General features: G+C 40.5%; 2 protein-coding genes across 2 annotated transcripts; one reads left to right on the plus strand and one right to left on the minus strand.

The window, feature by feature from the left end:
• Positions 1-96,566: 96,566 nt before the first annotated feature.
• Positions 96,567-243,307, plus strand: Gycbeta100B (guanylate cyclase soluble subunit beta-1-like). Its single transcript, XM_067144105.2, has 13 exons — positions 96,567-96,657; positions 120,430-120,503; positions 124,451-124,551; positions 136,228-136,346; positions 141,719-141,874; positions 147,415-147,568; positions 165,105-165,259; positions 185,783-185,914; positions 189,985-190,067; positions 192,326-192,496; positions 195,651-196,026; positions 225,730-225,887; positions 243,064-243,307. The coding sequence occupies exons 1-13, from the start codon at positions 96,655-96,657 to the stop codon at positions 243,191-243,193; spliced, it is 1,812 nt and encodes a 603-aa protein (XP_067000206.1). The 5' UTR covers positions 96,567-96,654; the 3' UTR covers positions 243,194-243,307.
• Positions 228,459-236,316, minus strand: stops (SOCS domain-containing protein stops). Its single transcript, XM_067144104.2, has 2 exons — positions 236,026-236,316; positions 228,459-229,325 (listed from the first exon to the last, which is right to left on the minus strand). The coding sequence occupies exons 1-2, from the start codon at positions 236,314-236,316 to the stop codon at positions 228,651-228,653; spliced, it is 966 nt and encodes a 321-aa protein (XP_067000205.2). The 3' UTR covers positions 228,459-228,650.
• Positions 243,308-288,358: the final 45,051 nt, after the last annotated feature.

Below are 288,358 nucleotides of genomic sequence, written 5' to 3' on the forward strand. Positions count from 1 at the left end.
AGCCACATTTGGATATTCAGTCCATCAGAACAATGTTCGTTGGGTTGATTTTCCTATGCGTACGAGTAAAGGAAAATGAGCCTTATAAAAATTATACTCTAGGAGTTAGTAAATACGTCACGCAGACATGCTTTCCTACAGTACGGTACGGTAAGGTACATTTTCCTTCACACATCGGCATAGGAAAAAGGAACACAACGAACATTGTTCTGATGGACTGTAGTAGTATAATTGGATGGTTCGGGCGCCGCCGCCTCCTCCTCCGGGCTCCCAGGGGCCCCTCTGCCTCCCGCGGGAAATTCGAATTTTGGCGTGAAATTTGAATTTTGGCGGGAAATTTGAATTTTGGCGCGAGATTTGAATTTGTAAACAAAGCCACGTGCTTTTTGAGAGCTGTCATCGACAACAACGCATCGCTAACCTCACTGCTGCCATCTTGACTGGCAATTGTAAACGTTTTACGAGTACGTTGGGGTCTTTACAGTATCTTATATCTACATAGGGTAACAGAGGCTTGTTGTGAACTTTGAGTCTATATGCAGACAGTTGATGTGTAGGGACTTGTTTTGATGTAATACGTGCTTCAGCAGTAGCGTTTCTAGGTACAAACTTAACTTGTTTCGATAGCGATGAAGCGTTGAAAAGTACGTGGATTTGTTTATCTCGCGCTAGTGAGGTTAAGTTGGTAGCACTAAGGTTTAGGCCCGCCAAGATGGCAGCACTGCCGATGACAGGTGACGAATTTGCAGCTACTGCGATAAAGAGGGCAGCACGGTGCTCTGTAGTTTAAAGATGGCGGATGACAGCTGTCAAAAAAGCACGTGGCTGTCAAAAACACGTGGATTTGTTTATCTCGCTCTAGTGAGGTTACGTTGGTAGCACTGAGGTTTAGGCCCGTCAAGATGGCTGCACTGAGGTTTGCGATGCGTTGTTGTCTGTCAAAAAGCACGTGGCTGTCAAAAAACACGAGGCTTTGTTTACCAATTCAAATCTCGCGCTAGTTAGGTTAAGTTGGTACCACTGGGGTTTAGGCCCGTCAAGATGGCAGCAGTGAGGTTAGCGATGCGTTGTTGTCTATGACAGCTGTTAAAAAGCACGTGGCTTTGTTTACAAATTCAAATCTCGCGCCAAAATTCAAATCTCGCGCCAAAATTCAAATTTCCCGCCAAAATTCAAATTTCCCGTGGGAGGCGGAGGGGCCCCTGGGAGCCCGGAGGAGGAGGCGGCGCCCGAACCATCCAATTATACTACTGACTGTATATTCATGGGTGGCTGGGAGGCGTAACTAATCTTAAGGGAAATAATGGATACTTTGTGAGATACGAGGTATTCATTCTAGGCCATCGATATATATTGATTACTTTCCTGAAATATACGGCAATCCAAACTGACGTTCTTTCATTTCATACTATCAAGAATCTAGGGTTTAGTTTATTTATTCAACATACGATAACATAATGGTAAATGCAAGTTGTGTACGAGTGCATAACAGAAAAATGATCTAGCGAAATCGCAAGATCAGATAGTCAATTACAGACCTACATTCAGATTGGAAATTCACTGGAACTTTCGGGCAATTACCGCAAGGTCTCACGTTCGGAAGGCTCTATACCTTCTCGTATTGGTCATAGGGATGTGTTTCAGTTATTATCTAGTTGATTCATCAGTTAGTCTTTCTCTGTCACTTGCGTACAGTACAGTATCTGTGAGTCTCTCAGGTCCAACCCGACCATTGACGTGAGTAATTCTGTCCAACACGCTGACAAGGTTATTTTCTGTCGTATAATTTTGAGAGTTCCTACCTTACCAATATCTTCAGAAAACAATAGTACTAGTGTTTTCATGAAGTTTTGAATATGGCAGTATAATATAGAAAATGTTATACGATGATTAATTTGATGATTCAGACATTGACCGGGATTTTGCGATAACCAGTGATCATGAATCGAAAAGTGAATTTAGTGAAGGAGAAGAGGTGAAAGATCCCACTATACCCTGTCCCAGTGTTACGATGATTACAGAGGATTCATATGCAGGTAGTTCTCCTCGTTATTTTGTTGATAAGGACAGAATAAACTAAGGAATCTGATCCAGCTGGAACTTCTTTAAATGCTATTAAAATATTACATGTTGATGGGCATATTCAGAATCATTGGGATCTTTTTTTGAAAATTGTGTTAACATACAGATACAGTATATTAAGTACACAAATTTTTCATATCAGTGTGAGTTTTGAACCCTAAATTATGCTAATTTTCAGTTGACATTTTAAAATTTGTTATGAATAAAAGAATTCTAAAGAAATGTTTTCAGTGTATTGGTCTTATTCCATCTTATTGTAAAATATGTCTGTTTCTGGGAATGAATCGCTAAAAGGGTTTAGATAATTGTTTTTATATTAGGTCTACCTGAACCAGACCGACCGTTCACGTTACGTTTTCCACCCGACCGCTTTACGGTCATAGTGTCCTGGAAAGCTTGAAGTGGGCACTGGAAGGCAACATATTGAACCGTTCTGTAACTGCTCTCCATAGTCCGCCATCTCTATTTGGTGAGTGCGACACCATATCTGCCCTGAACAATTCTGTTTCGATTGAGAATTCTCCACTGACGTCTGGTAAGGCGGAACAGATCTGGTTCAAGATATGGGTTTCGAAAAATGTTGTGGTGTAAGAGTAAAGAACATCCTTCCCACTGACATTTCCAAGAATCTGAGATGTTGACTGCCATGATGGTTACCAGGATGTATACCTTCCCCTTTGAACCATAGTGGCCACGAGGAGTCAGTCTTTGCCCGACCTGCAGAGTGGTTTCACCTTGAAACCCCCTATTTTGAGGTATCATTCATGCATCCACTTTCTTGAATTTGAATATGTGTGACCGAGCGTGTTGGCCGTGCGGTTAGGGCACACAACTGTGAACTTCCATTCGGAAGATAATGGGTTCGAACCTCACTGTAGGCAACTCTGAAAATGGTTTTACATTGTTTCCCGTTTTCACACCAGGCAAATAATGGGGCTGTACCTTATTTAAGGCCATGGTCGCTTCCTTCACTCCTGGCACTTTCCTGTCCCATCCTCGCCATAACACCTATCTGTATCAGTGCGACCTAAAGCGAATTGTAAAATAATAATAATAATAATAATAATAATAATAATAATAATAATAATAATAATAATAATAATAATAATAATAATATTAATAATAATCCCATGGCCTCTAAGGGGAGCGGCATTGCGTTGGATACTGTTTCTGCAGAATGTCTTTCATTCGATGAGTGGTGCCGATATCGGTACGCCATTGCGCTTCTCTGTCGGCGTGTATTGTCTTATATAATAAGGATGTCACTTAATTTGAGATAATTTATCAATTTAAATTTAATTCTGTTTTAGTTTGAGTGTTAATGTATTTGTAGTGTTAGTGTATTACTGTAGGTTGGCTCGATTTTTTCACACGTCATTAGTCGGCACAGTTATACTTTATGAGGTACGGTATGCGGATGGGCTTGGATGGCCGCCCATCTAAGTACCAACCATGCCGAATGTTGCTTTACGGTTTGCAGCGGCCCATACCGTATATGAGGTGCTAATTTATACATGGATATATTTGTTGTGCGGTGCTCGGTATTTTCGAATTAACTGCTTTCATTGGTTTACTGGTATACCCGCCTCAGCTTGTTGTAGTTCCAGTGCTTTCATGTTAATAGTGTTAATAGTTATGAGGAAGTAAGAAATTTTAATGGGAATTTCATGACTGTGTATTGGGATTGTTTTACGAGGGGGAGGGGCGTGTTGTCTAGCTTGGTCAGGTAATTGATGAGTTGTAGTTATAGGTGTTTGATGTGGTTTGATTTGGGAAGTAAGTAATTTGATTAATTGTATTTGGAGGAGAATGTTGGAGTTTTGGCTTGAAAGATGAGGGGCGGTGATTAAGGGTCCTGGGTTCGATAGAGGACAGGTTTGAAAACTTAGGAGGGGATAGGGCGTGTGTTTGTGTAGGTGAGGTGACGTTAATGTCTGTAGTGTGCATTTATTGCCTGTTTGAAGAATGGACATCCAGGGAACGAAGAGGCATGGCTGTCTTGGCAGAAGTAGGTTTTAATTAGCATAAAACTGTTTAAGAGACGAGTAATTACGTCCAGTTATCTGGCAATTGACCTGGTCTCGAGACAGCTTACACAAACCTTACATGGAATGGAATTACGGAAGGGGGTGGATGGAATCAGCTGTATCCTGTGAATAGAAACTGTCGAGGCATTAACCTGGAAGTGAAATGAAATGTCGTATGGCTTTTAGTGCCGGGATATCCCAGGACGGGTTCGGCTCGCCACGTGCAGGTCTTTCTATTTGACTCCCGTAGGCGACCTGCGCGTCGTGATGAGGATGAAATGGTGTGAATACAACACATACACCCTGCCCCCGTGCCGTAGGAATTAACCAATTAAGGTTAAAATCTCCGACGTGGCCGGGAATCGAACCCGGGGCCCTCTGAACCGAAGGCCAGTACTCTGACCGTTCAGCCAACGAGTCGGACAACCTGGAAGTGAAACTGGGTGACGTCAGGAAACAAATTTCGGGACAGCCAAAGGGAAGGTTCGAACCCACTCGTCTCCAAATTGCGGACATTGGGTCCATAGCTGAAGTATCTTGGCATGTGCTATCACTCCGCTCTGTGAAATGTAATTATAACTTACATAATAAAAATGTTTAAAAACGTCCGGAACTAATGTTTTGGATGTTGATACGTTACATAAGTGTAACTTCCATTACAGATGTGTTACTGAAACCAGGTAATAAAATATTAAAAATAAAATTATTCATTCACACGTTTTGTTAAGTAGTATAAAGTGCTCCAAATTTTTCAACTATTCTACCTGATTCTACGTCTGCTACGCTTGACATGCCGCTACTAACCCGTGTGTGTGTGCTCTCTTCGCCCGTCCAGTTTGTACTGTCCGTGCTGCTTACCCTCCCTCCTTTCTTCCCCTACCGCCTCGCTGTGCAATGTGTACCGTCTGCTCTCGTCTTTTCTGGACGTTTCCATCGGAGTATAAATAAGGCCTGCTCTGGGCTTGATCGGCGATTTGGATGAAGACGACGACTTGTGTGGAGGGAGGACTTTATTTTACTTACGCTAGCGGCTGGTCTGTGTGCAATGTTTCTTTTTAAATGGTGTTTAATATTCATGATTGAAGCTCAAGGACTGCTGGACGGGTGAGCGAACTTTAAATTTATTTTCCCTTGCTATACTTCACTTTCTTTTTAATGCTGCACTTCCCGATTTCATCATGCCGTACTGGATACCAATGACTGTTCACGCTAATAATATTGCTAGTCTGAGCTGTTGACAGCGGTGTTTTTCTTGCAACTGCATTACGATCTCTTTTCAAAAATTGACTTTCAATTACGTCAAGTGATTACTGTGATATCAACCACTGGATTCCAATAGACTTGGTGAACAAACGCAAGAATAGGACTGATTGTAATTTTATTAACGCCTAGCTTCTGTTTGAAAATTTGAATTCCATCAATGTTTTGTAGGTTCCATTTTTCCTAATCCCTGTTGTCAGCCTTAGGTACTGTTCTCTTTCACGTCCTTCCCTTTTTCCCCACGTTCCTGTCCCGGGTTTATCTTTTCTTCTACCTTTGGTATTGTACAGTGGCCTAATGCCTTTCAAAACTTTCTTAAATTTTCGTATTAATGGGTAATATCTGTTTACCGTTTTGTAGGATACTCCCAATGTAAACTATTGTAAAATTCATCTTGCCTCGAGTCTAACTGTTTTCTTTAAATTCAAATTAGTGTTGTTAAAGGGTCGTCCCATATCTTTTTTGGAAATCAGAAGTATTTAATCTTTAAAATATTGTTGGATTCTTTATTTATCTGTTTCACTTTCTTTGGCTTGTAAAAATCCTTCTTGGTGTTTGTGCTAATATATTATTGTTATGAAAAAACTGTTCCTTCTTTTTCCCTGATTTTTATCACGCGCATTTCCACGTCCTTTAATTATCTGTACTTACCTCGGGTTCCTCTGAAAAAATGGACACAATAAAATGCTTCCCTATGCGCTCTGCTGAAATCCTTCACTTTGAAAATTGAAATCTGAGTACTTGTGCATGTATGGATTTTCTGGAGAGTTGAAAAATCCTTTTCGTGGCATGCCATCACTTGCATAGATTGGTGTTTATGTTACTGCGTTAGTCGGACTAGTGTCCAAGTTCATGACTTAGTTATATTCTTCTATGATCGTGTTTGTTTTGTTGGTATTTTTACTTACCATTTCCACTCTGGTGTATTGCGAGATTATTCTGAGTGTACACATCATACCCAAAATACGACATTCATACCCAAGCTACCATAAGAATACGTCACAAATGGTAGCAGAGCGTGGTTTCGATCCACGGACCTCTGGGTTATGGGCCCAGCACGCTTCCACTGCGCCCCTCTGCTCGTGGGAAACGCCTTTCCCCCTCGCCGCTAGGCAGTCGGCGTATTCATGTGGAAAATCTGCCTTCCCACACTCTTCAGACGCCTCGCCCTACCTCTGCGATTTCCCCCATTCCATTAACTTCTTGTTATTTTTCGCCTTGCTCTACCTCTTTCCTACCTCCGACCTCTCATATTCTCGTCACCGTAAATAACCTACCCTCTCTTGCTTTGTTAGATTCTGGTGCTGCTGTTTCTCTTATTAGTTTACCATTTTTTCAATCTCTGCAATCTCTATGTCCTCAGCTCTCTTATTCTCCCTCTACTGTACGTTGTCTCTCTGCCTGCAATCAGCCTTTAGAGATCGTTGGTGCTATTTCTTTGAATATTAAGATGAATTTTACAATAGTTTACATTGGGAGTATCCTACAAAACGGTAAACAGATATTACCCATTAATACGAAAATTTAAGAGAGTTTTGAAAGGCATTAGGCCACTGTACAATACCAAAGGTAGAAGAAAAGATAAACCCGGGACAGGAACGTGGGGAAAAAGGGAAGGACGTGAAAGAGAACAGTACCTAAGGCTGACAACAGGGATTAGGAAAAATAGAACCTACAAAACATTGATGGAATTCAAATTTTCAAACAGAAGCTAGGCGTTAATAAAATTACAATCAGTCCTATTCTTGCGTTTGTTCACCAAGTCCATTGGAATCCAGTGGTTGATATCACAGTAATCACTTGACGTAATTGAAAGTCAATTTTTGAAAAGATATCGTAATGCAGTTGCAAGAAAAACACCGCTGTCAACAGCTCAGACTAGCAATATTATTAGCGTGAACAGTCGTTGGTATCCAGTACGGCATGATGAAATCGGGAAGTGCAGCATTAAAAGGAAAGTGAAGTATAGCAAGGGAAAATAAATTTAAAGTTCGCTCACCCGTCCAGCAGTCCTTGAGCTTCAATCATGAATATTAAACACCATTTAAAAAGAAACATTGCACACGGACCAGCCCCTAGCGTAAGTAAAATAAAGTCCTCCCTCCACACAAGTCGTCGTCTTCATCCAACTCGCCGATCAAGCCCAGAGCAGGCCTTATTTATACTCCGATGGAAACGTCCAGAAAAGACGAGAGCAGACGGTACACATTGCACAGCGAGGCGGTAGGGGAAGAAAGGAGGGAGGGTAAGCAGCACGGACAGTACAAACTGGACGGGCGAAGAGAGCACACACACACGGGTTAGTAGCGGCATGTCAAGCGTAGCAGACGTAGAATCAGGTAGAATAGTTGAAAAATTTGGAGCACGTTATAGTAGGAAGCCATATATTTTCATTGCTGAGTTAGTTAATATAATGTTAATGCTTTCAAGTCTAAGAATACACAAATTACAACACATATAACACCAAAAATACCTGCAGTTAGATGAATAAATTTATGTATTATTTTATAGGTAAGTTGTATTTTACATGTGTTATAAAATTAGGTTTTGGACAGATTGAAAATCTTTAAAGATGTGTTTACATTTTTATCGTTTCATTCTTATAAAAGCTACTCTGTGATAGATGCCTGAAAACCGTTTTGCAGTCCATTTTCTAGTCTCCCTTTTGTTCCAACTAATTTAATTTCTGTGACGTTTTTTCTTTTCTTTTTCTTAACATCAGTGATATTTACCGCATGTTTCGTTTTATACTGTATTTCAGATCATTCTTAGGCGTTGAGGTGACTGTCGATTTATTTTCAGCGACGTGACATGTGTTAAAATGAACTAAAATGCAATGAGTTCATCTGAACAATACCGATACTGTGTTAACTTTTTAATTTCGACAAAATGAATCAATGACTATAATTCCATATCCTTTAAGTAGAAACATATACAATAAATACAAAAATATACATTTTTTTGTTTCCCAGCGTTCCGTCTGCAAGCTTCTGTGGATTAGTAATGCACTAGCGTTGTGACCTCGTTTAGTACTAAAACTATGAGTGCTTTAAATAATTATTATGAAATAAAAGATCATAGGCTTGATCCGTTTCTGTAAATTAATGAACTATTAGTAAGGTAAAGTGTCATCGTATGTTGTAATTGATCTGTATGTGTATGTTTAGTCCTCAGCCCGAAGGCTGGTTGGATCCTCAAAAGTTCCTCCATCAGGTGTCATAGATAGCCTAAGCATCACTGAAGAGACGTACTAGGGAAATGAGGAGTGAGGTAGTTTCCCGTTGCTTTCCTCACCGAGACAGAATTTGCTATTACACATCAGTCTGCCAAGCCCACTGAAATGCATGCACAAACTAACCCTATGAGCAATATTTTCATACCATTCATACCAGGGACTGGCTGCAGAAGGAACGGCATTACTAGCATCACTCATACCTCAGTCACTTTCATTTTGTCAAAGCCAAGGATAAAGCTGAGACAGATCAATGAAAGTAACAAAATTGCTCTAGCCCATACCAGAAGACATAGTGCACTGTAAACACTAGGTCTTGCCAGCAAAGGCACGTAATTGATCTAAGTGTATAATGAAACTTCTAAACTAGGAGACGCGGAAGTAACAACTTGACAACAACCAAAGTGGAATCTAAAAGAAATGCTGAGGTTAGTATTCCCTTCACATTCAAATTAAACCAACGTTATAAGCAAATCAAAAGTATAATTTTGAAGCCATACAGATACAAACAACGTAATTCATAATAAAAACACATTTCATTTAAATGATGAGTGGAATAAATAGGCTAGATAGTGTTTAAAACGAAATTTTAAAAGCATAAAAGAATACTTTATAACACACAAGAAAAGAATTCTGGGATCACAAATTAAAAATTTGCAGAGAACAAGCATCATACCACTGAAATTAATAAATTGGAGCATAGGGAGCACCAACAAACTCCGCTCATATAATTAACTAAAAGAAACAATGTAAAGTCTGAAGATAGCTACAACGAATTCAAATTTTAAGATAAGGAAAGGAAGAAAAGAGGAAATAATACAGAAGTATTATCGGACCAAATTAACACACTACAACTCAGACTGGGTTGTAATTGCACGCAAGCTATAAACATTTTATGCTTTAAAATTATCTCAGATATTGCACATAGTAAGCAACGCCATATTTACCAGACACAACTGAAAAGGAAATTTGTAGGTAGTAGTGTTTATTGTTTAAGGAGGAAGTACAACTGGGCAACAATCCTCTCAGTGAAAAGTAGGGAATTTTAAGTCTTTGAAACCCTTTTGAAGGTTCTACTTGCTCATTGAAGCATTTATTCTGATATTAGCAAAGTGAGTCATCGCTGGTATTTCACTTCCTGTGTTGTTTATATCAATTACGAGCACTTCCTTGTTTTTGCACTTCCTCATCAGATGTTTCGTGTAGCAGAAAATATCCTGTCTGAGATTTAATTCACTCGCCTTCTTTCACGTCTAATGAGTTATCTCCCGAACAAAACAACGCGCGTGCTGTGAAATGTAACAGCTTAACTTATTTGCATTGTTAATACACTATTAATAAGTTACACGGATGACGTATAAAATACCTTGGAGTTTTTCAATGTTCCACAACTAAGCGACATCTCTCTGAAGTACACGTTATGCTTATACGGGCATTTTCATGGGGCATCACGTGTGTACGTAGACATGAACTAAATGGCTGTCCACTAGCAAGGAAACTGTTTTTGTGTTGGATCTGCCATATTTCAAAGAAACTTTGGTTAATGATCAACTAGCGTTACGTAAAATCCTTTATAGTGAAAATGAGATTTTGACAATATGAACAGATTTTCACGCTCTACGAACTTATCTTTCTAACACGCACTGTATATGAATGCGTCAAAAAATGGAGTTTCCATACTTATGCATCAGTTGTAATCTATCAAACGAAGTGTGAGGTTGGATTTTATTGTGAGTGCTGAGTGAGTAGAATGGGAATCGCTCTTCAACGGTATCGTAAAGTGTGTGCGTACGACTGGCGGGAAATTTCACCTGCGATAAACTGGCCTGCAGGTAACTCTGATGGTGACAACAGCAGTGGCAGCAATATTTGTGATACGAGGTGTAGATGAGAAACCTGGACCAGAGGGAGCAACGCGCTGGGAAGACATGGAGTTTCAATGATTTGTGTAAAGGAGTGGAATCGGAGATAATGTTTTTTGCAGACGATGTTATTCTGTACAGAGTAAGAAATAAGTTACAAGATTGTGGGCGGCTGCAGGGTGACCTCGATAATGTTGTGAGATGGACAGAAGGCAATGATATGTTGATAAACGGGGTTAAAAGTCAGGTTGTGAGTTTCACAAATATGAAAAGTCATCCCAGTTTTAATTACTGTGTTGATGGGGTGAAAGTTCCTTTTGGGGTTCATTGTAAGTACCAAGGTGTTAATATAAGGAAAGATATTCATTGGGGTAATCACGTAAATATCATTGTAAATAAAGGGTACAGATCTCTGCACATGGTTATGAGGGTGTTTAGGGGTTGTAGTAAGGGTGCAAAGGAGAGGGCACATAAGTCTCTGGTAGGACCCCAACTAGAGTATGGTTCCAGTGTATGGGACCCTCACCAGGATTACTTGATTCAAGAACTGGAAAGAAAATCCAAAGGAAAGCTGCTCGATTTGTTCTGGGTGATTTTCGACGAAAGAGTAGCGTTACAAAAATGTTGCAAAATTTGGGCTGGGAAGACTTGGGAGGAAGGAGACGGGCTGCTCGATTAAGTGGCATGTTTCTAGCTGTCAGTGGAGAAATGGCGTGGAAGGACATCAGTAGACGAATAAGTTTGAGTGGTGTCTTTAAAAGTAGGAAAGATCACAATATGAAGATAAAGTTGAAATTCAAGAGCACAAATTGGGGCAAATACTCGTTTATAGAAGTGGAGTTAGGGATTGGAATAACTTACGTAGGGAAATGTTCAATAATTTTCCAATTTCTTTGCGATCATTAAAGAAAAGGCTAGGAAAACAAGAGATAGGGAATCTGCCACCTGGGCGACTGCCCTAAATGCAGATCAGTAGTGATTGATTGATTTGAGGTATCAGGAAGTTGTCAGAGAGACCTGTCAGGCGGAACATTTGAGAGAGCTAATACGTGAGGAGATCAATGAAATGAAAGTGATAAAAGAGTGTGTTAAAGAAGAGCTAATAATAATAACAGGAAAGGTTGTGGATAATTCTAATTATGTAGACGCACAGCAGCTAAAGTGAAGAGATTAAAGGAAGACTTAAAACAAGTAAAGTAGCAAAACATGAAGCAAAGCAAAATGTTCGTATAGCGGAGAAAGAAAACGAAGATTTATATGACTTATTGAGTAAAATGTAGGACGTTAAAATTAACCTTATAAAGGTAAGCTGCAGGTGAGCGGAATTTGATGACATCCACTGGCTGGGGAGTGTAGTTGGTCACGGCTCTGATGGGAAACAGAGTCATCCTCAACGCCAGAATGTTAACAATGCGAAAGGATTAGGATGAGAAGAGATATGAATAAGGAGACAATCACGGAGCAGACAATCCTACGATTACATTTAGGAAAAGCTAGGAATTCATGTCTGGAAGCCTTCATAAGAAGTAAATGACTTTTAGTAGCTGACGGACAGTGATCCGGAACATGAACACTAACTCAATTGAATGAAATGGATAGAGAATAGAGTTTATCAACTCTGGAAGGACGTCCCAGTCCGGCAGAGCAAGGAATATAAAAGTTAGCAGCAAGTAAGAATTTTGTCACCATAGAGTCAGCTTACAACGGACATATTCGTACTACACGGCCGGGAACGGAAGAGGGCAGACAGCAGAACTGGCAGTAGAAGTCGACGCACGAATAGCTGACCGTCTATTAGATCCGTTCCAGGGCCTAGTGGATCAAAGGAGGACAGATGAGAGTCACTGGTGCCTAGAGGTAAAACTTTGAAATTAAAAATATTCTGGTCTAAAAAGGGTAAAGCTCAGGATGTCAGTGTGGTGAAAGAAATTTTTAATTCTCCAGAGCACGGTATTTTTGAACTGAGGAAACCGAGAGTAACAAATAATAAGACTTGTAAAACTTACAATAATTGAAATTAATTAATAGGGGTCCTCCTATTCAATACACAAGCATTTATTAATATGAATCAATCACATGTCATTCACATGAGGTACTAGTTTCGGCACTAAACTTGTGCCATCATCAGCCACCGAGTCAAATCAAGCAAACACAATAACTATAAACAAATTTAAACACACTGTAACACCTACATATATTAATATTAAGAAGAATATGAAACATGTTAATATTAATCTGATAAATATAGAGGAGAATAGTGTAGCGGATTATCACAGGAATATTAGAGAGAGAGATTAGTGCTCAGGTTCACATGTCGAGAAGATCTTATCTCAGAATTCAAGGAATATTTTGAAGGGAGACGTTTGGAAATAACAATGGAGACTAAAAATTATGTAAACCGGTATTTTTTACTTTCTAGAACCAGAGAAACAGGGAAATGCCATTTGGTCCTTGTTTCAATGACGGTGAAATCCTAACATTCACCTCCCCGCGGTAGAGAGGGGGCAACGACTGCATATAAAAATAATATTTTATATGCAGGAGGATAACGAATGAAGGGACCGATTATCTCCCGGTATAAGGAGATCCCCTATACCAAGTGCGAACAGTCTCTCTGAGAGTGGATGAGCAGGTATGGGTAAGGGCACTCTATTGTGCTGGGGACACGAAATTGTTCCCAAAGGCGGAGGAAGCGGTTTGGTCAACGGCATTAGGATGCAGAAGGCAACGGGAAACCACTGCATTAAAGATCCTGAGAGATATTCCAATAAATCCACATGGTATGGCTGCAACGTCAAGATCGGTGGTGGTCGTGTGGATCGTCTACCTCCGTTTGGAGACGACGGCTTAAGAAGAATAAGACCGAATCCACTATCTCACCGTCGGGTAGTTCCACAAGTGTAATCCATTAGGTGTACTGGACCTCGAGCCAGCCCTCAGATCCAGATAAAAACCGCCGATTTTGCCATAAATCGAGCCCGGCACCTCCCAGTAAGAGGGAGGCACCCCTCCGCAATAGTATAGAGAAGAAGCATAGGGGGTATGAGAAGAAAATGTCAATTGTTAATGTTATTTATCGTACGTTGGCCTTCCTAGCATATCGAATTGCCGCACCGAAGACGATACAGTAATATGCACAAAGTATCATTTTATTTCAATGAAATTCTATTTTGATTTTCAGATTTCTGTCACAAATTTTGTTAGCACGCATGGCTAAGGAGGTGACTCTGTGCTGAGTTAGTGGTCGGGTCTCGCGCAAGGGAAATGGGTGAGAGGACTTTCGAAGAGTTAACTTATGCGTACTTTCAATATGGAAGTTTTAGCTAGCCTTTTCATGAATATTTTAGTGCTGAGGAAATATTACACATAGGACGTGGTCCATAACAGAGCAATATTTCTGTACCCTCACCATCTCTCTTATCGTCCTCTAGAATACAGAGTGGCTAATTTACGCTCTAGTGGTGAAGGAAAGAGACGTGCTAAAAACACGCGCAAACAATAAAACCGTCAGCATAATTTTTCATTCAGCCGCATAATCAGCCAATTTCAGTAAAGAATTGTATTATGTAATTTTGTAATCTTCCTCTTTTAAATATGAAATAAAGATTTTTGAGACTATACTTAATTGTAGCCTATATGTGTGCCGGAAGACACTCACTATGAAGCAAACCAAACCCCATGGCACTACAGCCCTAGAAGTGCCTCGGCCGACCAAGCGACCGCTGATCAGCTCGAAGGCCTGCATATTACAAGGTGACGTGTGGTCAGCACGACGAATCCTGTCGGCCATTATTCTTGGCTTTCTAGACTGGGGACTCTATCTCACCGTCAGATAGTTCCTCAATTCTAATCACGTAAGCTGAGTAGACCTCGAACCTGCCCTCAGGTCCAGGTAAAAATCCCTGACATGGCCGGGAATTGAACCCGGGGCCTCCGGGTAAGAGGCAGGCACGTTACCCCTACACCATGGGGCCGGCCACTATGAAGCAAAGCAAGGTTAAAAATTATATGAAACTAATAAAACTTTCATTTACTTGGAAGTAACCTTCAATGTAATTGTACTTATGTCTGTACTTTTTTTTATTATTCCCATTCTTGGTGTTCATACAGGTCGGGTTCACTTTAGCCTGATGTCTGTCTGTCTGTCTGTCTGTCTGTCTGTCTGTCTGTCTGTCTGTCTGTCTGTCTGTCTGTCTGTCTGTCTGTCTGTCTGTCTGTGACAGTTTCACACTATTCATAACAGGGATTGGCTGCAATGTTACCAATAACCTACAGGTGAGCTGAAGAGTTACTCTCAAGTAACATGCTCCAGCAGTGGTGGTGATGGTGGGGTTGATTATTGTTTGAAGAGGAAGTAAAACTGGGCAACTATACTCAATAAATCGGAAGGAAATAGAAGAGGTCCGACGTTTCGAGGAATGATGGTATCGACAAAAGAAAGAAATTGCGTTATAATGAAAGACTCCTTAGACCTCGCTAACCTAATACCGTCGGGGTCAGAAACGAAATAATTTACCGACGCACATCCGACAGGTTAGATGAAGGCAAGGAGCCTGGCATGAATAAGTGGATGAATTGTCAGTCACCCGTAGCCGCCAACCTACGCTCCCCTGGATTAGCTTTAGAGTCACCTTTTACGATAGGCAGTGAATTGAAGATTTCTAGAACAAATTCTACTACTACCAACTTGTTTTCATTCCTTCCCTGAAGGGGGAGGCGGGCCTCTTATAGGATGACACCGTCCCGAAGGCAGGGAGATTTGTTACGAAGGAGATGTGCGTAGAAGGTGGGTGGGTTGGCGGTCGTGGCCTATACTAGGAACTGTCCCGGCATACGCCTTAGTGCATGAGAATGGAAAACCGCTCTCAGGACAGCCGATGGTGGGGACCAGCACCCCTCCGTCTCCCGAATGCAGAGGCGAAGAGCCACGGCAGAGCCGCGCCCACCCCTCCACTGCTCGGTTGGTCGGTAGGAGTGCAGAGTCGTCGGACCAACAGGAGCCCACTCTGCAACCTCCGACCCCACCGGTTCTACCACATTGTGATACTGTGCAAGTTTTAATGAGTACATGTCGTAGCTACGGTGCCGTATTCGAGGCTCCGAAGAACGGTAGACTATCCATTTTTAAGGATGAGAGACTTTTGGATATTTCGTACAGGCTTCTTAAATGTCCGTTTAAAGGCCATGTGGAATTTGGCACAACAGACTACCAAATCTGTCTTCAGGAATGGAATAAATGAAGTCTTCATCTAGCGGCGAGGGTAGGAACTCTGCCGGCTGCCGAAGCCTGTCACACTACTCTGAGGCAATGATTAATGACTAACAGGTGAAATGATACCGGCGAGTGTCGTTGAAATGAAAGATGAGAGGTAAAATCGGAGTACCAGGAGAAAACCTGTCCCGCCTCCGTTTTCTCCAGCACAAATATCACATGGAGTGACCGGAGTTTGAACCAAGGACCCCAACGGTAATAGGCCGGCAATCTGCCACCTGAGCTACGGAGGATCGGTCGGATACGTGGTGGTATACAATTTCTAATCACTACATTGCGTTCCAAAAGCCTGAATTCAATTCCAAACCCTTGACATGGAGTCAGAGCATATGCCGCACTTGATGGTGATTCGTTCTTTGGATGAGTACGTTAAGGTTTGAGCAGACCCCTTGATGCTATCGACAGAAGAAGGCTATGTGCCTGCACAGGTTTTAACCCTCTCGCTTGCTGGTATCATACATCACGTCATTCATTTCATCTCATTAACTCCTCTGATTGGGTTGAGGTCAGGAAGGGCATCTAGTCGTAAAAATCGCTACAAAGCTTCATATATCTTCATATCAGACCCCGTAGAGAAAAGGGGCAAAGGTTAGCGACACACACAGCTGTGTCGATACCGTATTAAAAATGGCTTCCATCTTAACCAAAAAATGTCCGTTTTTAAATGCAAAGAAGGGACATTTACGCATTTTCTTCGTATCTCGAACAATTCTCCAGTAAACTACACTTTTACATGATAAAGCATAATATGTTTATAATATAATTATACTGACTCCGTATTGTTAATTAGTTGAAGTGTGCTTTGTTTTTCTACCGTCCATCACCTCCACTAGATCGAATTAGTGCTAAAATTATCCAAAAGGTAACTCACCTCCGACAGGAAATTAAGCTAGATGTCTAGATGAGTGAGTGCAACTGACAGTCAGTAACTCTCTGTGAGCTGAGTGAGTAGCTCAGCGGGTAGAGCACTGGCATTCTCAGCCCAACTTTGCTGGTTTGATCCTCACTCAGTCCGGTGATATTTCAAGGTGCTCAGATATGTCAGCCTCGTGTTGGTAGCTTTAATGGTAGGCCTACGTGAAGGAACTCCTGATGGATAGGCCACAAGCACCTAGCCGGCTCCGAAAATTACAAAAAATGTAGTTAGTGAAACGTGAATCAAATGAATCTTTTTTATTTTTATTTTTATGAAACGACACATCTCAAGATTGTGCCACAATTCAGTTCAGGCAAGTAATACAGTCTTTAAGTATAGATCTATCGTTTTCTGCAGACACTACACACGTCACTGCATTGCCTTATCCGGTAGCTCTGCCTGGTAATAATAGTTCGTTGGAGAAACAGCACTTGTCACTGACACTGTAGGTTTTAAGTGGATATCTCCAAACTAAGATTTATTGACATGTGTTGTTTCAAAAAGAACGATTCAAATATTATTATTATTATTATTATTATTATTATTATTATTATTATTATTATTATTATTATTATTATTATTATTATTATTATTATTATTATTATTTAGTTTTGGACGACTATGGACCACGTTAATTCGAATTCAGCTTCATCTGTTTCTGGGCTTAAATCCTCGTCCCATTCTCCTTCATCCTTTCAGTATGCAATCTCCTCCTTTCTTCAGTCCACGGCGCTTGGGTATAGGATCGAACTTTTTCTTGAAATATCTTCGTGGCCTTGATCCTCGACCTGTAAGAATCCCTGTTATTGAATTCTGTTCCCTGTATTCCCATTTCTTTCAGGTCTTTCTTCACCTCCTGGTACCAGCGCACTGTAGTTTTCCTGATCTCAAAAAATCTTAACATAAGATTGGTCAGTCTTCTCGGGTTCACTCTGTAGATATGTCTGAAGAACATGGCTCTCCTCTTTCGGACGGTATCTGAGATCTTTCCATCTTGAGATATATTTCTTGGTTTCCTTTCTTTCTATATGATCCATCCTCTGTTCTTTGGGGTCCCAGTAGCCTATCTTCTTCAGAATTCTTCTCTCCACCAGTTCCAACTTCTTGACAAATCCTGTTTTTTTTCAGGTTCGAACTTTCAGCTGCATATAAAGCCTCCGGACGGATCACTGTCTAGTAGTTTCTGAGATCTTCATTGATCGAGATATTCTTCTTGTTGTAAGTGTTCATAGTTAGTTTATATCCCAAGTTCATCTTGTTGATCTATATATATAAAAGCAAGTCGGGCTGGAGCGATGTATATATAAATATTTAAAAATGAAAAAAGACGTGAATTAATGAGGCACTTCCAGAAATCTCAGAACTTTGAAACTTGGTACAAGGGAAACTGATGACCCCAGGATCCCTAGAAAAATCGCAAATTCTCAAAATTCCCTGAAGGGGGCACGCTGGGGGGGCTCAAATTTTGGGCTCAGCATAAGAACACAGTCGTATAGTATATCCAAAACGATAACCTATAGGTTTCGTGGGCTTAAAAATTTTCGGGAATTTCCTCATTTTTATCCCCCATCCTACCCAAATCAAGATGGCGGCACAACCTGCGAGACGAGGTGGACAATTGAAATTTGGTGAAATTATAGCTTTTGGTCCCTAGCCGACGGAAAAATTCCAAGATGTTCAAATTTTTCACTTTTTACCCCCAAAGATATCGAAATATTGAGGCAATTTTAATGACTGTGCAGACATTCCTTTTGAGCTATTTTTTGGCTAAACGGTAAGTCGTATCACAAAACGGATGGCACAATGTCACTTCAATTCGGAGTGATCTACAGCTTTGGTCCTGTGACATTTTGTCATATCTCTCTCCCTTATACGTTAAATTTGGCCGTATTTCTGGATTGTTCGTAAATTTGGTGATTTTTACAAGTATATTTTATTGTTTGACACACTTATAAGAATGATAGGATCATCACGTTGTGTGCGCACATTGGCACGATTAAGGGACATATGTGTACCAAATTTCATGATGCTAGCTTATACATATGTAGGCAAAATGTAATGTAAAATGTTAAAAATGCACCCAAATTTCACCCTATTCAAACTTTGAACTCAATTTACCCCCTTAATATGGGAGATACCAGGGAATGGTTTAGAAACAAACATGTAGAGCGATAAATGAGGCGTCTGATGGGGCAATCCGTTTCTTAATATCGTAAACTGTTTAGGAGATATGAATCTCGAAGTGGAAGTCTGCACTTTTCAACGTGCTCATGCTTATCTGTCATCTATATAAATAAAATCGTAACGACCGTGTGTCTGTACATTGATTATTTTGGCGAAATTTCCGTACTGTTATCCGTTTCAGGTGTAATAATGACCATCTGCATCATTTTTAGCTTTGGTGTCTGTTTGTATGTTTGTTTGTCTGTTTGTCTGTTTGTCTGTCCTATAACTTGAAAACTACTGGATATATTTCCACCAAACTTCATATTTAGAATCCACCTGTCCTTGGGTAGGTTTTAGCGCTAAAAATAAAATCGTAACGACTGTGTGTCTGTACATTGATAATTTTGGCGAAATTTCCGTACAGTTATCCTTTTAAGGTGTAATAATGACCATCTGCATCATTTTTAGCTTTGGTGTCTGTTTGTCTGTTTGTTTGTCTGTTAGTGTCTTTGTCTGTTTATCTGTTTGTCTGTCCTTCTATAACTTGAAAACTACTAAATATATATTTCCACCAAACTTCACATTTAGAATCCACCTCTCCTTGGGTAGGTTTTAGCGCAAATATCGTTTCTAAATCCCTGAACTGAGTGGGGATTTTTATGAAATCGAAACCGTGATTTTGCACTCCCTCAAAGTGTACACAACCGAACTTAATGGAAATCAACCTGCCTTAAAGAAAATTAATTTCTAAACCTTTTTTCTCATGTGCATCATTTCGATAACAGGATTTAGTAAGGGAGATATCATTAACGGACCGTTTTTCGGTACAAATCCCAGCGGACTTAACGCAAGAGCGGGTGCGTGTAAAGCGTACTTCTTACAAATTTGAAAACTAACAAGATATTTGAACCAAATTTTATATATAGCATCCATCTGTCCAAGGGTAGGTTTCCTTGGTGTCTGTTAGTTAGTTAGTTAGTTAGTTAGTTAGTTAGTTAGTTAGTTAGTTTGTTTCTTTGTTTGTTTGTTTGTTTGTTTGTTTGTTTGTTTGTTTGTTTGGTCTGTTTGTCTTTCTCTAACTTGAAAACTACTGGATACATTTCCACCAAACTTCATATTTAGAATCCACCTATCCTTTGGGAAGGTTTTAGGGCAAATATTGTTTCTAAATCCCTGAACTAATTGGGGGTTTATACGAAACCGAAACCGTGATTTTGCACTCCCTCAAAATACACACAACCAAACTTAATGCAAATCTACCTGCCTTAATGGAAATTAATTTCTAAACCTTTTCTTCTCATGTGCATCATTTCAATCACTTACAGGAAAGATAGTATGATAAAACTCTACACGAACATTGGCCCACCCAGTACCCATATGTGAGCCAAATGCTATGTCACATAATTATCCGAAAAGTAATGCAATGTAAGATAATCTTACACAAATTTCAACCTATTCAACTTTTCTGATTCAATCTGACCCATGAATAGATTAGATGCGAGAAAATATCATAGGACCAGCCATTTAGATCGCTAAATACTGCGCCTTACGGTACAATCCTTTGTCGATATGGCGTACCGTTTAGCAGCAGTTAATTTGTAAATGAAGGTCTGCAATATTGTAAACATTCATATACTTTCGTATGCCCATCTGTATATATTCATTGATGTCGATTTGTAGCGATCGAGAAAGGATGTGTCTGCTATTGTAATCAGTACTCCCTACACCGACTTTGACTGCTGGCAGTAGGAATGGGGTCCTCCTCCAACTCCTGTGTAACTGGCATTAGTAAGGAGGGCCTACCATTTTAATGAATAATTCACTTTTCGATTTGTCATGCAGAAGGCAAGGGATCATGCAGTTTTGTTCGAAAGTCCCCTACTCTATTGTGTTTGGCTCTAGGCCAGGGTGCTCGCCATTATAAACAAATGTTCCAATCTAAAATTTGACTAGCATTAGGCATAGTGGCCTGCTATTTTCATGGAAACTCACTAATTCTGTGTGACTGGCAGTAAGCTGGCTAGCAGCAGTAAAAAGGGACTGTCATTATAATGATAACTGCACAACTCAATTTTGACTGGTGGTAGGGAAGTTGCCTGGTATTATAATAAAAACTCCTCAACTGTAACCTGTCTGAAAGTAGGAAATGGATCTGCCATTGTAACTAAAACTCCCCAAATCGATTGTGACCGCGCAGTAGGCATTGGGGCCTGCAATTATAATGTAAACGTGCCAACTCGATTGTGAATGGCAGTAGGCAAGTGAGCCTGGCGTTATCATCACAACTCCGCAACCCTCACTTTACATTGGAAACAACGTATGTGGACCTCCAATTGCTATTTCTCGGATAAGGCTAAGAGACATGCAATTTTAAAACAATCTCATTTGCTGTACGCACAGTATTTACGTCGATATCCGTATACAATGTAGAATACCGTAGCGAAGCACGGGTACATTTGCTAGTACTCAATAAAAGTGCCTCTCTTTCTGACAGGTTATTTTTTTATCCACTCTCCCAGATATTTGAATTTCTCCACTTTCTAAATATTTCTGGGTGCTGTTTTGATGTATTACGTCTTCTCGAAGGAGATCCGTAGGCCTGCCTTACTTTTTTCTTACTGAAGTTGGGCAATTTGGTTCCGTGCCTCCCCTATTGACTCTAGCAGAATCACAATGTTATTCGCAAAGGCTAAACCATCAAGTCCAATTCCTTATTTTATTGCATCCCATTCGTATACCACCTATTCGTTGCAGATTTCGGCACCACTCTCTAATAATTTGTCAAGAACACAATTGAATAGAAGGAGAGGAAGTCCAACTGCCCGTTCGACCCATGTTTCAATCCCAAAAGATTCTAATAGAATCCCACTGAATTTGACCATGGATGTTGTTCCAGTCACTGTCTGTTTAATGAGATCTCTTGTCTTCCTATCTATTCCCATTTCTTCTAGGATATGAATCATTATTTTCCTTTCTACTGAATCTTACGCCTATTTTGAAGTTCGAAAATGTGAGCACGAATTTCTTTTTCATCTGTTTCTGGTATGGAATTATTATTATTATTATTATTATTATTATTATTATTATTATTATTATTATTATTATTATTATTATTATTATTATTATTATTATTATTATTATTTCTCCGTTAGCGTCTTCTAGGGAACACGTGATATTTTCAATGCTTCATCCTTTGGTATTCCTTCTTCTTACTCCAATAATCCTTCATCTGTTCACTAAGTCTCCTTTTCCCAACGTCGGACCAATATGAGCCGGTTTTATTTCCCTCTCGACCTTGGAATTCCTCCATTTCTAACACTGTCTTTCTAAAAAATCTCTCTCTCTCTCTGTGTGTGTTGTTTCTTATTCTCTTGTATAGTTTCCTTCGGAATTTTCTTGGCTTTTTATTATTATTATTATTATTATTATTATTATTATTATTATTATTATTATTATTATTATTATTATTATTATTATTTCTCCGTTAGCGTCTTCTAGGGAACACATGATATTTTCAATGCTTCATCCTTTGGCATTCCTTCTTCTTACTCCAATAACCCTTCATCTGTTCACTAAGTCTCCTTTTCCTAACGTCGGACCAATATGAGCCGGTTTTATTTGCCTCTCGACCTTGGAATTCCTCCATTTCTAACACTGTCTTTCTAAAAATATCTCTCACTCTCTCTCTGTGTGTGTTGTTTCTTATTCTCTTGTATGGTTTCCTTCGAAATTTTCTTGGCTTTTTTCTATTGTTATTATTAATATTATTATTTATTGTTATTATTAATATTGTTATTATCACATATTATTTTTCTGGGATTAACGGTGCCACTACTCACCATGTAGATGTTATTACAACTTTCACACTTCTAACATAAACTCCGATTTACCCTCATCGTCACCACCCACTCCTTTTTCTCTCCCAGAAGCCATTTGTTGCGGAACTGCCTAACGTTCTGGCCAGTCATTGTCCGAATCTAGGCTACTTCTTTTTGGCCCCATGAATCTTTGATCTTTATGATCACATTCACGACCTGTATTTTCGGTGCTAGTTTCGTGTTTTACAGGACCACATGTAGAATTCGCAATGTATACTCTTCAACCACCTATATTTTACTTATTGACTTGAAGTGACTACTTATTTTACTCATTTTTGACAAATGATTGCAGTGCATTAACTTAACAGTAGATTAATTTTTAAACTCATATGAAAACCTGCATTTTACAGAGTAGATATATAGAACTGATAATGACACTTAAATCATGCGGAAGTGAACACAACGTCTTGTTTCCTACTGGGTTACCAACCTATGAAGCCTATGAAACATTAGAGCTTGAACTTGCAAGAATGAAAAATGTAAAATCCAATTCGTAAACATATTGCCATCTGCTGGAATATTTATAATTAATTTCCCCGTCAAAAAATTACAATTATCTTTATTAACGTGAGAAATGATTCTGGTACTGCGTACGTACCGGCAGACAAAAGTGATTATTATTATTATTATTATTATTATTATTATTATTATTATTATTATTATTATTATTATTATTATTATTATTATTATTATTATTATTATTATTATTATTATTGTGAAATTGTGTTACCGGTGTTTGTTTGCTTTCCCCGCAGTGATCCGCTCAATGCACACAACATTACTTATTTAAGCATTGCATGTTTTCGTGTTGTGTTAAATAGATCACACGAGATGGATTAAGCGGATAATTACCTCGCATAGTCTGCTGCAGTTAATGATACACAAACAACTGTTAGCGGTTGTTTCATCTCCGTTTTTACGTGTAATGTGGCACGACCACCTCGCATCAATTAACACTGTTATGCCGCGTAACGAGCAAGATATTACCTGCACTATTATATTATCATTCACTGTATGAAATCAGTATGTATGCGTAGGATTAATTATTCTTGAGGAAGTTATTGATGAGAATCTTCGGTGTGGTTCACGATCGACGGGAACGGCGCATCAGGACCAATGAAGAATTTTACGTCCTGTACGGTGACGTCGATATTGTGGCAGAGGTCAAGAAGTGGAGACTTCGGTACCTCTGGCACATCATAAGGATGGACCAGGAATGAGCAGCAAAGAAGATCCTCGACGAACATCCTGACTGCCAACGAAGACGAAGGAGAGAAAGGGCAAAAGGGTTGGACAACGTCTCGAGAGATCTGGAGGTGCTAGGGACTCAGGCTACAGTGCGCTGCTCGCCCATTGATGGAGGGGCGGTCACTGATTGGCTGTTGTAAGGCTACTGTACCTTATCACGCCCGGCTGCAAAGGAGAGCCATTGAAATCCTGAAGCACACAAACAGCTTCAACCGTTAAGGAGGAATCTGAACGGGTAAGCAAAGCCTGCTTTCCTGTCCTGGATGGCTTAAATCCTGGAGGACACAATGGCCGCGGAAGACCAGAAAAGGCAACGGATGATCAGTTGCCTGTCTCCGTCAAGGCAGGTCAACGTGCATCGGGCTCCTTAATGCTTCAATCATTGGCCGAAGAGCACATCATACTCTAGGAGTGGGTAAATATGTCATGCAAACATATATTCCTACAGTACGGTAGAGTAAAGGTCATTTTGCTTTACCCATCCACATAGGAAAATGAACTCAATGAAAATTTTTCTGATGGAATGCATATCAATATGTGGCTGGACGGCGTGGCAAGGTTTAATGGAAATAATTGATAGGAAGTGCATTGCCACATTCGCAGTTTTGGCGCAGCAGTGACGATATGATACTTGGTATGTTCCTGAAGTTAAAATCCTAATATTACAAGTTTAGTTGCTATGATAAATTACATACTCAGTCTTTTTATACATGTCTTCTATCCCCAATCCTATTTACACACAGAGTAAGATATCCTTTCCTGGAGTACGTGAATGCAGAGTGAGGTCGTCAATGTGACCCGTTATCTCCTCTTAGTATAAAATTAGGTCCTCATGTCTGTCTGTCTGTCTGTCTGTCTGTGACGGCTAATCTCAAGAACTACTAGTAGAGTTTGATGCGGTTTTCACCATTCTATTAAGCATTTCTCTAGAAAGGTTTATATGTAGGAATATTTATATAAGGTCATTTAGGGATATCTCGACACGCTAAGCAAAAACCTGTAATTTTGATCAGGCTTTATTTGCAAAATAGTTCAATTTTTACCTGGTGAATTTGTACACAGTTAGTGTATGTTTTCTATTATTTATGGCAAAAAATAACACTTCATATCATTGTAAATTAGAAAATAAATAAACGATGCAAAAATGTCCACTTCTCCCGCACTTAGGGAGAACCTGACACTAGGTAGGACCTCGGAAGTGTTACACAACTATTGTACACAGTGGGCTCATATAAACTGTTCGTCGTTTCCATTTTCCACACACATCTCGTGGAACCATTTCCTGCATTCCCCACTACACTGGACCCATGCCTCATTTCGGTTGTCGTCATAGAAATAGCCATCACATACTGCGTAGTAATTCTCCGAGCAATTACGACTGCTTGAGGAACTAATCCTGAGAAGTCACCATTGCGGATTCTTGCATTCTTCTTACACTTCCTTTTCCAGATAGGAGTCTTAATATCGGAACAGGAGATAACTCCTGCACTGAGCAACTCGGAGGTGTAAATGCAGGTGAGGCTTCATGTTCCTGTGATAATGTAGGACTACTGGCCTTAGCTTCTACAGCAATATCTTCTCCAACATGTGCGTGATTTGAACCATTTTCGTCTTGCACAAGGTCGTATTAAAAATGTCTTCTTGGGGGATATCGGGATTGTACGGATAAATGTCACATTTCCTAAATCCGCCGGTAAAATTTCCTGCTGTTGCCGATTTGTCCCAAGCCATCTTTAGAAGATCTCCAAAATTATCTTTAGTGATCCCTTTTCCCGGGAGTGTCGGGATCTCCCACGCTTGTCATGTCGACATCTCCCCGAGTTACATTGGCAGGCAAGAGGTGGCAGCACTTACCACGCTGAATGATTGGCGATTTGGAAATGACATGGCCGCTTCTCCAAAACGTGCTTTGTGCGCCTAACCTCAAACATTGTCTTAAAAATATTGCATATCTACGTATTTCGTTATACAACCTACTCATTATCTTATAGTACGTTACTTTTCCATCACATATCACTTACATACTCACCTTCAACTATTCAGATGTCTTTTATTTATAGTGATAATCGTCTGCTACCAGGATCACAATGAGCACAACACCCTACGGCTCCAATACATGTAGTTACTAGTTCGACCTGTAGAGTACTATGGTCACCAGTGGCGCTAAGCTTAAAAGTGTCGAATTCTCCCTCATGTTGGGATCTCCCTAAGTTACCTTACGTCCAAAGGTAGCCAACGAGTAACTATTTCAGTGGGACAAGTCGAAGCTAAAACGGCCCTTAGTGCACCTTTTTAACTTACGTTGGCTAAAACCTTAAGGATACATCTATAGCATGAAGGCAAGAATTGTTCAGCATAAAATGTTCTCCAAAAAAATTCGCGACAGCATATACTGTGTTTTTATGTTTCATTGAAGCAAGTGGAAGAAGAAAACGGATTTCCGAGCTCCTTTTTAGCTTACTCTGTCTGAGCCGATTAATATACATCTATACACCCCAAATTACGGAAAGTTACCTGTTGTAGGTTTCGAGCATGTCAGCATATTCCCTTGTCTCCGGGTGTGTTGATGGCTCTTCATCACTTGGATACATGGCTTATGGATCTCAAGATAAACTATCTACGGTAAAACAAAGGCGTATGTAAACTAACTATATTTATTGAAGAACATTAGCAAGAATGATTTCGCAGAAACGAATAGGCCATGACTGAAAATATGGGGTCAATGACCTTAATAATGAACAGCTGGACGATTTCGGGATGTGATATGCCTTTACTGTCTGCCTATAGAGCTGTGACTTAACGAAACTACTTCCAGCACTAGCGGTACGACAACAACAACAACAACAAAAACCTGGAAGCACTAATATTCGGTTCGGTAAACAACTGCGGTTTAGGCTGTAATTTCTGGAATGCCTAAATATCACGAGTTGATTTCCAGACATTCTCCTAAATTAAGGCTGTCTACTAGCTGACGATAACGTAGGACGAGCGATATGGAGCCTTATCTGAACTGAATAACCTTCAGTTACCAAAAGACACCGATCATCGACACCCATTAATGTGAAATTAAAGTAAACATCCATGGCTGATGATCATAATGTCCCTTCACTGAAATTGAATTAAAACATAGTTGATGACCCAAATTATCTGCCAGTGAGGTTATGTTAAGTTGATTTCATGTGGTTGATGACCACAGTGTGCAAATATGCACTGGAACAAAATTAAATTAACCTGACTGATGGCCGACGTGTCCCTCCTGCTGATTTTCTTTTAACAGCTTGTAGATAGTATCCCACTGAACCCATAATTCTACGATGAGAAAATTATTTATTTATTTTCGCAATATTTATTTCAAATAAAAGTTACTTGTTTGAGAGCGGCCATGTTTGCATTTCATGAGTCTGGCTGTCTCGTGGGAACGAGCTCCCCGTGTCGAGCCGATTGCAAGCTCGTGAAACGCAGGGACACTTCGGTGGACTTCGAATACTCAACAATTTTACAAATTCAAGGAATTCTTCGTAACGAGAGATTTTGGCAACACAGTAAATCCAGAAATAAAGAATCTAAATTATTCTTAAACCCTACGTGAAGACAGAACCCACAGGGTAAAAATAAATGCAGTTAAGCCTAGAGACAAATCCGCATCCAACCCGTGGACCAGCGACACGTGCCAAAGTCGATGAATGAAGAAAACCCGCGAAACGCCCGGGCAGAAATAATTTATTTCACCTGTTGCGAGTATGGGAAAATTATGAAATTAACACCGAAATAAATCGTAAGTCTGTTTGAAGTTATGGAACAAATTTCAAGAAAATCGGTCTATTGGATGCGGAATTAGCATATTACACAACCAAGCTTCATGGTGTGAGTAGCGTCAACCCATAGAGTATAAAGGAAATCTCCCTCCGTATATTTGACAGTCTCTGTTTGGTTACTGGAGCGGCGGAGCCCGCGTCACTCGTCAGCAGAAAGTGTGAAAATTTGGTCTCCAAATAACTTATTACATGTTCGTGGCTATGGTTCAAATATACTGTTAGAAGCGGAAGATGATAGAAAATTTTCTAAGCTGCCGCTAATGGAAACTTTGAAGGTTTAGAAGTAATTTAATTTCTCTCAGTATTCAGGGTGTGACTGTTAAAGAGAAGTTTGAAGTTAGCTACTGTGTCTGGTTTCTTATCTGTTGGAACACCTGGCCGTAGTAGGGCGAGAAAGGGGACATTCTTGCGAACGCAGTGGACGTGATCATTTGAGAAGTATGCTCGTCGCCTGGTAAACATTTTCAAAGTGCGTTGTAGAGTGTTGTGTAATTTAAGTTACCTGTGTAAATATAAGAATAAATCCCAGATAGCCATGGGAGGCTAAAATAAACGAGGTTTGCTGGCTGATGCAGCCAGAATCCAGGAGGATGGCTACGATCGTAGGTCTGTGAATATTTTTATCAATGTTGTAGTTAGATTATTGTTTGTCCCTACCATTTTTCATTGCGTGTGTTGGGTTGATATTTTTTGATGATCAGGCGAAAGTATTATGTTTCTGGTCAGCGTGTGAAAATCTTTAGTGTTGTAAAATTCACATCAAGAAACTACAAAATGCGACGTTTAAATATTGTGTTAATATTATTTGAGATATTGTCCGAATTGAGGAAAATTAGGAAGGTAATAATGATAACGTAGTCGTGGCGAATGTCTTAATTTCGAATATCGTTTGAATTCAGAAAATTTTTGTCGAAATAATAATAGTAATAAGAATAATAATAATGTATACCGCGTGATATAATTTTCCTATGTTAAAAGCGGATTTAACAAGTATGTTCTACAAGGTTTGTGGGTGTCTAGAAAATTCCAGTGAAATCAGATAAAGTTATGTTTTATTCATGGGAAGTAAAAATTTTGTGACATCGTGTATGTCGATGATATGGAAAATCACGGTGTGGTGTATTCTCGAGGTCCGAAAGATGTAGTAAGAGTAACATAAAAAAGGTATATTTTTATAAAAGTTGTTTGTCACGAGAGGATCTTGAAATATAAGAAATCGATTGAGAGCGAAGAGTTTATATATGTGGAGATAAGAGTTGTAGAAATGTTGAAAGCAAAGGGAGCAAAGGTACGTAATACCGCCATGAGAAGGCGATGAGAATGAATTTTTGAGACGGGCTATATTTGCCGAGGAAGAATTTTTGAGACAGGCTGTATATTAAATGTGAGATTTATGTGTCAGGCTGTAGTATACTCCGCTAACAACCCGATAGCTGGGACCTGGAGAAGGTTGGTTCGAGAATTATTGTGTGAGGCACAGTAAATGTCAAGTAAGATCCCGAGTGAAGAACGATTCTGGTGAAGATTGCAAATCTTGGTAGTAAAAATCAAGTGACTAGTTACGTAAATGAAAGTTAGAATAATACGACCTCGAGGATAGAAGAGCATTTTGAATACACGGTTGGTGTTGTTTGACCGTAATGACACGTTTCCAATCAGTAAAGTTCATAAATTAGAAGCCAGTAATTTATCATTAAATCGGAAACATTGTGGGATGAGCGTTTTTAAAGCGATGTACTTGGCTGTGTAAATTTATTGAATTTCGTTTCATTGGATAGTCATCGATATGAATATTTGGAAAAAATGACGGTAGGCGATTTGAGGGCTTCACCCTAAAACTGCAGTATGGATTTTTGCGATGGTGATGATTATTGTTGGGCGATAGTCAAGTAGTGTCAGACGTGTGTTGGAAGTTATTATTATTTTCTAAAATTCATTGCGCATGCTGAGATCGTGTTTGAGTTGTCGATTGTTCGCCACGCGATATTTATTTTCAATTTTACGTTTTAGTAACAAGATAGGGACTCGTTGCATTTTCCTGACTTGCATTCATTCTGTGGCAAAAGTTGTTTCGTTGTGTGCTATTAGTTTCGACCCGAGTTACAGCCTAAATATGTAAGAGTTTGTTTGAAATTACGATTTCGCCTGATATGCTAGAGGAAGCGTATACGACCCAGTTTCCGCTCGACAATAGATTTCGGACGTCACATGTTATCCTAGGAGTATACTGATGATGAGACGTCCTAGTTCACGCTCAACGATAGAATTAGGAAGGTATGTGTACATAGAGGTTAGTGTTAGGATGTACAGACGTTAAGTAGGCCCGACGATAGGTCTGGGATGTCAGCTGTACATACTCAAGTCTTAGATTAGATGTTTTTGCCAAATGACCTGATCGAAGGTAATGTCTGCAGTAGTATACGCAATGTGAAGAGGGTTAGCTCGGCAATAACGAGGCCAAGCTTGTGTGCAGCCCTCAACAGCTGGAAGGTGTTTACTTAAGATTATGGAACCACTATCGGCATATGAGGGTTGTCCAATATTGGATTCTGAGCTAGCGGTGATTGAATATTTACGGCATGCCATGCGTAGTTGAGTTTAATTAACTTCAGTATTTTATTTTATTTTACGGACCTAATTGTTTTGTCGTTCTGACGTCCGTTTTTGCTTTGGCAGCATGCGTGCTGATACTCAGAGTATGTGTGTGAGACTTGAGTTACGAATGCGGATTCGATTCGTCAGCCGGTAATATATTTTATTTTCAATCTTTGTCGTTCTTTCATTTTTATACGTAGTTGAGTTCGATCAATTGATAACTTTGTAGGTAGTGTGTTGGGACAAACAATAAGTAGATGGATCTGTGATGGTAATCATTGTTAAGTAGGAAAGAATTCTGTAATTCGTTTTATTTTACCATGTGGACTTGTAATTTTATTAAGCATAACGTAACCATTTATAACCTGAAAATCGGTTTGATAGTAATATTTGTCAAGTGATTTACCACTTTTTAATTAACTTCAGTGTTTAGCATTTCTTCTAAATGCGTGATAAATAGGTGATTCCTGCATTTCGCAGTTTTGTTCCTTCAGAACGACGTAACGTAAGATCCTCGCGGATCGTGTTGTTGTTGGTTTCTTCTGAACAGCTGTTTGGGGTGATTCACGTTTAGCATCGGGATTATTTTATAACTTAAGGGTGTCAGGAAATGACAAATACATGGTGGAATTTGGTTTCAATTGTGAATGCTGCTGTCAGCTCGTAGTGAACACCATGCTTTCCAATAATATTTCGCAACCTATCCAAAGCAACTGATAGTAAATTTGGTTCGATTAAGATTAATTAATTAATTAATTAATTTTCCATAAAATACAGAACCATGTCTTAATGAATAAAAAGTACATCCAGCTCTTTATCACGTGGTGTCTGACTCGTTGGCTGAATGGTGAGCGTACTGGCCTTCGGTTCAGAGGGTCCCGGGTTAGCTTCCCGGCCGGGTCGGGGTTTTAACCTTCATTGGTTAATTCTAATGGCCCGGGGGCTGGGTTTTTGTGCTGTCCCCAACATCCCTGCAACTCACACAACACACATAACACTATCCTCCACCACAATAACACGCAGTTACCTACACATGGCAGATGCCGCCCACCCTCATCGGAGGGTCTGCCTTACAAGGGCTGCACTCGGCTAGAAATAGCCACACGAAATTATTATTATCACGTGGTAATGTCCAGACAATGGATGCGACATTCCCAGGCATTAGAGCTATGCTGAGGCTCTTAACAAGAAAAGCAGTTGATCGCGTACCACCGGAAATCCGAGCAATCCGTTCGTTACTGGCACGAAGAAGAATTTTGTGTAACAAATAGCTGTATTTTCTTCTTTGAGCATTTTCTCTATTAGCGGCTGCACCTCCAAAACTCATTGACAAAAGGGGGAAGATTGGACTGGGTGATTGTTACGGCAAAGGTAAAATCCCACAGGAGATATCTACCCATTTTCCATGGCCCAAGTGTCATTTCATCTGACCTGTTACCATCTGAACGACAGCAGCCAGTGCTCCATAGATGAATTGAGATTACACAATTAAGTTGATATTCTGTTTGGTTGTCTTTGTGTTCCAACCTTACATTCCACAGCAGCCAGTGCTCCATAGATGAATTGAGATTACACAATTAAGTTGATATTCTGTTTGGTTGTCTTTGTGTTCCAACTTTCCATTCCACCCTCCTTCCCTTTCTAATGGACCACAAAATATATCTATATAAACCAAGTACAGTCTCCATAAGACCTATCTGTGTCGGTGCGACGTAAAGACAAACTTGTAAAAAAAACAAGTACAGGATGAGATTAATATTTAAAGTAGTGCCAGTTGAGACATTGCCGGAATAACCTCCATAGAGTTATTTATTGGATTTTGGACTTAAAGCCTCACATCATCGCCTACTGTATGTCTCTAATTTTCCAATGACCACAAATTTCTGCATATAAACCAGTTTAATATTCAAGAGTTATAGACGGATGAATAGAGTTCTTTGGTGGGACCGCCGTTCATACTTATCTCTTTTCCTCTATATTGGGAAATGAAACAAAGCAAAGATGTTGTAAATAAGTTTGTTCATTAACAATATTCCGGTACAACAGACAATAAGATGGATATATTTAGGATATTCCGCTGAAGCACTCCTTATTCTGAAATTTTTCGAATATCATATATCAAAAATCCTACTCCCTCTTATCTTGAAACTAAATTTTATGAAAATTTTCCTGTCCGCTTTTCCCTGGTGCCGTAACAGACAAACAGGCAAAACTTTATCTCAACCTGGCATAGGCCATTTTTGACCTATCCGGTGTTTTAACCAAGTATTAGATTAATACTGAAGAATTAAGACCAGAAAGGCTATGTTATATAGAAATATGGACATAGGAACTATGCCTTTATTGTGGAAAAACGCAATTCATATTCATTATCATATCCTCGGAATAAAATGCAGAATTGTATTTTCAATCAATTTTCATTTTTGCTATTGTTGTTAAACGTCATCAACCTTCGCCTCTCTCTGGGGTGTAACTTTCCATCTCTCTCACAGAACATATTCTACTGCGGGCTTGTTTGCTCAACAGCAAACGATCTATACCTACTACACAACAGAGCAAGGGACCTGTAGCATGTTGTGCTCATGGCGGCGATCATTGTTTTGAGAGGAAGTACAACATGTATTTAAACACAAAACAGCAGAGGGATTGGAGAAGGTCCGACCCTTCGAAAAATGTAGACATGTACAATACGAAGAAAAGAGTGACGGAAGTGTCTGAAAATGAAGAAATCCTTTGGCACTTCAAAATTAATACCTGCAGGGTCGGAAAAGAACATTACGAATATTCGAGAGAGCTAGAACTCCTTCCATGAAGGTGAATACCCTCTATGCTACCGAGATCTGAGCCTAGACGTGAAGGAAAGAGTCGTAAGCGGCCATGCCGTCTCACGACGTTGAAACAAGCACTGTTTATGCAGCTACAGAGAAGAAGATCCAGTCCTTTGAAATGAGGTTGCATAGACAAAAGATACGGATTAATAATCATTACAAAAAAATACCTAGGGATTACAATACAGGTAACAGGAACACCATACACAATACACCTAAAGGAGAGAGTCATCGCAGCTATGAGAAGCATTAGTGATATTAAACACCTTCCATAGCTATCTCTGGGGACAGCCATGGCTCTGTTTAATACGAATGTTGTTCCAACAGCCATATATGGTCTAAAGCTAATATGAGAACACGTCTCGAAAAGACAACTACAAGAGCTGGAAATTCTGAAGGCTAGATTCTTGAAGAGAGTTCTATGTGTTTCTAAATATACATCATCAAGACTAGTATACGTTCTTGCAAAGGAGACGTACTTCATTGAAGACATAAGATTTAGACTGCTACTTTCAGTGACAAGGTGTTACGGGGATTTGCTACAAGAACTGCAATCAAAGAGGGCTATGATATGGGATGAGTTTTACTCAACTGATGCGATGATAAACAGGGATTGGACACGCGGTGCATATGATCTGAAGCATACAGTGACCACGTTTGCCGTTCACGGGTTCCACCATAACGTACGCAGAAGCTTGGGATTTCACAAGCCGGGACCAGGCTGCGTATGTGTCTTCTGCGACCAACGATGTCATATATACCATGCCGTCGAATGTGTCCGTAGAAAAGGAAGCTTGACACAGTTCTGTCTATAACTGATGGTGTTTTGCACGCATTGATTTTATATTATTATTCTTGATGTATATCTGAGTGTATTTACATGTATATATTATGACCATTTGGCTGAAATAAATTTATTATTAATACTGAGGGTTTGAAGAATTGACCACACAACACGTGAGAAGATTCTTTGCATAATGAACTGTCACTCTCATTCAATTATGTTTGTTAAAACAGAAATAAACTGGAAAATTTATGACACGGCATCAGAAATGATAAAATGATGTCGACTTCCAAAAGTAATAATAGAAAGGAAACTCGAAGACAGAAGAGGGCACGTTAAGGGAAAATTTATACGTTGATGAAGGTGAGAAAATGGAAGTATCAGATTCTGAATTCTGTTCTAAATTTTTTGCTCTTTATTTTTATGCTCTAGTAGGAAGGAAACAGGAGTTCATGAAGATAAGTTCCAGATTTTCAAGTTCATAAGCATTTAAACAGAAATAAACATAAATGCTTAAACTTTTCTAAATAGTTCAGAGTGACATGATAGAATCTGGTGATGTTGTTTTAAGAACGAAATACAGTATATGATTGCATTTTAAATAAGTTGTTTCTTTTCCAGGTATAGTATTGTAACAACGTGGTTTCTTGCAGGTAGTTTGTAAATTCATTACCCAAAATTAGTTTTGGCAAATTGAAAGAACAGGTATAAAATTATGAAAAATCTGCTCAACATTTCAAAATTACACTCATCAAACCAAAAATATTCATCATGATAATAAACATCTACAAAGAATAAGCGATACATAGAAGAAAAAATAAACGAAACATTTAGCTTTAAAGTACTTGAAAAAGTTGCTAGAAATGATCGAGTGGACGGAATGACAGCATCGAGATTTAATATGTGTACTTGGTTGTTTCATCCTCTTAAAAGTCTGATCCAATGACACTCTCTGGTACCGACTCTGTTTTTGAGTTCATGACTACCCCAATATTGAACTTCCAGTTTGAGAGCTTTAACGCCTCGATTGACAAAATACAAGCTGACACGCTGGAGATTGATGGTGGTTCTTGAGAAAGACGAGTCTTTGACGCATGAAACGTACAACTAACAAAGTCGCAAACTTTTCCTGCCCCAAAAAACAAATACAGACCTTCTGCCTTATAGTTCAATAAAGCTACTTGCATGCCAATAAAGTGTGTTACCTTCTTAAATTTTAGAATCTTTACTTACAAATTCCAAAGGCACACTGTTGTCCATTGCATCTCTTTCAAAGCAATTCTTTAAATGAGCACTTCTGTTGTAACACCGTTATTTTGCTGTTTATTACTGTAAAACATCTTATATATCTTATATAATCCATTAATAGTGATTCCTGATTAAATTATCTTGACACTATAACCTGGATTTTGAATTATGAAACAGTTAAAATTTTACTGTAGTAATTCTGAATGTATATGACATAAATTTAATAATTCCACGAGGGCTACGCTTCCCGTTTTCTGTACGTAATATTTTGATTGTTGTTATAATTTTAATATGCACGAACAACTACTACTAAATTTTTTTATTCCTCCCCTGAGGGGAGAGGCGGGCCTCTTAGACAATGACGCCGTCTCTCAGGCCAGAAGATTTGTTTCGGTGAAGGAGATGCTTGGAGGAGGTGAGGGGTGGCAGCCGTGGCTTATACTAGGAACTGTCTCGGCAATCGCCTTAGTTCAGGAGAATGGAAAACCACGGAAAACCATTCCCAGGACAGCCGACAGTTGGGGCCAGCCTTGAGATCCAGCCCGGTCCCGTCTCCCGAATGCAGAGGCTTAGAACACCTCCTCTGCTCGGTTGGCCGTTCAGAGTGCAGAGCTGTTGGACCACGGACCAGCCGTGGCCACTCATGGGCCGAAACCCACTCTGCCTCCACCGACGGTACACGAACCATGTTAAGCAGATATGATTGTTTCATGTTTGTTGTAAGTGAATGAGTAATTTTACTTGTTGTAGTGCTAGTAACAGCCAGCGGTCCCACTTTTATTTTACAGGAAGTGGAAGTGAGTACTCATTGTCGCCGCGAAACCAATTTGAAAGATAATCCTTCATACAGTTAGAATTATAGCTTACGTTATCACTGAAGGCTAGCAAAATAGAAGACCACGCTAGCCGTAAAACTGATTCTCACTTGAGCCGGTGTAATACAAATTCTTGCCGCTAGGTGCTTGCTTCTACGGATAGAGTAGTCAGTATATACGTTCACGAGCGTGTCTACAAGTATTTTTGTGATTTAAGACCCCTCGGGAGCTGTTAAATGGATTAGTACGTTGCCGAATAAAATTACTTACAGGATTTACGTAATGTAAACATTTTAAATGGTGGATGTTGTGTTCTTTGTCACAAATCAAGGGCTGCAAAGGGACATAGTGTTTCATGTCATACATATCTGAAAGACGATGAAGTTAAGAACAAATGGCCTTCGGAAGTTTCTTGTCAACATCGCGACACATCACAACGCTTCTCGCCTGGTGCAAGGGGAAACTTCGCCACAGCACCTCCAAGATTTTTGCTGGGCCGGGTGGCCCTCAACTTTACTTGCTACCCAGCCGACCTCAAATAGCATATAGGCTGACGCCTCGTTGGCAGTCGGCCTTCCCCACCCACCATGTCTTACTGCCTAATCCCCGGAGTAGATCCAACTATCTCTGAAGATGCCATCTACCACGACCTTCGTACAGCCGGCATCCCAGCTTATAACGCCTACCGATTGATGGATGACATAACTTTCACTCCAACATCGCATATTTTGGTTCATCTCGCGGGAGAGGACGACCTGCAACGCCTCTTCACCTCCAGAGCGACCATTCGCCATAAGACCTACGCAGTGGTGCCAACTCCGCCGTCCATCCAAGACCAGCTCTCTGCGGATCCAAGTATTGTTTCAGTCTTCAACGCGTCTCTTCCCCGGACATTGCCTCAGCCACCATCACCCTTCTTCTCAACAACGTCTACTCCCACGACCACTATGACGACCGCATATACCAATTCTCCACTTCTAATCACCACTCTCACAACTTGTCACCCTTCACCAGTAATGTCCTCATCTCTCCCACTACTCACCACTACCACAACCCCGCCACACTCTTCCACCGCGTTGACTTCGACCACCGCTGCTTCTTCATCGCCGCCTCTACAAGACACCTCCGCAGCAGCCGAAGACCCACCACCATCGCCGCACCAGCAACCGCCATCCGTCCATGCCATGTTTAGTTGGGTCCTTCGCGGGATTCCACCTGACATCTCCGAACGGGCGGTCCTCCAGGAACTCCACGCGGACGGCGTTCCCGCCCGACGCGCGATTCGCATCCACAAAACCAACGGCCCTACTTATATGGTGCGGCTCCAGCTTCCCAGTGCCGAAGACGTTCAACATCTCATCCGTACCGGCGCTCGTATCAACGGCCACCGCCACAAAGTGGAGCCCTCCCGTTCTCCACCCCAACCTGTTCGCTTCCCTTCAGCTGATTCCCATCGTCGCCCCCGGACAGCCGCTCCTCCTGTTCCACCTTTTCCACAAGTCTGTACAACCCCCTCCCCCACCTCGTTTCATTCCCCCACCCCTTCCGATATTCGACCTTCTATGTTTTCTTATCACTCCTCTTTCTAATATCACAGCCACCCTCCATCTCCTCACCTTGCATCTCCACACAAGACCTCTCTTCTAACCTTCATCTTTCCCATTTTTGCACTTCACCTTTTCCCCAACCACCCTTGCACTCCCCTCTGAATATTTAATCCTTGCACACATCCCCGATACCTATAATACTATTCGCACACACCTCCTAATCCCATACACCAAATTACCCTCCTCCCCATAACATCGCTTCTCCAACCTGCCGAAACTCCTGGCCAGAGTGAAGGCGTTACCTTCAGGGTGGCCCGCCCCTCCCCTTCAGGGAGGGGAATGAAAGCATTTGTAGTTAGTTAGTTCTCGTCAAGAACCGTCCCTCTCCCCACCCCCACTAATTCTGTAAGACATCCCACCAACAATTCTCACCGCCGCCCCTAGGCAGCCAATTTCTCACCTCGTCAATCTGTCAGTCCACCTCCTCGCCCATATAAATTTTTTCCTTACCCATCTCCGATACTGGAAATCATTTTCCCTTCATAACTTCACTACGTCCTTGCAAATTCTGACCTCTCAATACTACCCTAGTACTCCTCTTTAAAGCTCAATCCTAACGAAAATCCCCCTAAAATTCACAACTCCGTAGCCCAGAGGCCCCATATTTCCCTCTCATGAAATTTCATACATCGCCCCTTCCATCTTACTCATTCTTCATATCACACAGTTCTTTTCGCTTCCCATGGCCCGAGAGAGCGCGACACGCGACGGGAATGAAGACATTTTCGACGTCGTCGTTTCCCGTCAAGTTAACAGATTGGGACCTTTGTGGAACATAAGCGTTTTGTTATTGGTTTTACGTCAAAGCAAAGGTGCCGACAGTGGGAGTCGAAGGCTGCGTCTCATGAACGCAACCTCACAGCCACGTGACCCGATTCCCGCAACCAAATCGCTCGGAGGATCCTAGCGTATATTCCAATGTCCGCACTGGCCTTTTAACACAACACAGTAGGTATTCCGACTGGCTGGTATAAGCCGCGATAAGAGATAATCCTGGTTGACATGTCGCCTTACATCTACTTCCGTTCGCAAGTCCAATCACCCCGAACAGCAGCTGGAAGTGGCCAAATACGAACACAGGGCTACTAGCCATCACAACACATGACTGCTCCTTCGCTATACTCCAGAGAATGTCCACCATTCTGACGTTCAACACAGTGAACTGCTTAACACTGCCAACCATACTGCTGTCACAAAACACGGCTAGCCAGCACTACAATACTCTTAACAACAACGACAAGTGTGTCCCAGAATGCGAGAGGGAGCAAACCCACAATTGTTAAAAAAATGAGTTAAGCGATATTTGGATATTATACATACATTAACCCACAAGAATAATTGAAAAGCCCGGTGCAAGAATCGGACAGCTCCCAAATATAAAACGTTTCAGGAGACCAAAACAACTTCATATAATAATTGTATGTTGAAAAAGTAACGGTTATCTACGTGCATTACCTACAAGCACTGGTAATATACATATTGAAGTGGAAATGATACTGGCTGTGTTACAGGATTCCTGTCAGTGTATACACACAACCGTTGGAAACGTCTTGTTTCATGCCCCGGTAAACTATGTTTACTATAGAGAATCCAATCACCAGTACTATTTACCTGAGTTATTAATGTAAGATGCTTTATTATATAGCAGGCCTCCTGTGAGAGTAAATATCGTTACACTGCAACAATATTTACAGTACATACACCAAGTAAATGAGGTTCACAGAAAGTTCATCATTATCATCACCGAGTGCATCATCACTCCCAGTTGAAACTATCTGTTTGTAGAACAACACGCAGTGAGGCGGAACGTATTTCCAAGTTATATCTTAACATCTTTTGCCTTTTTTGCATTTACTTTTAATACACTGCGATGGTGAACGCTTAATGCTTCCGGTAAGTAAAGAGTAACTCCTGATTTCTCCAAAACAAAGACATCCCTTACCATGGTACTCGCATTGACATTACACAACAGTACATTGCTGTTGTATTAAACCTATCTATATTTTGACACTATCAACTTTTCACCTTTTCCTTTGTTTTGAAGAAGGTTTTGAAGTGAGTTATGTAGCCCATCACGAACAATGGACTTCCGACTCGCGTTCTATACCAGGGTACGATAATCTTGTGGCAAATATATTACCTCCCAATTTCGTTTTTCCTTCTCGATTACACCAAAGGTGCGTATCTCCGAGTGGTCGAACACTGAACTATAACCGCTGCAAGAAACAGACAGATCCATGATCGATCTGGGTTCATACGCCGGCAGAAACAGTTAAAACAACTCCGACAGCTCCTTGTACACTCCGGTATTTATATATTTTCTTTTATGACAGTAAAAAAAACGAAATTGACCAAAAAGTGGATCTGTCTGATTATTCCGCCGAGTTCTTCAATTATTATCCACCATTACTCTCCCGCGGTACAAAAGAACGATGTTAGATTATCTCTGAATCGCAATCTTCCAGTCGTCAGGGAGCTAATCCAAGCAGTATCATTACGTCAGCTATTGGTAACCAATAGCACAGGCGCTTGCAAGCATCTACTTCAAATCTAGTGAAGAAATAGACACACACATCTGGTCAGAAGAGAAATTTCGCAACATTTGTGTCATGAATATCGAAGCCAGGAAGCCTTTCGTTATCCAGTTTAAAGAAATCTGTTCACCATTGGCTGTTTGGGAGGAATTTGAGGTTTTGAACAAACGTACTGGACGACCGCGGAAACACAGAACAACAACAGATTGCAACCCTATCGCAGCTTATTCATGCTTAAAAATTGCGTAGTGTTTTTATCCTTGGCAGAAAGATTGCTGCTGAAAAACACAAGGATTTGATGTCCCTGCTCCCTTACATCCCTGAAAACCATCATATCATATGCCGTACTCTTCAACCAGACACTCGGCAGCCCTGAAAATGGTTTTCCTTGGTTTCCCATTTTCACACCAGGCAAAAGCTGGGGCTGTACCTTAATTAAGGCCACGGCCGCTTCCTTCCAACTCCTAGACCTTTCCTGTCCCATCGTCGCCACAAGACCTATCTGTGTCGGTGCGATGTAAAGCAACTAGCAAACAAAAAAAAAACAACCAGACACTCAAGCTGTAAACAGCGAGGAGGATGAGGAGGATCCAGACGGCTGAAAGTAAGAATAGATTTCGATACAAACGGCTGCTTAAATATAAACCTTAAATGTAAAAAAGAAATTCATGTTGAAGTAAGTCTGAATCCAAGTGCATTTTAAAACAAGAAATTGATGAAAATTGGACTGTTGTAAAAGTAACCCAGTTTTTAAATAATGGTATAAGGCTACGATTTCCATTTTTCTAATGTGTTGGACTAAAATAATTGTTTAAGAACCAAAAAAGGTGACTGTTATTGTGCTCAACTAAATGCAATAAAGACAAACCCTAAACTCAAATTACCTCATTTCCATGTATGTGCCAGTTAGCTCCCTGCCGCATCGTAGCACTCATTTAACACTGCTCCAATTCTAGTCATGTCTGCTGTCCAACACACTGATTCCACGACGGCCTGCAATCCTCGGTAGTACACACACAGTAGGCAGTACTCCAGTACGACGATAGTTAGACTCCGGTGGGGCACTGACGACAGCCGTCCTATTACTCGACGCTCCGACACAACTCGTCGTTTGCGGTGGTCCTGTATTCATATATTCGGTTTAATATTATACTGGAAACTTCGCGATGTGGTTAGAGAAGGAGGGTTCCAGCTCCCCGTTCCAGAAGGCGCACAAGGAAACCAGAAGAAACCAAGGTACAAGAAAAGGCTGGCCTTACCCTCCAGATCGACTAGAAGGTATACGTTCTGACTAAATAATCCCTTTGAGGAAGTACCAAAAGAGGATGTGTCCGGGCCTGCATGGAACAATATTTGTATTTCTCCTCCCTTCAAAACCACTGTAGGATATTAACGTACAAACTTCCTCTACTATTCTGTATCCTTGCGGTCATCCGTAATTCCAGGCAGATTAGACTAATAAAATAAAACATTCCCTACTTGTTTAACGACACATTACCACATCGAAGATGTTCGGGGCGGAAGGATAGGTAAGGGCTAGGATTGTTAAGGTGGCGGCCGTGGAAATAATTAAGGTACAGCATTTGCCAGGTGAAAATGGGAAACCACGACACACCATTCTCAGGGACGCTGACGGTGGGATTCGAATCCACTACCTCCCATATGCAACACCAGAGCTGCGTGAACCTACGGGCACGCCCAACTAGCTCGGTAGTAAATAAATAAATAAAAATGAGATGATGCAATACTGTAAAAATCTACGAAAGCCTGCAGTCTAATATCTTGTAACTTGAAAATAGGTACAAGGAGTATGGTATAGAAATCAGGCCATCCAAGACTAAATTGATCGCAGTAGGTAAGAAATTCAAGAGAATTTAGTGTCAGATTGGGAATACAAAGCTGGAAGAGGTAGATAATTTCAAGTACTTAGGATGTATGTTCTCCCAGGAAGGTAGTGTTTTAAGTGAGATTGAATCAAAGTGCAGTAAAGCTAATGTAGAGAGTTCGCAGTTGTGATCAACAGTATTCTCTAAGAAGCAAGTCAGCTTTCGGACGAAACTATCTTTACATTGATCTGTTTTCAGACCAACTTTGCTGTACGGGTGCGAAAACTAGGATGACTCGGCATATATTATTCATAACCTAGAAGTATCAGATATGAAACTAGCGAGAATGGTTGCTGGTACAAACAGAAGGAAAAAATGGAAGGAGAGTACTTGGAATGAGGATATAAAGATTAAGTTAGTAATGGACTAGATGGATGAACCTGTACGCATAAACTGGCTTCGGTAGTGGGACCATGTGAGGTGAATGGAAGAGGATAGATTACCTAGGAGAATAATGGACTCTGCTATGGAGGGTAAAAATCGTAGAGGGAGTTCATGATGTAGATGGTCAGGCTCAGTTTCTAACGATTTGAACATAAGATATATAGAACTAGACGAGGCCACAGAACCAGTTACAAGTAGAGGATTGAGGTGGCGTTTATGTATGTATGTATGTATGTATGTATGTATGTATGTATGTATGTATGTATGTATGTATGTATGTATGTATGTATGTATGTATGTATGTATGTATGTATGTATGTATGTATGTATGTATGTATGTATGTATTGTACCGGAAACACCGCTACGGGAAAGAAGTTCTAAGTACTGTATGTGTGTTGAACTTCACACGAGGTGGAAGATAGGCAGCCCGCCGAACTCGCTGACGTACTCAGCCGTGACGTAGACACTTCGAGTAAGCTCTACACGGCCAAACGTGACCATATATCGTAATGTCGAGGCCCATTTGCAAAAGTCTATTTAGCGTTAAAATGTTGTTATTTTGCCATCGTGGAGGCCTTCGTAATAGACGCAACCTGTCAAATCCTTAAGAAAATCCATCGTGTACTTTAGGAGTTTTAGGGGTGGAAAATACCCACGTTCTAAATGCTTCGCCACAATCTGGTATAAAAGGAGGGCGATCCGGACTACAGATTCAGTGTATGTTACTCCACCGTCTCTGCGACACGGGTGACGGGTGGAGCGCTACGAGTGCGGACCAAACATATGGCCGGATGAGTCTTTGCATTTCGAGTGTTCGGTTCCAGCGGAGTTAGAACTTTGATTTTCTTCAAGTGCCATGTTAGGACTTGTGTTTCAGTGACTAACATCTCGTGAGTGTCGTAACTTTTACAAGTACTACATTTGAACTCGTATTTTGAACTTGTATTTTCGTAAACAAACTTTGGGAACATAGAAATTTTCCGAGTGCCTAATTTGGACTTGTTTTGCAGCAAGCTGTGGAAACATAAAACTTTTCGTGTGAATGTTACAATTTTCCAAGTATCACATTGAACTTGTGTTTCATGACAAACTGTGGAAACTTAGAGTATTTCAGAGTATTACGTTCGAACTTATGTTTCATAACAGATTGTGGAAACATGAAATATTTTTCGAGTGCCGCATCTGGACTTGTGTTTAAACTTGTGTAATCATAACAGACTGTGAAAACATAGAGTACCCATGCCATATCTGAGTTTGTGTTTTCCTCTCGTGATGTTCCGAGGAACTTAGAAATTTTCAGTGTCATAATTGAACTTACAATTTATGCTTCGTAATCATTTTTCATGGACAGTTTTAGACTCTTTCCAAGTGCAGTTTTACTTTAAGGATCACTTAATTTTTTTTATCGACTGAATAGGTCATTTCCGAGTACCGTTTAATTTACTTCATTTATTACAAACGTGCCAGTGTGTCCTGAACTTGCATCAACTGTGCATATTGTGCTTAATATTGTGATCTAATCAGAAACGGACGAGATCAATGAATTAAGAACTCTGATGACAATGATTAGTGACCCAATAGAACATTCTAGTCTGCCATGCCAATGTTAACGAACTCATGTCATGAATTGGACATTATAAATTACATATTATTTTCTCAAATATTAACTCGACTAACATCTAACGCAAGGTCAGATATTCAGTTCAATCGTCTTATTTTCAAGTGACAATCTATGAACATTTACGATTCAGCGAGAGGTTTGAATCAAGATTTTAGTAACACTTGACATATTTCATTTGCAATGAGTGAACGCAATAATTTAAAGATCAGTCTATTTAACAGTGCTACAAGTAAGTTGAATGTCGTACGAGGACCTTGTGTGTGAATAACGCCTCACCTTTCATCAGCATTGTCGTGGGAGGTCGAACCCCGGAACGTGTGCGTCTGGAGAATCGAGAACTCTCAAATCCTCGAGAACTTCGAGAAATTCCAGAACTCCGAGAAATTCCAGAACGTCGAGAACTTCACATCCAGGACGGGCGTGGTTCCTGTCCAGGCCGTGCCTAGCAACCATCCCAGAGTCCGGAGATTCCAGCCTGCTACGACGCTTCAACTCAACTTGTATGAAAGGTGATATTAATTTGTCTTCAATGAACAACAAAATAAGATTATCAAAAAATCTAAGTTCAATAAACTAATACCCCTCTCTGTACCAACTCCAAAGTTTTCATGCCACACGCTCAATAATAGTCCATCCTCTTCAAGCTAGTGTCAGCGCCTCAAAGACAGACATTTTCCTGGTACAGTATGTATGTGTGTATGTATGCATGCATGTATGTATGTATGTATGTATGTATGTATGTATGTATGTATGTATGTATGTATGTATCTATGTATGTATGTATGTATGTATGTATGTATGTATGTATGTATGTATGTATGTATGTATGTATGTATGTATGTATGCATGTATGTATGTATGTATATATGTATATTATATTATAAGTAAATTAAAATGATGTTAAACGTTATTAGTGTAGGCTTACTATAATTGGGATGAATTCACCCAGTTGTAAACTGGGGAATAAATAAATAAATAAATAAATAAATAAATAAATAAATAAATAAATAAATAAATAAATAAATAAATAAATAAATAAATAAATAAATAAATAAATACAATATCCAACAGAATATCCAAGCATTCATGGCTGCTATATCAACCTTAGGAATTCAATTTATTGGAACTACAGTCATCTGTAATTTGACGTCTATCTCCAGGCAATGGTACATCACATCTGGCATTACGAGATTCCAGAATTTCTTTGTAATCACTTAAATCTCAAATGTATTTTTATTTTATCATCACTTGGTGGGATTACAACTAGCAGCACACTTTTCCAGTCTTTTATACCATCACCAACCGATCCGCTACTCCAAGCGTACATTTTCTCTGTGTGAATTAACTAATTATACTGAGTTTAAAACATGTAATGGGTTATTTCTGTAGTGCCGTGCAACTTTTAATGTGATTAGCAGATGCTATGGGCGGTGTTTACTTTTAGCATTTCTTGTTGTGCACGCAAGAGAGACATAAAGCATCACACTATGTCATTATGACAGAGATAAAATTTATGAGCTCACCGCGAAAGAGAAGTACGTAATTCACTGGTTACACTTCTTTCAATTGGAAATCTATTCTTGTAATGGTATATCATTACTGTCCCAGTGGAGTCGTGGTGGTGTTGATTACTGTTTTAAGAGGAAGTACAAGTAGACAACAATACTTTATAAAACACTAATCAGAGAGAAACAATTGAAGGGATCCGACACTTCAAAGGTATCGGCCAAAGAAAGACAAGAGTCAAGATGGGCATGAAAATGAAGGACTCGATAGGCCTCGAGTGCCTTAATACCGTCGGGTCGGAAAAGAAAAAGACTTTACCAATGGAGGTCGGGTAGGATACATAAAAATTAAGAAGCCTGGCACAATAAAATGGAAGCAATTCCAGGACTCAGCTGAGGGCCCCGTAGGCGCCAACACACGATCTCAAGTTCAGAGTCCCTAGGGCTCCTTTTAGTCACCTCTTACAACAGGCAGAGGATACCGTGGGTGTTACTCTACCGCCTCCACCCAAAGGGGGCTGTCGCAGTGAATACGGGTACACTGGTATGCATGCTCAGAGCTAATGACGCAGCATTTGCATCTTTCTATAGTGAATATTGCACATAACCCGTCACTATTTCTGTTTACATTCTGGAAATCTTTCCCTATCTATGCTTAACCCTTGAACTTACCGTTCCATCGTTGGTCGTCTGCCACGGCTGCTTGAGTAGAGCAATATCGAACTCTTAGATCTTGAGACCATTGCGAGGTTTTCTCTGTCACTTCATCGACCAAACGTTAGGGTCCAGAAGGGAGCCTAACTACTTTAAATGAGGAGCAAAGATGTGCTTACTAGAACATTTATTCAAATTAAATCATGATAAAAACATTCATTAAATTAGCCAGAAAAATCACTTAATAATTGTACAACGTTTTAACGCAGTCACAATACATAACGTGAGCCTAATCTTTTTATAAATGTTTACTATTATGTTTCAAAAAATGAAAATGTTGTGTAAAATTCGTAGACAGAAAAAACCAGAAAACGAGAATAAAACCTGAAAATTGGGCACCATTGATCCAAACGGTATCTGAGAGTTAATCCACACGATCCGTGGAAAATCGGGCTTTCAACAAGTAGAATTCCAGATTTACATTTAATTGAGGTTATTCACCAGTCTAGTATCCTTTCGGATATTGGAACATCCCCCGAATGGGCCCTTAATCGAACTAAATCGACTATCAGTTGCTTTGGAAAGGTTGTGAAATATTACTATAAAGCATGGTGTTCATTACAAGTTAACAGCAATTTTCACAATCAAAAATAAAATTCTACCTTGTATTGTCATCTCGTGACAACCTTAAGTTACAGAAGAATCCCGATGCTGAAACATGCATCACCCCAAACTGATGTTCAGAAGGAACCAACAGCACTAGATCCTAGGGATGTTACGTTACGTCGTACTGAAGGAACAAAACTGCGAAATGCAGGAAAACATTAATTCATTATGCATTTAGAAGAAGTTCCAAACCCCGAAGTTAAATAAATGTGATAAATCACTTGAATATGTACTTACTAAACCAACTTTCAGGTTATAAAACAATTATACCGTTAAGTTTGTTAACGTACAATTCCACAATATAAAACACATAAAAGGAAATCTTTCAAATATTCTATAACTACTGTACCGGGCGGTACACCTCCACGTCGCTAATTCAAACCTTGCGCCAGTTGAAACTCCCCTACTGGCGGAAGCCTGAACTTTATCTACTGTGTTAATTTTCAAGTTTCTCAGAAGATGCCACTACTTGTAAATTTTGAAGTTTCTGAACTGGGTCGTTTTCGATGTATTTTGTTTTGCCTGTAGTAAGAAGTGTGGACATTCTCTTCCAGATGGCACTACTGAAGAAATACAATTGTGCACCTAGTGCAAAGTGAAAGAACTATGTTCTTAGAGGAATTTTGAATTCATAAGTTCGTTCTTTGTTAAATTTCCTTCAATCATTGTTTAAGTTGGCAATATTAACCCTTTCTTTCCGCTTGTTTTGAGTTTACCAATCCCGAATTTCTCGAATTAATTTTCCACCAATAATGTGTTTCTTCTTCATCTTGTGTAGGGGTTTTCTTGCTTAGCCAATAAAATTCTTGTGGGAGGGTGTTCTCATTCCTGAAACGCCTCGAACTTTCCGCGAGGGTTTATAAACTGCTGATTTTCGGGACTCGGCGCCACTTCAGTAACATCTTTCAGTGTGTAAAGTACGTAGCAGGGGGCGGGAAGCGCCTCTTTCCTTCGGGCAGCAGTTCATCCAGAAGGTAATGGCCTTTTAATAACTTCTTTTCTTGCTAGCTCAGCAGTTTAACTCTCGGGGCAGGTCCGAAGCCTTTTCCATGTAACTTTCCTCTAAAATGTAAAGACACTCGGTATCAATTCTTTCTGTTTAAACTACAAATTGGGATAGAGAGTGCTTAACCCTCTCGAGCTCCCACTCATATTGCTTCGAGGTGAACTTATTTTCTCAACCGTTTCGTCTAGCGTAATGTAAATTGTCTTCTCATATAAGTCACCTCTTTAGTATGGGATTAGCCCTTGCATTAACGGCCTAGTGCCAAGTAGGTTTTAAACAAAATGTATTAGGAGTGCAGCTTCGCCTCCTCTCAAATTGGTATTTTAGAGGCCAGGTAATTAACCTGTTTCTTTACTTAATAGGCCTCAGTAGGTTGGGTATTTTACCCTGTTTTCATGTCCTGGGAGGACAACTTGAAAGTGGAGTTTGGTGTGGCCTTTGATAGGCTGGAACTTAAGAGCTGGTTGCTCTTTTGAAATTGATTTTGGATGCCTCGAGGAGGCTTTATTTTGTAATTGGGAGCAAGTGCTCCTGAACACGATTGGGGTCTTTTGCCCCTTTGTCGAATCTTGTTTTTGGGTAAAGTTGGGCTAATTGCTCAAGAATTGTGAATCCGGGGCTCGAAGCCCAAATCCTGTGAATACTGTAATTGTACATTTGTTGTCTTGCTACTCTGTACCTGCCATTCTTGTTATTTCTTGATTTTGCTAAGGAAATATAACCTTGTTAAATTTTATCTTAACTTTAATTTCGTATTTTGAGACCTGTTCATCCCCGCACCTTATTTCACCTCTGCTGTTCCACAGATACCTCGGAACAACTACGACTACCATTACAAATCTGTCTACCTACACCTCTCCCATTAAACTAAACTGTACATGGAGGTACACCTCTACGCCGCACATTTAAATCTTGCGCCTAAAAGAACTCCTCTACAGGAGAAACACTAAACTTGAAACTAGACCTATTTAAACCTTTCCTCTGAAGATGGCACCACTAAAATTTGTTATTGTGAACTGTGTGCATTTCTACTTGTTTTTGTTTTCCATTCATCAAGAAGTTTGAACATTCTTTCTGTAATTAATTTTCGCCTATCGCAGGGTTCTTCTTCAATTTGGTGTGTAACTTAAATTTAACCAATAGAATTCTGTGGGTGTGCCATGATTATTCATGAAAGGTCTCGAACCTTCCCTGAGGGTTTATAAACTGCGGGTTTTCACGGCTCTTGGCCACTTGATCAACATCTAACTAAGTGTGTGTGTCACGCATCGGGCGGGAGGTGCCTCTTTCTTCACGCAGCAGTTCTTCTGCAAGGTAATGGCCGTTTAACATCTGTATATCTTGCTAGCTCTGCAGTTTAACCCGAGGGAAAAGTTCGAAACCTTAGCTATGTAAGATATAAAATTTTATAAATCTTTAACTGTAATCGGGGATAGAGAGTGAATTACCCTCTCGAGCTCCCCTTCATCTTGGTTTAAGGTACCGCATTTGTTTCTACCACGTATTAAAGTTATCTCAATCCGAGCAACCTCAGTAGTTTGGGATTAGCCGCTGTTTCGTTGGCCAAGTGCCCTATAGGTTCTTAAAGTTTTGGTGGAGCTAAATCTTTGACTCCTTTCCAGTTTGCTCGGGCCGTTTATTGAACCTGTTCTTTTTTCACTAAGGCCCCGTAGGTTGGGTACTAGATACCTCTGTGTAATAAGTTGGCTTTTGTAAATAGTGCCTTGTAAGGCCAGTGATTATTGGATTTTCATACTGTGTTGCCTGGAATAGGCTTGAGAACTGAGGGAGCGTCAGCTCTTTTTTGTGTATTGTAAGAATGCCTCTGGGAGGCTTGATAATGAAAATTGGAAGCAAGTGCTCCATGTATTAGGGGATTTCAGCCCTTTGTGTAAAATTATTATCTTTGATGAAGTTGAGCTAGGAGCTCAAAATTGTAAAACTAGGGGCTTATAGCCCAAGTGTGTTAAAAGTTTGAAGTCTTGGATCTTTCTAAGTCTCGTTTATAAATTGCTATGTCATTGTTATTTCACTAAGTTGTTTAAATGTTGTTGTTTCAAGAAAATATAACCTTTATTAAAATTTTAAATTAACTTTGACTTTGTAGTTAGATTCATTCATCCCGGCACCTTCTTTCACCTTTGCTGATCTACGGGTAGTCCCGTAACAAGAGGTAGCAGAGCGTGGTTGAATGGGTCTAATCAAGCCCCTTCTGTGAGCTAAACATAAGATTCGATTTGAACTCTAACCATTTTCTCAGTCGCTGGAATTTTTCTTTCGAATTTTCTAAATTTGTATATTTATGTCGTCATGTCCAGCTCTCGAGAAGTCCTCCATCCCGGCTACTTGCGGAAGGAGGAATTGATTTATGAATTAGCAATTAGAAATTTTCAATCTGGAGGCACGGTTGCCGTTGAATCAAACAAACTGAAGGAGTCATTAGAGTTACCAATTTGTATCCCAACCTTGGGAGAGAAGGACATTGATGAGGTTCTCTCCACTATCACTGACAACACTACTGAGTTAGCATCTGTAGTTAGCTTTTTTGAAGTAAGTGATCCATCTCCCAACCAACTTAAAAGAGTGCAGGCAATACTGCTCCATTTTTATGACAGGGTGAACGATCTATTATCTCTAAAATTAAAGGAAGATCATGCTAAGGAGGCGAGCAATTTAGTTGATCATCTATCAAAAATGTCCAGTAAGGTTAGTCAATTGTTAACTGGGACAGTTCCTCCCAAAACCGACCAAACCACTATTGTAAATATAGCTAATGAGGAGGATTCTTCGAAAGGGTAAGAAAGTAGAAAATCTGTGGCTACTCAACAGACGTCTGCCCCATTAAGAAATGAGTCCGATCGTCGTACCTCAATTCCACCTTTATTTATAAATAATGGTGTGTCTGAGGCTTCTTCACCCCCTAGGCCGTTACCTGTTATGTCACCTGGCTTCAGTAGTTCACCTCATCCTTTGGCTATGTTGCTTAGGGGAAATTCTAAATTTTCTATTAATTCCACTAACGAGGTTATTTCATTTTTAAGGTCTTTAGTTGAGTTTCAGGATCACGCTCTTGTGTTTTCTCTTTCCCCTTCTCAAAATCTTCAGATTATTTATCCTTACTCAATTGGTGTCCTCTCGGACAAGATAGTCAGAGCTATTGCTGAACAATCATCTATAGAAGACTTCCATGCCCATCAGCTAGCTAATTTCATTCCGGCTCGAGCCAGGTCTTCGTTAATACAAAAGTATTATTACAGGGTACAGCGACTGGATGAAAACTTAGCAGACTTCATCCAAGATATTAAGTTTTACACAAGGGTATTTGCTCTTCATTTCCCTGAAGATCAAATTGTGCAGATCATTGTGGAAGGCATTTCCCCACCCTATAGGCCATACTTGTGTTTTGCGTCGCGTCCTCAAACCATTGCTGAATTGGAGGCCATGGCTGTCTCAGCCGAAGGAGTTAGGTATGCCGATACCTCAAGAGTCGCTAAGGAACCCCATCCATCTTCCAGTAGTTTTCGGCCTTCACCTCGCCGAACTTCCATTATCCGCAAATGTTATGCTTGTGGATCAGCAGATCATCTGCGTAATAAGTGTTCTTTGATTAAGTCCAGTGGGACAAAGAATGGAGCAGGGTCATCACAAGGTTGTTTTAAAAGTGGCTCGTTTTCTCATATCGCCACGAACTGCATTATTCCAATAGCACCCCCTCCTGTTCAACTTCGGGTGAAGCCTCCGCAAACTCGAATAATCAAAAATGACTAGGGGCATCGGCTGAGTCGCCAAATTCATGTCCCCAAGGCTCAGCCCCGGGTAAAACCACCGAAAGCACGGAACAGGGTAGCAGTTCTTCATCAAACCTAGCATTTCAATGCCCCAAAGATTTCTTAGGATTGCGGCGGAGATCCCCGCACTGGTACCTTTTCTCAAAATTGAGTTGAATAATGAACCGCTAACTGCTATATTAGACTCTAGGAGCGTTTGTTCTACTATTTCGGCTGAATGGTACTCTAAATTAAAGTCTGTTTGTAAATTTCCTGATTATTGTTCGTCTTGGGTTCAATGTGTTTCGGCTAACACCTCTCCCTTACAAATTTTAGGTTACATCCTTGCCAAAATTCGCATTTCTAAATTCACTTGGAAAGTGGTACTGTTTGTGGATAAGCACTTGTCTTGCCCCATTATATTGGGAGCAGATTTCATGTCTCATACCGGTCTAGTGCTCGACATTCAGAGCAAGTCGTGCACTTTCAAATTTGCTAATAATTGTAAAATTCCTTTTCCAAAATGTAATTCTGTGTCATGTTCATCTGTTTCGCCTACCCAGGATAAGATGTTGTTAGACCTTAGATATCTACCTGAGGAGCAGGCTGAGAGTATTCCTAAGTTGTGTTGTAGTTTCTAGATGTTTTCTCCGATACTCTTTGTGTTACTGACCTTAACGAATACAAGATTGAGGTTACGGATTCGATTCCGGTTAAATTTCCACCTTATAGGTTATCAATCAATCAATCAATCAATCAATCAATCAATCAATCAATCAATCAATCAATCAATCAATCAATCAATCAATCAATCAATCAATACTGATCTGCATTTAGGGCAGTCGCCCAGGTGGCAGATTCCCTATCTGTTGCCTTCCTAGCCTTTTCCTAAATTATTTCAAAGAAATTGGAAATTTATTGAACATCTCCCTTGGTAAGTTATTCCAATCCCTGACTCCCCTTCCTATAAATGAATATTTGCCCCAGTTTGTCCTCTTGAATTCCAACTTTATCTTCATATTGTGATCTTTCCTACTTTTATAAACGCCATTCAAACTTATTCGTCTACTAATATCATTCCACGCCATCTGTCCGCTGACAGCTCGGAACATACCACTTAGTCGAGCAGCTCTTCTTCTTTCTCTCAATTCATCCCAACCCAAACCATGCAACATTCTTGTAACGATAGTCTTTTGTCGGAAAACACCCAGAACAAATCGAGCTGCTTTTCTTTGGATTTTTTCCAGATCTTGAATCAGGTAATCCTGGTGAGGATCCCATACACTGGAACCATACTCTAGTTGGGTTCTTACCAGAGACTTATATGCACTCTCCTTTAAATCCTTACTACAACCCCTAAACACCCCCATAACCATGTGCAGAGATCTGTACCCTTTATTTACAATCCCATTTATGTGATTACCCCAATGAAGATCTTCCCTTATATTAACACCTAGATACATACAATGATCCCCAAAAGGAACTTTCACCCCCATCAACGCAGTAATTGAAACTGAGAGGACTTTTCCTATTTATGAAACTCACAACCTGACTTTTAACCCCGTTTATCAACATACCATTGCCTGCTGTCCATCTCACAACATTTTCGAGGTCACGTTGCAGTTGCTCACAATCTTGTAACTTATTTATCACTCTATAGAGAATAACATCATCCGCAAAAAGCCTTACCTCCGATTCCACTCCTTTACTCATATCTTTTATATATATAAGAAAATATAAAGGTCCGATAATACTGCCTTGAGGAATTCCCCTCTTAATTATTACAGGGTCAGATAAAGCTTCACCTACTCTAATTATCTGAGATCTATTTTCTAGAAATATAGGAACCCATTCAGTCATTCTTTTGTCTAGTCCAATTGCACTCATTTTTTCCAGTAGTCTCCCATGATCCACCCTATCAAATGCTTTAGACAGGTCAATCGCGATACAGTCCATTTGATCTCCAGAATCCAATATATCTGCTATATCTTGTTGTAATCCTACAAGTTGAGCTTCAGTGGAATAACCTTTCCTAAAACCGGATTCCCTTCTATCGAACCAGTTATTAATTTCACAAACATGTCTAATATAATCAGAAATAATGCCTTCCCAAAGCTTACATACAATGCATGTCAAACTTACTGGCCTGTAATTTTCAGCTTTATGTCTATCACCCTTTCCTACTCCGTCTAAAATGAAGGCTCTGAAGGAGATCATCGATCAAATGCTAAAAGATGGTATAATTCGACCCTCTAAGTCGGCGTATTCATCGCCTATTTTCCTGGTTCAGAAACCCCAAGGTGGCTTCAGGCCTGTGATCGACTATATGGCATTAAATCGGAAGGTGGTTTTACAATCTGTGCCTCTTCCCGACCTTCACTCTTGTTTTTCATGGTTTCGGAAAGCTAAGTTCTTCGCCACCTTAGACCTCAATCAGGCGTATACTCAGATCCCTCTAGCCGAAGTATCCAAACATCTCACAGTGTTTGCCACGGATTGGAACTTGTATGAGTACAACCGCGTGCCTTTCGTACTCCCCATGGCAGCGGCTGTGCTTACTAGACTGCTAGATAGGGTCTTCTCTGACAACAACTTTCAATACTTATACAATTATCTGGATGATGTCGTCGTATTTTCTGAGACCTTTCAAGAACACCTTGATCATCTGAAAGAGGCCCTTAATCGCCTTCGTAAGACAGGGTTAACTGTGAAGTTATCTGAGGTAGCTTTTGATAAACCTTCCATGTCATTCCTAGGGCATATTGTGTCGCCCGACGGTGTTTCGAACGATCATTCTAGAACTCAGGCCATCCGTGATTTCAAACCTCCTAAGGACATCAAAGGTATTGCCGGATTCATAGACATGGTGAATTTCTTCAGGAAATTTATTCCTAACTTCGCTAACAGAGCGGCGCCCTTGAACTTACTTCATACGAAAGGCGTAAAATTTGAGTGGGGACCTTCTCAACAAGCTGTTTCGAAGACCAGAAATTAGCTCTTTGTAATGCCCCTGTCCTTGCTATGCCTGATTTCTCGAAGAAATTCATCGTTCAAACCGACGCCTCGACGTCGGCGGTGGCTGCTGTACTTCTTCAAGAAACTGAACTCGGAAGGCGACCCATCGCCTATGTTTCTAGGACACTATCGGCCCAAGTAGCCAAGTACTCCATCTATGAACTTGATAGTTTGGCAGTCTTATTTGCACTAGAGATGATCCGCCTCTATCTGGAACATGTCAAGTTTGACTTGGAAACAGATAACCAAGCCTTTAGTTGGGTCTTAGCTAGACCGCGTCGTACTGGTCGTATAGCCCGATGGGCCATCAGGATTTCTGCTTTCCAGTTTGATGTCAGGCACATTAGAGGATCGGAGAATGTTGTTGCGAATGGATTAACCCGCATGTTTGCTCATGATGTGGAGACCTCCAACTGCAAGATTGCTCTTCTATTCCCACATCAATACCTTCAGGTGTAAATGCCATTCTAACTGATGCCCCCATGTTGTTTAGGGATATTGAAAAATATCAACGTGAAGATCCCGTGCTGGCTCCTATTATGGAAACCCTTCACTCTGAGGATCCAGACGCCCCGTATGTATTGAGGAATGGAGTTTTATGTTGCCTGTCGAGGCATGATCAAAAGATGAAAGTTGTGGTTCCAGTTGTTCTTGTACCTATGATCTTCAAGTACTACCATGAGACCCCATTAGAGGGGCATTCAGGCATCTTCAAACCCGAGAAAAGATCCGAGAAATGTCCCTCTGGAAAAGTATGGACGGTGAAATTCGTGAATTGGTAAAAGCTTGTAAATCTTGTTTGCTTAGTAAACCCACCATGTCCACTAAGCTAGGGCTATTATCTTCTCATCAAGCGTCGCGCCCCATGGAACGCCTCTATATGGAATACGTAGGACCCTTCCCCCAATCAAAGGGGAATGCCAACAAATTCATTCTTGAGTGTGTAGATGGTATCACAAGATTTTCCTGGTTATATCCGACTAAGCTAGCTACCGCCCACTCCATCATCACTTGTTTAAATACCATCCTTGTTTCTTTTGGTCCGTGTCAATACATAGAATTGGACATGTTTTAAATTAGTGTAAAATGTTACAAATAAATTAGTTTTACGCTGAATCCTTTGGTTGTATTTTATCTTCAACGTACTTATGCCTACTGTAACAGAAACAATTCGTACAGTAATGCTAAAGCCTTTACCTCCATTCTCTTCCGTAAATTCTGTTTTGATCTCTCCATCTCTCATGTAACTACTTCGGCGTATTATCTTCAACCATCTCTGGCTGAGAGGGTCAATCGTAATCTGAGATGGGCTCTAATTGACTATCATCATGAATATCATTCCAGATGGGATACGTCCCTGCATTGGTTGGCCTTTGCTTTGAATTCGGCTGTTCGTGAGTCCCATAAGTTTACTCCTGCTTCTTTGATGTTTAAATTTGTTCCCAACACGCCGCTCTCTAACCTTTGGTCTCTTAATGATACTCTACCAGAGACAATAGATCCCGATAATATTAACACTTTAGCGTCGACGTGTACATTTGTTTTTTTCGTGGTAAACTGCTGAAATGCGATATACATTTTTCAGGTTGTTGTAGGCTACGGATGTTCGTAATTTCATTCGTAGATGATAAGCAAAAACATAATTTATGTTCAAAGATACTATTTTTTGTCCCCCCATCGGGGTGACATATGGTTATTAGGTTGACTATGCAACAGAGAAAGCGCACGTCACCCCTACAGGGGTGACAGCCTTTTTACCTTTGTTCATGTGGAACACTGTGCTGTGTGTTGTGAGCTGTTGATTTACGCGCCATTCAACGAGTTCCTTGTAATTTACAGTTTTGTGACAAGAATTTAATTCATGTTATGTGTTCCTGTGTTGAGTAAGCCATGACTACCGATATAGAGATAGAAGAACAACTCGAACAGGGTTCGAATGTTGAATCAAGAGATGTTGACATTTAGGATTTGCAATGTGATGCTACCTTTTCCGAGTCGGAATTCGACAATTGCTTGAGTAGTGAGGACACTAGCAAAGATTCCTGTGCTACATCAGGCGAGGATTCAACCAAATCACCAGCCAGTGAAAATCAATGGGGAACATTCTCAGGTTTGCAGAAACATACGGGGTGACAAATGTCAGAGAAATTCCACTGTGCTGAGAAAGGAATGGGGACTGCGCTGCACACACTAACGTGTCACCCCATGAGGGGTGACATACTATATTTTGTTTGAGGGTCCGTCACCCCGCACGGGGTGACATCGTCTTCAAAGTGTTAAAGATCTATGGAAGAAGGCTAAAGCCAATTTTAAAGTTTCTCATTAAAAGGTTAGGGAAAGGTATAATCCTGGGCGGAGACCCACCAATTTAAAAGTAGGAGATCAAGTTATGGTTAAAAACTTTGTTCCCGCGGGCAAGCTTGCCCCCAGATTTCATGGGCCATGCATCATTATAGATTTCCTGACTCCTGTTACGTTATTGGTGAGCAATCCAGCCACCGGGAGGATCTTTAGGGTCCACTTCTCCCAGTTCAAACCTGTACAATTCGTTTTTTGTTCATAGCCGCTAAACTTTAGCAGGAGCTTTGAAGGTTATAGTTTCTTTAAATCTAAGGCCTTCTGCACTTTGGTTGTATTTTGTTGTAATCTAAATGTACGATCTTTCCCTCTGGTTTTCCTGCTGTCAATTCCCTAGTGGCCATTACCAAGCCCCCGCCTCCTGCACATCAACACCTATGGAACGAAAAACGTTCCACGCCACCCGGCCCTCAAAATCACCAATAAAGATCGTACCCTCTATTCTCAAGTCACCAACAACACATTCTGTCGCCGAGATCTTACCGTACCGGGAGGTACAACTCTACGCCGGCAATTAAAATCTTGGGTCTAAAAGAACTCCTCTACAGGAGAAACACTGAACTTGAAACTAGACCTATTTAAACCTTTTCTCTGAAGATGGCAACACTAAAATTTATTATTGTGAACTGTGTGAATTTCTACTTGTTCTTGTTTTCCATTCATCAAGAAGTTTGAACATTCTCCCATAGATGTCACCGCTAAAAAACTATGATCATGCACACTGGTGTGAAGTGAAGGAAACTTTTGAAGAAACATTGTATTCATAAGTTTTATCTTTACTAAATTTCGTTCATTCATTTTTGGGTTGGCGATATTGATCTTCCTTTCCGCCAGTTTTGAATTCAGCCAATTCCTAATTTCTGTAATTAATTTCAAGCCTATCACAGGGTTCTTCTTCGATTTGGAGTGCAGCTTAAATGTAACCAATAATATTCTGTGGGTGTGTCTTGATTATTCATGAAAGGTCTCGAACCTTCCCTGAGGGTTTATAAACTGCGGGTTTTCACGACTCTTGGCCACTTGATCAACATCTAACTAAGTGTGTGTGTCGCGCAGGGGGGCGGGAGGCGCCTCTTTCTTCACGCAGCAGTCCTTCAGCAAGGTAATGGCCGTTTAACATCTTTATTTCTTGCTAGCTCTGCAGTTTAACCCGAGGGAAAGGTTCGAAACCTTAGCTATGTAATATGTAAAATGTTATAAATATTTAACTGTAATCGGGGATAGAGAGTGAATTACCCTCTCGAGCTCCCCTTCATCTTGGTTTGAGGTACCGCATTTGTTTCTACCATGTATTAAAGTTATCTCAATCCGAGCATCCTCAGTAATTTGGGATTATCCCCTGTTTCGTTGGCCAAGTGCCCTATAGGTTTTTAAAGTTTCTTGGTGGAGCTAAATCTTTGACTCCATTCCAGTTTGCTCGGGCCGTTTATTGAACCTGTTCTTTTTTCACTAAGGCCCCGTAGGTTGGGTACTAGATACCTCTGTGTAACAAGTTGGCTTTTGTAAATAGTGCCTTGTAAGGTCAGTGATTATTGGATTTTCATACTGTGTTGCCTGGAACAGGCTTGAGAACTGAGAGAGCGTCAGCTCTTTTCGTGTATTGTAAGAATGCCTCTGGGAGGCTTGATATTGAAAATGCCGGGCTGAGTGGCTCGGACGGTTGAGGCGCTGGCCTTCTGACCCCAACTTGGCAGGTTCGATCCTGGCTCGGCCCGGTGGTATTTGAAGGTGCTCAAATACTTCAGCCTCGTGTCGGTAGATTTACTGGCACGTAAAAGAACTCCCGAGGGACTAAATTCCGGCACCTCGGCGTCTCCGAAAACCGGAGAAGTGTAGTTAGTGGGACGTAAAGCAAATAGCATTATTATTATTATTATTATTATTATTATTACTATTATTATTATTATTATTATTATTATTATTATTATTATTATTATTATTATTATTATTATTATTATTATTATTATTATTATTATTATATTGAAAACTGAAAGCAAGTGCTCCATGTATTAGGGGATTTCAGCCCTTTGTGTAAAATTGTAATCTTTGATGAAGTTGAGCTAGGAGCTCAAAATTGTAAAACTAGGGGCTTATAGCCCAAGTGTGTTAAAATTCTGATGTCTTGGATCTTTCTAAGTCTCATTTCTAAATTGCTATGTCATTGTTATTTCACTAAGTTGTTTAAATTTTGTTGTTTCAAGAAAATATAACCTTTGTTAAAATTTTAAATTAACTTTGACTTTGTGGTTAGACCCATTCATCACGGCACCTTCTTTCACCTCTGCTGATCCACGGGTAGCCCCGTAACATAATCTATAATTAATCGGTAGATCAACGTCTCATCTACAATAAAGTGAAGAACGAGAAATGAAAATGATATATGTATAGCGGACGAATCGAAACCACATTCGTGGTGTAAATCCTACATGAATCAACTGAGTGTCAACACACGGCACTAGCATAATATACCGGATATGCAATCAAATAAATCTAAAAGTAATGAAAAGGGAAGTAGAAAACGAAAGTTCATCGAACATAAACACGCGCGGCTAAGCAGTGAGGATCAGGCTCCATTAGCTAGGTTTCCACATGGGACAAACCATACACTCATGCCACTACTGATGCAACGCTAGTACGGGAGCACCCTCTGGATAGTAATAATTGTGCCGAATTAGTACTTAAATAGCACCTGCTAATACCTTTCACATTCGTATCCACTCCTACAGCACTAACGTCGTTCAAGTTGATTCGCAAAACTGACTAACCTATGAATTGACTATATACAGATGACGCCCTTATCCTGTCGTTGAGCCTACGTTCCAGTGTCTACTTACCTTAAATTATATAATGCACCCAGCATCCCTAATCTACCGTTGTGGTATCTACACATCATTTGTACTGTCATGCCAAATCGAAACATGAATCACAATCCCGGATATTTAAATGTAATCCTCGTTGAAACTCTAACAAAATGAAATTAAATTCGTCACAGAATGAACTCGAACCTGGAAATATAACTGTGTCCATTTCGTACAATAAAGTGTGAAATCGAAATTAAGCAACATGTCCGAATACTTTAATTTTTCCTCCATACAATCTCAAGACATACAGTGTTCGCGAAATGAAAACAAACTCAACACCCGTTTGATTTTACGTAATATCACTAAAAACAGTAATCACTACCATCACGATATCCACGGCATAACTCAAGTGTGAGGCTCTAAATGGCCTATCATCTCAATCTTCCAAACATGTACAGTATCACCGTAAACTGTCCAGTGAAGTAACTTTTCATCAATCTAGTCAAGCTAAATTATCATTCTAAAAAATTCATTGTTTTCATACTCGCAGTGTTTCTAGTCAGCGATTTCGTCTCGAAAAGATACAGAATAGAATACAATTTACAATAATCAAGTATTACCTCTACCGTGTGTCAGAATGTACTTTGTTCGTGAGGCCGGCTATCACAAAATGCACGTTGCTGGTACCCCATACAACCGTCACTTTGAATTACCAAAACCTATGGTCTCATATAAAGTAGTAATCATGGAAGAACATCAACTTGTACTTAAAATATGCGTTACAAAGCGCTCACTTGGTTTTGACCACCTTTAATTTTGCCAACTGTTCTGGATTGCTTACAGGACATCGTCATGTTGCACAGCCTGTCTTAGAAGGATTACATCTTAACATACACCCTGTTACAAAAATTCCTCTACGTCATAAAACAGGGCCTCTTATTCTCAGCCTCTTATTCATTATATATTACTCATAAAATGCAGGCTTACTCTTCCTTTAACATCTCCCTGACTATTCTCATAATTTTTCATTTCCATTACAATCCATTTCTTCTTGTAGGAAACTTTTTCAAATACAAGCAATCCCGTGACCAACCAACTGTATAAGGATCTCACAATTAACTTTTTGAAATTTTTCTCACCTCAAGAGCAAAGTAGCATACACTATGACACAAAATTTAAGTTTCCCGAAACAAATGCCAACGTTATCAGAACCTGGATTTCGGTATACTGTAATTAGCAAATTTCGCTTGACATTTTTGCTGAACATATATTATATCGTCTTAAATTTCTCCTGACGTGATTATAATAATAATTATTATCGTTATTATTACTATTGAATAATTTGATATTTGACTTTTTCACGCGCACAACGGCTATTTTATCGTTATCGTTATTGTAACTTTTATCGGCTTGAACATTATTTCATTTATTTTCATTACAATGTTTGAAACTTCACCTTTTATATTTTTCTAAAAAAACATATTTTCAAAGTTTCGCACACTGATATTCGCCTCAACATTGCGATACACCTATTTTTTTTCACACGCCACATATCAATTAAACGAGACAAGCATGTACATTTCTAACTACAAGACATGAGAATTAAATTAGACAGACCTGTAACTTTGTCGTTGTCATGGAGTTATCGCGGCTGCACTTTGTGCCAGCTCGTCTAAACCTTAGCCACTCATGATTGAAGAGTACATTCTCCTCTTGTACATTACTTACTATTACACAGATTCTACATTTTAATTGATCCAAAACACATAAATAATAAATTATTCTACACACACATAATATGTACAACTACTCCGCTTCTTGCCGACGATTCAACTCTCGTCTGTGGGAATGTCCAACTCCCGCCTTAGGCCAGATGTATTAAAGATATAAAACCCGAAGCTTATCTCTGCCAGTCTACAGTTATCTTTACCAATTACAAAAATACACCGTGTTACAGTAATTCACGAAAGGTGTCTATGAACTCGCTGTTTCCAACTGCGAAATTTCGGAATCTTATAATAATTCAATTAATGATTTGCTTTACTGATTATGATAGATGTCGTAACTACATTGTATCACTAGCTAATTGAATCTTCATTTTTCATTTACCATTTGGTAAAAATCTTCTATCTCGAGCCAACTAACTTCATAAATTTCACAAGTTTATTGAAGGAACAGTTCAAGACCTCTACTTGTTGTCGCCCTACGCAGGTCCATCCTCATGAACCGAGACAAAGTGAGTGCATTGCTGTCTTAGATGGGGGTATTTAAAGACTTTCTAGGGAATTTTTACTTGTCGTGATGTATTGTGGTGTAATCATACAATTTGATAACCACTGGACCGAATTCTTCGAAACTCACCCCAAACATTCCACATAATTTTCAACTCATGATGGTGTTGTTTCCTGATTTTTTGTTCCTTTAACGGGAGTGATTATTTAATTTCGTGGCGGCGATTTCACGCGCATTTTTATTCCGTGCCCTTGATACATGCCTCCCTAACGCCCAACATAAATGCTACTTCACTCCAGGCCTAATTAAACATATTTCTACCCTGTGGACGTTAGCTTCATCAAATATTTCTTAAAATTATTAATTACCTACTTCTTTGTTAACGACAGTGTCTAAATCTCTCGCAAGGAGGGTTATTATCTAGAAGTTCACTATTAATTACCCGAGGTCTGCCGAAGTGTTCCGACCTCGTTCGAATGGGTGGCTCGCTTCTCACTTCGAGTTGTCACGCCATGGAGTGTGAGATGAGCCTGCAATAAAGAATTACGGTTGCACTCGTAGTTGCGTCTAGTAGTTGCAATTTTCTAGTTGCAATAATTGGCAAGGTAGAATTATGGGCTCAGTACATAGTTTGCTTTGTTGTTGCATTCGGAACAGACACTTCAATCCATTCGTCGCTGTTCGGGCAAAAGGTTATATCTCACAATCCTCTTCCTATCCATTATTTTCATTAAGAATGGTCACGCCTCCCAGCCAGATATCGATATGCAGTCCATCAGAACAATTCTCATTGCGTTCAATTTCGTATGCTAGCCTGTAAAGGAAAACGAACCTTAAGTACATTATGTAAGTCATGGAAACATACATTCCATGGGCGCGATAATGTAAGGTTGAATTTGCTTTATACGTAAGCAAAGGAAAATGAACACAACGAACATTGTTCTGACGAAATAAATATCCATATTTTTAAGGAAAATAATGGATGGGAAGAGCTTTGTGAGATATAAGATTGCCCGAACAATGACGAATTTATTTTATTTTCTCTTAACAACAGTTGTGTTAAGAGATCGTTTGCGCGGATTGGCACACTACTTCACATATACACTGGCGGACAAAATTGTCCGGACAAGCACTGAACTGTTAAGGAAAGGACTGAGACTAAAAGAAAACTACACACCTATGCAAGAAATTGCATATATACAGAATATCCCACCCAACTCTGCGATCCTAAATATCTCCGAAAGGAAACAAAATATGAAAATTCCAATTGGCCAGGAACGTACCCATGTCAGGGGCTCACACAATGAGAAGGTGTGCACAATCCATAAAGGTGAACAAGTAGCACTTACAACGCCAAGTTGCGTTTTTTTAAATAGGACATGTATGCTTGGTCTAGCAAAATGAAAACTAGTGCTGCAATTTGTGATAACACACTTAGTTTCACGTTTCTAAACCTCATAAGTTCTGAAATACGTGGCTGTTAGAGGATCGAAATGGCGCCACCGTTTCTGACGAAATGCAACGCATGTACTTCTGTGCTCAGAGCAGGGGTTGCTTGCACTGGCCTGTAGCCTGCTGTAATCAAACCGATATCGGCTCGGCACGTTCTATCTTCAGTGTACTAGTGTCTCCTGATCTGGTCTGCTGTCATTCTGCACCGTAATTCACGTACGATTCAGATATTGCTTTCCATATTGACACATTAAACCGTATTTTCGTGTTGCGTGTAACAATTGCCGTCATCTAGTCGATATGTCGGCCTTCAGTAACGAAGAATAACTGGATATTATTTTAATTTACGGCGAATGTCGCAGAAATGCAACCGCAGCTATGGCATTGTAAGCTGAACGCTACCCATATCGACGGTGTCTTTTGCCTCGTACTATTGGCAACATCTGCACGAAAATCAGGGAAACAGGAAGCTGGGCTTCCACAAAGCGACAACGTACAAAGACAGCGACTGGCAGTGGAAACGAAATTGCTGTTCTGGCTGCTGTAGCGCACAATCCTCAGGTGAGTGTACGACAGATTGCACGAGGTTCTGGAATAAGCCGCAGTAGCGTGAGCAGAAATTTGCAAAGGCATCGGTTTCAACCGTTCCATATCTCACTGCACCAGGAACTGTACGGGACGAACTTTGAATCCCGCAATGTATTCTGTCGTTTTGCACTTCAGCAGTTGCTAGGTAATCCAGCAATCCTACGTAATGCGTTTTTTACACACGAAGCTTCATTTACAAATCATGGTCATGTGAATCTTCGGAACATGCCCTACTGGTCCGAGCAAAATCCCCACTGTTTTCGCCAAGTTGTTCATCAACGACAGTGGAGTGTCAATGTTTGGTGCGGTATCGTTGGTAACCGTATTTTAGGTCCCTATTTTCATCAGGGAACATTAAACGGACAGCGATATTCATCATTTCTGCATCCCCATGGAGGATGTGGGATTGGAAAAGCGTCTATGAATGTGATTCCAGCATGGTGGATTTTCCGCTCATTCTGCACGATTTTTCAGAGACGTTTTCAAATTTGTTTATAGGACAGCCACCCCGTTCCCCAGACTTGGCGCCATTAGACTTCTTTTTCTGGGGCACAGTTAAAGATAGAGTGTGTCAAGAACCGCCAACGACACTAGAGGATATGCAACATCATATTACTGCGGCGTGTGCGGCAATATCTGTAGAAACACTGCAATTCGTGCAACACTCTCTTGTTACCAGATTCCAAAAGTGTATTGATGCCAACGGAGGGCAATTCGAACATCTGTTGAAGTGACACGGTTTCATGGGACAAGACGCTACTGGTGATTTGTGGGTGCATTTTCCATGCCAGATGTACTGCACAACAATGAAGTTTCTGAGGTCTATAGGCCACTAGTAAATGTGTTTATAAAAGCGGAACCAAGTGTATTATCACTAGTTGTAGCTTTAGTTGTCATTTTGCTAGAATAAACATACATGTTCGATTTAAAAACGCGCAACTTGGCGTTGGAGGAGTTATTTGTTTGCCTTCGTGGTTTGTGCGTGCCTTCTCATTGTGTGAGCCCCTGACATGTGTACGGTCCTGAACAATTGGAATTTTCATATTTTGTTTCATTTCGGAGATATTTGGGGTCGCAGAGTTGGGTGGGACACTCTGTATACGTATACTTTGCCACGCATTCTGCAACATCTCTCACAGCTTTTCCGATGAAGAAGGACTTTATTTTGGGACTTGTCGATCTAGCTCCTCCCACAGTACCTCAAATGGATTTAAGTCCGGTGATTGGGCGGGGAGGGGGCATTCCATTAAAAACAGTTCCCCAGAGTTTTTATTTTGTTTTTCAGATAAGTCATGCAATAGCGAGACGTGTGTTTGGGGTCATTATCTTGTTGGAGAACACTCCCACGTTGTTATCCATACGGAAGAGCATAAGGGGATAGGATGGAATGGAAGCCGATTTGTCCAGTGTTCCTTGAATTCGGTGTCGTCTACCAACTCAATCAATGTGAAACAACCCCAAACCATTACAGGACACCCTACAGGCTTCACTGCACGTGTTATACCATAGGATGCATTTTCCCGAAGCTGAGCGTCGAACGTAAACTCGTCACTATTGCGCGAAAACCTTCGAAACTTGGTTACAGTAATATATTCTGTGATTAAACAACCATTAAACATACTCGTACAGGTACGTATGTTTTATCCGGAAAATTTTGGCCGGCATTGTATGTTCTTGGAGTGACGATATATCGTCGGTGCTTTGCCAAAATCGCAAGTTTGACAATGCTGTTCCTAACCATTAAACCCCTTAAGGCTGGTCACGACTCCCAGCCACATATTGATGTGCAGTCATTCCGAACAATTTTCTTTGTCAAAAAAAAAGATTCCTAGAAGGTAACCATAATTTAATTTCATCAATTTCAAATGTCAAAAACATTTAAACTCTATAAGTCTTCAGGCGTTTTCAATCGTGATATTACCAGCGTTTCGCCCCAGTGCAGCAGTGGGCACATCAGTTGGAATGCTACACCTTTCCAAGACGCTGGCACATGATTCAGTTCCACTTAGTATACAATAATCCTAAATATCGACTCGTTACTGAATGGACAGCGTACTTCCCCTCGGTTCAGAGGATCCCGGGTTCGATTACTGGTCCCAACACTCTCCTATTCATGTGCAGAGATCACACCACACTACCAACCACCACAGAAACACCCAATAGTGATTATATCCCTCACAAAAGGTTGGTGTCAGGAAGGGTATCCTGCAGTAAAATAGGGTCAAATCCACATCTGAGACACAGTCCGCACCCACGACCAGACAGGTGTGCGAAAGATGATAGAAGTAAAAGGTACAATCCTCCCAAATATTTGAAATTACCAGTCGGCTCCAGTTTCGTATTCACTACTTAACATTCAATCCTTTTAGGTTTTTTCCGTATTTACATCACTTTGTTCTTGAACATACTAATTTTTGAATCATAATCCAATTGTTAAGATTCAAGGTATTACTTTGTAAGCTTTCAGGACCGTCTGTTTATACGACCAATTGCCGGCATCGATGAAAAAACAATCACTACTATTCCACCCAACTGATCTTCCCTGCCATTTTGTACCGTCCAGTAAATGTTGAATGTAAATGTACCGGAAGGTACACCCCGCCCCGTTCACTTAAATGAAGCGCTTTGGAGAACACTACCTATTATCTAAAATTCGCAATAACTAATACAAGAAGTTTGGATATTTCCCTACAGATGTCTCTGTTATAAATTTACGTTATTCCCTCTGGTGTGGAGATTGACTAGTAAAATTATAAAGTAACTTTGAATTCCGAGGTTTACTAAACTGGGTTGGTTATTCTTTGTTTTTGATGTGTTTAAGTTTGCAATACTTACATCTCTTCCCGCCAGCTTAAGATATTGGCAATATAAAATTTTTGTATATTTATTTTTCAGCCAATCAAACTGTGTCTAGTATTTATTTACTTATCCAATCTACACTTGGGATGTGCCGGGCCTTAGCCCAGAGTTTTCTGGAACTTTCCTCGCCGGTATAAAATGTGGCATATTTTCGACCAGGTTGTCTTATTCATCGCTCCAGTCTAGTGTGTGTGTTTTTAAGGGAGACGGGAGTGCATCGTCCAACGTTGAGGAGTCTTCGAGAAATCAGGCATGGCCAGAACAGGGGCATTACACAGAGCTAATTTGAGATCTTCAAAAGCGGCTTGTTGAGAAGGTCCCCACTCAAATTTGACGCCTTTCCTACGAAGTAAGTTCAAGGGCGCCGCTCTATTGGCGAAATTTGGAATAAATTTCGTGAAGAAATTCACCATACCAATGAACCTAGCAATCCCTTTGATGTCCTTGGAAGGTTTGAAATCACGGATGGCCTGTGTTCCAGAATGATCTACAGCGACGCCATCGGGCGACACAATGTGCCCTAGAGATGACATAAATGGCTTAGCAAAAGCGACTTTGGACAACTTAACTGTTAACTCTGCCTTACGAAGACGATTAAGGACCTCTTTCAGATGATCAAGGTGTTCTTCAAAGGTCTCAGAAAATACGACGACATCATCCAGATAATGATACAAGTACTCAAATTTGATGTCGGATAAGACCCTGTATAGCAGTCTCGTAAGCACGGCTGCCCCGGTGGGGAGCCCGAAAGGCACGCGGTTGTATTCGTACAAGTTCCAATCTGTGGCAAACCTGTCAGGTGTTTGGATTCCTCTGCTAGCGGTATCTGATTATAAGCCTGGTTAAGGTCTAAGATGGTGAAAGATTTAACCTTTCGAAACCATGAAAAACAAGAGTGAATATCTGGAAGGGGCACAGATTGTAACACCACCTTCCGATTGAGAGCCCTATAATCAATCACAGGCCTGAAGCCACCTTGGGGTTTCTGGACTAGAAAAATAGGCGAAGAATATGCCGACTTGGAGGGTCGAATAATACCATCTTTCAGCATCTGATCAATTATCTCCTTCAGGACCTTCATTTTAGGCTGAGATAGCCTATAAGGCGGACATCTAACAGGGATCGAATCCGTCACCTCAATCTTGTATTCGATAATGTCAGTTACGCCAAGAGTATCAGAAAAAACTTCTGGAAACGACTGACACAACCTGCGAATACTATCAGCCTGCTCCTGAGGAAGATGTCTAAGGTCTAACAACATCTCATCCTCGGTAGGCGAAACCGATGAACATGACACAGAACTACATTTCAATAAGGAAATTTTACAATTAGGAGCAAATTTGAACGTGCTCGACTTGCTCAGAAAGTCGAGCACAAGACCAGTGTGAGACATGAAGTCCGCTCCCAATATAATGGGGCAGGACAAGTGCTTAGCCACCAATAGTTTTATTTTCCAAGTGAATTTTGAAATGCGGATTTTGGCATACAGAAACATACTGAACCGAAGACGAACAAAACTCAGGAAGTTTACAAACAGATTTCAATTCGGAATACCATTCAGCCGAAATAATGGAACAAACACTCCCTGAATCTAAAAGAGCAGTCACAGGCTCATTATTCAATTCAATTTTGAGAAATGGTACAGGTGCGGGGGTGTCCGCCGCAATCCTAAGACATTCTTTGGGACATTCAAATTGTAATGTAGAACAGTTCTGACATTTGCCTGAATTTTTGTCGGATTTAACCTGGGCTTAGCCTTGAAAAGATGAATCTGCCGACTCAGCCGGAGCCACTAGTCACTTATGATTGTTGGTGGAAGTTGCTCCCGAAGTTGAGCAGGAGGGAGTGCTGTTAGCATTAGGGCAGTTCTTGGCAATATGGGAAAAAGCACCGCATTAAAAACAGCCTTAGGATGACCCTGCTCCATTCCTTGTCCCACTAGATTTAATTAATGGACACTTGTTCCGAAGATGGTCAGGCGACCAGCAAACATAGCATTTACGGGCAGAGAAGGTTCGGCGATGTGGAGGCCGAAAATGACTAGAGGATGGAGTGGGTTCTTTCGCGACACGCAAGGTGTCGGCGTATCTAACTCCTTCCGCTACGACAGCCATAGCCTCTAACTCGGCAAAAGTTTGCGGACGCGACGCTAAACACAAGAATGATCGGTATGATGGAGAAATACCTTCCGCAATAGCCTGTACAATTTGATCTTCTGGAAAATGTAGGGCAAATACTCTGGTGTAGAATTTGATGTCTTGAATAAAGTCGGCAAGATTCTCATCCAGACGCTGTACTCGGTAGTAGTACTTTCGAATTAGTGATGACCTAGCTCGAGTGAGGATAAAATTTGCCAGAAGGTGTGCATGAAACTCTTCAATAGTTGATTGTTCGGCAATTGCCCTAACTATTTTGTCTGAGAGGACACCAATGGAATAGAGGTAAATAATTTGAAGGATTTGACTCGGAGAAAGAGAAAAAACAAGTGCATGATCCTGAAACTCAACGAAAAATCTTAGAAATGAAATAACATCACTGGTAGAGTTAAATCCCTCTGAGCAACATTGCTAAAGGATGGGACAAACTGCTGAAACCAGGTGAGGTAGTAGGAAGGGACCTAAGCGGGGGAGAAGCAGATTCAGAAGGTGCATTATTCAACACGAAGGGTGAAATGGATGTGCGACGAAAGGACTCAGTTTCTAATGGAACAGAAGTTTGTCGGATTTCTACAGATTTTGTACTTTCTTCCCCCGTGGGAGAATGCTCTTCGCTGACAACGTTTACCAGAGTGGGTTGGCAGGTTTTGGGGGGAACTGCCCCAGTAAACAAAAGACTCACCTTACTGGACAATTCAGAAAGGTTTTCGAGAACTGCACTAGCTTCCTTCCTTTGACAGTCATTTAACTTAAGGGACAGTAGATCAGTGACCCTATTGTAAAAGTGAAACAATCTAGCTTGCACACGTTTAACTTGATTTGGAGAAGGATCATTCTTCAAAAAAACTAACTACAAATGCTAGCTCAGTAGTAGTATCAGTGATCGTGGAGAGAGCGTCGTAAATCTCTTTCTCTCCCAAAGTGGGGAAGGAAATCGGCAAATCAAGGGACTCTTTAAGCTTCGAATTATCGGCCGCAACCGTGCATCCAGATTGAGCATTTCTAATTGCTAATTCATAGATTAATTCCTCCTTGCGCAAATATCCGGGATGGAGGACATCGCGAGGGCCGGGCATGATGACAGAACTATACAAATTTGGAAAAATCGAAAAATTCCAGCGACGGAGAAAATTGTTAGAGTTCAAAACAAAGCAAATTTTAGCCGTCAAAAGGGGATAAATTGAGACCCATTCAGCCACGCTCTGCTACCACTTGTTACGGAGTTTTGGTGGATCAGCAGAGGTGAAAGAAGGTGCGGGCTGGAATGGGTCTAACTACAAGTTCGAAAAATGAATTAAAATTTCAACAAAGGTTATTTTTTCAAAACTTAACCGTGGTGACATAGAATTTGAAAACTTAACAAGTCAACAACAAGCCAAAATCAGGTACAAAGAAATTACAAGAGTTAACGGATAATTACAAGATCTGGGCGAACAGGCATCAAATTTAGGAAAGAGCAGACCTGCTCTCAATAGTTCAAGCCTATCAGGAGGCCATAAGCAGACCTTACACTCAACTGCCCTTAAGGCAAACTTATAAATCAACAGGGGTAACTTGTACCCAATCTACTGGGCCTTTAGCGTGCAAAACTAGGTTAATTTAAATGGCCCAAAACAAAAGGATGGAGGCGATTACTTGCACTCCTACACTAAAGTTTTTGTTTTAAAACGTATGTTGCGCTAGACCGATAATACAGGGGCTAATCCCAAGCTAGGGAGGTGACCCGTATGAAAAAACTTTAACACATTGAGGAAGAAAAGAAACGTTTACGAAAACGTGGTCACCTTAATTTCAAAATGAAGGGGAGCTCGAGAGGGTAAGGCACTCTCTATACCCGCGTTACAGTAAAAGAGATTAGTAGTTTTTACACAAACTGAAAGGAAATTTAATTTTAAAATGGCGGGTTACATATTATAGGTTTCGAACCTTCCCCGAGAGTTAGACTGCTGAGCTAGCAAGAAATAAAGATGTTAAAAGGCCACTACCTTGTAGAAGAACTGCTGCTTCCCGCCCCCTGCTACATATCCACACACTAAGTTAGATGTTACTGAAGTGGCACCGAGACAAGAAAATCAACAGTTTTTATACCCTCGTGGAAAATTCGAGACCTTTCAGGAATAAGTAGACACACCCTCTCGCTTTTATTGGATAGCTTAGAGCAACATATCTATGTCGAAGAAGACATACATGATTGGTTGGAAATAAATTAAAGAAATTTTGGATTGGCTAAAATCAAAACAGGCGGATAGAAAGGATTAATGTTGCCAACCCAAAGATAACAGAACAAAATATAGTAAAAACAAAACTTATGAATACTGAATTTCTTCAGGAAAGTTCATTCCATTACACCAGAGTGTATTACCATAGTTTTTTGTAGAGACATCTGTTAGAGAATGTCCACACTTCTTGATCCATGAAAAACAAAAGTAAATCACAAACACTCAGTGACATCTTCTGATAAACCGTAGAATTACTTCAGTAGTAAAGTTCAGAGCTTCTCCTGTAGAGGAGTTTCAATTGGCGCAAGATTTGAACTTGCGTCGTGGAGGTGAACCGCCCGGTACAATTATTATTATTATTATTATTATTATTATTATTATTATTATTATTATTATTATTATTATTATTATTATTATTATTATGTCCGTACTATTATTATTTTATCTGTGAGATTATTATTATTGTGTTATAATTATTATTCAATTCAATTCTGCAATGCCTGTCGCTTGCATGATTGTAGTTAAATGTATGCATATACACGTGAGTGTAGTTTAACACTAAAAACATGTACAGTAAAGAGTTGCTGTGTATCAGATGTGGATATGACATTGCTACATTGTGCAATACTGCTGGAGTAAATGCAGAGTCATCGCTACGTCATGGCTACGTCATCGTGCTTATTTAGAGATGCGCACACGGTCTTTGAGTTACCTAGGGAGCAAAGGGCAATTTCGCCATAGTGTGTAATATTTGTCGCGAGGTGGGAGTAAATCATAGTTATTTCTGGAGGTTACGTAGGTGCGTCAACCTAACGTCTATAAAGGGTGACTGCATATTGTAGCAAGCGTCATTATTCTACTGGAAGGAGAGGCCACAGTTGGCCATTAAGTGAACAGATGGAGTGGCCTCAGTCAGTCAACGGGAGTCATTAGTTAAACGGAAGGTGAAGAGAGAAGAAGTAAAGTGGATGGTGACCAGTTATGGAGTCATAGAAGGATACACTTGCAATCAAGACATACCATAGAGACTTACAAAGAAGTCATATGATATGGGGAAGAAGCAGTCACATGGATACATCACCAAATTAGGCGTGACACATCTACAGTAAACACCAGATCAAAAGGAATACGTCGTAATTACACTAAAAGTGTTGAAGGTACAGTTAAGTGAACCAGTGAGGGATATATTTCATATAAATTGTTAAATGTCCGGTCAAGAAGAATTCAAATTCATGCCTAGTTTCTTTCACTTGCAATGTCATAATTTCATATTCACATCTGTTTTATCGCAACAAGACTTACTTTTTTATATACAATTTCAAGAATACATTTTGTTCTATCAAATTAATCTTTCGTTTCATTTAAACAGTAACATTTCTTAACCTCTAATTAAATGGGGAAACCGAACGCCAATCTCCTTTTCCCAGAAATTATATGGTATGTTGTCAAAAGTAAGCTTATTACCCCACACCCTAGAGATAGTCAATATTCTCATTCTATTATTGCTGCACTGAGTGGTAACTGGCGCCCTTCGAATAACGTATGTGTAAGTAAGCAGGTAAGAAGTAAGTGTGAGTACAAGGTTCGACGCGATTTTGTATTTTATTTCATGAATATTAATTATCAAATTTTTCAATTTGAATGCAGTTTAATATGTTTCAAAATATAGTAAGAGAGTTAGGAACAATTACAATGTGCTGCGGGTCAGTATATTTCCAAAGATACACTGACTGACAGAGCAAATGCAACACCAAGAAGGAGTGGTCAGAACTTTATGCCAATTGCAGGGTAGACTGACGTCACTGAGGTATGCTCATGATGTGAAATGCGCCGCTTTGCTGCGCACGTAGCGAACGTAAATGGGACACGGCGTTGGCGAATGGCCCACTTCGTACCGTGATTTCTCAGCCGACAGTCATTGTAGAACGTGTTGTCGTGTGCCACAGGACACGTGTATAGCTAAGAATGCCAGGCCGCCGTCAACGGAGGCATTTCCAGCAGACAGACGACTTTACGAGGGGTATGGTGATCGGGCTGAGAAGGGCAGGTTGGTCGCTTCGTCAAATCGCAGCCGATACCATAGGGATGTGTCCAAGGTGCAGCGCCTGTGGCGAAGATGGTTGGCGCAGGGACATGTGGCACGTGCGAGGGGTCCAGGCGCAGCCCGAGTGACGTCAGCACGCGAGGATCGGCGCATCCGTCGCCAAGCGGTGGCAGCCCCGCACGCCACGTCAACCGCCATTCTTCAGCATGTGCAAGACACCCTGGCTGTTCCAATATCGACCAGAACAATTTCCCGTCGATTGGTTGAAGGAGGCCTGCACTCCCGGCGTCCGCTCAGAAGACTACCATTGACTCCACAGCATAGACGTGCACGCCTGGCATGGTGCCGGGCTAGAGCGACTTGGATGAGGGAATGGCGGAACGTCGTGTTCTCCGATGAGCCACGCTTCTGTTCTGTCAGTGATAGTCACCGCAGACGAGTGTGGCGTCGGCGTGGAGAAAGGTCAAATCCGGCAGTAACTGTGGAGCGCCCTACCGCTAGACAACGCGGCATCATGGTTTGGGGCGCTATTGCGTATGATTTCACGTCACCTCTAGTGCGTATTCAAGGCACGTTAAATGCCCACCGCTACGTGCAGCATGTGCTGCGGCCGGTGGCACTCCCGTACCTTCAGGGGCGGCCCAATGCTCTGTTTTAGCAGGATAATGCCCGCCCACACATTGCTCGCATCTCCCAACAGGCTCTACGAGGTGTACAGATGCTTCCGTGGCCAGCGTACTCTCCGGATCTCTCACCAATCGAACACGTGTGGGATCTCATTCGACGCCGTTTGCAAACTCTGCCCCAGCCTCGTACGGACGACCAACTGTGGCAAATGGTTGGCAGAGAATGGAGAACCTTCCCTCAGGACACCATCCGCACTCTTATTGACTCTGTACCTCGACGTGTTTCTGCGTGCATCGCCGCTCGCGGTGGTCCTACATCCTACTGAGTCGATGCCGTGCGCATTGTGTAACCTGCATATCGGTTTGAAATAAACATCAATTATTCGTCCTGCCGTCTCTGTTTTTTCCCCAACTTTCATCCCTTTCGAACCACTCCTTCTTGGTGTTGCATTTGCTCTTCTCAGTCAGTGTATAATCACATAGGAAGTTTGTCTCGGCAACGACGATTTTTTTTTTCAGGACTCAAACATCCTGGCAGCAGGGAGGTAAGAATGTCTTCTCACTGGCAACAACGTCGTAATGTCCTTTAGATGTGAAAACGACCTTCGATGCTGCCATAAATTTAGGGTTGAATAACATACGAGTTTCTTTTTTGGTTCCCACTTCCATCGGAAAATGAAGTCTATTGGAAGCATCAAACAGCTGTTTCTCTAAAATTTATGTAGAAAAATTGATACTTCTGCAGACACCCGGATCTGCTTTATTTGCTGTCTAGATGTAAAAACCAGGAGACTTGTTGTCTACATATGCTACACAAAATTCGTAGTAGGAAATCTGTCTCGAATAATAAGTTTCTCCAATAAATTGGCAATTAAGGAAGGTGTAGCATCTGCTGTGGATCAAAGCAAAACGTAATTGTACTACGTATCTTCTTCTTCTTCATAAGTTTATGAGAGGCACGTGCTATTGCTTTATGAGCAGTAATTTCATCATTTAACTTAATGTTTTCTCTCTCATCAGTAGCGATTTTCAAAAAATGATAAATACGAATACAACAGGCACAGTTCCGTTTTGGGAAATCAAGATTTTCAGATTTACGATCTCCACCTCCTCTTTCACAAATTCCCTTTCTCTGTTTGATACGAGCAGAGATTTCATTCGCTCTTCTTCTGGGCATATTGAATAAACCGCCGTTTTCCATTCTTACCTGAAAATACCACAAGAAAAATATTAGGGCCTACGATAAATTAGAAAAATGAACGCAATTACTAATTATGATGTTTGCAACAGAGCAGGGCATCCGTTGAGACCAAACATTGAAAATTAGTCCATTAATAATAATAATAATAATAATAATAATAATAATAATAATAATAATAATAATAATAATAATAATAATAATAATAATAATGTCCGACTCGTTGGATGAATGGTCAGCGTACTGGCCTTCGGTTCAGAGGGTCCCGGGTTCGATTCACGGCCGGGTCGGGGATTTTAATCGCTTCTGATTAATTCTTCTGGCTCGGGGACTGGGTGTATATGTCCGTCCCAACACTCTCCTTATCATATTCAGACAACACACTACACTACCAACCACCACAGAAACACGCAATAGTGCTTCCATCCCTCAATAGAGGGTTGGCGTCAGGAAGGGCATCCGGCCGTAAAAACAGGGACAAATCCACATGTGCGACGCAGTTCGCACCCGCGACGCCACAGGTGTGGGAAAAAGCGGCAGGAAAAGAATAATAATAATAATAATAATAAATAATAATAATATTATTATACCTAATAATAAATTAATTCTTGGCCTGAGCCCATGAAGGACCATGGCTGAATGAGCAACTGTGCGTGGCACAGAGGACTTTCCTGCTTTGGGTGAATTGAGATTGGGATGGAGTCATGTTGGTAGCACAGTGTTTTATTTATTTATTTATTTATTTATTTATTTATTTATTTATTTATTTATTTATTTATTTATTTATTTATTTATTTATTTATTTATTTATTTATTTATTTATTTATTTATTTATTTATTGCCTTTAGCAGTGGCGAAGTTAGGGCTCGTGGCCCTCTCTCCAGTCAAAATAATTTTCTTAAGCAGAGTCCTACTCCTATGGAATAGCTACCCAAATTTCTCCTCAATAGGCTGGGTAGACCTAATTCCAGGCTCACTACTCCACAAAAAATTTTAGAAGGCAGAGAATAGAACCCAGGACCTCCGGATCTGCAGTCATACCGCGTGACTATAGAGGAGGTCAATATTAACAATAATAATAATTTCAATAGTAGAGTAATACCAGTGGTAAATAACTTACAATGTAATTAAGTGTGTAGTTATTTGAGCTCTGCCCATTTTCGTCTGATCTCCTTCGACGTCTCCTTGGTGTGGAGAAGAATGATAATAGTCTATACTGTTCCATTTTGTTTGGTTTAGTATACATCCGTTCCATTGCTTTCTGGAGGTAGAAAACTGGTATACTGCCACATTCGAACCTCTCTTCTCCATGTTGACAAAGTGGGTTGAAATTCATAAGGTATGGATCTTTATCAATGTCCTCCATTACAAAGAAAACACAACATTGGAGTAAATTTCTTTCTTTTAGCTATTTTCTTTACGTCGCACCGACAGAGATAAGTCTTATGGCGACGATAGGAGAGGAAAGGCATTAATTAAGGTACAGCCCGAGCATTTACCTGGTGTGAAAATGGGAAAACACGGAAAACCATCTTCAGGGCTGCCGACAGTGGGGTTCGAACCCATTATCTCCCTATTACTGTATACTGGCCGCACTTAAGTGGCTGCATCTATCGAGCTCGGTAACATTGAGGTAAAATATCCGTGTCCAGTACAAGTAAAAGTAAATAGCAAGTGTTTTATTATTTACAGGTATATTATTTTATATTAATCAGATAGATTTAGGTTAACTTACCTCATATTTAACTCTTTACGTGAATTGCATTGATCGATTTAGCGTTATCTAAATAGGGGGAATCCGTATCAAACGGCATTTTGTCTAAGGATGGGCTGAGCTCCTCAAATACCAATAAAGAATTTTTTTAACTATATCCATACGTACATTAATTTGAATCACACACCCTAAAATTTAAATAAACCTGAACACAACCCAAATAATTCTTCCACCGGGCGAGTTGGCCGTGCGTGTAGAGGTGCGCGGCTGTGAGCTTGCATCCGGGAGATAGTAGGTTCGAATCCCACTATCGGCAGCCCTGAAGATGGTTTTCCGTGGTTTCCCATTTTCACACCAGGCAGATGCAGGGGCTATACCTTAATTAAGGCCACGGCCGCTTCCTTCCAACTCCTAGGCCTTTCCTATCCCATCGTCGCCATAAGACCTATCTGTGTCGGTGCGACGTAAATCCCCTAGCAAAAAAAAAAAAATATTCTTCCCCTATCATATATCAACCTACATGATCCTGTATTTTATTTTAGCGGAACATCCCTCGTACTTCTCGCTGCATTCTACTTGCAAGACGCTGTTTATTTAATCTGGTAAAATGTTGCATTATTTATTCATTAAGGTAACATATAAAAACTGCGTGACTGAAATTGAATTCAGAAGCTTGTTTTGGAGGGGTTGGACGGAGACTCCCACCAGCCTCGATCTGTTCTGTTGTCTTTATTGTCCACCCGATCGTATCAGTGGGGATTTGAGCCATTTTATTCTCGTTAGCAGGGATTAAAACCATTTCCACTAACACCTATTGTGTGCTGCTTTTATCTCTGGTGAAAGCGGGGAGTAGAATGGGCGTTGGCGTCAGGACAGTGAAAATTTAAAAGTACGTACCTGTGCGTTGTTCAGCTGACAGGAATCATAGCGTGCGGGCGGGGGGGGGGGGGGCATTGTTACGAGCCAGTAAACTTTTCAATCATTGCTTTTCATTATCGCAGCAACTTCTTGTGCGATTTCGTCGCGCGAATGTGGGCGTTAAAATATTTGGTTGCAGTTAATATCGGTGCTCGGGAGTTTAACACAGAGATTTATGTTTTTCTGCATTGTACCAACACTGAAACGTCACGCAGCGACGGTGGTAAGGAGGTGTCCTTTACCTTAATTAATGAACAGCCCAACATTTGCCTGGCGTGGAAATGGGAAACTACGTTAAAACACATTCTGGGTTCGAACCACCTTCTCTCAAATCTTATTTTTTATCGTCAGAAGGTATCTTACGCTTTTTAATGTATTTTTAATTTTAAAAATTGTGTATAAATTTAACATTTAAGTTGAAGTGGCAGTTAGTTACAGCCAAGGGACCTTTGGTCCTACTTGTAATTAACTTCAAATAAATATATTTCTATTTCAAATGCAAGCTCACAGGTATCCACGTAGTCAACTCACTCAGTGAAAATCTTCTCCTTTAACACATCCTGGGGCCGATGACCTCGATGTTAGGCCCCTTTAAACAACAAGCATCATCATCATAACACAACCTGGACAGAAATTTCCAAGGAGAGATTATTCCGACATAACTCGTTCATAACTGTGGTTGCAGGGAAGTCCGGCTTATGCACCAAGCAAGTGGTTGTGGGGTTTGGATCACGTAGCTTGCATTCGGGAGACAGTGGGTTCGAAACCCACTGTCGACAGCGCTGAGGATGGTTTTCCGTGCTTTCTCATTTTGGACATCGGGCTTATGCTGAGGATTTACCTTAATAATGCCACGGTCACTTCCTTCACACTCCTAGCCCTTTCGTATCACATCGTCAATATAAGATATAGCTGTGTCAGTGGGAAGTAAAGCAATTTGTAAAAATGTCAAAAATGCCGTCCTCCTTTGTACCTAAACCGAACATGTTTTGTCCCCCGTTTTGTATTTTTGCAGTAATTCTCCGAATGATAATAAAGTCGAAGACATTTTCAAAATATACCAGGTGGCTCCCGAACGCTGTACTTTCTACTGATAAAGGTCCCGCATGCATAAATGATGAATAGGATATCTAGCAACTTATATTCACAGGGGCACTACTGCCAGCGGGAAGGTTAAGTCAGAATATGAAGAGATAAGAACGGGACTGTCGCTCGCAGCATGTTACTCAGCACTACCGGTCTAATGCACTCCTTGCATTAGTAAACCTCGTTTTCCACCGCACAGTTCTAGGCTGGTGTATGGTACAGCTGCGCTATATTTGCTGTCTGCATATCGTCAATGGCTAGTGCGTTCAGCAGCGACGAATACACAGATATTATTTTATTCTATACAACCTGGTCGGAATTCAGCCGAAGCTCCGAACAGACGTCTGCCTTCTACACACGTATTTCGCCGAACAGTATTAGTTTTTGTTTCATACAAGCAACTCTTTTATCGGGTGGAATGTCTACACGTGTATAAATTAATAATTAAATTTCCTTTTCTGCATCTTTGTCGTGTTTACAAACGGTAGCGGCAACTTTTTGGAGTAAACATCACATTTTTTTCCACTTTAGCCAGCTGGAACTAGGAATTACTTAAGAAAGGCTATTTGTACAAGCCCTGTCGTCATATCTGCTACCGAGCTCGATAGCTGCAGTCGCTTAAGTGCGGCCAGTATCCAGGATTCGGGAGATAGTAGGTTCGGCGCGACTTAAAGCCAATTGTAAAAAAGAAATATATTTCACTGTAATTGTAATTTCAACGGGAGATAATACCAACTTTACTTCCATCGGACTAAATTCTTTCATTTGTGTTATATTATTTATTATGTCAATGTAAGTAACCTGCCCCGTGGTCTATTTGTAATAACAGTTGTTTGAGATTTTGATTCAATGCTGGATAATAAAATTTTCACTAGGTCTCACAAACAAACCACGGGGCAGGTTAAATACATTTAATTAATAAATAACATAACACAAAAGAAATAATTTAGCCCAGTGATAGGAACGTTGGTATTATCTCCCGTTGAAAAATCACAATTACAATTGAATATGTGTTTTACAATTGGCTTTACGTAGCACCGGCACAGATACGACTTATGGTGACAATGAGACAGGAAAGGGATAGGCTTGGGAAGGAAGCGGCCGTGGCTTTAATTATGGTACAGCCCCAGCATTTGCCTGATATGAAAACGGGAAACGACGGAAAACCATCTTCAGGGCTGCCTACAGTGGGTTTCGAAACCACTATCTCCCGGCTGCAAGCTCACAGCTGCGCGCCCCTAACACCACGGCCAGTTCGCGCGATACAATTAAATAGAAGTACGGCATGATTATGCAATTAAAAATCATTTAGTATTTGAATACACACTAAGAAACTAACAGACACTAAAGAAACTGCCAGACTAACGAATGTGCGCGGCTGCGGGTGAAATATAACTCAGTGTCCACGACCTTGGCAAAAAAAAATATGTGCCCCTACTTCGCCTCATCACATCACATGCAAAGTCTCAACTACTTGCCGTAGCGCTGTACAAATTGGTCAGCCGCGACAAACGGTGTTTTGTGCACGTATACACCAATAATTATGTTAATTGAAGAAATTAAAGGAAATATTTAGCATATAAGACAAAAAAGCTTGTACAAATAACACTTTTAAAATAATTCCTAGTTCCACCGGGCTAAAGTGGAATAAAAATGTAATGTTTACTCCACAAAGTGGGGCAGGGTGACTGTCCCTCCTCGCCCCACCCCTAATCGCCGCTACTGCTTGTAAACACGCCAATGATGCAGAAAAGGAAATCTAATAACTTATTGATTTATACACGTGTAGACATTCCACTCGAGAAAAGAGTTGCTTGTATGAAACAAAAACAAATACTGTTCGGCGAAATACGTGTGTAGAAGGCAGACGTCTGTTTGGAGTTCCGGCTGCATTCCTACCAGGCTGTCCAGATTAAAATAATGTCTGTGTATTCGTCGCTGCTGAACACAATAGCCACTGCCGAAATGCAGACAGCAAATATAGTGCTGCTGTACCATACACCAGCCTAGAAACATGCGGTGGAAAACGATGTTTACTAATGCAAGGGGTGCATTAGACCGGTAGCGCTGAGTAACATGCTGCGAGCGACAGGCCGATTCTTCTGTCTTCATATTCTGACGAAACCTGCCCGCTGGGAGTAGTGCCCCTGTGAAAATCAGTTGGTAGATATCCCATTCATTTATGCATGCGGGACATTTGTAAGTAGAAAGTACGGCGTTCGGGAGCCCCCTGGTAAAAATTTGTACATTATTGGAGAGCAGAAAAATCTTTCGATTGTCGTCTCAGCACTCATTTGAAATATCATTTGAAATATTTCAACGTTGCACCTCGCAGTAAGCATTATAATTACTCTTGCCCTTCTCGTTAAATTCCTCTTTACACCCTGACAACTTACAGACATATCCTTTCATCAGTCAATAATTTAAAAATAATTTGCAACATTTTTCTTAGCAAATCAAATTCTTTCACTTGATATCTCATCATGAGCTCAAAAGAATCAAAATTTGAAGGATTTGAACCGCGTATTGCTATTTCTTGATGGATGAAGTATTTTTCAAGGGTCTGTTGGCACAGGCAAGAGCAGAATGTAGATTCCACCGAGGTATCGGCCTCATTTATGGTTGTCACAGTATGAAAAATGCTGGAGTATTGGTGGTGCTGAGTATTAACATCCGGAGCATGAATAGTGCGTTGGGGTGTTATGGGAGGTGCTCCTCAAAAGGACAGTCATGTTGCAATAGAACTTTCTTGTCCGGTGAGGAAAACAATGGAAAACTTCTTCACTCCTCATCCAGTATAGTATGTATCATTACAGCGCCACCATTTTCTTTTACGGTTTCCTTATAACTGCGTACCTTTTGGTGGCGATATTTGAGGAACCAACCGCCCTCAGGAATGGTGACCTAGCACACAGAATATGGATGACGTCTGCAAATAACACGGTATTTTTCGATTTAAGAGATAATTTCACCTGGAAAAGTATCATATTGTTAAATCCGATGATGTGTATTCGCTTATTTTCAAACAATGTCTTTGTTCTTCTAGGTTCTGAAATTACGAAATAATAGTTTCTAATTTTTCTTTCCTTTCAAACTGGTATAATGAAGTCCCTGTGGACGTATGTTAGGAATATATAGATGGCCTAATCAGAAAACCTCGTATCTACCAATGCTTAATGGTTCATCTTCCTATGCTGGTGTGTAAATAAAAAATGAACATTGTCGTACCGTACTGAGCCGTAACCTGCCGGCCCATAATAATAGTTGGAATATTATTTGACCAAATATGCGAAATTTATTCATAAAAGTTACAGTCTAACATGTTAAAGCATCGTATCCTAAGATAGTTGATACCGGATGTTGAGCAAGACAGTAAGTCGCTGGATATTGCTTCATATTTCCGTATGACCGTGAGAAAGGATAGCGTACCCAAGCGCTGGCAAGGATCGACACGTGTATTAAATGCTGACCAAGCAAGATATTTCAGCCAATGGGAACTTAAGGATTTGGCAAACCTGGAGGCTACACCGCGCCAAATCTTAATTCCAGGATGACCAACGTGCTCTGTGGATAAAGTCAGTTTCTGTAAGTAATCGGTTTTCCACAGTTTCTGAAGTCAGATATATTTGGAAATGTATTATAAAAATTGGTGGAAGAGATTTTCTAGTGTTTGAGCTGTGTTCTGTAAATATATCACAATAAGTATTGTGTCATCATATATGACGAACTCTCTGATTGGTGGTTGGTTCAGACACCCGGGAACCCCAGCATTATTGGCGTCACCGAAGCCTCCTCAGTACCCTTAGCTCTGGAGAGCGTCATTCCGTGGTAAAGGTTTGAACAGTGCGGATGCACTAACTCTGTATCTCCGTGGTAGAGATTTGAACAGTGCGGATGCACTAACTCTGTGACTGGTGATCGTGATTAACGTGGTGTTATTCCAGTAATAGTAACTGGTTCTCATTGATACTTTAAATTGTGCAGTCGCAATATTTTACTATACTTGAGTAAATGAAGTAGTATAATTTTGGCAGAGTTTACTTTCAATTGATAAAGACGGTTTAGTGACCGCTGAGTAACAAGTGTAGTGGAAACGTGCTATTGTTTCACTATTTCGCGACGGGCGCGTATTCGCGTGGAACTTCCGTACCGAACCGTGTGCTGCTTTTCAAACTGTATTTTTACCCTTTAAGTGAAGTGTGTAATATATATGTGAATCAGTGTGTTTAGCTGATCTGGTAAAAAGAAAGGGTATTTCGGCTCGCAGCATTAAGCAGCGAAGAGATCATCAACTATAATTTTCTGTGTTCCAGTGGATTATTTTCCAGCATGAAGATGGATACGCCTGGAGAGGAAGGAAGTGCATTCACACATGTTAATGATGTGATTAACATGGAGTAGATCCCAAAATTAGTGGGGATGTAAGCTGCTATCCTGGTTTCCCGAGAGTCATATAAAGTAAAACGCATGTATTATTTATGGCATGATATGTAAGTTATGTTAAGGTACTAGGGCAGTGTAGATATAATTTTTAATTTTCATGTAAAGTAAGCCTGACGGCATGTGTTTGTTTAATTTTGTTATTATGATAGATTCGAATACGAGAATAATGCATGTTTATTTTATTTTCATTTTGCTTTATGATTAGATGTTTGGGAAAATAAGGAATTGATAGGATTAGTTGTTGTTTATTTGTGTATATTACTTAGCGTAGGATATTCCGAGTTTTCCTTATATATATGCTAGAAGGGCTAGATCGACAGGTTCATTTTTATATTACGTCAAACACGTATTAATTCATTTTATTTCGGTTTTTCAGAGAGACAGGTATAGCTATTTTGCATGATGCATGGTTTTACAGAAGCTGCCAGAAGGAGCTGCAGAACGTCGTTGTTAAAATAAGATCTTTGAAGTTAAGTTGGATTCTGTTTGCCTGGTGGTCTGCCAAGGACTTGAACTGTGTCTCATTATGTGGAAAGGCCAGTGAGATTCATGAGGAATAATGAGATAATAATTGCATGCTGAATTAAAATGTATTGGTGCAGGCTGATTGTATGCCTGACAAGATAAAGAGTATTGTGCAGATGTGTGTGCCTGCCTAGTGTCTTCTGAGTGTTTTTGTGTTCAGAATGGACAGTGTTAATTCCAGACTATTGAGTCTGATGTTGTTAAATGGCCCAAGCATGCTAAGAAGGAATGAATATACGTGAGTTTCCGTGTAGCTGATGAAAGGCGTTATCTCATGACAAGCTGATTCCTGGCCTGTGTTTATCTGTATGTGCGAAGGAGACAGTATTTCCTTGTGGCGGCCTCGGGAGACAAAATCCAATCTTTAGCATAGCGGAGTTCAACATGTCTTTACAGCTCGTAATCTACCCGGAATTACATGACGGATGATCGCGCTGTTGAGCGCTCAAACGCAGCAGAAGGAGGCAATGTTGCCCATTGCTTTCTTCATGATATCAAAGATTATTTTTATGTTTTTCCCTTACAGGATGATGTTTTACATTATTATTTGTGATTGTATACCTTGTCTCGTTGTTTTTAAAGGGAACAGCCCGAGTGCTGAAGTATTGTTGGTTTATCTAGTTCTGCCTAGATCTTTTGCAGTGAACCGGGATTCACATTGGAAGCAGTGTAGCATTTAAGACTTTACTCGATATCCGATGTATATATATGTTTAGTTTGATTATTTGAATTGTTGTAAATATAGTGTAGGATTTTCCCCTAGTATTTTGCATAAATTACATAGCGTCCATTGCGTCTTAATTATTTTTCTTTTCGTCGTAACTTTTCTGTATAATGTAACTTTTTATTTAATTGTATTTTCGGCGACTCTCGGGATTAATTTAACTTTGAAACCGTATCGTTGGGATGCGATTGTGTGAAACTCCATACGGAAATACCACATGGCAGTGTTTGCGTACACTTGTTGCCATACAACATAAACATTGGACTATAAGAAGAAATTCAGTCTAGATTTATATAAATGTTCTTTGTTGAACTTGCTTTTTTAATGTCAAATTTGTATAATCATTCAATTAACGTTTCTATTTTCGACTTATTTCATTACTTTGAGTTCATTTTTTTTACAAATTATTTTTTTTCTTGATTTAATTATTTTCGTGTGTTTTGATCGGGGATATTTATTAATAAATCCATCTTACCCCCTATGATTGTTTCTCATTCGTGTTATACCTCCATTTCCTGTCATTGATTGCTATTTTAGAGTAGAACTTCGACTTTTTATCCTGACCCAATCGACATCCAACCCACTCTCTGCCCAACCCTGAGTTAGTCGGATGTTCATACAGGAATAGAGGCATCGTCCTAGAGAGTATTTACCCCTGGGTACGGTACAGTACTAACGGAATGTACGTTAGCCTGAGGTATTTTCGCACTCCTACAGCTAATGTATTTGAAGTTCATTTTTCTTTCCACATCGGCAGAGGAAAATGAACACGGTGAAAATTGTTCTGATAGACTGCATATCCATACGTGACTGTGAGGCGTGACCAGTCTTAAGGGAAATAATGGATAGGAAGAGCATTGAGAGACACGAAGTTATCTAAGCCATCGATATCGCTTAGAAGGTCGATACAGTGAAGCCTGAGCTTCAAAATTGTACGAAATATTAATACCGCAGATATGATAATCGTCAACCTGAAACGTATATATGTGACAACAGGTTAATAGAATTATTCCAAATAAATAGTCTCTCAATACTGGAGATAATCTATATAAATAAAATCGTAAAGATCGTGTGTCTGTACATTGACTATTTTGACGAAATTTCCGTACAATTATCCGTTTCAGGTGCAGTAATGACCATCTGCATATTTTTTAGCTTATGTGTCTGTCTGTTTCTTTTGTTTGTTTGTTTGATTATTTGTTTGTTTGTTTGTTTGTTTGTTTGCTTGCTTGCTTGTTTGTTTGTCTGTTTGTCTATAATTCGAAAACTACTGGATATTGAAACGGGAACACCCTACGAGCATTCACGTTTCATTCTTTTATTAAGAGGAGCTCGCTAACACCCGGCCGTAAGCATTTAAAACTTGCGCCGAGCGCACAGGCATAGTGGGAACTGCAAGCAAGCTCGCGATGTTCTAGAACACCGGCCAAGGACAAGCGACGTCACGCAGAAGGTTCCTTCGTGTTCCATAGCATTGCTGCATGAACGAAATATAATCTCAATATTTCAATAACGTCACCTTGCAGGCAGGAATTATGAACGCTGCTAGCCGAAATTTCGTGTCAATCGGTGTGAAGATGGCCAAGATATAAAATTTTCTTGGGGCCCACATGTGTAGCCACGCCCACCGGCCTTCGGCAATATAAGCGAGTCGCCAGCCTGGGGTAAGGCAGAATGTGTGCAGTGTGCAGTAGGCAGAGAGTGAGGGGAATCGGCAGTAAGCCATGAGTTCAGTGAGTGTGTGCAAGTAAGCACGTCGCGACATAATTCGTCACTCGGTCCGGCTGTATACTTGAGTTCAGAACGTTCGTGTTAAAAGCTTTCTCCGTGGGCTTGATTTCATTTAAAGACTGTGTTCTCGCATAAACTGTGCCAGCCTTGATTTCATTTAAAGACTGTGTTCTCGCATAAACTGTGCCAGCCTCAATTTCATTTAAAGACTGTGTTCTCGCATAAACTGTGCCAGCCTTGATTTCATTTAAAGACTGTGTTCTCGCATAAACTGTGCCAGCCTCAATTTCATTTAAAGACTGTGTTCTCGCATAAACTGTGCCAGCCTTGATTTCATTTAAAGACTGTGTTTCTAGCATAAACTGTGCCAACCTCAATTTCATTTAAAGACTGTGTGAAAACAGCGATAGTGTTTCTAGCCAGCCTTGATTTCATTTAAAGACTGTGTTTCTAGCATAAACTGTGCCAACCTCGATTTCATTTAAAGACTGTGTGAAAACAGCGATAGTGTTTCTAGCCAACTTTGATTTCATTTAAAGACTGTGTTAAAACAGCGACAGTGTTTCTAGCATAGACTGTGCCGACCTTCATTTCATTTAAAGACTGTGTCTATCCGTTGAACTGTGTTCATAATAAACTGTGCCAACATTCCCTCTTAAAGACAGTGGAATGCAGTATCGTGATTTCTTTCCGAGGAACCATGCCAATTCCCATCATAACCTGTTCAGAATCACATATGATCTTAAGTGCCAGTGATAATCTTCTAAAAATTACGACGTAATAGAACTTGGACTGTCATTTATTTCAACAAGTGTATTGTGCTGATGGAGTACAGTGCAGAGACTGTAACCGGTAAATTTAATTTTCTTTATGAAGTGCTTAATCACTGCACCTCGGAAGGTCCTAGATTGTTTTCGTTTGTTTATTATTCCAAATACGATAATTCCTTCCATCTTATCCTCGTGGAACTGTGACTCTAACTTTATCCTTGCTGCTAAAGTGCGTTCAACATCATTGACTGTGGGAACTATTTTGGCGTGCTTCGCCTTAGAGAAGTGTCACACCAGTGTCCCATGACGTCCAATGTGGAAGCTCCACATTTCCCCGTTCCTGCCTCAGGTTCGAGTCATCAACACTAATACAGAGAAAACACCAACGAGGGAAGACAACGCCGACGCCGACCGCAAGACGACGCAGCCGCCGCAGGACGACGTCCTCTCCACGCCTTCAGGGACAACTCCACGATTCAGCTGTAAAAGGTGACATAATTCTTTGCATATCTATTGAATAAACTGAAGGATCCACTTAATCATGATTATTTTTTTTCACTACCCTTCTCTCTCACTCTCTTAGCATGGGCCGTACACGCCTTGTCGTTCCTCATGCTCTCCGATAAACTGAAGTACGGGCGTTCCTGTTACAATATATTTCTACCATATTCATATTTAAAATCCAACTGTCCTTGGGTAGGTTTTAGGGCCAATATTGTTTCTAAATCCTTGAACTGACTGGGGGTTTATACGAAACCTAAACCGTGATTTTACCCTCGCACAGAATATACACAACGAAACTTAACAAAAATCTACCTGCCTTAGTGGAAATCAATTTTTAAACCTTTTTTTCATGTGCATCATTTCGATACGAGGATTAATAAGGGAGATATCATTAACGGACCAGTTTTAAGTACAAGTCCCACTGGACTTAACTCAAGAGCTGGTGCGTGTAAAGTGTATTTCTTATAACATGAAAACTACTGGAGATATTTCAACCAAACTTATATCTAGCCTCCACCTGTCGAAATGTACGTATTTAGTTCCATACCATGTCAAATTCCCAGAACGGGCTTGGGGATTTACAGGGAATAGAAACAGTGATTTTACTCTTCCACAATATACACAAGACCAATCTGACTCGAAATCGACCAACCTTGATGGAAATACATTTCTGAAATTTTTCTCCTGTACATGTTTTTGGTAAGGGGAATTTATAATGGAGATATCATGAACGGTCTGTTTTGCAGCTTAAGGCCAGCGGACATAGCCCAAATTGTGTTTTACATATAGCAGATTCCTTATCTATCTATATAAATAAATTCGTAACGACCGTGTGTCTGTACATTGACTCTTTTGGCTAAATGTTTGTACAGCTGTCTGTTTCAAGTCTAATAATGACAATCTGCATATTTGTTAGCAATATTTTTCTGATAATCCTCATTTTTAACCTCCCCCCCCCCACCCCCACGAAATCGCGATTGTGGCATAATCTGCCAGATGAGCTAGCAATTTGAAATTTGGCGAAGTTATATGTCTTAACATGTAATCGACGGAAAGCTTCCAAGGTCTTTAAATATTTCATTTTTACCCCCAAAAATACCGGAATATTGAGGCAATTTTAATGACAGTGTAGACCTTTATTCGAGGTAATTCGCAGCTAAACCTAAAGTTGTATTACAAAACGGATAGCACAATCTCAGTTCAATTTGGAGTGAACTACGACTCTCGTCCTATTATGTTTCCTCGTATCTCCATTCCTTATATGTTAGATTTTTCTCCGTTTCTCGATTATACCTACATTTTGCTCTTTGTACACGCATAATTCGTAGTTCGTATCACTTATACGAAAGGTAGAATTATCTAATTTTACACTAGCATGGCCCACCCAGTATCCATACGTGAGCCTAATTCTACGTTTGTAGCTGGCATATAAGTACCCAAAAGCAATGCACTGTGAGAAAACCTTACCCAAATTTCGCCCTGTTCAACGTTTCTAATTCAATGTCACCCATAAACAGAAGATACAGAGAACATATCGTAAGACCAACCATTTAGCCGCTAAACGAGGCATCTTATGGTACAATCCGTTTGCCGATATGATGTATCGTTTAGCAGCAATTAATCTGTAAAAGAAGGTTTGCACTGTTGTAAACATGCACATACTTCGTATGTCGATCTATATATCATCGTTGCCGGGACAAAACCTCCTATGTGAAAATATTTTTGGAGATATACTGAACCGCAGCACATACTTTATGAAGTGCGAGAATGCCTTGACAATATGCAGACAATATTGCACTTTAGATGATAGAACCTTACCGGCCAAAGTTCTAAGCTAAAATATTTCACATAGGAGGTTTTGTCCCGGCAGCGACTATATATTCATTGAAGTTGATTTGTGGCAATGTAGAAAGGGTGTTCTTGCCATTACAATTATATTTTACATCGATAGTGACTCTCAGCAGGAGGGTGTCTGCTATTGTAAACATTACTCTCCCCATGGCCCTTGACTGGCAGTAGGAATGGGATCCTTTTCCAACTCCTTTGTATCTAGCATTAGCAACGAGGGACTACCATTCTAAATAATAATTCACTTCTCAATTTGACTGCCAGAAGTCAAAGAAGCATGCTGTTTTGTGCAAAACTCCCTAACCGTTTGTGTTTGGGAGTAGGCAAGTAAGAAAATGGGCCTGTTATTATAACGATAACAGCACAACTCAATTTTGACTGGCAGTAGAGAAGGTGCCTGATTTTACAATATAAACTCTTCAACTGTAATCTGTCTGGAAGTAGGAAAGGGCACCTGCCATTTTAATGAAAACTCTCAAAATCCATTGTGACCACGCAGTAGGTAATGGAACCTCCAATTATAATGAAAACTTTCTTACTCTATTGTGAATGGCAGTAGGCAAGTGAGCCTGCCGTTATCATCACAACTCCGCAACTCGCACTTTACATTGGAAACAACGTATGAGAACCTCCCCGTGCTGTTTCAGGATAACGCTAAGTGGTATGCAAATTAAAAAATCTCAATCACTGCATGTACAGTAATTTACTTCGTTATCCGTATACAATGTAGAATTCCGTGGCGAAGGACGGCTACATTAGTGTGTAATATAGATGAGTTGTGCAGCCGAGAAAGGAACTGTATCGAAAACTGCTACTTTAAGGAGAACAAAAATACTTATTTACTTCGACACGCTTCGGCGAATAATTCTCATTATTTATATTATACTTACATCAGTGATGGATATGAAACAGCAGATACTGGAACATGCTGCGGAATAATTTATAAATGTTGTGCATTTTTAAGGGACTGCCTGGTTGGTTCAACCGGAAAGAAGTGGGTTCGATTACCTGTCGGGAAATTGAACACTTTAAGAAATATATTTCCACTTCCGAAGGTGTACATGGCCCTGAGGTTCACTCAGCATCCATCCAAACATGAGTACCGGGTTAATTCCTGGGGGCAAACGCGGCCGGGCGTAGAGCCGACCACTCTACCCCATCAAGTGCCGATGAGACGAATAGTGAAAGCCCTTACCTTCTACACCTCCCGTGGCCATCATGGCGTGTACAGTGATGACTTTGCTTTGCTTTGCTTTGCTATGACTGTTTAGACGTTTTAGACTTAGTTCCTTATTCCAATGAAAACACAATAGTTTTGGCAGATGGGAGGACATCTCTCATACTAACTGTACTAAAGTTTGATACATATTAAACGTAGTTTAATGCAATACGTTCAGTATCAACTGTTTACAATTTATCCAATAGATAGAAAAATATAAAATAGAAAGTAAGAACCAAATTACTCTGGAGCACCAATTAACCTCAGTATTTCAACCGAGACTATGAATCTAAGGTTATGGACGTTTTTAATAGTTAACTGTCCGAAAGTATGACTTGCGACACAGTTCAATAAAAAACTGTCAATAGTTCTCCCGAATAGGACCATTAACCTAACAAAAATCCATTGGCTGTGAAATAATGTGGGATTGAAATGTTAAACTATTTACATTTTCAACATATTAAACAGTTCCCTTAAGTCCTCAGTCTTCTCAAATGTTATTGGAACTGGCTGCAAGGAAAAAGTGTGAAAATTGCCTTTTCCAAGATGAAATTAGTGGTTCACAATACTGTTCACGAAATTATGTGCAACAAGAACTTCTGGTTTATCTTCACTATGTGTGTATTCTATAAACGCGAAAGGAATATAATCTTTCAATCACGAGGAGTACCCTTTGTCAATGTTTGATTTGATACGGAAGTAAGTCACCCACTTAATGCGTTTCTTCAGAATATGGATGCACTTTTTCTCTCGCATGGAGTAGGTTCACTTAGATCTTTCCTTTATCGAATAATACGGCTTGGTTATATGAGGTCAGCGAGATTATAAAATGAAAATGGATAAATGACTTAGTTCCTTTCTCGACTGCACTATTCAGCTGGTGTTCATCATAATGTTGCATGTACGAGAAAATGTCTTACACGACTTACCTTTCAAGAACGATCAATAAAATTTTCGGAATAAGAAAATAGAATACTGAAAAAGTCCCTTGTTTCCGAAATACTCTTCCAAGAGATCCTTAAATTAGTTTTGGTTTCGAAAATCCCTGCGCGGAGGAAGAAACCCTTCAACCTAGCCACATTGCCCTGTCTCCTCACTAATAATAATTTCGTGTGGCTATTTCTAGCTGAGTGCAGCCCTTGTAAGGCAGACCCTCCGATGAGGGTGGGCGGAATCTGCCATGTGTAGGGAACTGCGTGTTATGGTGGTGGAGGATAGTGTTATGTGTGGTGTGTGAGTTGCAGACCCTCTGAACCGAAGACCAGTACGCTGACCATTCAGCCAACGAGTCGGACTTGTCTTATCACTGAGAAACCTTCATAGAACATTCGAAATTTTACAAATGTTTCCAGTATGTTAAGAAATCTAGTTGTTGAAAGCAAGAAATTTCACTGCTGTTTCTGGGGATGCTTCCTCTTCCCGGCCTAATGTGTTGGGTGGGCCATGTAACAGGTGAGACCTCCCTCTGCCCGCAAGAGGTGAGAATGTGGTTGGTATGTTTGGTGAGAGCTGGATATTGTGAAGTTTGTTGAAATGAGAATTACTGGTGTCTTGTTAACGTATCTTCTACAAGCTTTCATTCCCCATGTGAAGGGTGAGCTGGGCCACCTTGGGTAATCAAGTACTGTAACTCTCTAGAGAAGAGGGAGGAGTGGTGGTCAGTAAAGGTTTTCCCTCCGTACCGGGATAGCATACGGCGGGCCTCCTAGATGATGACGCCATCTGTCATGACAGGGAAATTTGAGGCAGAGTTGTAACTTTCAGAGTGGTAAGATGGGGATGGCCGTGGTCTAAAATACTAATCACAACTACTAAATTGTTTTAGTTACTCCCCTGAGGCGGGAGGAGGGTCTAAATGTTGACGCTATCTTTCAGACCAGGAGGTAGGTGTGGGTGATGGAGATGTGTATTGAATGTGAGAGGGTTGACGACTGTTGCCTGTATTAGGAAATGATCCGGCGTTCGCCTTAGTGCAGCAGAATGGAAAACCAAGACAGCTGACTGTGGGAACCAGGTCCTCTCCGTCTCCCGAATGTAGAGGTGTACAGCCCCGCTAGAGCGTGGCCACTCGTCCTCTGCTTGGTTGGTCGGTCGGAGCGCAGAGCTCTCGGATCACCGGTGAACCAACAATTTCAAAAATTCTGCTAAGTTTTAATGTTTGTAAAATGTTCGCTATTCACGAATGACAACAGGGGATTAGTTAACGTTAAGTACACTGTGTTCGTATTTCCGACATTGAAGTGTCTTAATCTCTTATTAGGAGTACCTTTCATCATTTGAGTGTTGAGTAAATTCGACAATGTTATTATACAGTAAGGCAAGGGTGTATTCTGCCCGAAAGCAGGTCCGAACCTCCGCAGAGGTGTGCGCCTGAGCCGGAGTTTACGTACGTTAGAGTGGCCAGTTCCTTTCCGCTCCTCCATTCCCTTACCCCCCCCCCCCCCCCCAACAGCGCGTGGCAACCCATCCAAATCTTGACCATGCCAAATGCTGCTTAATCGGAGATCTCACGGGATCCGGTGTTTCAACACGGCTACAGCTCTGTTGGCTTACTATACAGTAAGTGTTTTTAATTAATTTCTTAATCGAGAAAGTGGCCACTTGGTTAGGGTCGCGCAGCCGTGAGCTTGAATTCGAGAGATATTGGGCTCGAATCCCACTGCCGGCAGTCCTGATAATGATTTACGGTGCTTTCCTATTTTCAGCCAAATGCTTGGGGCTGTTCCTTAATGAAGGTCTCGGCCACTTCCTTCCCAACTTCTAGCCCTTTCCTATCCCATCGTCCTCACAAGACCTATCTGTATCGGCGCGACGTGATGCAGACTGCATAAAAGAGAAATTCGTTCACATACTATAACAATTAAGTAACTGCTATAGGGCTAAAAGTAACATCCAAGACGTGAATACGAGTGAAACGACCTGCAACTGTGTTGAAGTCAGTTCACCCTCCTGTGTTGTAAAAGGAAATTGTGACAACCTCGAGACATCTCTTTCAACAAAGATTGATTGGGCTTGCTTTGTTACGAAAGCGACAAGTCTCGCAGCGTGCAAAAATTGTAAAGAGATGCCATCCACTAGTGTCGACAGGAAATGTGTCACGGGTTCCTCTGTGTCGTTCACAAAAGGGATCCTTTGCCTTGAATAAGAAGAGCAAAGTGCACGTGCAAATGTCGCCAGTGTAAAGGCAAATTCCTTCGGAAACGTCAATGGTGAAACATTTCTAACAAACCGACCAAGAAACGTTTCCTCATCTCGCCAACTACATTATATCGATTAACACACGTGCAGAAGGAACGAAAATCAGAAACGAATTTTTGTAATTTTCATTATAAATGTGAAGAGTGAACTCAGTGGCAGTATTTAGAATGGCTACTGCCGTCTCCTTTCAAAGTTCATGCTTTCCCTTACTCCATGCGAATAAAATATTGTCAAGGTCGGAAGTGAACATAAGTTGATCAACGGGCATCGGAGAAAAAAGTTACCAGCCTGATGCAATGTGCAAAAAAATTCATCAAAAATAAATAAAATGAAAGATTGGAATGAGTTTAAGTGAGGGTCACGCCCGCAAGTTTTGACACGCAATAAGTTCTGTGTCACACGTATTGTCGGGCATTGTCGAAATAAAACATCTAGACGAGGGGTTTCCAAATGGCGACCCGTGGGCCGCATGTGGCCCACGAATCCATATTTTGTGGTCCGCGAGAGAATTTTAGTACAAAATATGAAGAAATGTTACAAAAAGTATTTCATAGCTGGTTCAACAATGTATAAATTTTTATAATCCTTATATACACAAAAAATGCCGTATGGCTTTTAGTGCCGGGATATCCCAGGACGGGTTCGGCTCGCCAGGTGCAGGTCTTACTATTCGACACCCGTAGGCGACCTGCGCGTCGTGATGATAATGAAGACAACACATACACCCAGCCCCCGTGCCGTAGGAAACAACCAATTAAGGTTAAAATCCCCGACCCGGCCGGGAATCAAACCCAGGACCTCCTGAACCGAAGGCCAGTACGCTGACCGTTCAGCCAACGAGTCGGACTTATATACACAAGTCATAACTAACTCATTCAGTCATTCATATTATTTCATCTTTTTAAGTATTCACTTGATGTGAATAAAGTATTTTTGATTTTTTAAACTTACAATCCGTATTTCACTCTTTGCCGGCCCCATGGTGTAGGGGTAGCGTGCCTGTCTCTTATCTGGAGGCCTCGGGTTCGATTCCCGGCCAGGTCAGGGATCTTTACCTGGACCTGAGGGCTGGTTCGAGGTCCATTAGAACTGGGGAGCTATCTGACGGTGAGATCGCGGCCCCGGTCTAGAAAGCCAAGAATAACGGCCGAGAGGATTCGTCGTGCTGACCTCACGACACCTCGTAATCTGCAGGCCTTCGGGCCGAGCAGCGGTCGCTTGGTAGGCCAAGGCCCTTCAAGGGCTGTAGTGCCATGGGGTTTGTTTATTTCACTCTTTTATGCAATTGTAAAATAGAGTTTTAAGCAATATAAATGGTCAAACCTTCGTTTGAGATGAACTATGCGTATTACTTCATACTCGTACTCCTGTTTTATTTGCGGAATTGTAAGAAAATCGGCCTATTATTAAAGTGCCGCCCGCAATCAGTGTGGCCCTCGAGCCCTTAAAACTTGGAAACCCTTGATCCAGACAGTACGAGTTAGTAAATGAAACGGCATATGGCTTTTAGTGCCGGGAGTGTCCGAGGACATGTTAGGCTCACCACGTTCAGGTCTTTTGAGATGACGACCGTAGGCGACCTGCGCGTCGTGACGATGTTGAAATGTTGATCAAGACGATACATACACCCAGCCTCCGTGCCAGCGGAATTAACTAATGATTGTTAAAATTCCCGACCCTGCCGGGAACCGAACCCGGGACCCCTGTAGCAAAGGCCAGCACGCTAACCATTTAGCAATGGAGCCGGACTACGAGGTGGTATTTTTGTTTATATTTTATTTATATCGTTGCCTCGTATCCCACAATGCTCTTCCTATCCATTAATATCCCTTAGACTGGTCACAACTCCCAACCATATATGGATATGCAGTCCATCAGGACAATTTTCGTCGTGTTCATTTTTTCCTATGCTATAATGTAAAGGAAAATGAACCGCACGGTTGGAATGTATGTTTGCATGACGTATTTACGTATTCCTACATTATAATGTATTTGAGGCTCATTTTTCTTTACACATTACCACAGGAAATTAGCACTAGTACAGTTCTGAAAGAATGCACATCCATACGCGGCTGGGAGGCGTGACAAGCCTTAAGGAAAATAATGGGCAGGAACAGCATTGTGACATACGAGGTACGGTTTCTTCACCAACGACATGAACAATAGTAAAGTTATTGGTTTTAATTCCCACTAACTATAGTTAAGTTCTTCTGGGGTGAGGTGGCACGGAGATATTTCACAGTAATTATTGAAAGTGCCGGTAAAACTACCGTCACGAGGACTGGCTATATGAGTACTTTCAAATAGCGCCGGACTGAAATGTAATCGAACCTACCGACTTGTGTTCATGAGACAAGCGGTCTACCACCTGAGCCACTCAGCGTGGGTAATTGTATATAACACCCCCCATAAACATTTGCAAAGGTACAAGAACACAGAGGCCAAGTACATAATGCTTATATTGGGGCGATAAAAAGTACCACACTGATTAATTCCTATAAAGCATCCCATGTGCTGAGTTACATAAAATAATATCCAGAATATACCAGTATCGACGAAGTACTCTCGGCGCCATCTCTGTGGTGAACGCTGAAACTAAAGCTCCGGCTGTAAAGATCCAGGGCGCAGGTCCCACTAGGAGCGCTCCATATTCTTGGTTCCACTTTGACAGTACGCCTGCGACGCGTCTACCTGCAACCCGCGACACGTTCTCCCGCCGTCTTTACATCACGAAGAGATAAGTTCAGCTGCACGTGTGTTACGTATCATGGTAAGTGATCCCGAACAACAGGTTAATTTTCACATAGCTACAAATGTTCTTGAGTACAGTATAATTGCGAGTCAACTAGCCGCTGAAATACAAACTCATCGCAAGGATTTCTATTACTAAATAGTTTGCCTGGATTTTATAAATAGAATAAAACTGTGGAATGTTTGAGGTAATACGAGAACTTGACATTCATACAATGTAAGCTATGCTAAATGGGACATGGGCTCGCCAGGACGGAGACAAATTAGTTTAATGCTCGCAAATCCTTATTGATTATTGCCTTAAAGCAAGTAGAACTATCAGTAGCCTGTGGTCAGGTTTCTACTAAATTTTATTTGAGATCCTTCAGGTGACAGAACCTTAATATAAACGTTAATAAAAACGAAGTGATATCGACCATCTCCTTGTAATAAATGACTTCCTGTTTCAATCCACTGTTATTATATTAGGACTACATTTGCGGTAGGTTTTCTCAGTAATAAAGCAGTTACTGTTTATGTGTCAGCGGACAGATGATTCATTCAGCCTGTTCATTTATTCTAAATTTTTCAACGTATCATCCATTTAAAGAGAGTACTCTGTACCTTTACGGTAGATTGTGATGTGGTAGTGGTGGTGATTGTTGTTTTAAGTTGAAGTACAATGAGGCAACCATCCTCAATTAACACTGATCAGTAGCAAAATTAAAGAGATCCAATACTTCGGAGAATAAAGTGATCGGCAGAGGAATAAAAATGGCCACGAGGGGCGTGAAAATGAAGGAATCCCTAGGCCTCGCCAAACTTTATATTGTCGGGGTGGGAAGAGAACAAGAGTTGACCGAGGGGGGTCGGATGAGAAATACTCAACTGAGGAGCCTGGGACAAATAGGTGGAAGCAATGCTAGACTAAGCTTGAGGATCTGTAGTCGCCAAGTTATTCTCCCAAGTTGCGAGCTACTAGCCCCCTTTCAAACACCTCTTACAAAAATCAGGGGATACCATGGATGTATTTTACAGCTCTCATTCGCAGTGGGGTGCTGGAACGTGGAAGCAGAAGGTGAGGATATTAAGTTTTATAATTTCCTCTTCCTGGCCTATTAATATTCACGTATTAATAATATTATTATTATTATTATTATTATTATTATTATTAATAATAATAATAATAATAATAGTAGTAGTAGTAGTAGTAGTGTTATCATATTTTCAAACGCGAAGTTCTGGACAAGATATCCCGCATTCAGAGTAATCATTAGGTTAGAACGTTTCATAGTGGGCATAAACAATTAGATGCAACATCTATAATCCGAAGTAAATGTTTGAGATGATTTTCGAAGACTTAGCTGAACGACGACTTGCTACTCAAGCCCTCAATTTACAGCTAGTTGAAATTAAACTATCGGCCAGACCTAGACTTCACTGGAAAAGTTAAGTGCCGAAGCTCAGGACACTCAAGAAGTATATACAACTGTAGAACACGATGAGGAGACATGATTATACAAAATATGAAATGTAGGTGAGGCTAAAAATGTTTTAGGTTATAAAAAAACCTCTTTAATTAATGGATCAATATTTTAAAGGGATGTACCTCGTGTTTCCGGGTATTTTTGTTTTTCTATTTTCATATTGTATTTACATTAGGCTATCGATTGGTATTAAACGGAAAATTTTCATGATTCTGGTTGCGTGTATAATGAATATTGAAACTTTGGTTTGTTTGTCAATGGGTCGAACTCGCTGATATTTATATACATTTGTATCAATACGTTACTGAAATGAGGCTCAACAAATAATTTACTGCAAATTTCCATAATATTATGTCTACAAAGCACTACGTGCACCTAGCTGATGATTGCTTTCCATAATAAAGCCTCTGTGTTATTATTATTAGCCGCTATTATTATTATTATTATTATTATTATTATTATTATTATTATTATTATTATTATTATTATTATTATTATTATTATTAGGTAAGTGTATCTGTAAGATTGAACTTAAATAATTTCACTTATTTTCTGTATTAATTTTTGAAGGCGTAGGTTGTTTTACTTTAAAAGATGTAAATCGTGAAACTTAAAAAATAATAGAAAACGTGTTAACCAATTCTGATTCAGAAACTTTAGTTGCAATATCTGGTTAGGCCAATGAAATGGAAAAACCTACTCTTGCATATTTCATACAGGCCTACTTTAGATTTTAAACCGTTTTTTTCACTTTCGTGAAAATATACATGTGTCTTACGCCCTTTCCAAAATAATTTTGATCTAATATTAATATTATCATTATATTCAACATATCGTCATTGCGCCTATAAAAACCTCTATGTGAGAATATTTTAACTCACAACTTTCACCTGAAAGGTTCTGTCATCTAAGTTTCAGTATTGCATGAACTCTGTCTTCGTTTTAATTGATGCATGTGCTGCATTTCTCCCCTTAATATTGTAGCGTAGCAGTTTTTCGATCGCAACGACAATATACAATATCCGAGAATATTAGTCGTTCAAAATTTAAAGCTACTTAAATATTAGAGAGGTGATTTTAATTATACACCGTCGATATTTTCCGCTGTGAGGTATGACGTTAGGCTACTAATACTGAATATGGGGAAGCGTTAAGAAAATATCATAATATAACCCTAACTCAGAATCGTAATTATGCCTCTTATAACAACAACTATCACAACCTAATTTAAAAAAAATAAAAGCCGGACACAGTAATATAATAACAGTGAGTGATTAATCTTATACCATGAGTTACCATTTGCACCTCATAGTTTCCTTGCCTGACAATAATGGGTGGATGATTTTATTTTATTTAAAGAGCACCTACAACCACTTGGTCAGCCATAATCTCACGGAATGTGTAGATTCATTAACACTATAAATAAGATTAATAATAAAGTTCTTATATGAAAATCCGCAGCCTGTTTCTAGTCATTTGACAGGGGCAGAAATGGAAGAAATGAAACCCCCATATAGCGGTGAGGATAGGAATTGTGCCGGCTGCCAAAGTCTGTCGCACTCCTCTGGGACAAAGATTATTAACCGATAGATTAAATGAAATGATATTGGACAGTGTTGCTGGAATGGAAGATGACAGGCGAAACTGGAATACCTGGAGAAAACTTGTCCCGCCTGCCCTTTGTGCAGCACAAAGCCCACATGTTAATCACGGAACCCAGCGGTGAAAGGCCAGTGCACCGAGCTCGATAGCTGCAGTCGCTTAAGTGCGGCCAGTATCCAGTATTCGCGAGATAGTGCGTTTGAACCACACTGTCGGCAGCCCTCAAGATGGTTTTCCGTGGTTTTCAATTTTTATATCAGGCAAATGCAGGGGTTGTACCTTAATTAAGGCCACGGCCGCTTCCTTCCCAGCCCTAGCCCCTTCCTGTCCCACCATCGCCATAAGACCTATCTGTGTCGGTGCGACGTAAAGCCAATAGCAAAAAAAGAGGCCAGCGCTCTGCCACCTGAGCCACGGAGGCTTACTAAAGTTCAATTAAGTAGGAATGCATATTTTTATGTGCTGGCAATGGATATTATTTATCACAGCCATAAACCTGTTTCAATAGAAGGAATTGGTTTCTAAGTACAATAAAGAAGTAACATCTTAGTAAAAAACAAACCAAACCAAACCAAACCCCATGGCACTACAGCCCTTGAAGGGCCTTGGCCTACCATGCGACCGCTGCTTAGCCCGAAGGCCTGCAGATTACGAGGTGTCGTGTGGTCAGCACGACGAATCCTCTCGGTCGTTATTCTTGGATTTCTAGCCCGCTGTACTTTACATGCCTTCAGTAAATACTAAATGAACAAAACACAACCTAATATTTTGACAATTAGTCGTGAAAATTAAATACGTATTATTATTTATATTACCTACAAATGATGTGGCGTATGGCTCCTAGTGCCGGGATGTATCTATGACTTCGGCTTGCCAGGTGCAGGTCTTTACACTTGACACCCGTAGGCGACCTGCGCGTTGTGATGAGGATGAAATTATAATCAAGAAGACACATACACCCAGTCCTCGTGCCAAGGGAATTAACCAATTATGGTCAAAATTTCCGACCCCGGCGGGAATCAAACCCGGAAACCCTGTGACCAAAGGCCAACACGTTAACCGTTTAGCCATGGAGCCGATCATCATAATCTACAGGTCTTTATTGGGAAGAACAACATGTCAAAAGTATAATGTAGTACTCTCTGCTTCAGGTTTACAAAAGTATTAATATTTTTTATCTTTTTTTTTTTTTTTTTGCAAGTTGCTCTACGTCGCACCGACACAAATAGGTCTTATCGCGATTATGGGACAGGAAAGGGCTAGGAGTGGGAAGGAAGCGGCCGTGGTCTTAATTAAGGCACAGCCCCAGCAATTGCCTGGTGAGAAAATGGGTAACCACGGAAAACTATCTTCCGGGCAGCCGACAGTGGAGTTCGAACCCAGTATCTCCCCAATACTGGATACTGGCCGCACTTAAGCGACTGCAGCTATCGAGCTCGGTTTTAACAGTATCACTCTAGCCATACATGAAATTGATCCGATGCAAAAATTGTTGTTAAAATATCTCCTTTCTTCAGTACAGATGCGTCCAGCTTCATGGCTGAATGGTTTGCGTCCTGACATTTGGTCCAAGGAGTCCCGGATTCGATTCCCAACCGGGTCGGGAATTTTATCGTTCAGTGGTTAATTCCAATGGCTCGGGGGCTGCGTATGTGTTCCGTCTTCACCACTAGAATTAATCTTAGGTAGGCTGCATCCTCACAGACGTGCAGGTCGCCTATAAGGCTTCAGTGGGAAATACCTTCACAAGACATCATCAGAAGCTAAAAAAACCAATGGCACTACATCACTTGAAGGGCCTTGGCCTACCAAGCGACCTCTGCTCAGCCCGAAGGCCTGCAGATTACGAAGTGTCGTGTGGTCAGCATGACGAATCCTCTCGGCCGTTATTCTTGGCTTTCTAGACCAGGGCCGCTATCTCACCGTCAGATAGCTCCTCAATTCTAATCACATAAGCTGAGTGGACCGCGAACCAGCCCTTAGGTCCAGGTAAAAGTCCCTGCCCTGACCGGGAATCGAACCCGGGACCTCCGGGTAAGAGGGAGGCATGCTATCCTTACACCACGGGGCCGTAATCACCGGAGGCTACATGGCATTATTATTATTATTATTATTATTATTATTATTATTATTATTATTAGAGAAATTGGTAGCGAAAATATGTCTAGAATTACAGGTTATATTCGTAAGTGAAATGAAAGAGGAACACAGTCTGAGGTTGTTATTGGCCTGCTGACATGGGAATATGCTTATCTGTAGTATGAAGTTAGTTTGAGATTTTCCTTTAGTTTTTGGAAGTCATCTTATTCGGTCAAATACTATCCTCCGCACAGTACTTCACTTCAGTCAGATAGTACGGTAATGATTTTTAGAATTACTACGTCCTTATCTTCATATAGACTGTTACGCCTTTCGGCGTTCAGTCTGCAAGCCTCTGTGAATGCGATGAGCACTTCTAAAAACCTCTCTTTCCATCTAGATACCTGGCTTCGTTTAGTTTCATACCTCTTACCACTGAATCATTAAGAACTAAGTCTAATCATTACTATCTGGGACTCCGTCTGTTTCTGTTACCCTGTGTGCAGCAGTCCATCATTTTAATTGGTAACCTCCTCAGCTTCTAAAATGATTTGCGTGTTTACAATTCTTCACACATATTTGTCTCCATTTTAATTATATTTAGAAGAGAAAATAGCATATCCTTTGACACAAGGATGGTGTCAGGAAGGATAAGCGGCTGTAAAACTGTGATTTTAGTGACGATTTAAAAAGGAGTACGTATAAGTCTCAGGTAGGACCCCAATTAGAGTACAGTTTCACTGCATGGGACCTAAACCAGAATTACTTCCTTTGATTACTGGACAATATTCAAGGAAAAGCAGCGCAATCTGTTCTGGGTGATTTCCGACAAAAGTGTAGTGTTACAGAAATGTTGTAAACTTTGGAGGGGGAAGACTTGGGAGTAAGGAGACGAGCTGCTAGACTAAGTGGTATGTTCTGAGCTGTCATTGGAGAGATGGCGCGTTATGACATTAGCAGACGGTTAAACCTAGGAGTGGCTTTCAAAAATAGGAACGTCAAATATTCATTTATAGGTACATGAAATTAGAAACTGGATAGTTTATCAAAGGAGTTATTCGTTAAATTTGCAAGTTTGTTGACATCATTCAAGATAAGAATTGGTAAACAATTGATACGAAATCTGCTAACTGGGTGACAGCCCTAATTGAAAATCAATGATGATTGATGATGTGTGACACTACTCTTCTTCCCCAGGATCCCATCAAGGCAGCAGAGAAAAAGAAAAATGAGAAAATAAAAAGAAGACGTTCCGTTGCCCTGGCATTTCAGCATAACATGAACGATAATGATTAATGCTTCAGTCTGAGATGACATCAATCCCAAGACTGATGTAGGACGAAAAGAAGTCCGATTACACCTTTCAATCAAAATGGCTTTGCAGTTGAAACCATGCGGAAGCTGAACGTAGCAGGATGTTGTTGCTGGTCCATGGGGGATATTGCAGTTTATTATTCTGTGGATCTAGCTGTATTTTACTTTCTTGTTCCTGTCGGTAGCCTGCTGCCACCATTTAAAAGGCGTCCCTTTGGCAATGATGGACAGTACGTGTGTTATAGTATGGTTGAGGATAGTGAGGTTGAAGTTGCGGGAATGCTGACGACAGCACAAAAACTCATTCCCTGAGTGATGGGAATGAATTGTTTAGGAATAAAATTTCACGACTCGGTGAGAAATTGAAGCTTAAGTCCTAATGCCTCAAGTCCACGAACCTGACCAGGTGTGTAGTGAGTGTGATGTCTGTATTGGTGAACACATTACTAATAATAAGGGAATTTTTGATGAATATTTACGTTCTACACACCTGTATTACTAACACGTACAACAATGTATACAGTATGTACATATCAAAATATTGGAATTTTAATGAGTCTGTATCGTTTAAAATGAAGAAAAAATATTTTGCATTACATCATCATCTACATTTTTACTGGATCTTCTTCTTCAACTTTTTTCTTCTTCTTCTTCATCTTAGCTTTATTATTCCCTCACTAAACAGGGGTCGCTGGTGTGGATTAACTTCCTTCTATAATTGTTCCTGTCTGTGACCAGGATATCCTATAGGTTCAGCTCTGTCATATATTCTTTTACACAGTCCAACCCCCTTCTTTATGGTCTTCCCTTTCTCTTATTACAGTGTATACTCATCGCTATTATTCTCCTTCCTGCATCTTCCGCCCTTCTCTTAAAATGTCCAAACTACTTCAAACTTACGTCACTAAATGTTGTGCTCCTGATGTTCCTCTAAATGTCTCATTACTTACTCTCCCTCTCTCCTTGTCAGTCCACGCGAATATCTCAGCATTTTCACCCCAACAATATGTACCTTTCGCAGCAGTCCTCTACTGACAGGCCATATTTTATATTCATTTATATAATTGCTGATCTCACAACTATCTTGTATGTTTTGCCTTTCAATCTGGCTGCAATCTTCTCGTTACACAACACTTAGAAACCCTATTCCAAGTATTCCACCCAGACTGGATTCTGCTTCACCTTCATCTCCTAAATATACTTTGTCATTTAAAGTAGAGCCAGGGTATTTTAACAATTTTACCACTCACTCCTTGCAATGTTATATATTGTTCATTGCATGTATCCAGTGCTCTTTTCCTGGGAGAAAATGTGCCGGTACTCACCACGTAGGTGTTATTATGGCAACCTTCCACACTTCTAACATGAACTCCATCTTATCCTCATCGACACCATCCACTCCTTTCTCTCGCAGAAGCCATTTTTTGCAAACGTGTCCAACGTTCGGATCAGTCATTATCAGATCTACTTCCTTTTGACCCCATAAACTATCTGTCTTGGTTTCGTCATCCTCTTCACCACATTTATTTTCTGTGCTAATTTTGTATTTTACAGAATTATAAGTAGATTTGACAATTTCTACTTCACCATTCTTCCTTAATTTAAACATAGAAGTAAAGTAACCACTTATGTGACCCATTTTTAACAATAATTGCACTTATTTAACTTAGAATAGATCAATTCAAAACTCACGTGAACTGCAGTTTGCAGAATGGATATATAAATGATTGTCTGACAGTGAAAACTCTCAGAAGTGGACACAACTCCCTATTTCCGGCTGAGTTACCAACTTATGAAACTTACGAGACATGTAAACATGCTACCAGTTCGCGAGTAAACTGAAAATTCAATTCGTGAACACATTGCCATCTGCTGGAACTTGAGCAAATAAAGAGCCAGTACTGCGTACTGTTGCCTACCGGCAGAAAAAAACACTGCTTATACCGCTCATAAAGTCTGTTTTTGCATTTGCAAACCCTCATACCACTATATTAGAGAGCTGTTCTCCAGTCCTCCAGTAACACTTCCGCTTCATTTTGCGAGTCTGTTCATAATATCACATCACTGGTAAGCATCCATGGAGTTTTCTTCCTCACTGTCCCTGATAGCAAATCCAATACAACGTTGAATTGTAAAGGACTTAATGCTGACCCCTAAGGAACTCTTACCTTTAGTCGAAAAACTCCTGTAACCCCCATTGCACACATAACATATTTTGTAAGTTTGTGTATATTTCTCGTATTACCTTTACATACCGGTCAAGTTTATCTTTCTTCCGCAAGCACCTCCGAAAATACTTCTCAGGATCCTGCCAATGCTTTCTGTAACTAAATGAATACCATTGAAACATGCTGTTTCGCCTTAATTAGTACAAACGAGGAAGCTGCCGGATTCCTGTTCAAAATCACATACTCTGTTATGTATGAAAAGCGTAAGTAACAACGGTAGGCAGGTGGCGATGTTCTGATATCTTAATTGATCTTCATATCACGTTTCATTGCAATAGATACGTCCGGTACACCCTGTTCCATTTAAATCTACAACGAAAATTACTATTTTTGACATGCATATATTTTGGTCCAGGAATCTATCTGGAATTAGCGCCATCGTTTTCCGACACCATTGCAACCATGGCAACCAGTATTCGTCATCTAAGTATACTAGAATAGGTAGCGTATTTCATATGTTGCTATAAGAACGCAAGCTTCGTAACAAAGAGTACAATTTTATTACTTACTTGCGGTAATTTGAACATCGATCCGAAGTCAGCACCTCAGCGATGCTGTGTTTAATTGCCACTTAAAAAATAACAGCACGTTTCGTAGTTTTTCTCATCACCGTCCATTACCTAATATAAGTAATGTACTGAAACCTCTCTGTACATTACTATGTAAATAAGCGTTTATTTCATTCTATCAGTATTGTATTATTTTATCCACGAAAAGTAATTAAAACTTTACACTCCTGTACTCATCACAGACACTCACATTCGCACGTTTCTTCAATACATGGAAATATATAGATTTGTTGATATGAGCACGATTTCCCGGATTCTAAGCTCAAAAACATAAGTACGTTATTTAATTAAGTACGTAAACGTTATTTTAGCATAAAATTACTTTTGTTGTTAACATATTCACTGCTGTAAGCCACAGTGGTGGGTTATACAAATTGTGCTGTCGGCTGTGCACCACACTAGTAGCTCACTGCCTTCCGCTGTACTATTGCTATTAACCAGGACAGTGGAGCGAGGAGAAATTAACCACCGTGATTAGAGCCACTGGGATGGGTTTTCAGTCCATTCCACTTTGCCCGCTGTAAACCACAATAGTGGAGCTCAGTCAAGGCATCTAGAAATGAAAATAATAATTTATTGCTTTTACGGTACGCCAGATGATGTCATAGGACTGGAATTCCTCAGTTAATCCCGTCTCTGATATATCTATGCAGTTAAATGATAAAATTATGATCCGCACCATATTTTCAGTCATTAGACTGGGTCATGGATGGAATAAAACACCATCTAGCGGCGAGAATAGGAATTGTGCCGGCTGCCGAAGAGTGTCGCAATCCCCTATGTTGTATGTTGAGTGCTCCCCCACGCAGGCTGGTTTGGACCTCAACAGCTCCGCCATCAGCCATAATAGGTGACGTAGGACTCACTGAAGAGGCATACTAGTGAAATAAGGAGTGAGATAATTTTCCTTTGCTTTCCTCATCGAGACAGAAGTTGCTATTACATCTCATCCTGCCAAGCCAACCGAAATGCCTGTACCATGTGACATGTTCACACCATTCATAATATGGAATGAGTACATACGGAATGGCATTACTAGCATCGCTAATTCCTCGGTCATTTCCATGTGTCGGAGCCAAAGGTGAGACTGGACAATGAAAGCAACAAAATTGTTCTAGCCCACACCAGAATACATAATGCACTGTAAACACTAGGTCTTGCCAGCAAAGGCATAGCTCTCCTCTGGGGCAATGACTAAGGACTGACAGATGAAATGATACTGGAGAGCGTTGCTAGAATGAAAAATGAGAGGGAAAACCAGAGTGTCCTGAGAGAGAAAGTGTGTGGAGGAAAAGGAACCAGGGTAGAATGTTATCCAGGAATTAGGTTGAGGCAGATGTTGAGGAAAGTAGAAGAGAGGGAGAAGGGAAAGGAGAAGGTGGTAGTGTTTCACGTTGGTACCAACAATGTAAGGCAAGCTGATATAAGTATCAACATAGTTGGAGATGTGTGGGATCTGGTAAATGCAGCACGGGTGAAGTTTAAGAAAGCGGAGATTGTTATTAGTGGAATACTGAGTAGGAGGGATACTGACTGGAGGGTGATTGGGGATTTAAATGAGACTATGGAGTGGGTATGTGGGAAAATGGGAGTGAAATTTCTAGATCCAAATGGGTGGGTAGGAGATAGGTATCTGCGCTCAGATGGCCTTCATTTAAACCGCAGTGGTACATATAAGTTAGGAAATTTGTTTGGAAGGGTAATAGGTTGGTACATTCATGGAAACAGGATGGCCTAGGGAGCGGTGATAAGGGAACAGGGAACTGGAAATCAAGTAGGGATGACATAAAATTGTTAGTGTTGAACTGTAGAAGTATTGTAAAGAAAGGAATAGAAGTAAGTAATTTAATAGATATATATTTACCAGATATTGTAATAGGAGTTGAATCATGGCTGAGAAATGATATAATGGATGCAGAAATTTTCTCACGGCACTGGAGTGTGTATCGTAGAGATAGGATAGGAATGGTGGGAGGGGGAGTGTTCATTCTGGTGAAAGAAGAATTTGTAAGCTACGAAAAAGTTAAAGATGAGACACATGAAATTCTAGGTGTAAGGCTCATTTCTAAAGATAATAGGCAACTTGATATATTTGGAGTGTACAGATCGGGAAAGGGTAGCACTGACGCGGATTCGGAATTATTTGATAGGGTAGTCAGCTATGTGGGAAACGACATGGAAAGAAATGTGATTGTAGCGGGAGATCTGAATTTGCCAGATGTCAATTGGGAAGGAAATGCGAACGACAGGAAGCATGACCAACAAATAGAAAATAAGTTAATATGGGAAGGACAGCTGATTCAGAAAGTGATGGAACCAACCAGAGGGAAAAATATCCTGGATGTGGTGCTGATTAAACCAGATGAGCTCTATAGGGAAACTGAAGTAATAGATGGTATTAGTGATCATGAAGCTGTTTTTGTGGTAGTTAAAAATAAATGTGATAGAAAGGAAGGTCTTAAAAGTAGGACTGTTAGGCAGTACCATATGGCTGATAGAGCATGCATGAGGCAGTTTCTAAAAAGTAACTATGATCGGTGGAAAACGGTAAATAAAAATGTAAACAGACTCTGGGATGGGTTTAAAGAAATTGTTGAGGAATGCGAAAACAGGTTTGTACCTTTAAGGGTGGTAAGGAATGGTAAAGACCCACCCTATCATAATAGAGAAATAAAGTGACTAAGAAGGAGGTGCAGACTGGAAAGAAATAGAGTTAGAAATGGCTGTGGAAGTAAGGAGAAATTGAAGGAACTTACTAGAAAATTGAATCTAGCAAAGAAGGCAGCTAAGGATAACATGATGGCAAGCATAATTGGCAGTCATACACATTTTAGTGAAAAATGGAAGGGTATGTATAGGTATTTTAAGGCAGAAACAGGTTCCAAGAAGGACATTCCAGGAATAATTAATGAACAAGGGGAGTGTGTATGTGAAGATCTTCAAAAGGCAGAAGTATTCAGTCAGCAGTATGTAAAGATTGTTGGTTTCAAGGATAATGTCGAGATAGAGGAGGAGACTAAGGCCAAAGAAGTAATAAAATTTACATATGATAACAATGACATTTACAATAAGATACAAAAGTTGAAAACTAGAAAAGAGGCTGGAATTGATCAGATTTCTGGGGATATACTAAAGACAATGGGTTGGGATATAGTACCATATCTGAAGTACTTATTTTATTATTGTTTGGTCGGAGGAGCTATACCAGATGAATGGAGAGTTGCTATAGTAGCCCCTGTGTATAAAGGAAAGGGTGATGGACATAAAGCTGAAAATTACAGGCCAGTAAGTTTGACATGCATTGTATGTAAGCTTTGGGAAGGCATTCTTTCTGATTATATTAGACATGTTTGTGAAATTAATAACTGGTTCGATAGAAGGCAATTCGGTTTTAGGAAAGATTATTCCACTGAAGCTCAACTTGTAGGATTCCAGCTAGATATAGCAGATATCTTGGATTCTGGAGGTCAAATGGACTGTATCGCGATTGACCTGTCTAAAGCATTTGATAGGGTGGATCATGGGAGACTACTGGCAAAAATGAGTGCAATTGGACTAGACAAAAGAGAAAATAGATCTCAGAGAGTTAGAGTAGGTGAAGTTTTGTCTGACCCTGTAATAGTTGAGAGGGGAGTTCCTCAGGGCAGTGTTATCGGACCTTTATGTTTTCTTATATATATAAATGATATGAGTAAAGGAGTGGAATCGGAGGTAAGGCTTTTTGCGGATGATGTTATTCTCTATAGAGTGATAAATAAGTTACAAGATTGTGAGCAACTGAAACGTGATCTCGAAAATGTTGTGAGATGGACAGCAGGCAATGGTATGTTGATAAACGGGGTTAAAAGTCAGGTTGTGAGTTTCACAAATAGGAAAAGTCCTCTCAGTTCTAATTACTGCGTTGATGGGGTGAAAGTTCCTTTTGGGGATCTTTGTAAGTATCTAGGTGTTAACATAAGGAAAGATCTTCATTGGGGTAATCACATAAATGGGATTGTAAATAAAGGGTACCAATCTCTGCACATGGTTATGAGGGTGTTTAGGGGTTGTAGTAAGGATCTAAAGGAGAGGGCATAAAAGTCTCTGGTAAGACCCCAACTAGAGTATGGTTCCAGTGTATGGGACCCTCACCAGGATTACCTGATTCAAGAACTGGAAAAAATCCAAAGAAAAGCAGCTCGATTTGTTCTGGGTGATTTCCGACAAAAGAGTAGCGTTACAAAAATTTTACAATGTTTGGGTTGGGGAGAATTGAGAGAAAGAAGAAGAGCTGTTCGACTAAGTGGTATGTTCCGAGCTGTCAGCGGAGAGATAGCGTGGATTGACATTAGTAGACGAATAAGTTTAAATGGCGTTTATAAAAGTAGGAAAGATCACAATATGAAGATAAAGTTGGAATTCAAGAGGACAAACTGGGGCAAATATTCATTTATAGGAAGGGGAGTTAGGGATTGGAATAACTTACCAAGAGAGATGTTCAATTAATTTCCAATTTCTTTGAAATCATTTAGGAAAAGGCTAGGAAAGCAACGGATATGGAATCTGCCACCTGGGCGACTGCCTTAATGCAGATCAGTATTGATTGATTGATTGATATTCGCAGTTTTGTTACGCCAGTGACGATATATGTTATTGTGTTGTTTGACGTTTGTGAGCACCTAAACTTAAACGAGTTAACACGCTTATACTTTCGATGAAGTGAGGAATATGCTTATGTACGGTGATTTCGAGGTAAAAGTATCTTCTCATGGAAGAATGTAGACTACGACATGATTGACACTTAGGTGCTTGTCGCCCGGAGAACAACTGAAGTATCTGCTGATCAAAATTCATTTTCATAGTAAACCAATTCAGAAACCAAGGAGAGTGATGCTAAGGAAGCTATGAAGACAGCGATGGATTTGTCTGGACAATGAGATAATTGAAGAACCCAGGTAATTCTATTCGACATTGTTTCAAATGGGGTTAATGTACCGAATTTTGGGGTAGTTTTCTCACTTTTCATGACATGTCGTTAGGCAAGTATTTAAAATACTGGACACTTTGGTCTTTCCTCCTTTTTGGATAGACAGAGGAGTGTAGGTTTCTGAGTGCGTAGCACTTCTTACGGCACTCAGCTGCTCATCATCAGTGACAAGGTTACGTTCATGATGTCTTACTCGATCACCTTCCAAGTTGCTTCTCGTCCAACTCAAACAATTCTCTTGTTAAGTTCACTAAGTCCTTGGGAGGAATACAAGCAAAGAGAAATTACCATTGAAGATCATTTAGCATGTCCAAAAGGTATGAATAAGCAACTAATATTTATGGTAGAAGATGTAGATATGTTCCTTATACATTTATAGCCTAGCTGTCAACTAATGACACAAACCTAAAGGAAATGAACAGATTCAACAATATTCGTACCTTTGGCATTCTTTTCATTACAGCATCCTACCAAACAGTATTTTGTGGTTCCTTTACTTTAGCAATAATAATAATAATAATAATCATCATCATCATCATCATCATCATCATCTGTTTACCCTCCAGGGTCGGCTTTTCCCTCGGACTCAGCGAGGGATCCCACCTCTACCGCCTCAAGGGCAGTGTCCTGGAGCTTCAGACTCTTGGTCGGGGGATACAACTGGGGAGTATGACCAGTACCTCGCCCAGGCGGCCTCACCTACTATGGTGAACAGGGGCCTTGTAGGGGGATGGGAAGATTGGAAGGGATAGGCAAGGATGAGGGAAGGAAGCGGCCGTGGCCTTAAGTTAGGTACCATCCCGGCATTCGCCTGGAGGTGAAGTGGGAAACCACGGAAAACCACTTCGAGGATGGCTGAGGTGGGAATCGAACCCACCTCTACTCAGTTGACCTCCCGAGGCTGAGTGGACCCCGTTCCAGCCCTCGTACCACTTTTCAAAATTCGTGGCAGAGCCGGGAATCGAACCCGGACCTCCGGGGGTGGCAGCTAATCACGCTAACCACTACACCACAGAGGCGGTCTAATAATAATAATAATAATAATAATAATAATAATAATAATAATAATAATAATAATAATCGTATGGCCTCAGCTACCGTGTTCAAGTTGACGCCATCTGGTTGTCTGCTGGTCAATTTCGACGTTCCGTTTTACTCTAGGCCCAGTAGATGGCAGACCGAGTAAACCGAAACTCTCTTGGACGTCTATGGCTGAGATTTAATTAATTTTGTCGGGTAAACATCAAATGTGTCACCAGAGATCTTTTACATGCCGACATCGTACGACATGGAGTGTCGAATTGACTTTTTTCCGCCCTTCAAAAATCCGACTACCTCTGCCGGGTTTGAGCCCGCTGTCTTGGGATCCGGAGGCCGACACTCTACCACTGATCTACAGAGGCATTACGTACTGTTACTAAAATTGTTTTCCTTCCTCACCCTAAAGGGGTAACGCGGGCATCTTTCAGGGTGACGTCTTCCCTCAGGCCAAGGAGATTTGAATTGATGAAGGAAATGTATGGTGAAGGCGAGGAACCTATAATAGGAACTGTCTTGGTTTCCTCTTAGTGCAGGAGAATGGATAACCATTCTCAGAACAGCCGACGGTGGGGACCAACCTCGCTCCGTCTCCCTAATGCAGGGCCTCTCAGGGTGCATGCACTGTGCACGGTGCAAAAGACGACTTGGCTTGGTTGACCAGAGTGCAGACCCCCCACTCCTCGATTTGGAGCAATAGCGCTTACTCTCTCTTTCCTCACGCCTGTCTCGCTCGCTCCGCCTGTCTCCCTCTGCCCCACTTGCGCCGTAGCGCTCCAAATCCGGGCTGACTTGAGCCGAGTATAGGCGAGTTGAGCCGAGCTTAGCCGAGTAGCCCAGAGACGAAGCGTTGATCCGAGCCATGCCGAGCGGCAGCGATGCACAGTGCACGGAGCTCTTGCGCCTCGCTCTGCACGCGTGAGATTTTGGGCGTTTGAGAGGCCCTGCCCTAATGCAAGAGTGTACTGCCACGGTAGATCCGTGGTCATTCTAGTCTGTATCAGCCTACCCCATTCAGTAGCTTAGTTAGGATTTTAAAACTGAAATATCTATACCAATAGTTATAAAGACAGCAACTACCTGACTCTGAGTATCATTGAAAAGTATAAAGGCTCGTTCCAACCTAGTGGAATCGAATCGAACCCAATAGCCGAACTTCCCACTCGACCGCTCAAATCTAGCGGAACAGAATCGAAAGGCATTCTACGGAAAACTTCAAGCTTGCAATAGACGGTCTGATAGAAGGTGTGCAGAGGCAGAAAAGTGCGAGAGATCGGAGAAATTTCTCGGTATATGAAATTAACAAGAGAGCCGAAAAGAGAGTATTCAAACTTATTTGAATATTCATTGCGCGAAGAAGCTATGTCTCGACGGTACCTCACAGCTACCGGTACTGTATTGCAAATTCAGCAATTATTTCTGATAATAATTTCGTGTGGCTATTTCTAGCCGAGTGCAGCCCTTGTAAGGCAGACCCTCCGATAAGGGTGGGCGGCATCTACCATGTATGCGTGTTATTGTGGTGGAGGATAGTGTTATGTGTGGTGTGTGAGTTGCAGGGATGTTGGAGATAACACAAATACCCTGCGCCGAGCCATTGGAATTAACCAATGATGGTTAAAATCCCCGACCCGGTCTGGAATCGAACCCGGGACCCTCTGAACCGAAGTCCAGTACGCTGACATTCAGCCAACGAGTCGGACATTATTTCGGATAGTAGAATTTAACAAAAAATGTTGAATTTTACTGGAGGAAAAGCTACCAACATCCGGCCGTAAAACAAGGCCATGTCCACTCAGCTTGCACCCATTATCTCACTAGGGTGTGGGAATAGCGGTCGATCAGCAAATTTTTGTTTGTTTATGAGACTTCTGACATTTTTTTCTGTATTGCAAGATTTCTTCATTTATACCATTTTCCTGAAGATCTTTGTTTATTTCTGTAAGCCAGTCCTTGTGATTATTTAGAGATACTGCGAGATTTAGTATTTTCTTTGTTAGAATATTTTTATCCATTCTGATCAGGTGGCCATATAATTTTAATTTTTTTTAATATCTGCTATTTTTCTGTTATTTGATAGATTTCTTGTTATTTCCTTTTCACCCAACTACCATAATAATTCCTGGCCATCTTTGCCCGCAGGAATTAATCTGTTACTCATTTCTGGTGCAGGCTGAGTGAACCTCACGTCCATGTGCACCTTCGGAAGTGGAAACCCGTTTCTTATTTTTTTTAAATTCTGACACGGAATCGAACCCACGACCTTCCAAATGAATCAAGCAGGCCTTTACCACCTCGATAAGGCAGCGACTAAGTTGCTCTAATAATAATAATAATAATAATAATAATAATAATAATAATAATAATAATAATTTATTATTATTCAGAAATTATTATTATTAGTTTTGTTGTTGTTGTTATTATTGCCAAGTGGAGAGGTCGCGCTATACAGCCAAGCTATATATTCGGGAGACGCATAGGTTTGAACCCCACCGTCGGCTGTCATGAGCATAGTTTTCTGTAGTTTCCCAATTTCATTTCCAGGAAAATGCCGGGAGGTAGGCGTCTGGAAGGGCATCGGGCTGTAAAAACACGCCATATAAATTCATTTTACCTCATCGCAGACTCCGTAACAAGAAACGGGAAACGGCACAAGGAGAAGACAAATATTATTATAATGTTATTTGCTTTGTGTCCCACTAACTACCGTACTTTTACGGTTTTGGGACACGCCGATGTGCCAGAATTTTGTCCCGCAGGAGTTCTTTTATGTGCCAGTAAGTCTACCGACACGAAGCTGACGTATTTGAGCACCTTCAAATACCGCCGGTCTGATCGAGGATAGAACCTGCCAATTTGGGGTCAGAAGACCAGCGTCTAAACCGTCTGAGCCACTCAGGCCGGCATTATTATTATTGTTATTATTATTATTATTATTATTATTATTATTATTATTATTATTAGAGAAAGTCCCTGTCTGATTGAGGTGGTAAAGGCGAGCTTGGTTCATCCGAAATGTCGCGGGTTCGATTCCCTGTCAGAAAGTCGAAAAAAATAGGAAACGAGATTTCTACTTCCGGAGATGCACATGGACATGAGTTTCACTCAGCCTGCAACAAAAATTAGTACCAGCTTAATTCCCGAGGGCAAAGGTGGCCGGGAATAGTGTTAAACACTCTACCCTCCACCAGGGCCGAGGTTACGGATAATGGAAGCCTTTACCTTCCACACCTCCCAGAGCCTTTTTGACCTGTAGGGAGATGACATCTTTTTGCTTTTTGTTTTTCATGAGAGAAACTTATTATATCTATATTTACTACAACAGAGACTGTTACGATTCTCTAGTATAAGTGTTTTGACAAATAGTTTGTACAGGTCCTTCCTGCAGGTGAATAGCACGTCTTCCGAATCGATGCACGGCGTTCACTATCCAGGTCCAGCTTAGAGGACATCGTACATCTGGTTACTGTGTCCTGTCAACGTTGTTTCCTGTTCTCCGTCGTCTTTGAAAGGAAGCTGATCGATCGCAAGTGCGAACAATCTGTTGGGTCACTTTTGATCTTAAAGGTGGGGCGTCACCCAGTATGACCGTCACCTCGGATGGTACTGAGAGATTTCTTTCAGGATTCACACGTGCAGTGACAGATCGAAGCGACAAGGCGTTATGAATTTACATTGCTGATTGTATGTACACCTTCGTCAGATGTGATTCGGCTCACTAGCGACATGGGGACAGATTGTGAGAGTATTCATGGAAACAATTAGCATAAAGGCAATATTAATATATGAGTCTTAGGTTCTTCAGTCTTTCTACATTAATTTTTAATCAAACACAATTCATCAAATACCTAAAAGAGATTTGTGCCTGAAAAAGTAACAATTTAATTAAAAATAAAATGACGTGTTCCGTTCTTGGAAGGACAAATTCAGACTGTATCAAAGCATGCTTTCTATTCTTATAATTAATTGATTAATATTATTAAGAAGTGTAAAATCATTTAAAATCTGTTTTCACTCTTATAATAATTGTTGGAATGTTGTAACTCATATTAATGAAGTACTGGTTGTCCGCAATTAAAGTCATGGTATTCAGCGCGGTACAGCACTGGCTCTAATGATCGTAGGAGTCTGAAACTTCGTAGATATGCTAACTAAGCAATGCACTCGCGAATTATGCCACAAAAATTATCAGTTCTACGTAATGCCACCAGGCGAAAATATGGCGCTCTAAGCGGTCAGAATGTGCAATATTCCGTAAAATGTTCTTCCGGTAGAATTGCGCTGTGTCAGTTCCTTGGTTGTTGCTTATTGACGCATGTTGATTCCTTTTGTGAAGTATATCTTCGTTGTAAGGTAAGGAAGTTGAAATTTTCCGTGTGAAACGTACTAGTGAAGTTGTTTTAACAGCAATAGCAATGCTGCATTGCGAGAATATCACCGACAGAAATAGCAGAGAAGGGGTCCCATGACAAGTAATGGGCTAAAGAAACTGATTAAGAAATTCAAGGAAACAGGTGAATTAGGCGTCGCACAAGGGAGAGGACGGCAGCCCCACGGATGTTGTTGATGAATTTGCTGTAGCTGTAGCAGATCGTGCAGCACATTCTCCCAAATCTGAAACCAGTGCTCGAGCTGTGTCACATGAATTGTCGCTATCCCGGTCAACAGTTCACAAGATTTTGCTACGCATTTTACTCTGGTATCGCCACAAACTTCATGCTGTTCACAAATTTAAACCCCAAGACTGTGCACAACGCCGTGACTTTGAACTTCGGTTTCTGGTGCGCGTGGAAATGAATATCATGTGGCCGGGGAATAATATGTGGACCGACGAGGCACATTTTTCTCTGGAAGATGCAGTGAATGCACAGAACTGCCGGGGTTCCGCTCCTCCAAACGTTGTGCAGCAACAATCATTGCATTCAGATTACGTGACTGTTAGGTGTGGTTTAAGAAGCTCCTTCATTCTTGGTCTGTTTTCTTTGAGGAGATTACCCTTTGTGGACTTGTTAGGTGTACAGTGATATCTGCACCTTATAGTGACCTCCTTGTGTAACACGTGATTCGAGCTTTGCAGGAACGTAACTGTGACCACGCCGTTATTTTTATGCAAGATAGGTGAAAGAATTGCTTTGAGAAACCTTTAGTAACGACCGCATTATCTCTAGGCATTTTCCAGATGCGTGGCCTCGAGGTCCCACGACCTAAATCCACGTGACTTCTGGCTGTGGGGATATTTGAAAGATCGTGTCTATCAGAGATATGTTCAGTCTCTGACTGATCTAAAGGCTAGAGTACGAAGATCGATATGCTGCGAGCAACTGTCGACCATGCCGTGTTACGGATGCAGGCAGCATTTAGCTTAGTTCTGAGGCCATATTGAACAGTGCTTGTAACCATAAATACTAATAAACATCCCAGAACCACCGTTATTATATTTTTGATCTCTCGTGCCTTTTTTCTGTGACTCATCATTGAGTTGATAGATACAGTATATCTATCAACTCGATGATGTATTTCCATGCAACCACCTATAGGTATGGATTTTTCTTTATGATGATTGTTATCAGATTCCCCTTAATTTAATTTTCACCAAGAACTGATGATGACTCCATGAGAATCGAAACCGGTCTTCTTATAATTTAATAAATTGTTGCAATGTGTTGAATGGTGGAACATCCCTCAAACTCTACATTATTGGTTAAACGTCAATACGGAAATGAAGATCATAACTTACGACTGGCGATTATGTCAATTGGCTTGTTTACCTGTAACTTTCTGATACCTTTCAACAATTATTAGAAGAGTGGGCAAAGTTTACAACATAAATTGTTTTAATAATAATCATTTTTAATGTTATTTGCTTTACGTCCCACTAACTACTTTTTAAGGTCTTCGGAGACGCCGAGGTGCCGGAATTTAGTCCCGCAGGAGTTCTTCTACGTGCCAGTAAATCTACCGACACCGGGCTGTCGTATTTGAGCACCTTCAAATACCACCGGACTGAGCCAGGATCGAACCTGCCAAGCTGGGGTTAGAAGGCCAGCGCCTTAACCGTCTGAGCCATTCAGCCCGGCAAAAATTGTTTTACATATCGTCGCTGCCGGGAGAAAACCTCCTATGTGAAATATTTTAGCTTAGAACTTTGGCCAGTAAGGTTCTGTCATCAAGGTGCAATATTGTGTGAATATCGTCAAGGTATTCTCGCTCTTCATAATGTATGTGCTGCGGGTCAGTATATCTCCAAAAATATTATCACATAGGAGGTTTTGTCCCGGCAACGACGAAATATTTAAATTAGGTTCGTTTCATCATCATAATCTAAAGGCTATGCCGTGTCACCGCAGCCACAGATGTCTATTTTGAACCAGTCTTTTCAACTTGCAGTTAATTTTCTGAGCAGGTTCTTGATATAAGACACTCTGGGCCGTCCTCTTCCTCTTCTCCCATCAATTCTTCCTTCAATGATGTCACATAGGAACTCCTCATGCCGCAGAATGTCACCAATAAATCTTAATTTCCGTTTTTAAATTTCAGTTACTAGCCTCCGTTTTTATCCTATCACTCTGAAGACCTCGCATTGCCGTTCATTTCAGTCCAACTTATCTCTGCATTCTTTCCCAGATCCACATTTCAATTACCTCTAGTCATTTCTTTTCCTGCTCTCCTAATGTCCAGCTTTCACAACCGTGCCGTAGCACGCTCCATACAAAGGTTTTTGCAGAGGCCTTCCGAGTTTGAGTATCTGTATATTTATTGGCCAGCAGATGCGTTTTATCTTGGAGGCTCTCTTTGCCATTTCTAAACTTTTTGTGGCTTCCGATATGCTCCGATTATCACTCGCGATTAGGGCCCTAGGTAGCAAAACTGTTTAACTTGTTCAGTTTTTTCAGGGTCTATTTTGATGTGTGTTATAGGCGTTTTATTGCATTTACACCTTGTCACATTTTTTTTCCTTTGCGTTAATGTTGAGGTTCCATTTGCCTAAGGCTTTTGCTAGAATGCTGATCATTCTCTGTATACCTTTGCCTGTTTCTGTTAGTATGACAATATCATCAGCAAATCTTACAGAATGTACTTGTTTACCATTAATTTTGATCAGAGCTGTTTTCCCTTTCCTGACTGTGATGGCTTCTTCGATGAATATATTGAAGAGAGAAGGAGGGAGTAGAAATCCTTGCCTAACTCCTCATCCTATTTTGGCATTTTTCTTACAGATTTAAATATCAGTTTTCTGCATTCTGTCTCGTAAATTCACAAAAAACAAATTACGAGTATAAATGTAATTTGACAGAATCTGTTGATGTTCTTTCGAGAATTATACATGTAATCCTATTTGAGAAGTGTATTTCTGACGGCTGATGGTTATGTGAAAATTTGCGTCACGAAAATAGTGATACAAAATGTGTGACGCGATGTTACCTGTCAACCGTGCAGGCTGTGATGTGAAGTATCGATGGATGACCATGAATGAGAGACATACTGGAAGCTCCTTTATCAGAGATTCCTCCTCTCATCACACTTTAGAGTACTCATTATTTAAATCGTGGCAGTTTCAGGGCTCGGAGTCAGATTCGCCTTTTTGATGCACTGTTGAGCCCAAATTCCATACAGATAACATAATCGTTATCAACAAGTTTAATTTATTGAGAGACATATTTACGATCATTTAATTTTTCCAAAGTGAAATTTGACACCATTTAATTTTAATTAAATTGCTCCTCTTTCAGGTATTATCTGTTTCAGGTATGCTTTGGAAATTTTGTTTATTCATAAATTAGCTTCGACAGACTGAAGAACGTAAAAGTTATAAATGAATTGAATCAAAACTAAAAGGAAATGGCTTCCATTATACAATAAATGTAAGTAAAGGCTCTATTGGCACAGTATCAGGAGACAGATAGGAGATTAGATAATGTTGTAGAACATACCTTAGATAGAAGTACTGCCATATAATTGTAGTTTATGGGACGTAGCTGTACCTGTAATTGAGACATTAAGTCCTGTAGTGTGTAATTAATCATGTGCCTGCCCTGAACTGGGTGTCCACACTTGTGTCAACCTTGCTTGGTGTGGGTAGGAAATAAATTCATAAATAAATAAATAATGAGAATTAATGGCCCCAGTTCCCATGTGCAGGCATGTTATTTGATGACATTTAAGCTGTGTAATAGTTTCGACGTCAATTAATTTTGCCCGATAAATACCAAGTGTTTCATCAGAGATCTCTTACATGCCAATATCGTAATACATGGAGTATCGAGTGGACTTCTCTTTCATCCATCAATCAAAAATCAACCTACTTCTTACGAGTTTGAACCCTTGATCACGGGGTCCGGAGGCCGACACTCTGCCAGTGAATAAGAGAGGGAGTTTGTTTTTTAAACTTCATTACGGTACATATGGGTTATATAATTATTTATACTAATAAGCAAGGTATAGATATTCAGACCCATAGGATACTGTAGTTATAGATACAGTGTAAAAAAGCTATATTTTCATCACTCTATAAATCTTTTTCTGTTTCAGTATGGTTTTGTGAACTACGCTTTGGAACTGCTGGTCGTGAAGACATTTGGAGACGAAATATGGGAGCAGATAAAGTAAGTGTTACAATTTACTTAAAAAAAAAAAAGCAAAACAAATTTAACCCAATTCAGACAATGTTAGCGTTAAGCACCCAATTTCCAAATGTAATTTGTAAAACTAGCTTATTAACTATTAAATTATACATTACCGAGAAGATAAATTACAAATTGAGCTATATTTTCAAAAGTGACCTAGAGGGAGAAACTCATCGATGGACTGCTGCCCTTATCCTAGGGTTACGATAAGGTTCACCCCCACAACTAATTTTAATGTAAACTATCATGCACCAAATCTTGATTAACTTTAAACATTAAAAACAAAGACAGTTACTCTGCGGAACAAGTGCTTTATATCATTTTGCAGTGAAACTGTGCAGATTACGATGCACAATGTGCAGAAAATCGCTTAACTCACTTCTTGTATGCTTCTTGTTATTTCCTTCCTCCTAGTGTTCACCCCAGTTTATAGGGGCGGCACGAGATATAAATCTGGTCTAGCTTTACGGTGGTGTTCCCCTCCTGACACCTATCCTTTGAGGAGGGATGTATTCCGTATACTATTGTGTGTCTCTGTGCTTGTTGGTAGTGTGGTAACATTTTTCTTGAGTTGTGGTAAATTAATCTTAAAGCACCCTAAGAAAAAACAGATGCATTAAGAACTTTCTCACGAGTACAAAAAAACAGTCCTATGACTACTACGTTTTTACTTTGACTTCATACAAATATCTGGAGCAAAGTTCATAGCGTCCTTTCTGTCTAGTCTGAATCTCTTTGTATAGGTGGATATTCAAGTACGGGATGTAACAATAAAGTACGGCCAAATTTCAGGGCAAATTCCTTACACGTAGAAGAAGAAAATGTTATCTAGGCATGGGTTCGAAAACACGTCCCTTGGCCTCCACACTTTCCGGACCTAACCCCACTAGAATTTTATTGCGGGGCATTACAAATCTCTTGTTTATCAAACACCGGAACAAGATGTAGAGGGTCTTCGTTCCCGTATTGTGGATGGCCATGGAACTCCAGGAGTACATCATCGCATCCGAGATTGAATGCGACGAGGCCTTGATGCACGTATGAGTGCGAATGGAGGCATTCTGTAAAAATGAGTTCAAACATGGAAATAAATTGTTGCTGGACCTGTGTCCGTATACAATATCGCCACTGTTAGAGCAAAACCTCGGTATCTTCCAATGCGTACCCGGTCCATTATTTTCCTTTAGATTGGTCACACCTCCCAGCCACATATAAATATATAGTGCATCAGTATAACGTTCGTTGCGTTCATTATCCTGTGGTTATCCGTAAAGGAAATTGAACCTCACCATAAAGTACGCTAGGAATGTATGTTTGCATGACGTATTTACGCACTCCTACAGTATAATGCATTAAAGATTAATTTTCCTTTAAATGTTGGCACAGGAAAATGAACACAATGAAAATTGCACTGATGGACTGTATATCCATATGTGCCTAGGAGGCGTGACCAGTCTTAAAAAGAATAATGGATAGGAAGATCATTGATAGATACGGAGTTTTGCTATAACAGCGACGATATTTTCTTCTTCTACCAGTGGTTATTTCCAGAAAGTTTGGCCGTAGCTTATTATTACACCGTGTGTCATGATTCGGTGAGTTGCATATTCGCAGTTAAACTTTCTGTCGATAGCTTACTGTACCATGCGTTTGCTAGAGCCTTCATACGACAAGAAGGGCACTTCTTCGAACACTTCAAAACCACAACATGTTTTTCTTCAGACACTCATCAATAGTACTCCTGAAACTATCACTATTTAGACTGAGGCCCAGAATGAGAGGGAGGGTGTTTTACTGGTTACAACGACAACACTCTGTCTGATTCCTGCCAGAGGCCCTATGGACAAAGATGTGGACGTTCGTTGTTTTAGTATTCCTATGGTTGCCCGCACCGCGCTCTAGGAATGTATGTTTGCATAAAGTATTTTCGAATTCCTACTGTATTATGTACTAAAGGTTCATTTTCCTTGACATAATTGACTTCATCATAATTCTAACTGTGGACTTTCCTGTGTACTTTTCATCTGCTATAGTTCGTTCTAGAACAAACGAGACTTTGGTGAATGTGTGTTTTAAGAGTAGTTCTTACGACGTTCAAGAAAAATACATGTGCTCAAAAATTACACAGTTTCCTTCGGTAAAATTTAAGGAGAGACAGGAGTCCCACAATATTTGAAGAAAGTGTCTATATATGATAGAAAGGAAATGGAACTGTACTGTAGAACGAATTAAATTTTAGCAATTTACGAGGAAGTAAGATCTGAACGTCCACCCAATGAACGTATAAATCTTCCCAAACGGGCTGAATGAATTTCCTGTGAAGTAAGTAAAGAGGCACAAACATTGAATATTCTTCATCCAGCAAATTTGTCACTCTATACGATAATTGCAAGTGCCCTCCCCTCTCCCAAATTCTTTATGCATAATCTACTTATTATCCGTAATATCTGTCCTCCTAGCTACTAACTTTCACACTGTTTAATCACGACGTTATTTTTCTTGCTTTTTTATTCAATCACGTACAAACGATATAGAGAGCGTTGTTCAAGAGCAGAAAGAGCAGCAACAGTAACAAAAACTATGTTAAAGACGATAATGACAATGAATGCGACTACGGCCGTGATTTGAAAACATTTCTATCAATATTTGGTCATAAACAAGAAGTTTAATACATTCTCTGTAAACCATGGAGTTATTGATGTCTTTCTAAAGATTGTATTGCCTGTTAAACCTGCCCCTCTGGGTGGTGGCAGGGTTAGACCCCACCTGGTTCCTTTGTACTCTACAGATCAGCAATATCTGAACAGAGTTCAGGGTGGTTTTGTCTCAATATCATAGCATTTACCATTCTAACCTTTGTAAAATGGAATTGTGTTCCATCTAATTACCACCAAATGCCGCATGCATATCATACTAAATTTGTTACAAAAATCTGTAAGTTTATGCTTATCAGCTTCTCCTTCTACTTTGTAAGTTTAATAAACAGTAGTGTCCTTAGTAGGTAGAAATGCTGGTAAATTCAAAGTTCAATTTGAACTGGCATATGCTTTTAATACTTACGGAAGTATTTTGTATTTTAAATACGTTTAGATCTATATTATAGTGTAAAATCACGAATCAGGGTGGGTTTATTTATAATGCTATTCTCTTAAAGTATATTTCCAGTACGAGTTGTACAGTTCCACTATTTCTGAAAATGTATAAACCGTTAATTTATAAAAACTGATACTCTTTTTACCATTTTACTATTTTAGTTATTCATACACTCTTGTTAGAGTTTCATTCAATATTTCACAACATAATTCAGAATAGGCACCAAATTCTCCTCCATTACGAATTTTCTGAATGTAACCCTCCCATCCAAAACCACTTGGAATTATGTTTTTGCGTTAAATAAATTCTTCCATTCACCCAATTAGCTCACTGTTGTACCTCAAACCCAGACTCAATAATCTGTAGCATACATAATTACCAATGTGTAATATTTTCAAAACAACGCTGTACCATATGTATATTTACCTCGCTCAGTTTATTCACACACATATATATTGTCCTGAATTCTTGAAAAGATTAATCAAATATTACTTTCAATTTCTGTATTACGGTAATTGATCTGTTTGCCAATGGCATGCATCACAAAATCCTTTATCTTCTTTAGTATTATAGTAAGGTCTCTCCTATCTATCTCACACTAATTCTGGCAGACGAATGGCAAAGTTCACTCAGTTATGTTTATGAAGAAAGTGAGACAACATTTTCCACCTACAAAACTCATTTGATTGAAGAAATTCATTAGTCAAGAGGAGTGCTTATGTGATTGAAGCTAGCATTCAGGATTAATTTTTCAAGTTCTACATCTATGTTAGTCATACTTATATTTTTTATTTTATATCTATACTTTTAAAACATACTTTATGTTGTTGCAGGAAAGAGGCCGAAGTGAGCATGGAGGGCCAGTTCCTGGTTCGACAGATTTACGACGACGATATAACTTACAGTCTAATCCAAGCGGCTGTCGCTGTTCTGCGTAAGTAGGGAAATACTTATTGGCGGTTTGTACTCCAAGGTGTGCCGCGTTTTCCGAGTTCATAGCTTACAGTTAATACATTTCCAGTTACTAAAGAAATGATTAAGATGTTAATACAATGGTTAAGAGTTCCCTCTACAGAAAGACCGTCAAACAGTACTACTGATCTGCATTTAGGGCAGCCGCCCAGGTAGCAAATTCCATATCTCTTGTTTTCCTAACCTTTTCTTAAAAGATTTCAAAGAAATTGGAAATTTATTGAACATCGCCCTTGGCAAGTTATTCCAATCACTAACTGTCCTTCCTATAAACGAATATTTGCACCAATTTGTCCTCTTAAATTCCAACTTTATCTTCACATTATCCTAATTATTTCTGCTTACGTTCTCTGTCAAGCAACAAGGAAACATTTCTATACAGTAATAAACAATCTTAGGAAGGGAGGGAAAAGGGAAATGAATAGTGTTTTGTGTAAATCAGGTGAACTCATAATAGATCCAAAGGAATCACTGGAGAGGTCGAAGGAATATTTTTAAAATCTTCTCAACGTAAAACGGTATCATCCTTATGATGTCACAAACAACCGGGCTGATGGGGAGGAGGACAAAGGAGTTGGTGTAATTACACTTGATGAAGTGGAAAGGGTGGTAAATATACTCCCCTGTCATAAAGCAGATGGAATATATGAAATTAGACCTGAAATGGTGAAGTATAGCGGGACGACAGGGATAAAATGGCTGCGTACAGTAATAAGATTAGCATGGAGTGTTAGTAAGATACCTTCAGATTGAACAAAAGCAGTGGTTTCAAGGGAAGAAGAAGGATTGCAACAACTATCGAGGTTTCTCAATGAATAGTGTACCGGGCAAAGTATTCACTTGCATCTTGGAAGGGAGGGTGTTTTCAGTGGTTGAGAGGAAGTTGGATAAAAATCAGTGAGGTTTCAGACCACAGAAGGGCTATCAGGATCAGATTTTCGGTTTGTGCCAGGTAATTGAAAAAAATATACAACAGGAACAGACAGTTATGTTCATGTTTCGTATATCTATAGAAAGCATATGACAGGGTACCGAGGGTACTGGAGGACTGTGAGATCAAGGGTATATTATGAAAATCAATGGAAGGCATTTATATTGATAATTGCACTGCAGTGAGAATTGATGGCAGAAAGAGTTCTTGGTTCAGGGTACTTACAAGGGTTAGACAAGGCTATAATCTTTCACCTTTGTTGTTCGTAGTTTTCATGGATCATCTGCTGAAAGGTATAAAGGGGCAGGGAGGGATTCAGGCACGTGTAAATGTAGTAATCAGTCTGGCCTAAGTTGACGACTTGTTCTTAATGGCCGAAAGCCTGCGATTTGGAACTTGAAAAAAGGTGCAATGAGTTTGGTTTGAAAATTAGCCTTTCGAAGATTAAATTTATGTCAGTAGGAAAGAAATCCAAGAGAACTGAATGTCAGATTGGTGATACAAAGCTGGAACAGGTAGACAAATTAAAGTATTTATGATGTGTGTTCTCCCAGGATGGTAGTATAGTAAGTGATATTGAATCAAGGTTCAGTAAAGCTAATACAGTGAGCCCGCATTTGCGATCAACAGTATTCTGTAAGAAGGAAGTCAGCTCCCGGATGAAGCTATACATCGGTCTGTTTTCAGACAAACTTTGCTTTATTCGAGTGAAAGCTTGGCGGGCTTATGATATCTTATTGATGAGGTAGAATTAACAGTCATGAACGTAGTGAGAATGATTGTTGGTAAAAACAGATGGGAATAAAGGCAGGAGGGTACTCAGAATGAGAAAATAAAGTCTAAGTTGGGAATGAACTCATTGGATGGAGTTGTACACATAAAACAGGCTTCGGTAGTGGGGTCATGTGTGGCGAATCGATGAAGATAGGTGTCACGTTGGTGCCGAGTTTTTCCTCTCCCTAACCATATTTCGAAATCTGCATTCGTGCTATTGAAATTCGTGTCATTCGGAAATTATTTCCTTCTTTCTACGTGGCTTTGCCCACATTATTTATTTGATACCACCTTCGTCATTGTAACCATGACATGATATTGCTTTAATGTTTTCTCCTGGGATCCTTAAACCTAGTCTGGTACAATTACGTGCCCTAAGTTGTAGTGTCTTCTTGAAGGAGAGTATATTACTTTCTCTTTCCGCTCGGTGAGGCCATGCTGATTATTGGTGTGCGCCGCCGTGAGTTGTACCTTGTGTAAGATGAAGGAAGGACGTGTGTTTGCTTCGCTCCGGGATATGGTTCCCATCTACGATATGGAGCCTTGATAGTTGTAATTTGTGTGAGGGCTTTGCCCTCGGAAATCTTCTTAACTTATTGAAACTGAACGTCCTCTTATTTTTTTTAATTTTCCTTCTGGATATGTTAAACTACTAGTGCCTCTACGTGAGTAGACTATGATAACGTGTTTTTGCAGCTTGAACCAACATGTAAGCCTCTTCACAATTCTATTCCTTTTGGCCTCTGTATTCTATGGAAGACGATGTACAAAACTTTGTGTCTGAAGATCTCGGGTGTGTGAACTTCTAAAAGCGTCCATCTTCGCATTCTTTCGATTTATTTAGGGTATTCATTAAATCGGGTTCCTTTATTGTATCTTGATAATATCGCCTAACTGTTTCTTAAAAGTGAGGGTAGTGAATTTTGAGAAGGTTACTTCCAAATAAATATTATGATTTCGCATTTCTTCTTGTTTTGACAAGGCAAATTGGTGTATACTTATCTAGCGTTTTGAGTATGCATAATTTGAAAGGTAACTGCTCTGTTCATAAATTATAGAACACAAGAGGTTTCACCTGAATTTCAGTGATATGGTTTTCTGCCACATTCCTATTCCGGTTAATTAATTTTATCTTGTAGTATTCATTTTTCATTATATTTTTGGGGTTTCTTTCCTCCTGTGTATGTACCATTGTTGTACTTGTTTTGATATTGGTGGTTGCTATGGACGCTTGATGTGTTTTCGTTACTATAGCAACCGGTTGGGTTGATGATTATTATTAGTATTATTATGGGGTAGCTCACGGTCATTGCGTTTGATTTTAATTATACGGGTTTGGTGGTCCCTACATCTCGGTGGTGTATTAACTTGTTTTCCATGCCTTCTCCTTCTTAATTTCCCTTCATTATTTTGCTGGGGTTGGTTCTTCTGCCCTCCTGTTGGGTTGTATGTTTAACTATGTTTTCTGGCAGTAAGATACGAACTGAATTCTAGTGGAATCTCTGTGATGGTTGTTGGTGCTTTTGAAGTATAATAATTATAATGAAAGAAAATTAAATGGCTTGAAACTATGGAAGAGAATAACTTGAGCAACAGGATGGTTTCAGGTTGATTGTAAAACAGGTTACTAAGTGCTCAAGTTTCTTGCATGTGTTTAAAAAATACAGAAAATCTATTATTTCTTTTTTCCTTTTCGTTCAGCCGAACACTTTAAATTAATACATCACTGCGTTTTTGGTTTTAATTGGTTTATGGTTTCATCTCGAGGACGTTTATTTCTTTAATTCTATACTAATTATATCTCCCTTTTAACCCTTATTTATTGAATAAAGTAATTTGTACCTTGTTCTCAATGAACCTCTTGTTTTCTTTGGTAGTGTTAAAACAACTTATTGCCATACCAGGGGTTATTTTGGTTCATGGTCTCTGGGTAAGTGATTGTTTTATCTAAGGTAGCAGTATGTTTTTGATGTTAATGAATTCTTTTTCCTGTTGTCTTTAATTTTCTTGCCAATGTTTAACTTCTGCTGCTGACAGTCGGTACGGCGGAAGAGTAGGTTACCTAGGAATATAATGAATTCTGTTATGGAGGGTAAGATCAAGATGACGATTGTTAGACTCAGTTCCCAACGATTTAAAGATAATGGGTATAGAAGAAAACGAGGCAACGGAACTAGTTACAAATTGAGGATTGTGGCGGTGACTAGTCGGTATACAGAGGCTTGCAGACTGAACGCCGAAAGGCATAACATTCTATAATGAAGATATATATATATATATTGTGACCGTTCACAACGTCACCTATAGTATGTCATGATATCCAGGAGATGAAATATGCCGTTTTCCGCGTCATTCTACGATAAAAACTGCCCAAGTCAGAATTTTTCTGCCCGCTCCAGGACTCGAGTTGCAATATCCAGAGTCGCGCGACCCAGCTCTAGTTGCTGGTAATTAGCAGCAAGGCGGTGCAAGAGCGCTTGTACTCGAAACTCTCTCACTCCCACCACGAGCGAGATGAAACCATACGCGTTATCACGTGACAAAGAATCTAGGTCACTAACTGAGCCCAGAGAGTAGGTCCAACGTGAAAACTAACATTATACCATGTTTTCCTCGCTCATCCACCACTACCAACTTATCGCGTTCAGCTGTTTTATTTCTATTAATTTTCATGAATCGCAAAATACCCAATGGATAATTAAGCGCAAACATTCATTTGAATCAGGGAATTTTACGCATAATTATGAGACCGAGAAGTGCTCTACTTAACTGACAGAGAGATAACTGCGCTGTAAACAAGGGCGCGTCTTAATGACTAACAGATGTTGGGCCCTAACCGTGCCAAGGAACACAAGGAATCCCCTGTGCTCGTCATCATTCACCGCCAGAAAACTAAAGGACGCTTTTAAGATTGCTTCAGAACCTACGAAGTTATTTTAATAACAGTCACTCAGTGGAGATGGGAATACAAGAGCTACATTTTGATATCCTGTTCGTTACTGTACGTTGCGTATTAACGGACCAATGTGTGAGAAAGGATTGCATTTTTTCCCCCACCCTCAGCATTCGGGTCTCTAGCGTAGCGCGCCTATATATTCATGAGCTGAGAAGGAGACACCAACCAGTGCGTTCTTATTGTAATGCCAGTACGGTAGTATTTCGTCGTGGCTTGTGAGTGAGTCGTTTGTGAAGAAATAATCTTGTAATTTGAGTAGTGTAATACAGTGATTCATTAAATTCTGTGAGTATGTGGAAATAATCACCCTCTGAGTGAGATGTTAGCGTGTACAGTGTGCCGCAAATTAATAAATAGGAACGGTACGAAACCGTAATAACTGATACCCGTGTGTAGAAAAGGTCGTACATCAAGCCTCCTATGTGTCTAAGTTAATACGGCTCAGTTAACATATATAGTGACGTACTTAGCGAAGTGGGTGGAGCGTACGTGCTTGATATCAATATGAATTACCAAGAAAGTCAGTGAACAGCTCAGTTAGACCTAATTGAGGACAGCGCCACGTTAAAATAACCCGCAGTACAGTTGAGAGCTCGACTTACGGCTAAGTGCATTAGAACAGGCCTGAACTAGTGTCATGAATATGAGAATGCTAATACATTAGTGGCCTAACCACTGTCGTTTCTAGGGAAACTAGTGAAATTTCTGGGCCTATAATCGCTGCCTACGAGAAGAATAGATAAATGAGAAGGGATTAATGTCGGGCTTCTGGGACATTACCGACATTAGGTTGGAATGCTCGTGCTATTGAGCAAATCCAACCATATGTTCAAATTGTGGTGTGTGATAAACTAACGTATTCACTTGAGATAATTTCCCCTCATTTACATGTCTACGTGAACGCCGGAGTGAACGCCGACGCCCATCTGAATGCCAGAATTTTGCCTGCATATTAGAGAGAACCAGACGCCTAGCTGTCTTCGCCTGGTGTAGCAGAGAACGTCGAGAACGTCATACCAGATCAAGCCGTCATGTTCGTGACCTGCCAGGAAGTCATCATGGGTCTTCACATCACCGATGACGTGATGCAAGCAGTCTAAAATCCATGGAGTGCCTCCCTGTAAAGCTGTGAACGTGGTATCCAGAAGGCTGAGTACATTTCCAAGTATTTATATCTTTGAAGGTCGTGTCCCATTGTAAATATGTAAATTTTTCACTTAGATATAACGTAGACTGCAAGCACGCCATTTCAGAGGGATAATAATTATAATTTCATTTTTATTTGGGTCTTTTATGGAATACTTTCTTCATGGTTTGGGAACGACCATACTTCCATTTTTTTTACAAGGGTTTGATAATGCATGACGTAAATTTAAGGACCTCAGATTAATTAAGTGTGAAGTACCGTCAAGTAAAAGGGCCTGAATATTCTACGTAAGCGACTCCAGTTATCATCTTTTTACAGCCAATAGGAGTCCTCAGAGATATCTCAGTAACTGGTTTTTTTTTTTGTACTTCACAAGCTCTTAGGAAATCCTCCTTACTAGAAATTAAAACTGCTGGAACAACGAATGGAGCATGAGATTGGGGTATATATCTTACATCGCTAATTAGTTCGCGAATGTGCAAATTAACTTGGACCCTGATGGCAGGAGATCATCGTTAGATCTGCATCGTGGTCGATGTACCGAGAGGAAATGAAATGGCTGAACAGGCTGTAGCCATAATATATATTGCGAAATGAAATGTGAAGTTCCCTTGGAATCTGTCATTAAGACACGCGAGGTGCATATCGCGATGTGAATATGTTGATTAGGCCGGATATAGGGCCGTGATTTGTGTGATGCCATTTATGGCCAGTATTGAAAGAAGTGAATAGATTATTTGCCGTGAAGTCATTGCCCGAGAAGGCTAGTGGACTGCTCTTTGAAAGTGTGGCACGGGTAGCTCCCAGCGGGAGTTTTATGAGCCCCTTTAAACGGGGGAGTGAAGGCGTTTCTTCAGTGAAATAGAACAGATACAAGTGGCGAGTTCCTTTTCCTCTCGATACAAAGATTATGTGTGCTAATTTAAATAGAGCCAACGTCGCAGAGATTCCAAATGAGCATTAAATGAAGGATCCCTCCAATTTATTTCTTTAATTATCCACAGCGTATAGGGAATTCCAGGTCAGATATACCCCGTCTCAGAAGGTCCTGAGTTCATCGCAGGAGACAGTAAAGCCTCCTGTCACAAGCGGCAGGTGAAATAAGACCACCTGCGGCCCATTATGTGTATGTGAAGTGTATATATTCTTGTCCATTTGTTGCAGGGAGTGCTATAATACTTTGTTTATGATGTCTGGTATAGAAGTCGCTAAATGCTTGTCCATAGGTAACATCGTTGTGTAAATAATGTCCTGATATATGTGTTGATAAAAATCCTAATGAAATGGGCGTGTTTGTCATACTGCATATTTGGCAACGTATAACTTAAAGTACTGTTGTAACGCGACTTTCAAGGGATTGGGAGTGTAAATTGCCTATTTCAGTTCATACGATACTAGCAAACTCATATCATAATTTGATGCAAGTTGAATATATTAATTTTCGACAAACAAACAGAATTACAGCTGGGTATGCCTATGTTGAATAGATGTGTGTGTAAAGTGATTAGTGTAAGTGTAAAGTGAAATAATTAGAGAGAAAACGCCTCTCTAAGTCTGAGGTACCGGTAGTGTAATAGTTCGAGAGGGAGCGCCTTCTTAATTTTGAATATTTAAACGTATAATGAAGTGTAGAAAGGACTACCGAACATTTAAACGTTAAGATCACCCAAGTTAATATATGTAAGGTGTTTGTATGGCATACCCATGTAAATAATGTGTTTCACTAGTATAAGTAAAAATTTATTATACAAGATATTGTCTCTCTTCTCATTAGTAATGAAATGGTATTCCTCTCATAATTAACTTTTCCCCCTACTATAGAGACTATTACTAAAGGACTTACCGCCCCATCGGACAGTCCACAGACCCGAAAATGCGATACCGACTCGGCTAGCGAACTATTCCAGTAGGGGAGGGTGAGGCTTCGACAAACCGGGCTGAGTTCGAAGCTCACCGATGGTACTCCATTCTAACGTCATATTTATGAACAATGGTAACTGGTTCATGTACTGATGCCTTGGAAAGGTTACAATATATATATGAATTAATGTATGTACTCCGCAAACAAAAGACGACAATAGTATTATCAAAGGTGATGTACGTGTTTAATAACCAAGGACAGAAGAGTCGACTTTCGATAACTCGAAATTCAATGAACCTCAGATGAAGTAATCGACTACAAAAAACCCTCGATAATGTTGTAAGATAGACAGCAAATAAAGGTATGAATATATCAAAAGACAGGCTGTAAGTTTTAACATGAGTAAAAGTAATTTGTGCTGATGGTGTGAACATTCCAATGTAAGTGTTGTACCAAGGTGTAAATACAAGGAAGTATCTTCATTGTGGTAATTACACTAACGATGCTGTTTATAAAGGTTACGGATATCTTCACAGGGTGATGATAATATTTATGGGTAAAAGAGAGCGTGTACGTATCTCTTGTAAAACCCCAATTAGAGTATGGCTCCAATTAGAGTATGGCCCCTCACCAGAATTACTTGATACGAGAAATGGAAAAGAACCGAAGGAAATCATTGCGATTTGTTCTGTGTGATTTCCGACAAAAGAATAGTGTTACGAAAATTGGGCAAACTTTGGGCTGGGAAGACTTGGGAGTAAAGGGACGAGCTGCTCGACTACGTGGTATGTTCCGAGCTGTTAGTAAAGTGAGGGCGTGGATTGACGTTAGTAAACGAATAAACTTCAGATAAACTTTTAGAGGAGGGGAAATATCAAAATGTGAATATAAAGTTGGAATTCAAAAGGACGAATTAGAAAAATAATCATTTATAAGACGATGATTAAGGAGTTGCAATATATTTTCCAGGGAAATTTTCAATTAAGTTCCAACTTCTCCGTTGGAAGTTCTGAAAATTTTTAAGAGAAAGGTAGGTAGGTAAACAGTTGGTATTGAAACATCCACCTGTGCGACAGCCAGAAATGCAGATGTTCAAAAGGAATGCTATCGTTTAATAACATCAGGCAGTGCAGTCAGCTCCTCATAATTCGAAATTCAAGAAACCTGGGAAGAAATTCAAATTATTCACAGCTTTGCGTCCTACTAAATACTTTTATGATTAACGGAGACGCCGAGGATGCGGAGTTTCGGCTCACGGGAGTTCTTTTACATGCCGGACACGAGGCTGACGTTATTTGAACCATCGGACTGGGCCAAGATCGAACTTGCCAATCCCCCGGACCAATCAACCTGGTGGTATGAAATGAGTCGAAATAGCAAAACAAAACGGGGGGGGGGGGAATAACCAGCTTCAAGTTCTTCAGTACCCGCACTTCAGCTGATAACTTACCGTTTCCCTTAAGCATAGAGTCTCCGACAGGAATTTTTGTCCGCCACATTAGCGGACGGCAAATGGATCAATTTGAGATTAGGAACCGTAGTCCGGAAACGTTCGAGTCGGAAGTTATTAGTAATCCAAGTTGTTTATCGTCCATCCGTTGTTAACAGTTCAAACGACATCGGGGATCTTCGAACGGGTACGACATAACCTTGTGCGACGATGCCATACCTGCATTGATACAAGGGAACTCATTTCGAACATTTGATGTACATGGAGCAGCTTGTGAAACTTGTGCAGGTAAACGGACTTAGAATGATTTGACTCGATCGTTGGGTAATATGGTCCCTTATCTCAAATTGATCCATTTGCCGAACTCCATCATCCCTGAAAAATTGTAACATCATCACGGATACATCCTCAATGTTATGTATCCGAATGACGAATTTACTCACTCCAGCATGTAAAGTTCATTTTCCTTTACATATACAACTACATACGAGTATGAAAATGAATACAAGGACTGTTATTCTGATGGACTCCATATCCATACGTGACCGAGAGGCGTGACAAGTTTTACGGGAAATAATTGTTAGAAGGAGCATTTCCAGATACTCGGTTATTCACACTCGTTACAGGTATAACGGTTCTTCTTCTTATTATTATTATTATTATTATTATTATTATTATTATTATGATTATTATTATTATTATTATTATTATTATTATTATTATTATTCTGCTACCGCTTTTCCCCACACATGTGGAGTCGCGGGTGCGAACTGCGTAGCACATCTGGATTTGGCCCTGTTTTACGGACGGATGCCCTTCCTGACGCAACCCAATATGGAGGGATGTAATCACGTGATCACTATTGCGTGTTTCTGAGGTGGTTGTTGGTGTGGTGTGTGGTATATTGTCTGAATATCGTCGCTTCACCGGTAAAACGTTGTATCCCACAATACTCTTCCTATCCATTATTCTCCTTAAGACTGGTCACGCCTCCCAGCCACATATGGATACGCAGTCCATCAGAACAATGTCCGTTGTGTTCGTTTTCCTATGTCGACGATTAAACGAAAATGAACCTTACATGCATTGTACACTAGGAGTGCGTAAATACGTAATGCAAACGTACATTCCTACAGTACGGTACTGTAAGGTTCATTTTCCTTTACACATGGGCATAGGAAAATGAACACAACAAAATTGGTTCTGATGGACTGCATATCCATACGTGGCTGGGAGGCGTGACCAGTCTTAAGGAGAATAATTGATAGGAAGAGCTTTGTGGAATACAACCTTTTACCGGTCGAGCGACGATATGATGAGGAGAGTATTGGGACAAACAAATACACCCAGTCCCCGAGCCAGACGAATTAATCAAAACGATTAAAATCCCCGACTAGGCCGGGTATCGAGCCCGTGACCCACTGAATCGAAGGCCAGTACGCTGACCATTCAGCGAACGAGTCGGACATAACGGTTACTATTGTAAGCTACCCCATTAATACTATCACCTCGTACAACTTAGTTACAGTATTTATTTTTTGTGATTATATCAGGTAATTGGCCAGTTACAATTGTTACATACTGTATATGTTAGTAATAAACAAACCTATTTTTAAAGTACTCAGATTATCAGGAACACAACATAAGGTTAAAAACAACGGGAAACATAACTCTAAGGCCATATCACAATTCAAGCTGCTTAGCTGTTAACTAGTAAGAAGTTATATGTAAGGATTTTGATAGGAAAATTAAAAGGCAATATTTCACTTGAGATGTTTAAAACTATGATTTACAAACTTAACGCCAGAGTAATTTTAATTTATTCACCACTATTAATTTATATTGAGAAGTAAAGAATTACATTAAGAAGAAAAATTTTCTTCTGTCATACTAAATGTATCCATGTACGAATGAATACTGCTATCATGGGTCTATTAATTATTAATTTCAGATTTAGCCTTTCAAATAAAGGACATATTTGTAGCTCGATTTAAATTATGTGGTGTAGAGAGAAGGTTTAGCAGTAATATATCGTTTCCTAAGAAACAACACCGTGTGTCTGACAATGCTCTTCCTATCCACTACATTCCTTAAGACTAGTCACGCCTCTCAGCCACATATGGATATGCAGTCCATTGGAGCAATTTTCGTTGAGTTCAGTTTCCTGTGCGCGTGTGTAAAGGAAAATCAGCCTTGCTGTACCGTACTGTAGGAATGTATGTTTACATGACGTAACCCCATCCTAGAGTATGATGCATTTAAGGTTCAGTTTTCCTTACACCAAGCCACATAGGAAAATGAACTCAACGAAAATTGTTCTGATGGTCTGCTTTTCAATATGTGGCGCGGAGACGTGACCAGACTTAAGGAAAATATTGGACAGGAACAGCATTGTTAGATACGCGGTATTGTTTCTTAAGGGACGATATTTGAGTAATTAATATTGTTATTAATTATTTTATACAGGGCATTTATATCTATAGTTATATTTTAACAATTGGAAATAATTCTGCTTCCAGAGATTCCGGCAGACTCCATCTTAGAGCTGTTCGGGAAAACGTTCTTCGAATTTTGTCAAGACTCCGGCTACGACAAAATACTCCAAGTGCTAGGAGCGACACCAAGAGACTTCCTACAGGTAGGCCTATTTGTTTTGCCAGTAGTTATATGAGAGTTATTAAATGCACATTGTGAGGCATTCGCTACTAACATTCAGAAGTCTAACGGTCAGTTTAATTCAAGATGAATGCATCGTACTTCGAGGGGAAGAAAACATAACATGGATATCGATGGAAACAATTATCGATTTAAGACAATCAGATGTGAGCCGTCTACTGATGAACGTGCACAAGGCATGCCGTATATTTTAACGTCTGTTTTGACCATGTTATCAACTCTGACGATGACTACATTGTGAAATAATGCAAGTCAGGCCTTTCATAGATCTATGGCAAATATCCGCAGAGCGATCCAAATCTGCCAGTGATTCCATGAATGATTCCCGGCCGACGCCGCCAAAGGGCACAGTTCACACTGAAGTTCGCTTTTTAATGCTTCCTTTATTTCATGTCATCATTCAATTTTGCATAGTTTTAAAATTGTAACTAACTTACTTGATTTCTGAATATACGTTGATAAAAGATAAACAGGGTCGTGTTATTTACTGCGCGGTAACTCACCACAATTTCCTAGAAGTTCATAGAATGATTTCACACCACTCTAGGGTATGCATTACAGTGGTGTCTTGTAAACAAGGTGTTCTACCAGCAATTGATAATGAACATGTGAAGTAGTAAGTTTCATTAAGAGGAAAATTCCTCTCAATTTTAATTACTATGTTGGCGTGTTCTTTAAATGTACGGTACTTAGATGTTAATACATAAGGAAGGAGCTTCATTGGAGTAATCCAATTTTCAAAGCTGTAAATAAAGGTTAAATATCTCTTTAAATGTCTATGACCGTATTTATAGTTTGTAGTAAATATAAAGGAGAAAGCATATAAAGCAACGGTAAGACCCCATTTTTCAACGTATGGTACCAATGTATGGAACCCTCACCAGGATTACTTGATACGAGAACTGAAAAATGTTCCGAAGGGAAGCAGCGCAATTTTTTTCTGGGTGTTTTCCTTCACCGCTTTTCCCACATCTGTGAAGTCGCGGTTGTGAACTGTGTCGCGAATGTGGATTTGTCCCTGTTTTACGGTTGGATTACCTTCTTGACACAAACCCTATGCGGAGGGATCTAATTACTATTGAGTGTTTTTGTGGTCGTTGGTAGTGTAGTGTGTTGTCTGAATATGAAGAGGAAAGTGTTGAGACAAACACATACACCCAGTCTCCGGGCCAGAAGAACTAATCAGACGCGATTAAAATCCCCGACCCGGCCAGGAATCGAACTCGGGACCCTCTGAGCCGACCATTCAGCCAATGAGTTGGACATTCCTCTTCTTCTTCTCCTTGTCATTCTTATTTTTTATTTTATTTTGACCAAATAATATTTGGCTCATAATTTCCTATGGTGATCAGCGGATGGAGTTATTTATATGTCTACTTACCTGTATGCACGTATTATGTATGTGTGTATGGAATGTGTGTGTGTACACAAAAGGTTTGTAATCGGTGTTCTTCCTCCCGTCAGCTGATACTGCTCAGCTTTCCATTCACGTGGCCTCACACCACTCTCTCCTATCTTCCTCTTATTATCTTGTGCCGACAGCATCAAGTACTACGATCGATACACCACTTGTTATTCATCAAATTTGAAACATGCACACACAAATTAATTATAGACCGTAAACCTCGAATAGTACGCGTGTCAACTACCAAAACCAAACCCCATGGCACTACAGCCCTTGAAGGGCCTTGGCCTACCAAGCGACGGCTGCTCAGCCCGAAGGCCTGCAGATTACGAGGTGTCGTGTGGTCAGCACGACGAATCCTCTCGGCCGTTATTCTTGGCTTCCTATACTGGGGCCGCTATCTCACCGTCAGATAGCTCCTCAGTTCTAATGACGTAGGCTGAGTGGACCTCGAACCAGCCCTCAGGTCCAGGTAAAAATCCCTGACCTGGCCTGGAATCGAACCCGGGGCCTCCGGGTGAGAGGCAGGCACGCTACCCCTACACCACGGGGCTGTCAACTACGCAGTTTCATAATTTCGTGATCCTGATTTCTTAAAATTGATTAACGACATAACTCCCTGAGGACCAGTAGAAGAAAGGATCATTGGTTCAAATCAGACAGAGGTCATTGGATTTTTGAGGGGTGGACAGAATTTACCCGACAAAACTCAGTACAGACCCGTTTCCCTGCGATATAGCTGAGTAAAACGTAAAGTCGCTGAAAGTCGAAGGCAGACAGCCTAATTGGCTTCGAATTAAAATGGTTGTATGTGGTATCTGGAGCCACACACTTACTATAACTAGGGAAGAAATCATAACTGAAATTTGATAAGGACCAATGTGCATACACGCGAGTAATTACTTCACCAAATAAATTCGACCAGCAGAATAGATGTATAGCAAAAGTCAGAAATTACTGTATATAGGTACCAAAAAGTTAGTTTATATCCATCCTTCGTAATGATCGCCATATTTATTGTTTTATTTATTTATGTAGTTAGTTGGTTAGGTAGTTATTCATCGTCTTATATAACATACCGAGACTCGGGTTCTCCCACTCTGTCCGACCACAAATTGACCCGTATTTGAAACGCATTCTCTGCGCAAGCAATACCTCGTACGTCACAATACTCTTCCTGTCCATTATTCTCCTGAAGACTGGTCGCGCCTCCCCGCCACACATGGATATGCAGTCCATCAGAACAATGTTTGTTGTGTTCATTTTCCTGTGATTGCTTGTAAAGGAAAATGAAGTTAATTTTCCATTACATATTAGCATAGGATATTGAACTCAAGGAAATTTATTCTGATGGATTACATCTCGTTATGTGGCTGGGAGGCGTGAGCAGTCTTAAAGGGAAATAATGGATAGGAAGTACCTTGTCACATTCGCGGTTTTGGCACAGGAGCGACTATCCTATGTTATTTTACAGCTTAAAGTCATACAAACTACTCCTCTGCAAGCTTTGTACATTATTTTTGAATACCGATATTCTGCATTGTTACTTAATTGGGTTAACTTTAGAAAGCTCTGCATTAGTAAAAACGCCTATTTTAATGTAAATATGTGTTGAATATTATGGAGCGCGGAATAACTTTTATAACTCTTCTGCTAACAGCGATAACACTTGCGAAGATTCAATTAATCTGTTATTATAAATTTAATCACACCGCACACAAAACTATCTTTCACCAATAAAACACGCAGTTCCCACATACAAGGCAGATGCCACTCACCCTCGTCGGGCGGCAGGGGGGCCTGAATTTCAAGGGCTGTACTAAATTAACAATAGCCCCGCAGAATTATGATTATTATTATTACTAGCTGACCCGACAGACGACGTTCTGTCTAAAATAAATTACAATGGAACGAACTCATATTCAGTCTGTACTGCACGCAAAAATCAGAATAATGCAAATAACTACATCATCAACATCAAATGAGTTAATTTTCTGCTGCTACCAAAAGCTAGTAAGAAACTACTGGAAAAACGTGTTTACATTACGTGCAATATTAATATCTTCATTGTGAATAAGGAAATGCTCAAATAGGTCACAGCATATCACTACCAAGAAATAACCCTGATTTACTGTAACGTAGATGGGAACTGTTCAGCAGGTCTTCAAATCCCTCACAGAGCCGTAATTATACCCCGTTGCAAATCAAGTAATTTGATAAGTTGATGGCGTGAAAATAATGTGACAAACCTTACTCCTCTTTCTTCGTAGGAAATAACTATCATAGGAAACACTAAGTCCAATCAACACAATGAAGATATTTTTCATTGTAAAGCTTTAAGGTACACGATACGTTTTGTTTGATTACCTGGCGCGTAAACAAACAAAGTTGATGGTTTTCCAACACGGGAACAGGCAACGTACAATTGGCCATGCGAGAAACACGGGTTTTCAAGATTAATGCCGCAAACACTCAATGACTGCCCCTGGGATTTATTTATAGTCATAGCAAAAGCTAGCCGCACTGGAAACTGCAGTCGTTTAAATTCAAATGGTATGTCAGTCGGAATCATAGGAATGCGTGGTATCAAAACGTCTTCTCCTTTATACTTCCCCGTTAGAATGGTTGCTTCGATCACGTTGTTCAGTAATGTTTTCACCGATCGGTTAATATGGAACAATCCAACGATTATCTATTTCAATGCATTGTTGATTCACTTTAACTATTGTTGATCTTCCTTTGTCTGCAGTCGACCGGCGACGATACATTGGATAACCTTCATTTCCGGTAATTGTTTCTGGTACTAATGTCTGTGGATAACGCTTCGAACATTTACCATCCACCATACACGGTGAATTTTGATGAAGTGTTCCACAGGGATCATGAATCATGTTTTTAATAACTACCCCTCATGCAAGCCTGGATAACTTGAGGGGAAGGTTCCAAACCTCTTTTTATGTTATGTAAATTTCTAAACCTGGTGGTTCAAATGTAGGATGTTTGGCCGGTCTGAGGACATTGCTCGATTCCCTATTGGGAAATATGTAATATAAGGGAACAAAGAGTGATTACCCTCTGTTGATTCCCATTCGACTTGGTATGGGGTGACTAAAGATTCTAAACATTTAATATTCTTAACTCTCTTTAGGAATTAAATGTTTCTTATTTAGTCACCCCGGCGTAGAATAAGGTTTAGCCTCTGTATCTTTGTACCATATGCCGACTTAGGGTTTTAAAGTATTCTCTAAGGAGTCCAAGTGTTTCACCTCCTAGCCAATCATGTTAAACCTTTCTTTTTACATTAAGGCCATTTAGTATGGACACTCACTGCCCCTGTTTATTCGGTAATTGTTTACGGACCAGTGTGTAAGGAAATGTTGAGCGATAAATAAGCTCACTTCAGGGCAACGACGTGTATCTACTTTAATTAAGAACAACCTACAGGTTGTAAGTGCGCTATTAAATACTGATGCCTCTGTGAGGCTGGACTATGATATAGTCGGAGCCCAGACTCCCTGTAGTGTGGAGGATGTGAGCAAATAGTGATCTCGGAAATGTTGTACCTGTCAAGAACAATCCTGTTCTTTTCTGTGAAAATTACTATTTGTAATTCTCTCAAGTTGTACCTGTACTTTTTGGAATCTAAGTCATTGTTGGTGGAGCTGACAAGCTCACAGTTATTCTATTTAACTGTTATTTGTTCTAAATTTTCTATCTGCCCAGTTTTAAACTCAAAAACTAAAGAAGTAAAATTTCAAAGTTTATTGTCTTAAGTTATGCTCTAGTTAATTCCTCGCCTACCCATTCACCCTAGCAGCTTCTTACACCTCTGTGATCCATGATATTTCCTTAATAGTTACTATTGGAAAATTGTTTTCAATTTCAGTAGGCCTATACTGTAAGTATGCATTTATTCATGTTTGTTTCAGAATCTTGACGCATTACACGACCACTTAGGCACCATTTACCCAGGAATGAAAGCGCCTTCCTTTCGCTGCACAGAGAGACCAGAAGATGGGAAGTTAATTCTCCACTATTATTCGGACAGGCCAGGACTTGAACATATTGTAATTGGAATCGTGAAAGTAAGTGTATTCGAGGGCATAGCCTTCAAATTTAAGTTTACTTTTTCCTCCTAAGTAATGAAGTATATTTTGCTAACTACTAATTTTTCACCAGCTGCCTAACTAGGATATGTGATGTGGAATCGGCAGTGCGTTAATGAGAGAGCAAGTGACAAGATTTTCAGATTGATTAAAGAAGAAAGGGGGAGAAGTAGCTCGTAAGAAGCAAAAATTAAAATAACAATGAATGGCAGGAAAAAAGAATTAGAATATACACTACAATGAAGAGAGACAAATTAAGAAGACAGGTAACAAAAATGAAGTTAACAGAAATGTGGGAGTTCAAAGATAAAAGAAACTTTTCACTTGGCGAAAATCAAATGATTATAAATATGTCTTCCGTTCCTGGTCATCCATCAAAGGCCGCTAAATTCAGATGACAACCAGCCAAAAGACATATGCCCAGTTTCTGGTACGTGAGATATCGAACCTACGCCGGTATCGAATGGTTATTTTTTTGCTTTGGCATTGTATGAACGTAAGATACATTTATTGGTTCGACAAATCGCTTGCTAACTTTGAGGGCCCCGAGCAGGAGATATATATTTGTAACTTGGTGGGCGCGTGCTCAGTACTTCAGTATCAGCAGCTAGCATTGTGCTTGTTAAAATTTTCTGTGGCTTTCTCATCTTCTTCCGCCGAAGCAATTGTAGAAATGGTCAACATTTTATAACGACTACGATTATATCATCGACAGCCTCATGTTAAAATGAAGTATAGTGAAAATGAATTCAAAGACAGATTGAGGCTTGTGACCTTTCACGTATTCTGATTTAGGTTTCAAACTTGATGTTATGTCTCGGTTGGTGTCATGCAGAGATGCAAGGAACTCCACTCAAGGGACCTGCAAGTTGGTAGAGTTTGGTCACGGGATATTTCGAAATCCAATAATGACTTAAAACTATACTATACTATGGTCTAAGCTTAACCTACTAATGAGAAATCGAAGAATAACTATTTTCTTGGAAGGATGTTCCGTTTAATGAATAATACATCATGGAAACATAGTTACAACTTAACGGAAAGCAACATAAATGGATGTCTAACATTAACTATCATGACTGAATATAACTGTTCAAGGTCCCTAAATTTTTCTTGGTCATCACATGTCACCACATTAAATTCCATTCACAAATAAAAATAAAACATGTTGGCTTCGTTATCGATTTTAAAATTCCAACTAAATAACAAAAAAATGCAACATTCAAGATGTTCAAGGCGTAATTCTGTCATTAATCACTCAAATTGTTCTTTGGTTGCTAAAATGAAATTAAAGAAATTTTATTTTAAAAAAGCGTGTCTTTCAGTATTCCGATATCTTTCAATTCATCGCCTAATTCGAAAAAAATTCGAAAGCATTCGAAAAAATTCATGTTCCTAATACTCAAGCACGTTATTCTCGAAGGCTACCTTATCCATGCATATTCAAAATCCATATCAATGTGATAATATTCTCATCTTATTTGCGAAAATTACACATATGACGTGAAAATCTAATGTTGGATGACTCTAACTTTACGCACATACCAATTATCTTATGGTCAATTTCAAATAAAACATATCTACATAATAAATCACACACCGAAATTCACTTATGATGACGTTATCTTAACAAAATGCAGCAAACATGACTAAAAATCTCCTGCATAATATCTATCATTAACCGCTTGAAATTAAATGTGCAATAGAAGAAAAATTATAATTTTTTCAGGATTATTCATGACGAAAGCACAACATTTACTGACCATTACGGAATAATAATCGACGATCATACGGTATCAATCAAGTTGTTTTAGCCTTTACATGTCACATTTTGACACCAAGAAAATTAATTCTACACTACTTTAAGCATCTACATAGCAGAATAGATGAAGGACATTTATTTTTGGATACTTATCGAACTGGTGGCTTCAGGAAGTTGACGTCTCCCATCTCTCGGATTTTAGCTTTTATCATTTGGCATCCATCTCAACATTTTCCGGCCCTTTGGGACCGCTTATTATTTTAGTGCATCATTATCTGATAATTTGGCGTCATGGAATCAATTATCTTCATATATGGTGTCATCGTAATACGTGAAACTTTTAATAAACAATTAATACAGTGTCATATGCATAAATGGCATTTTAAGTATACTGAGTTAACACTTGCCTTATCTTAAGAGAATAGATATTTCCTTTCCCTTTTACAATTAATAATTGATGATGTTCATATAATATTCCTTTTACAGATATGATTGACTTTAATCTTGCTTCTTTCTAGTCGTGTGCGATACATCTTATGACCTTTTACAAGAAATTTTATTGTCCCTATTGTTTCCTCAAATAAAATCCACTTCTACGACACAATAATAAAAGTTGGTTTGCATTTAATCATCTCCCGAATGCTGTGGCATGTAATATTTACACTTTTACATTTACCGTATAACCTTTTTGATACATGACCCTCTTGAAATTGTTGATCTTGGCAAGGAACATGTTTGACAGTTCATCGCCTTCATAACTCGACGTACCAATCGAACTATCTCAACATGGGTCTCGATTCTCGTATTGTATCATAATAGATAGACAATATATGACCACCGTATATGAAATGAGTTTGGCCCGTTTGATTCAACACATTCCATGGCCTCCGCTACACATTTTCGTCATTAAGGCTCCATGCTATCTATTGATATCTGTTTATCTTCTGCTGAAGAAAATACAATATTTATTCAATCTCGTCGTACTATGACATTTTGTCACCGACCGTCACTTAATAAAATATCACGGGGTTCTAAGCTTGAAATCACCGGTAATTTCAATTCGTTTTCTGTTATTTATTCATCCGAGCGAGTTATTTTATTTATTGACGTACTTGAACTCTGACGACTGGACATATGATGTCATTAATTTTACGTTATTATGAACTTCCAAAGTTCTACCTAACTTTAATCCACAGTCATTGGAAGGTTATAGGCTAAACAAATATACTGTCATAGGTTCTGTAAAGGTTATAAAAAAAACCAAACCCCATGGCACTACAGCCCTTGAAGGGCCTTGGCCTGCCAAGCGACCGCTGCTCAGCCCGAAGGCCTGCAGATTACGAGGTGTCGTGTGGTCAGCACGACGAATCCTCTCGGCCATTATTATTGGCTTTCTAGACCGGGGCCGCTATCTCATCGTCAGATAGCTCCTCAATTCTAATCACGTAGGCTGAGTGGAACTCGAACCAGCCCTCAGGTCCAGGTAAAAATCCCTGACCTGGCCGGGAATCGAACCCGGGGCCTCCGGGTAAGAGACAAGCACGCTACCCCTACACCACGGGGCCAGCTGTAAAGGTTATAGGCTAAACAAATATACTGTCATAGGTTCGGTAAAGGTTACCGGCGACAATTTGCGTCCTGTGACAAATAATTTTCCATTCTCCCTATTGATCAAATATTAATTACGATACACATTAAGACTCAGTACTACCGAGTCTTATCATTTTTGTATGTGTGACTGCATTCGTGCCCACAAAAGCACTGGTACCAATAACTGAGTATAACAGATAAGTACACATTTATCATAGTAGGCCTACTGTAGTCCTACTTGCATTGGCAGTGAGCTTATACTTTTGTTTTTAACTAACAGTATTACATTACATTACAAGGAACTAACAGGTTATATAATTTTGTTAATTACCCGATATATCGTTTTACTGAGATCAAACAAAGTTCATATTTTGGAATAACAGGGAAGAAATACGGTATACATGTATGGCTCAGTGCAAACTGGATCGCGCGTGACATGTGCTACAAGTATGCATATTTCTTAAGAAATCCTCAAACAATGTCAAATTCTTCTGACAGTCCTTAAACACTACGAAACTGACACCCACGTCTACAAGAACCAGTCGAATATCAATTTTTCGCTGCATGGCAGAGGACATAATAGGAGTTGCACAGAAAGCTTAAATGCGATGCATTACTTGTGCGCATGCGTCTGACAACCTAGGCGAGCACATCTATCTAATGCACAAAAACAAAGCAGTGCGAAGGGTGGCATCTAATGTGTATTCAACTAGTCAATAGTTGACAGTTGACAGTTCGACAAAATTACCTGCTACTCCGCTCTGCAACGCAGCGAGGATTTATCGAGTCGACAGCTGTAACAAAGCAATAGCTATCGAAAAGATATCTCACCATTCTAGAAACCGGACATTAGCCTGCGCAGTTGCTAGGCAACAATGTCTGACCATCCATCCGTACCTTACATCACTGGCTGCTTTCTTTACACTTTCGTAAGACATTTTGTCGCGTCACTTTACATAAATTTTCGGATGACTCCGCAAATGAAGATGTAGCTGTTGAAATCCTATGGTTTTTGTTGTAATATAGTATCAGACACAGCTCCTTAAACCATTAAACAGACGGAAAAATTGGTTTAATCATGTGTTATTCAGGAGAAAGCGAATTAAAATATTCACGAACGATATTTGTTCCCACATTTTGTCTAAGCCAAAGGGATATATCATGTGTGAAATATACTTGCTTATTTTCATCATTATCAGTAGCCCTAATTTCCAAATATCATGTTAATATTATATAAACGTAAGCCAAAGAGACTGTACTTATAAAATATGGAATTATGCTATGAATTATCAAGGGAATATCCTTGCTGAGGTGCCAAAACCAAAAATGTTACAATGCTCTTTATATCCACTATTTCCCTTAAGCCTGATTACGTCTCCCAGTCACATGTTGATGTGCAGTCCATCAGAACAATTTTCGTTGAGTTTATTTACCTATTCGCATGTATTAATCAAAATGAACCTTAAATACATAATACTCTAGATGTGCGTAAATATGTAATGCATAGATGCATTCCTACAGTAAGGTTCATTTCCCTCTATACACGCGCATAGGAAAATAAACTCAACAAAATTTTTCTGATGGACTGTCTACTATCCGTGAAACTTTTAGTGATCTTTCGGCTCCCTTGTGTTGAATCGGTAGACCTCGGTTATCTTCGAGAAGCCAATTGGCAACTTCTGACACAGAAAAAAATAATGGATTATGCATCGCTGTGAGACATCTCGTCGTATAATTGCAACACTTTAAATACTGTTGTTATTCACACAGCAAACTCAAAATATAGGCTAAGCTTGAACATGAATGAGGAAAATCAAAGTACACCACAGGAACAACCTACAGTAGAACTCCTACACGGAAACGACGGATTATAAAATTTATGTCGATCGATCATACTATCGATTCAATTCAGATTTCAACTCCATTCGGTTGGCAGTATTACCTGAACCGCTGTAGCTCCCTCCTTACTACTCACCCCCGTAAAACGAAGTGTCATTAAACGTTTTGGGGATAGTAAACATATGTGGCTGGAGGTGTGACCAGTCTTAAGAGAAATAATGGACAGGAAGTGCATTGTTACATACACGGGTTTTGGTATCGCAAGGAAGATATAAACTGAAAAATAGGCTATGTTGTGAACGTAAGATAAGATGTGATACTTTTGCAGACAGTTGCGAGTAAGCTGCACGGAACGGAGGTGGAAGTGGAGATTTATCGCACCAAGGAGGAATGTGACCACGTTCAGTTCCTCATCACCGAGGTGTCGGGACCTCCAAAATCTGCTCTTCCTAAGATGGCAGAAATTGATACATTATCCCTGGGTGAGTTGTAACAGAGGAACATCATAATATTTTCAGTGCAAAAGCGTTATTGTGTTCTGCATGTTTTCTAAGTACGACCCAAGTACTCTTCCACAGGAACTCACATGATGTCATTGGCTTCCACCTAAAACAACCTCTTCTCTTTCCTCGAACTCTTCCATCGGGCACAGTCATTCCACCGACTACGACCACCTCAGCTATAATCTACCAAGCTGTTAACAAAGCGAGGCTGATATGAACCTCTGAACTTTGTTTAAGTCACTAGCGCTTTCCTACCCTTTACCATTCCAAAATCTATGTAACATTCTTAACAATGTGATCAGCTGATTGTCGTTTAGGAAACGTTCTTAGTCTGCAATGGTTCTCCTTACAAATTTGTTTTTAAGATACATGCGAAGGTGCTGTATATATTTACTAGCATATAAGCCTCCCTTAGAGTGTTGAAATTACTATCTATAAAGTAAATGCAAATTCTAAACGGACTATTAATATATTTTATGAATTTAATTACACATCCGCCTCTGTGGTGTAGTGGTTAGCGTGATTATCTGCCACGCCCGGAGGTGTGAAAATGGGAAACCACGGAAAACCATCTTCAGGGCTGCCGATAGTGGGATTCGAACCTACTATCTCCCGGATGCAAGCTCACAGCCGCGCGCCTCTACGCGCACGGCCAACTCGCCCGGTAAAGAATTTTTTAACAGCCAGTTGTGTGGGATGTGGTAAGGTGCATACTTGATAGCCTGAAAGGACTGATTTGTTTATTTGACCTTGCAAAAGTCCGGATGTATTGCTGCATTGGGTATGGTGCTGGGATGGACTAGAATGAGCAGATGACTAGACTCCTGGATAAAACTGCAAATCTCTCAGCAGTGCTCATATAGATTGAGGGCTTATGACGTGGTTGATGGTGATTCGTTTTGGACATTTGTATGTAGATTTCTCAAGAGTACGCAGATCCATAGACGTCAAAGTAAAAATTCGTGTTACAACTGCACTCAATATTGGTTGTAAGGAAAAACTACAATACCTGTTTTGATTCAATTCGAACTCCGTATAAAACCTGGAATGTGTAATTCATCATCATCATTGAGACAGTATTATGTAGTTTGTGACCCCCCCCCCATAACCTTTTCGAACTGGCATGTGTGTTGCCATTTGGAAATTCTATGTCAATCGGCTTTCGCCAATATCTACCTTGTTATGATATGCCGCGCGCTGTTGAACGGAGTTTTGGTCTGCGCCTACTGCGCGTGAGCGAGTGGTGAGGCGAGTCTAGTCTTGACCCCTAGCAACTACTTCCTGGGGAGTCGGCGTGCTGTAGCCGCCATGGATAGACGTGTATGTGAGTGTTCCGCTATGCGGGGAGTGGTAGTGCTGAAACCCCCATGAAACAAACTTAAGAGGGATTATCCCATATTCTATTAGTTGCTGGCCTCCTACTGTTTCATTGGATTATGTTTTCGCTACGATAATCCTCCAGGATCCTTGGTGAACAACTTTAGTTCACGGCCTCGTGGTTGCCGGTTTTCAATAACAATGGCCAAGGTTTGAACTTCTCAATTTTTCTGGACTCAAAGGTATGTAACTGTTTTGGATTAAAGTAATTCTGGGGAAGCAAGAAGATTTATGTGTTTCGGCGTACTTCAAGATAACTGTAACGATGATAATAATAATAATATTTGGATTAAGACTTCCTCTTCGAAAATTGTGCTGGATATCGTGTGCGTCTGTGAACCTTAGGAAACGGTTTCGGCAATTAATCATTTTAGAATGCAGTTCGCACGGTGAAAAAAAAATTGTATGTTTATCGTAAAATTCTGTAAAAGTTTTTTTTGCACTTGATTGTACAATAAGGTGTGAACCAAGGCGCAGTTTCCAAGGTAGCGGGGTTAGCTTTCCTTCGGGTTCCTTGCCTTTTGGGTTTTATTCCTCCTTTGTTCTTTTTGCATTGTTTCTGGGATCTCTGTTTTATTTTTGATTTTAAACCGTTGGTTTTACTTCTCTTTTGTAGTCCGTGCTTTGTTTTGTCCGTTACTATGGCAACGTGTGTTTGGGTAATTGTTGTGGGTTTTGTTTTCCGCGATTGTTGTTGGTTGATGTGTTCTTGTGGGATGAATATATTTTTGTTGCCTGGTATCGTTGGCATTTATTTCATATAAAGTGATTTATTTCGGCCTACCTTTGGTCGTTTCGTCTCGTTTTTTGGCTGGGCGAAATGTGTAACTTCTTCCTTTAATTTCGTGTGCCCTTGGAAATTGCCCTTGGTAGAAATTGGAACGAATTGTGGTAAAGTTAAAAGGCAACCGGCCTAAAGGTCATGGGACTAGGGTTTGTTTACTAAACATGGTATTTGTTTTTTTTTTTCTTAAACGCGTGATCGATCACATTTAAATCAATATTTAATTATCTTGTTTGACGGTATGGAGGTCACTGTTGTTTTTTTTTTCTTTTCCCTGTTGATTTTTACGATTTAGTTCCTTTATTTTGTTAAATGAAGTCTGCATTTTCTTATTTAAAGCTGCCTCATTGGGTATTTATTTATTAATCATATTAATTTCTTGCAGGTTAATCCAATTATTGTTAGTCAAGTATTTACATTCTTTTAAACAATATGGTTCAAAGTATTTTCTGAATTAATAATGAACCTAGGTCCACTCCTAATATTATCTTGAAATGTTACCTCTCATTTAAATGTCTATTAAAGTTTCCTTTCATATCACTTAAAAGTTGGTTTTCATTTACCACATTTGGTGCAGCGCTGCAACTATTTTCTTGGTTTGGTTGTCCACGGACCTTAAGTCGCTTTTCCTCCACGGTTTGGGTAAGTGTCTCTTTTTCTTCCTTTGGGTAATTTTAGTATCATGTTGTTGGCTGGTGCCGGTTTTATCCTTGGAATTTTTTTTGATGTACTGTTACTTGTTGCTTCTTTTTCGCCCTTGTTTTCTCTTGTGTTCGCTTAAACTACCCTCTTGGGGCGGACACAATAGCAACCTTCACACCAGTGTCTCTGTCTCTCTCTCTCTCTCTCTCTCTCTCTCTCTTTTTCTCTCTCTCTCTCTCTCTCTTTTCCTATCTCCTTCTTTTCCCTCAACTGGTGGGTAAGGTTATTAACCTCATCACCGCTGGGATATTCCCGGGGTCCTAGAGGGTGGTGACCGGTTAGAGTGGTAGCAGAGCGTGGTTGTTTGTTGTTCCACTGTTGTTGCTCTGCTGCCTAATCTCTGTTGTTTCTGCCTTGTTCAGCCTAACTTTCCTCCCCTCCTACCCTTGCTCGGTGCAGTGCTGTGGCGAATGTTGGCGGATGGAAATCAAAAATTAAAAAACTAAAAGTGTTGTTGTCAATAACTATTGTAAAAGGGAGTGCAAGGATCTTGTGTAATTTTTTGATTATTTTGTTCCATATTTGCTACCATGGCGCGTGCCGTTACGAACCCCTCCTTCCTGCGTCGTGCCGAATTGGAGTACGAGTTATCCATTCGTGGCCTTGAACCTGCCCGTACTGTTGCTGAGTGCGCTGCCTTGCTATCAGCCAACTCCCAGGTCCCCATTAATGTATTTTCTATTGACAGGAGTCGAGTGGGTGAGTACCTTAACCTGATCTGTGACAATCTTAACGAAATTAATATTATTCGTGAAGAGTTTATTGAATTGCCTCCGTCCAAAGCCCAAGTAAACCGGCTGAGGGCCAGAGCTGACCACTACTCGGGCCGAATTCAGGATATATTATCTATTAAGCCTGATTCTGTTTTTGTGTCAGAATGTGCTAGATTGTTAACGGTGGTTTCTGGCATCACCTCTGATTTAGATTTGCTGTTGATTAACAGAGATATGGAGAATTGTTCTATTGCGACTGCACTTAACCCTTCTGTACCTACCCAGAGTGTCTCTTCCCACCAAATTGCGTCCTCGACCCATGCCCAAGGTCCGTGTTGTGTGACTGCTCCTTTACTGGAAACCTTAGTCTCTAAGCTAAATTCGGCGTCATCGCCTAACTGTTTAAAGGAAGTTTTTCGGGGAGTGAAGTCCTTTTCTGTAAATTCTATAGATGAGTGTATTCGGTTCCTACGGTTTTTGGTGGAGTTGACCGAGACTGGTAATGTGTACTCAGTTGACGATTTGGGGATTTTCCGCGCCCTCTTCCCTCATTGTGAAGGGATTCTAAAGAGAGAAATTTCTGAAGCTATCTCTAAAAATTTATCGATTGGTACCTTTCATGAACTTGTCCTTTCCAAATTTATTCCCTCTCTTGCTCTCCAAAGTCTTGTGCCCCAACACTGTTTCCGTACCCAGTTCCTGCATGAGAACTTGCTAACTTATGTGCTGGATCTGCGATTCTTTTGTAAGGTTTTTAGAATTTCTGTGCCAGAAAGTGAAATGGTCTCTAGAATTTTAAAAGGAATATCTCCTGCGTACCGCTCCTATCTTTCCTTAACCCGTTGCCCTACTACCTTTCAAGAATTGGAAGAGGCCTGTTCCTTTGCTGAAGATGTCAAACATGGGGATGCCTCCAGACCTGTGAATTTCCCTCCCCCTACTACTACCAATTGTCCTGTCCTTCCGTCAACACCTAAAGTAGTGAATGCCCGTAAATGTTACAACTGTGGGTCCCGAAGTCATCTAAGAAATTCCTGCCCTGACGTTAGGCGTGGTCCAGGCGCTTGCTATTCCTGTGGCTCTAGACAGCATGTTAAAAGAAATTGCCCCTTGGTAGACAGAAATGGTACTCAATGACTAGAAAGGGAAAGGGCAGAGTCTGCCAATTCTAAGTTTGTAAACCCTGAATCTCGTAAGAAACCGGTGTGTCCCCCTAGGTGCAATAGTATTTCTGTTCATGCCCCCTCCTCTGGCACGTGCACATTTGTCGAGGTCAACAATGAACCAGTAGATGCTCTTCTTGATACTGGAAGCGCAGTATGCTTGATGAATTATGCCTGGTATTGTCAAAAGAAATCCTCGTGTAAACTTCCGGAAATAAAACCCACTAATCTAAGATGCGTTTCGGCTAATTGTCAGTTTTTAAATATTTTGGGGACTGTGAAGGTCAAGTTAAGGATTGGGAATTTCACTTGGAAGATCAAGTGCTTGGTGACATCCAATTTATCATGTAACATTATTCTGGGTACCAATTTTCTATCTTGGGCTGGTGTCGTTTTGGATCCTCAGTGTCGAAATTTCTTTTTTAAATTTTCTCCTGACCTGAAATTTGAATTGATTAACGTTCCATTGACAATGCCTAAAGTTTTGTGTGTGGGTTACCCTGTGTCAGATGAGTCTAGTGACATCGATCGGCTTGATCTGAATCATTTAGGAGATGCCGAAGCACGGCAAGTTCGTGATCTTTGCAGGGAATTTCCCGATGTGTTCACTAGCAAGTTAGGCTTGACCAACGTACTCGAGTATGACATTGAGTTGTCTGACCTGCAGCCTGTTCGATCCCCTCCTTATCGCCTTTCCCCACCCCGTATGTTGGAATTAAAGAAAATCATTGAGCAAATGGAAAGAGACGGAGTGATCAGACCTTCGACTTCCCCGTATGCGTCCCCTGTGTTCTTGGTACCCAAACCTTCTGGTGGTTATCGTGCTGTGATTGACTATAGGTCTCTAAATAGTAAGATTGTACTCCAATCTATTCCCCTACCCGACCTTCATACTTGTTTTGGATGGTTCTCAGGTGCAAAATTTTTCACTGTCCTGGATTTGAACCAGGCTTATTACCAAGTGCCCTTATCGAAGAGATCAATTCCCCTCACTGCCTTCATCACCGACTGGAACTTGTATGAGTTCCTCAGACTCCCGTTCGGGCTCAGCTGTGGAGCAGCTGTGTTGTCAAGGTTGTTAAATTCCATTCTCTCTGACATTAAGTTCAGCTATGTCTTTAATTACCTGGACGATTTATTAATTTATTCGAAGACCTTCGAGGAACATATGGTGCACGTTAGGGAAGTATTGCTACGGTTAAGGAAAGCCGGCCTTACAGTGAAGTTATCAAAGGTAGCTTTCGCCAGACCCAGCATGTCTTTCTTGGGACATGTAGTTTCTTCTGAAGGCGTTTCCATAGATCATTCCAGAACTCAAGCCATTAGGGATTTTCCACCTCCCAAAGATGTCAAGGGCGTTGCTCGATTCATTGGTATGGTCAATTTCTTTAGAAAATTCATCCCTAACTTTGCTGAAGTGGCTGCCCCGTTGAACGACCTTAGGAAAAAGAATGTAAAATTTACTTGGGGTAAAGCCCAGGAGGAAGCTTTCAATTCATTGAAGGTCGCACTGATTAATGCACCTTTGTTAGCTATTCCTGATTTCGAGAAACGTTTCATTGTCCAAACTGATGCCTCCGGGCGTGCTATTGCTGGCGTTCTGTTACAAGAACATGAAGATGGGCGTAGGCCCGTGGCCTACGTATCCAGGGTCCTCAATGATCTGGAGTCTAAGTACTCCATTTATGAACTAGAGTGTCTAGCTGTGTTATTTGCTCTGGAGAAATTTCGATCTTTCATTGAACACGTCAACTTTGATCTGGAAACCGATAATCAGGCTCTTTCTTGGGTGTTGAACCGACCCAAAAGGACCGGTAGAATAACTAGATGGGCATTACGGATCTCATCCTTTAATTTCAATGTTCGCCACATTCGTGGGTCTGAGAACGTCATTGCCGATGGCTTGAGCAGGATGTTTGAAGGTAACCCTTGTGTGGAAGCCAACCCATGTGTCGATAAGCTTGCTGTCAATACCGTTGGAGTTAGTGCCATCCTCACCGACTCCCCATTGCTGTATCAAGAAATTGGAGATCATCAAAAAACTGATCCGGATCTGAAAAGGATCATTGATACAATCAGTAGCGGGATCGAAGTGAAACCTTACTCCTTATCTAAGGGTGTTCTCTGTTGTAAGGGTCGCAAGGACCATAATTCCAAAATTGTCGTTCCTAAAGTTCTGGTACCTGTCATTTTCAAGTATTACCACTGTTCACCCCTTGGCGGTCATCTAGGAAATTTCAAAACTCGTTTGAAAATCAGGCAATTCTTTGTTTGGAAGAAAATGGATAGTGATATCAGGAACATGGTCAAATCTTGTAAATCTTGCGCCATCAGCAAACCTAATTTGAATAACCGAGTGGGATTATTGTCTTCATCACAAGCGTCGCGCCCCATGGAACGACTGTTCATAGATTTCGTAGGACCCCTCCCCCGATCTTCCTTGGGAAACACCCACATTTTTGTCTGTATAGATGCCTTCTCCCGGTTCTGTTGGATCTTTCCCACCAGGTCCACTAATTCACGTACCTCTATCTCCTGTCTAAATTCCATCTTTGCATCCTTTGGCCCACCTAAGTTCTTAGTATCTGACAACGCTAGTTCTTTCACCAGTAACTCCTTCAAAAGGTATCTGTTTGAGTTGGGCATTTCACATGTCACCACTATTCCATACTATCCAAATCCTTCTTATGCAGAGAGGTTGAATCGGAACTTAAAATCTGCGTTGATAGCGTATCATCATGGCAACCAGTCCAAGTGGGACTCCTGTCTGCATTGGTTGGCCCATGCTTTCAACTCCGCTACTCATGAGTCCCATGGTAAGACGCCTATGTCTTTAATGTTTGGCTATACTCCGTACTCCCCTATGTCTAACCTGCTATGTATTGAGGATCTTCTCCCAGACCTATCTAGACCTAATGATGTTCAAAAGATCTGGAACGAAGCAAAAAGGAATCTAGCTGTGTCATACGAAAAGGTCAAAAGGCAGTACAATAAAGGTAGGAAACCGTCAAAATTCAATGTTGGTGATCTCGTGTATGTTAAGTGCTACCCAATGAGTAAGGCCGTGAATAAGTTTTCGGCAAAACTTGCCCCTAGGTACCAAGGCCCGTGCACTGTGTTGGAGTTCTTGTCTCCCGTTTCTATTTTAGTAAGCGACCCTGTAGCAAGGCGTATTAGGCGCGTTCATGTTTCTCAAATTAAACCCGGTTAATCTGGCAAATTGTACCGCATCTTCCGCTGGATGGATGCACCTTTGGTAACTGACCTGTATTGTTAGTGAATTTAGCACACATACTGTGGGATGGCGAGCGAGTCAATCTGGTCCTTCTATGCCTCGTGTTGGTGACTCTAATTTAGTACTTCTTGTATGTTACTGTTTCTAGGTGTGGATCCTTGTAGTTAGAAATTGTCTTTCCTTTATTGTCTTGTGATGGGGGTATTAATACCTTGGAATTGATATCCTCGTTATATAGCCTTATGCTTATGTGGTGCGCTACCGAAGTTCCATTGGGGAAATCTGATGACATCTAACTTAAATTGTGCTTTGTTGTCCCTCTGTTTTCTCTAGGCTTATGTAATTTCAAAGACTTGTTTCTTCTGTAGCTCCGCATAGGATTCCTTCCGCTGAACCCTTCGATCATCTTGTGACTTAATCATTGCTGAGCTATGGTGTGCCTGAGATGGAATGTAAGGGAGTGTGTCTGGTGCCTGAGTGTTTACCATTTTGTCATCCTTTCATGGTGTGCGTGTGTCTGAAGATGTGTGGTGCTTAGTCATGATTGGGTTGCTATTTGTGCCATTTTAGCATTGTACGATTTCTGATTGTGGTGTGTTTCGATCATTTGGTGTCGGATAAGTTCCCTGTTTGCCTTCTGCATGGACTCCGTGTCTTAAAGGTGTTTCTGTTCCGGATACTGATGTTTGTATTCATTCATGATTGAGAGATCTGACTCTCCTACTTTTGGGCACTCTTCGCGGCTGTTCTAAAGGTGGTTTTCTATGCGTGAACCCTCTATATTATTTTTCCTGTAATGGATTTTTGGGCTGAATTTATCTTCCTAACCTTTTGGTTTTGGGGTTATGTAGAATATCTGTCTCCGATTTTTTCCTGTGGGCGTTCGGTTGGTGCACTCCTGCCAGCATTATGGTTGTATCTCCTGTGTTGTAACTGGGTAATGTTGTTGTGAGTTGTTCGGATCCTTTTGAAATGTGGACCGTTAGTAACGTTGTGTAATTTTCCTTATCTACCGGTTGGCGTGTGGAGTTTTCGGTGGTACTGTCGGACTTCCTTCCTGAGGATATTTCTCCTTTTGTGCTTCTGTGGGATGGACCTAGTCCTTAATCTGTACCTGGTTTGCTGTTGTAATTTCTGCTTTGTATTGTGCTGTTTGGTGTGGTCTGTGAGCACGCGTTGAGGATAGCTATCCTTTATCTCTCTATGAATAACCCGTGCTGCTAGCTTGTCATTATTTAGGTAATCGTGTTCGGATTACGTTGTTTGGTTGTCAAGACACCTTGGTTGGGATGTGATTTGTCCTTTAATTTACCTCTGTGTCACGGTAGATTTGGCTGTTGGTTTGGTATCCCTTACTCGGTGGAAGTACACCTTCGGGTGGGCAATTCTTAGTTATCTGTTGGCTCTGGGATTTTCGACTTGTTCTTCCTCACGCAGGATTAGGTTTGTGGTTACTATTCTGTACCACGTTGCCCCGGGCATTTATTTTTGGTAGTTGTACCTTGATGTGGCTGTTATGGATGACTGACTGATCGCGATTTTTCCATCTGGTAACCTATAGGAGTCTCCTGATTGCCCATCGATGCTACTGTTGCCTGTCTTTCCTCTCTGTAACTCTAGGGTTTCTGCGTCCCTTCTCTCTGATGGTTTCCCGTTGGTCTGTTCAAAATTAGTTTTCTATGCTTGTGTCCTTCCTGTGTTTGTTGGTGAACTAGGATAAGTTACCGATCCCAGTGTGGGTTGTATTTCGCTCAACCCCTAGTTCTTGACCCTTGGACCGATTGACGAGTTCGCCACTCTGTGGTTGTGTGTGTGTCACTCCAATATCTAAAAGTGTAATTTGATAGGTCTTTCATGTGTCCTCTTAGTTTAACTCCTGCTATTCGAAACCATATGTTCCAAGGACGTCTATTCTTTGGTGTGGTCCTGTACCTTTTCTTATATATTTTTTTCTTGTGGGTGATTTGTGCTTGAATAATATTACTGCTTACCCTTCCGTTATGTTCTTGATCCTTAGGGATATCTGTCTTAGTCCTAGTTGGTATTATGTGTTGGATCGTACCCTATGTGTCTATGTGTTCTTGTTCATTGTTTCTCTACGTGTCATGGCTAAGTGTCCTTCGTGGCAGTGTAACATGGTGTGTTTTACGTAGTTTCCCTTTGATTTCTTAATTGTCGTTGTATGGACCCTTCTTTTCCTTCGGTACTATATTGGACCAAGTGGAAAGCTCTGGGCTTCAGCTAGTTTGTTGGTAACTAGCCTATGTAAAGTTAATTGGCGGATCTATGGATCCTGTAACTGAAAACTCACCTACTTAAGTTCCTGGTTTGTCTTTTTTTTTCTCCCTCTTCTTGTGGTTTTGCCCCCATTCGGGTTTTCCGGTGCGTTTCATTTCCCCTGTTGTCTCCCTTTGCAACACAAGATCATGCATTTCCTTAATATCAAAGGAGACTTGTAAAGGCATTCGTGCATTAAAAATTAATTTACCACCGTGCTTGAGGAAATAACCTGGATGCGTGGACTTATAATTATGTGGTTTTCGTTTAGTTTTGGTCAGTATATCTGTGATTAGTGTGAGAGTTGCCGAACCCCAAGGTGAACTGCGTCATGTGTCATAAACTATATCATTGTCTGATGCATTGAAAACAATGTGTATTGGGTGAAACTGAATATTTGGTGAACTCTGGTCATTGTGCTCTCTATTTGATGACAAACTTTACTCTGGTGATTTTCCGAGTGCTCGGTTAACGTTTCTGGACACTGATGTTGATCGCACCCCGCCAATTATTTCTAAAAACTATGTGATATGGAACTATGTCTTGGACTATTAACCTGGTCATGTGAACTCCTAACTAAAATTAGTTAATCTTGGTGGTCGTTTCCTGTTGGACTACTTCGCCCAAATTTAGTATATATGTGACCACCACATCATCATCGTGTTATGCTTCAGATTTGTCGTCTTTCGGGGCGGGAGGACTGAGACAGTATTATGTAGTTTGTGACCCCCCCCCCATAACCTTTTCGAACTGGCATGTGTGTTGCCATTTGGAAATTCTATGTCAATCGGCTTTCGCCAATATCTACCTTGTTATGATATGCCGCGCGCTGTTGAACGGAGTTTTGGTCTGCGCCTACTGCGCGTGAGCGAGTGGTGAGGCGAGTCTAGTCTTGACCCCTAGCAACTACTTCCTGGGGAGTCGGCGTGCTGTAGCCGCCATGGATAGACGTGTATGTGAGTGTTCCGCTATGCGGGGAGTGGTAGTGCTGAAACCCCCATGAAACAAACTTAAGAGGGATTATCCCATATTCTATTAGTTGCTGGCCTCCTACTGTTTCATTGGATTATGTTTTCGCTACGATAATCCTCCAGGATCCTTGGTGAACAACTTTAGTTCACGGCCTCGTGGTTGCCGGTTTTCAATAACAATGGCCAAGGTTTGAACTTCTCAATTTTTCTGGACTCAAAGGTATGTAACTGTTTTGGATTAAAGTAATTCTGGGGAAGCAAGAAGATTTATGTGTTTCGGCGTACTTCAAGATAACTGTAACGATGATAATAATAATAATATTTGGATTAAGACTTCCTCTTCGAAAATTGTGCTGGATATCGTGTGCGTCTGTGAACCTTAGGAAACGGTTTCGGCAATTAATCATTTTAGAATGCAGTTCGCACGGTGAAAAAAAAAATTGTATGTTTATCGTAAAATTCTGTAAAAGTTTTTTTTGCACTTGATTGTACAATAAGGTGTGAACCAAGGCGCAGTTTCCAAGGTAGCGGGGTTAGCTTTCCTTCGGGTTCCTTGCCTTTTGGGTTTTATTCCTCCTTTTGTTCTTTTTGCATTGTTTCTGGGATCTCTGTTTTATTTTTGATTTTAAACCGTTGGTTTTACTTCTCTTTTGTAGTCCGTGCTTTGTTTTGTCCGTTACTATGGCAACGTGTGTTTGGGTAATTGTTGTGGGTTTTGTTTTCCGCGATTGTTGTTGGTTGATGTGTTCTTGTGGGATGAATATATTTTTGTTGCCTGGTATCGTTGGCATTTATTTCATATAAAGTGATTTATTTCGGCCTACCTTTGGTCGTTTCGTCTCGTTTTTTGGCTGGGCGAAATGTGTAACTTCTTCCTTTAATTTCGTGTGCCCTTGGAAATTGCCCTTGGTAGAAATTGGAACGAATTGTGGTAAAGTTAAAAGGCAACCGGCCTAAAGGTCATGGGACTAGGGTTTGTTTACTAAACATGGTATTTGTTTTTTTTTTCTTAAACGCGTGATCGATCACATTTAAATCAATATTTAATTATCTTGTTTGACGGTATGGAGGTCACTGTTGTTTTTTTTTCTTTTCCCTGTTGATTTTTACGATTTAGTTCCTTTATTTTGTTAAATGAAGTCTGCATTTTCTTATTTAAAGCTGCCTCATTGGGTATTTATTTATTAATCATATTAATTTCTTGCAGGTTAATCCAATTATTGTTAGTCAAGTATTTACATTCTTTTAAACAATATGGTTCAAAGTATTTTCTGAATTAATAATGAACCTAGGTCCACTCCTAATATTATCTTGAAATGTTACCTCTCATTTAAATGTCTATTAAAGTTTCCTTTCATATCACTTAAAAGTTGGTTTTCATTTACCACATTTGGTGCAGCGCTGCAACTATTTTCTTGGTTTGGTTGTCCACGGACCTTAAGTCGCTTTTCCTCCACGGTTTGGGTAAGTGTCTCTTTTTCTTCCTTTGGGTAATTTTAGTATCATGTTGTTGGCTGGTGCCGGTTTTATCCTTGGAATTTTTTTTGATGTACTGTTACTTGTTGCTTCTTTTTCGCCCTTGTTTTCTCTTGTGTTCGCTTAAACTACCCTCTTGGGGCGGACACAATAGCAACCTTCACACCAGTGTCTCTGTCTCTCTCTCTCTCTCTCTCTCTCTCTCTCTTTTTCTCTCTCTCTCTCTCTCTCTTTTCCTATCTCCTTCTTTTCCCTCAACTGGTGGGTAAGGTTATTAACCTCATCACCGCTGGGATATTCCCGGGGTCCTAGAGGGTGGTGACCGGTTAGATCATCATCATCATCATCATCATCATCTGTTTACCCTCCAGGGTCGGTTTTTCCCTCGGACACAGCGAGGGGTCCCACCTCTACCGCCTCAAGGGCAGTGTCCTGGAGCTTCAGACTCTTGGTCGGGGATGAAACTGGGGAGAATGACCAGTACCTTGCCCAGGCGGCCTCACCTGCTATGCTGAACAGGGGCCTTGTGGAGGGTTGGGAAGATTGGAAGGGATAGGCAACAAAGAGGGAAGGAAGCGGCCGTGGCCTTATGTTAGGTAACATCCCGGCATTCGCCTGGAGGAGAAGTGGGAAACCACGGAAAACCACTTCCAGGATGGCTGAGGTGGGAATCGAACCCACCTCTACTCAGTTGACCTCCCGAGGCTGAGTGGACCCCGTTCCAGCCCTCATACCACTTTTCAAATTTCGTGGCATCGATGTGAGCTACTGCAACACTTGACGAACGACGCCCACTTCCCAGCCTATACAGTGCTGTGTTCCCGGTCTGTGCGTCCACCTCCTCTTTGGAAGTACCCGTTCCGTATCTGTACTCGCTTTACGGGTTCATTTGAGGTACCTATAATGAATTAATAGTGGCACTCTCGATTTCTGCTGTTTTCTAGTCCGTAAACTCACATCTCGTTATATTATCCCGGTTTAGGGAGAGGGAGCGATGCCTTTCAGAATTGTAGTAAGTGTGAAGGGTTGCATAAAAAAAAGTGGATCGCAAGGGGCTGGTTGACCACCGGTATATTTAAAATCCCTATTCTGTCTGTCATTCACAATACAATTAACCTCTCAATACCACGACTTTTGTACTTTTTGAAGAAAAATACGTTTTTGTCAGTAGAGCTATATTCTCACATTCGCCGTGATGACGTACAGTAGGTACACAGCTGTATCTATCGGCGTGATGTCGAACTACGTACATCCTAACTTCTTTATTTTTTTTTTTTTTTGCTAGTTGTTTTACGTCGCACCGACACAGATAGGTCTTATGGCGACGATGGGACAGAAAAGGACTAGGAGTGGGAAGGAAGCGGCCGTGGCCTTAATTAAGGTACAGCCCCAGCATTTGCCTGGTGTGAAAATGGGAAACCACGGAAAACCATTTTCAGGGCTGCCGACAGTGGGATTCGAACCTACTATCTCCCGAATACTGGATACTGGCCGCACTTAAGCGACTGCAGATATCGAGCTCGGTTCCTAACTTCTGTTGCATTCCACAGGTATTTTGAGAAAACGGGAACGTTTGAGAGTCATAAGCTGATACCAGATATGGGTTACAAGATCAATGCAATGACCAACATTCTTGTACTGTTCTGTGCAAAATACTATCTTTCAGCGAAATGAATGAATGCTGCTTTCACACTTCACACCTACGAGCCAATGTTCGAAAAAGAAGGCCGTTTTAATAGTCGGAATAGCCATACCTAGACCGACGCAAACCCGCATGCATCGGTGGGTCTCGCCTATCAACAGATATTCTCTGTACTGAAGATGATTGTGCGAATGGATGTTATATACTGTACTTCCCGACGGACGGTTCTACAGTACGTTCTTTCAATACGCCCTCTGAGCCTCCATGGCTCAGGTGGCAGCGCGTCGGCCTCTCACAGCACGTTCCTTCAATACATCCTCTGAGCCTGCATGGCTCAGGTGGCATCGCGCTGGCCTCTCACAGCTGCGTTCCGTGATTCGAATCCCGGTCAATCTATGCAAGATTTGTGCTGGACAAAGGGGTTGTTCTCCGGGTACTCTGGTTTCCCCTGTCATCATTCATTCCAAAACACTCTCCAATATAATTTAATTGGTCAGTCATTAATCATTGCCCCAGAAGAGTGTGAAAGGCTTCGGCAGTCTTCACAATTACTGTCTTCGCCGCTAAGTAGGGGCTTCATTCATTCCATTCCTGACCCCTTTAAATGACTGTAAACAGGCTGATAATTTGCAGGCGTATGTCGTTTCAATATAACAAGGCGACATTTCTCGTGATGCTACAGACTACGTTGAAATACAGTTCGGGCAATGAGAATTTGGTCAAGGTGGTTCTGTTTTACGGCCAGTTCGGCCTCCAGATGTGGCACCGATGGAGTTCTTCCACTGAGGCCATATTAAGAGCTTAGTTTACGATACTCCCGGTGACACTCCCTTGGATTCGGTTGCGAATTTCTACAATCACAGATTATGTACGCCGATCTCCTGGGATATTAGAGAGCGTGAGACAATCCACAACGAGTCACTATACAGTGTGTGGTAATCAGTAAATCTGTGCTTTGGACAGTTGCTGTAAAGACACAGGTCTCAAATAGTAATGTAACTAAATCTGACTAAATTGTGTTTTAACACGGGGTTGTTGGATTACTCATGCAATTTGTTTTGTAATATGCGACTTCCTGTCCCTCTACACATGTTCTTACGGCAGTCAGAGACTAGTGAATTCTTGATTAATTTATTTGTAATATCCCAGTTCATCTAGCATCAGTCCTATAAACACTGCAAGTCTAATATATTAACATCCACCTACTCGATAAGGAGATACCGGAGGCTGTGGGCTCCGTATATAAATACACTCAGCAAACACCCCTGAGCAACCTCTGAAAATGTATCAGTTGAGTGCATATCTACCCTGAATAGATTTAGAATGATTTAGAGTGATTTCTATACGATTTTTGCATTAGTAAATGATGTGGCTTTTCTTGCTGAGACTGCTATAGTTCTCGGTAAAAACTAGGCCAAAGTAAAGGATAGTTATGATATGAAGACAGTTTTAAGAACACCTATGTGTCAAATACTGAGAAATTGCGAAATGAGGGCTTCAAAATTTCTGTCAAATGGGTCAACAGAAAGAAGGAAGCTAGATATTCAACTATGAAGGATATTTTGATAATTCGGCACATTCGATAGGTTAGGATTTTATTCAATCATTGCTTCTTTATTATCATTAATAATTCCCATAGTACTCATACTTGTGTGTCCTCTAATTGCTGGGATTTCCAAAAGCAGAGATTTAGGACCAGCAGCCTATGCTATTTCTTTCATAGCACCACACGGTGATCACATTTATTTATTTTAAGACTTCTCAAACAGGTATATATATTTGTTATCATTGTTTATAAACTTGTATCCTTCTGCCGTATGAAATAAATCATGAAGAATGTAGCTTGATAGACTGGAATAAAATCAATACCTGCTAAACAGAGGGGACTCTCCGCAGTTAAACCTATCGTTTCCCCATGAGAAGCAGAACGCTCCATTACATCAACTGATGGTTCCCACCGGACACCTGTTGGTCAAGCAAGCAGCGCTAACTGACTTCACGTATCGATCTACGGACCTCACCTCTACACACCCATTTCTCTCATTTACTCGTCAAATGCAATGGTAATTTTACAAGTATTTGACATACTTGCAGAATAACATGTTATTCCTAATTTATATCAACATCAAAGAGTGTCATATCTTTTCACATACTCTATGCATTGCCTCAGCGTCTGAAAGCTTCCATTTGAAGAAGAAAATGTTCTAGACAAATCTGTTTTGATAACGCAATCTCCTATACACTTTAATAACATTCATTGAATACCTCCTCATGACAATTTGAATGTACTTCAAATTAGGAAATTCGTCAGTGATTTATAAATACATTTCTACTGTTGTATAATTAAATATGAGGAACATACAGTACTATGCGTTCATTTCCTTGAGCGACTATAGGTATCAAAACATAGTTAATAGAACCTCCGGAAACGGACAGACAGTATCATCATTTTCGCAGTCGAACAGATATATATTTCACTTTCCGTTTGGTAATAGCCTATCTTCCTGATGCACGTTTTACCTACTTAAAATATTCTGAACTTAATTATTACATAATAAAATGATGAAACTTTGCAGCGATTTTCTATGATTGGATGTCATTCCTGACATCAATCTTATCACAGGAGTTAATGATGTTAAATTAATAACATGATATACGATAGTAGGAAGAAACGGCACATAGCCTACTCCCATGGATTAGTACGAAGGTGTACCAATAGACCAATCACCATCAACAGCGTCCTAAGCCGACACCGGATTTCACCCGCTCCCTACCTCATTATCATCACCATACCACATCCAGACACGCAGGTCGCCTATGGGAGTCAAATAAAAAGACCTGCACAAGGCGAGCCAAACATTTCTTCGGACACTTTCTGCTCTAAAGGCTATCTGATAAATTAATTAATGTTAATTTCATCAATCGACAGTAATAATTGTTTATTTGTCTCTTCCTGTCGCAAGCCTAATTTATTGTAAGTATATAACGCTACAGGCTATTCATGTACATACTGGAAGTGTTGAAATTGCACCCCTGGATGTTTGACATCATGTCATCAATTAGTACGTTGAATCTAATTTAAATTCCTTTTCCATGAACAAAATGACCAAATGAAATCCAATGCACTTTGTTTACTGTGTATTGTATTAATATTCGCTCACGTGTATGTTTTCAGAGCCTAAAGTGAGTCCCGCTACATTCTGCCGCGTGTTCCCCTTCCACCTGATGTTTGACCGTGAACTGAGAGTCGTCCAAGCGGGGACGAGCGTCGCCCGCGTGCTGCCAAGAGTGTCGCATCCTGGCTGCAAAATAACGGATATTCTAGACACGGTGTGTACGAAATATTGGGTTACTTTTCTAAGAATAATTGTTTCCGCTCAGAGGATTGTTGTGAAGTTCGATATCTTTACAGTATATTTGATGTTTTTTTCCCTTTTTGCTATGAGTAGGCTCCAGATGTTTATGCAATAATTGGTTAGAATGCAAATTATTTGATTATTAAGGGGTGTCGTCTAGCCCGTTCTTCCATTATGTAGTAAGAGTAACATAAATTCTAGGGAGTCTGATGGTCTGTACTCCTACAGTTCATGCAATTCTCATAACACATCCGTTGTGTGGGGTAATCTATACTTGTTACCCGCTTCAATAAGTTTGCGTTCTAACTTATAACTGCCTAACATTTCGGACTCTACTTACAGTATGAGCAATTACTTTCTGACTATGTTACTCATAATCATAATATTGTGTGCTTACCTTCATTTTATTTTAAATTTATAATCCGATTCATGAGTAGCAATTTACAAAAAAATGTTTGATTGGTACCAAGACAAGACAAAAGTTAACCGCTCTTTAGGTCATCAACACACAGATATTTTCTCTTCGTACTTCACTAACTTAATTTTGGACTTGCCCTTGGCATGATATCTAAAGCTGCATATGATGCTGAACGTTGCAAACAATCTTCAACGATTGATCAATTGACATGCTGGAGGCACCTCTAGCAATCACATTTAATACAGGAAAATACTTCATGAACTCTTTGTCTCCCATAACATTATCCCTTTTTTCCCTTAGAATTTGCTTTATGTCGCACCGACACAAATAGGTCGTATGGCGACGATGGGATAGGAATGGTTTACGAGTTGGTACGAAGCGGCCGTGCCCTTAATTAAGGTACAGCCCCAGGATTTGCCTGGTGTGAAAATGGGAAACCACGGAAAACCATCTTTAGGGCTGCCGACAGAGGGATTCTAACCCACTCTCCTCCGGATGCAAGCTTACAGTTGTGCGCTCCTAACCGCACGGCCAACTCGCCCAGTCATAACATTATCAACTGTATGTCAGAATAGATGTTACTGAAAAGGAAAATCCAAAGCCTGTTTCCATTTTCAGCCGGGTTAGGAATGGAAAGAAAACCCCATCTAGCGGCGAGGATACGGACTGTGCCGGCTACCGAAGCCTATCGCACACCTCTGGGACAATGATTAATGACTGACAAATAAAATGAAATGATATTGGAGGTTTTTGCTTGGATGAAAGATGACAGGGAGAACCTGATTACCCGAAAAAATCCTGTCACGCCTCCTCTTTTTCCAGCACAAATCTCACATGGAGTGACCTGGATTTGAACCACGGAACTCAGCCGTAAGGGGCCGATCGCTGCCGCTCTGAGCCACGGAGGCTCTACTTAGAATAGATGATGCCACAGATTGAAAATAACTGTATATTATAAGATGTGGTGCATAGGTATTACATCAAAACTGTTAAACCTGAAATTTTACGTCCCACTCAAATAACCACCTCAGAATTTGAAGTAAATTCATGGCGTTCCAGACAAAGCTAACTCGTAGAACAGATGGTATCTTATGAAAGCCTCAGATAATGAGGAGTTGGTCAACATGGGAGGCACTCACCAGGCAGATCAAAGACCAACGCGAGAAAGTGGGGATTCCCCTGCGACTCCACACTATGTGAATGATGTGGAGAGCAGACCATGAGCCATCTCCTTTTCTGCAAGTTGTGCCAAACTACAAGTTCTCCTCAGAACCTGATTGATGCCACCAAGGAAGCATGCAATTTGGCTAGATACTGGTCACCCTATATATATATATATATATATATATATATATACATAGTGTGTGTGTGTGTGTGTAGGGTAGATCCATGTGATGTGTTGTTACGTAATTTTTGGAAATGATATGTTTCTAGTACCAATTTTTATGTATAAAACAGTTCTTAGCAGGCAAAGTTGGGGTCCCCACACCACGAAAACACGTAAAATGAAGTAATTTCCTCAATTGTGCCGAAGGTTGAAGGGCTAAAGGGGCCAAACAGGTTTCATATTGTGAATCTTGGATAGTTCTGTCAAACTAAAGCAACAACTTTCGAAAATCACTTGTGGCCTATATGCAGTTCTAGAAAATAATGCTTCAAATTGGCTGTTTCTTTATTCGTCTTCTTTTTTATTCAAATCCTAGCAAAACTAACATATTTCCATAATTCTTTCTGTAAAGTGTTCCTTGGTTCAATGCCCTCATTCGTTTCTTTATTTTTGAAAAATGTCCGCACCGAATGTAGTTATAAGGTCTTAAGTAAAACAATACATTGACTCACATTAGCTTTCGTAGCAGCTAATTTAATAGACCAGATAACGATGATTAAGATAGGATTGTAAATTTTAGGAATAAATACGGAATATATTCTCACACCTCATTATATTTTATTTACGTAAAACTCGTAGCTCATATTACTAGGATGATTTCAACATTGAGTTGCTTGCCTGGATTTTAGGATGTATTTTATTTTCATATCTTTGATGTATTATGTTACGTTTCTGACACGATTAACCAAATACATAAGTTATGTGCATGTAAATATTTTGCGCTTTGTGGTTAAATGGAAGGGAGGGCCCAGTAGCCGAATTTTGCCTGGAAAAATAAATCTGCTCTACAACTGGGCAACTATCCTCTCTTAACATTAATCAAAAGGAAAATGGAAGAAGTCTGACTCTTCAAAGAATGAATGTATCCGGAAAAGGAAGGAATGGGCTACGAAAGACGTGAAAGTGAAAGAATTCTTTTTATTTTTTTAAATTGAATTTACGTCGCACCGACACAGATAGGTCTTATGGCGATGATGGGATTGAGAAAGGCTAGGAGTTGGAATTAAGGTACAGTCCCAGCATTTGCCTGGTGTGAAAATGGGAAACCACGGAAAACCGTTTTCAGGGTTGCCGACAGTGGGATTCAAACCTACTATCTCCCGAACACTGGATACTGGCCGCACTTAAGCGACTGCAGCTATCTAGCACGGTAGGAGAAAAGTCTCAAAAACGGGTGGTCCCCGGTAAAAATCGGGTATTATGGTAATCTTGGTACAAAGTAAAACAAACAGTAAAAACTTTTTTAACAATTGGTTTTACTTCGCCCCGACACATATAGGATGGGAAAGGTCTAGGAGTGGGAAGGAAGCGGTCATGGCCATAATTAAGGTACAGTCGCAGCATTTGCCTGTTATGACAACGGGAAACCACGGGGAGCCACTTTTAGGGCTGCCTAAAGTGGGATTTGAGGTGGTGGTGGTGGCGGTGAATATTTTTTAAGAGGAAGTACAACCAGGCAACAATCCACTAGATCGTCGCTGTTCGGGCACAAGGACAAGCCTCACAATGCTCTTCCTATCCATTATTTTCCTTACAGCTTGTCATGCCTCCCAGCCACGTATGGACATGCAGTCTTTCAGAACAATTTTCGTATGCTAACGTCTAAAGGAAAATTAACCTTAAGTATATTATACTGTAGGTGTGCGTAAGTAAATAATACAAACATACATTCCTGGAGTGCGGTACGTTAAGGTTCATTTTCCTTTATACGCAAGCAAAGGGAAATGAACACAACGAATATTATTCTGATGGACTAAATATCCACATCGTCTCTTAAGAAACAACACCGCGTATCTGACAATGCTCTTCCTATCCATTACGTTCCGTAAGACTGGTCACGCCTCTCAGCCACTTGTGGATATGCAGCCCATCGGAACAATTTTCGTTGAGTCAATTTTCCTATGCGTATGTGTAAAGGAAAATGAACCTTACTGTATCGTACTGTAGGAATGTATGTTTACATGACATAACCCCTCCTAGAGTATGGTGTATTTAAGGTTCATTTTTCTTTACCGAGGCGCGTAGGAAAACGAACTCAAGGAAAATTGTTCTGATGGACTGCATATCAATATCTGACCCGGAGACGTGACCAGACTGAAGGAAAATATTGGACAGGAAGAGCATTGTCAAATACGCAGTATTGTTTCTTAATGGACGATATGTGGCTTGGAGGTGTAACCAGTTTTAAGGAAAGTAATGAATGAGACCTTTCACCCGAACAGCGACGATATAAAGTAACGGAAGTGATCCGATTCTTCGAAAAATGAAGGTATCGGTCAAAGAAAGGCAGGGGTCACGAAGGGCATGCAAATGAAGGAACCCTGAGCCCTTGTAACCTAGTAGCGTCGGGCCGGAAAAGAACAAGCGTTGGCCAAGGGAGGTCGGTTAGGATAGCTATTTGCTTTACGTCGCACCGACACAGAGATGTTTTACGGCGACGATGGGAGAGGAATGGGAAGGAAGCGGCCGTGGCCTTAATTAAGGTGCAGCCCCAGCTTTTGCCTGCTGTGAAAATGGGAAACCACGAAAAACCATCTTCAGGGCTGCCGACAGTGGGATTCGAACCCACTATCTCCCGGATGAGAGTTCACAGCTGCGCGGCCCTAACCGCAAGGCCAACTCGCCCGTTCGGATAGGATAGGATAGGATAGGATAGGATAGGATAGGATAGGATAGGATAGGATAGGATAGGATAGGATAGGATAGGATAGGATAGGAGCCTGTCACAAGTGAAAATAATGCCACGACCCAGCTAAGTGCCCCGTGAACGACAACCGACGCTCCCAAGTCAAGAAGCCCTTAGGCCCCTTCCAATCGCCTCTTATGACAGGCAGGGGATACCGTAGGTGTTATTCTACTTCCCCAACTCACAGGAGAAGCGTGGTTCGAAACCCACCACCACACAAATTCAAGCTCACAGCTGAGCGACTCTAACCTCACGGCCAACTCGCTCGGTACAATGTATTCTAGTCCTTCTTTTGGCATGAGGCTGATGGCTGTAGTATACGTCAACCATCACAGCAAAGGCTAGTATAGCGATGGCTGGGTTGTATATTTCAGTGAAAGAAGAACTCTTGACGGTGATCTCACTGAAGTTTACGCCACTTTTTCGGTGCTAGCTTCTCTTGAAGTCGAGAGCTCTATGAGCGGTGTTTTTAAAGATCGTACTTAGAATAGAGCACGAGGACGTGAACACACGTCGACTATGGGCGCGGCCGTCCACGATCAATATCCGCTCGCACCTTGTTTGCCATGTTCGGTTTGTGTAAGTGAGCCTCACAACATCGTCAATATTAGTGAGAACTGTCTTTTAACGACTGAGAAGAGGAAGGTTAATGAACACCATGCTGTCAGGTGTATCATTAATGTTGTTGGTGAGGCTTATCATCCAAGGATGTGAGTTCAATGGCAGCTCTGGTAAGTGTGAGTCAACTTAACCTAAAAGCACTGTATTAGGAGCTACTGTATACATTAACCTGAATGGAAAGCAGGTGTAATATAGTTCAATCCATGTTAAGAAACCAGTATCGTACAGGGTTGCCATATCGAAGGGCTCTGATCAACAGCATCACGAGAAAAGTTTTGCACGTAAATTCGTGAAACACAGTTTCTAAGTTCAAGATAAAAGGGGAGAGGAAATTAAGCACAATTTAGTTTTGTTTCCTCCGTGAAGTAAATAAATCACTGAATAATGTTAAAGAAAGAAATCTCAACGTAGGCTAATTAATTAATTAATTAACGATCACTCAACACAAGACCCAGAGGAGTGTGGCAGGCTTCGACAGCCGGCACAATTCCCATCCTCGCCGCTAGAAGGGGACTTCATTCATTCCATTCCTGACCCGGTCAAATGACTGGAAACAGGCTGTGGATTTTCATTTTTTTTAACACAAGACACGTTGCCACTGATATAAAGACTAAAAAACAAGCATCACATAAAAACACGACATATCTACAACAGTAAGTTAATAAGCTGCCAGGACTCACAGAGCATAGCCTGCTACGATGTCTTTTAAGGCTCGGTAAAATGAAATGGCGTATGGCTTTTAGTGCTGGGAGTGTCCGAGGACATGTTCGGCTCGCCAGGTTCAGATCTTCCGATTTGATGCCCGTAGGCGACCTGCGTTTCGTCATGCGGACGAAATGACTATGAAGACGACACAAACACCCAGCCTCCATGCCAGAGAAATTAACCAATGATGGTTAAAATTCCCGACACTGCCGGAAATCGAACACGGGACCCCTGTGACCAAAGGCGACCACGCTAACCATTTAGCTGTGGAGCCGGACGAATCCTCGGTAATATGTCTACATACTTGTTATAAGTAGTAGTTTCAGATTTCACCGTATGGAGCTGATAGCTGACCCCAGAAGGTATATTTCTCTAAATACCTGGAATTAATTTCTTGAGGACCAGTTCACCAGTGGCGGCTGGTGCAGAAAATCAGTTTGTGTGCTGTAACCCATCCCCCTGCAAAAAATTAAAATACCAATATGCGGTTTTCAAGAGGCTCTCCACTGAGTTTTCCACACTGAACAAACACCCAGACAACCCCAACACATTTACACATTCATCACTTAAAAATCTGTAATACTACATAATAACACCTGCAATGGCAGAACATTCGCAAACTCGAACACTTGGAGTGAGCGCACAAAAACAGAACTTCCCAATGTTACCAAAATCATTGAAACAAAGCCGGCATTATAGTGGCATTTATAAACTAGACATTTTTATTAAAGAAAATCTCAATATCATGTCCAACATGAAAAGTACAATTTTTATAGTTCATCAGTTTACAAAGGTGGCTGCGGGATAGACAAATTGGGAATATTCTATCCTCTTTGGTATTAAAAGACCTGGTGGAAACAGCTCTACAGTATTTTGTTTTCCCGTTTGCTTCGAACAATCCCCTCTTAAATACTACCGCTAAGTCAAGAGGGTGGTCGAACGAAGAATCGCTGTAAAGTGATGTCTTGGCGGTCTTGGCTGTTGTTTCTACAGCCTATCGCAAAAGTTGGGCACGCATGCGCAAAAGGCAGAGTTCCTGATTTCTGGCAAAAAGTTTAGACATTATCGCTGAACTGTGATCGTGCACGACTAGTTACCTGGTTGTGAGGGGAGTTGAATAATTTCCTATTCTTTGGCTAACGTCTTTCTCGATACACGGTACATAATTGCAGATAATATTTTTAAAGTAATTTATTTTTCAAATAGGCAATATGTTCACTAAACGAAGCGTAATGCATTTAAATTTTAATGCTCACGAGGAAGTTACTATATTTCAGAGCGGTTAGTAAATATTTCTCCAAGTATGTCTTGTACCTTAGGGACAGCACTTCTGTATTACACACAAAACTACTATAAACCAAGAGGATAGGAACTGGAATACTGAGCTCCTGTCGCTCTTTAAAATGAGACTCGCTAGTGCAGAAAGGCATTTTGTAGTGATCAGTTTACCCTTTCAAGTAGAACAGGATATCTGAACCACGATTTTCTTCACCACAAAACCACCTACGTATGTCAGGAAAGGTGAATATATGGTAGTCTGCGTAGGAACTGAAACAAATTAAATGCTTCCACTAGATTTCCGAGCTAAACAAAAAGGAATTTAATGAAATTATAAATAATATTTCGGCCTATTTTAATATATACCCTGGATATCATGCAGGTCATCCAAGATAAGTCGAGCGGAATTCGGTAAAGATGCTTCAGGAATCGCGCAAGCACTACCTTCTGCTACTTGTGTCCATATTGGTACTGTATTCTCTGTGATTTCGACGTTTGTGGAAGAAGGCACAGAAACTATACCCGCTTTTATAGCTTTACTCATACTAAAAGTTTTAGTTATGCAGTACAGCATGCAGTTTGCTCCTGAGATTTTTCTCAGTCCATTGAAGAACAGTTCTGCGCAACCAGAATTAAATCACCTTGTTAGAATATAGCGAAAACCGTTCTTGCTGAGATACCGTAGGTAGCTTACTGTTGATGCCGTTTCAACCATGACCGCTTCATATGTTTCGGTACTTATGAAATACTTTATTTATTCTTCACTTCTTATCTTGATATTGTTGAAAAACTGGTTTTCTTACCATCGAAGCCTCTCGTTACTAATGGAAGAAAAATACATACGGTCTTCATTCCCTTTCCTAACATGGTGAGTAACGCTACTTCATGATGAAAAGCGAACCATTTATCCTTTAGTCCTTTAGTCTCTAAATGTGGATTGAAGTGTCTTTTTGTCCAAACAATACGTCTTTGGCATCATGCAGGAATCGCTGTTTGATCACCATTTTTGCCAGTAACTAGATCATCATCATCATCATCATCTGTTTACCCTCCAGGTTCGGTTTTTCCCTCGGACTCAGCGAGGGATCCCACCTCTACCGCCTCAAGGGCAGTGTCCTGGAGCTTCAGACTCTTAGTCGGGGATACAACTGGGGAGAATGACCAGTACCTCGCCCAGGCGGCCTCACCTGCTAAGCTGAACAGGGGCCTTGTGGAGGGATGGGAAGATTGGAAGGGATAGGCAAGGAGGAGGGAAGGAAGCGGCCGTGGCCTTTGGTTAGGTACCATCCCGGCATTCGCCTGGAGGAGAAGTGGGAAACCACGGAAAACCACTTCGAGGATGGCTGAGGTGGGAATCGAACCCACCTCTACTCAGTTGACCTCACGAGGCTGAGTGGACCCCGTTCCAGCCCTCATACCACTTTTCAAATTTCGTGGCAGAGCCGGGAATCGAACCCGGACCTCCGGGGGTGGCAGCTAATCACGCTAACCACTACACCACTGAGGCGGACCAGTAACTAGATTTGCATAATAATTCAGCACTATTGCGACTTTCAGCTTCTTCCCTGAGCCTACCTTAATTAAAGGCGTAACTCAAGTTTCAAGACAGACATCTTCTACGAAAGTAGATCGTTTTTATTCTTAGCAGTATAATGATGTGGTCTCTTACGAATTTATGTCATTTAGGCGAGCATTAATACCATAGCACGCATTATTTATTGGAAATTTTTGACTAACTAGGGGTTAATTTTCTCAAATTACCAAGCGAGTGGGCCGGGGGATTAGGGGTACACAACTCAAAACTTGCATTGGGTTAGAACTCCACTGTCATCAGTCCTAAAGATTGCTGTCATTTTCACACCAAGCGAATGCTGGGGATGTATTCTAATCAAGACAACGCCCGCTTTTTTCCCACCACTCCAAGACCTTTCCAATCCCATCGTTGCCATAAGACCTGTCTATGTCGGTGCGACATATATCTGCTTGTAAAGAAAAAAAATCAAATTTAGTATCTCGTCAAAAAATTATTATTATTCCGAAAGCAAAAACTCGACAGTTTTGTAACACTCATTTTTTTCGAAATACTTCAACTTCTCAGCTGATTCCGCTTTCTTAAAACGACTCTGAGCTTTTTAATGGATCGCTACAGCTTACAACTTAGGGCACTATTTTCCCTTTCTAATTTCTGTAATCTCTAAATAAAAGTTCCGTCTGCATGTACAGCAACTAAACTGAAGTTAGGCAGGTAATTTCCTTTGCAGGATTGCATATCATAGTATTGTTCCTGCGCAGAACTACGCTTTCGTTTCCCATTTCTCACAGGCATACTTTGTTAATTTTGTTTAATTAATTCCTGTCTTGGTCTTACGGTTGTACTCACTTAATGGGGTGGGTGGTTTTAGAAAGACTGGTTTTAACACTCAATGGTTTTGGTTACGAATTCGGCTCGACGGATGGCTATGATCCACTTTTATTTGCGAAACAAGTTAGTAGGAAATTTAGACACTGAAATATTAGGCTGTTTTGAACTATAGTTGATTTTACAACCAGGTATACAACACGTCGTGGGCATAATTCATAATGTTCACACACGTTTATATCATTCAATACCATCGATATCCTCACTGCTGCGAGGTTCAGATCAGCCTACAAGTCACTGGCGAGGAGTGACGCGGCCGACGACTAGTATGACGTAGGCGCGAAGTGGAGGAGGAGCCTTATGGCCTGGCCTTGGCTATGTACAGAGTAACGGATTACCCAATACCACGTAGAATGGGAATCAACAGAGGGCAATCACTCTTTGTCCCCTTACATTACATAATGTATTTCCCAGTAGAGAAAAAAAGCAGAGTCCTTAGGCTGACCGAACATTTTTCATAGAAACCACTAGGTTTAGAAATTTACATAAAATAAAACAGTTTTAGAACCTTCCCCTCAAGCTATCCGCCGGAGCTCACACATATTAAGAAAATTCTGCCAGTACCTTGAGTTGCTGGGCCTTCCGAACGCAAACCTGCGGCCCCTGTCTCCTTAGTACACGCCGCAAACAATAAACCTGAGCGATGAAGTTGAAAAAACGGCCTTAAAGCGCGCAGCTTTTATAGTATCTCGTGGGTAAACTTCCATAACTCTTACAGATAGGCTGGTTGCCTGTACACGCCCCAATTTTTAATTGGCTAGAGAGAATATTCACAACATTCTGACCGTTTGAAGGATACAGGAGATTGATGGGGTCAGAAGTGTTGAAAACCTTGACTCAAGAAGAAAACAATCTTCAAGAACTAAGCTTAGCCAACTGCGAAAATTAACCTTCCCTTAAGTATTAATTGTCCCTTATCCCGCCAGAAGACGTGCATAGGCCGACGGTAGAGACATCTACTGTAATTGTTGAAAATCCAAGTACCTTGCATAACATTATTTCAAGTTCATTTACATAGATGGCCCAATAGAAGGCGCGCAGTTTAACTGGATGGAGAAGGTGTAACCGCAGGTATAATAATAATAATAATAATAATAATAATAATAATAATAATAATAATAATAATAATAATAATAATAATCTGCCTTTAAAGTTGACGAGTTGGCCGTGTGGTTAGGGCTGCGTAGCTGTGAGCTTGCATCCGGAAGATAGTGGGTTCGAACCCCACTGTCGGCAACCCTGAAAATGGTTGTCCGTGATTTCCCATGTTCAGATCAGGCAAATGCTGGGGCTGTACATTAATTAAGGCCTCGGCCGCATCCCTTCCACTCCTAGACCTTCCTGTCCCATTGTCGCCATGAGACCTATTTGTGTCGGTGCGACGTAAAACAAATTGTAAAAAAAATATTTACCGCTGATCATTACGGACACTTGATGTTTACAATTTATTACACATGAAAGATGCCAACGGCCGTAGCCGTGTTGAAACACCGGATCCCGTGAGATTTCCAAAGTTAAGCAACATTGGGCGTGGTCAGGAGTTGGATGGGTTGCCACGCGCTGTTGGTGGGGATAAGGGAATGGAGGAGCGGAAAGGAACTGGCCACCCTACCGCGCGTAAACTCCGGCTCAGGAACACCTCTGTGGAGGTTCGGACCTGTTTTCGGGCAGTATAACCCTTACCTACACATGAAAGATCGTTTATCTCGCTGCTTCTTCTACTTTTCCTTCTTCTTATGCCGCTTTTTAGCACGTTGTGGGGTCGTGGTTGTGAACTGTGCCGTACATGTGGATTTGGTCATGTATTATGGCCGTATGCCCTTCCTGACGCTAACCCCCTTTTGGAGGGATGTAACCACTATTGCGTTTGTTTTTGTGATGGCCGGCAGTTTCTTGGCCGGGAGTCGAATCTGGGACCCACTGAGCCAAAGGCCTCAGCGCTGATCATTCAGGCAAGGAGTCGGATCCTTTACCTCACTTCAACACAGATTAAAGAACTCTTACATACTAATAGTCATGTTTTGTTTAGCTGAAGGTAACCGCTCGATCTAAGGAACTAGTGAGCTCGCGATAACAACAGTAGTTCCAGAGCATTACTGCTCTGTTTTGTTTAGCTGAAGGTAACAGCTCAAAGTAAGGAACTAGTGAGCTCGCGGTAACAACTCAGTAGTTCCAAAGAAATAGAGTCGTGTTGGCTTTTTGGCTGAAGGTAACAGCTCGAACTATGGAACTAGTGATCTCGCGGTAACAATTCAGTAGTTCTAGAGCAATACAGCTCTGTTTCGTTTAGCTGAAGGTAGCCGCTCGAACTAAGGAACTAGTGATCTCGCGGCAACAACTCAGTAGCTCCTGAGCAATACAGCTCTGTTTTGTTTAGCTGAAGGTAACAGCTCAAACTAAGGAACTAGTGAGCTCGAGGTAACAACTCAGTAGCTCCTGAACAATATAGTCCTGTTTTATTTACTGTAGCTGAAGGTAACAGCTCGAACTAAGGAACGTGTTGTGAGCTCGCAGTAACAGGTGAGTAGCTCTTGAACAATGTAGTCCTGTTTTATTTACTGTAGCTGAAGGTAACAACTCGAACTAAGGAACTTGTTGTGAGTTCGCAGTAACAGGTGAGTAGCTCCAGAGAAATATAGTCCTGTATTTTCTTAGCTGAAGGTTACAGATCGAAGTAAGGAAGTAGTGATCTCACGGTAACAACTCAGTAGCTCCCGAACAGTATAGTCCTGTTTTATTTACTGTAGCTGAAGGTAACAGCTCGAACTAAGGAACTTGTTTTAAGCTCGCAGTAATAGGTGAGTAGCTCCAGAGCAATATAGTCCTGTATTTTCTTAGCTGAAGGTTACAGATCGAAGTAAGGAAGTAGTGATCTCACGGTAACAACTCAGTTGTTCCAGAGCTTCACAGCTCTGTTTCGTTTAGCTGAAGGTAACAGCTCAAACTAAGGAACTAGTGAGCTCGCGGTAACAAGTGAGTAGCTCCAGAGCAATAGAGTCCTGTTTTATTTATGTGAAGGTAACAGCTCGAAGCAAGGAACTAGTGAGCTCGCGGTAACAAGTGAGTAGCTCCAGAGCAATAGAGTCCTGTTTTATTTATCTGAAGGTAACAGCTCGAACTAAGGAACTAGTGAGCTCGCGGTAACAAGTGAGTAGCTCCAGAGCAATAGAGTCCTGTTTTATATATCTGAAGGTAACAGCTCGAACTAAGGAACTAGTGATCTCGCGGAAACAACTCAGTTGATACAGAGATATACGTAGTACAGCTCTGTTTTGTTTAGTTGAAGGTCGCAGCTCGCACTAAGGAACCAGTGAGCTCGCGTTAACAACTCAGCAGCTCCTGAACAATATAGTTCTGATTTATTGACTGTAGCTGAAGGCAACAGCTCGAAATATGGAACTAGTGAGCTCGCTGCAACAACTCGGTAGCTCCTGAGCAACACAGTCCTATTTTGTTCAGCTGAAACTGAATATCATTGGCGAGAGGAGAGCGATTTTGCAAGGTTTGACCGGAAGAAGTGATAGAACAGTAGGACACATTTTAATACACCCAGGACTTGTTCAGTTAGTTCTTGAGAGAGACGTAGGCGATACGTACGGCAGAGGCAGACCAAAGTACGAATATGACCGATTAGAGTAGATTTAAGATGTAGTGTAGTCACTGGAGAAATGAAAAGTTTAGCACAGGATAGGGTGGCATGGAGCGCTGAGTGAAACCAGTCTATGGATTGAAGACCCATGCAACAACGACGGTAATAACGCTGCATCTCTTCTCCTGTGGGATAAAACAAGACTGTCATTTTCATATATTTGTCTCATATTAATCCCTATTTTTGGTTAAATTTATGTAGCAAGGGGTATGGGTGCAGCTAATAAACCCATTTATTGTTACACCTACTATTTGTAATGAATGGCGTGAAATTGTTGCTTACCGGGTACATTGGTTGGTTATTAATGTCTGAATTTCAAACTAATAGGAAGACTGATTTGTAACAGTTAGTCTGGCTCGGTGGTAAAATCAGAGGGAAAATATCTCATTACTTATTTTCTTGTAACATTGTTACAATAACGGCTATAGTGATAGTGAATCTGCCGCGTTGAGTGGCTCGAACGCTGGCCTTCTGATTCCAACATGGCTTGTTCCATCCTGCTTCAGTCTGATGGTGGTATATGAAGGTGCTCAAATACGTCAGCCTCGTGTAGGTAGATTTACTAGCACGTAAAAGAACTCCTCCGGCAGAATTGCGGTACATAGGCGTCACCGAAAACCGAAAAAGTAGTTAGTGGACGTTAAAACAATAACATCATCATCAGAAGTAATCTTTTAAAATTTGAGCCAACTGAAAAAATTACGTACGTACACATATACCGAAAGCTGTCCGATTCTATGTCGGAACGTTGAAAACAGGAAGTGATTGCAGCATGTTAATTTCTAGGCCAGGTTGTATGTAATAACGACTTTTTTGCTAGTAGCTTTACGTCGCACTGACACAGATAGGTCTTATGGTGACGATGGGACAGGAAAGGCCTAGGAGTTGGAAGGAATCGACGGTGGCCTTAAGTAAGGTACAGCCCCAGCATTTGCCTGGTGTGAAAGTGGGAAACCGAGAAAAGCCATCTTCAGGGCTGCTGACAGTGGGATTTGAACCCACTATCTCCCGGATGCAAATTCACAGCCGCGCGCTCCTAACCGCACGGCCAACTCTCCCGGTATAACGATAATCTGAAACTATTGTAATTGAGGGGAAATTTCGAATAGAGATGATCGAGAAATATGAAAGGAAAATTCTCAGGAAAATCTTAGGACCAAAATGCGAAAATGGAATTTGGATGAAAAGGAAACCACATGAAGTGTATCAAGTTACAGAAAAAATCACAGATGCTATGAGGAAACGGCGATTACAAGTTTATGGTTAAGACGGGTTAATAACAGGCTCACAGACAATACTTTAAACTTGGCCTTATCAATGAAAAGTCACAGTATTTGGCTAAAAGAAATCAATGAACATCTAAATGAAATTGGCATTAATGAATGAACCATTCAAGATAGAATAACATACAAAATATTAATTTACAAACACAAATTTTCTGTAAAACCCACACGACTAAATACAGAATGGACTAAACAAGGTAAAAAGGAACACAGCGAGAGGATGAAGAGATGAAGTAAAACCAAGTGCCAATTACTTCATACGCGCTCCTTCGTTGGGCATAACAAATCAATCAATGTATCAATGTATGCATGTATGTATGTTGGGTATTCAGCCCGAAGGCTGGTTTGATCCTCTGCATCTCCGCCAACAGGTGTTATAAATAGCCTGGGCGTCACTGAAGAGGCGTACTAGGGAAATGAGAAGTGAGATAGTTTCCCGTTGCTTTCCTCACCGAGCCAGCCGTTGCTATTACATATCAGTGTGCCAAGCCCACTGAAATGCATGCACCAACCGACCCTATGAGCGATATTTTCACACCATTCATAACAGGGACTGGCTGCATAAGCAATGGTATTACTAGAATCGCTCATACCTCGGTCACTTTCATACTGTCAAAGCCAAGGATGAGACTGAGACAGGTCAATGAAAGTAACAAATTTGATATAGCCCATACCAAAAGACATAGTGCACTGTAAACACTACATCTCGCCAGCAAAGGCATAACAAACCAATAATAATAATAATAATAATAATAATAATAATAATAATAATAATAATAATAATAATAATAATAATAATAATAATAATAATAATAATAATAATAATGCTAGTTGTTTTAATTACCACTAACTACTTTTATGGATTATTTTAAGGATGCAAGGTGAATGCACAAAATGTGCAAACATAATGCACATGACGTCATTGCTAGATGACCGCCGAATTACAGTAAGCTTCTAGCAACCCAACACACACCATTTGGTGCCCATGATCGTGAAGGCAGCACGTCTGCTCGGGGTAACACCGTGGTTAGCCGGTTCGAGTTTCGTAGGCGTAAAAATGTTCACCATCAGTACGTTGGCCGGCAGGGTGGGAGGGATGCTGGTATACATACATAACTTCAATTGCTTTTCAGACTGAGTGAAGTCTCACGAAGTGGTAGATCCTTTCTTTCTTTCTTTCTTTCTTTCTTTCTTTCTTTCTTTCTTTCTTTCTTTCTTTCTTTCTTTCTTTCCTAATCTGCTTACCCTCCAGGGTTGGTTTTTCCCTCGGACTCAGCGAGGGATCTCACCTCTGCCGCCTCAAGGGCAGTGTCTTGGAGCATATGATATTGGACCGCGGGATACAACTGGGGAGGATGACCTGTACCTCGCCCAGGCAGCCTCACCTGCTATGCTGAGCAGGGGCCTTGCGGGGCGATGGGAAGATTGGAAGGGATAGACAAGGAAGAGGGAAGGAAGTGGCCATGGCCTTAAGTTAGGTAGCATCCCGGCTTTTTCCTGGAGGAGAAGTGGGAAACCACGAAAAACCACTTCCACGATGGCGGAGGTGGGAATCGAATCCAATTCTACTCAGTTGGCCTCCCGAGGCTGAGTGGACCCCGTTCCAGCCCTCGTACAACTTTTCAAATTTTGTGGCAGAGCCAGGAATCAAACCCGGGCCTCGGGGGTGGCAGCTAATCACACTAACCACTACACCACAGAGGCGGACAGTGGTAGATTCAATTTTAAATTTCTGCACTTCCTAACGAGTAATCGAATCCTTGTTCTTCCAAATTAAGAAAAACACCATTTTACGATAGTGGTGACGGTGATTACGGTTTTAAGAGGAAGTAAATCTGAGCAACCACTTGTCTTAACACTAACCAGGGCAAAAAGGAAGGGGGTGCGATAAATCGAAGAGTTGAGGTATCGGAAAGAGAAACGGAAATGCCATAAATGGAAGATCCCTAGGTCTCGCAAATCAAATTCTGTTCGGGTTAGAGGAGAACAAGGTTTGATCAAGGAAGGTCAGATGGGAAAGATGCAAGAAAGAAAGTAAGGAATCTAGCACTTCCGTCTGGTTCCATGGCTGAATGGTTAGCGTGATGGCATTTAGTTAAGGGACTCACGGGTTCGAATCCCGGCAGGGTTGGGAATTTTAAAAATAATTTTTGTTAATTTCTCTGACACGGAAGCTGGGTGGATATGACGTCTTCATCATCATTTCATCCTCATCACGACGCGCATGTCGCCTACGGGAGTCAAATAAAAACATGCACCTGGCGAGCCGAAAATGTCCTCGGACATTCCCAGCACTGAAAGCCATACGCCATTTAATTTCAATCCCAGCTTCAGCAAGTGGACCCGCGGTCGCCAATCCACGGCTTCGATATGCAAGCATCTGTGATGTTCTCTTAGTCATCTCCTACAACGGGCAGAGTACATTGCCCCCACACACATGGGGTAATGACTCTCTTTATTCTGTCGGCAACACCAGATTATGTAGAGCAAGCACCTGGAGTAGATAATGGATCATTACAAAGTAGAACAAACATTGTTACGCAGATATAGCTTTTCACAACAAGATAAGTATTGTATGAGATCATTAGAGCACAACGAGTGAATCTTTCAAAGGTAGGAAATGTCACGATATGAAGATAAAGCTGGAATTCAAAAAGACAAAATTTGGGCAAACATTCATTTATAGGAAGAGGAATTAGGGAACGCAATAATTTATTCGATAAATTTCCAAGTTCTTTGAAATAATTAAATAATTAAAGGAATCTGCCCTCTGATTGACAGTCCTAAATGCAGATCGATGTTCGATCTATAGGCCTACTTGGTGAACATGTAAGGTAAAAGAGCCTATTGCTGTGTAATTCTTACACACCGTACCCTTTTAGATATAATTTTTCGAAACAAAGGCGTTTTATTTAAGATATTGCCACCGAAAACAAAAAAAAATGCTAACCTCTTCATGGTTCCTTTTCTTTTTTTAGAATTTGCTTTGCGTCGCACCGGCACAGATAGGTCTTATGGCGGCGATGGGATAGGAAAGGGCTAGAAGTAGGAAAGAAGGTGCCTTGGTGCAGCCCCGGCCTTTGCCTGGTGTGAAAATGGGAAACCACGGAAAACCATCTTCAGGGCTGCCGACAGCGGGATTCGAACCCACTATCTACCGAATGCAAGCTGACAGCTACATATCCCAAACCACATGGCCACTCGCTTAGTACCTCTTGTTGTATACTTCTTTCCGCAGTAGAAATAAGCCGTATATGAAAAGGGTCGCTGATTTTGTAAGACTACACTGTGAAAGCAAATACCTTTACATTTGCATCAATTTTCTCCACCATAGTACAAATTACAAGTCATGACACTGACATACACATATCATCTTGTGAAAATGTAATTAGTGTGGCTTTTGAAGGTGGACTGCTTCAATGCAAAAATGATATTGAATGTAAAAGTGTGGCTTCAGTGAGATGTGTATAATATGCTCCCCCTTTTCTTCTCACGTCACCTTTCTCATTTCGATGGTTATTTCAGTTACTTTCCTGATCAGTATGGGCAGATGATCACGTGGTTCGATCTCTGATTTTATGTACTTTGGTTCTCCTGCGGTTTTGTTCTCTTCTTATTGATTGAACATCAATCGGTATTCATTAACTCGTTAAGGACATTCTGTGTATTCTCAGCCACTAACTACCAATGTAGTAACTTCGTTGAGAACACGGGTATCAATTCATTTTACCAAATATTAATAATAATAATAACAATAATAATAATAATAATAATAATAATAATAATAATAATAATTGTTACCATGTTTTCGTGGAGCAGAAAGAGGTGAAAGAAGGTGCTGGGTGGAATGGGTCTATCTACTATATCAAAGATAACTTAAAACTTAAAAATGAAGGTTATATTTCTTTTCAAATCGCGAACTTAACAACAATATATCAGGTACAATGACAGTTTGGATATAAAAGTAGAAACCCCAGAATAGGGAATTTAACACATTTGGGCTTCAAGCCCCTAATGTCCAACTTTACAATATCGCCAATTAGCGTTTACATAGACAAGGAGAGAAATATCCCTTGCTCCAACCGATAAAAAATTTACAGCCTTCCAGGGGCATCCCTCAATGTTACGGGAAAATTAGCAATTTCATAAAAGAGCTTACATGCTTTCCAACGTTAACCAAGGAGACCCCGCTCCCAATTTCTTACAGCCTACTCAAGGCAACATTACACAAAATCTAACACTTACAATTTGTGCACAGGGGTATCTATTACCCAAACTACTGGACCTTCGTGGAAGGGCGAACAGGTTAAATTACTGGCCCAGACACAAAATGTATGGAGGCGTACACTTGTGCTCCTAGAAAATTAAGTATAAAACACTAATTGGGCTCACGGCCCGGTGATACAGAGGCTAATCCTAAACTGCTGAGGTGACTAGAATGAAGGTTAATTTAACGCATTACAGAAAAAAGAAACAGTTACAAAATCGTAGCCACCTCAAGATAAATTGAAGGAGAACTCGAGACAAGGTATCCTGAAAAAGCCTCAGCTTTTATACCTGAGGGGACGGTTCGAGAGGGTTCTGGACTAAATCTGGACACAACCTCTCGTTTTTACTGGAAAATTCAAAAGGTACAAGAAACCTATTAATTGGCTGAAAAATAATTACAGAGAATTCATGATTGGCCAGATTAAAAAACTGGCGGAATGAGAAAGAAGTGTTCCAAACCTAGAAATAACAAAATTGATGAATAATTTAGTTGAGAAAACATAAGAACACAAAACTTCTTTAAATCACGAATTCCTTTACCTTGCACCAGAGTGCATTACCTCAGTTTTTTTTTACCTTTATGGAAAATAGTTTAAACTACTTGAAGTAAACAAACACAAAACAAATAAATGCAGTCAGTTTAGGCAACTTCAAAATAATACATTACTCAATAATTCTTCTGGTCAATCTCCCAACTTCATGCATTAGTTGTTTCACGTTTTGTATGAGAGATAGCGTTCTTTAAGGCGCTTCTTTTAAATGTGCTGTTTAGTGCGTATCACTAGACACGATAGATACAAAATTTAAACACTGATTTAGACAGGTAAAGAGTTAATGAACAAGTCCCATTTTAGCATCAACATGTGTGGAATCATACGCCAATAAATCATATAGCATCACAATTATGACTAGTCCCGGTGTTTGATCTCAACGTCTCAATTTATAGAGCGACGATAATATATTCTACAATTTCAGGTATTCTCAGAACTTATAATCGTCCACTTAAGTCAGTTCATTCCCCAGGTCTCGATACTTCTTCCAAGAATACACGCCAGGAAACAAATGGATAAGAGATCACCGAGGCTTATCCTGTGCGGAATGGAGAGAGGCCATCAAGATAACAGCGAATGTGTGCGCCGTTCGCTCCGCGCCAGGAAGGTCCCAGGACAACACCCTCTGACGGCGTTGCCACAGAAAGCACGAAACTCTTGCCCATGTCCTGGGAGCCTGCCCTCACGGGGAGGTATTGAGAAATTCCCGGCATCATACAATACGACACATGATCGCGACCTCGCTGAGGGATCACGGTTTCACGGTGCATGAAGAGGTCTCTGGCCTAGCTACCGACGGGAGTTGCTTTAACTTCTTTTTGGTAATTTTAGGCAATATTTTGGATATCGGATTTTATATTTAGGAGTAGTTTATTCTTTTTCATAATACCGGATAGGAAAATGTGCTAGAATTATTTTTCTTTTTCTTGGTAAAACGAATTTTGCATTTGCCTCCGCTCGGCTCTTTTATCTGTGGTATGGTAAAATCTTCACATTGCACGCTTGTCTGCAGGAGGAATGACTTTACCCCTTTAATTTGTTTTTCCTCAGAGAGAAATGCGTACCTATGTCTCAGAGGAGATTTACTGCAATAGCAGAGTGGAACTTTTACTGTGTGAGTTAATTGCTTGACCCCATAAAATATATCCATACCTCATCAAAATCGGTAGATGACACCACGGTGTCACTCCTTGTTAGTAATGGGGTTATGAAATGAACCGGATATTTTCAGGTGCGCCCCCATCTGGAGCTGACATTCGAGAACATCCTCTCTCACATCAACACGGTCTATGTGATGAAGACCAAACCCGGCGTCATGACTGTCGAGATACTGGAGCCAGAATTTTCCAATTTGCGTCTCAAGGTACGTGTCTCAATACTGAACTGGAAACCTATTTTTATTTGCTATGAGGGCGATTACATTTTAGCTACATTTTACGACTTAAATGGACAATTTGCATTAAAGTGAATGGTGATGAAAATTAAAATCCTGCATGATTTTTAACCCTGAACAAGTGGCGCTGTAGCCTCCGTGGCTCAGGCGGCAGCGCCCTCTCACTGCTGGGTTCCGAGGTTCAAGTCCCGGTGCTGGACAAAGCGGAGGCGGGACAGGTTTCTCTCCGTGTACTCCAGTTTTCCATGTCATCTTTCATTCCAGAAACACTCTCCAATATCATTTCATTTCATCTGTCATTCATTAATCATTGCCCCAGGGGAGTGCGACAGGCCTCGGCAGCCGGCACAATTCCTACCCTCGCCGCAAGATGGGGGCTTGATTCATTTAATCCCTGACCCAGTCAATGACTGAGAAACAGCTTGTAGGTAATTTTTAGTTGACGCAACGTTAGAGGTGGCGTGGGGTATTTAGTGACGACTATAATTGAACTAGCTTTATTAACAAAATGATTCATTTTCATTCATCATATATTGATGTATTAGATTTATTAATTCAAAAGCATGATATTTTATCGAAAATAAATACAGTATATATGCAATACTAATTATCTTCACATCGCCCGACTCATTGGCTGAATGGTCAGCGTTGAGGCTTTCGGTTCAGAGGGTACCGGGTTCGATTCCCGGCCGGGTCGGGGATATTAATCACCACTGGTTAATTATTGTTGCCCAGAGGTTGGGTGTTTGTGTTTGTCCCAACACTTTCCTCTTCATATTCACACAACGTACTATACTACCAACCACCACAGAAACACGCAATAGTGATTACATCCCTCCATATATGATTAGTGTCAGGAAGGGCATCCGGCCGTAAAACATGGCAAAAATCATCATGTGCAACTCAGATCGCACCCGCGCCCCCACCGGTGTGGGAAAAGCGGTAGAAAAAGAAGCAGACTAATTACCTTCACATCATGTAAAATTAAAAACGTGTAATGCTTAGGAATAGCTTTTATTAAACACATTATCTTGCCTAATTTAGCTGACAGCTGACAGGCTTAGGTCCTACTAACTACGTAATGCTATTTCTACAGTATATCCCTTTGTGATGGGGAAGGTTTCTTCCAAAATAATTACGCTACCGGAAATAATTATCCTCTTAATGACAATCCATATCTTTGATAAGTTATTCGTTTGCGAATATAATTTCCCCTGGATATTTCAGTTTCCAGGTTCGTACAGTTTACAATGATTTGCAACATATTATCATTCGTGAAAAAAAATGCTCGAAGCTTCTTGAAGCTATGATACACTTCTTGCTAGGAGTGTTACTCACGGTAAATGAGTGGCAATGTTGTGGGTTCGTGTACGTGAGTTTTTAGCAGGACGAACTTTTGTCCAGTTTGTAACATCATCCTCTCCTCTTGTGGTCCAAAACCATCGAGAAAGAGGTAAATAATCATCACTGATATTTAATTCTTCATTAGCACTGTGTCGAGTATCAGTGTTATAGTCTACGACTTCTAATAAATTCATCCTGACTCTCACTAAAACTTCTTCCTCCTCCATAGACTGTAAAAACATAACACACTTGCCTCATACCTCTAATCAATCATTTCAGCGATAAGGGTTTGACTGAATGAATTCCTTACATTGTTACAAAATACGTCACTGGGTACACTTAACTTTGCTTCGGGTGTACTTCTGACGAACGGGACTGGTGGCGTGGGGCCTAACGAGACACTGTGTTGCACCGCTAGATAATAATCCCTCTTTCTCAGAATGGACACCCTTCACTACAATGCCACTGACTTCAAACAAAAGGCAAGGAATGTGGGGAGAGGTATGTGGCAGCCAAGGTCTCTAAGTTTTAAAATAAGCGCAATCGAACGAAATGAGTTTGCGCCAGGTCACAAAATACCCCGCGCCACCACTCTCAGGTTAATCAATGTTAGTCACCATGGTCAGAAGAATAATTCCCGGTCATAAAGAGAAAATTGGTGTTAAATTTCCCTTTGGGAAAATGAAATGATTACCTATAAATATGTCTTTCGGCATATGATTTTTTCCATTGGCTTTACGTCGCACCGACACAAATAGGTCTTATGCCGACGATGGGATAGGAAAGGACTAGGAGTGGGAATGACCCGACCGTGACATTAATTAAGTTACAGCCCAAACATTTGACAGGAGTTTAAATGGGACACCACTTAAATGCATTTTCAAGGCTGCAGAAAGTGGGTTTCGAACACACCATCTCCCGAATGCAAGGTGACCCATACCAAGTAACCATTTGATCCATAATGAAACTCAGATTTATAACGATTAATTTATCGGTAGCTAACGAATGACTTTCGAGATAAATCTATACGGAATTTGGAGTCGACAAGTGTAGGATTCAGGGCGGCGGAAGGGGGAATCTACCCCAGCCTATGCAGCTATTAAGAATGAGATAGTGCTCTGTAGTGTGTTATGAGATGAACCTCTTTGATAAGAGAGTCTTCCATACGTTTCTCAGTCATGGTCACCCACCAAAACTTCAGATTACAGCCTGCAAGTTCAGATCTCGTATCGCAAATTTTGTGACGCAAGTTTCCAGGTGAGTGGTGGTGGTGGTGATTATTGTTTGAAGAGGAAGTACAACTAGGCAACCATCCTCTACATACTATCAATCAGAGGGAAATAATGGAAGGGATACGACACTTCGAAAATTGAAGATATCGGCCAAAGAAAGACAAGGACTACGAAGGGCATGAACATGAAGGAATCCATAGCCCTCGCAAGCCTAATAGCGTCGGGGTCAGAAAAGAACAAGAGTTGACCAAGAGAGGTCGGATAGGATAGATGCAAGTGTGGAGCCTGGCACAAGTATGTGGAAGCGATTCCAGAACTCAGCTGAGGGCCCCGTGATCGTCAACCCACCCACCCATGTTCAGAGCCCCTAGGGCCCCTTTTGATCGCCTCTTACGACAGACAGGGGATACCGTGGGTGTTATTCTACCGCCCCCAACCACAGAGGGAGGATTTCCTGGTGACCCCCAGCCATAAGACATATTTATCTAAAAAAAAACACACATGAGGGTATTATGTTCTAGTCCAGTTCAGTGGAAAGTAATTGTATTGATACTGAACAGAAATCCGGCGGCAATGTATTTCAATCAGTAGAAAGTCTCCCTCGAAACTTTTAGAAATAAGCGGTTTCGAAGAAGAAGAAGAAGAAGAAGAAGAAGAAGAAGAAGAAGAAGAAGAAGAAGAAGAAAGTCCTGCTGCTTGGTTGCATGCTCAACGTAGTGTAAGAGTATTCTAACAGGATATGATTTTTTCTGACTCGAGGTGTGTTCATCTTAATCCACTTCTCTTCGCCAACAAACAACATATCACTATGCCAATCACTACAATAATCATGCAGTACATCTCTTCAAATATGGACAGTCAGGAAAGGCATCAGGCTGTAAATCTGGGCCGAATTCACATCAAGTGCTGACAAATTTCGAAGAGACCATTAAGAAGGAGATGAAAAAGTAACTTAGAGGGTGGAGACCACCACAAGGCTGGCAGTGAACTCATTCAAAAGTACTCAAAGGAAATATTTACGCTTTTGACCAAGGAAATATACTTCGTTTCGCTTCATGGTATTTAATGTTAATGTGATTTGTGATGTTGGATACCCAAAATATATTTCCTTTGTCATAAAGGTATTTGGTTCTTAAATTGAATGAATCTTGTAAAATAACTTACTGTTTCTGCATACTAAATGACTGACAAAGGCAACGTAATCATGGTTATCTTTTTCCTACTGACCCTTTTCCTAACATCCCGGGGTCGGCACTTGATGTGATGTTTGACGGTCGGATGGCCTTCCTGACACGGGAAGATGTGTTCACGATTGTGTGTTTCTGCGGTGGGTTTATAATGCGGTGTTGTAACTGTTCAACCCCGCTAAATAATGTATGAATGAGGTGCAAAGTTACCTATTACAAAATAGTAATAGTGGATGAAAATCGTTCGCACTATAATATCATCCTTTGTTTCCACCAGGGCCAGATGCTGTACATCCCAGAGTCAGACCTCATGATATTCCTCTGTTATCCCAGTGTTATGAACTTGGATGATTTGACGAGGTAAGAACGACTTGTATTTGGTTTGTTCATGGCATTCTATTTTATTTTATTTTCAAATTAAGTAACAAGTACTGTACAGTTGTTTTAGCTCTTGGATATATTTATTTGGATGTACTCCAGTTGGTTCTTGGTCGGAAATTCCTTATCAGTAATCACCCCTGTTGGCTCCCGAGTCAAACAAAATTTGTTTCTGTTGCTTTTCACCCCAACTGTTTATGCATATTTAATATTTTATAACTTTGGCAGGACAACAACATTTGTACGCTTAGAAAATGTTCTGGCTAGTCGTTTTTATTTACCCTGTCCATGATGGTCCACGAGTCAAACGACCCGTCAATTGTGGATAAGATGGAAGGAAACATGATTGTCGATTGTTTCTTTGTTGTCTGAACTAAACAAGTTCAGCTCTCATCTCTATAGTGTACAGTTCTAACACTGGCCAGTTGCTATAAATGCTCTCCATGTTTAACGATCTTCAACATACCGCTTCAGAGACACATAATGGTCCGCAGTTATATATTTCATGACCTTGTTTATAAACGAGTTGCGAGGTCTTCCGTGTGGACATTCATCTTCCATGAGACATTCCGTTGTCACCAGGTGCGATGGCGCATCACATATCTCCACGAGGAAAGACGTCGTTTCCGGATTGTTAGTGGCAGTGATCTTTTCTACTTTATCAAGCATTTTATCAATTGATACATTTTCAGTACAAGATATTCTCAACATTTTACGTTAACACCACATATCAAATGCTTTCGGACGTTTACTTTCTACCAGGTTAAACGAATAAGCTTCGAAGGCATATCATGCCACTACCCAGAGGTAGGCGATTGGTGTCCTAATTCCAAGATTGAGACTTACTTTGTTTCTGCACAGTATTCTGTATTTCTTCGTTAGAGTTGTTTCAACTGTGCTATTCTACACTTGACTTCTGTTAGTACATCTTACGAATTCTGTTGATTTCTCTCCAAAATACCTGAAAGTTTACAGTTGTTCAATTTACTCGTTACATGTAATATCTTTAACCGATCACTTATAGGCGTATGTACGATCAGTGTGCATTCAGTTTTTGTGGTGTTGAGTTTCATTCTACTGTATAGCTCTTACTCTATTCGAAGGTCTCAGCATCATTTGTTGGAGCGTTGTTGGGCACCCAGCTAGGATTTCTTGGTGGTCAGCAGACTTCATTACATTGATCAACTCCCCATTCTCTTTGATTCCTAAGTTCGCCCTTGCTAACGCTTGGACCATCATCAATTCTCCAAAAGTGTTGAAGAGAATAGGTGACAGAGTACAGTCTTGTCTCTCAATTTTCTCCATACGTACTGATTCCGATGATCTTTCAGTAGAAGATATAGCTGTTATAATTAAATGTTTTAAATTTCTATTTTGTGATATGTCGATAATATATATTAGCTCACATGAATTTATGATTGTATTGCTTCTAACTAATATATTTCAGTATATTGATCCGTGAGGCTATGAAAACCATCTGGTCTCATAACCGGAGATGAACATTCAGCCAGGGAGCGGACAAATAAAATCGCATCGTATTACAAACAAAGTGTCACCTAAATTATGAAATTGAATTAAATAAATTGTAATGCAACACTTCAATGGAATATATTAACACATACACATCCGCCTTTATGAGAGCCTGACCTTGAGGACATTCAACCTTCAGTCTTTTCGTTGACCATCGGTTTCGCTTTATGAGTCATCATTTCCATTATCGTTGTCATTACCACTGATATTAGTTTCTTCATTCATTAAACGTCACTTCCACCACTACTTACGGGTTTCGTATCACTTTCGTCGTCTATATTGAGCTCACTTTCAATATCTGCTGTGCCATGACAAACTGGCTGTGGCTACACTCAAGACAGCCATTATCAAGCAATGAACACCTGTTCGAAAGCCAAAACTACTTTGCTACGACGTCCTAGTAAAGAATTTGATGAACATGAATGTCCAGGTTTGCATATTCGCTCGTTGTTTATTACCCAAGCCTTTTTAATTCTGGGGTTATATTAGCACAACCACTACCACAGTTTTTCGGGCACCAGACATAAGAAAAGGGTCAACCTCACCTCCATCCTTGGCCCAATGGTACGCACAACACAGTTGACACTGAGTTATACCCAACAACGACACGTATGCTCTATGTTCCTCGAACTCGAATTAAAGTTTTAAGGCCACTCATTGTAATTCTATACATTCGCTAATTTTGTACTAATCTCCAAACCTTGTTGTAGACGGGGACTGTTCATCAGTGATATTCCTCTACATGATGCTACGAGGGACCTTGTTCTCATGTCTGAGCAGTTCGAGGCTGACTACAAACTAACGAGGAACCTGGAACTGCTTACAGACAAGCTACAGCAAACAAACCGCGAGCTCGATAGTGAGAAGCAGAAAACAGACAGGTAAAGTCATCCTCTATTTTACTTACTGAGTGAACACTATAATGACACCTGGCAATTGTACTCTCTTAAAAATATGGATTCTGTTGTTGACACGCTTATTAGTATAGAAAACAAAATTATTTTCTGGTAAGAAACAAGTGAATAAATGAAAACTTTGAAGCTTATAAAATAGAATTAATGGCTATAAAGTTAAAAATAAATACAGTTTGTTGAGGACTTTGGAAAGCCTTGGAGTATTGAAAGGTACAAGATTCCACTAGCAGTTACCTAGATACTCACTGGTATACACTATGTGGTTGTATTGCTGGTGGGCTTGAGTGCGGTTGCTTAGCTGAATAGCCTGTACACTGACCGGCAATGGATTCAGAGGGTCTTGGGCTCGATTCCAGACTGGACTGTGGTTGATTACTGTGTATGTTTGAGTTCCTGGCTTGGAGACTGGGTTTTTGTCATTTTCTAAATCAACCAGTGGCCAATGATCGGCGTTTGTGGTTGTCGCCTACGTGGAAGATACTAGAGTAGGCTTTTCTTAAACGATTTCAAATAATTTGTAAATTTATCGAACATCCCCCCCCCCCTCTGATAAATTTTACCATCCCTAATTTTTTCTCTTATTATAAACGAAGAGTTTCCCAAATTTATGCTCGTCAATTCCAACCTTGTCTTATTATTAATCCTTCATACTTTCAAAATCTGCATTCAGTCTTATTCGCCTGTTAACATAATTCTGTGTCATCTCTCCACTGTGAGCTAGGAAGGTACCGCTTAGTCGAACAGTTGATCTCCTTACTCTCAGGTCTTTATAGCCCAGGGTTTGTAACAATTTTGTAACACTACTCCTTTGTCGGAAATCACCCAGAGCAAATCATGTTGCTTTCCATTGGTTCTCTTCTAGTTCCAATTGTCTCTCTACGTGCATAGAGCACACCACACCGCCAGTCATCACAGAAAAACGCAGCTGTGAAATATGTCCCTTCACATAAATTTAGTGTCAGGAAGGGCATTCGGCCATGAAACTAGGTCAAATATCCATCAAATGCGTAAAATTCACTTTAGGACAATTGAGATTCATGCCCCTACTAAGTCCCGAGTTACTGAGTGGATCGCAAAGGGTAGCGCTCTAGAAGTGGAGATAATATTATGAGTAGCAAGTCATGTTGGAAGGCAGAGTCCGAGGGGACACTCCTGGCAGAAAATCTAGAGGGAGATTTTGGAAGGACTGCTAATTATTTAGAACAACTCAGTCTTTCTTGCCAGGAAAAGAAATCCCCACACAAAACCAAACGTCATTCAGCTTACTCCAGCCCAGTATACAAAGCATTTCAAATATACGTGCTTTTATAATCCACACGGTGAGGGAGTAGTGTGTGCTAATACTGAAATATCTGTTTCTCCACATGTGATAATAATGTTATTTGTTTTACGTTGCATTATGTACATGTGTAGTTGTGTTTTAACTTTACTTTTTATCACTTGTTATGTTAAGCTAGTAGTAAGCTCAACCTATAGCATTGTAAGTCGTAGTGTTAACCACTGGAAATACGTAAGTTGTGTGTGATATTGTATACGATCATGCTGGATTTAGAATGTTAAAGTAGTAGTACTTCTTGATGTGGTTTCTTTCCGTGGAATTGTTTGTTCTACTCTAATTGTTGTAGTGGTGTTGTTGTGTAGTTATGTTTAATTTTATTATCACTTTTAATGCTAAGCTAGTATTAAGCTCAACCTATAATATTGTAAGCCGTTATGTTAAGCACTGGAAATACTTAAGTTGTGTGTGAAACTGTACAAAGGGCACTAGAAAAGTTTGCAATGTGAGTGAACGCGTTAGACTTTTTCAAAATAATTTCCACCACACTCAATACACTTCTCCATACGTCGAAACCAGTCACTGAACCAACTCTGCCACTTCCCTTCGGTTACATTTTCACACTCTTAATCCCATGCTGCCAAAAGCTCCTCGTCGGATGCAAAACGCCGCCCTTTCGGCTTCATCTTCACTTCTGGGAAGAGTGTGAAATCACATGGGGCCAGATCAGGACTGTATGGAGGGTGATCCAGCACAGTTGATATTTACATAACAGGAAAACAATGAACAAGAAAAGACGCCTTACAGTTAAATGTCAGGACCATTAATCCACTGTATTGCTGCTGGAGTTGCCATCAGAAAATCCACTTTGCTGTCTGTGTTGGGAGGTTGATGTTGTTCACTCAGGTTTCTTATGTTACCACCGAACTTGAAATGTTATCGATTGAGTGTGACTTACAACACTGAAAAAAAATCGGTTTTCCAGTCATTTTACGAACCGACCATAAAGCTCTCATTTTCATGCTTAAGACTTCAATGACTATTGAACGCGTGTGGCCTCAAAATACCCTACACGTCGCCCCTGGGTGGTGCCAAACGAGCAACAATATATTTGGCAGCAAGTCTGCCACTGCGACCTCCTGGCAATTACTTTCAAAGACACATCGAGAAAGTAAAAAGGAAATCTATAATAAGGATAGAGAGATTGTTATTTTTGGGCATATATTTCGGACGACAACACATTAACATAAAAGTTATTAATATATCTTTGGGGAAAATAGTCAACACCAACGTGGATTCAAGGGGTCAGGGTATATTTGGAACGACATAATGTATGAGAAGAAGAAACCAAGATTTTGTATATTGATAAGAAAGAAGAAGGAAACTTGAAAGACTGAGGAACTGAATTTGGCACGAGGTCCCTAGCACGCCATCAGCGGAGGGGTGGGAGTGGAAGATGTATAATAATTGAGAATTCTTGGTTCTTAGTTTCAGAAAACTTAGTTCTAACGGTAGGGTCAATTACAACACTACGAATATTACTGCTTCTTTTACTACTACTACTACTAATAATAATAATAATAATAATAATAATAATAATAATAATAATAATAATAATAATATGGTCAACTGCAATCAGATTTCTTGTGGATTGGCAGAGAACTCTGTGTTGACAAATTTAAACACTTAGATCCAAAACCTGGCGAATGAATACCACGGTTGTCTTACATCTCCAATTGATGTTGAATTACTAACATGTTTAATTAATTCAAGATAATTGTTTTTTATTGATTGTATTTAATGTTGGGCATACTGTCGTGTTCTGACTCTTGTTATCTTCACCAGACTGCTCTATTCCGTGCTGCCCATCTCCGTGGCGAACGAACTTCGCCACAAGCGACCAGTGCCCGCCCGCAAGTACGACTGTGTCACCCTGCTCTTCTCCGGTGTGGTGGGCTTCAGCGAACTCTGCGCGGCCAACACTGACTCTCGAGGGGCAATGAAGATCGTCCAGATGCTAGGGGAGCTATACACAGCCTTTGACGTGCTCACTGACTCTCAGAAGAACCCCAAACTATACAAAGTGGAGACGGTGGGTGATAAGTACATGACGGTGAGTGGACTGCCGGAGCCATGCACGGACCATGCGCGATGTATCGCCCGCCTGGCTCTGGACATGATGGACTTGGCTGGGGGCATCTACGTGGACGATCATCCAGTGGTGAGTGACACTGCCAAGTCAGCCAGAGCTTAGAAAGAAACCATGTACAAGGGAACTAAATATCAAATGAGAAACTATTACCTGCTAATGACACTCAGAATATCACATACATAACCATTAGCCTCTTTCCAGCGACTTGTTTGCTGACACAGGATGGAATCGTCTCTATGACGACTTCCTTAGCCTTATTAATTTGTTTAAAATAATGGTGTTTGAATCACACTCAGTCATTTACGATTCTTCTTTTTAGGAGCATTTTGGGAGCACGTTTTGTCTTCCGTGTGAATTCATTTTCAATCAGCCAGTCATCATTGATCTGCATTTAGGGCAATCGCCCAAGTGGAAGATTCCATACAGTTGTTTAGCTAGCCTTTTATTATAATTTCAAAGAATTTGGATATTTGTCACACATCTCCCTTGGTAAACTGTTCCAACCTCTAACTCCTCTTCCTACAGCATAATGAATACAAAGTATATGACCCAATTTTTCCTCTAAACATCCAATTTTAACTTCACATTGTGATCTTGCCTACTTTTAAAAACCTATTCGTCTCCCCCACCGACAACTCGGAACATATCGTTAAGTCGAGCAGCTCGTCTCCTTACTTCCAAGTCTTCCCAGCCCAAACTTTGCAACATTTTCCTAACGCTACTCTTTAGTCGGAAATCATCCAGAGCAAATCGAGCTGCTTTTCTTTGGATTATTTCCAGTTATCGTATCAAGTAATTCTGGTGAGGGTCTTGTACAATGAAACCATACTGTAATTGTGTCCTTACCAGAGACATATTTTTAATACTAAGGTCAAGTACAGTACTTTTAAAGTTACTCATAATGTTGGTAGAATTACCTGCCATACCAAGCTAGATTCACATAAAGGGATCTTCGTGCTACTAATTATAAAGACTTTCAACAACAGATAAGCGACATGATACATTCGTACCTAAAAATTTACCATTTCGATTACATCTCCTCATATCTCTAAATGAAGAAACATTTCTAAATAAGGCTGATGTGCTCTATTTTCTACACTTGTATTGGATGTTTTTTTCTTCCTGATGCAGGAGTTTATTACCACTGGATTATGTGATAACGTACTCCAGTTTATTATCACCTGTCGTCCTCATGATTAACGTGAAGGAATTACAATATACACCAATATATGAGGGCTATAAATAAAATAGTGGCATCCCATCGTCGCCATAAGGCCTATCTCTTGCGTAAAGCAAGTTTTTAAAAATAGCGGCAATACTGATGGTGCGCAATGTTTAATGGGCTAACAAGTACAGTTCCATTATATTAGTGGGTGTGTAAAAGAAAATGAACCTTAAAAACATCATGCTCTAAGAGCGCGTAAATATGTCATGCAAACATACATTCCTATAGTACAGTAAGGTCCATTTTCCTTTGCACGTCAGCATAAGAAAATGAACTCAACGCAATTTGTTTTGCCATTGATGCTTTCACGGCAGTTTTTTTATGAACTGCATATGAGTATGTGCCTGGGAGGCGTGACCAGTTTTAAGGAAAATAATGGATAAGAAGAGCATTGTACCATTCGAGTTTTTTTTCCTAGGAGCGACGATATTGCATTTGTCAACACAAAGTATCCTTCTTCTTTCTCGTTTTTTCGTCATGGTCAAACTGTAACTTTATGATGCATTTCTATTAGTAATTTTTTGTTTGCTCCTTAATAAGTTGAAGGATGTATAGTTCTGTTGTAGCTTGGATTCTTGTGACTGCAGATACCTTTCGAAGTAGGAGGTTTCTGCACACAAAAGGTACGGGTAGCTGTATTCTGATTGTTCCCCTCTAACTAAGTCAAGATTTACATCAATCATTTATAGGAGATACGGGATTATGTATGTGAGTTGTGCCTTCTCTTTACTGTTAAAACCATAATTAGCTATTAGCTATTTTAACCAGATATTTCAATAGATTTGGTCCTAGAAAGAACCTAAAAGGGCTTATACAGTCCCATTTGACTAAACCTATTTGATGGGAATGAATATAGTGGATGTTGAACTTGGTCTGGTATGCAGATTAAGGCAGGTTTTCTAAATTTCCATTGTTGCAGGATCAAGGTAATTGATGGGCAATTTTATATTGGCTACTGTTAGCACCTATTGGTTACACAGTAAAATGTATTTCTGAGGTCAGTGAAACGTGTTAGTTCCTTTGTCTCAGGCAATCCTACTCCATAATAATATTAATAAATGGTCAAATATTCGTGCAGCATGGTGAAAAATTTTGTATATCTCTTACTCTTTTCAAATACTGCTAAATTTTTCGTAGATTTTCTGAATTTTGTTTGCTATGATAGATTTAATATATTCTACAGGCAAATTATCGGCCAATATTCAGCTAGATTACCTGTGCATCATTAAACTTAAAGTATGTTATTACCGTCCTGTGAAAGTATTTTTCTTTTCTTTTCCCGCATCGTTTAGGCTGTCTATATAGCAAGTGAGTAGTATAATGCAGGGATTCGGCGGCCTCCTCCGCCGCCCGCGGCGCGGGAAATTTGAATTCTGGCGGGAAATTTGAATTTTGGCGGGAAATTTGAATTTTGGCGGGAGATTTGAATTTGTAAACAAAGCCACGTGCTTTTTGGCAGCTGTCATCGACAACAACGCATCGCTAACCTCACTGCTGCCATCTTGACGGGCCTAAACCTCACTAGTGCCAACTTAACCTAACTAGCATGAGGTAAACAAACCCACGTGTTTTTTGACAGCCACGTGCTTTTTGACAGACAACAACGCATCGCTAACCTCAGTACTGCCATCTTGACAGGCCTAAACCTCAGTAGTGCCAACTTAACCTAACTAATGTGAGGTAAACAAAGCCACGTGTTTTTTGACAGCCACGTGCTTTTTGACAGATTTGTAAACAAAGCCACGTGCGTTTTGACAGACAACAACGCATCGCTAACCTCAGTACTGCCATCTTGACGGGCCTAAACCTTAGTGGTACCAACTTAACCTCACTAGCTCGAGATAAACAAATCCACGTGCTTTTTTGACAGCTGTCATCCGCCATCTTTGAGCACCGAGCTGCCCTCTTTAGCTACTTACCTTTGACAGCTGTCATCCGCCATCTTGCATCCTAAACCTCAGTGCTGCCTGGTGACGGCAAATTCCACGTGCTCTACAAAGCCACGTGCAGCTGTCATCCACCATCTTTGAGCACCGTGCTGCCCTCTTTAGCTACTTACCTTTGAAATGTGGTACGTCACAGCTGTCATCCGCCATCTTTAATCCAGAGAGAACAGTGCTGCAATCTATGTGGTGGCGGCAAATTCCACGTGCTTTACAAATCAACATGCTTTTTTTGACAGCAGCCATCTTTAATCACCGTGCTGCCCTCTTTAGCTACTTACCTTTGAAATGTGGTGGCGGGAAATTCCACATGCTTTACAAACCTATATGCTTTTCTGACAGCTGTCATCCGCCATCTTTAATCCAGAGAGAACAGTGCTACCCGGTGGCGGCAAATTCCACGTGCTTTACAAAGCCATGTGCTTTTTTGACAGCTGTCATCCAGCCATCTTTAATCCAGAGAGAACAGTGCTGCCCTCTATGTGGTGGCGGCAAATTTCTGTTAGCTGTCATCCGCCATCTTTAATCAAGAGAGCACCGTGCTGCCCTCTATGTGGTGACGGTAAATCCCGCGTGCTCTTGTTTGGAAACAAACTCACGTGCTTTTTTAACAGCTACCACCCGCCATCTTTAATCAACAGAGCATAGTGCTGCCCTCTATGTGGTGGCGGCAAATTCCACGTGCTCTACAAAGCTACGTGCAGCTGTCATCCGCCATCTTGCATCACAAACCTCAGTGCTACACTCTATGTGGTGGCGGCAAATTCTAAATGCTTTACAAACCTATGCCGCTTTTTTTTTGACAGATATCATCCGCCATCTTTAATCACCGTGCTGCCCTCTTTAGCTACTTACCTTTGAAATGTGGTACGTCACAGCTGCCATCCGCCATCTTTAATCCAGGGAGAACAGTGCTGCAATCTATGTGGTGGCGGCAAATTCCACGTGCTTTACAAATCAACATGCTTTTTTTGACAGCAGCCATCTTTAATCACCGTGCTGCCCTCTTTAGCTACTTACCTTTGAAATGTGGTGGCGGTAAATTCCACATGCTTTACAAACCTATATGCTTTTCTGACAGCTGTCATCCGCCATCTTTAATCCAGAGAGAACAGTGCTACCTGGTGGCGGCAAATTCCACGTGCTTTACAAAGCCATGTGCTTTTTTGACAGCTGTCATCCAGCCATCTTTAATCCAGAGAGAACAGTGCTGCCCTCTATGTGGTGGCGGCAAATTTCTGTTAGCTGTCATCCGCCATCTTTAATCAAGAGAGCAACGTGCTGCCCTCTATGTGGTGACGGTAAATCCCGCGTGCTCTTGTTTGGAAACAAACTCACGTGCTTTTTTAACAGCTACCACCCGCCATCTTTAATCAACAGAGCATAGTGCTGCCCTCTATGTGGTGGCGGCAAATTCCACGTGCTCTACAAAGCCACGTGCAGCTGTCATCCGCCATCTTTGAGCACCGTGCTGCCCTCTTTAGCTACTTACCTTTGAAATGTGGTACGTCATCCACCATCTTGCATCGCAAACCTCAGTGCTGCCCGGTGGCGGCAAATTCCACGTGCTTTACAAACTTATATGCTTTTCTGACAAAAAATTGTGCTCTCGAGATACTTACCGAACTAGACGATACTATACTTACGAATCTGATCATCACCTTCTTTCATCTATGAATAATAAACAAAAACTCTATCTTGCAAATAAGGAGCGGGAGGAAGGTAATACCTAACCTAAAATAAAAGAATATGCCAATTCTACATTATTTATTTACATCTTGTATGTACAAGTTTTATCTCGAATCATTTTACCCTAGTGATGTTTGCGTACTGCTCGATGCAATTCTTGAATGTACAAGTTTAAACTTGCTGTACTACGCTCTCAGCGTACCTCTTTGTGATGTAAGACAGCGTAACGTAAGTACACACCTCTAGCATAATGTTTATGTAAAGTAGTACCTATCAATACTACTATGCCCCCAGGCTAGCGTGTTGGTAGAATTTGGAATGACAAACCGTTTACAATCATCGCTATTAAGGGCTACCTTACTAATTAAATGAGTGTACAACTGGTGCTTCTTGCTTCTAATGACAGACATTTGCTTATGCAAAACAGGTGGATTACTTTTAATGCAATTGTTATAGTTTTCAAAACTTAGCTGATTCTGAACGACATTCTTTTTAAACCCCTTCAATCTCTTTATTTGTAATTCATTTAAGAGTTTTATGCAATATGACTTGGATTTAGTACCTACAAATGAATCGATAATATTCCCAGCACATTCATCTTTCATTTTACCTAGAACCTTTTTGTTCACTAGCGGTAGATGATATTGATTATCTGCAGGATAGTTACTTGTATCAAACCTACCCAAGTCCGGCTTTATATCATTGCAATAGTCATCAGTTTTGATTTGATAAATAAACGAATCGGTATCTGTGTAGAGCAATTGCGCATTATGCGCGTACTTCTTCATCATATAATCGTAATGGAATTCATACATGAGTGTTTTAGCCAATTCAAGAACTGTGAAGCCGGCGTAGGTAGGTTTATCATACTTAACCTTGACACGATTCATCTATATAAATAAAATTGTTTCTGTTTGTCTGTTTGTCTGTCTGTTTGTCTGTTCCACCATCACGTCGAAACGGCTGGATAGATCTCAACCAAACTTCATATTTAGAGTATACTGACCCCGGGGAAGGTTTCGATATGCATATCATTTTAAAATCTTTGAAAAGACGGGGGTTTTATAGGAAAAACGGTTTTCCTCCATTTTCTCTTATACTATTATAGGCAAAATATCGAATTTGTCGTATAAGGACGAGACAAAGCTCAATTTAATCCTCTTGACGCAAAGAACAAAACTCGGTAAGCCCTACGGGCCCGAAAACCATGTTTTAAGGCCCTAAAACCAACCGTTACGGAGATATTGGCACCACACTACCCCTGCTCTAGGAATCGGATAAAGAAATGAACTGCCGTAACCATGGCAACGTCAGCTCCAGGATTCTAGAGCAGTGAGATTATGCATGTACGTTTGGGCATAGCTGTCAACCAAAATAGGTACAAATAAGACTTAATATCTGGGAAAAAAATATACTGTTGTGTAAGGGACTCATAGGACTCCTTTGGGCGGGGATGGAAAGGGGGTGAAGAACGAGTGTAAAAATCTATATAAATAAAATTGTTTCTGTTTGTCTGTCTGTTTGTCTGTTCCACCATCACGTCGAAACGGCTGGATAGATCTCAACCAAACTTCATATTTAGGGTATACTCATCCCGGAGAAGGTTTTGATATGCATATCATTTTAAAATCCTTGAATAGACAGGGGGTTTATAGGAAAACCAGAATGGTTTTTCCACCATCACGTCGAAACGGCTGGATAGATCTCAACCAAACTTCATATTTAGAGGATACTCATCGCAGGGAAGTTTTCCATATGCATATCATTTTAAAATATTTGAATATATGGGGGGTTTATAGGAAAATCAGAATGGTTTTTCCACCATCACGTCGAAACGGCTGGATGGATCTCAACCAAACATTGTATTTAGAGTATACTAATCCCGGGGAAGGTTTAGATATGCATATCATTTTAAAATCCTTGAATAGACGGGGGGTTTATAGGAAAACCAGAGTGGTTTTCCCACCATCACGTCAAAACGGCTGGATAGATCTCAGCCAAACTTCATATTTAGAGTATACTCATCCCAGGAAAGGTTCCGATATGCATATAATTTTAAAATCTTTGAATAGACGGGGTGTTTATAGGAAAACCACAGTGGTTTTCCTCTATTTTCTCTTATACTATTGATTTTCTGTAAACTTCGTTTACCGTACGTGAAACGTCTCTTCATTATAAACAACTTTCGTTATGTTCATAATTTACCTTACTCTTCACATGACGGAGAAATTTACAATTTTCTGCTGGTATCATGCTCTGCATTTAGTGACCGACAGACCGACAACGAACCTACAGGTTACCATGGCAACGTCTCTGACTGCATGCCAGTAGGGAAGTAACGTATTGCCATTTTCCTCATCATGCTTTTAAATTCGTGGTTGTTCCTTGGGTAGATGGCAAGAGAGGCATCAATCGGCTCATCTGCGGGATATTGGCGGAATATCGTTGGAGGTTATAACCGCCCTCGAATAGATTAAGTAATAACACCATTAGTCATCTTCATATTTGTTTACCTAAGAATCACTGAACCTAAATTTCTCCTCTGTTAGCGCTTTATTATATCCATAACTCACGGCATTTATTTATTTGTCGTTATCCGGCTGTCCTCAGTTATAATCCATTTTCTATTAGTTTCAACATTCTTAACTGTATTATTTTCTTCCTTAATTACGCCGTATGTACGTGAATGCTAGAAACTACTGGATGCATTTCCACCAAGATTCGTATTTAGAATACACCTGTCCTTGATAGGTTTCAGGGCAAATATTGTTTCTAAATCCCTGAACTAACTGAGGGTTTATACGAAACCGAAACAGTGATTTTGCACTTCCAAAAAATATACACAACAAAAGTTTATGGAAGTCTACCTACCTTGGTAGAAATTAATGTCTAAACCTTTTTTTCTCATGTGCATCATTTCGATACGAGGATCAATAAGGGAGATATCATTAAAGGACCGTTTTTCTGTACAAGTCCCATCGGACTTAACTCACGAGCGGGTGCGTGTAAAGCGTATTCCTTACAACTTGAAAACTACTGAAGACATTCGAAACAAAATTTATATTTAGCATCCACCTGTCCAAAGGTAGGTTTTAAACGTAAATAACATTTCATGTTCCGGAATGGACTGGCGGTTTATAAGGAACCGAAATGGTGATTTTACTCTTCCACAATATATACAGAACAAGACCAACCTGACTGGAAATCGACCAAACCTGATGGAATTCCACCTCTAAACCTTTTTTTTCATGTGCATTTTTTCGTCAGGAGGATTAATAAGGGAGATATCATGAATGGTCACTATATAAATCAAATCGTAACGACTGTGTACCTCTACACTGACTATTTTGGCGAAATTTTCGTACAGCTTTCCGTTTAAGGGGTAATAATAACAATCTCCATAATTTTTGATTTCCTGAAAGTCCTAATTTTTACCCGCCTCGCCCAAAATCCACATTGTGGCATAATCTGCCAGAAGAATAAGAAGATAATTGAAATTTGACAAAATTATACGTTTTAGCCCGTAACGAATGAAAAATCCTATATCATTAAATTTTTCATTTTTTATCCCCGAAGAATATCGAAATATGCAGGCAATTTTAATGATGGTGCAGACCTTCGGAAATTCCTATCACGTAACGGATTGCACAATCTCCGTTCAATTTGGAATGATCTACAACCTTGGTCTTATGACTTTATGCCGTATCTGTATCCCTTTTACGTTTGATTTTTCTCTATTAATCGATGTTAAGTCAATTTGGAATTTTCACATGCATTATTCATACTTTCAATTACTTATATGAAATACAGAATCATCAAACTCTTCACGAAAATTGGCCCACTCAGTAGCCATATGTGAGCCAAATGCTACGTATGTAGCTGTCACATTATTATCCGAAAAGTAATGTAATGTGAGATGATCTTACAAAACCTTTACCCTGTTCCACGTTTCTAAATCTGACCCAAGAATAGATGACATATCATTGGACCAGCCATTTAGGCCACTAAATCCGGCGTGTCTTATGGTATAATCCTTTGTCGATATGACGTACGTTTAGTAGCAGTTAATCTGTAAATGAAGGTCTTCAATATTGTAAACACGCATATACTTTCGTATGTCGATCTATATATATTCACTGATGTCGATTTAGCGATCGAGAAATGGTCGGTCTGCTATTGTAATCAGTACTCCCCACACCGACTTTGACTGGCAGTAGGAAAGGGTTCCTTCTCCAACTCCTGTGTAACTGTCATTAGTAAGGAAGGCCTACAATTGTAATGAATAGTTCCCTTCTCGATTTGACTTGCAGAAGGTAAGTGAGCATGCAGTTTTGTTTAAAACTCCCCTACCCGATTGTGTTTGGCAGTAGGCAAGGGTGCCCGCCATTATAAAGAAATGTCCTCATCTAAAATGTGACTGGCATTAGGCATAGTGGCCTGCTATTTTGATGGAAACTCACCAACTTGGTGTGACTGGCAGTACGCTGGCTGGCAGTAGGAAAAGGGGCCTGTCATTATAATGATAACTGCACAACTCAATTTCGAGTGATAGTAGGGTAATTGCCTGCCATTATAATAAAAACTGTAATCTGTCTGGAGGTAGGAAAGGGGGGCTGCCATTTTAACGAAAACTCCCCAAATCGATTCTGTCCGCATAGTAGGCAATGGGGCCTGCAATTATAATGTAAACTTCCCAACCTGATTGTGAATGCCAGTAGGCAAGTGAGCCTGCCGTTATATCACAAATCCGTAACAAACACTTTACATTGGAAACGTACGGGGACCTCCCCATGCTCTTTCTCGGATAACGCTAAGAGACATGCAATTTTAAAACTATCTTATTTACTGCATGTACACTATTTACTTCGATATTCGAATACAATGTAGAATACCGTAGCGAAGCACGGGTACATTCGCTAGTCTGTATAATAACTAAATTCTCATGTATGATGGTGCAGCTATGGAAATTTGGTTTACTTATTAAATAGTTAGCACCATACCTTTTCTTAATATTATCCCAGTTTGTAATCAATTTTACATCAACGCGTTTATCAACATTTTCCATAGTCTTACCAAACACACTGTTTTTCATGAGCTTGTAGAAATCTTTTTCAAACTCGTTAACCGCATTCGTTCTTAAATTATTGTTCAGATCGATATATGGCTTTAGCCACGGTGACTGATTAAATTTATTTATTTATTTATTTATTCCTGACTTACATTTGTGGCGAAGTTAGGGCTCACGGCCCTCTCTTACACTTAACCACTATAAACAGAATTTAAAAATGTAAACATAAAAGTAAGACATAGAAATTCTAAAAAGAAATAATACTACAAACAGATAATTCTAAGACTACCGGTAAGTTAGGCCTACATATCAGTACAGCAATTAATGTGATAATTACTAATAATAATAATCATAACAATATTAATAATAATAACAATATTAATAATAATAATAATAATAATAATAATAATAGTAAATGAAAAACCCATTCACACAACATACACACAATGACTCACACAACTCAGTTTTATGTTACCAGGAAAAACTTTCTGCAGGCAGATTTGAATTTATGAGAGGAAGTAAGGTGCCGAATGTCCATTGGGAGTGTACTCCAGAGTCTCGATGCGGTAACTAAAAAGGATTGATTGTAGGAATTGGTTCGACTTAGTGGAATTTCAAGTAAGGAACCAGAACGGGTACTAATTTCATGGAATGAGGAAAGGAAACGAAAATTAGAAGAGAGGTAAGTAGGAGTGTTCGTCGAGAGCACTTGGTAAACAAGTGTCATTAGGTGATAATTCCTTCGTTCATTTATGCGTAGCCATTCCAATGTTTTGAAATATGGTGTAACATGAGTGTCATGTCGCAGTTGGAAGGCATATCGTATGCATGAGTTTTGTGCTCGCTGAAGTCTCAAAGCTTGTTCAGCATTTAGATTGACTAGTACTGTATCACAGTAGTCTAAAATTGGGAATAGTAGTGCTTGGATTAATTTTAATTTAAGTTTTTGAGGAAAAGAATTCTTGTGACGTTTCAGGGGATATAGGGCTGCATGAACCTTTCTACATACATTTGTTACGTGTTCATTCCAGGTCAGATTCTCATTGATGGAGATTCCAAGATTAGTTACATTTTTAAGGTACGGTACAGCAATGTCATTGATTATGATTGGAGGAGGATTGATATTGCTTATTACATGTAATAATTTAGAGTTTCCTATGATAATACTTTGTGTTTCACGATGATTTAGGAGTAAGTGGTTGTTTTTAGCATAGGCGGTAAGCCTTTCAATATCCGAATTAATGTGCTGAACTGTTTCATGTAAATTGTTTGTAGTGGTGTGTTTGTATATCTGCATATCATCAGCATATAAGTGGTAGTTGCAATACTGAAGTGTGGAAGATATGTCATTAATATGCAAGACGAACAGTAAGGGCCCTAGAACAGACCCTTGAGAGACACCGGATGATTTTACAGCCCATTGGGATCTTTGATTGTTTACCACTACGCACTGGCGACGATTTGTAAGGTACGACTTAAAAAAATTAAGGGCTATCGGGCCGATATGCAGAGAGCGTAGCTTGGATAATAGTATGTCTATATTTACCGTGTCGAACGCACTACTAAAGTCAAGAAGTGTCAGTATCGTCACCTGCCGTTTGTCCATTGCTAGTCTTATGTCATCTGTTACCCGAAGAAGTGCAGTCGTAGTACTGTGTCCCTTTCTGAAGCCAGATTGCAATGGGTCAAAAAGAGAATGCCTGGTTAAGAATTTTACTAGCTGCTCGTGTACAACTCGTTCAAGAACTTTCGAGAGAGGGGGAACAATCGAAATAGGCCGGTAATCAGATGGCGCATTTGCTGTGGTACCGGTATGCTTTAATATTGGGGTTACTAGAGCATCCTTCCATGCAGTTGGAAACGTCCCGGTGGTGAGACAATGGTTTACAATGTGGGTAATAATTGGTAGGACCGCGCCAATAATGATTTTCATAAAGCCTATTGGGATGTTATCTGCTCCTTTAGCTTGTGACTTAACTGAATTTAAAATACGCTTTACATTCTAGTACGCGGTGAATTTTGGATAACTTCAAACCATGCTGCAAACACTGTTTTAAATTTCGGTAATGAATGATATACTTAGATTTATCGCACAAATTAGCAATAAGCATTTTCGTCGTTGATGCGATGTACGGGGGCTTCATATTTTCAGGGCAGAACGGTAGGTCATTATGAGAAGTGTGTAACTCTTTAGGATACTGTAAGTCAACTTCGAGGAAATAGCCTTTATCAGCTTCTCAACCTAGGGCGTTTAGCTGTAAAGCATCAATTTCGCACTGCGTCAGCCAGCGGAAACCACTCACCGGTAGATGCTGACTCATCGCCCACCCATACTGATTATTAGCATCGAGGTAAACGATATACCGAGATTCCTGACTGGAATCGAAACTCGGCATGTACTTATTATTAGCCCTCGAATACCGCCCGCTGCACTGACTCAGACCGCTTCGAATTGATGATTTTATGAAGTGCACCATATCGATATCGGTCAGCAGTTCCAAATTCACATGCGTGTGTTTCAACATGGCATCCCAACTTAACCCAGGTGCAGTAAAATACTGACATGGGTCAAGGCTGTAGGTGTTCATGCAAACACAGCGAAAATTTTCAAAAACATCAGCTAACAAAAGTACATCTGTCTTTAAATATAAATCGGAGTATTCACCCAGCGTTTGAATGTGGAACTGCTCCCAGATATGTTGTGCATGTAAATAGTCATCATCACTAATATCTGCTGAATTCAGCGAGCTGTAAAAGGATTGTTTCGATGGTGAGGCACGTTCTTCGAGGCGGTCTAAGCAGTCGAGATATTCATAACAAAAAACACCCTTACGCCGAAGTAAATTAAACTGCGCTTCTTCGGGGAAAACGCGTCGAATTTCTGTAAATTGTTCAGGCTGTAAATGACTAGAAAGTTTATCGAGGCTACTCGCCATAAAGCGAAACGAGTCAAGGAATCTCAGTTTTATAGAATGCTCAGCATCTACTTTTACAGACTTTGCAAACGCAATGTACCGCTCTTTATTCTGAGGGATTATATCTACTTTTTCATCTGAAGCTCCAAATTGTGAAATGATGAAATGAGAGTCGTAACCAGATAAGTTATGAAAAATTACAGGGATAAATTTAGGAACTCTATACTTAAGATTACAGCTATAATGAGCGGCACATCTGTAGAAACCAGTTAAATGATCATGATCAAAAACTTTAGGGTCATTTTCGGAAAATTCCCCATCACAAATGCTACACTTTGTAGCACGTTCATGATCATTTAACTGAATTTCGGTGAGTGGCTTCATAGGAATATTACTATTCAGAATACGACCGAGACGAACTGCATCACTTTCAAGTCTTTCTAAAAATACTTTAGCAGCATCATGTCCTCGATACAGCTCTAACTTGTTAAGCGTACTATCGTAACTACACTTGATGTAATACGCGAAGCTATACGGGACATGCATGTGCGTAGTATTAGTGAAAGAGTTGTTAGGATTAGGTGAGCATGTGTTGCATGGCGTGAGGATGGCTTCAAAGTCTGCATAAATCACGAACGGTACCCACATCTGCTTGTGAAAATTTGTAAATTTTAAAACATTATTGCCTGTAGTAGGTATCTCTGTACGTACATGATTGCAGTCATTCTTGGAATGCTTCGTTAACTGATCTTCAGTTCTAAAATACTGCAAGCATCCATCACATAGCCACTTTTTACACCTTTCTTTGGATAACTGACTACCAACAAGTCTACTCAGATTTTTTATCCAGCAAAAGTGGCTATTCACACTGTTTTCAATATAGAGTAAATTAACATGAGTACTCTTCTTATGACATGTATAATACAGAGGACCTACTACAGACTTTTTCTCTACACCATACACATTAATACTAATGTTATTTAGTTCCTCAAAGCGCTTAATATCCTTTATCTGCACAGGAAATTCTATACTATCGAAATTTAGCTGCGTTGAATAGTGTGGATACGATGATGTTCTCTTAGCTGCGTCTGATTTCGCAGGATTTAAAGCTGACATCACCGCCCATGCAAAACATGCTTCGTCATTGTTTTGGATGTTTACAACAGCTTCTTTTCGCTGAATCCATGTCGGCAGCTCGATGTACGATGAACCTCGCATGGGATTGTACTTATTGATGTTAACTTCTAGATACATTATTTCAACTAAAGCCCACCCTGATTCCTTTTCCTGAAATTCCTCGCTCTTAGTTGAAATAATGTTAGAGACATCCCTAAGTACATCACCAAAATTAGTCGACTGACTTATGACAAAATTCTTCGTATTAAATGATTTAATGTCCGTTATTTCGGATTCATCCGTGCTTTTAATGTACAAGGCGAAAAGTTCAAAATTAACTTTAAATAAACTATGATTGGACAAAGATTTAGCAAGAAGCTGTTGTACATCCGGTTGAACGCAATTTAAAAAGTTTGAAGTGCTCTGAAACTTTTGACTGGTGCGAATTCGGTAACTAGCAATCCTACTTTTAAATGCTGTATTAATTTCCTCGATGTTTGCGTTACTACCACTTCTACATGCATTATTTTTATGCGCATTACTCCTTAAGTGTCCCTGAAAATGCGAAGATGGTACATCAGTGTTACAGTGCTCGCAGTGAATAGTTTGAAGTTCATGATTTTTTCTAGGTTTTTTACTACTAGTACTTTCTACAGCTACATCAGTAGCTGCACGCTTTTTCCCTACTACTACCTGAGGGCAAGCAGATATTTGATGTACCTCTGCTAAGTGAGCCTCGTATCGCACTACGTTAGCGAAATACACACTACAAACTTTACATAAAGCAGATGTTATGCTAGGGTGTTTTGATTTCATATGGCGCATGAAGTTATCACGCCTTGCAAACGTTACATTACATTCCTCGCAGCAGGGGAACATCTGAAAAGAGAACGACCGAAAGAGATTAGGTGAAAGTTACGGAAGAAACAAAGTTTCAACGTATAGAGGTTGGACATGGCTGTGAGTTAGGCCTATAGCATGAGGATTGAAGAGAACGACCAAAGTTACGATGTTCGGAAGAAACCAAGTTTCAGCCTGTTGAGGACAGACATAGCTATGTGTACGTGTTTGAAATTATACCACGTCTATAGTATGCGGATTGAAGAGAACAACTATTTATCAATAGCTTAAAGTTAGGTGTTTTAGAAGAAACCAAGTTTCAGCTTGTTGAGGGCAGACATAGCTATGTGCACGTGTTTGAAATTATACCACGTATATAGTATGAGGATTGAAGAGAACAACTATTTATCAATAGCTTAAAGTTACGATGTTTTAGAAGAAACCAAGTTTCAGCTTGTTGAGGGCAGACATAGCTATGTGCACGTGTTTGAAATTATACCACGTCTATAGCGTGAGGATTAAAGAGAACAACTATTTATCAATAGCTTAAAGTTACGATGTTTTAGAAGAAACCAAGTTTCAGCTTGTTGAGGATAGACATAGCTATGTGCACACCTCGTCTATAGCGTGAGGATTAAAGAGAACAACTATTTATCAATAGACTAAAGTTACGATGTTTTAGAAGAAACCAACTTTCAGCCTGTTGAGGATAGACATAGCTATGTGCACGTGTTTGAAATTATACCTAGTCTATAGTATGCGGGTTGAAGAGAACAACTATTTATGATTAGCTTAAAGTTACGATGTTCGGAAGAAACCAAGTTTCAGCCTGTTGAGGATAGACATAGCTATGTGTGCGTGTTTGAAATTATACCACGTCTATAGTATGCGGATTAAAGAGAACAACTATTTATCAATAGACTAAAGTTACGATGTTTTAGAAGAAACCAACTTTCAGCCTGTTGAGGATAGACATAGCTATGTGTGCGTGTTTGAAATTATACCTCGTCTATAGCGTGAGGATTAAAGAGAACAACTATTTATCAATAGACTAAAGTTACGATGTTTTAGAAGAAACCAACTTTGCTTGTTGAGGTCAGACATTGCTATGTGTGCGTGTTTGAAATGATACCACGTCTCTAGTATGCGGGTTGAAGAGAACAACTATTTATCAATACTCTAAAGTTACGATGTTTTAGAAGAAACCAAGTTTCAGCTTGTTGAGGATAGACATAGCTATGTGCGCGTGTTTGAAATTATACCTCGTCTATAGCGTGAGGATTAAAGAGAACAACTATTTATCAATAGACTAAAGTTACGATGTTCGGAAGAAACCAAGTTTCAGCCTGTTGAGGATAGACATAGCTATGTGTGCGTGTTTGAAATTATACCTCGTCTATAGCGTGAGGATTAAAGAGAACAACTATGTATCAATAGACTAAAGTTACGATGTTTTCGAAGAAACCAACTTTCAGCCTGTTGAGGATAGACATTGCTATGTGTGCGTGTTTGAAATGATACCACGTCTATAGTATGCGGGTTGAACAGAACAACTATTTATCATTACTCTAAAGTTACGATGTTTTAGAAGAAACCAAGTTTCAGCTTGTTGAGGATAGACATAGCTATGTGCGCGTGTTTGAAATTATACCTCGTCTATAGCGTGAGGATTAAAGAGAACAACTATTTATCAATAGACTAAAGTTACGATGTTTTAGAAGAAACCAACTTTCAGCCTGTTGAGGATAGACATAGCTATGTGCACACCTCGTCTATAGCGTGAGGATTAAAGAGAACAACTATTTATCAATAGACTAAAGTTACGATGTTCGGAAGAAACCAACTTTCAGCTTGTTGAGGTCAGACATAGCTATGTGTGCGTGTTTGAAATTATACCACGTCTATAGCATGAGGATTGAAGAGAACAACTATTTATGATTAGCTTAAAGTTACGATGTTCGGAAGAAACCAAGTTTCAGCCTGTTGAGGGCAGACATAGCTATGTGCACACCTCGTCTATAGTATGCGGGTTGAAGAGGACAACTATTTATCAATAGCTTAAAGTTACGATGTTTTAGAAGAAACCAACTTTCAGCCTGTTGAGGGTAGACATAGCTATGTGCGCGTGTTTGAAATTATACCACGTCTATAGCGCGAGGATTAAAGAGAACAACTATTTATCAATAGACTAAAGTTACGATGTTTTAGAACAAACCAAGTTTCAATGAATAGAGGTCAGACATACCTTAAAATCTTCGCGCTGCAAACTGTTACTCGGATGAAATAAAATGCGTGCGTTCAAGCCTGATACTCGAATGATAATATTCTGGTCGTACCTAAAAAGAAGAAACATATATGAATGTAGTGTGTAGGGGTACATCATCTAACCTAGTTATCTTTACAACTCAAAGTTCGAAAACATACCTTTAAAAAAAATGCACGTGCTGCAGTCTGTTACTGGGATGAATAAAATTGCGTACTTTCGAACGGTACCTAAAAAAGAACAAACGTATATGAATGTAGATGTCTAGCGTAGAAGTTGCTTTGCAAATAAAAAAGTAACTAACAGTTCTACCTTACCTTAAGATAAAGGCTGAAGAATAATATTCACAGCAGACGGGAGATGTGTGTGTACGTAATAAACGCATACATAGAACTGTGAGCACTTCGCGCAGACTGCAGCGACTAAATATGCTGCTTGTTACCAAGCGGATGTGATAATCGCTGACAACTGCGGTACAGTTGGAACGAAGTGTTTATGCAGCAAGAGCTCTCCCCCTGTAGTCCCGCAGGCTGACGTATTCGAACCTCCTGTTGATGCCGAGGTGCCGGAATTTAAGAGTTCGAGCCTTGGAAAGTTAGCGCGCGATCCTCGACTTCTCGAGGGTACATCCGCGGTATTCCTTACCTGTAGGTATTGAGCTAAAACTAGATCATGTAATGACGATCGCGCAGGCCCCCCTCGCCTAGCATTTACGGCTTCTAGTTCGAACCCGCTATCTTCTGAAGTAGCGAGAATGATTGAAGAGTGTTGAGGGTGATTCATTCGTCGGATGGAGGCGTTAAGCTATGTGCAGGCTTCTTCTAGTCAGGGTACGCGATTCAAATCCTGGCAACTTATGCCGTCGGGAAGGGCATCTAGCTAGATCATGTAATGTCGATCGCGCAGGTCCCTCGCCTAGAATTTACGGCTTCCAGTTCGAACCCGCTATCTTCCGAAGTAGCGAGAATGATTGAAGAGTGTTGAGTGTGATTCATTTGTCGGATGGAGGCGTTAAGCTGTGCGCAGGCTTCTTCGGTAGGAGTATTCTATGTCGGGATATCGATTTAAAATCCTAGTCAGGAAGGGCAACCGGTCGTATAAAACTATGGTGTGAGGCGGGGTGTGCAAAAAAGCCAGCATTAAGTAAGGGCTGTTGATAGGGGGTGTTAAACCTTGTGCAGGCTCATTCGAAAATGATTTTGAGTACAAGACGTTGATGGTGATTCATCTGTCGGATGGAGGTAATAAGCCTTGTGCTGGCTTCTTCAGTAGGAGTAGGCTATGTCGGAACATCGATTTAAAATCCTAGTCAGGAAGGGCAACCGGTTGTATAAAAGTATGGTGTGAGGCGGGGTGTGCAAAAAAAGCCAGCAATAAGTAAGGGCTGTTGATGGGGACGTTAAACCTTGTGCAGGCTCCTTCATCAGGAGAAGCCTACATGCCGGCACCGCGCAGGCTCTTTCGATAGGAGTGGGCACTGTGTGTGTTTTAACCTCTCCGTACAATCATGATAGTTTACGTTAGGAACTTACCTAGGCTAAATGCTACACATTCCGTGGCAGAGCCGGGAATCGAACTCGGACCTCCGGGGGTAGCAGCTAATCAGACTAACTACTACACTACAGAGGAGGAGTATTTCAGAATATTTTACAACCTTAATTAGTACTGTGTTTTAAGAGCTTACATGGCTGAATGCTACTCAGCTAAGAAGACGTTCGTGAGTTAGAAGTCGCTTATCAGCACACCGTGTCTTCGTTCAAGGTTACACAAGCCGGAAGATACGTGTACAATTTCAGCTAACACATGCATTCCACACTCGCTCTGTGCCGATACTTCAAGGACTGTAGAACAAACCCATAGCCTACAGTATGCATGCCTCTCACCCAGTAGTCTCGGGTTCGATTCTCTTGGGAATAAAAATGTGTTTAAATCGCACGAATTTGTTGAGTTGCCCTTCCTGACGCAAAACTAGCAGTATCTAACCTCTTACACTATAGTTTTCAACCGGTTGCCCTTCCTGAAAACTCAGATTAAGAATCTGTTTTACAACTTCTAACACGGGAATCGGGGATTTACAGCTAGATGCGCTTCTTAGATTTTAAATCATGAACTATTGTTTTACAGCCGGATGCCCTTCCTGACGCAAAACTAAGATTTTAAATCGCAAGAATTTGTTGAGTCGCCCTTCCTGATGCAAAACTAGTAGTATCTAGCCTCTTACACTATGGTTTTCGACCGGTTGCCCTTCCTGACGTCAAAGAACTCGGATTAAGATTCTGTCGAGAATCGGGGGATTTACAGTTAGATTTTAAATCGCTGTATCGCGAACTATTGTTTCACAGCTGGATGCCCTTCCTGACTAAGATTTTAAATCGCAAGAATTTGTTGAGTTGCCCTTCCTGACGCAAAACTGGCAGTATCTAGCCTCTTACACTATGGTTTTCGACCAGTTGCCCTTCCTGACAACTCGGATTAAGAATCTGTCGAGAATCGGGGGATTTACAGCTAGATGTACTTCTTAGATTGTAAATCACGAACTATTGTTTTACAGCCGGATGACCTTCCTGACTAAGATTTTTAAATCGCAAGAATTTGTTGAGTTGTCCTTCCTGACGCAAAACTGGCAGTATCTAGCCTCTTACACTATGGTTTTCGACCGGTTGCCCTTCCTGACGCTGAAAGACCAGGATTTAGCCAGTTACCCTTCCTGATGTAACAAGACTAGGACTGCACTTGGCTAGAAATAGCCACACGAAATTATTATATAGAAAGAGAATTGCTGGGCTGATGACAGCTGTCAGAAAAGCATATAAGTTTGTAAAGCACGTGGAATTTGCAGCCAACGGGGCAGCACTGTTCTCTCTGGATTAAAAGCTTTGTTTCCAAACAAGAGCACGTGGAATTTGCCGCCACCCGGCAGCACGGTGATTAAAGATGGCGGATGACAGCTGCACATGGGTTTGTAAAGCATTTAGAATTTGCCGCCACCACATAGAGTGTAGCACTGAGGTTTGTGATGCAAGATGGCGGATGACAGCTGCACGTAGCTTTGTAGAGCACGTGGAATTTGCCGCCACCGGGCAGCACTGAGGTTTGCGATGCAAGATGGTGGATGACGTACCACATTTCAAAGGTAAGTAGCTAAAGAGGGCAGCACGGTGCTCAAAGATGGCGGATGACAGCTGCACGTGGCTTTGTAGAGCACGTGGAATTTGCCGCCACCACATAGAGGGCAGCACTATGCTCTGTTGATTAAAGATGGCGGGTGGTAGCTGTTAAAAAAGCACGTGAGTTTGTTTCCAAACAAGAGCACGCGGGATTTACCGTCACCACATAGAGGGCAGCACGGTGCTCTCTTGATTAAAGATGGCGGATGACAGCTAACAGAAATTTGCCGCCACCACATAGAGGGCAGCACTGTTCTCTCTGGATTAAAGATGGCTGGATGACAGCTGTCAAAAAAGCACATGGCTTTGTAAAGCACGTGGAATTTGCCGCCACCGGGTAGCACTGTTCTCTCTGGATTAAAGATGGCGGATGACAGCTGTCAGAAAAGCATATAGGTTTGTAAAGCATGTGGAATTTACCGCCACCACATTTCAAAGGTAAGTAGCTAAAGAGGGCAGCACGGTGATTAAAGATGGCTGCTGTCAAAAAAAAGCATGTTGATTTGTAAAGCACGTGGAATTTGCCGCCACCACATAGATTGCAGCACTATTCTCTCTGGATTAAAGATGGCGGATGACAGCTGTGACGTACCACATATCAAAGGTAAGTAGCTAAAGAGGGCAGCACGGTGCTCAAAGATGGTGGATGACAGCTGCACGTGGCTTTGTAGAGCACGTGGAATTTGCCGTCACCAGGCAGCACTGAGGTTTCGGATGCAAGATGGCGGATGACAGCTGTCAAAGGTATGTAGCTAAAGAGGGCAGTACGGTGCTCAAAGATGGCGGATGACAGCTGTCAAAAAAGCACGTGGATTTGTTTATCTCGAGCTAGTGAGGTTAAGTTGGTACCACTAAGGTTTAGGTCCGTCAAGATGGCAGTACTGAGGTTAGCGATGCGTTGTTGTCTGTCAAAACGCACGTGGCTTTGTTTACAAATCTGTCAAAAAGCACGTGGCTGTCAAAAAACACGTGGCTTTGTTTACCTCACATTAGTTAGGTTAAGTTGGCACTACTGAGGTTTAGGCCCGTCAAGATGGCAGTACTGAGGTTAGCGATGAGTTGTTGTCTGTCAAAAAGCACGTGGCTGTCAAAAAACACGTGGGTTTGTTTACCTCATGCTAGTTAGGTTAAGTTGGCACTAGTGAGGTTTAGGCCCGTCAAGATGGCAGCAGTGAGATTAGCGATGCGTTGTTGTCGATGACAGCTGTCAAAAAGCACGTGGCTTTGTTTACAAATTCAAATCTCCCGCCAAAATTCAAATTTCCCGCCAAAATTCAAATTTCCCGCCAGAATTCAAATTTCCCGCGCCGCGGGCGGCGGAGGAGGCCGCCGAATCCCTGCATTATACTACTCAAGTGGTCTCACTTCTCTTAGGCTGGTTTTCAGGCAATTTTCTTCCTTCCCAGCTAAATCACCTGCCGCTCTTGAGTCCTTTGGCTGTCCATAGTGATAGATTTTCTTGGGAAGTTACATATCTTACGAAATTTCTGTATAGTGTAGGTCTTTACCGTATATTTCAATCAGACCAATTTGATTTTGGCCTGGCTCATGCTTGACCTGTTTAGTTAATTTGATATAGGCCTAAGCCGGATTTTGAGATATTGTGTACAGTATATGATTTATTATGTTGGTGTTGGGTAATTCACTACAGTTTTTCTAGGTGACCATAGATAATGAGACTTCTCTTTCTTATGAATGTGTTTTGTAACGGTTCAAATCCCGTTACAAGATGATATCTGTATTTTATTATTTTATCTGTATTATTATTATTATTATTATTATTATTATTATTATTATTATTATTATTATTATTATTATTATTATGTCCTTATTATTATGTTATCTGTGATATTGTTACTATTATTGTAATTATCAGTCTTATTTAATTCGATTTTGCAATTGCCTGTTGCTTGCAAGATTGTACTTAGATGTATGCATATATACGTATGTGTAGAATACCACTCAATACCTGTACAGTGAGAATTGTTGTATATATCAGAGATTGGATGTGACGTTGGGACATTGTGCAAGATTAGTGGCGATTCTGCCAAGTCATCGCCGAGCCATGGCTATGTCATCGTATTTATTTAGAATATGCGCTCAGAGAGTCGGCCGCCGCAGGGCTATTTCACCACTGTATGTAATATCTGTCGCGTAGGTGGGAGTATGTCATTGTTATTTCTGGAGATTACGTAGCGGTGTCAACCAACGTCTATATAAGGTGGATGCATATTGTAGCGTCAGTCATTAGTTATACGGATGCAGTACAGTGAAGTAGTCTACTAGATCAAGAGGCCTTAGTTGGTTAGTCAACCAGTGTGAACGAGTGATGGTGAATACTCAGTGAGCCATTATTGGTCATTGAGAGAGTGAGACCAAATGGTTGGTCCGTCACTTAGTGGAAGACACGGACGCAAGGGCTTACAATGAAGTCAGAGAGGGCAACCCAGGACCTACCAAGAGGTAATACCATATTGACTTACAAAGAAGTCAGATGAGATGGAGAAGAAGCAGTCACAAGGATGTATCACCAAGTTAGGCGTGACACATCTACAGTAAACACCAGATCAAAGGAATACGTCGTAATTATACTAAAAGTGTTGAAGGTACAGTCAAGTGAATAAGTGAGGGAAATATTTCGTATAAATTGTTAAATGTCCGGTCAAGAAGAATTCAAATTCATGCCTAGTTTCTTTCTGTTGCAATGTCATAATTTCACATTCTCATCTGTTTTATCGCAACAAGACTCACTATTTTTTGATATATTATTTAAAGAATATATATTGTTCTATCAAACGAATTCATAGTTTTATTTCAATGAAAGTAAAATATCTTAACCTCAAAATTAATGGGGAAACCGAACGCCAATCTCCTTTCCCAGAACTTATATGGTATGTTGTCAAAAGTAAGCTTATTACCCCACACCCTAGAGATAGTCAAGAGTCTCATTGTATTATTGCTGCACTGAGTGGCAGCTGGCGCCCTTCAAATAACGTATGTGTAAGTAACCAGGTAACAAGTAAGTGTGAGTACAAGGTTCGACGAGTGTGTATTTTATTTAATGAATGTTAATTTTCATAATTTCCATTTTAAATGCAGATATTCAGATTTTTCAAGTTAAATTCAGATTTATATGTCTCAAAAGTTAGTCAGCGAGTTAGGAAGTTCTCAAAGTGTCGACGCAACGTGGGACTCGAATAAATTCAGAATCTGTTCTGAATGACAGCATATCATATGTTCATTTGGGAAGAGTATGCACATTTAAGCCAACGGAAGTATTACCGGTAAATGTCAAGAGTGTAATTTTGTGATATATATTTGTATTTTGGGGATATGTCAAGGGATTTGAAGAGGGATATTAATTTGAGATCGCGTACTATCACTAGTGAACCAAAGATGGACAAGGAAGACAATAACAAGTCATGTGACGACGAGGTCATTGCTTCTGCGGACATCCAAGGTGAAATTCAGAGTAGGGAGCAGGTGAATACGATGGAAAATTCTGAGGAAATTCAGGAAAGTGCAGAAATTGAGAAGCACACTGAAACTCAAAAGGAAATCGTGGGGGGGATGAACCAAGATATTCTAAATTTGCTGTTGGCCCAAATGACCGAGCTCAGTAAACAAATGGTTAATAAGGAACAGATGGAAGAATTAATTAGTAGTAGTGAAAATAGTCAGAAACGTATGGAGGAAAAGATTGATACGAGTAGTGAAAATAATAAAGAGATGAAAGAATTAATTAGTACTAATAATTAAAATAATATGAAAGAGATGAAAGAGATGAAATAATTTTTTAGTACTAATAATGAAAATTGTAATAAACAGATTAACTCTCTAAGTAGTAAAATCGAAGAATTGATTAATGGTAACAGTGCGATTAATGATAAAATAGATGGGCTAAGTGAATCACTAAATTCTAAAATAGATACTAAGATAGTAGAGGTAACTAGTCAAATATCTAAGTTAGAAGATAAGGTAAATAAAGAGTGTGTTGACCTTAGAGAAGAAATGGAGTCGAGTCGGAGCGATCTTCATACGCAAATTGAGCATGTCAAAGGAACTTGTACAGAGAATATCAAAGAGTTAAGTAATAAGATTTCTAGTAATCAGGAAGAAATTCACAAGATCATAGACAAAAGACTAGACAAGATCCATAATGCAGTGGGGCAAGATATGAGGGAATGTGTCAGTAAGGTAGAAACGTTTGAAAAAGAGCTTGGGCAGGTCAGAGAACTAAAGAATAAACAAGAAACTTTGTCGCAGAAGGTTACAGAGAAAGAGGAAAAATTACACTAAGAACTGAGAATAATGAAAGAGAATGCGGAGAAAGTGGCGGAAGAAAAACTTTTGAATTGCCAGAGGGTACTACGGCAAGAAATGAGAGAAGGTCAGATTACAAGAGAAATAGTAGTAACGAGTGGTTTATACAATAGGGACCAAGATTTGCCTAAGTTTACTGGAAAACAATTTAATCCTATGGAATTTGTAACATTAGTTGAGAAAAGATTTGCAAATAAGTTGAGGGATAATATTATTGAATGGGAATACGTACTGAAAATCTTGTCGAATGTTTTTATCGGTGAAAGTAGAATATGGCTTCGAGTGTACTGGGATAATATGTCTAATTTGGGAGAATTTAGAGAAAATTTCATTGACAGGCTTTGGGAAGAATGTTTACGCGCGCGGGAGAGAGAGCGCATGATAGCTGGGGAAAGTAGTATAGTGGAGAGAGAGGGAAAATGTTAGCCGTGTATCAGAGGAGAGGGGGTGATCATGATCCGCAGAGGATTAATAGTTGTGTTGATGGTGATAGTGGTCAGAAGAGTAACGAGAGAGAATCGGAAGATGGGAGGCGTATGGATTTGAGTTGTGAGAGAGAGGATCAGAAGAGTAACGAGAGAGAATCGGAAGATGGGAGGCGTATGTATTTGAGTTATAAGAGAGAAGGTCAGAAGAGTAATCAGAGAGAATCGGAAGATGGGAGGCGTACGGATTTGAGTTATCAGAGGGATTATGATAGTCTTAATACGAGTGTTATCCAAGTGTCGTTATCGAGCCAGAGTATTTCAAATTCACAGGGAATCGGGTAAATAAAGTGAACAGTCCGAAGGTAGAAGATGAACTGGTATTTAGTATTTATTTAGTATAAGTAGTTATGTAATGAAAGTAGATTTAAGAGTATAGTGTGATTGTGACCTAAGTAATGTTAAGTGAGATATTTAAGTAATGACGTAGTCGTAGATAATGAAGTAATTAATAGTAGTAGTAAGCTAGACGTAAGAAGTGTTCTGTTAAGAGATGTAAGTACTTATAATACTGAGAATATGATGTAAGTAGTGAGATAGTAACTCCGATGATGGAAATTGTGAAGGTAAATGAAGGTACTATTAAATATTATAACAGCCGTTGGGTAAGTCAAAGTGAGTAAATAAAATGATAGCGGTACCAATCATAAGTAAAGATAATTGTAAGTTTCAGACATGCCTTGTTGTACCAAAGCTTGTGTATTCAGTTGTTTTAGGAGCTAACTTGGTTGCAAATCATGGAAGTAGAATAGACTTTAATTTAGGTAGTGTGTGTCTGTTCTATGAGGAAACTAGCACAGAAGTACGTGTTAATTATGATGGGTCTGAGGTAAGTGTTTGGTGACGTGTGTTCTTTAACGATATATGAGTGGTAAGTGAAGGCGTTCCTAGTGAGAGGAAATGTTTTGAGGTGTGTTACGTGCCTGTACGACCAGTATCCGAGGGATAGTCGGTATGAGGCAGTGACGTGAGGTAATTTGAGTGAATTACAGGAGGAGTAATTGTGTTCGATGTTAGGTAAGCATCGAGAGGTATTTAGTGGTAAGTGAGGAAGAACACGTATATGAACATAAATTTGTAGTACATGACCATTCATCGTTTGTGGGAGGTAAGTACCCCATTCAACTTAAAAATGCTAGTGACGTCTAAGAACAGATAAACATTATGCTGGATTACGGAATAATTGAACCATCTTGTAGCCATAGTATTGATTCTTTTAATTATTGTTGCCAAGTAGGATGCGATTTCTTGAGATATGTAAGTTTACAAGGGCAAAATTGATTCAGTTTGAGTGACAGAGTGCTACTCAGAGTTCCATTTCATCATCTGCAGAGGCGGGAAATATGTTGAAGTTATATTTTTATCAGGGGTATTTCACTATTGTGAACCGTATCGGGGAGTGTGCATATTCTTATAAAGATCAGGAAGGGGATATTGTCGGTATTTATAGTATAATGAATGTAAAGAAGTACTTCACGTGAGATTTGTTGAGATAATAATAAGATGATTAATTTTTGTAAGAAACTGGCAAAATAAAACTAACATATGCGATATGCGTGTGAACCAAGTGTCGTATTAGTGTATTGGAAGAATAAGTGCTACATTGTCATGTAATGTGTGACAAAAAAAACGGAGAACAGGACATTGGACAGTTATATGCGATAACAATATGCGAGAACAGTTCTCATATAAGTGATATTTCACAAAAAGTTTTGATATGTTAAAAAAAGAAGAAGAAGAATGTAGTGTAATCATTTAAAATTATTTGTATGTGTTAAATTGAGTGCTGTACTCTTGTGATTTGTATGAGAGAAAAAGAGAATGGGACACTGAACAGTTATCTACGATGGCAATGTGCGAGAAAAATTCTCATATGTGATGTATTATAAAATGTATGGATGCTGAAAATGAAAATTATTGTTGTATACTCATTTAAAGTGTTTATATGTGTCAGTGTTATATATATATAATATGTTGCTCATAAATCAATCGATTCTTTGGTCTTCGATTTATTTATGAGGGAGGCGAATTGTAACGGTTCAAATCCCGTTACAAGATGATATCTGTATTTTATTATTTTATCTGTATTATTATTATTATTATTATGTCCTTATTATTATGTTATCTGTGATATTGTTACTATTATTGTAATTATCAGTCTTATTTAATTCGATTTTGCAATTGCCTGTTGCTTGCAAGATTGTACTTAGATGTATGCATATATACGTATGTGTAGAATACCACTCAATACCTGTACAGTGAGAATTGTTGTATATATCAGAGATTGGATGTGACGCTGGGACATTGTGCAAGATTAGTGGCGATTCTGCCAAGTCATCGCCGAGCCATGGCTATGTCATCGTATTTATTTAGAATATGCGCTCAGAGAGTCGGCCGCCGCAGGGCTATTTCACCACTGTATGTAATATCTGTCGCGTAGGTGGGAGTATGTCATTGTTATTTCTGGAGATTACGTAGCGGAGTCAACCAACGTCTATATAAGGTGGATGCATATTGTAGCGTCAGTCATTAGTTATACGATGCAGTACAGTGAAGTAGTCTACTAGATCAAGAGGCCTTAGTTGGTTAGTCAACCAGTGTGAACGAGAGATGGTGAATACTCAGTGAGCCATTATTGGTCATTGAGAGAGTGAGACCAAATGGTTGGTCCGTCACTTAGTGGAAGACACGGACGCAAGGGCTTACAATGAAGTCAGAGAGGGCAACCCAGGACCTACCAAGAGGTAATACCATATTGACTTACAAAGAAGTCAGATGAGATGGAGAAGAAGCAGTCACAAGGATGTATCACCAAGTTAGGCGTGACACATCTACAGTAAACACCAGATCAAAGGAATACGTCGTAATTACACTAAAAGTGTTGAAGGTACAGTCAAGTGAATAAGTGAGGGAAATATTTCGTATAAATTGTTAAATGTCCGGTCAAGAAGAATTCAAATTCATGCCTAGTTTCTTTCTGTTGCAATGTCATAATTTCACATTCTCATCTGTTTTATCGCAACAAGACTCACTATTTTTTGATATATTATTTAAAGAATATATATTGTTCTATCAAACGAATTCATAGTTTTATTTCAATGAAAGTAAAATATCTTAACCTCAAAATTAATGGGGAAACCGAACGCCAATCTCCTTTCCCAGAACTTATATGGTATGTTGTCAAAAGTAAGCTTATTACCCCACACCCTAGAGATAGTCAAGAGTCTCATTCTATTATTGCTGCACTGAGTGGCAGCTGGCGCCCTTCAAATAACGTATGTGTAAGTAACCAGGTAACAAGTAAGTGTGAGTACAAGGTTCGACGAGTGTGTATTTTATTTAATGAATGTTAATTTTCATAATTTCCATTTTAAATGCAGATATTCAGATTTTTCAAGTTAAATTCAGATTTATATGTCTCAAAAGTTAGTCAGCGAGTTAGGAAGTTCTCAGTTTATAGCTTTGATATCCTGATAATGATCTTTGTTGTGTCATCACTTATGTATTTCTTGAACTTTGATTACACTTAGAATCTTCCCCGTTATTCTCCAATATTTGACCTCTAATTTTCTTAGGGGCGTATATGCTCATCATATACAACCATTCTTATGTGTATAAAATCAAAAATCTTACTACTGGTCTGTAATTGCGGTGTTTAAAGATTGGTGATTGTAAAAAGGTTTGACATGGATTCTCTACTTTGGCACATCACGTCATTTATTTGGTTTGATTAACTCCTCTGACTACGCTGTGTTTGACCTGTTACCCCAGACTGGTAGGCTTCGGCAGCCGGCACAATTCCCACCCTTGCCACTAGGTAGGGCTTCATTCATTCCATTCCTGACCCGGTCGAATGCCTGGAAACAGGCTGAGGAATTTCATTTATACAGTAGTTGTAGGTATTTCGCTATCTTGAAAACCTATTATAGCATGATAAAATTTGGTGCTTATTGCAACATTATCATCATCTTCATCATCATCATCATATTATTGTTATTATTATTATTATTATTATTATTATTATTATTATTATTATTCCACTTTCCCCACATCTGTGGAGTCACGGGTGCGAACTGTTGATTAGGCCCAGTTTTACTGCCCGATGCCCTTCCTGGCTCCAACCTTATGTCGAGCGATGTAATCACTATTGCGCGTTTCTGTGGTGGTTGGTAGTGTGATATGTTGTCTGAATGTGAAGAGGAAAGTGTTGATACAAACACAAATAACCAGCCCCAAGCCATAAGAATTAATCAGAGTTAAAATCCCCGACTTGGACCGGAATCGAACCCGGAACCCTCTGAACCGAAGGCCTTCACGCTGAATATTGAGCCAGTTATTTGGACTTGGAACTTATTTGATGATTGTTATAAATTCATTTTCTTGAAGTCTATCTCAAAACCTGTTTTTGCAACAATTTTTTTTTGCAAACTAGATAAATGTATGGAAGCCTCTTTAACGTTCTTGCTAATTAAGGTGACTTTATCTTCAAACGTCAATGTTATATTTTTCTAGCCTGTCCCAATGTCTTAAGTCTCTGTTAGAGATGTTATTCATTGCTTAATAATCGTCTCTAGACACAAATAAATAATCGTGGTCCTGTTTTAATCGTGCATGGCGATGACACTTTACCGCTAAATAAGATTTTATTATTATTATTATTATTATTATTATTATTATTATTATTATTATTATTATTATTATTATTATTATTATTATTATTATTATTATTCTGTTACAGAAAATCACCATAGGCATACACTCCGGAGAGGTGGTCACAGGGGTGATTGGACACCGCATGCCGCGCTACTGCCTGTTCGGTAACACTGTGAACCTCACGAGCCGGACGGAGACAACGGGGGAACCAGGGCGAATAAACGTATCGGAGGACACCTACAGGTAAAGTTCCTTAGTTCTCTTCTTTGTATATGAAATCAGGAAACACATAATTGTGATGTTGGAGATGATACAGAACGTATTGTAGGTATTATAGAGAATATCGACCTACTTGTAGAAACACCGGTAGAGATCTTACGTTAAATTTGTCTTTGATCATCAACACTACGAAGGATATTCATATAAATCTGTGTCTGACTTAGAGCCCACCTAATGACCATGATGGTTAAGGCGTCAAGCCTATATGGCAATACACCTTGGTTCGAGACCCGTTAGTCGAAAAATGTTCACCATCAGATTGCTGGCCGGTAGTGTACAAGAAGTGGTGGTATACAATGTCTGATCACTAGATTGCGTACCAAACTCCTGGATTCAATTCAAAACCTCTCCGCAATCTTCACATGGAGTGAGGGCATACGATGCTGTTTATAGTGATCCGTCCTTTGGAAGGGGATGTTAAGCCTTAAGCAGACCCCTCGTTCTATTCGACAGGAGTACGCTTTGGGCTGGCTCTGGACTGCACCCTCTCCCTCTACTGCCATATATCGCGTCATTCATTTCATTTCATTTCATTAACTCCTCTGATGAAGTGCTAACGGCCGTAGCCGTGTTGAAACACCGGATCTCGTGAGATCTCCGAAGTTAAGCAACATTGGACGTGGTCAAGATTTGGATGGGTTGCCACACGTTGTTGTGGGGGTAAGGGAATGGAGGAGCGGAAAGGAACTGGCTACCCTACTGTACGTAAACTCCGGCTCAGGCACACCTTTGCCGAGGTTCGGACCTGCATTCTGGCAGAATACACCCTTACCTTTATCTCATGAGGTTGACGTCAAGAAAGGCATCCGGCTGTAAAAACTCGCTACGAAGATTCATTTCAATTCATACCGGAGCCTGTAGAGAAACGGAAAAAGGGATTCGACATATATACATGTTTGACATAGCTTCAAATAGTGCCTTAACAGACAAATCCTTAGTGCAGCGTAGTACGTCATGTCCTGGCTTCAAAGCTGTCTGGTACATTAGTCTCTGAGCGGGGTATCATGTGCCATTCTCTTTGAAGCACATCGCACAGCTCATTGAGATTTGAATAAAAGGTTGTTAAATGTTCTGAAACATTCAAGCTAAGGAAGTTCACCCTGTAACAATAAGCTTGCCCGTGAAAATTAAATGTAAAACGAAAAAAGTGTGTCTTAACCAAACAGACTGAAATTTATTCTGAGTAGGTTGCTTAAGTTTTCTTGTAGAGTTCGAATTGCCTTCACTTATTGGAGGTAATGTAGGCTGTAAACTGATGTGTACGGAAGAGAGTGTTCAAATCCAACCATACTAATGCATAATTCAAATAACATACCTAGTGTTACAAAAGTAATTAAAATATAATTTGTGCCCAAAGCCTGCAATCTAATATCTTGGAACTTGAAAATAGGTGAAATGAGTAGGGTATAAAAATTAGCCTTTCCAAGGCTAATTTGGTGTCAGTAGGTAAGAAATCCAAGAGGACTGAATGTCAGATTGGTGACAGAAATCTGGAAAATGTAGATAATTTCAATTATTTACCGATGTGTGTTCTCCCAGGACGGGATACGGGGGAGGTGCATGTAGCTAGTTGTAAGGATATGCATGAGCACTGAGCTGGTATCTTAATTTCTGTGCCTTAGTCTAAAAAATGCATCAAAAGTTTAAGTTTGAATGCTGATTAAAGTTATATTGAACAAGGATTTCTGGTCTGACCATCTCTGCCTCACAAACGTATCATCGCAGGGTTCGGAGGAGGAATACATAAGTTGATCAAGGGATTAGTAGCATTCCACGCTCCAAAACGATGATTTATTTGAGGGGAGACGGATTTGTGAAAGCAATGAAATTTAAGGAGAGATATTCTCAGATCATTAGGGAGATCTGTTGATTGATAGTTCACAAAACGTCTAATTAACTTATGCTGAACACAAGATAAGTCAGACTAATGAAGGAACAGAGGAAATCTATGGAATGTCGTCAAGCAATTTTATTATTTATTTCAGGTAAAATATATAAAAGTCATTTCTTGCTTTATTCACCAATTACTTCGAGAACAAATTCCATCAGCACATGAATCTTTCCCTCACTGTAAAATACCAGACATATTTAATTATCTTGCAATATGGTATTAAAACTGGTCGAAAGGTAAAGCAAAATTTCTTAAACGCATTAACAGAGGTCAACAGCTTTCTGGCAATACTACGTATTTGAATTGTATAAGAACCTTGAGTTATCATTACATATTAATGTGGCCACTCAAGGAAATCAGACCTACTGACTTTTTTTTAAATGCTACCTTAGTTTCTCAGCTTAATAGTATTATCCAATGCCGTCACTTAAAATATAAAAGTACATAAAATTCATTTATTGACAAAAAACGTTATCGCATTTATTATATACCACATGTATCTTCATTTGTTAGCAGATAAACAACAAAAAATTATTATTTCATGAAAAATAGGTCACAACTTCACAGACATTTTCTCTATTGGAAGCTTTTCGATGCACATGGTCTTCATTATTATGATTGAGGAACACTTGGAGGGAAATATTGAATTTGAACTGAGAAAATACAGCAGTCTTGGAGACTGACCCGTTGATTGCTTCAATGCGCAATTATGTATTCGTTCATACAGATGTTATGATATTCGTTAAACCACCTATTTGTTTTCAACAACAAATTACTCGACAGTTCAGTCATTGTAACAACCTACCTTCACACACGAGACATACATTATAATTTCATCAGTCTTCCACGAGATCCAAGTACTTCTGAAGAGAAACAGGTAAAGGGAGATCTGCAATACCTCCAGGCAACTGCCAGTTTTCTAATAATGTTTTTCTTAGAACGCAACGACAAAGATGCTTCAGTTGTGGAGGCTGATTTCCGCGCCTGCTCTCTGGAATGAAGCTGGCAACATGCGAGTCCTCGTCGTAGTAAATGATGTCCCTCCACAGGCCAACCTGCTTTTTGCGTTTTTGTGGATGTGGTAGGACCGCGGCCATCGGGACCCCTCTCAGTAAGTAGCGCAGGCAGGTTATCTCTTGGCCGTTTCCAATGACCACAGGTACCGGCGTGTTCTGGGCAGCGCGTGCTCCATATCTTAGTAACAGAAGGGCCGTGTCAGGTTGTCCGAGCTGAAGTGCAAGGCGCAGGGGCGTTGTGTAGCAGTACGACGACATTGGGACGTCAGCCAACCGAGTAGGAGTGCCGCAGTCGAATAGGAGACGTTCCCCCGCAGCGTGCTCGAGGAAGTACTCCAGCGCCAGGCAGTTCTGCTTCTGGGAGTCGTAGTCGCTCTTCCAGCCAGACAGGACATGCGTCACATGTGGACCCAAAATGGCGCCGATCATAAGTCGCTCCAGAGTACGCTCGCAACGAAACATGTTCTGTAGTACCTCACATACGATACTGCGATTCTGGAAGAGAAAGCAAGATGTTTAGTTCGTTGTTTAATTTTCTTTCTAATTATAGTTACATAATCTGAATAACAATATCAACTACTTTTGCAACACACTCTCTTTATTTCCGAAGTAATGTATGACCAGGATTATTTCATCCATGCGTAATGACACATACTCGTATGACTCTTAGTGTTATTTATTTCATTCATATCAAAATGATGCTAGAGTGGTATATTTAGGACACCGATAGCAGCCCAGTTTTACATAGAAAGTAACCATCGTTACTCGGGATACATACACACAATCAATCAATCAATCAATCAATCAATCAATCAATCAATCAATCAATCAATCAATCAATCAATCAATCAATCAATCAATCAATCAATCAATCAATCAATCAATCAATCAATCAATCAATCAATCAATCAATCCCTGGTCACAGGGGTCCCGGGTTTGATTCCCGACTGGGTCGGGAATTTTAACCATAATGGGTTAATTTCGCTGGCACGAAGACCGGGTGTATGTGATGTCTTCATCATCATTTCATTCTCATCACGACGCGCAGGTCATCTACGGGAGTTAAATAAAAAGACCTGCAACTGATGAGCCAAATTTGTCCTCGAACACTCCCGGCACTAAAAGCTATACACCATTTCTTTTTTTTCCCAGCCCACAGTTGGTACCATTTTCTTAACGCTACTATTTTTTCTGAAATCTCCGGAACAAATCCGGCTGTTTTCCTCTGTTTTTCCAGTTCTCGAATCAATAATCCTGGAGAGAGTCCCACACACCGGAAACATGCTCTAATTGGGGGTCTTACCAGAGACTTACAGTATAAGCCCTCTCCTTTACATGCTTACTACAACCCCTAAATACCCTTATAACAATGTGCAGTGATCTGTACCCTATATTTACAATCCCGTGTATGTGATTACTCCAATGAATATATTTTCTTATATTAACATCTGGGTACTTACATTGTTCCCCATGAAGTACTATCACCCCATCAACACAATAATTAAAACTGAGAGGACTTTTCTTCTTTGTGAAACTTTTCATCCCATTTATGTTAATACCATTGCGATATTTAGTCAGTTCCTCGAATTTCATGAAATCAGTCATAACCCCTGATGCATTGATGAAAAAGACCGCATTTTAATCTCATTAATTAAGTGAAAAAAGTCGTTTTCATAAGTTCGTGATGTATCTAAAAAAGTACTTATAATTTTAAGATAACGATTCTAATGAGGGTCATATTTTACAGATAGGGCCTAAGTATATTTAGCCCACGACCCTTATGTACAGCTCATAATGCTCTAGAATACTTCCACACATACCCGGATTCTACCTTTGATGTTTAAGGCACCGTTACCTAAGAAAGCGCTCGAATGTCGTTCTGTCTTTGATTTCCTTCAGCAAAATTGCCATTACTAGTTTACCTTTTCTTGGCGATTACATTCTCGATAAATGCTTTGTACGGCAATGGAGTCCACATCAAAATATGTTCAGATTATCAGCTACAAACTCTGACATACTCCTCAGAGGACTCCCCTGCGAACCATGTGACCTTGCCGCGGTGGAGAGGCTTGCGTGTCCCAATGAAGCAGATAGCCGAACCGCAGGTGTAACCATATCGGATGGGTATCTGTTGAGAGACCAGACTAGGGAATGTTTCATCGAAGGGGGGTAGCAGCCTTTCGGTAGTTGCAAGGGCGGCAGTCTAGATGATTGACTGATATGGCCTTGTAATAATACTCAACATGGATTAGCTGTGTTGATACTGCTACACGGCTAAAAGCAACGGTAAACTACAGCCGTAACTAACTCCCGAGGACATGCAGCTCTCTCTGTATGACTGATGTCATGACGATGGCTTCCTCCCGGGTAAAATATTCCGAAGGTAAACTAGTCCCTCATTCGGATCTCCGGGTGGGGACTACACGAGAGGGGGCGATCATCAGCAAGACGGATACTGACATTCTGCGAGTCGGAGCGTGGAATGTTAGAAGTTTGAATCGTTGTGGTAGATTAGAGAATCTGAAAAGGGAGATGGATAGAATAAAGTTAGATGTAGTTGGTATAAGTGAAGTACGTTGGCAGGAAGAACAAGATTTTTGGTCAGGCGACTACCGAATTATCAACACAAAATCAAACAGAGGAAATGCAGGAGTTGGTCTAATTGTGAATAAGAAAATAGGGCAGCGGCTAAGCTACTACGACCAGCATAGCGAGAGAACGCCAACCACAAAAGTGCAGGTCTATATGCCTACTAGTTCAGCGGATGATGAGGAAATCGGAAGAACCTATGAAGAGATAGAAGATTTAATACAATATGTAAAAGGTGAAGAGAATCTAATTGGGAGACTGGAATGCAGTGGTAGGCCAAGGAAGAGAAGGTAATACAGTAGGAGAATTCGGATTGGGACAAAGGAACGAAAGAGGAAGTCGGTTGGTTGAATTCTGCACTGATGATAATTTAGTCCTTGCCAATACTTGGTTCAAACATCACAAACGACGGCTTTATACGTGGACGAGATCTGGAGACACTGGAAGGTATAAAATATACTTCATTATGACTAGGCAGAGATTCAGAAACCAGGTGTTGGGTTGCAAAATTTTTCTCAGGAGCAGGCGTGGACTCTGACCACAACTTGTTCGTCATGAAAGGTCATTTGAAGCTGAAGAAATTGAAGAAAGGAAAGAATGCAGAAAGATTGGATCCATACAAGTTGAAAGAAAAGAGCGTGATGGATTGTTTCAAGGAAGATGTTGCAAAAGGACTAAATGAAAAGGCTGAAGGAAACACAATAGAGGAAGAGTGGATAGTCATGAAAAATATCATCAGGGCTGCTGAAGAAATGTTAGGAAGGAAGAAAAGATCAACTAAGAATCAGTGGGTAACTCAGGAGATACTAGACCTGATTGATGAACGACGAAAATACAAGAATGCTAGAAATGAAGAGGGCAGTAAAGAATACAGGCGATTACAGAATCAAGTGGATAGAAAATGCAATGAAGCTAAGGGAGACTGGCTGAAGGAGAAGTGCAAGGATGTTGATGGTTGTATGGTCCTAGGAAAGGTTCATGCTGCATACAGGAAAAATCAAGGAAACCTTTGGAGAAAGGAAATCTAGGTGTATGAATATTAAGAGCTCAGATGGAAAGCCACTTCTAGAGAAATAAGACAAAGCAGAAAGATGGAAGGAACATATCCAACAGTTGTATCAAGGTGAAGATGTAGATAATTTGGTTCTGGAACAAGAAGAGGCTGTTGATGCTGATGAAATGGGAGACCCAATTTTGAGGCCAGAGTTTGACAGAGCTGTGATAGACCTAAATAGGAACAAGGAACCAGGAATTAATGACTCTCTCTGAATTTCTGACTGCCTTAGGAGAAACCAACATGGCAAGGTTATTTCATTTAGTGTGCAAGATGTATGAGACAGGAGAAGTCCCATCAGAAAGATGTTTTTGAAGACTTTCTTGTGGAGCGTGACGTTGTATGGAAGTGAAACATGGACGATAACTAGCTCAGAAAGAAAGAGAATAGAATATTTGGAAATGTGGTGTTACAGAGAAATGCTGAATGTGAGATGGAGAGATCGAATCACAAATGTGGAGATACTGAATCGAATTGGCGAGAGGAGATCGATTTGGCTAAATTTGACGAGAAGAAGGGATAGAATGATAGGACACATCTTAAGACACCCAGGACTTGTTCAGTTGGTTTTTGGAGCAAGTGTAGGTGGTAAGAATGGTAGGGTAGACCAAGCAGATTAGAGCAGATGTAGGATGCAGTAGTTATGTAGAAATGAAAAGTTTAGTACAGGATAGGGTGGCATGGAAGGCTGCATCAAACCAGTCTATGGACTAATGACTCAAACAACAACAATATTTATAGACAGATCAGTTGCAGGAAATCCAGTCTCTCTCTCTCTCTCTCTCTCTCTCTCTCAAACATTCTTCCTTAGTGTGGGGTTGTACATTGAGTAGATGACAGCACTGAATTTCGAAAAAATGTTACGACGATTGTCAAGTTCATAATAATATTGATAATGATATTACTGACTTTACGTCACACTGTCTATTTGTGCGGTTAAGTAGACACCGGGTGGCTGGAATTATGTTCCGCAAGAGCTCTTTTACTTACCGATAAATCTACAAAGACAAGGCTGGGATAATGAAGCACCTTCTAATACCACCGAACTGATGCAGGACCGAACCCGCCAAACTGAGATCAGAGGGCCAGCGCTGTACCCCTTAATTACTCAGTCTAGAATAATAATAATAATAATAATAATAATAATAATAATAATAATAATAGGTTTCAAAGAAGATGGAGAATGGACGAGAGATAAATATTTTTAGAACCTTTACATTCTCACATCCAGGCAGCTGTACTTTTCCGTCAAACTAACGTTGATATGAACCGGAAAATACGCCTCGATAAACTATTGAATCCTACACCATTTGAATATCTTGCGATTTAAAGTCATATTACCGACTACATGACACGGATCGTGTAGTAGTAAGTCGGACTGAGTGCCTCAGAAGATTGAGGCGCTGGCCTTCTAACCCCAACTTGGCATGTTTGATCCTGGCTCAGTCCGGTGGTGGTTGAACGTGATCAGATACGTCAGCCTCGTGTAGGCAGATTTGCTGTCAATTAAAAGACTCCTGAGGGACTAAATTCCGGTGCTTGGGCGTCTCCGAAAGCCATAAATGTAGTTAGTGGGACGTAAAAACCAATAACATTATTGTGTACCAGTAAACCTGAGTTCGGGAGATAGTGCGTTCGAACCTCGCCGCCGGCAATTCTCTAAGTGGTTTTTCATAGTTTCACATTTTTACACAAGGGAAATGTTGGGGCTTTTACCTACAGGAGTATTCTGCACTAGAGAAGGTACATTCTGCAATAAATATCGTTGCCTTAACTCTGAAACAACCCGTTCTCCTAGAACTATTTTGTTTTATCCTGAAGAATAGTTTTACATCTAAAGCATTCTGCTACACTTTTAGTAGATAATTTAATTAAGTTCTGAAATACGAGGAAAAATTCCTTGATTGTTTGTGTATTCATTGGCTAAGAGAGTAAGTAGTGCTACTCGAAAAACAAAGGTCATCCGAATCACAGTACACTGTTTTGCTCTTATGCCACACCTACTATACTGAATTGGTATGCAACTCTTCGATATAATGCAAATATCTAAAGATTTTAGCATGAAACTTATTACAGAAGTGAATTAACAGACCATCCATTTGATGAATATAAAATTTCCCATGTGGGGAGGGGGATTAGAATATACCCACCGTATCTTCCACCCGTCGTAAGAGACGACTAAAAGGGGTCCCAGGGTTTCTTAACTTGGTAGCGTGGGATGACAACCACGGGGTCCTTATCTAGGTTCTGTTATTACTTCCATTTACTTGTGGAAAGTTTCTAATTTCAGTATTTTCTATCGGATGTCCCTTGATCAACTCTTGTTATCTTCCGCCCTCAATGGTATTAGGTTTACGAAGTCTGGGACGCCGTTCATTGTCATGCCCTTCCTCGTCCTTCGTTTCTTTTACTGATACCTTCATATCTGGAAGGATTCGACCTCTTATGCTATTTAGGGTGGGGGGCGACAGATACCCTGTCTGTAATAAGAGGCAGCTAAAAGGGGCCCCAAGGGCTCTCAACTTGGGAGCGTGGGCTGGCGACCACGAGGACTTTAGCTGAGTCCTGGCATTGCTTCCACTTACTTGTGCCAGGCTCCTCACTTTCATCTCTCCTATTCGATGTCCCTTGATCAACTCTTCTTATTACGTTTGGAGACCTAGGGAATCTATCAGTTGCACGCTCTTCGTGCCCCTTATCTTTCTCTGACCGATACCTTCATTTTTCAGAGCGTCGAACCCCTTCCATATTTTCCCTCTCATTAGTGTTAATAGAGGATGGTTAACGAGTCGCTCTTCATCTTAAAACAATAATCATCACCACCACTACTACAGTACCTGAACCTTAAAGGCGAAACCCGAAGATTGTTTGTGTATAAGGTCCCTTAATATTTACCACAGCTGCTTTCTCTAGGTTTTTCCGAAGCCATCATCCTTGAACATATTAAGATATTGATGGACGTGAAGTAAGTTATTGGCCGAGGGAGCAGCTCAGAGCTATATTCCGGAGACAGTGAGTTCGAACCCCACTGTCGGCAGCCCTGAAGATGGTGTTCCATGTGTTACCATTTTCACACCAGAAAAATGCTGAGGCTGTACGTAATTTAAGGCCACTGCCACTTCCTTCCCATTCGTAGCCCTTTCCTATCCCATCATTGTCCGGCTCCATGGCTAAATGGTTAGCGTGCTGGCCTTTGGTCACATGGGTCCCGGGTTCGATTCCCGCCAGGGTCAGGAATTTGAACCATCATTAGTTAATTTCGCTGACACGGGGGCTGAGTGTGTGTGTCGTCCTCATCATCATTTCATCCTCAACACGATGGGTAGGTCGCCTACGGGCGTCAAATCAAAAGACCTGCACCTGGCGAGCCGAACATGTTCTCGGACTTTCCCGGCACTAAAAGCCATACGCCATTTCATTTATTTCATTGTCATGAGAACTATCTGCGTTGGTGAGGCGTAACGAGAAATTCTAAAAAGTAAGTAGGTTATGGAAACATATGTTACAGTTTTGAATTCAGGAAACAATTACGTGATTTAAGCGGTTACTTACCTCTAACTTCCAATCGAAGCAGAGTTTGGCTGCAACGTAGAGGACGTTATGGTATTTGCCCATCATGCACACTTCTCCATTGTTGTGCATGCAGCTGGCGTGGTATCGCAGTGCTGCCATCACGGCCCGGGCACAGCCCAACTGCACCGAGCACCCCTCTCCTCTGCAGCACCCCATGATTAGAGTGTTGAGGTAGTCCACCAGCTGACGGCGTCTGTACCGGGCGAGGAGGCAGTCCCTCTCCAACTTCGAGAAGATGTCGTCAAAGTAGCAGTCGAGAAACGACTCCATAATAAATCACGAAACACTTAGAAAGTAATCTTCAAGTCTCGTAATACGTGAATTAAGATTAAAATAATATGGTTTGAACACAATGCTTATAGCGATACACACGAAAATACTGAATATTATAAATTAATAGGAAATAAAATTCGTTCTAAATTCAAGCACGACCAAAACGTTTACGATACTCAAGCTGAATACGTCACAGATGAACTGCCCTCTAGACAGATGTGATGTCGTGAAGGTTTATTTATTTATCCGGAAAATTGGAACAAAAATAGTTAAGTAATCATGGAGATAATCTTTAAATTAAAAATGGAAACATTGTTACAATGTTATAAAACAAAACGCACTCACTTTACTACACATAAAATTACTGAACTTTCAAACTGTACCACCCAACCTAAAATTTTCGCAACCAGACACGCACTTAGTTGAAGTAAGATAATTAAGTTATTTCTAATCGATACAGATATACTTGAGTTTCTATTCTAAAGAGAAGAGAATTCCCTTAAACAAACACTTAGCCAAAATAACGTACTTCCCTCTAAGAAATAATGAGACATTGCCTGTAAAATACCGACATAAAATTTAAATAATATCACAGATGTTGAACTCTTCAGATCGCATCAAGCTAAGACTGCGCAATGATTGTGTAATGATTAATAAGAGGATATTGGTAAACTATCTCCCTGATCAGCAGAAAATGAATTAGAGCCGGTTAGAACGCTCCTATCAAAACACACCTTGAGATATTCAGTGCCTGACTATAAAACAGTGCCGCAGATCATAAAGGAAATAAACTGCTCCGTCAGGGTGAAACAGAAACACTGCCATGCCTTACAGCTGACCAGCTCTATAACAAGATTACGGCCCCTTTACCTGGAAGTCATAAGGATTCCTGGGCTATTTTCGTCCCCAGACTGTGGCGCACGGTACGAAATATGATATCATTTAATTAACCACCACTGGTCTGATTAGCATCATCCTCTACGTTACACGTGCCATCACCGTCTTCAATTATTATCAGTAATATAAGGTAGATTACTGCGCACTCTTCAGTTCCAAGTTGAAGGTTTCAAGTAAACTGAGAGTTCAGTTTTCCTGTATTTTGCTCTCGATACATTCTTATTTGCTTTAACACGACGATTATCATGTCATGGCTGTAGTGGTGATGGTGACCATTCTAAGGAGAATCACTGCAATATGTCATTCCCTTCCTAAGGCTAATAAGAGTAAAAAGATGAATAGGAAGCGAATAAACTGAACAACGGTTATACAAGAGAAGTCTGCAAGGAAAGATGATATAGATTATATTTCATGACGTAGTACAACTGGGCAATCATACTCCCTTTAATACTAATATATTGGTGGTTATTGTTTTAAGAGGAAGTACAACTTGGTAATAATTCCCATTAACACTGATATATTGGTGTTTATTGTTTTAAAAGGAAGTACAACTTGGCACTCATCCCCATTAACACTGATATATTGGTAATTATTATTTCACGAATAATTGCAACTGGGCAACCTTCCGCTATTAACACTGATCAGAAGAAAGTGGAGGATTTCCGACCCTTCGAAGAATGAGGTTAACCACTAAAAGAAGAGAAGTGTGACGAATGCCATGAAAATGAAAGAAACCCTAGGCCACCATGCGTAATACCGTCGGGGTCGGAAAGGAACAAGAGTTGACCAAGAGAGGTCTGATAGGATAGATGAAACTGAGGAGCCTGGTACAAGTAAGTGGAAGCAATGATCGGACTCACCTAAGGGTCCTGTGATCGCTAACCCACGCCCCGTTTAGTTACCTCTTACGACTCAACCGCCAACCACCCACACGGGGTGAAGAAGTTTATGTTTGAATGGCAGTCAAATATATTGGCCTCCATCTCGTTGTTGTTATTGTTGTTGTCATATTGAATATCTCTGGTGGCATACTAAGTGTCGCCCAATGGCGGCGTATTCTATATGTTCATTGGTTCAGTTAACCACCTAGAAATAGTGAAATGGTTCATCAGGAGCCTATTCCTTTAATTAGCTCTGTACATTCGAGCACGTAGGAATCATTTTTGTACCAACACTCGGTTACTCTGCGGAACCAGCGAAGAGGTTCTACAAACAGGACTGAGAGTGCGGGTCTGTGAGACGTAAGGAGGGTGCGCAAGGCTGTGAGGAGCAAGGAAAACATATCTCAGGTATCACTGGCAAGATGACCAGTGATACACACAAAATTAACCGATCCGAAGCACTGTCTTAGAGCGCATTGTTAAAATGTGTCATTTGTGGTAGGTTTTGAAGGGATTTTAATTTCACTATTTTGCGTTTGTGGTGCAGTTAACCGCAATGAACTAGAATATTTTGGAAACTGCGATTTGTATAGCATCAATTGGCGTTTAAGTTTAAGTTTAAGTTATCTATGGCACTTTTAGTTAATAATACATGTTTTATGAAAGGTAAACATATAAATAACCTTAGATATGCTGATGACACCACCCTGTTGGCAGAAAGTGAAGAACAACTTAAGTATCTACTAATGAAGGTGAAAGAAGAAAGTGCAAAAGCTGGACTAAGGTTGAATGTCAAGAAAACAAAGATCATGGCAACTAAACCTATCACCTCCTGGCATATAAATGGTGAAACAATGGAGGTTGTTCCTAGTTTCATCTACTTGGGCTCCAAAATAACTGCTGATGGCGATTGCAGCCATGAAATTAAGAGACGCTTGCTCCTTGGGAGGAAGGCAATGGCCAACCTTGATAACGTTTTCAAGAGTAGAGACGTAACTTTAAGAACGAAGATTCGTATAGTGAAGGCTATGGTCTTCCCAGTAGCAATGTACGGAAGCGAAACCTGGACAGTAAGAAAGGCTGAGCGCCGAAGAATAGATGCATTTGAACTATGGTGTTGGAGAAAACTCCTTAGAGTTCCGTGGACTGCGAAGAGATCTAATAAGTCCATATTACAGGAAATCAACCCAGGCTGTTCACTGGAAGGTCAAATACTCAGGCAAAAACTAAAGTACTTCGGTCATATCATGAGAAAACATGATTCACTGGAAAAGACCTTAATGCTGGGGAAGACTGATGGTAACAGGAGAAGAGGGCGACAAAGGATGAGGTGGATTGATGACATCAAGGAAGCCACGGCTCTCAATTTAGAAAGACTTCGGAAAATTGTATACGACAGGAAGAAATGGCGCACTTTGGTCTATGGGGTCACGGAGAGACGAAAGCGACTAAACGACTAACAACAACAACAACAAACAACAAAATACATCAAAATATAAATAACAGTACTTTTCCTAACACATTCTTGAAGCAATTATACCTACGCAAGCAACACGTTGAAAACTCGATCAGCAGGAAATAATTGCATCTCATATACTCTTTCATTCATCATTGTTTAGGGGGCACCAGCCGTGCACCTTAAAAGGAAAGTTTCGTTGCTAATGAAGTAGTCACTGTTTAACATCTATGTGAGCATCAAGCCGATTAAAAAGAACACGTTATTTAATAAAACAGTGAGTTCCCAGACGTTTTATCCACCCGCCGCCACTGGTGTTACCTCAGAACATGACTTAGGTAGGCCACGTAAACGGCACCCCTTCAGATGGTCTGCAACTCGGCAGTTGAGGCCATACGTTTGTTGTTCTTGATTCGATATGCCCAGGTAAGGAGCGTGTTTGAAATTATTTAGCACAATGTTTCTTCTTCTCAATATCCCTTCCTTCGTTCACTGAGTTCTCTTCTGCGTTCTTCTGCCCATCCTGTTGGGGTTTAAATGTTCCCCTATCGGAAGTGTCCCAGTTCACAGGACTCGTCCGGAGGGTCTGAGGGATATAAAATACCCGGAAAACCTCTCAAGGTAACCTCTGAGGCCGAATACCATAGTTGTAACTCAGAGGTCGTACTAGAATGATGGCAACGGCAGTTAAAAAAAGTAACTTCTCGGGGCGCAAGCAAATTTACCAGGTTATCTCGGTGATCGGATTCTGGAGGACCACCTGACTGAATAGGTCATGCGGTTGAGGCGCAGGCCTTCTGACCCCAACTAGGCAGTTTCGACTCTGGCTCAGTCCGGTGAAATTTGTAGATGCTAAAATACGCCAGCCTCGAGTCGTTAGATTTATTGACACCTAAAAGAATTCATGCGGGACAAAATTCTGATACCTCGCCGATTCCGGAAACGGTAATTGTAGTTAGTGGGACGTTAAACCTGCAAAATAATAATAATAATATAGTATATCAGCACACATCTGGGAGAACCGTGCTCAGCGATCCTCGTCTCCAAGCTGGGAGTCCCTGCTTCCACTCATAGTCACCTATTAGGATGGTCGGGGTGGGGGTCTACCGTGGGTAGTATTCTACTCCCCCACTATCTACACGGCCAAAGTTTATACAGTTCCATTGGTATACCACACTGTGTGTCTTTGCGATTCATCAATAACGTATTTAGCATATGTTAATCTTCCAGTCTGCTAGTAATGTGTCATGATGTGAGGGAAGCCATACGAAGGACAGACGTGTTATGTAAGCCCTCGTATAGTCCACTTCATGTCATCAGCTCAACGGTCAGTTGCTTGCTATCTGCAAGGGCGGCTTCCTCAACGGAAGGTAAACTACCCGTTGTACTCATCCTTGATGTTTATTTCAGCAGTAAGGGCCTCTAGTGGAGAGGAGTGGCAGCAGAAGAAACGGAGTACGCCTCAAATAAACAACTGTCACTCTTATGTTGTTGTTGTTGTTGTTGTTGTTGTTGTTGTTGTTCGGTGTTAGAAGCTTATGACATTGTAGACCATTACATTTTCTTTTCTTCAGGCAGTATCGAGACTCAGGGCATTCCCCACACACACACCGCTACATTTATTTCCCCTCTGAGAGAGGGGGAGTAGAATAAAATCCATTGAATCTCCTGTCTGTCGTAAAAGGCGAATAAAAGGGGCTCCATGCGCTGTAAACTTGGGAGCGCGGTTTGGCGACCACGGAGCCCTAAGCTGAATCCTGGCATTGCTTCGAATTACTTGTGCCAGACTCCTCACTTTCATCTATCCTATCCGACCTCCCTTGGTCAACTCTTGTTCTTTTCCGATTCCGACGGTATTTGGCTTGCGAATCCTAGTGAGTCTCTCATTTTCACGACCTTCGTGGTCATTGTCTTTCTTTGGCCGATACCTTCATTTTCTTAAGTGTCAGACGCCTTCAGTTTTGTCCCTCTGATTCATATTAATAGATAATGGTTGTCTAGTTGTACTTCCTCTTAAAACAATAACACCACCACCACCCCACATTTATGTCTCCTTTTCTCTCCTTGTTTGACTTCTTTTTTTGCTAGTTGCTTTACGTCGCACCGACACAGATAGGTCGTATGGCGACGATGGGGCAGGGAAGGGCTAGGAGTGGGAAGGAAGCGGCCGTGGCCTTAATTAAAGTACAGCCCCACCATTTGTCTGGTGTGAAAATGGCAAACCACGGAAAACGTTTGAATTCTCGTTTGGATATAGGCTAAATAGCCTATGTCGTCGAGCTCGGGGTCATCCGAAAATTTGTGTAACGGAAACAGTGCCAAAGTATGTGATGGAAGTGTATCGTAGCAACCGTACAGGCGGCCGTGGTGTAATGTGTGGATGGATGGCCAGACAATGTAACCTAGCAACCGTGCAGGCTATGTCTTACGAATGGCGGTACCGTACCGCACTCTAGGAAAGTATGCTTGCACAACTTATTTAACGCACTCTTACACTTATAGTTCGTTTTCCTTTACACGTCAGCATACGAAAATGAACACAACGAAAATTGTTCTGATGGACTGAACATCCATATGTGAATATGAGCCGTGACCAGTCTTAAGAAAAATAATACATAGGAAGAGCATTGTGATATATGACCTCTTGCACGAACAGCGACAAATTTATCAAGGTCTTAGAAATCAGTAAAAAAAATACAAGGTCCAGAACCTCGGCTTTTGCTGAGAAAAAGGTACATCAATGTGACCAAATTTAAAATTTCAGTAATAAAAATAATAATAATTCAAAAACATTTTAAACTAAATTAACTGATTAATGTATATAGCTAGGTGCGATGCATATTACGTCAGTGTGCAAATTTTATGATTCTGACTCTAGTAGTGTCCAAGTTACAGAGAATTTAGAAAATCGCTGAATTTTCGTGCACGTTCCCCCCACCCCTGAAACTAATACAGACTTTCAAATATGCTAATCCTGAAATTCCATAATACTTCTTATTATCACGTTCAAATTAAATGTTCACGGTAAATACGGGTAGGGGTTGTGGTGGTGGTGGTGGTAGTGGTGGTGGTGGTACTGGTGTTGATTGTTTTAAAAATATTACATTAATTGAAAATAATCCTACCAGCCTCTGAGCAGAATATTTCACAGACAGGTTAATAACGACACCAGAGAAGGTTTAGGCTCTCTTTGATATTGTTTGAACCAGTTTTTTGAGCGAATTCAGTTCTACAAAACAGTCCTTTTAAATATATTATTCTTAATAGGCAGTAAATACAGCATTATTTTGTTTCCAAACTCTGAACATATAATACATAATTTAGATGAAATAGTTTCGTGATAATATATTTTCCATCTAGTTTTACCAAAAATATGGATTCGCAACTGAATATAAGGTGAAACAGTGAGGAGGTCCTTCTCAAATTCTCTGCTAAATTAATGGTGGAAATGACTGGTCTCTCAGGAAGTATCACTGCCGCTCTGTGAATATGCTTTCTTTTCCTTTTCAGATATCTGTGCAAGCCCAGTAATGCGGACCCGCAATTCAACTTAGAGTACCGTGGACCTGTCAGCATGAAGGGAAAGTCGGAGCCGATGAAAGTGTGGCTACTGTCTCGCAGCAAGGAATACATCGTGTGAGGGAATCTATACCTGTAGATATTGTACATCTTCCTAGAGCGCTGACTGTCATCTCGAATAAGATTGTTGTCTATCTGTCCCTGTAAATACCGTACCTGCAATACACGTCGCATAAAAATACATGTTGCAGATATTTTCTATATCCTGTGTCCCCTCCTCATTCTACTACGGAATACTTGGCACTAGACAAGAAAAACCCTCCTACACGAATCGAAATTATTCTCATCGGCTGTTGGGTTAAGTCTTTAATGTTTCTCTTAGAACTTAATGAGGTCTGATAATGTTCTTGTTTGAACTAGTTTTATGTATTCTTTCAAAGCATTAATTAGTTCAGGTGCTTATAGAGATCCACTGGTTGGCGCTGTTGGTTTCTTATGACAATTTTCAATAATTGACAAGCAATTTGTCTCTGCACGTTTCAGTCTGTGAAGCTGCAAGAAACCTTCAATGAATATGTCATCATAATTTAGAGCTATGAGTAGCGAAGAGGTTTTACTTTAAGGGATATTTGGTATATCATCAGATATTCTATTCTGAGGCCAAGATCAATAATATTCACTCAAAAAGTGTGACCCATGCCACCAAAGCTCATAATGTCGGAGATAGTCGAGGTTCACATCCCCTTGAAGCAAGGTTTGTGGGACTATCATGTGATGGCACATACCTCCATGATTGTTTGAATGCAACTTCTCGGTCTCTGCAACACTATTTGAACAAATGCTTTTCGCCTTACGCAGCACGCCGTGATCGAAGCTAGGACGAATTCAGATTCCGTCCACAGAGTACGTTTACACCCCACTGTATGAAATTAAGCGTCTTCTTGATAAGTAGTGCGGGGCCGATGACCTTCAATGTTAGGCCCCTTTAAACAACAAGCATCATCATCATCGTAAGTAGCGCAAGCAATAGAGCTCAGCAAAATTCTAATTGTGTAAGCCAAACTTGCTTTAAAGGAGATATTCTTGATTAGGGACGGAAGCTGCAATGTTCCCTTTATTTCTTGGTTGTTGGATCCGATGTAGATGGAGGTGCCGTAGATTTTTCCTGGGGGATTTGAGAAACCTTGGATGTGAATATCCTTTTGTATAAAATACATTACCATACCTTCAAGAATGTTGGAGCAATCGGATCATCCCAGTTATAACCTTCTTACCACAGTATTTGCATAAATAACTAGAGCAGAACCACTGCAAGAAAAGAAAGGCCTAAAGAATGAAATATTGAGAATAATTTTCAAAATATGCAACGTTTGTTGAATGCTAATTCTTCAGAAAAGGGATGAATTTCCATAAGTGATGAAAAAGTGGTAATTTTTCGGGTTCCAAAAAAGTCTAGAGTCCTTACAGTATAATTTTTTCAGTCAGTTAGGGCAGGATTTCACCGTACTTCCTTGTGTCTGAGCCCCTAAGCATATTGCATGCATGTCCAAGAACACTTTAGACAGAGAGCATAATAATTTATTCAGTGAGCAAATGACAGAATTTTGTAGTGTTACCATGTGTAATAATTTACTTTCCTTTGAACTTTTAAGTCCAATTGAACTACATTTACAAAAGCATGCTTCCTAAATCCACAACTACTATAAAACAGTGTAACTTGAAGCTTCTAGTTCTGTCAAACACACAAGTTCAAAAATTGATATATATAACACTATAACATACCTGTAAATAACATACACTATTAAAAGTATTAAACAAATAAAGACATGTTTAGTTGTAAAATATCCTCAGATTCTACCAAATCACAAAGGACAGAAGTACATGAGTGGTCATTGAAATAATGCTCAAACTGACTATAACATTTCTCACTATAACTATTATAACATTAAAGGTAGAGATGCATAAATTTTGTGATGTAAAGTCAAAGCTTTGCTGTTTAAATGTATTGCAATTCATAGTACTTAGACTCATAGTTTTTTGTATGGAAGTTTTTGAATTTGAGACATTATTCTAGGTCTGACTGAAACATGTCGTCATGTTGGTACACATTACTACTGACGTACTGGTACCACTCCTTCCAAATTTTCACCACACATTCATAGCTGCATGAAACACTTGAAACTTTATGTTTTCAGTTATAAATTAAAATTTAATCTTAAAACATTGTAACTTATAGTAAAAAAAATAAGTTTATAAAAACACAGTTTGCGACGTAAAGCCCCTAGCAAAAAAAAAACACAGTTTAGAAGCAACATTAAAAATTCTAGAGTTTTAGTATCACAGTACAGTCAAAAATGGGCGTGAAAAATTTAATATCTCTAGCTAGAGTAGTTTAGGAGCAATGTGTACCTAAATGTGGAAAAAAAGAGAGTTATCGGGAAACTGCAGTCAAAGTTTGTGCTTCACTCACACCTGTCTCAGAACATTCCAGGACCATACACTTCCTGCTGCTGGCTCTCCTCGTCTTCTCTCTTCCTTTTTTGAATTATACCACCCTTAGTGGATTCTGCACTTGCTTTCTGGGATTTTTTCACACGGTCACTATCAAAGCCCCTCATCGCCTTCAACATGTTTGGCCGACGCTCGACACCTATGTCTTCCAGAACATATTTTCTTGACATTATGCCCTCATTGAAACACATGACTGCATCCAGTACACCTATTTGAAAGGTTCTGAAGCCTACAAATTCAGTTTTTGGAATGCGTTGTCAGATACCGTGTTTAAAACTTTCACTGACATTCTGTGTGCCACCATATAAACATTTAGACAACAGAGTGTCGTCACTAAGTCCCTTATATACAGGTTTTATGTCATTCAAAACAGCCAATGGAAGTGAATTCTTGTGGTGGTATTTAGGTTCACCTGCCTTTTGTTTCTCAAAGCCGCACCATAAATCTACACCTTCTGGACACAGGTCATGTCTTGGTTCTTCATCTGGTGATATTTTGTGGTATAATTTTGCTTTTATGGCCTGTTTTATTGCTTGACGTTTTCCTGTATTTATTCTTATGGCAAGCCGAAAATAACAGTTGCAGCTTATCAATTTCTGCATCAGGTAACCTCCCTCGACCACTGATGCCATTACCATCATAAAGTTTCTGATTACCCAAATCTTTCTTGAGCTTCCTAAGCCTAGTTCCTAACCTCTTCTGAACATGGCCAACACACTCATTTTCTTCAATTTTTACATTGTCCCCATATGGTTTACAGTAATTTAATTTTATAACTCTTTTAGAATCATCATCACTTAGGTATTTCACATATATCAAACCTCGCTCATACCAAGAACGTTTGAATATTGCCACAGCACCTGCAGCCTCCATGTTACCACTAGGCCCAACAAAATTATTTTCATATTTATGATCATTCTGGGTCAGAGCACAGCCATTGCAGTAAGTTTTCAGGCATTCTACATCCAAGACTTTCGCAGAATGTACAGATGTTATACTTATAACACCATTCAGTGATGTATGACCACGTTTTTGCCAGCTTCTATCACAAGCAACAACAACATCACTAATATTGTCATTTAGAAGCTTGGATTCTTTAGCTGCATTTACCATACTACACAAGGAAACATGTTTCAATAAATACAAAATTATTTTGTTGGCTTTGACAAATGTACTTGATGAAGGTGGCAGGTTCATAACATAGATGGATGTTCTTATTTACAAATACTGCATACTAGAATGATTTTACTTGCAAGGCCTCTTTTACAGTTTACATCTTCTACAATCTTCACACAATTGACATATTGACAGTACCTACACATGACATGGTTCTGAACCAAATCAGATATAACATCTAAATCTAATATTGCATTGCCACCAGATGTATTATTTACTCCATTGTTTTTCTCTGAATGATAACTAATATTTCTCTTTGAAGCACTTGAAACACACGAGTCTATTGACTTTATGGGGCTAGAAGATGAAATAATGTCTTGCACTGGACTCAAACTAACGTTCACTGCATTTTTCGTGTATCTGTTGCCTTTATGGTGTTGTTTCCTAATGTAATTCTTAATTCATGGCATATTTATACACTTTTCAAATACCACAGACGTTCTAAGAATTACAATTCACAACTTTCGGATTATGTTTACTTCATGTAATAACAAAATCAACCCGTTTCTTTCACTATGTCCGTGTGTAATCTTTTGTTCACGACACGCGGGAGGTACCAACTTCTGAAACGACCATCTCACAAGATCTCCTTTAATTAGTAGAGAATTTATGATTGATTGACTAAATATGTCAACAGTGGAATTTGAAAAGCGGGGCGTGGCAAAAACAAGGCTTCACATTATTCTATATTTATTTCTGAAACCAAATACAAATACATATACATTATAAATATTTTTGCTCAGAATGGAGAGCTTTTCAGATTAAGAGCAGAACAAAATTGAATTTTACTACCTGTTCACGTACTTCTGCTCTTTAACCATGTGCACATATCAATGTTCATGATTTGTATTTTATTGACATTCTTTGTTTAATAGTGTGTATATTTTACAAGTATAGTGTTATGTATTATGTTTGAACTTGTGTATTTGACAGACTGAAAATCTTTTAAATTACATTTAACTAAGTCGACACTGGCTTTCTTCTCAAGGCCGTACCCAGGATTTTTTTCGGGGCTGGGGGGCGGTGTTAGGATTGGGGGATATGACTTCCGAAAACAAAAGCTATAGTAACAAATTTTTTTTGCTTTCAAACAGACTTTATAGAAAGCAAAAATTTGAGTTTTACAGCAGTACCTTTTACAAATCAACAGGTGAAGTTAAGAGGTAAATTCACTGTAAGTATTTAAAATATTTAGAGGTTTTTTATTTTCAACAAATCTTCTAGAAGTTCAATAAAATGAACCTATTTCTATATGTTTATTGAAATCGAATTCTATGGTGCGAAGTGCATTAAAAACATAAAAAACAAACAATCCGTACATCTCACCGAAATTAAAATTTCTATTTATGTTTTCAGTAAATTTGCTAACTGTATTAATCGAAAAACATTTAAGGATGGCGCAGATTTTACAGGTTAAGTTCAATAGTTTATTTTACAAATGCTTATTTCTATAATATTTGTAATATATTGTAGGCTCTTTATATTTTTCATATTCATTTTTATTTCGGAAGGGGTTTGAACACCCCTAACGTTCCCCCCCCCCGCCCCTGAGTACGGCCTTGTTTCTTCTTAACAAATGATTCGGCTAGTCAAGCAAATTCAGAAGGCAAAATCTCAAGTCACTAAAAATAAAAATCATGAACATATATGCATATGGTTTTAAAATGTTTTATAGAATCTGAGGTTGTTCTTTTAGAACGAAACATGTCATCCTTCGTTCAATAGTGTGTAATCTTTTTAGATATGTTATAGTGTTATATATTATGATTGAAATTTTGTGCTTGACAGACTGAAAATCATTTAAGGTACATTTAATTGAGTCGCCACTGAAAAATATGGCTTTCTTACTAACAAAATAAAACAGTGTGACACTTCACTAATAATTACAACCGTCAGGAAACTTACTTGGGTAAATTCATTTGGTACGGTTGTTGGGACAAATGGATCGATGGTTTTGTTTTCCAGAAGCTAATTATTTTACGTATGGTTTAAGCGTAGTCACAAGGAACCGAAGATTACACTCTATATTACATCTCCTTTTCTGCTTCGCCTTCTCTTGTGTGAGAGAAGAAAAGGTATACTCGCACATGTATATTGCCATGAAAGGTATGAAAAGCAATATTGCCTTACTAGAAATTGCAGGGGATAGGGTACGTATATGTGCCCGGAAATCGATCACAGTTTTGAAGTTGTTATACAGGTCTTCAAAAGAAGTGTCTCAATATATTTCGGCTAGTTAATCTTATTCAACGGAAAGCAGATTACGTTCATTTTCCAGGAAGGTTCAGAGAAAGAATCAAATTCGGGTTTTCTGAATTGTTGAACTTATACCACGTGTATGCATAAGTTTCTGAAGCTTTCATTTTTAGGAAAACAAAAACACGTATTCATCGAGGGAAAGTCATATTTTGTTTATTCAAAATAGTGGCCATCGGCTTCTACACACTTCGCCCATATTTCATGTAAGTTATGGATACCTTGCCAGAAAAACTGCTTGTATTTTGCGGCAAACCATTCGTCGACCCATTTTCCAACTTCCTAGAAATCGCCGAAGTGCTGCTCTGCGAACGTGTGCTACATTGATGCGCAGATGTGGAAGTCAGATGGGACCAAGATGGGGTATTACGGCTGGTGAGACCCCAACTAGAGTATGGTTCCAGTGTATGGGACCCTTACCAGGATTACTTGATTCAGGAACTGGAAAAAATCCTAAGAAAATCAGCTCGATTTGTTCTGGGCGATTTCCGACAAAAGAGTAGCGTTACAAAAATGTTGCAAAGTTTGGGCTGGGAAGACTTGGGAGAAAGGAGACGAGCTGCTCGACTAAGGGGTATGTTCCGAGCTGTCAGTGGAGAAATGGCGTGGGAGGACATCAGTGGACGAATAAGTTTGGATGGTGTCTTTAAAAGTAGGAAAGATCACAATATGAAGATAAAGTTGGAATTCAATAGGACAAATTGGGGCAAATATTCATTTATAGGAAGGGGAGTTAGGGATTGGAATAACTTACCAAGGGAGATGTTCAATAAATTTCAATTTATTTGCAATCATTTAAGAAAAGTCTAGGAAAACAACAGATAGGGAATCTGCCACCTGGGCGACTGCCCTAAATGCAGATCAGTAGTGATTGATTTTGATTGATTGATTGATTGATTGATTGATTGATTGATTGATTGATTGATTGATTGATTGATTGATTGATTGATTGATTGATTGATTGATTGATTGATTGATTGATTGATTGATTGATTGATTGATTGATTGATTGATTGATTGATTGATTGATTGATTGATTGATTGATTGATTGATTGTCAGAAGAACAAACTGATGTATGTGTCAAATTCATCCGCTGCGTACTGTTTGCTGGAGCCATATCTTAGTGAAACCGGAGAAGACTTATAATCATATTCTGTATTGTTCCATATACCTTTGCTTGCACTGTGAATAGTGTATCTTTTGTTCCTTCAATTGATCCATGTGACTGTATACATCCGCTTAAAATACAAAATGTTGAAGAAGACTTTCAAGTTGAAAATGCCATCGGGCAGAAATGGCATATTTTTTTTCTCTATTCAGACAACCGGGTCAAAAGCTCATCTCTCGATAACCACGTAACCTATGTATGCAATAGCAAATGATCTTGGTCACTCACCATCAACATTCATAGCACTGAATATAATGTGAAATTTGGAGGCCTTGATTTCATCAAATGAATAACTTTCACTGATTTTTACAACACATCACTCAGTTCTGGGGGCATGTTACGAGTTATTAGTTTTGCATATACAACAATGAATAACGTTAAACAACGGGCGACAGTCTTCACGTGTGCAATTACACCTTTATAATTTCTAAATAAGGCCCTAGCCCTGTCGGGAGTTAATCCAATGCATTGCTCCCAGTTAAGTCAGGTTTCAGTTACGAATTTTGAAGACCGCGACGATACTTACGGCATTCGCGAACTTGGGTAAGTTTGAAGAAATCAGCAAATTCTCGTGGATCTTATTTTCAAATTCAAATCGAACGTGAGTTAATAAATTAGCGTTGTTAGAAACATCAATGCCTTTTCCTAGCAATAACGGGTAGCACTCGCCCGTTTTCACTCATGCCAACAAAGCATCTCGCATATTTGCTGCACATTTCCTGCACTTGAGAGAGTTATCAGACACCCTATAATTGATTTGAGTACTTTTCAACAAGTACATTATTTCCCGTCAGTTATGCTGAAGGTAGTAATTACTAACTTCACTACAATGTATGAGGCTGGCCACGTATTTCATTTAATAGAAAAAGTTTATATGATATTAAAACTACATTTTCCTAGCACCCTGTAACACAATCTGTGAGTACTTTCTTTGTTTCATGAAAGAGAATTTATTGTGAAAGTTGTCGATTGACTTGTTAGTTTGACATTGTTTGGAGATGTCAGTTTTATTTCGATGGTTTACTATACTCGTTAGATAAAACGTCATCGCACAACATACGCTGGGGCTTTTCGCCAAATCCAGTATTCAGCATAGGTAGTAAATACCTTTTAAAGCTAGTTATCATCACACCCATGACGTGTTATCACATATCTGTGTGAAGTTAATTATCATCATGTTGTTAAACTCGTGAGTCGTGATTGGTTTAATGTTTTCTAAGTAGTACAGATACAGTTTGTGTAACTGTGTCGCTTCGACCTGTATGTTACTGACAAGCACTACCAAGTAATATTTCATACTTTTCCCAAAAATAAATAAATGGGTATTGGTTGTGGGATGTAAACGCAATGATAACATTAATGTTTATAATGCTTGTGTATGTACCATTTATTTCTTACCTGTGCATAATAATAATAATAATAATAATAATAATAATAATAATACCGGGGGTACACCTTCTCCGTCCTGTTAAACTGCGTGCCTTCTATAAGGCCATTTGTGTTATGGAACTTGAATTATGTAACGCATGATACTTGGGTTTACAACCGTTAGATGTCTCTACCATCGGCATGAGTGCCCCCTCTGGCTGGATTAACGACAATTAATTCTTAAGTGAAAGTTAATTTTCAGAGGTGACAGAATTTATGTTTGTGAAGATTGTTTTGTTCTTAAGTCAAGGTTGTCCGGCTCCATGGCTAAATGGCTAGCGTGCTGGCCTTTGCTCACAGGTGTCCCGGGTTCGATTCCCGGCAAAGTCGGAAATTTTAACCATCTTTGGTTAATTTCGCTGGCTCTGGGGCTGGGTGTATTTAATCCGCATCATGACGTGCAGGTCGCCTACGGGAGTCAAATCGAAAAACCTGCACCTGGCGAGCTGAAAATGTCCCCGGACACTCCCGACACTAAAAGCCAAACGCCATAACATTTCATGTAAATGTTGTCAACAGTTCTGACCCCCTCAATCTCCCGTATCCAGTAACCAAACAGGAATTTTTTGAAAATTTTCTCTACCCAATTAGAATTAGGGGTGTGTACAGGCATCCAGCCTATCTGTTAAGAGTTTTGGAAACTTCCCCTCAAAATGCTATAAACGCTGGGCTCTTTAAGGCCGTATTGTCATCTTCATAGCTCCGATTTAGTGAGTTCAGCGTGTTATTTGGAGGCAGGGGACGCAGGTAATGGTAGAAAGTCATGTTTGATAGCTACAGGCAGATAGCTTGAGAGGAAGGATTCAAATGCTCTTTTATTGCATGCAAAATTCTTATTTCGTGGTTTAAATGTAGATTGTCGGCAAGTCTGGGAACTATGTTCAAATCCCTGCTTGTAAACATGTAATCTAATGGAACAAAGAGTGCTCACCCTCTGTTGATTCCCATCTAACTTTGTATGGGGTTACAAAAAATTTCCAAACCTCTAAATTCTTAACAAATTTCTGGCATTTAATATTTCTCCTTTAGTCACCCCTCTGTAGAATAGGCTTAGCCTCTGCAACTTCGGACCAAAACCCACTAATGGACGGTATTAAAATAGAGGATTAAACTGTTGGTTCATTTTAAACTTCGCTTTATCTGTTAGTCGTGTAATATAAAACTTAATCTTAAGCTCAACTACAGATTTATTTTACTGCCACTCATCTACCGTTTTTCGTGTCTGCAGCCTGGTCATTCCAGCTCTGGAACTTTGGACTGTTAGATCGGCAGCGTAGTACTGTTCGTAAAAAGTGAGAAAATGTGAGGTGTTTCATTTTATTATTTCATGTGAAATCATTGCTTTCACTCGCGCCATTCCTACTGACGTCATTGTAATGACCTATCAATCAATCAATACTGATCTGCATTTATGGCAGTCGCCCAGGTGGCTGATTCCCTATCTGTAGTTTTCCTACCCTTTTCCTAAATGATTTCAAAGAAATTGGAAATTCATTGAACATCTCCCTTGGTAAGTTATTCCAATCCCTAACTCCCCTTCCTATAAATGAATATTTGCCCCAGTTTGTCCCCTTGAATTCCAACTTTATCTTCATACTGTGATCTTTCCTACTTTTATAAACACCACTCAAACTTATTCGTCTACTAATGTCTTTCCACGCCATCTCTCCGCTGACAGCTCGGAACATACCACTTAGTCGAGCAGCTCTTCTTCTTTCTCTCAGTTCTACCCAGCCCAAACTTTGCAACATTTTCGAAACGCTACTCTTTTGTCTGAAATCACCCAGAAAAAATCGAGCTGCTTTTCTTTGGATTTTTTCCAGTTCTTGAATCAGGTAATCCTGGTGAGGGTCCCATACACTGGAACGATACTCTATTTTGAAGACCCAAAATACTTATATGCCCTCTACTTTACATCCTTACTACAACCCCTAAACACCCTCATAACCATGTGCAGAGATTTGTACCCTTAATTTACAATCCCATTTAAGTGATTACCCCAATATAGATCATTCTTTGTATTAACACCCAGGTACCTACAGCAATCCCCATAAGGAACATTCACCCCATCAACGCAGTAATTAAAACTGAGAGGACTTTTCCTATTTGTGAAACTCACAACCTGACTTTTAACCCCGTTTATCAACATACCATTGCCTGCTGTCCATCTCACAACATTTTCGAGGTCACGTTGCAGTTGCTCACAATCTTGTAACTTATTTATTACTCTATAGAGAATAACATCATCCGCAAAAAGCCTTACCTCTGATTCCACTCCTTTACTCATATCACTTATATATGTAAGAAAACATAAAGGTCCGATAATACTGCCTTGAGGAATTCCCCTCTTAATTATTACAGGGTCAGATAAAGCTTCACCTACTCTAATTCTCTGAGATCTATTTTCTAGAAATATAGCAACCCATCCAGTCACTATTTTGTCTAGTCCAATTGCACTCATTTTTCCAGTAGTCTCCCATGATCCACCCTGTCAAATGCTTTAGACAGGTCAATCGCGATACAGTCTATTTGACCTCCTGAATCCGAGATATCTGCTATATCTTGTTGGAATCCTACAAGTTGAGCTTCAGTGGAATAACCTTTCCTAAAACCGAACTGCCTTCTTTCGAATCAGCTATTAATTTCACAAATGTGTCTAATATAATCAGAAAGAATGCCTTCCCAAAACGTACATACAATGCATGTCAAACTTACTGGCCTGTAATTTTCAGCTGTATGTCTATCACCCTTTCCTTTATACACAGGGGCTACTATAGCAACTCTCCATTCATCTGGTATAGCTCCTCCGACCAAACAGTAATCAAATAAGTACTTTAGATATGGTACTATATCCCAACCCATTGTCTTTAGTCTATCCCCAGAAATCTGTGTTCATTTCAGATGGGAAAACCACTAAGACAGTCTTTCTGAGGATGTAAAAAGGCAGGTGGAGAGTGAGTGCCTGCCATTATAATGCAATTCCCCAACCTGATTGTGACCGATGGTAGGCAAGCGGGCCTACTATTACAATGAAAATTCCCTAACGCAGTCTTCATATGAGAAAAGACGTTTGGTGATTTCTCAGTCGCGTTTCCAGTGTTCAGTTAAGAGCTAATACAGTTTTCCTCACAACGTGTACTCTACCTATCCTACGATTCTGTATACAACGTAGAATTCCGTAGCGAAGCACGGGTACATCAGCTAGTCACCAGCAAAATCCCAGTTGGCGAAGGAGTTCGACAAGGTGACACAATCTCTCCAAATCGGTTTACCCATGCCTTGGAAGATGTATTCAAAACCCTTCATTGGGATAATAAAGGGAAATAAATCAACGGGTAATATATGAACCACCTGCGTTTTGCCAATGACATTGTGCTCATAAGTGAAAATCTAGATGAGCTGGAAAGCGTGATTCAAGAATGAAAAACTGCCTCTGCTAAGATTGGTTTGGAAATGAACATTAATAAAACGAAAATACTAAGCCCAGTCAGTCAACCACTTAAAATGGGAAACCAATATATAGAAGCGGTCGATAAGTACATCTATAAAACTTGGAAAAGACAACCAACGTGCAGAAATTCCTCGCAGAATAGGTATGAGTTGGATAGCATTCCGAAAACTAAGATTCATCCTCACAAACAAGAATGTTCCAATTAAACTGAAGACCAAGGTTTAAAATACGTGTTTGCTGCCAGTTACTACTTACGGTCTGGAAACGATGACTCTGACGAAGGAAAGTGCTCGCAAGCTTCAGCGAACACAACGAGCCATGGAGCGACAGATGCTCGGGATCAGCCTTAGGGATGAGATCCGTTCAGAGGATATCAGGAGAAGAACGATTGTAACAGACATCCTAGAAAGAGTAGGAAGACTAAAATGGCAATGGGTAGGATACTTAGCTTAACAAGACTACAGCAGGTGGACCTCTAGGATTGTTCACTGGACACCATGGGAACACAAGAGAGGCATTGCAAGACCCCAGAAGAGATGGCTCGATGGCATAAAGCTGTTGGCTGGAACACGCTGGTTCCAAGTGGCTCAAGACCGAAGACGATGGAAGCATATGGAAGAGGCCTATATCCAGCAGTGGATTGAAATAGGCTAGAAAAGAAGAAAGAAAAAGAAGAATATAAGAACGCAGTCGGATATACTTATCCAAAGCGATAACACATGGGCTTCTTGGGCGTACAAGTTTCCTGAATATCCTCTTATGTATCCCCTCTCCCAAATCAAGATGGCGGCACAAGCTGCCAGACGATGTATAAAATTGAAATTCGGCAAAAATATACCTTTTGGCCTGTAACCGACGGAAAAATATCAAGGTGTTTAAATTTTTCACTTTTTACCCTCGAAAAATGTCGAAATACGGGGCAATTTTAATAACGGTGCAGACCTTTGTTTTGAAGTATTTGGTGGCTAACCGGTAAGTCGTATCACAAAACGGATCACACAATCGAACTCAGCATGAAAATACCTACAGCATTGTTCCTGTGACATTTTGTCGTATCTCTATCCCTCATACGTTAGAAAGAGCATCCATTATAATGAAACTTCTCAACTCGATTGTGAATGGCAGTAGGCAAGCGAGCCTGCGGTTATTATCACAACTCTATAATTCGCACCTTACACGGGAAAGATGGTATGGAGACCTACCATTGGCGTTTCTTCGATAAAGCTAAGAGATGTGCAGTTTAATAAAATCTCACTCACCACGTGTACAGCAATTTACGTAGAAATTCGTATAGAATGTAGAATACCGTAGCGAAGCACGGGTACGTTTGCTAGTTCACGGTAAAACTAACGCCATTTTGGATTCCTTCCACTGGAAATTTTTCAGTTTACAGAAGTAAGCGAACTTAGTATTTCTCCTTTATGCTCTGTTATGATTTCTATACAGTATATGTCCAATTTAATCCCGTATTGTGTGTATTATTATGCGAGCCTGAGCTATCGCCACGTCTAATCGTTCGCATATTGGCGTGCCCGGGTCCTCGTAGTGACTTTACCCACCTCGCAGCGAATGGCTACTGTTTCGCGTGAATCTCTGTATTAGGTCTTTGTGGCAATAATTGTTATCCAAAGACTGCATTTTTACAAGTATTGTCTACTATAAGCTGATTAATATACGGTAAATGCCTGAGGATTAGTACTCACGTTTGTAACGTCAGCGGTGCTAAATTCTACTTCCGATTCTTCATCGATGGAATCAATCCCAAGAGGACGAGTTAATATCTCTTGGTTCAGTACTGTAAGCTCATCCATTTTACTTCGCAGTAACCGTATATTTTCAAGTAGCCTGTAGGCATCCTTCTCTCCTCCGCATGTCAGCATGTGTTTAGTTATCCTAAAAGTCTTTGCAAATAAAGCACGCTAACTCTAACTCCGTTATTTGCATATTTTTAATTAAGTCCTATCACGATTGTTACCATATCTTGCCCCGTCCAGTAAACCTCACCAGTCGAGTTAAACCAGCAAGATACTTAACCAATTTATTTATGTGTGTAAACAAAATATTGGCACAGACCAGATATAAAAAAATTGTTAAACCAAACACGCTTGGCCAGCCATCAAGGCAACGAGATCGTTGGAGGAACACAAGGCCTAGAAAAGGGCGATTTTTCGCCAGAATAGCAGGACCACCGCCATCTCGATCATTCTATACTGTCTACTCTATGCGAGTCTTTTTACGAATAGGCTGAGTCAAAATTCTCCTCTAGGTGGCAGGCATAGACGCATTATTATGACGACAACCTACAAAACTCTATGCAGTAAAATCATATGTTGACTGAAGCTCGTAAATTAGATCAGTAATATAAAATATCGGTAATATTACGTGTATGGGGGTGTAGTAGACGTCACAATTTAAAGATTATCCTGGGCTTGGAGAGATAGAGCAGCTAGCTAATATTTTTGTTCTTGCCAACGCAATATCAGTTAATAGAGGTCTTAGGAAATTGGTTAGGATAATATCAATAACAGTTTGCTTGTATTATTTGACTTCACACTGTAATAGAACGTATTCTGAAAGGAAAGAAGTAGCATGTCCTCGTATTACAATCCTAAGTTTGAAGGACTTCTGACAGTAGGGCACAGCAGCTTCAACGAACTCCTTCAGATGCTTCATCAGAGCAATACAACAAGGTTTCGAATCGAAGTCCTCCTCTGTCCTAATGCATAACCAGTTCCATTTAGGGTGTCAAAGCTCTAGGCAGTGAGATGTTTCTGACGCGAATGTCACACTTCATTCTCTCTTCAACAACACGAACCAAGTACCCGAAAATTAAGAGTTGATTTTTTGTTTCTAGACTGATGGTGAACGTTATTTGTTTTGATAATTGAGGTTGTCCAAAATGTCTAAACATGAAGACGTTTGTTTGGTGATTGTCCGCCACAATACACTGAGTGGACAAAAGTCACGGGAAGGGGTGTCCCATTAGAAAATATGCCGTGTATAACCCCTGAGCGTTGCGGCTAGCTGCGGCGTAGCAGAGCAGCCTATTACAGACACCAGTGTCGTAAAGATGGCAACAAGTCGCGAGTTAATCGACATTGAACGTGAAGTGATCATCGGCGCACGGCGCATGTGTCATAGCATTGCAGAGATTACACGCGAATTCGCGTTTGAGAGGTCAACAGTGTCGAAGGTAGATCTTCAGTATCGCGGAATGTATGTTACAACCCGCGTAAACCGCCGCTTCGGAAGACCACAGTTGTTCAACGAGCGGGAATCACGTCACCATCGTTATGAACCATGGAACAATGGCGGTGTGTGGTATGGTCCGATGAATCCCGTTTCCAGTTGTACCGGGCTGAAAGTGTTGGGTATGCCCCATGAAGCTGCGGACCCTGAGTTTCAACAAGGTTGTGTCCAGGTGGGATGTTGCTCAGTTCTGGTCTTGGCGGCGTTCTCATGGTCGCAATTAGGCCTCATTGTCTGGCTGCAGGGAGCTCTGACAGGTGCACGTTATATGGACATTCTTTCAGACCATCTGCATCCCCTTCTGGCCCTAGAGTACCCTGATGGAGACGCCATGTTTCAACAGGACAATGCGCCATGTCAGCGCTCTGTGGTGGCCTGCAGATAGTTGGACGAGCACTCCAGTGAAGTTACGACGATGGAATGGCCATTCATATTTCTCGATCTTAATCCAATCGAGCATTTATGGGATGCTGTCGATGCCGGTGTACGCTCCACGAACTCCGCACCAACTATACAAGACCAGTTGCGGGTAGCAGTGCAAGATCCGTGGATTCATATCCCTCCAGAATGATTCCCACACTTTGTAGAGTCCATGCCTCACCCTATTTCTACCGTTTTGAGGGCTCGACGAGAAGAAACTCGTTATTAACATAATATTCAGTGTCTTCCCATGACTTTTGGCCACTAAGAGTACTTTCACAAGGAATCCACTGTCCTCCACTGCATTAATCACCTTCTGAAATAAGGTGTAAAGATGCAAAGGTGTAAAAGCTATAGATGCGAGTGTAATCTAAGGATATCAAACTACTTCCTTGATTAGGACTTTCACCAGATGCAGCCGACAACCATTTTTCTCGTAATTCCCTTCTAGACGGCATTTCATGGAATCGTCTCTCTTCCGGCTGCGAACCACCTTGCCGAGATTTGCAAAATAGTACACAAGAGTTGAATATTTCGGTTAAAAACCCTGAAGTTCCTGTTCTACAAAAAATATAACTTGCACAAACAGAAGGAAACAAGTGCACTTAAAAGTAACTTTTAAAATGGCTATAAGCATAACATGTTCAATTTATTCACTGTTCTATGCAAAATATCCATTGTACCAACGGAAGTGAGCAGGCAAGTTTAGTCATTGTACGAAATAACTGAGCTTTTCACACACATGCATGCATCAATAACACAATGCTACATCCACTCTGACTCCGAAGATTGTGCGTCTAAGACTGCACTCTAACGGCGACTTGATGAAATAGTGGTAATCGCATCTTCCTGTGTTAAATCACGGCCGACTGGATCCCTCGCCACGCTGGCTAGAGCGACGCATCAGGTCGGCCGTGGTTAAACCATCGCTCTCTACCAACACCACCTATAGAGAAGGCCTAGCAATCCAAATACGATCCTCGTGTGACGTCATGCTGCTACGTCCTATCCGAACTGTAAACAGATGGCAGCGTGGTTTGAATGTTAATTTTGTTGGATGTGTGAAAAAGTGTAGTTTTTGACTAGTGCGTGTGAATTTATGTTCTTTACTTGGTGGTAGGCCTACCTATCATAGTAAAAGGCATAATGCCTCATAAATGCAGTGTGCCAAATTGTAAAGGCAATTATTTAAACGGTCCCTGCTAATAAAGAACTGAGGTTAAAATGGATAAGAGTCATCCATCGGGAGGATTTTATTCCTACGAAACAGTCTAGGGCATGTATAGTTTTGGTTTATTAAATCCTTTTGACACGAAAATCACATTAAGAAATGACGAACAGCATAGTTTACGAACATGTGCATTCACGTTTCAATCTCATTGTATTTTAGGTATGCGAACTTCGTTTTAAAGATGATGAGATTGAAAGATCCACAAGCATGTTCGATGAAAAGAACGGGAGGTTACTGACCGCTCCTTTGTCAAACCCCAGATTGATGAAAGGTTAGTTCATAATTCCTAGATAGAACACAATGATGTTTTAGGCATATTCTTTGTTTCTTAATAGAATGCTAGTTTCAGTACAACTGTGTAACAATTAATTTTAAACATTTAAATGCAGTTCCATCACAGTTTCCAAACTGCCCTCAATATCTCTCTAGAACCACTACTGCCTCCGTGAAGATCCAGAAAACAGGCGGCGTAGAGTGGAAAACCAGTGTTTAGAAAATGCTATTACTGACAGTTTACGTACATGCTGAGGCAATAACATTTAAACACTTTGAGGAATAAAGCTGAAAGTGAATGACATTACATTTAATACTGAATGGGACTTGCTCAAGAAAGAATCAGGTTTATATTTCATTCTAATGAAAGAGGAACCCAACCCTCATATTTCTTGTTATGTTAAAATTGCACAAGATTTACATCCTGTAAAGTGGTGTCATTGCCCAAGCATATTAAGAATCTCACAAAAATTGAAACTATAATACAGAATGTACATTCTCTGAATGTATCTTCTACTACCGGTATGTCTAGCAGCCAGGATATAGAAGAAACTTTGACTGTTCTTGATGGTTTATTGCTACACTTAGAAAATAAGTTTCCTGAGAAGAAAATATGTTGAATTTCTTAAAAGAACAGTTATTCTTGTTACTTAAGAAGAGGGTGAAGAATGATTCCTGGGAGTTAATGGTATTTTCTTCATTAGCTCATTCAATTTCTCCCCATTGTTACAAATTTATTCGAGGATCTGGTAATTTAACTCTCCCTGCTCCACGTACGTTGCAAATAATATTCTCAAAGCTTGTAACAAACCCTCTGCAGGAAAAGAATGACAATTATCCGCTCTATATGAAGAGTAAATTTCCATTACTCTCTCCAGAAGACAAATTAGTGCTATTGCCAATAGATGAGGTTCATATCAAACCCCAGTATTTCAAACAGGGCAGGGTAGTAGGTACTGCGACGAACAGTGATGAATGTGCCACAAGTGCATATGTTTTCATGGTCCATAGTGTACTTCATACAGCTAGCAATATATTGATCAATAATTTTGTAAAGGACTTCAATGATGATGCTAAATCTAAAACTCTCGCCCAGCATAAAAGAAAACTAATGCAGTGAATTATAGTGTTTAGTGCTGTTTATGACAATCATTTTATAAATGGAGTACAGACTGCTTTTAGTGTAAGAACTATGGCTAAATTTAAAAGCAGACAACTAGTTTGTAAATTAAATTATCTGATATGCTTCTGTAAATGCTCTACGCAACTGTCAGTAATTTGTATTTTAAACTTCTACATTAATGTCTATGCCATGTAGGCCTCTACTGGACTTCATACATTGATAAGGTAATTATAGTATGATTGAGTGTACATCCCAGTTTTTAGTTGGTGTGTTTTAAGTTGTTCATGTTTTAGTGGTAAGCTTGTGTGTCATGTACAGTATTTTGTTATTAAGGCAAATATGTGGAGTCATTGATTGTGCATGCTGCTGTTCTTGTTTAGAAATTCTTTTGTAAAATATCTTAGCCTAAGAATTCATCAGTAATTACTGTAAAATCTGTGGGTTACTAATTATTTCACTTTTCTCTTGAACAGAGTATGAATATTTTGGAAACTACAAAACGAAGTATAGGGATGGGTACTTAATTGCGTGAAATTTCGTTGTTAAAACATTGATTGTTTTTGCCGAATAAACCTTACGTTAAAAATGATCAGTAATACATCTTACATGTTTTGGTACGTTAACTGCTCGGTAAAAATAAAGATTGAACTGTAGATTCGAACTGAAATAATCCGGTCTAAGTGTTTAAGTTGCGAATGGCATGGCATACGCCCATGGCCCGTTCTCGGCCTTAGCACTGTGACGTCACGAATCTTATTGCGAGGCATTCTCTATAGGTGGTGTTGGCTCTCTACTATGACTGCGCCACGGCCGACTGGATCCTCCGCTGCACTCCTTATACCGGTCTTGACAATCGCTTGTGAAGCCCAGCATAAAGCTGTAATTGGAAAGTTTCGCCGTAATGCCGCTGGAGCGCTGGCCTACTACCCACTGACAGGATGCTATATACCGCAAATCACCGCATTTCCAGTTTTATTTATATGGTTTTGCTGTCGTAAATGTTGGCAATGTGTTCGCAATGAGGTGCTTTGGCTTGATATTGAGATCTGATAGTTATGCGCTAGTGATTTTATTTTTTATTGTGTGGTGATTATATATTTTTAATTGTGTTTACAAATCTTGGAATTTGTGACATTCTTGTGCACTTTTTCGTACTTCGAGCAGAAATTTTATGGAAACAAGAAGAACGTGATTTCTTGCTGTAACTTCGTCCTGAACAAGGATTTTAATTTATGCGCTAATTCGTTTTTTAATGGTGTGGTAATTTACTTTTCTATAACTGTCTTAGGAAATATTCGTATATATATTGCTGTGTGCCTTTTTGTATTCCGAACAGGAAAAAAAGAACAGAGGGACACTATCATTTCACGAATTCTCTGTAGACCAGGAACAAAATACGGAGTGGCTAAAAACAGGTAGCACTCTTATCTTAGTTTTCCGCTTCTATTTCGGGTATTTACGTTCGTTCTTTCTTACTCTGTTTACCCCTCCAGGGTTGGCTTTTCTCTCGGACTCAGTGAGGGATCCCACCTCTACCACCTCAAGGGTAGTGTCCTGGAGCGTCAGACTGCGGGTCGGGGGATACAACTGGGAATGATGACCAGTACCTCGCCCAGGAGGCCGCAAATTCTATGCTGAAAAGGGGCCTTGTGTTGCGGATGGGAAGATTGGAAGGCATAGACAAGGAAGAAGGAAGGAAGGAAGCAGCCGTGGCCTTAAGTTACTTACCATCCTGGCATTTGCTTGGAGGAGAAGTGGGAAACTATGGAAAATCACTTCGAGGATGTCTGAGGAGGGAATCGATACCTCCCTCTACACAGTTTACCTCCCAAGGCTGAGTGGACCCCGTTCCAGCCTTCGTCTCATTTTTGAAATGTCGTCGCAGGGCCAGGAATCGAACTCGGGCCTCCGGGAGTGGCAGCTAATCACGCTAATCAGGTATTTTTACCCATGAATTTTCTTTCATAGAATAATCCTTTAGGCGGTGTCTTATTTGCCATATGACAGCAACAGAAAATATTTTTATACAAGATAATCTGAACTTCAACATTTAAACATTGACAACTAAGAATCTACTGCTATGACGGTAAGGTCAACGTATGAAGTGTTGTTACCTGAGCAATGGGGCCGATGACCTAGATGTTAGGCCCCTTTAGACAACAAGCATGATTGTCATTGAGCAGAGAACAGGTTACAATTCATTTACTCAAAATACTTTTCTCTCACTGAAATTTATTTAAATTCTTCTTCTTCTTCTTCTTCTTTGTTTGCTATTTGTTTTACGTCGCACCGACACAGATAGGTCTTATGATGCCGGCGGAATAGGAAAGGGCTAGCAGTGGGAAGGAACCGGCCGTGGCCTTAATTAAGGTACAGCCTGATGTGAAAATGGGAAACCACGGAAGACCATCTCCAGGGCTGCCGCCAGTGGGGTTCGAACCCACTATCTCCCGGATGCAAGCTCACAGCTGCACGCCGCGCGGTCAATTTGTTCCACTCTACTGCATTTCAAGTAAAAATTACTGTCTGAATTTAGCACGGCCAACTTGCCCGGTATTTAATATTCTAGTGAAAGGTAAGAATGAAATGTAATCTGAAACTATATATATTGAAATTAAAATTTAAACATGTTTGAGTCAAAATATTTATGTTGTGCATACAACGAATATGGAAAAAGTAAGACTTTTATGTTTTGTCCTGCCCATTCCTGAGAGCTAGAGCGACGCATCAAGTCGGCCGTGGACTGCGCTAATACGCCTTCTCATTCGCCCGTCACACATATAAACGAGCGAACATGACATAGTTACTAGTTGAGGCGCTTGGAGCGCTTAGAACCAAGCATTGGTCAGCTTGACGAGACTAGCTCAGTGATCATTGCTAAGAATGCTGGTGTAATTTGAGGCTGTGTATACCTTATTTGGTTTGTTTCTTTGGTCGTGAACCATCTTAATGTTTATGTACATAGTATTGTTTACTGTCTGTGTGCATTTATGTAGGAACAAAAGCAAATCGGGAAATGGGATTTAATGAATAAATTTCCTTTCAACGAACAACGTCACGAATGGCTAATTTTATTTCAAAGAAAGATTTCTGGCCGAATTTTAATTCGAGATCATAGAAACGATTATGTTCACCACACCCAGCAAATCCACACTTTCACGATACGAAGAAAATATAAACTCAAACCCTTAGTAAAGGAGCACCCCTGAGCAGAAAGTCAGCGCCTAAAAGAAACAGAAAGATATGTGTTTATTGGTAGTCGATGAGATGTCCATCAAACAGCAGGTGTTGTGACTAACTAGACACCTTCTTTGGCCAGAAAGACACTAAGGTAGAAATCCAATTACCGTGGTCAATAACCTTATGCGTTTTCTTTAATTTCTGGTGTGACTACAAAATACAGGATATCAGCATCATTTTTCTTCTCTAGGAGGCTATCAGATACAAATCAACATACATTAACATTCACAACAATAAAATAAGGCGAAGACCATTCACATCATAAATATGCCCACGATTTTGTTAATGCAGGTGCCACTATCAAGTACATGTTATCAATAAAGAAATGGATCGAATTACGTGATGCCAGAAGCAAAGGTTAGCAACATTGCAACCGAACAAAATACATATCTTCACCTTGGATAACGAGAGATTGCATTGGCTTTGTATCGTACCTGAAGAAACTTAAGACCGCCAGTGAGAAAGCCAGAAGGCAATTCCTTAGGAAAAAGACGTATACGACCATTCTGTTAACTTCAGCATCAACGATGGATTGTGTAGAGTAACTTTTTCAGACAGGGTTTCATTTCGTTTTGAACCGAGAATTCAATAGTGACAATATATAAAGGGTTTTTAGCGCTCTGCGGCAAATATCAGGTATCTTCGGTCTCATTCGCGTTTTGGAGATGGGAATCTTGGCTATCCCTGCAAGCAGTAACGTGTAGGTGGAGTTTGGCACTTCTGTGATCGGAAATGCCGATGAGATTCTTTCAAACACGCCCCAATGTCAGCGCAATGCAGTACATTCACCAGATCATGTCACGTGTATCATTGAGGCCCTGTATAAATCCCCGCGTAATCGCCGACAGTAGGTAACATTGTAAGTTACAATAACTATTTCTTCATTCTGGCCTTCTGGCACAACTTGGTAGGTTCGACCCTCGTTCACTCATATTGTATTTGAAGGTGCTCAAATACGTCAGCTTCGTGTCGATAGATTTACCGGCACGCAAAAGTACTCCTGCGGATCTAAATTCTGCCTCTTCGGCGTCTCCAGAAACTGGAAAAGTGGTTAATGGGACATTAAGCCTACAAAACTATTATATATTCATTATTGGTCTGAGACACAATTGATCCCACAGCTCTCTTTTTCTGCTCTGTTCTATCCTTCTATGATGTTAGCGTGTATGTATGTTGAGTGCTCAGCCCGAAGTGTATTGGACCTCAACAGAGCCTCCATCAGCTCTGAAAGGTGGCCCAGGTGTCGCTGAAGAGACGTACTAGGAAAATGAGGAGTGATGTGGTTTCCCATTGCTTTCCTCACTGAGCCAGAGATCGTTATTACATCTCAGTCTACCAAACCCACCGAAATGCCCGCACTAACAGACCCTATGAGTGACATTTTCACATCTGTTGTGTACTGAAGGTTTTGTTGTTCGAGAAACACTCCTGGAAACCAAGTGTGACAGATGCTTGATTCCATTGACAAGACGAAGGTGTTCATCAGAGCTAATGGACTTGATTAATAAAGGAGATGAAAACGGGAGGCTGCAGTACCCATCTGATTTTCTGCTGTGTCCATAAACATTCTGATGTGACTATTTATTCCCTATTTGCTTCAGTTGTCCTGAAATCGGACATCCACAGTTATTGATTGTGTAGTTATTTTCGAATGTGCTATTTCTGTATTATTAAATAGCACAGCCACATCAACAGCAGAGGTCTTCCTAAAACCGAAATATTTGAACGCGAGAACGCGAAACCCTTACACAGAAGGATATTGCGTATGTAGCTCCAAAACAGAGAAGTATGTGAAATCGTCTTTCCTATAATATTTACTACCATTAATTTTATTTTGCAGGGATTTTTCCACTATGGAGGGATTCATTGAACTTCTTTATTAATATGTAAAGTGTGATGAATTATGTTTATCGAGTGATTGGCTATATGTTTAAACAGAAATATACAAAATACTTTATGTGTTCTGTAATGAACAATCGTGCTTCAATGCGAGCGATGCAGCGCTCGGCGGTAAAAATGAGAACTATGCCCATATTTCATTATTGCCCATATTGCCCATATCGCTGTATTGGGAAGGCGTATTAGCACAGTCATAGTAGGGGGCGACGGTTAAACTATTGGCATATAGCAGGCAGTATAAGAGAATCGAGATGGCGGTGAGCTGGACAACGGCCGACTTGATGCGTCGCTCTAGCTGGAACGCAGCGAGGGATACTGTTGGCCGTGGATGGACACTTCAGGTTTGTAATATCGTCAGTAGATTTCGGATGCCAGTTGCTTTGCCTACGCGATTTACAAGGCCTGAAAATGCTGGCCAGCAGATGGGGTCGCCGAGAGTTTCAGAACACGCCGCTAGATGATTTATGGGTTGACCTTCATAATGCTATCAAATAGGAAATAACACAACACAACAGTCTTTCCCTTATGAATACCATGTTTAAACAGCACAAACGTTGTCTCTTTACGTGGACCTCCACGAATGGGCATTTTAAGAACCAAATTGATTACATACTTCTCGGTAAAAGATGGAGAACCTCCTTCCGTAATTTGAAAACAGAACTTAGTGCCAAATGCAGATCGGATCATCGTCTACTCTGGGTCTGCCTTAGAATCAAATTGAGCAACTATTGGTCAGAATTAAGTCGAAAATGTTAACACCCCTGAGCCAATTACTTTCCCGAAACACTCCGAAGCACTGGGCCAACTTACCTAGAGGGAAATTGTGACATGGCTTGGAAGAGAATCGATGAATGGATCACAAATGCAGCGAGCAAGTTCAATCAATCTATCAATCAATACTTATTTTTATTTAGGGCAGTCGCCTAGGTGACAGATTCCCTATCTGTTGTTTTCCTACCCTTTTCTTAAACGATTTCAAAGAAATTGGAAATTTATTGAACATCTCCCTTGGTAAGTTATTCCAATCCCTAACTCCCCTTCCTATAAATGAATATTTGCTCCAGTCATAGTTGAAGATGAACACTATAGTGAAAGCGACAACATTGGATGACTGGCGAAACTTTGGCACTGGTTGAAATGAGACTTAACATCCGGCTCACAGTTACAGATCCAGAACAACAAGGACGATTAACGGAAAAAAGAACAGTGACACCAAACACGCGTGTAGAGGAGACGATAATGAATATATTAAGAAACTGTGTGCAGAACTAGAGGCACACGTGATCAGAAACCACAGCGCAGAACTCTATGACAAGGTGAAATACTTAGCACGAGAATTTATGCCTAAGATTCAGATTATTAAAGACGACCAAGGGAATACCATCACAAATGCAATGGGCATCGCCAAAGTGTGGAGAGAATACTGCATCAAGCTGTTCACTGATGACCCACAACCAATGCCAGGTCACCAGAACCCAACAGACAGTGAACCAACGATCCTTAGAGAAGAAGTGGAACTTGCAGTAAAAATCTCCGGAACCGGAAAGCGCCAGGCCAAAATGGAATCACTGCTGAAATCCTAAAGAACATGGGTGACCTAGGTGTCGACATCCTCCACAAGTTATGTCAGAAGATATCGATATCTGGAAATTGGCTGGACCAGTGGTGCTACTCCATCTTCGTATCGATGTTCAAGAAAGGGTCTCTACTTGGCTGTGCAAACTATTGAACGAAAGCCCTCGTCTCCCATGCCAGTTATATCATGCTCACGGTGCTGAACGTGAGGTTGCAGACCTCCTTACTGAGAGGAAAAAGTCGAGTTTGTTTCAGGCAAAGTAACTCGTGAGCAGATCCTAAACATCCGACAGCTCATAGAGAAGACAAGGGAGTACTATATCAAGATGTTCCTGTGCTTCGCGAACTACAAGAAAGCCTTCGACAAGGTTTAATGATCAAAGCTCTAGGCTATACTCACTAAAATGGGAACGCCGAGACATTTAGTGTACCTGATTCAACAATTGTACTCTTCGAACACTGCGACAGTGAGAGTTAATAGCAACTTCTCAGACACATTTTATACTACTGATGGTGTGCGATAAGGTTGCAATCTCACCCCCCTCCTATTCAACGTATGCAGTGAGTACATTATGAGGGATATTCTCGATGATTGAAGAGACGGCATCGCAGTTGGTGGCAGGAAAATTAACAAGCTCAGATATGCGTATGACACTGTGATAGACGAGCGAAGCAGAGAATATGGTCTTGAAATCAACAATAAAAAATCAAAGTGATGATTGTAGATGGTTTTAATAACAACAGCCTTGCCATAACAACAATTGCTGGTTATGAGGTTGTCAGTCGCTTCGATTGTCTGGGTTCTATTGTCACAAATACCGCAGACTGTGAACCTGAGATCCGTAAGCGCATTGCGATTGCGAAAAATTCAATAGCAAAACTTACTCGCATATGGAAGGACACCTCCATCACTTCCAAGACAAAGCTCACCCGCATTCGAAGTCTGATCTTCCCTGTAGCGACCTATGCAGCAGAAACTTGGACGATGAAGGAGGCGGATAGCCGCAGGATTGATGCTCTAGAAATATGGTGCTATAGGAGATTACTGCGAATACCATGGACAACACATCGTACTAATGAATCGATCTTGCAACAGCCCGACATCAGAACCAGATTGTCGATCCTTATCAACCGAAAACAACTCAGATGTTTTTGTCACATTGCCAGAAGACAGGAGGAAATGGAAATACTTATCATAGAGGGAAAAGTCGACGGCCGAAGTCCTACAGCTTATAGCAAGCAAGTCACCATGCCCAAAACAAAGACTCCTGGGGGCAGATCACCAAAAAGCTTGTCGCGTTATGCCACTACACCCTTAAGAAGGGTTGGACTCACAGGGGGAGAACACAACACAAATCCGTTGATTTTCAACTGGTAAATCCACAAAAATGCTGTAAAGAAGGAGAAAAATTACAGGGAAATGGATCATTTTAAATCACATAATACGTATTACGTACCTGTCAGTTTATAATATTTTGAAGAAGCAACCAAGCTCTAGCGTCAAATTTTCGATATTTTCGTGTTCTTCAGTTTACTTACAAAGTGTATGCGCATGCCATTGTTATCGTCGGCGTTGCAGAGTAGGCTTCTGCTAACAAGTGACCAGGCTGTATTGTGATCCGAGAGCTCTGCACTCGGACCTACCAACTGAGCAGAGGAGGGTTGGCCACGGCTCTGCATTCGGGAGACGGAGAGGGGCAGGTCCCCACCATCAGCTGTCCTGAGAAGGGTTTCCGCCGTTTTCCATTCTACGGCAAATTCCCTGAATTGGTCACAGCCACCAATCACCTTACCTTCTCCGAACATTTCCTTCACCGTCTCACATCTCACTGGCCTGAGAGACAGCATTACCGTCACCTTCGGGGATGCAATGAAAACTTTTATTAGTAGTAGTAGTATTCATTGTTATTAGTAACATTCCATGGCTGAATATCTAATATAGGTTTAAAAACTTTCGACACAATAATATAACACCGTTTTTCTCAACGGCTGTTTTGATACTTAAAGACTTAAATAAATTTGGGCAAGATCCGGCATTTGATTTCAATCAATCAGTCATCCATGATCCGCATTTAGAGCTGTCACCCAGGAGGCAGACTCCCTACCAGTTGATGATATAGTTTTTCGTGTATCGTTTTCAAAGAACTATGAAATTATCGAATATTTCCCTTGATACATTATACCAATCCCTTACTCCTCGTCCTATAAATGAATATTTGCCCCAGTTAGTCCTCTTGAATTCCAAGTTTAACTTCATATTATGTCTTTCCTACTTTTAAAAGCTCCGTCAATGTTATTCAGCATTTGTATGAGTGTTTATGCTATTTCTCATTTAAGAGAATTGCGTAAGTAGGCCCATAACGGTAACATCTAGCAGCGTATTCTGAAACTTTCTACGGTTCGTTGATCAAGCCGACATTTCTAGCTCTTGTATATCACGTAGGCAACAGTGTGAGTTTTCTCTCAATGTCACAGCCTTCCTGATTCTTAACCGATATTGTTAACTCGATTTTTAACTAGATACGACGGCCTTATATACTTAGGAATTTCTGCGTGAATTGTAAAATAATCCTCAACAAGCAACACATTTCTTGGACGTTTTATTTAAATACCGTACATCCATGAACTGTTTGTTTCTTGGGAAGAAAGTTGCTCATAATAAGAGTCGCAATTCGTGTTTTCGTCGCAATTATTACAATCAGTCAATCACAATTCACCTGCATTAGGACCTTATCGTACCTACATTTCTTGAAGTATTTTATGTGTCAAAAAGAAAAAAAGTAATCTGTATGTTATTGCGTCGACATTTCTGAAACACCCTCATGAAGTTTATAGTAGAACTCCTGCAGAACGAACAACTCTAGAGCAGGGTCGGTTCTTCAAATTATTATAGACTGACCGGTGCGTAATAAGTACTGGATTGTGTGATTTGAAAAAATCATTATTGTTTTACTTTTCCCTCCGTTATGACATTTTTATAAGTTTATCAGGTGAATATGAACAGATTTGTGTTATTTCTCCATGAAGAGAATTGTGTAGGCCAGCCCGTAAAGAGGAAATCTAGCGGCCCATTCTGAAACTAATCGCGACATCATCAACAAACCAGCATTTCTAGGTCTTCTATTATCAAATAGGTAGAATAACATAGAGGGGCAGCATGCCTGACATCAGCGCTCCCTGCGGAAGCAAGTTGATAAGGGGCACATGTTAACGGTTGTCAAAACAAAGCGAATTGGCGCGAGAACATACGTTGAGGTGACAGGGAGATCGTGCATGCCAATTTAATTTCCTACGTCTTCGTAAGTTTAAGAAGTGAAAAGATAGATTCTCGCATTCAAGAATGCCAGCCGTATGCTCAGCGTACGATTTTACTAATCGGAGTAATAAAACCAAGGATATATCGTATAAGTATGTATTACTGAATGATAGCCGAGATTTCTTTTGTAATCTCTGGTTGTAATTAAACCCATTTTATTGTTTATACAGGATAGCCACGGTAATTATTTGGCGGATTACGTTTCAGATTTTCCTTCAAGAACAAGAAATTAACGAAACAATGCGTTCTGAGGACGAAAAGATCTAAATGGTATCCCATTCAATCCAGTCGCTTATGCTCTGTACATTTCGAAGATAAGTGCATGTATGAAACAAATGACCAACGGCGAGTACTGGCAAATGCCGTTCCAAAAACCCTCTTTAATTTTCATTCAATTTTACAAACAAAGAAATTGGACCACCCACCACCAAGGAAACGTAACCACGTAAAGTATTTCGGTCAAACGTACACCAAGTATGGTTTAATAATTTCGTGTGGCTATTTCTAGCCGAGTGCAGCCCTTGTAAGGCATACCCTCCGATGAGGGTGGGCGGCATCTGCCATGTGTAGGTAACTGCGTGTTATTGTGGTGGAGGATAGTGTTATGTGTGGTGTGTGAGTTGCAGGGATGTTGGGGACAGCACAGACACCCAGCCCCCGGGCCATTGGAATTAACCAATGAAGGTTAAAATCCCCGACCCGGCCGGGAATCGAACCCGGGACCCTCTGAACCGAAGGCCAGTACGCTGACCATTCAGCCAACGAGTCGGACCCCAAGTATGGTAAATACGGTATTTTACTGCTATTTGTGAAATTTATGCAGCCTTTATTGTAGATGTCAGTTGCATTCGTTTTCAAAACTAGGCTAGGCCTACACTTCATAATACCGAGCTCCATAGCTGCAGTTGCTTAAGTGCGGCAAGTATCCAGTATTCGGGAGGTAGTGGGTTCGAACCCCCACGGTCTGCAGTCCTGAAAACGGTTTTCCGTGGTTTCCCATTTTCACACCTACGGGGCTATGCCTTAATTAAGGTCACGGTCGCTTCTTTCCCACTCCTAGCCCTTTCCTGTCCCATCGTCACCAGAAGACCTATCTGTGCCCGTGCGACGTAAAGCAAGTTGTAAGGAAAAAGAAAAAAACACTTCATAATGGACAACTTTCAAGGTTACCTTTCAGCTAGTAATCCCAATATGATATGGTAATGGGAAAAACATTATATGCTCCCCATATATTATAATAAGTAATTACATTAAACAATTATAGTGGTACAGTACTCATGTACTGGGCGAGTTGGCCGTGCGGTTAAGGTCGCGCAGCTTCCTAGGCCTTCCATATCCCATCGTCGCCGTAAGACCTATCTGTGTCGGTGCGACCTAAAGCAAAAAAGTACTCATGGGCAACCTCTGTGGTGTAGTGGTTAGCGTGAGTAGCTGCCACCACCGGAAGCCCGGGTTCGATTCCCGGCTCTGTCACGAAATTTGAAAAGGGGTACGAGGGCTGGAACAGGGTCCACTCAGCCTCTGAAGTCAACTGAGTAGAGTTGGGTTCGACTCCTACCTCAGTCATCCTGGAAGTGGTTTTCCGTGGTTTTCCACTTCTCCTCCAGGCAAATGCCGGGGTGGTACCTAATTTAAGGCCACGGCCGCCCCTTCCCCCTTCCTTGTCTATCCCCCCAATCTTCTCATCCCCCCACACGGCCCCTGTTCAGCATAGCAGTTGCATCCGCCTGGGCTAGGTACCGACCCTCCTTCCCAGTTGTATCCCCAGACCCAAGGTCTCACGCTCCAGAGCACTGCCCTTGAGGTGGGAGAGGTGGGATCCCCCGCTGAGTCCGTGGGAATAACGAACCCTGGAGGGTAAACAGATTAAGAAAGAAAGTAATCATGGGGATGCAATACTTTTAAAAATATGACCAGAACAATGTTGTAACCTATTGTAGGTCTCTATCATTTTAACGCTTTCTGTCATAAATATTTATGTGCACGGTTTTTATTGTAATTTACGCTTAACCACAACAGACAAGCCTATTCGTATATCACTGTGCGATGATTTCGATATACCTTACAATCAACTGATCGTGATGTTGGCCCTCGTGCCGCAATATGATGAAGTGGCTGTATTCGCAGTCTATGATTTTTAATGCTTTCGGCAACGGTCTTTAATTCTCCCCCAGTGATTCTAAAATGCGTATTTTCTACACTTTTCGTCATTCAAGGTCCACGCCCCCTTGCTTGTGTGACCACAAAAAACATGGCGGACTTTCGTTCTATTAGCTTCACCCAGGCAGCGCTTCCGCCTCTCTATGTTATTCTAGCTCGTTGCCCTATAATCAAAAAAGCAAAACAGTGTGGGATTTATCTCACTGTCAGAGCCTTCCTCATTCCTAATCGATATCGTTTCACTCCGTTAACACTTATGTATTGTTCTTGCATTTCATGAACCGCAATCGCATTGATTTTACCATTTTTCTCAATATTCTCTTGTCTTGCTTTGTTTTTTTGTTTCCTGTAGAAGCGTTAAGAAAAAATATGAAATCAATTGAAGTAGAGCAACTCACAGCATTATGTTTAACAAAGGACTATACATCATTCACAAGCTGTCAGTTAGATAACAGTAGATGTCTTCACGACACAGGAAGCGCGGCCGACTAAAGGGATGAGGAAAGTGGGAGGTGAGTTTTCATTCGTTCCGCAAGCAAAGTTGGCTTGGTAGAGTAGTATCTTATATGGAAATGTCGTAGACGAAATCTGTAACTTTATAATGACATGATTGGTCCCTTTTGACATGTAAATGCCTCATACCGAAGCTCAAAGCCAGGATTAACAGACCTTTGCTGACTAGCGTGTCAATTATGGTCTTGTTTATTAATTTTTATTGTTTAGTTTGCCATCGGTTATATTTCCTTTATAAACCTCATTAAACACCCTCATTTGACTTTAATTAGATTAACTGTACTGAGAAAATAAATTTTATGTTCGGCCAAGCCAGAAATGCATTCACCGGGCGAGTTGGCCGTGCGCGTAGAGGCGCGCGGCTGTGAGCTTGCATCCGGGAGATAGTAGGTTCGAATCCCACTATCGGCAGCCCTGAAGATGGTTTTCCGTGGTTTCCCATTTTCACACCAGGCAAATGCTGGGGCTGTACCTTAATTAAGGCCACGGCCGCATCCTTCCAACTCCTAGGCCTTTCCTATCCTATCGTCGCCATAAGACCTATCTGTGTCGGTGCGACGTAAAGCCCCTAGCAAAAAAAAAAAAAGAAATGCATTCAGACAAAAGAGGAGAATGTTCTGAAGTTGAGGTCTTTGTTTACATCTAAAAATTAGACTTTTCCACCTTGTTCTATGGAGTTGAGTCCTGGACCATAAAGAAAAGAGAAAAGGACAGTTTAGAGGCATGTAAGGTATGGACGTACATAAGGCTACTGCGGTTGAGTTGAACAAATGTCACAAACAACGAGGTAATGAGGCGAATGGGTAAGAGAAAGGGAATATTAAACACTGTTAAAATATGCGAGGAGAGAAATGTCATCAACTGCAGCTGGTCATTCAAGCGAAGATACAAAGAAAAAGAAGACTAGGAAGAAGACGCATTTCTTGGATTGATAATCTGAAAACTTGGTTCAACTATTCCACTATTAAGCTGTTTCGCACTGCATCATCTATAGCAAGAATATCTATTATGGTAACCGACCTTCTGAGAGGAGATGGCACTTGGAGAAGAAATACAAGAAGGTATTAAGTTGCATTGCATATAAATCAATTCGATTGAATGTTTCATGATTTCATTTTGCAAATATAACTGAAAATTACATTTTAAGAACAACGTACATGTTTGCTTTAACCTAATAACATTTGTAAAAAATATGGCGATATAATTAATTGAGACATACTTCATTATTAATGTGTAATGTTAAAATATGCCATGTTGATAGATTTTCGACCTATTTATTTCATGTTATAAACGTTAAAATATGTTGGTATGTTGTCTGACGTGCTACTAAATTTGTGTTTTCACCGGATGGGTTGGCCGTGCGGGGAGGGGCACGCGGCTGTTTGCTTGCATCTGGGAGATAGTGGGTTCGAGTCCCACTGTCGGCAGCCCTGAAGATGGTCTTCCGTCGTTTCCCTTTATCACATCAGGCAATTGCTGGGGCTGTACATTAATTAAGGCCACGGCTGCTTCCTTCCAACTCCTAGACCTTTCCTATCCCATCGTCGCCGTAAGACCTATCTGTGTCGGTGCGACGTAAAACAACTAGCAAAAAAAAGTTGTGTTTATGTATCACCAAGTGGCACGCGTGTCATAGGTTCGCCATCCCTGTTCTAAGCTATGCGCACGAGTTGAGCAATGTGACAGGTGTTACATTTTACTACCATTGATGCAGTAATCCACAGAATTGCCTCCAGGGATCAGAACAATTGAAGTACTTAGTCCATAGCCATTATTGTGTTTAGAATGGCAATTACACAATTTAGTCCAACAGTGCACTGGTCATCAAATTGTGCCAGTTTACCGATTTTGTTTCAGATGCTTCTTCGCATTGTATTAGAACGCTAACGGCTTGATAATTTAGAGCTCATATTGTTGGGACAGTGACTTTATGTGTTTATTTGTGCAATTGTTCCTATTGTATTTGTTGTCGTATGGCATTATTGAAGTGATTTTTTGTGTGTCCCTCTCGGCTGCTCTGTTGCCTTTAACAGTGAACGGGAGAGACTGTTGGACTTGTCTTGGCAACAATGGTCTATTGTAGATTTGAACTTGAGTGTTTGACCATCGAGGGCGATGGTTTGACTGATCGAGCAGTTAACAATGATCGCCGCGCGCTATTGTGTGTCTGAACTTCTTAAGTATTTGATGTAAATATGGTTAATAAATTAGTATATTAAACCCATTTATGCCCGGAACATTGTATTTCGATTTTTAAAATGATAAACATTTTATTAGGTCAAAAAGAGATATCTTTATTAAATTTAATTTTCACAAATATAGTTTTCTTCACGCAATACGGGAGTGGGTATGAAAGTGCCCATTGGTCACGAATCCTATTAGAATACCACAGAAGAATGTTTTGATTATAAATGTTGTTGTAATGATAAATTACATTTCTTTACTGTTAAATAACTTTCTTATTTCATTACAGAAACTATTTTACAAATCTTTTGTTAAATCTTCTATTTCAACTAATGTTTGAAAATAGTCTCAAAGCTAACAAATCTGAATATTTTCACCACATTTGTTTATAGTATATGACACAAAAGTTTTCTCTTTGTGATATGCAACAAAGCAATATCTGTAAAGTGGAACTTGGCATCTCTCAAAAGCCATTACCATCTTCACCTTGTAACAAAGGTCACATGTCTTAGTTTGCCCTTTTGTGTTAAGATGACTTCACAGGTCTCAAGAGCAGGTTTGCTTATCCTGTAAGAATATCGCAATAGCCCTGGTGTCTTCAGCGCGGTGTCATACTTCTATAGAAGTGTAGCCCAAATCTTCATCTGAGCTACACCTTCAGGAGGTCCAATACAAACAACAGCACCAAGAGCATCTGGCAAATCTAGAGTATGAAGCTTCTCAGTTATCTTCGCCACAGTAAATGCCATGTATTGAAAGATGGATGTTGAGATATAACCGTGATATTCTGTGCAGAAACATAACAGAAACAAGACAAAGGGTGCTTTATAAGCAGACTAGTTGAAAATGAAAACCTACAACCTCTTTTCCAGTCATTGACCGGGTCAGGGATGGAATGAATGAAGCAGATATAGGCTATTAGTACGATGGGGTCGCCACTCCCAAAGTGATTTATTAATGACTGATAGATGCTATGAAATGAGAATGGAGAGTGTTGCTGGAATGAAAGATGACAGGGAAAACCGCAGTACCCGGAGAAAAGCCTGTCCCGCCTCCGCTTTGTCCAGCACAAATCTCACATTGAGTGACCGGGATTTGAACCACGGTATCCAGCGGTGAGAGGCCCACGCGCTGCCGTCTGAGCCACGGAGACTACAAAGCAGACTGGTTATCCTTTGAAATTCAACAGAAATAACATACATACTGATATCAAAAATATTTTTTCAATCTGATTTTGATATTTAGATCTTTTCTTTAATTATTTTGTATCAAGGTATAGATAATTGTTGTAAAACCAAATCTTCCAGCATTATGTGTGAGAAATATTGCAATTACTTTGGTAAAAATGCATAATTGGTTACGAACATGTTTGTAGGTCTCATGTCCAATAGGCACATTCATGCCCAACTTAAGTTTTTCGTATCGTACAATCACACTGCGTGCACATGAACACAATCTAGTCACAATTACATCATTGCACATGTTGGTATGATCTTACTCAGCTAACAATTCAATTACACAGTTTATAGTGTGTATGAAGCTTAACTCCTCTTTGGAGCTTGTGAAGGCATTCCAAACATCCTTCCTTCCTTGTAGTTGTCAGTAAATGATCAAATGTGATAGTTGATAGGCACACACGCATACATGCTCATTGTTGTATCTATTTATTGCTGAGAATGCCCAGACATATTTAAAACGTCGTAGATTCCTCTAATAATTCAATTTCCTAGAGGGCACAAAAGTGCCCATTGTGCACAGATGGGTTAATTGTCTTCCGTATATGTTTTACAAAATGAGCTACCAGAGAGATGTTGTTTTACCAGCAAACAAACACATATGAACAAAATTCGTATATCTGATGATATTTGCGCACTCTTGTCCTGCATAAACGATCTGTCGAAAAGGCTCCTCTGAATATCTTCAGCCGTCAGATGATTTCCCCGTGTTGGTGGGGGCGGTAGAATAACACCCACGGTATCCCATGCATGTCGTAAGAAGTGACTGAAAGGAGCCCCAGGGTCTCTGAACTTTGGAGCATAAGCTGGCGACCTCGAGGCCCTTAGCCGAGTCCTGGCATTGTTTCCACTTATGCCAGGTTCCTCACTTCGCTGTCGATGAACTCGAAGTGCTGAGCAGCGTGAAATCGCTTGTTTCTTTACCCGTTTTTTTTAATTCAAATACTAGCCAAATTCACTTATTTCCATAATTCTTACTGTAATGTGCTTCATTGTTCTATACCCTCAGGAATTTTCTGACTTTTTAAAAATGCGCACAACCGGGCGAGTTGGCCGTGCGCGTAGAGGCGCGCGGCTGTGAGCTTGCATCCGGGAGATAGTAGGTTCGAATCCCACTATCGGCAGCCCTGAAAATGGTTTTCCATGGTTTCCCATTTTCACACCAGGCAAATTCGCCCGGAAGGACGTGGGTTCGAATCCCCGTCAGGAAGTCGTAAAATTTAAGAAATGAGATTTCCACTTCCGGAGGTGCAAATGGCCCTGAGGTTCACTCAGCCTACACCAAAAATGAGTACCAGGGTAATTCCTGGGGGCAAAGGCGGCCGGGCGTAGAGCTAACCACTCTACCCCATCAAGTGCCGAGGTTACGGATAGTGGAAGCCTTTACCTTCCACCCCTCCAAGGGCCTTCATGGCCTGTAGGGAGATGACTTTGCTTACTTTGCTTTACACCAGGCAAATGCTGGGGCTGTACCTTAATTAATGCCACGGCCGCTTCCTTCCAACTCCTAGTCCTTTCCTATCCCATCGTCGCCATAAGACCTATCTGTGTCGGTGCGACGTAAAGCCCCTAGCAAAAAAAAGAAAAATGCGCACACCGAATATAGTTATAAGGGCTTAGGTAAAAGTGTGCATTGACTCACATTAGCGCTCACGGTGGTGCTAAAGTGAAACAATGCATTGGCTCATATTAGCACTCGTAGTGGTAGTAAAAATGGGAAACCATGGAAAACCATATTCAGGGCTACCCCACTATCGGCAGCCCTGAAGATGGTTTTTCATGGTTTCCCATTTTCACACCAGGCAAATGCTGGGGTTGTACCTTAATTAAGGCCACAGCCTCTTCCTTCCCATTCCTAGGCCTTTCCTGTCCCATCGTCACCATAAGACATATGTGTCGGTGCGACGTAAAGCAAATAGCAAAAAAACAAAAAACAAAAAAAACGTGGTGGTAGTAAAAGGCAAACTGGTATCTAATCGACCGGATAACGATGATTAAGAAAAGGATTGTAATTTTTAGGAATAAATAATATTCTCATACTTTATTATATTTCATTTACCTAAAATTCGTAGCTCATGTCCGTAGGATGTTTTCAACACTGAGTTGTTTACCTGAATGATTTATGGAATTTTTGTTTATGGAAACGTCTCCTATGCTATGTTAAAGGCCACACGTGGAATAACTACTTGTGCTGCACATAGGATATATCACGGTCAAGACAACTAGAGATCCATAACTGTCATGTAACGGTCTGTACTATGTATTACATCTATTTTTTTAAGCACTTATCCGAAAAGGTTCCATAAATCTGCCTTTCTTCTTCTTCTTCTTCTTCTTCTTCTTCTTCTGCTTATTATTATTATTATTATTCACTATCATTTCACATCACCCTCTGCCATAATCCTCCGTATCACTTGCACCCGGCGAATCTCCTGGTCAGTGAGAAGACATTACCTGCAAAGTGGCTGACCGCATTCTCTCAGGGTGGGGAATAAATTCATTTAATGATGATGATGGAAACAAGAGTCCCCCAGAGATGGCTTTGATCGTGGTGGTGGCCATGACTGAACCGTGGCTCTACAGCTTTGCACTCGGGAGACGGAGAGGGGCTTGTCCTCACCGTCGGCTGTCCTGAGAATGGTTTCCCGTGCATTTCCATTCTGCTGGGGTGGTACCTAGTATAGCCCACGGCCGCCAACCTCTCTCCTTTTCCGTACATCTCCTTCACCGTATCACATCTCCCGGTCATGAGACATGGCGTTACAGTCTAGGAGACCCGCCGTCCCCTTCAGCGATGGAATGAAAATTTGTGTAGTAGTAGTAGCAGTACAATTCTCGTAATTTCCTCGTTAACGAACGGCGACTCAAACGTTAAGCAGGACCACACACCAGTTCGACTGTCGACCAATAGCAGATGGGTCATATACTGCAATGTGTGACCGGCTCACCTATCGGCCAATATAGTGCTTGCCTTGCAAATGACAGACTCCACGTGGAGTCCAGTGTGGACATCAAAAGCGTGCTGGTCGTTAACGGGAAAATTGATTGAACTAGAGTAGTAGCTGACAATGAGACCATCAAATAGAACGACGATATCGAAGTTGAAAGTTAATCTGCTAATCTATTGACAACTATTTAATCTCTTCTCTTCCTTCTTCCTAACCTTATCCCAGTTATTTGAGGTCGGCATGACGAATGGATTGAGCTGTGATTTGCGGCGCGATACCTTTCCTGTTGCTAACCATACGCGGAAGGAGGCATTCGCTTTTGCGTGTTTCTTTGATGTTAGGTATTATCGTGAGTTGTGTGTATGTGAAGTGACGAACACAAACACCCAGTCCTCAAGCTAAATCTCTCACGTGGCCGGGAATTGAATTCAAGGACTTTGAACTGAAGGTCACATTGCTGATCATTTAACCAAGGAGTCGGGCACTTGAACGATTCACGTCATCTTCTAAAATTCAAGAAGAGATTTTTCTCTTACAAGAGAACGCCGTCAAGCGCGTGGAGAAGAGAAACGTGCGGCGGCGAACCAATTGGAGCGGGGAGGGGAGGAGGTGCAGAGGCGTGTCTCCAGGTACGCAGTGTGCCAGCTTAGCATTGGCCAGCAGGTATTCATCGCTGATCGCGTGGAATTTGAAATGTCGCAACTTTTAGGCCCCGTAGTTAACGCCCTAATGAGTGTTGGCACCCAAAATTGATGCCGACGTCGTTTTTACGTGTACTTCCATGTGTTTTCTAAGTTTCATCGCGATCGGCGACTTACCCATTGCCGATGTTTCCTTGTTAGTGCGAGATTCGCAATTTACAGTACCACAATAAATTTCATTTTAGTAACTGTCAATTGTTGACAAATAATTTTAAGCCAAATTTTCTCCTTTATCTATTCGTGTCAGAAATAAAAATAATAATCGTACGGTCTGAGCTACTGTTGCAAGCAGTTGAATTTGAATGCCATCTGGCTGCTTGTTCGTCAATTTCGACGTACCATATTACTGTAAGCCTACTAGTTGACAGACAGAGTAAACCAAATCTCTCATCGGTGGCGTCTATGGCTGAGTTTTTTAATGAATATTTGTCGGATAAACACGAAATATGTCGCCAGAATTCTTTTACATGCCTACATCTTACAACAGGGCATTCTTTTACCCTTTAAATATCCGACTTGATCTCCCAGGTTTGAACACGATATCTTGGGATCCGGAGGCCGACACTGTACCATTGATCCACAGAGGGAACTTGCGATATAGATTATACTAATTATGATATGAAACTTGAATTAAACATGAAAGGTAAACTGTTGTATGTCCTCCGCTCTCTCCGCTCAGCGCCAGCCAGCCACACGCACGCAAGCGTGGATATTTCGAGACTCGACGCGCAGTCTTCAGTGCGCGTGCCTGTAACGTCGAGTGTTGTATAAAAGGAGCTCCCTGTCTGTCACTCTCCAGGATTCTCCCCAGTGTCCTGCTCCAGAATACACTGTACGTCGAACACGGAGGCTACTCCTCTTAAAAATGTGTCTCGACTAGGTGGACGGAATTCTGGTAGTATGAGGTTTCACCTCAGGTCACTGCTCCAAGTTCCCGTTCCTTCATTCCAGTCGAGCCCCGATGCTGTACTCTACACATCCCCAATCTCACTCAGGCTCCGACACACACATTAGATTCTCTAATTGTGAACTTAGCTGTCATTCTGTGCAAGCTCATGAACTCAGACACTTCAAGTTAGAAGGAACTCCATTAGCTAATCAATGCTAGTGAAACTGATAGTTTTAAACTATCACGAACTGAACATTCCTACGAACTATCTTTTCGAGATAGAAGCTAGTGTACATACATTCAAAGTGTATATAATGTACAGAAAACTCTCTCAAGCTTAATTATCTACTTTGCTTCAAGACAATTTTATGTTTATTCCTGTAAATTTCTATGTGAAGCAAATAAATAAGTTGTGTTTTTGTAAACCTTATCTTGTTTACAACACAACTCATTGGCGACGAGGTAAACAAAAACAACTACGTGCAATCTGCCACCAACTCATTAGCGACGAGATACAAAACTGTGCGCAATCTGTCACTAACACATTGGCGACGAAGTACAACAGTGGTCAGTGTGTCGCCCACTCATTCGCAACGAGGTACAAAACTGCTTGCATTCTTTCGTCAACTCATTCGCGACAAAGAAACAACCTCTTCCAGTGTATCGTCAACTCATTGGCAAAGTGAAGCTATACTCCGTAACTATCACCACTCCACATTGGAACCTGTACGGACTCTACCAGCAGTTAGCCTTTTCTACAGTGCGCCTATTAGCCTCCTTCGAACTACGGACAGTCAGCCTACATTCCAAGGCTCTTTCTCTCTCTCGCTCACTGCACCTGTCTGGCACGCTTCAGCTTGTGTGCTCTCTCACACACTCCCAGCTGTTCCGCTGAAGGTCGCCCCTCGAGCCAGCTCAGTACACGCTGCTACACAAGTTCTCTCACGCATCTCAACATGGCTACAGCCGAGCAACTCGCAGCCGTTTTGCAAGCTCTCCAACAGCAGCAACAGCAATTCATGCAGCAGCAACAAGCAGCATTGCTCTCAGCTGTTCAAGCTCTTTCTGTTTCTATACAGCCCTCAGGAATTCCTCCGTTCTCTGCTTTTGATCCGGCTAAGGAAGAATGGTCACTCTATTTAGCCCGCCTACAGCAGCATTTTATATGCCATTCCATCACGGATGACAAGCGCCAACGTGCTCTATTTCTCAGTTCGGTTGGCAATGCTACGTGCGAATTACTCCAAAAATTAAGTCCAGAGGAGCAACTCTCTGAAGTACCATTCGCAAAGCTCTTGGCCCGTATCACTGAACACTATGCTAAAGCCCCACACATAGTGGCCGCTCGCTACAAATTTTTTCAGAGCATCAAGCAACCGCATCAGACTCGTGCTGAGTGGATCGCAGAATTAAGAGGTCTCGCTAAACCCTGCCAGTTTATATGTTCCAAGGACGGTTGTGGTACGCCCTATACCGATTCCCTCATTCGGGATATGATCATTCTGCATACTCCTGAGGACAAAGTTCGTTTTGACGCTGTCAAGAAGAGCAACCCTTCTTTAGAAGACGTCCAGCGTATTGCTACGGTATACGAACTTACTACTAAGACTGCCGCAGAAATAGCTTCTAAACACGAAGTAGCTCGAGTCTCTACTCCAGCCCGCCAGTCATCTGCTACCTGGAACCGCGCAGCCAAGTCGCTCTCTGCCAAGCATTCTCGCCCGGTTCCCTCTCGTTCTTCTACAAGGAAGCCCACTTCTAAGAGCAAGTCGCAACTCCTGCCTTCCTGCAGAGGATGTTTCAAACATCATGAACGTCGTGCATGTCGTTTTTTCAAAGCCACTTGTGAAAGATGTAATAAAGTAGGACACATCAAGACTGTATGTCAGAGTTCGCTCCGCCCTGCTAAGACTCCTGCAGCGCGCCCGAAACATATACAGTCCCGACAGGACATGGAAGTTGATCAGATAAATCTTATTCTTCCCACCAAGAATTCTCACAAGATCATCGTTCCTCTATCATTCTCTGATCGCTCTATCGATTTTCAGTTAGACACTGGATCACCTGGCTCTCCAGCTGACATCCAGCTTGTTACATTTAACAAACGGAAGATTGACATTAAAGGCCAAATCACACTTCCAGCCAGTTATAAAGGAATTCAGAAGGTCATTCCACTACTCGTAGACAACAACTACACCGCATCAAACATTATGGGCATGGATCTATTTAATTTATTCGGCTTCCAGATTCATGACAATATCAACGTAGTCTCTACTTTGCAACCTACTTCTGATATTACGGCTCTCCTCGAGCAGTTTCCTGAAGTCTTCGACTCTACGCTCGGAACCGCCAGAAACTATACAGCTCACATACAGCTGAAATCCGGCGCTAAGCCTCGCTTTTTCAAAGCACGTCCAGTACCCCTAGCACTTCAAGACCAGGTCACTAAGGAGTTAGAAAGATGGGTAGAAGATGGAATAGTGGTACCAGTCAATTCCAGTCAATGGGCCACTCCCCTAGTTGTAATCAAGAAACCTGATGGCAATGTACGACTTTGTGGTGATTTCCGATCTACGATCAACTCACAAATCGATACAGATGTATTTCCAATTCCCCGTCCAGAGGACTTATTCCGTCGTCTTGCTGGTGGACAATTCTTCTCTAGAGTGGCTCTTAAAGAAACCTATCTACAGCTACTTTTAGACGAAGAATCTAAACAATTTCTCACACTCAACACTCCTATCGGACTGCTCCAGCTCCAGCGGCTCCCGTTCGGCGTCTCTTCCTCAGCTGTTATTTTTCAGCGCTATTTAGCTCAACTCACTGCCTCCATTCCCGGTTGTGCTAACTACCTTGATGATATTATTGTGACCGGCAAAGATCATCAAGAACATTTCCAAAATCTGCGCCTCCTTCTCACGAAGTTGAAAGACAATGGCCTACGAGCGAATCTCGCTAAATGCACTTTTCAGCCGCAAGTTCACTACCTGGGACACATCCTTGATAAAAACGGCATTCAACCTAGTGAACGGAAGGTCTCGGCGATTGTAAACATGCCTGTACCACAGAACATCAAGCAGCTCCAATCCTTCCTAGGCAAAGCGAACTACTATAACAAGTTCATTCCCCGCTTCGCTTCAGTTGCAGCTCCATTAAACGCCCTACGCAAAAAAGGTGTTACATTTCAGTAGTCTCCGCAATGCCAACAGGCCTGGCAAACGATCAACAAAGCCCTTGTTCAAGCTGTTAAACTCACTCATTTTCAGCCTGGCAAGCTCATCACGCTAGCTACGGACGCATCAGATTACGGCGTCGGTGCCGTTCTCTCCCAGAAGGATCGTCGCGGACAAGAACGTCCCATCGCCTTCGCTTCGAAGACACTTAATGAGCATCAACGTCGGTACTCCCAGATAGAAAAAGAAGCTTTAGCCATCATCTTTGGTATTCGCCGTTTCAATGAATATCTCTATGGCAACCATTTCCTGATCATTACTGATCACAAGCCTCTAGTACACTTATTCCATCCTGGTAATAAGATCCCTGAGCATTCCCTCAGAAAGCTTCAAAGATGGTCCATGTTCCTTTCGGATTATTCCTATCAGATCGCCTATCGTGCCACATCCCAGCATTGTAATGCTGATGCCTTCTCTCGCTTACCAGTAGGTCCTGATACCGCCTTCGCTTCTCAAGAATCCGAATGTCTTCAGTTTATTTATTTATTTATTTATTTATTCACGAAGCACAAGATACAGCTACACTGAGCAAATTTCACTTGCACTGTCAACAGACTATTTAACAAACGTAAACTTTCGTAATAAAATATAACAAACATAACAAAATATAACAAGATCAGGTACACATCCTACTAATAACTGTCCAAATCGAAAACCATGAGAATGTCCATGTTCATAGCCAAGTCGTTGTGGGTCAAGATGGCGGTATAATCCCTTCACATCAACTTATCTTTAAGATACTGTTTACACACCTCTCGAATACACTTTTATTTGATGCTATATCAAGCTCTTGTCTCCTATTAATATTGTTAAAGAGTGTTGGGAGGCGGATTAGGAAAGATCGTTGAAGTATTGAGTGCTGAGTGTGGGGAATGTGGAGAAGGTCTTTGGTTCTGGTAGAGCGGGAAGGAACGCGGAGAGAGAAGAGAGAAACAAGATGTTCCGAGCCGTAATGTCCATTTAAGATCTCGTGGAGGAAACTCAGGTCAGCTACCTGTCGCCTGATGTGCAGCGGTGACACATTAATTGCCATTAATATCTGCTGCGTAGACAGATTTCTGAGCTTGGGGTTTCTGTTCCTTACAATTGCAGCAAAGAAGGACACTGCTCTGTCTAACTGCTTGGTATTGGAGGGGGCGGCTGTTGTCCAAATCGGAGAGCAGTAGTTTAAGAGAGGTTGAACGATCGTGAGGAAGAAGTGGCGAAGAGCAACAGGGTCAGAAATTTCTGTGAAGCGATAGAGAATGCTTAGTAATTTCATAGCCTTGGTTGTATATGTTTCTATATGGGTCTTAAATTGTAATTTTGTATCGAATATTACACCTAGGTCACGCTGTTGCGTAACCACGGTGATGGGCTTGTCGAGTAGTTAATATGATGTCGGTAGAGGAGATTTACGCAGTGTTATGGTCATGTGGCTGCATTTTTGTGGATTGGGGATAAGTTTCCAAGTACGGCACCAGTTCGAAAGGGCATTAAGCGATGACTGTAGCAGAGCTGCATCTGCTGGATTCCTGATCTCCCTAAATATCTTGCAGTCATCAGCAAAGAGTAGGGTATTCGCTGTTTCGTTGAGTTCGGACGGCAGATCGTCCATAAACAAAGAAAACAGCAAGGGGCCAAGAGTACTGCCTTGTGGGACCCCGGAGGTGACTGGTAACCATGAGGATGAAGTGCCTGATATTACCACTCTCTGCCAACGGTTATGTAGGAAGCTAGCAAGAAGGGTCAGTAGACTGCCATGTATATTAAATCGTTCGGAGAGTTTATGGAGCAACAGAGTATGGTCAACAGAATCGAAAGCTTTCGAAATGTCTACGTAGCAGATATCCAGCTGTGATTTAGCTGCAATGGCGTGTGATGCAAAACTATGCAGAGTGGCCAGGTTTGTTAGACAAGAGCCACCTGGTAGAAAACCATGCTGCTTGGTTGAGATATACGGCAAAGTGAATGGGAGGAGACGCTGGTGTATAATTTTTTCAAAGATAAAGGATAGTGTGGGGAGAATAGAGATTGATCGGTAAGATGAAACATTAAATTTGTTGCCTGACTTGAGAAGTGGAACAATATTTGCCTGTTTCCAGTTAATAGGAAAATAGCCCGCGGCAAAACATCTGTTAAATAATTTAGAGAGAGGGACGCAAAGAGTGCTGGCAGTATTTTTTAGGAAAAGAGGACCTATAGTGTCGGCACCGGTAGCTTTGTTGGTACGAAGAGTTTGAAGAAGGTTATGAACTTCACTTGGTGTGGTAGTTATGCTTGATAGGGTTCTGTTTGAAGCTGTACCAACGGGAGGGAGCGGTTGGTTTTGTAAGGGAGGGGAGAAGTTGGAGAAGAAATACCTGTTGAACAGTTCATTGCGATCGGCGCCATCTGCTGTTGTATCGTTGTGGTTCACGCTGACAGGAATCCGCTCCGTCCTTCTCCGTGTGTTGATGAGACTCCAGTAGCGCTTGGGATTGCTGCGGACGTTTTCAGTGACAGTGTCTACGTGTGTTTTGTAGTCTCTTCTGGCCATAAACCTCGCGTAGCGGCGGATTTTAACGAAGGTATTGTGAGTGTGTGGGTTAGGGAAGTCTTTCCACAGGCGCCAAGCTCTCTTCTTATTAAATAATATCAGTCTGGTCTCTTGTGATATCCAGTGTTGATGTTTGCTAGTAGTATGCCGCTGTGCAGGTACGAAGTCTTTAATTACAGCTTGCAGCCAGTCGTACAGCAGGTCAAGAGCCGATTCGATATCAGCTATTTCGAGCAGACTCCAGGGAAGGCATTCCAGGGCACGACACATTGCAGGTCAGTCGGTACGGCGCCAGATGTAGGTAGGGCGGTAGGATGTCCTGCTGTGAGACTTTGAGGAGGGGTGTGGAAGGAGGAATGTAGCATCGAGGGACTGGTGGTCGCATAAGAAAAGGTTTCTGCCTGGGGTTATTGTTTTAAGTTCTAATGAGGAGAGTATGATGTCCAGGGTGTTGGGTCCACGGGTTGGGTACATATTAAACTGTTTCAGTCCGAGGCCATTAATAAAACTGTCTATAAAGTATGTGTCACAGTTGTTAGCTGACAGTCCGGTAGTTGGAGAAGGCCACTTTATAGACAACTTAAAGTC

Source organism: Anabrus simplex, chromosome 3 (assembly GCF_040414725.1).
Source record: "Anabrus simplex isolate iqAnaSimp1 chromosome 3, ASM4041472v1, whole genome shotgun sequence".
Taxonomy (NCBI): domain Eukaryota; kingdom Metazoa; phylum Arthropoda; class Insecta; order Orthoptera; family Tettigoniidae; genus Anabrus; species Anabrus simplex.

What these genes read in the sequence shown, in the direction of transcription:
- stops (XM_067144104.2), bottom strand. Translation starts at nt 236,316, where the DNA reads ATGGAGTCGTTTCTCGACTGCTACTTTGACGACATCTTCTCGAAGTTG. An exon ending in GCTTCGATTGGAAGTTAGAG is followed by an intron (nt 229,326 to 236,025) that starts GTAAGTAACCGC and finishes TTTCTCTTCCAG; the next exon opens with AATCGCAGTATCGTATGTGA.
- Gycbeta100B (XM_067144105.2), top strand. An exon ending in CACCAAGAGACTTCCTACAG is followed by an intron (nt 136,347 to 141,718) that starts GTAGGCCTATTT and finishes TGTTTGTTTCAG; the next exon opens with AATCTTGACGCATTACACGA. An exon ending in AATTGATACATTATCCCTGG is followed by an intron (nt 147,569 to 165,104) that starts GTGAGTTGTAAC and finishes GTATGTTTTCAG; the next exon opens with AGCCTAAAGTGAGTCCCGCT.